Source organism: Toxotes jaculatrix, chromosome 9, assembly GCF_017976425.1.
Source record: "Toxotes jaculatrix isolate fToxJac2 chromosome 9, fToxJac2.pri, whole genome shotgun sequence".
In the NCBI taxonomy this organism is placed as follows: Eukaryota; Metazoa; Chordata; class Actinopteri; family Toxotidae; genus Toxotes; species Toxotes jaculatrix.
The window spans coordinates 15,095,761-15,352,935 of NC_054402.1; the positions used below are offsets into that span (position 1 = coordinate 15,095,761).

At 40.4% G+C, this 257,175-nt stretch overlaps 5 protein-coding genes and 12 non-coding genes across 17 annotated transcripts; 11 read left to right on the top strand and 6 right to left on the bottom strand.

Moving 5' to 3' along the window:
• Nucleotides 1–904: 904 nt before the first annotated feature.
• LOC121187330 (cytoplasmic dynein 2 heavy chain 1) lies at nucleotides 905–112,724 on the bottom strand. The gene is made up of 97 exons (XM_041046522.1): nucleotides 112,634–112,724; nucleotides 111,646–111,835; nucleotides 111,137–111,310; nucleotides 110,677–110,815; nucleotides 109,158–109,276; nucleotides 108,739–108,883; nucleotides 108,125–108,270; nucleotides 107,928–108,014; nucleotides 107,519–107,653; nucleotides 107,183–107,296; nucleotides 106,961–107,072; nucleotides 105,974–106,098; nucleotides 105,531–105,706; nucleotides 105,033–105,228; nucleotides 104,826–104,921; nucleotides 104,278–104,439; nucleotides 103,996–104,094; nucleotides 103,556–103,695; nucleotides 103,014–103,242; nucleotides 102,314–102,441; nucleotides 101,464–101,579; nucleotides 101,027–101,154; nucleotides 100,701–100,850; nucleotides 100,311–100,516; nucleotides 99,652–99,807; nucleotides 99,420–99,534; nucleotides 98,528–98,698; nucleotides 97,553–97,711; nucleotides 96,655–96,723; nucleotides 96,251–96,405; nucleotides 95,662–95,794; nucleotides 95,444–95,561; nucleotides 95,152–95,264; nucleotides 94,822–94,935; nucleotides 94,367–94,517; nucleotides 91,505–91,710; nucleotides 90,756–90,938; nucleotides 90,304–90,486; nucleotides 89,741–89,964; nucleotides 89,397–89,512; nucleotides 86,097–86,296; nucleotides 85,749–85,880; nucleotides 85,450–85,582; nucleotides 84,981–85,188; nucleotides 84,732–84,861; nucleotides 83,863–84,018; nucleotides 83,324–83,583; nucleotides 82,017–82,263; nucleotides 81,725–81,876; nucleotides 81,389–81,533; nucleotides 80,505–80,607; nucleotides 78,405–78,569; nucleotides 77,049–77,173; nucleotides 76,532–76,780; nucleotides 76,063–76,171; nucleotides 75,693–75,806; nucleotides 75,068–75,210; nucleotides 74,534–74,612; nucleotides 73,758–73,921; nucleotides 73,052–73,189; nucleotides 71,510–71,623; nucleotides 71,198–71,358; nucleotides 70,052–70,175; nucleotides 69,762–69,883; nucleotides 69,431–69,517; nucleotides 68,555–68,681; nucleotides 67,163–67,304; nucleotides 66,397–66,506; nucleotides 66,045–66,065; nucleotides 65,131–65,229; nucleotides 64,271–64,394; nucleotides 62,349–62,512; nucleotides 61,941–62,060; nucleotides 60,302–60,436; nucleotides 58,890–59,033; nucleotides 56,418–56,507; nucleotides 52,194–52,259; nucleotides 52,008–52,058; nucleotides 51,876–51,929; nucleotides 51,551–51,682; nucleotides 50,485–50,557; nucleotides 37,313–37,473; nucleotides 36,331–36,456; nucleotides 31,868–31,978; nucleotides 29,092–29,161; nucleotides 28,385–28,470; nucleotides 20,886–20,961; nucleotides 20,342–20,556; nucleotides 19,242–19,346; nucleotides 14,636–14,752; nucleotides 12,293–12,400; nucleotides 11,560–11,661; nucleotides 6,878–6,967; nucleotides 3,948–4,057; nucleotides 3,760–3,841; nucleotides 2,468–2,584; nucleotides 905–1,772 (listed from the first exon to the last, which is right to left on the bottom strand). The coding sequence occupies exons 2-97, from the start codon at nucleotides 111,826–111,828 to the stop codon at nucleotides 1,611–1,613; spliced, it is 12,921 nt and encodes a 4,306-aa protein (XP_040902456.1). The 5' UTR covers nucleotides 111,829–111,835; nucleotides 112,634–112,724; the 3' UTR covers nucleotides 905–1,610.
• trnam-cau lies at nucleotides 39,532–39,604 on the top strand. The gene has a single exon. It is a non-coding gene; the product is annotated as a tRNA-Met (tRNA).
• On the top strand, nucleotides 40,551–40,623 carry trnam-cau. The gene has a single exon. It is a non-coding gene; the product is annotated as a tRNA-Met (tRNA).
• Nucleotides 41,165–41,237, top strand: trnam-cau. The gene has a single exon. It is a non-coding gene; the product is annotated as a tRNA-Met (tRNA).
• trnam-cau lies at nucleotides 41,632–41,704 on the top strand. Its single transcript has one exon. It is a non-coding gene; the product is annotated as a tRNA-Met (tRNA).
• Nucleotides 42,643–42,715, top strand: trnam-cau. The gene has a single exon. It is a non-coding gene; the product is annotated as a tRNA-Met (tRNA).
• On the top strand, nucleotides 43,106–43,178 carry trnam-cau. Its single transcript has one exon. It is a non-coding gene; the product is annotated as a tRNA-Met (tRNA).
• Nucleotides 43,439–43,511, bottom strand: trnam-cau. Its single transcript has one exon. It is a non-coding gene; the product is annotated as a tRNA-Met (tRNA).
• On the top strand, nucleotides 44,721–44,793 carry trnam-cau. The gene has a single exon. It is a non-coding gene; the product is annotated as a tRNA-Met (tRNA).
• On the top strand, nucleotides 45,065–45,137 carry trnam-cau. The gene has a single exon. It is a non-coding gene; the product is annotated as a tRNA-Met (tRNA).
• Nucleotides 45,588–45,660, bottom strand: trnam-cau. The gene has a single exon. It is a non-coding gene; the product is annotated as a tRNA-Met (tRNA).
• Nucleotides 47,198–47,270, top strand: trnam-cau. The gene has a single exon. It is a non-coding gene; the product is annotated as a tRNA-Met (tRNA).
• Nucleotides 48,564–48,636, bottom strand: trnam-cau. Its single transcript has one exon. It is a non-coding gene; the product is annotated as a tRNA-Met (tRNA).
• Nucleotides 112,725–118,507: 5,783 nt separating the features above from the next.
• Nucleotides 118,508–128,956, top strand: LOC121187700 (junctional adhesion molecule A). Its single transcript, XM_041047078.1, has 8 exons — nucleotides 118,508–118,538; nucleotides 121,289–121,317; nucleotides 122,374–122,450; nucleotides 124,588–124,890; nucleotides 125,061–125,345; nucleotides 127,136–127,255; nucleotides 127,386–127,431; nucleotides 127,640–128,956. The coding sequence occupies exons 1-8, from the start codon at nucleotides 118,536–118,538 to the stop codon at nucleotides 127,686–127,688; spliced, it is 912 nt and encodes a 303-aa protein (XP_040903012.1). The 5' UTR covers nucleotides 118,508–118,535; the 3' UTR covers nucleotides 127,689–128,956.
• A 58,449-nt stretch (nucleotides 128,957–187,405) lies between these two features.
• Nucleotides 187,406–197,102, top strand: fzd4 (frizzled class receptor 4). Its single transcript, XM_041046485.1, has 6 exons — nucleotides 187,406–188,067; nucleotides 191,455–191,592; nucleotides 191,812–192,198; nucleotides 192,617–192,762; nucleotides 193,421–193,668; nucleotides 193,814–197,102. Exons 1-6 carry the CDS (start codon nucleotides 187,804–187,806, stop codon nucleotides 194,230–194,232), a joined length of 1,602 nt encoding a protein of 533 aa, XP_040902419.1. The 5' UTR covers nucleotides 187,406–187,803; the 3' UTR covers nucleotides 194,233–197,102.
• A 30,407-nt stretch (nucleotides 197,103–227,509) lies between these two features.
• rab38a (RAB38a, member RAS oncogene family) lies at nucleotides 227,510–234,783 on the bottom strand. The gene is made up of 3 exons (XM_041046706.1): nucleotides 234,481–234,783; nucleotides 230,592–230,872; nucleotides 227,510–227,780 (listed from the first exon to the last, which is right to left on the bottom strand). Exons 1-3 carry the CDS (start codon nucleotides 234,680–234,682, stop codon nucleotides 227,625–227,627), a joined length of 639 nt encoding a protein of 212 aa, XP_040902640.1. The 5' UTR covers nucleotides 234,683–234,783; the 3' UTR covers nucleotides 227,510–227,624.
• Nucleotides 234,784–235,331: 548 nt separating this feature from the next.
• ctsc (cathepsin C) lies at nucleotides 235,332–242,624 on the bottom strand. Its single transcript, XM_041046918.1, has 8 exons — nucleotides 242,278–242,624; nucleotides 241,813–241,958; nucleotides 240,851–241,005; nucleotides 239,636–239,791; nucleotides 238,980–239,098; nucleotides 237,533–237,664; nucleotides 236,931–237,163; nucleotides 235,332–236,705 (listed from the first exon to the last, which is right to left on the bottom strand). The coding sequence occupies exons 1-8, from the start codon at nucleotides 242,435–242,437 to the stop codon at nucleotides 236,439–236,441; spliced, it is 1,368 nt and encodes a 455-aa protein (XP_040902852.1). The 5' UTR covers nucleotides 242,438–242,624; the 3' UTR covers nucleotides 235,332–236,438.
• Nucleotides 242,625–257,175: the final 14,551 nt, after the last annotated feature.

Here is a 257,175-nt window from a genome sequence, read left to right on the forward strand (position 1 = left end):
CTCTCTCTCTCTCTCTCTCTCTCTCTCTCTCTTGCTCTGCCTCCATCCCTCTGTCTCTCTTTCACTCTCTGACCCAGAGGGCCGTGTTTCGCCGAAATCCAATCCTCTCTCTTTTTTAAACCTGCTGTTCCATTTCACTCCCATTTTGTCACACTGCAGTGCGCACACAATACCCGCTCCTCCCTCATTTCAACCCTTTTCTCTGCTGTCTCCACAAATACGCGCACACACACACACACACACACACACAGACAAGCTCGCAAACGTTTACACAACTGCATAAACACAAATGAATAAGAGGCCAATATACAAAAAAGACTTAATTAATCCATCAATCAAATTTGATGCTGTTGGTTGGATTCATACACAAACACACACACACACACACACACGTACACCTTACAAACCTCACAACCTCCCTTGTAGCTGTGGCCATCCATCACAGCTTCACTGACTCCGCTCAACCTCAACTCAGAAATAATCACACAGAGGTTAGGGACTAACGGAGTGCTTGTGAACGTGCGTGTGTGCACTTGTGTGTGTGTTTAGGAGAGTGTGAGAGAACCACCATTTGCTTTCTGAACAGACACTGAGACGTTCCATGCCTGTAAAGCCCGTTTCAGCCGAACTGACTGAGCAGCAGAGCGAGCAGAGTGACCTGTGATCTGTATTGTTTACTGCTGAACATTTGTGACTGTTGATAATGTGGGGTGGAGGGTCAGCTCATCTGTGAAACACACCTTCAAACACCTTCGTCACTAATATTCTCAACTTCTGCATTAATAAATAAAGCTGAACTGAAATTAAAAAAAGAGAGTTTCTCCCCAACCACCATACTGGAGGCATGCACTCGTTAGCGACTACTACCGCTACTAATTAAATCATAGCAATAATGACATTTATTTCATCTTTATTTTTAATAAATAAGGTCCACAACAACAGAATAACTGTAAAACAGGCAACAGAATAACTGTGAAACAAATATTCAAGGCTTTCAGCAAAATACAACGGTGCTTTCTTCACAAGCTCTGTAAACGAACACAAGAATTACTGCTGTACGGTTTTACACTCTTTTATGAAAAGTATAAGATGACTGGAGTAGTGTTTTATTAGATTAACTACAGGAGAGGCTCGGGGGTATTAAAGCATGTTACAAACTGAGATACAAATATTATTATTTCTTTAGCTCATTAAAAATATTACTGTAGCTTCATTTTGCTTGTCTGGTCCATGAAAGAGGAACTTTTCATTCACGTATTCGCGTTGTTGTTGAACTGAAAAGCAGACCACTACAAAGTCAGTTATTCTCTATCTGTTTTTTCCCACTTTGGTCCTTTCCCTTATGCCATATTATGCAAATGATAATGACATAAAGTAACTGCCTAACAGTTTTTAGTCTGCAAGCTACAGTGCTTGATTAGAAAATGATGGTGTTAGTAACAGAGCCTGACATTTTGGAGCATTAATAATTTGTCCTGTATATTTGTTGCCCCTGTCAGATCCACCTTTTTATGACTTCATTATCTTCTCCTAAGCCTCACTGTGTTCACAAAACTGCCCTCACTGTTACTGTCTCTATGAACTTGCTAAGACGAGACAATGACATCTTTTCACTGTTGTTTGAGAAAGAGAGCCGCCCCGGTCTGTATCCACTGGTTAGGGTTTGCTCCACAGGGCAGGCAGATGTGCGTGACCACCTTCACCCTCTCTGAGCTGGTATACACAGGCAGCCAGATGCTGTCTTCCGATGCAGCCGAGTCAGCAGCAGAGTTCTAGGATCAAGTGCAAAATACACAAATGAATAAATGTATTTCCAATTACTGTCTATTTAAATAGCTTACAAGTACTGGAATGATAAAATAATGATGGAGGTGTTTCTCAGCTACCCTACAAAAACTAATCAATGATCAAATCCCCAAAGGTCCCCTTATGTGTGTAAGTGTTTAGCGTTCTACCAGTGCTACACCACTGAAGAACACATCAGTTCAACCAGTTTATCACTGTGAATTTTGTGATTATATCATAAAATGCAAATGCAGTCTCGGGGGCAGTGGCTTTTCTGTCCATGTGTCATGTAAACCTGAATGACAGAAAGAATAGAGTCTTTCTAAGTGAAGTCAAATAGTCCTGAAATGATTGGTCAATTAAATAATTAGTCAAATGACAGAAAATTACTTGGCAACAGTTAATGATAATTCATTAATCATTTGAGTCACTTTTCAAGCAAAAATGCCACATTTGCTGATAATAGCTCCTTAAATATGTGGATTTTCTGCTGTTTTATTTCATTATAAACTGATTATCTTTGGGTTTTAGACAAAACAAGCATTATGAATACGTTACCTTGGGCTCTGGTAAATGGTGATGGGTATTTTTAACATTTTTAACAAAAACGATAATGAAAATAGTAATTAGATGCTACCCTACAAGCAACAATATGTTTGCTGTTTTAAACACAGGTACATACCTGTGGAACCCAGGCCATGTAGCAGGACGGGACAGCTGACACACTGGGGGAGTTGTGCTGATTCTCACAAAGATGAACGCCATCAAAACTGCATCCCTCTAACTGGAGACCTCCAACCTAAGATAAAAAAAACAAAGAGTGAGAAAGATAGGAGAAAAATGAAGAGGGGGCAGAGAAAAAAAAAACAAAAACCTAGCAATCATTACAGTATGAGTCAGAGAGAGAAAATTAGTCAGAAAGAAGAGATCATTAAAAGCAGCAGATTAAAGAGAAAGAGGAGACAAAGATGCCAAATAATGTGGTGAGAAGAAGAGAGAGAGAAATTAAGAGAAGAGGCGAAGAGGAAAGAGAGTATATAAAAGAGGGGGAATATGGAGCATCAGAGGAAGACACACACTCCCGTAACTGGATTAACCAGAATGTTATGCACATGATCCATGTGAGAGACGGAGTGTTTATGTTGGTGAATTCAGTTCAGTGACTCAGGGATTTTCCACAGTAGGCCAGACAATAAAGGGAACTCTGGCATCGAGTCAGACATACACACACATCTACTAAATCACCAGAATCTGTGCGAGAAAAAAGCAAGAGAGTGAGCGAGAGACAAAATCCAGAAAAAGCTGCATTGTGTGTGTGTGTGTGTGCGCGCGCGTGCATGTGAGCTCATTGCTTCACAACAATTATCCCCTTTCTCTTTCACTGTCAGATGTCTGAGTATTTCCCTTCCCTCCCTGCAGCTGCAGCCTCTTTTTAGGCACCCACACCCTTCCCCTCTCTCTCTTTGTATATTTTAACTAAGTGCATGTCAAGTTGTGCCAATTCTTATTGGCATTACAGAAAAGAAACAAATCCCTAAAAGCATTTAAATTGTAGACAATACAATTATATCACCCTTAAATCAAGGCATGAAAGGCAAAGAAATGCACAGAGTGGTATTGTACAGTATGTGTGCTCTCAGCACTGTAATTGTAGGATTTTCTGTCTGTCAAATGCATCAAGAAAGCACAGGAGACCTGAGATTACTGCTGTCAAAAGCAGCAGACTTGCCTCTAATGGATATGCAGCAAACTTACTTTGCTTTCTTTCTCACTCTGTTTTCTTCATTCTTTCAGCCTCTGCCTTCTTATCTGCATCTGTATTATATCATGGCAGCTTTTTACTGCATTATATTCTGATTATCTCTCAGTCAGCCTTGTTTATAGTGCCAGTACTCTGCAGCTGCAGAGGAGCAGTATGCATCTGCTGCCTGGTGCATGACCTGTAGGTTAATGTGTGTTTGGTGTAAATTCTACCTTCACTTGTAGTTTGGCCTGTGTAATTGGGCTCCTCCATGATGAGACAAACACCAAACTATCCATAGAACAACCCATGGACCTAAAACCACAAAAAAAGATGTTATTATCTTAAGCTCTCACTCTCTTTCTGTCTCACAAGTGTGCACAGACACGCACACATAAGGCCACAACGTGTTCGGCATTACCTGGCGGTTTCCTGTCTCAAAGCGTTGAGGAAAGTATCAGGGTGGAAGAGCTCAGATAGATCCAGGGTGTCTGACAGAAGAGCTTGTCTGCCTGCACGCTCCACCCAACTCTGTGTACACAGATGTACAGACAAATGTACACAAACGCACACGTACAGACAGACACACAGATTCATGAAGCAAATAACCAATAAACACTCAAGGATAACACATAATTTGGGAATAAAATAGGTTTCAAACAGGAGTCAGGCAAAAACAATTAGAGGATCAATAAAAGATAATGAGAATACACACAACTGACAATGTTCACGTGGTGAAATCTGACACAAGTAGAGCAGACTCTGAATTCTCAAAGTATTTGTTCTAAATATTCACCCTCTCACCATGAATAGTTTCCTTACAGAAAACACACATAGCTAATGTTTGCACTGTATTTGCCTCTTTAAATTTACACTGAGAACACTGATATGTGAGTGGAATATTCTGAATTGCTTTCTGAGTCTGCGTGTGTTTGTTAAAGAGATTAAAAAAAAAGGGTTACAAACTGCACAAGCAAAACACAAAGTCAATAAAAATGTGTAACCAATAGAGTATTTAATGTTCCCTTGTCTTTTTATCACCACATCGGCAAGATGATAACATTGAAACCCCAATTACCTACTAATGGAATGCAGTATGCACACACACATACACACACACACAGGCGTGAACATACAAATTTACATTTAGGCATGTGTACATACTGTATACATACACATACACAGAGCCAAGTATGTGTATGTGCAACGATAACAACTGCTGTATCCAGATACAAGTACACAAAAATGAAGTGTACCATATTAAGCAGCATCTGCTTTGATCAGGTCGGCTGCGTCCTTCTGTGCCACTGCACAAACTAGTCAGTTTTGTCAAAGTCACAGCTCAGGACTTATCCTGATATATCTCACAATACAATAATAGCTCTGTTGCTGTATGACAACAACACACTTCAGTGCCCTTTTTTTCACTCACAGCTCAAACTTATGATCATAGAAGCTTAAATGGCTGCAGTGGTCAGATTTAAGCCTTGAGAGTTGATCTAAGATTGATGTCTTGATCTATTCTGGGGCCCCTTTTTGCATTTATTGTTGTTGTTGTTTTTTTTTTTAAGCATGTTGGCAGTTTTCTTTTAAGTCACCATAGAAACTAGAGGAGCTGGAGGTCAGCTGAAGAAAATTGCTGACAAATAAAGGCGGAATGAGCAAACATCTGATCCAATCTCTATTATAAATGGGTTCATTTTTAGCACAGCATCAGTCTGGACTAGCTTTAGAGATAAATTGGGATGAGCATATGTCAAAAAAAAAATACGCACAAATGCAAGTCCGTACTCCCACATGCAGAAGCCCATACTAGTAGGCAGATGAACACACACACACACAGAGGCAGACACATGCATGGAGAAAGATTTTTGGCCAGCCTGTGCTGGTATGCGTAGTATTTATGTGCATGTATGCGTGTGAGCTTTTGAGTGTTTTCAAGGTCGTCCTGAGCGTCTGGGTGCACTGCTGTGCTGTTAGCTCTTTATTCTTCGGCAGCTCCGCACAGCAGCAGCTCTGGTCGTCTCCGCCTTTATTAGACTGATTAGCTAACAGGACACAGACACACTGCTAACAGCTCAGTACTGATGGGCAGAAATAGACAGTTAAGGACAGTCCAGCCTCCAGAAAGACACACATGAAGACAGATGGAGCGCAGGTAGACAGAGAGACTAGCAGACAGGGAGAAACACGAGATGACAGGCAGGCAGGGAGACACACACACAAACAGATGCGTAGGCAGGCAGGCAGGCAGGCAGGCAGGCCGACACACAGGCAGCGAGGCTCGCCCACACGAAAAATGAAATGCATCAAATTCACATAGAAATAAATAATTTCTGAATGTGTGTGCGTGTATGTGTGCACCCTAGTCTGCCAGAGCATACTGAGGTAGGCGTGCAGTCAGACACAGTTGAGAGGAGACTGAGAGGAGTTTCAGCCAGAACCTTTATTTCCTGGCACCAACCTAAGGCTGACACTTCCCAGAACCTCTTGCTTTTATATAATAATCCCCTTTTATTTATGAAGCGCTTTTGAAAACAACATTTGAATTTTTCTGGCATAGTTTTAGTCAACACACTGCCTAGATCTCTCGTAAATAATTTTGGTCTGAACCATAACTTTGAATAACTTGGACCAGGGCTCAGCTAAAGGACTTATGTCATGTAGCGATGCACTGTGGCCAGTATAGGATTCCAGTGAATGCTTTAAGATATCTGAGGTGCAAATAATTTGATACTAAAAAAAGAATCCTGTAACATTCATCACTACTGGAGGACACAGCTCACAGCGGGATATAAATGCATGATGGATTTAAATGGATTCCTAAATCATTATAATAATGCTGATTAGAAAATTCTTTTGCTTCATAAGACTTCTTCCCAAGGGTATCTGGGATTTATAACAGCCAGTGAAGTCCTTACCAAATGTCTTTGCTACAAGTGCACAGAAATTTCACCTCTGAATTTTCTTTTTTTTTTTTTTTGCTAGAGACAAAGGTCCCCTGATAGTAGCTGGCCTGTGTGAATTTCAGTCCCTGGAGGAATAATTAAAACTAAACCATGACATGTACCACAGGTCAGATTCAAAACTGTTATAAATATTTAATGATACATAAAGAAGTATGTTTTTTTTAGACTGTGCAAAGTTTACAAAACTCCCCGAAATTAAAATGTGCTGCCACAACTTTTGTGTGTGTGTTTCTCTTACTGCACGTGAACAGTCATATGTGACTCTTTGTATGTAGGTATTCTTTGTGTGCCGGTGGGAAAAAGGGAGAGAGACAGAGAAAGACAGATACACTGATAAAGCAAGAGAGTAGAGTACATCTCCTTATGTCAACACACGTGTTACCTGTATGGCGAGAGCCCGTGTTACCACAGCTCTGAGGTACTGCATTGGCTCCTCTGGTCCCTCCCATTTGTTCTGCCATGTTGAAGGGCACTGAGACAGAAACAGGCGCAGACAGGAAGAAAAGTTATTTGGAGCCAAAATGAAGAAATGCATCACAAAAAACAAGTGTCAGCAGGAAGATAAAGTCAGCCATGTTATTTTTGCTGTTGACATTCTGCAATCAGTTAGCTATGTGCTTCAGTCTGGCTGCTGTGCTGTGTGGTCGAATGAACATGCCTCTGTCTCACTCACTGAATGCAGCTGTCAGCCCAGAGAGGCACAGCATGCAGGACGACTGCAGATTCACTAAGTTGTATTGAAGACATTCTTCAGGGCAAAGAAGCTCATCTCTGCCCAGAAAGTTACTAGATTTGCACCTAGGCTTTTTTTTTAAAATCTTTTTTAATAGAGTTGCCAAATTGGTCATTGAATTATGTCGTGATAGCATCATGGTGAATGCACATAACGTGGCCTCAGTGTCCCCCTCTCTTCCTCTGTTTTCTTTTCCCTCTATCAACTTCTGACATTAGCATTGGCAACACTGGCAAGCAAGCAGTGGAGCACTTAACTCCCTGCATACTGTATAAATACTGTATAAATATTTGACTTATTACATTAAACTGAAATGCCCCATGTTGGTGTGCTCTTGCGCAAGAGCACACCAACACTTATAGTGCAACAAAAAAATTCAGATGAGGAGAATCTCCTACTAACAGTCAATGATGGTTTCCTTTAAAAATAACGAAACTCCTTCCAGAAGCTAACTTAGTAGTTTTAGTTTCTTAACCTTAAGCATACCTGAATGATAGAGGCAGCCATAGAGGTGATTAGAAAACGCTCACGTATGGTGTAGTTTTGAAAATTGCAAATGGTCCCTTTCGTAAAGCAATGACAAATGCATTGTGTGTTTATGCGTGTGTGTGTGTGTGTGTGTGTGTGTGTGTGTGTGTGTGTGTGTAAGGTAAAAGAAAGCTTCCCTCAGGAGACAAGCGTTAACTTTGGAACAGGTTAGACTGTCTGAGATCAAACATCTGCCTTACACGCATGCTCATGCACATATGCACAGTGGGAGATTGAGGATTGAAAATTTTATGTTATTCAAGCTTGAAAGCCATAATGGGACTGAAAGGGACTTTGTATGTCTCTCAGCTGCAAGTCAACCATTCAGTCACTCTCCTGCTGTGTGTGTGTGTGCGTGTGTGTGTGACACTGAAGTGTGGGAGGAGACAAACATGAAGGCTAAAGTCACTGAAATGTCTACGGTGCAAATACTAATGTCAATCAATGATAGATTAGACAGGTTAACGGCGCCAGAAAACAAATATAGTTCCAGAGCTACTGGCACCCACTGAAAGTATACCAGAGCGGAGTTTCAAATTTTTTTTTTTCATTATTTTCAGCTGCATTTAGTGAAAACCGAAAGTCTAAAGACTGAGCAGTTTCAGATCACTCAAAGCACATATTTCTGACAAATTACTAATAATAAAAGAATGAGTGAGCTTTCTTTAATTTGCTTTAAAAAAAAACGATAAATAAAAATGAGCCCTCTCTCCAAAAATGGTCTTTGTGCTTAGTCAATTCATATTCAACCGATGCTTATGATTACACATATTCTCTAAAGAGGCCCGCACATGTGATTTCATATTGCAGTTCACTGCCAGAGCATTTAATTGGTGCAAATAATCTCCAAGGTGACTTGCTGAATTCTTCAAGTAGCAGCTGGGGTTTGCTGGCAAGCAAGTGTCTTGAATAAGATGAGTCCTCTAACCACTTTTTTACTTATGGTTCGATCCCCAGTTTGCCTGAAAGTAACTGTGCTGATAAAAAACAAAATAAAAACAGTCAGTATTCACATGATAATCACTACAACTGGCACCGAAAAAGTGACTGATAGCAGAGATTGTTTAACCTTTAATCAAAAAGCCATCCCTGCATTAGTCGCCATGTCTTGATACTAATGATCTTTCCACTGACTAAAGTCAGTGGTGATATTCATTTCTGTTCTGCAGTGCTGCTTAGCACTCTCTTCTGATGCTTGGGTAGTTTCCAAGTATCTCATTATTTTTTACTGCACAGCTGAGGAGAGGGGCAATGGAGCTGATTCCTCCAGAGCTGTGCCTGCCATACTTTTACAATTTTACAACCCCAAATGGTTCATTTTTCAAATATATAAATCATATCCCCATCTCTTTCTGTTCCCCTTCTCTGGTCTAAACTGGGCTAATCAGTAATGGTTGGTTAAATTAACATCCTATGTTGACATGCTGTTTTTCAGCCGCAGCAACAACCACCTGTTAAATAATTTGGAAATATTATATATAACTATGCCTATTTGTTGAATGGGTTAAATGCATAATGTCTCCTTGAGTAAAGGAAAAAAGATGGATGGATGGATGGATGGATGAAAAGATGTCTGCTATAATGGATATTGGAAAATGATTTTACCCTAAATTGTGCAGTGCTGAGCTCTGACACAAATAAATGTTAGAGAAGAGTGCTCTATTTGTGATCAGTTCTAATGCTAATAAGTGCTGAGTCTCATGGCATGTGCACACAGACACGTTTCTACACAGGTTGATCCAGTCATTAAAAAAAACAATCATCTTAACCACTGAATCAAGATAAATTAATATTAAGAAAAAAAAAATCAAATTAAATTTGGGTTGCTTAATTTCACTTTGTCGCTGCATGTTCTCTTCCGTCTGAGGAAGGAGCAAGTGACTTGTCTTCTTTATGACAGTGATGTAAAACTTTGCCAACTGGGGCCACAAAAGTCATTAGGGTTTGAATTCTGCTGGTAGTAAATTTTGTATGTGTCCAGGAGTTCGAGACTTGGCAAAATGTACAGAAGCATCAACAAAGGTGACTGCTACTGCTGCTGCTGCTGCTTTTTTCAAGGTTCCATGACATTTTCCAGCCAAGGATACTCTACGTGATTTTTATTCAATATACTGTGATTTAGGACCTGTGATTTAGGCCTGTGATTTAGGCCTGTAGAAATACTTCATCTCTGGAAGATGCTCGCTTTCAGCCTGAACTAATATTCTGGATCATAATTAATCACCTTAATTTATAAAACATGCTGGGGTAAAACTCTACAAAGTTGTACTGCCCTACAAAACTAACAAAGTGCATCTGCTTGATTATCAAACGACTCACTGAAATGCTGCGCGTTGATTATGCACAACACAGACAGAGAGAATGTCTTAAAATGGGTCCTAGAAATGATCATCAAGGAAAGACGCTGTGCTCACGACTTTGGGTCATGGGAGAGTGTTTCATCAGTTGAATTCAAAGGAGGAAAGTGGTTATAGTTTTATAAAACACGAAGGAAAGCTCATCTGTCTTCTATACTGGGCAGTTACATAGGTTAGCCATAATGCCCTACAAGGTGTCCTCATTTGTGGGAACTCATAACAGATGGACAGTTAAATAGAAACATGGAAATCATGCATTTTTTAAATCTCTTTCGGCTGACGAGAGTGTCCTAGGTTTACTGTGACTGTGAGCACTGATTTAACAGAGTGCAGAAACAGTTATTTGGAGCTGTTGTATTGTCGGGGTGTTATGATATATATTTATAAAGGAACCTAGTTCTAAAGTTTTTAATAGTATTTTAAATAATGCAGTACAATGGAATATAGTTAAGTGAACTGAATATCATTTTGATTGTTTTATTCGTTATTTGGGACAAATTGTCCATATCATGTTACGTATTGTAATTGGAACAATATTCTTATCAATATTGTGATATTGATTTTAACTATATCACAGCAGTAATTTCACAGCCTTGGAATATTTTAGAGGGGAGCGATGCGAGGAAAGAAAGAGAAAATCCTGAGAGATGAAAACTGAAGAAAGTCGGTCAGGAGAGAGACGTTGAGAGTTGAGACTAAAGACTGGTGATTAAAATAAAAAGAGAGCAAAGGAAAGCAGTGAAGAAGGAATAATGCCCAAGGCTGCTCTCAGGAGATTACAAACATAGAAGGAGCAAAAGGTTGATTGTGTATCTCTCCTCCTCTACCTCATCACATCCCCTTTGTCTCATCTCAGCCTGGGGACACACACAAGGATACATGCTGTATTTGCTAGATGTCTACAAGTCAGCTCTGTATTACCGTACGTGTGCCTGCCCCTGTGGACTCAACTTCATCACAGTGAGGGAAAATTTTACACTTCACCTCTAAAACAATATAGCAAAGAGAAAGATTCACTTCACGCTGTCAGTAAAGGAGAGAGAACCAGTTGTATATTTTATGATTAGATGAATCAAAGATCCAGACAATGTACAAGACTGTCAGTGGGAAAAATGTGTTCAATGGTAAATGACTTACGAGATGCTTCATATGTTTGGCAGAAAGACACAGTAAGGATGTGGGTAAGTGGGTGAAAGTCACTCTCACTATTTCATTTTGATTTATTTTCACAATTAGACTGAAATGAGTCCCAATTATATTTTCCTCTGGCAAAAGCATATACACAGAACAAAAGATACTCTATGTTCACACAAACACAAACCAGCATATTCATGTTAACTTGTTTTTTGGGTTTTGTTTTTTTTTTTGTTTTTTTTTTACATACAAAATCTATGCATCTCAATTTACTTCCCCCTGTACTCCCTTTCTTTCTGTCTCCATTCTTACCTCTTGATTGAGCAGTGCAGTGGCCAGTTTTTGGACTTCAGGAGTTAGCAGTTGGGTCCCTCTGATCACCTTGCTCAGTGCAGCCAAGGATTGATGGATACTCTGTGACAACACTTACAGTTTAGTGCACATGCTGTGCCAAAGTTTTAGAGTATGTGTAGCTGCAGAATCATTTGATTTATATATCTGATTGCAGTGAACTGGTTCATGATGACTAACAGGCCGGCTGACTAGTTGTCTGAATTGCTAGTAGCCAGAGATGTAGTTTGTGATCTTTCTTGTTTTCATTTGATTGCTGCTTGAAAAAAAATCCTGCACTGAAGAAAAATCTTCAGTACACATGCACTGGTAGAGAAGTCACTATTTAAAAACTGTGATACAGCACTGTAAGGCCTTTTTTATGGTAAAAATGCACATTTCAGTGCCCCCTGTGGTTTTACCCAATTCCCAGAATAACAGTCGTAAACACACACTTCTGCTAAAATGTCCAATACATGAGAAGATGAATTACATAATCTAACAGTTTATGATTCACACTCATCTTGTGCATCTTCATGAAACAATGCCCACTTCCCAGAATTCTTAGAATTTGAACATATCCATCTCATTTATTGCAAGGTACAATGTCGTCTATCTGATGAAAGCCCTTGTGCCAAAACACAAATGGTAGAGAGGAAGAAAATTTAGTTTTGAGTTTCAAGGATAGAAATCATTTTTTGGTTATCTGACACACCTGGACCAAGCGGATGGCATTGAATTGCTCCAGAGCGATGAAAGACAGGACTGGTGACCCATGGCCCTCTGTGGGTGGGGCCACCTTCTGATGGATCAGTGTAGAGCCCTGATAGATAAGCAGTAGACAGACAGAGAGAAAAATATATAGATAAAATAGATATATAGATGGATAAGAAGAACCAGAGAGAGAGAGAGAGAGAGAGAGAGAGAGAGAGAGAGAGAGAGAGAGAGAGAGAGAGAGAGAGAGAGAGAGAGATGAAACCGTAATGTTAAAAAACATCATTTTCTAAGACAGACACAGACAGAAAAAAAGAGAGGGACAAAACCTTGAAGAAGAAAGAGATGTGTTTTCTACATACTGTGCAGCAAATATAATTAGCTGATCCTCCTTATAATAACCTTGGGATATAGTGCTTCAAGGCTTGTTGTATAATATTGTACAATTATCCCACCGTTGCTTTATGTCCCTCTTATCACTGGAACACTGTTAGCAATACATCAACCAATCAGTCCATTCAAATTGGCTGCTACACAATAGCGCAGATATAGAATTATTTAGAATGAGATGTAAGGTGCATTTTGTAACTGCTGCTGTGTATCAGCATGCCATCTTCTTTTCTTTTAAATTACTTCTTCCATTACTACAGTATATCTTCCCTGTGGGTTTCCTCAGCTCAAGATCCATTAACTAAATTCTTCCATTCTTGGTTCTTTCACGGTAACAAGATGAAACCAAATAGGAAATTGTTTCTTTCGCTTCTGCACAGCAAACCAGGGGGACAATCTGTTTCCATTAGTTAACATAGAGGTCTACTGTAAGTACACCAAGTGTTTATGAAAACAGAAAAATATTTTGTTGCATTCTGTTGCAGATATCACACTCTGTACCTGCACCTTATTTGGTTTTGCATACATCTACTCAGTTAGAGACGGAGGAGGAAAGAGAGGGAGAGAGAAAGGAGGACTGTGGGATAGAGGAATGGAGACAATGGAGAGTGATGAGAAAAAAAAAGCTGGAAGAGTGTGATTCAGCTTGTCTACAGCTCTGCTATTGTCTCTATTGAAAAAATGTAACTAAACAGCCAAATAAACAGTCTCTGCTGTCTCGTGCGTCTCCCCTCGATCCAGACTACATAAAGATTTATCAAAATAAATACATAGAGATCTACATGCACACAAAGTCACACACACACACACAGAGTTTACTGGCAGAGACAAGCTAGTATATACACAAAAATGCACTTGGTCACACATACTCACACAAAAGCATGAACATACACACTCACACAGAAGCACACTGAATTGAGCACAAAAAGATGCATAAATCATGAACATGCACAAGCACATACACGTATCCACTGATGGTCACGCTGATGGTCAAACAGAGGGTTAGCTGACGACAAAGGGCCAGTTAATTGAAAGCGGTCAGCGGTAGATTGTGATCTACGGGAAGCTACAACGGCAACAATTAACACAGTCAATCATTCTCCTCTCAGGAAGTGCAAAATAACTCTGCCTGCAAGGGACTGAGGGAGGGAAAGAGAGGGGGAAGGAGGCAGAGGCACAAACGAGAGAAAAAGAGGGGGGGGTAACATTTGTGATTTACAGCATGAGAGTGAATAAAAGAGCCAGAGAACGGGAATATGGTGGCTAAATTATTTAATGTAGAGGTAGATGTCCTTTCGATTTGAAAAGGTGCCGATCTCCAGGCAACCGCACACAGCAGTGCTGCCTGACTAGGCAAGCCAGTGACTATCACACACAGTGCTCAATTAGACTCTACTAATTTCCAATTAGCTTTCACGGCTTTTAATTTAGATTAGTTGCTGCTGCATGGGGAATCTAAAAACATGATTTTGCATTCAAATACAAAGCTTGAAAAGAAGTGCAAATAAATAAAAGTGGAATTAAGACTGTTTTTCTAACTAATAAATAGTAAATACTTAGCAAGTACTATGAGTTTGATGACAAAATAGTATATGTAGGCATTTCCCAATTATAGAGTTTGCGGTTTTGACTGGAAAAGTAAATCCCCCATTTCAGGGATATGGAAATTAATGTCTGATCCTGAAGAATCTTAACACAGAATGTGATTCCCAATACAATTTTAGGGCATGACATTAAGATTCAGATACTGAGAGACCTTTAAATTATAATCAAGTTGATCAAAATGAAAACAAATTAAATTAAATTAAATTCACAGGCACAGCTTGTCTGCAGATTGTCTTGCAACACAAAAGGAAGCATGTTTGATTCTTGCTAAAAAAAAAAAAAAAACTTAGCAGTGTGAGCTCTCAGTTCAGAGAAAGGAATAAAGACTAAAAAAAAAAAAAGAACTGACCTGGTTGAGTTTCTTCCATAAGTTGAGGACAGGTGAAAGTCCATTCGACCAGAGTTCTCTGTCAAACTTTGACCCAGTTGCCACTGAGCGACTCAAGAGACGCAGTTGGGAGATGACCTGTGATTCAATCAATTATAAACACAAACAAATAAATCAATTGAGCAAAGACACTGTACAAGACACAGCAGTACCTGTTTTCTGAATTAGTGATCTGTATGTTGCATGCACACCTGCAAAAGGTCACCCCAAAACAAATCTAGAAGCCCAAAGTGCTTGCAACTCCTTTTATATAATCAGACACGTGTACCTTCATGTCATAAACACCTTCACTATGTAGCCAAAAAAAAAGGTGTGTGTAGTATTTACTACATCCCACCTCTCTCCTGTGAAAAATGTGCAACACATATAGAATAAATGCATGGAATAAATATGCACTTTTACTAGTTTCATCCAAAAGCGACATATTATTTAAAAAAAAAAAAAAAATCACTGTTCTTAAAATATTGTAATAAAATGTCACCTACGTCTCTGGTGGCTACACTCTCCAGTGACAGTCAACACTGTTTCAGGTCTGGGAATATTACAAGTGAAAAAAGGGCCAGACCCCAAACACATCTCCTAACAGCTCCTTACACACCTAATCAAACATGCTTAGCTTCAGGCTTAGAGTCCTGGATAGTGCTTTTATCTGGACTCAGTGTGTGTGTGTGTGTGTTTGTGCTGTTGTGTGACTCTGCATATGTGTGTGTGTTGTGAGGAAGGCAAAGTGTCTGATAAATGGCTTTCATTTGGTCCAGGAGAACTCTTTACTAACACCTGCTTTATCTTCTCTGCTCAGGAGGGAAAGTGTGTATGTGCATATGCGTGCGTGTTTGTATGGAAGAGAGAGCGAAAGAGAGAGAGAGAGGGGGGGGGGGGGGGGGGGGGGGGGATAAAAAAAACAGATAGCTAATCTAGAACTTCACCCTGACAGCAGTAAAAATGAGGGCAGCTGAGGATGGAGATTTGAAATATGTTGGGGTTCAAATGTATAGGGATTTAAATATTAAGATTTATGATTTATCCTTATCTCAACCAATGACCAGGCAGCAACTGCATTTACCGTCATAACCGAGCGGAAAGAAAAAGTTACTCCACAGTGTCTATGTGCAAGGAAGTCAGTTTTAATCGCACCGGGTGCAGTCAATTTAGTTAAGGCTTTCACTTTAATTCAGTGTAATCCACGATTGTGGATCATGGTCTCAGTCAAGATGATCTTCAATAAAGACATCTACTGAGCTCTGTGTAAAAAAACACAGGCACAGATGCTATTATATCCAGATATATTACTGATCTGAACATTAGCACAACCAGAGATATATAATTTATTCAAATAAGATGAGAGACAAGCTTCTTGGTAAACAAATTTTGGTATTCTTAATTTTGATAATATCCCAGTGATACATATCCACTCGCTACTCCCTACTTACATTCATCTCACTCATCTGCTCACTGGACATAAAAACACATTATGCACTCATACATCATACACTGAGTCTATAAGCCCAGGGGAATCCTCAGTATACATTTAGGACCATTCTGACCTATGTCAAATCATTTGTTTTAAATGGCATCCACCGAAACCACTGCCTATCCCCTGGGCACTGTTCAGTGTGTGTGTGGTTAAGTGCCCAACCCACAGACAGTGACAGGGGTCTTTAGGGAGAGGAGAGGGTATAAATTAAGGGAAAAAGGACAGAGCACGAGAGAGGGAGAGGGAGAGAGGGAGAGAGAGAGAGAGAGAGAGAGAGAGAGAGCATGAAAGTGACAGTGACAGATGACATCAGGAGGGACATATGAGGGAGATAGGTGGAGAGAGAGACCCAGCAGCACACAGACATGAGTGGCCTTGTGGGAGCTGTGTGAATTAAACTAGGTTGGTGGTTCTAGTGATCAGCCGACCACATTGTGAGTATGAATGGACTTAAATGCATTAACACCCACACGGGGACTGTACACACAAGCTGTAATGGTTCTGTGTGGTTTAAGAGTGCTTGCCGAGAATAATTACACATAGAAAGAAACATAAAAACACAAAAACATCAAAACCATCTCAGTGTGCCCATCTCTCCCTTTCATTTATGTTCTATTTCCATGAGCAGGTGCATGAAGCTCTGTTATGAACTTCAGCGACTTTTACACTTGTTATAAAGTATATATGTTTGTGGCATTCTGTGTGAATTGTACAAAGAAACACAAACAGAATGTTGGTTATAAAAAGTGACCTTTTACTCTACATCCAGTTTCTCTTCCATCTCCCTTTTAATTGTATCTTCTAGCCTTTCCACACAACCATGACAGTGAAAGAAAGCATTTGGTATGTGTGAGACTGTGCTGCATTGAGTTCAGAATCTGCAGTTACCGTCAACTGCACACGCACATAAACACACACACACACACAAATTCATACATGTGGACACATGCTCACAAAAGCCGGGTATTCATGACAACATGAGCATAGATATTGCAGGCAATATGCAACCTCACATGTGTTGTCATTGGAAAAATTGTTCGCACATTCAGTGCAAACAGACAGAAATAACACTAAGAATACAAACACACACACTATAAACTTATTTCTGTATCCTTGGGTTGATCCTCCATCGCTTAACTTCTTTGGCTTGCCTCTAATTCAGGGTCCCCCAGCTTCCTTGTCCAAGGAACCCAGTTTTGTGGTTTGAGGATCATATTTACAGATGAGAAGTTTAGAGATACAAATCTGTTTTTTTTTTCATTGTTCATTAATTTTCTACATGACACACATGCGAATCTGAGGTTGAGAAGCTCTGACCTAACTGTTATACCTGAATGTCTAATCTCAACCTTTTGGTCAGTAATATGCTCTAATCCAATCATCTTTTCAATTTGTGCAGACAGCTGAACAATGCACTGTTAGTTAAAGTTATATCACTGATGCATTTCAGACTTTTTAAAATCTATTTACATTTACAAACGCAATACCAGGCAATGACAATATAACCTTGACAACAATAAAAGCCGACATGATGTTCACTGTGATGGATTACCCATCTAAACCTAGTTTTATGTCTCTGCAAGGTGAATTTTATTTTGAAGTGATATAAATGGAAACGGATGGCTGCCTGGTATAATGCTTTAACCTTAAATTGAAGTCTTGACCCTAAAACAAAGTGCTTTTATGTCTCCAGAATGGAGGTGACTGCCCGCAACATGGCTGGGATTGTGGGATTGGTTGAGGGATAAGTACAAAAATATGTAACACACACATGCTCACACACACACACACACACACACACACACACACACACGGCAAATAGATAAAATAAAAATAACCACAATGTTACCCAGTATAAATGTACGTTTCACCTGCAATCTGGTAACCACCTCTGTAATCTGAACAATAATTAGAAGTTGAACTGCCTCTTTAGACAAAGAGTGAAGTAACAAGGCAAAAGTAAAAGGTGAGAAACTGAGACTTCCCATTTTGGCAGGAGCTACTGGTGTGACCTGACTCCCTGAGTGGAGCTTTGTTCAAACTTTAATAAGTTGGAAAACACCATTATCTGTACTGACCAGCTTCACTCGCTGACATACACTGTCAGTGAGGACATCTTCACTGAAACTGCTGTTTGCTTGTTTTTTATTCTCCAAGTTTGTTGGGCTGCAACTCTGTGTAATAACAATACACTGTAGTGTTAGAGCAAAACCGGTCAAAATATAGACAATAAATGGCAAAGCCAAAGTGTAATAGGTTAAAATGAACAAACAATCTAGGTTGGTTGTTCTGATACCTAATTCTGCTGATCAGCACAGGACATCCCTAAGACACACAATGGACAGACAAACTGGGGGAACAGATGTGAAATATTTCTGCTTGAGTGAAAAGTCTTGCACTCATCCCAATGCTGACTTCACTTCCGAAATGAACCAACAGAGAAGCCGAAAAAGGAAAGACTGGAGAAAAATAACAGAACCACCATGGTTCCAGGTCATTTTTTAAAATCAGTCTTCTGTCTCGTGACAACAAAACGCAACAAACATTATTTGTAGCAAAAAAAAAACACAAATAAGCTGGATGAAGCTTTGCATTCAATGTGAAGTCACCTTAAATGCACACATGACCAAAGCATGTGTGCATTTAAGCACTACTTACAACTGATCATAAGCTCAGCACTGGTGGCAAGGCCCCTGCCTCTGGGCCACCCGTGTGCCACAAGGCTCAACATTTTCATATGATCCAAGGTCCCTTTGTCTGCTTTGAGTACCTTCACAGCAGATCATGTGAGTAGACGGGTAACCTTGCCTATGTGTGTATTGGCATCTATGTGAATACATGCGTATTTGTAAGCATCACTACTGCATGTGTATTGATGAATGTGCTTGTTTGCGTTCCTGTGTGTGGATGAGGTAGAGAATGCCTATGTTTATGTGTGAGTTTGCTTCCGTGTTTGTGTAAGCATATGGGAACAAATGTGTGTGTATGTGTGTGCCTCTGTGTTAGTATTTCTGCATGTGTGAGGCAGAGATGGTGTGTGTGTTTTTGTGTGAACTAGCAGGTGGCTGTGTGTGTGTGAGTGTGTGGCTGCACCTGGGAGCTGATGATTCTCTGGGAGGATCTCTCTATGTTGGCAGGCAGACCAAAGAATGCAGGTCTGTCATCCTCTGGGAGATTCTCTATTACACTGCGGTAGTCCTGGGAAGACACACAGACTCATGCAGGTCACACACACAGAAATGCACCCAAATGCTCAGACAGTAAAATAGATACAAAGAGCGAGAGCAAAGGAGGAGATGTAAGCATGCTGCCTGAATTTGTCATAGCTCTAAGACAACAGACAACCCCAAAACATTTTTACACTTCCAACCAAAACATGCTACAAGACTGATCTGATAACGTACAGCATGCTAGTTTGCTACATGCGACTATGGGTTAAATAATGCTATATAGTCCCGGTTTGATGTATAGTTTAATGCTGTTTCTATAACAATATTCACTTGGCACAAAAAGTACTTTAAAGGCTTAAATCATTAAAACTGAACTCCCACTTACTATCGACTGCTGAATTGTAATTCCAATTCCAAAATACAGATTTCCACTTTGATTTCTTTGGCTTACCAAATGGTCTCCATGGCTCTGCTGTATACTGTTTATTTCTAATAGGGCTTCAAACGAACAAGCATCTATTAAACAGTTTGGGGCATATATGCCCACTTATTTTTTTGTGTATACTGAGTTGCATCCACAGAATGCAAACTACATGCCAAGCAATACAAAAACAAAACAAATTGGGTAAACTTGAGAAACTAATGGCACTTATTTATAGTGGCTGCTTTATAAACCAACTTAAAATGAAGCTAACACAACACAGACTAATGAAATTTCAATACAACCACACCACAAACAGTAAATTTAGTCGCTTCAGCATTAATTCAGTACCATTTCTTTGAATTGTTTTTTGCTTCTTTGCCAATGCACCTGGGGCTATTTGTGTGTGCATACACTACACTGCACCTCAAGCTATGCAGTACAAAAACATTGTAGTGCTTATTTATTTTCTCTGTAGCTAGAATTAATTTCTCAAACATGTTGAAGAGCCCTTCATACGGCACCTATGGCTGCAACTCTTAATTAAAGTTTGTGCTTGCTAACTGTACATGTTGCACCATAGTGTCATGCTCACAACCTACCAATATGGAGCAAGAGTTTGGGAGGTTGATCTGTGATGGAAGGAAGCGTGTTCCTCCTCTGCTCTTTCTTTGACCAGCCGAGAGGAGACGTGCCGAGAAGAACTGCTCAAGGTACGAACGTAAGATGCGGAGGTCAGAGGGGTTGTCGATGCGTCCGCCATAGATGGCACTCTCCAGCAGGCCATGGACAAACTCCCACTGGAAAGTTTTACCACCTTGGAGATACCAATACACAAAGGCACACAGTGAATACTATGAACATGTGTAATCAGTATGCATGGAACGAAACAAGTGTGCTAATGTGCGCATACACGTACTGAGGCAGGGAGACAGTACAGGCATTACATGAACACATATATACACAGTGCATTGAAATGCAAATGTAGATTTGTTCAGGTCATGCTCTATCAGGGGTGGCGTAAATTAAAGAGGTAACTGATCAAAGATCCCACAGAGTCCAGTTCTCATTAGCATGTGCGCTGCAGAGGTGAACAATAGAGCAGAGCTGTCCACTGCATTGTGATTTGTTTACCAGCTCTCCTACCTTCAAAAAGCCTGTCGATGATCTCAAATCCAGCACGGAGGTCCGACAAAGAAAACTCATAGAACTTAGTCCAGCCCTGGATCAAGCAAAGAGAGAAGGTGGAACAAGTACAAAAATTATTATATATTAATTATACTGCTTGTACAAGAGCAATCTCAAGATAGCAAGAACTGATGGGTTAGAGTAATAGGTGGCATTCAAAATCTCACTCCTTTTCTTCATCCTTCACCTCCTTTTCTTCTTAAACTCATAACAAGTAGAGACTGCTATAATTTTCTATCTTAGAGATGGAGAACCTGAGAAGGCAAAGACATCTGTATGCTATTCAACACAGAATGTGTTGTAAGTCGATTCATTTTTCACTCTGATGAAATGTTGTGGCTCTTGTTTTCAGGGTGAATATCCATTATGTGTATCAGGAACAGCTGAAGCAGTAAAAATCACTTCAAAACATTTCCACACATTTACTTGCCTCTCTAATGACCTGCTCAAATTTAAGTTAAACTCACTGATACGTTTCAGAAGCCCAGCACAATCAAGGTTTCCTTCAATACAATTCCAAAATAATGCTGCAATAACTTGCTGAAGGGAAAATCTGTAGTGGCTGTTGAGTGAGGGCTACTGCTTCGCATTACCTTCGGATTACCATTCACTTTCTCTATCCTGAAACTGTGTGGTCAAAAGCAAACCTCCCTTACTTTTGGTGGGTAAATCACAAAATTAAGACCTGAAAAGACATACATGCATGTATGAAGACATGCTTCACTGTGCCTGGTAGCACAGACAGTCAAGACATTAGCACTCAGTCTAGTGTGTTTGTCGCACTTCGCTGCTTTCCAGCAGTTGTCATCTGCCCACTGATGCTGTAGGTGAAGGGTGGGGGGAAAACTGTGTGGGCAAGTTCAGTTATCCTTGGAATGATTAAGTGTACGTTGTTGTATGTTCAGTAATTATGTGCCTGAGTGTGTATTCACAGTGTGTAGGAGAGTGTTTCTACTACATTTGATAAATGTGAGTACATGTGTATGAGTGAGACTGCAGATTGTGCTTGTGTGTGTGCATTTGTTACATGTACACAGCTCTGGCTGCTTATTCAGTGAATGATTCAATGCATGAGGTGTGCTTTCTGCTGCTGCAGTGGCTCTGCTTTGATCACACACACACATACACACACACACTTACGTATATGTTCTCTTTTAATAAGACTGCACACGTGTCTCTCTGTTTTCATCTCCTTTTCTTTTGCATACCTTAATTTCTATCTTTTTCTCTCTCAATGTCTCCTCCTGTCTTTTTAAATGTGTGTTTTTTTTGCACAGGCATGTAAAAAGGATGAAAACCATGAGAGAATAAATGAGAAAAGGACGGAGGATAGTAGGTGAATTGAGAAGGGAGTAAGTGATGGTGGAGTGGACAAAAAGAGCTGTGACTCTTTCAATAATTAGCTGATCATGCTCTTGGATGAGAAACAACATTTCCATCTCAAACGAAAACACTTACCAGAGATTCAGTGATTGAGAGAGAGAAAAGAGAAAGAGAGAGATGGGGCAGGGAGACTGACCAGCTAAAAGAAAATTCAGGGAAAAAAAACAAGCTAGCCGAGTAAACAGACAGAATTTAAGAAAGCAGGAACAGAAAGACAGGCCCCCGAGAGACTTAGAAGACACAGTTGTGCTGTATGTTAGTTATGTAGGTTTTCATTGTCCTCTCAGGCTATCAATACTTTTTTTCCCACACAACTCCACAATGAGGGGAATGGTTAAGGCGGGGTACTGGGACAAAGCCTGAGGGGCTAGGACAGAAAAAAGGAGAAGAAACAAGTGTGCAGACGTGGCAATTTAATTACAAAAACACGTCCTTTGCTACAGTTCTCCCTTGTGTTTTGGTTTACTGGGAGTATTCTGATTGTGTGTTGGTAAGCCAAGACAAAAAAAACCCTTCCTGCTGTAACTGCAGACATATCTTATTACTCAATTAGACAGACCACTCTGAGGCATCACTGCCGTGCACACATAGACGAATGAATCCCAGCACATCATGAGACTCTGCCACACACTGGCATGCTACCAAATTGTAAAAGCAACTGTTTAATTTGACAAGTGGAAACACGACACAGCAAACTGCAGCAAGTATCACGTAATTACAGGTGCAACCACATCTTCTTTTGCCTGTGTTAAAATGTGCCTGCGTCTTCAGATTCGATTAGTTTGGACTCCCACTGCTCAAATCACACGCAAAACAGCACTAATAAACAAAAGCCAGAGATTCAAGAAGCTTTATTTGGAGGACTTGAAATTTAATTGAGCTCCCTCCCATCGATTATCATGTAAGGACACGTGAGTGAATGGCAATATGTGATTATGTGATTTTCACTGAATCTTGTTATGCTAAGTTTTGAAAGAACAGATAACTACTAGGCAGAGAATCAGCCAATGTTCCAATGTGCAGCTATTTTCATGGGTCAACATTTTACAATTTGAAACAATTTTTAAAAAACATTTATTCAGTGATTCGTTATGTGTCAGCGATAAGGTTAATCAAAAATCTTCCAGTTTGATAAATATCCCTATTAAAGGACCAGTGTGCAGGATTTAGTGGCATCTAGTGGTGAGGTTGCAGATTGCAACCAACTAGATACCCCTCCCTCACCCCTAGAAGTCATGGTGGGTTTTTGGTTACTGTGCGTGTGTGTACTGTGTGTGTGCGGGGAACAGAGGCAAAAAAAAGCTGGCAAAACTCTATTCAATTTCTGCTTTATTTGGTAGCATGAAAACATGGAAAAGAAAATGCTCATTGACATTGGTAAGAATGTCCAATTCAGACAGCTACTGATATAACTGCAGGAGTGGATAGGCTTATTGTTCTGTGTGACTGGAGTTGGAGCATCAACATATGACATCTTAATATAATTTTATGCAAAAACCTATTGCCAACCCACTCCTGCACACTGCACCTGTACCCGTCACTGTTTTTTTGGTGGTTACTGCTCCACTTTCCTCCTTCTCCTCCTCCTCTTCCATCTCCTCCTCCTTCTGTCCCTCCTCAAACGTCTCTTCCTGACTGGCCTGTCCCTCTGCATCCACTACACTGGCCTTGTCAGCTATTAACAATTACAGCAGCAATGATAAACTTTATTCACAGTGTTACTCACTTTAATGTATTTTTCTTGGGCTGGTACAAATGGCTTGTTGTATCCATATACTAGTACTTTTGTACTACTGAAACTACACCATAACATGGCCATATATTAATGTACAAACAGAGCGGGAATACAGGATATAGGCTATAGCCTATATATTCAAATATGATCTTTTTAACTTTGAATACAGATTCTGTCCTGAAATATGTTTTCTTTTACAATAAAGAAATTTGTGTATTTCTTTTGGTCAGCCACTATGGATTTTATTTTTAATTGATAAAGCAGATTAATGATTTATGCATGTATGGTGTATCATTGCTGATAGGCTACCTTTAATGTTCTGTGTGTCCTAAACACATCAAGTCTGGGATGATAGGAACATGTAGGCAGTGCTTGTTAACCTGCTATGGCCATGCTGATTTGTTCTGTGGCTTCACTGGCCTGGCTGGCTGACTGAAGCTGCGCTGGCTTTAGTCCCACTGCCACGGAAAAGCTCCGTCAATTTAGCGCATTTCGCTGCATCCTACGGAGCCCCTCTGGTGACATTGGATAAAAAAAAAAATAACGCGATCGTAACGCGTTACGATCTCGTGGCCTCGCATTATTATCTCGTGACCACGCATTTTTTTTTTTTTTATCCAATGTCACCAGAGGGGCTCCGCAGCATCCTGCGCTAGCTGTGTTTTCTTTTTAGCCCTGATTTTTTCAGCTCTATATTTCTGGCTTCTTTCTTAATTTACCCGTTTCGTCTTGCTTGTTTTCTTTTGACAGTTTGATGACTGACTGAGCGGCTGAGCCAATCACATTTCAGTAGAAACAGGGATCAGCTCAAATTAGGAGGGGCCACTCGTATCCCCACCTTAATATGCTAAATATTAGTTTGACCCAGTCCAGCGGTCGGAATAGATCGGCCGTTCGGGAAACCCGCCGAACCTCCCGATGGCCAGCCCGCCCCTGGCGCTAACGCAACAAAGCACGAGTTTGATCATTCGATGGCGTCACAATGACGTTGTACAGGAGCTGATAAAATCAGCACTGCAGTCTGGACACAGCCAGAAGAGCACCACCTACAACACTGGAGACCCACAGAAGACCAAAGAGGAGCAGGACACCACCAGCAGGACGCCGCCCACAACACAACCAAAGAGGAGCAGCGGAACACCGCCAGCAGGACACTGCCCACAACGCGACCAAAGAGGAGCAGCAGGACACCACCAGAAGGACACCGCAGACCCCAGGACCAAAGAGGAGCAGCAGGCGCAATAAAATAAGTATTTGTATTTATATTTTATTTACGATATATCTGACATTTTTGTTTTTGAGACTACTTTTTCCACAGAAAAGGCTCATGGGAAATAGGACACCACCTACAACACCAAAGGCCCCAGGACCAGCGAGCAGCAGGACACCGCCTACAACACCAAAGACCCCAGGACCAAAGAGGACCAGGACACTACCTACAACACCAAAGACCCCAGGATCAGGACACCTTCTACAACACCACCTTCTACAAGACCCCAGAGGTCTTCGGTGACCCCTGGACCCCAGGACACCACACTGCCAGCAGGACATCGCCCACAACACGACCAAAGATAAGCAGCAGGACACCGCCAGCAGGACACCACCCACAACACAACCAAAGCGGAGCAGCGGGACACCGCCCACAACATGACCAAAGAGGAGCAGCGGGACACTGCCAGCAGGACACCGCCCACAACACGACCAAAGAGGAGCAGCAGGGCAAAGGGGTGGGTCCTCCTCTTAGTGTGCAGGAGGCTTGGAGGAACAGGTCTAGTCTTGTGCAGTGAGTGAACCGGTGCCCAGCTTGAGAGAGCTCCTGTGTGTCGCTAACCCCTGGACCCCTGGACCCCAGGACACCACACCGCCAGCAGGACACCGCCCACAACACAACCAAAGAGGAGCAGCAGGACACCGCCGGCAAGACACCGCCCACAACACGACCAAAGAGGAGCAGCAGGACACCGCCGGCAGGACACCGCCCACAACACGACCAAAGAGGAGCAGCAGGCGCAGTAAAATAAGTATTTGTATTTGTATTTTATTTTACGACATATCTGACATTTATGTTTTTGTGACTACTTTTCCACAGAAAAGGCTCATGGGAAATAGGACACCGCCTACAACACCGAAGGCCCCAGGACCAGTGAGCAGCAGGACACTGCCTCCAACACCAAAGACCCCAGGACCAAAGAGGACCAGGACACCTTCTACAACACCGAAGACCCCAAGATCAGGACACCTTCTACAACACCGAAGACCCCTGGTCTTCGGGGTCTTCAACGCCGCAAACCCCTGGACCCCTGGACTCCAGGACCAGCGAGCAGCAGGACACCGCCTACAACACCTGGTCCTCTTTGGTCCAGATGATCCTGGGGTCTTTGGTGTTGTAGGTGGTGTCCCGGTCCTTATAGATGGCGTCCTTGTCCTCCTGCAGTCCTTAGCTGTGGGACTGAATAGGCTCTGGGCCAATTGAATTGTGCCAAATGATTGGCACAGCAGCGAAAGGGGTGGGTCCTCCTCTTAGTGTGAGGAGGCTTGGAGGAACAGGTCTAGTCTTGTGCAGTGAGTGAACCGGTGCCCAGCTTGAGAGAGCTCCTGTGTGTCGCTAAATGTGTGCATTTCTGATTGAAAGATAACATCTTCTGGCTCCATTTATCCATTCACTAATATGTTCAATTCATGTTAACCTGTTTTTAAAGACAAGATTTGTGAGAAAAAAAATAAAAAATAAAAAAAAAATTGACAATACCTCCGTGGACCCCCTGTTGAAGACTCTGTTCTAAGCGAAAACATGATTCTTAGTTTCAGATGATTACACACTAATTAAAACATAATTATGAATATTATATCCCATTTCTGCCAATAGAGCTTTCTAAGTCCTACACAATGGTCGTGTAGCTTACAACAGAAATCAAACAATTTTGTTTTATGAGGTTTTGTGACAAAAATTATACATTTTGTAAATCAGATCTGAGCCTTTACAAAGCATGTGGTCTTTTGGACATCAGGGCCCCAGTAGTCTGATAACTCAGGCTACTACCTTCATTAATTCCCTCCGTGTCTACAACTTGTTATCCATTTTGTGCTGATTCACTGCCTTGGGTTTCAACCGAGAAAATATATAGTCTGGTTTTCTCTATAGGGATGCAAATGATGTCATTATTTACAACCTTGAGATGATTTATCACCAGAGCTGCAGTTCAAATGAAAAAATACTTTGTTTAATTTCTAAACAATAAGAGCTGATTGGACAATGGTAAATCACACCACTCTGATTTATTTAGAGCTGTAGAGAGACCTTTACACTTCAGTTTAAAAAGTAATCACTACCATCACATGCAGTTGCTCGATGAAATCTATTTTCAGTTGACACTTATACATAATATGTCTCCTTCGTAAAAGCCCTTGACAATGTATGACATCACAGGACTTGTATTTCCCATGCTTTCACTGTCTGAAAATTTGGCAACTGAAGGGAAGTCTGTCTCTGCTTCCTGTAATCCTGTTGGACTTGAAATCGCAAACCCTTTGGTCTAGAAGCAGTGTGTCTGGAAAGTATCAGGTAAGGGGACTGCTCTAAAGCATTGCCAGTGTGGGGGCTGCTTTCTCTGTTGTGTTTTGTGCTGTGGACATTGCAAGCGTGTTGGCCAGCAGGCAGGTCTACTACAAAGGCTTGTGTTCATAGTCACACACACACACAGATACATACATAGCCATACATACACATGCACACACACAAAGACATTGCCAGAGGCACTGAACAAAGAGGAAACACGTCGGCAATGCTGGTCAGTAAGGACAAAGAAAACTGAAATCTGTGGTACTTTTTTTTTAACCCTTTCTGTGGACGTCTATGTATAGACCTTTTAGTCAGAATAACTTCCTCCCTGTGATTATGCTTCTGTATCATTTTTGTCATGCATCAGTGGCTAGGACACAAACTACACATATGTATAGCTGTGTATGTATAGATGCATATAATGAGCATGGACTACACTTTCAGCACACATAGGGGTAAACGCATCCAGATTTATATTTTAAAAGTTATTATAACACAATACAATGCTGTCAGTACAAAAATTATGTATCTACATATGACAGCAGCTACTGCTGGTAGCATTCGTGTAAAAGTTTCAAACCAATAGCAGTAAAATCCCAGAAAATAATTGTCTGTTCGTGCTGTTGTCTTCTGCATCTAAGATTGTTGCAAGTTGAACAAGTATGTTTTTCCTCCTCTAAATGGCATTGCAGTGCTACAGTAGTTTGGATTTACTGTCCTGAGATGAAACTGTAGAACTAGGACCCCTCTGGTCCATACTGTTGTGTTTGTGTTTTTTACCTGTGGTATGTAGTTGCGTCTCTCTTGGCAAACAGCATGGAACCAGGCCAGACAGAAGAGAGACTGAGCTCTGGCCAGGACGCCTCCTACACACAAACAATCAACAGCATGTCACAACCCAACTAATTACAATAATCAATCATTATCAGAGTATTTGTGTTTTATAATTATTGGGAGCAGTTAGTTATTTGTCTATTATTCATCAAACTAAAGAAAACAGGGGACTGAAAGGAGAACTGAGCATGCTGTATTCTGCTACATATCGACTTTTTTGGAGGCTGTGTTTTAGCATCATTTGCTGCTGCTGCTCATTTCATTTGAGGGGTGTCTTTGTTCACAGGACACATAGCCCCAAGCTAATAATTATGAACTGATATCACTACCAGTAATTAAACTAACACATACCATTTTATGTTAAAAAATGTGAAAAATCCCCTTAGTATAAATGAAAACAAAGCACAAATTTGTGAAGCTTAGGGTCAGCTCATTAGCTGCATCTACTTGTCAGCAGTCTCAAAAGGCTGACACAGATGATAAATTCAGAGATGAGGTGAGACGTACTGTAAGATATTCGTTCCTTAACAAACACAAAGCAGAGACATGTTCAATAATTTGAGCAAATTTGAAGCAACAAGCTGACTTAAGAGAAGAGAAGAGAAGAGAAGAGAAGAGAAGAGAAGAGAAGAGAAGAGAAGAGAAGAACCAACCTTTACTGATCTGTTCAGGAGTCCATGACTCATATGTTCTCAGCAGATTCTTCTTCAACCCGGGAGGAGCCTGGAGATGGAGAAAGAAAGGGAGGGCAGTCACACAGACAGGAAAGGGACAGGGGAAGGAAGGATAAAAGGGAAGGGGAAGAAAGAATGGGTGTTATTATGATGGTCCAAACCTAGGACTGTCATACAAGCACAGAAACATGGCAGGGCATAGTGAGACATTAAACAAGTCTGAAAGACTGTGCTGAATGGGAAGATGATATGGGACATGGTGGCATTTAAGAAGACAAGAAGATCAGACAGTTTGTAAAACAAAAGAGAGGTGACACTACTTGGACACAGAAGCTATTAAAGAACTTGCTTCCAGTTTGTTGGAGGCTTTTTGAAATGTGGAAGTTAAAAAAAAAAACTCTCTAATCAATCTGTAATCAATCTGATTGAAATACTTGCTTCATAAATGATGACAGCAGATAAACTGGATTGCCATGTGTAGAAAGTGTGTAACAGTTTCATTTCTGGTTGTCGTGTTACTTTGTTAGGGTACCATGTGAGCTTGCATTATTGTGAGAGTGGGAGACTGAACTGTGAGAATTGGGTAGCATATTATCCTGAAATCTCTGAGGCTGTGATTCCCAAATCCACTTTATCAAATATGTGTGCCTGGCAAAACCAGAAAGAAGCTCTGAAAGCATTTCAGGATGTGTGTCATGTTGATTCTTTTCAGTCTGCTTTGTGTTGTTCTGTGCCTTTAGCTTAGGCCAACATCCAGTATGCAGGACCAGCACACATTGGACCAACCAAAAAAACAACAACCCTTTTTCTCATTCCAAAATTCTAATATTCCGGTAAAAAAAATTGGACTGGTCTGACAAACACAGAGACACTGGACAAGCAAGGGCAGAGAAAAGAAATCATATTAAGAGGGCTGAAGCCCTTTTCTGCATGCAAATGACTGCCTGTTGTTTAAGGCATTCGTAGCCCACCACCAGGGCCCCTGTGAGCTACGACAGGCTCCATGAATAAGCTGAAAAAGAATAGTTTGGTCAGGGTTGGACACCCAATAGTGATTACCACAAGGGGGATTAGGACCACAGCCCATGACACAAAGTGCTTTCAGTGCTCTTTTACTGTATAAAAACAGCAATCAGACTGTATATATGAGTATAAAAATGGTGAATTCCTGTTACACTGTACTGCAGTTGGTCCATTCTCTACATGAGTCAGCACATACTGCACCTCTGAGAAGTTCTGTGTAAATTTGATTCCTCTGGCAACAAAATGCCCTGTTAATGATAGAAACAATGAATGTACATTGGGATCAGTTCACACATTATCGGCTTTGCTGAACATTTGGTTCCTCCATCTGGAGGTTCTGATAATACATACAGCCAATAATACACATGTAGTAAATCTGCCAAATTCACTATATGTTATCAGCTTAAGTAGATGAATGTATTTACCTTTTTACATTGCACATGCACAGTGAGTATGAATTTTACTGTTTCACTGGCAGCGGAACATTTTCCCATGTGTATCACTGAAGGTTAATCTTATGCTTTGTCTATTCTCCCTTTGTTGGCACTAACAGTTCCTAAAAATACTAACAATTACCTTTTCTGTCACTGTTTATTCTCACAAAAAGCTACCACATTCTGCTTCTGTGTATTTTCATTGGAATTTAATATTCGTGGAATTTAATATCTGCTCTGTGAAAAGTTTGTGCTGTTGGTTTACACTTTAAGCCTAATGCCCTGCCAGCCGTGCCAAAGAGATACTAAACATATTTACTGTCTGAAGCTACAACACTTAACTGCAAAGGGGAGTCGAGTGTGTGGCATGGTGTTTGGGGTTGAGTGGATGAGCTATAGTAGCTGGGATAGGACTGTTTTGATTGTGGGTGAGTACTTGAGTTTTTGCTAAACCGATGACTTGTACTTTATCCATTTTTGTAAAGTGGGTTGTAGTAGACGGTCACTGTGGAGGCTCTGTCATGCTGTGTGTGTGTGTGTGTGTGTGTGCATGTGTGTGTGTGTGTGTGTGTGTGTATGTGTGTGTGGTGGTTGTGGCATGCAGTGTCACTTGCTGTTAGCTCACATCTATTACAATTAACACTACAACTGCGACACTTTTTATAGCTCACATGGATCAAATGATAAACTGCAGCGTCAGTCTTGCAGTTCAGCTCTTTACAATCCTTATCGAATCACACTGACACAAACAAAACAGTCTATGTATTACTTTGTATGTGTATGCTTATCTTCCGTTTGACATATTAGCGTTGACATTTGCTTGTCCTGTGGTCCAGAAATAATATATTACATTGCCTTGGTTATCGCTGGGGACATGTTCAGGATGTGTTTACATACTTATAGTGTATGTCAGTAAGTTTGCCCATGAAATGTGTGCCTGAGAAAAAAGACAGGCAGAGAGAGGTTGTTTGTGCAGCATGCTTGGCTGCTGAAGTACGGTAGTTAACCCCTTGAGCATGTGTCCCATCAGAAACACACTGAGCACTAAAGCATGCATCACTGACACACAAGCTGCAGGCTTCTGTATTTCCTTACATATGTACAGTAGGCCCATTTGTGGCTGCATTGCGTATTTAGCCACTATACAGAGTGTAAAAGAGACACATTGCTACACTGAGTAGAGATTCACAGAAGTCAGCGCAGCAGCAGCCAATACTGAGAGAAATTAAAGGAAAGTTTCAATAAGTCACAAACACATTATGGATAGATAAGCATTTGTATACGGTATGACTGCATACCTCATAAGTGATCTTGAGGCTGGACTGCAGAAGTATAGAAGGAAATCTGGGGTGAACTTCCGCTGTCAGCCAGAGACGGAAGCCTGCTTTGGGACGCAGCACATTTAGCTCCTGAGAAAGAAAGACAACACACACATTAGGCATATTGTACAGAGCTCAGAGATCGTAGCAGGAATATGAGAGTAATACGAAAACAGTGCAATAGTAGTAGGCTGAAATCTTTATTTCCACACGGCTCCCCCCAAAAACATACACACACAGACACGTAGACAAACACAAATGTACTGTCTTTCAAAACATAAAGCTAGCTGATGAGTTGGAGCAGTTAGAGAAGACTTGATCCTTTGATGGCACATATGGCCCGGCCACTGTCTCACGCAGGTCCATCTAGTATCTAAACTACTTATCTTGTTTAGGGTTGTAAAGGGCTGGAGTCTGTCCCAGTCTATCCACAAAGACAGATCCCAGCCAGCTGGGTTAGATTCAAACACAGGGTCTTCTTGCTGTGAGGTACAACTGCAAACCACAAATTTCACTCAAGTTCATACAGACCAGTTTTTTTTTTCTTCAATTCAAGAGCAGAATAATAATTTTATACTGCACTGAATCCGCTTTTTGCTGCATTTTGTCATGTCGACAGCCTTCTAACAATGCACTGACTTACAAGAAAAGTGTGTGAAAAACATATTTTTATCTTTGTACAGATAGATGGATATATTCAATCAACCTTTACTTACACAGTATGGTTCAAGTAAATACTACATACTATAAGGAGGATAACCATTATAATTTTTCCTTTATCCATGTAATTCTTTCTACATGAAAATCCTTCTCCACAATAACAAACTATTCACTTTCCTTCTATATATTTGTTCTTCTCTCTCTCTCTCTCTCTCTGCTCACTGTCTCCATCACTGTCTCTTCATCTCAGTTTCTAGCTTTCTTTCTCTCACTTGTCTTCTTACATTCCTCCCCCCTATCTTTCCATCTTTCTCAAAGACTTGTGGTTAAAAATAGCATGCTGGCACCTTAGGGTCTTGTGTCGTCTGATTGTGAACTCACACACAAGCACATACACACACACAAACAGACACACACAGACGCTGAAATGTAATCGATGTGTTTCTGCATCATTTGGAACCTAATTCATTCACATGGAAGCAAACATGATCACAGAAAACCAAAGAACACAGGAACTGACATCCTTCGAAGAAAACTCCCCTGTCTCTCATTGTGTGTGTGTTTTTGTGTCTCATGTACTGTCGACCAGAATTCCACTGGAACAAACGACAATATTGCGTGAAGATACAAAGCAGAGACATTTACAAAGAAGGAAAGATAAAGAGGAAAGATTAGTAGATGGAGAAAAAGGAAGAGGTCAGAGAGAAGAAGAAAGAGCACAGATTTATTTTACTGCGAGCACATCAAAAACTGTCTTTGTTAGAATACATCCATATTGTTCAGATGCACAGAATGTGAAAGACATACCGCTCACAGGCAGATAGACAGGTGGAAATTTGCATCTGCAATCTAGGGATGACAATCATAAAATACAATAACTGTCCTGTCACAACGTTTTAAATAATTATATCTCAATAGATGTGATTCGAAGCAATGTGATAAACAGTATTTCATTTACTTATTGTGAAACAAAACTCTACATTCTGTTACTCATATTGAGACTGGCAGAGACAAAGAGATTTAGATTGATAGACAGATTGAAAGACATCCATAAGTAGATGGATGGAGTTGGTGATGTGAAAGATGAGAGACAGGAAACATTACAAGTGGAAGAATATGAGTGGACAGAGATGAGAGGACATCTGCACTGCCAACTTCAATTATGAACACTTTCCGCTCTCCTCTGTCTCTCTTCCCTCCTTTCTCCTCTCTCTAACTGACCAACTGGCTTCAGGAAGGAGGGAACGACTGGGGAGACAGATGGCAAAAAGAAGATGGAAAATTTCGAATCTACATTGAGAGACAGAGTTAGACTGAGTAAATGGACACAGCTACAGAAACAGAGGCAGACACTGAAATAAAGCCCACTCTTGGTAGAATTTCCACCTGCCTGCTGAGGCTCAATTCATCTTTTCCCTACTTCCCTCCTTTCACATCTACTGTCTCTTCATTCTTTCTTTCCTATGATCTCTGCCTCCCTCGTTCCCCTTGTTGCGTCAGTTTTTCATTTCAAGCTCGACTGCTGAGACCTCAACCTCATCGGTTGCTGGGCAAAGAGCGAGGCAAAGAAACAGGGAGAGAGGGTAAGAGGGACAGACAGACAGAAAAAGAATTTTAGTTACACAATTCGAAGGGGGAGAGGAAGAGTGTTAAGGAAAACTTGGGAGAAGATAGCTGCCATGTAGAGGGGGAAACACATGGGGAAAAACAGGAAGAAAATTACAAAATGGAAAAGGAGGAAAGAAGAGCGAGGTGAGGTGAGGAGAGTGGGGTGGAGAAGGACAAACGTAGAAGAGGAGAGCTGTAATAAGCCATGGTTTAAGTCACACTGGGAGCACAGACAACTCTGGACAGGAGGGATCTCTGGCTAACCCCAGGGCAGGCGCATGCATGAACACACACCCACAGAGACACAAAAAAACACATACACGCTCTAACTCATACACACAGGTGAGGCTGCACATATAGACACACACAAACACATGGCCAATCACTGCCAACAGCTGTGCCTCCCAGTGAGATATGACCTGCTACAGTGACACAGCACTAAACAGAACCCCAGGAAACGCACATGGACACAAAATACACAAAGAAAGTGGAAGACATATACTTTATAAACCTACTTAAAGTGGCACAAAAGCCCACACAATTATAAATACATACGAACAAGCACTATGAGATATGCACTTGTTACATGTAAAAGGAAGCATGATACTAATACACATATACACACATATGTCCAGAGATAGACAAACAAACACACAGAGAGTCAGCCAAATAAACAGCACACATGGTCACAAACACAGCCACACAAATAACAGCACAGTGACTAATATGGGCCGACAGGTAGAATGCAAAAATGTGTATGTTCAGGCAAAGGACAGAAGGTAATTTTAGAAATGGAAATTTGAGCAGCCAGCAGTATGTGTTTGAGTGGGCTTATTTTAATATATTTGTGGGGTCCAGAAACCTGGAGCCCACTATACTTGTGGGGACTGACAATCTTCTTAGGCACAAAAATATGGGGGCCAACAAGTTTAAATGGCTGTTTAAGGGTTCAGACTTGGTTTTAGCATTACAGTTAAAATCAGGTTAGGGTTAGGTTGAGGGTTGAGTTCAGGCATTTAGTTGTGATGGTTAAGGGGAGGGTAAGGGGTTATTGTTATGTCATTATGTCAATGACAGGTCCCTACAAATATAATAAAACAAGGATGTGTGTGTGTAACAGTGTAGTACTACACAGTATTATAGATGCATACTGACAAGCAGAGTGAAACTAGAAATTGCAAGCAAACTTTAGAGGTACCCTGTAGAGTTTCAGACCTCTGTAAGTGCTATAGAGTCATTTTTTGAGGGTGTCCCTGCTTTGTTTGTCTCATGGGTAATGCAAAATGCAGTCCTGGCAATGGTCTCACACTATTTCTCTGATCAACAGGTGGGAGTATCGTGCATAGATATGTCGCAATGCCCCAGCAAAGGCCGGGAAGAAGAAGGCAACTAGTTAATAAACGATAATGGATGCAAACCCAGTAGGATTTAAAATACTTTGAAAATACTAGTATTTTAAAGTAATTTTTAAATACTAATAAAAGTACTAATGTTTTATAAGGGCAGCATTCTCGTTTGGGCCTAAGGATATACACCATGTGTTTTGGTGAGTAACACTGAATGTAAAAATAACTTGTGTGTGTTTGCAAGAAAACTCTACAGGCCACCTTTAAGTACAGAACATCCTCCAGGCTCCCCCTTCCACTGACCTTTCCCCTTAATCTCAACTCCACCTACCTTGCACTATGAGTTTCAGATAATGTGAAGAAGTGATATTAGAATTGTTTCACTGGAATAATTTCTCTGACTTATTTTCATGGATTTATTTAACAGGATTTAGTCCATAGGACTTACCCCAAAGGACTGTTTACTGAACCCTGTCCTTGGACCTAGTGTACTTTGGAAGTCTTATATCGGATTCATTATATAAGTTTTGGACTTATTCTAATCCTCTTGCTGGACCAGTGCATCCTTTCTGTCTATCTTGTAATGTGCCTTTTCCCACCCATGGTAACTAATGCACACCTTGTAGTGCATAAATTGATCAAATGTGGCTAGAATATTATACCTGAACCACACTAACCAAAAAACACAAAATACAGAAAAAAACCAAATCTCTCTCTCTCTCTCTCTCTCTCACACACACGCACACACACACCCACACACAGACAACTGTTAAGACCTATCCCTGTGGCTTCACCAGACACACAAAGACTCACGCACAGAGCACCTACTTTTTCCAGGAGGGGCAACCATGCAGTGACGAGGTGAAGGTTTTTCAGGCAAAGCCAGTCTCCATTTCGGGAACATTCTCTGAGTGTAGCTAAGGCCACATCAGCCTGTCCCTGACCCATAGAGATCTAGACAGACAGAGAGAGCAGGGGAGTTGGAGGGGGGCAAGAAACAGAATAGTGGAATTTAAAAAAATCTGATTCTACATGGTAATTTCTCAGATGCTAGGGGCAGATAATCTGATTTAATATTTTAATTCATCTCTCTCCTTGCAAATTGAGATTCCAAATGTGATTTTTCTCCATAGAGCCGACACATTGAGGCCAGTATCTTTTAACTAATCTGATTTATATTTATATGTAACTGATTTGACTTACAGCAATGTTCTATGCAGTGGAATGCAGTGTGTACGTCTTTAGTGTTTGAGACACAGGCTCATTTGTATACATAGCAGGTTTCAGTTACAATGGTAATGGTAAAAAAAACTGCCTGTGAACTGCCTGAATAATCTTGGATAAAACATATATTAGCTATATGGTCAAATAAATTTGAGAGCAAAAAGAATATAGTTGTAGTAGTTGTAAATAGCATCTATAAGACTTTGCACTTTGATAATAAGCTTTTGGAAGGAGGTTTTGTCAAAGCTATTTAAAACTGGAGGATCCAGTTTTAATCCATCCCTTAGAAACACAATTCAAACTGTAATGAAAGAACATGTCACCCAAAGCAATGGCATGCACAGACTTCTTACTGTCTTGAAATTTATTACAGTTGATGATCTCCACTGGGAGAATATTATCAAGAGCTATGCGTCAAATATGTGTTTCAGTACAACATTCAACAACCTGTAGCACTCTCATTTTTCCCCATTTAGTTGCACAGTAGCCTATCCTGTAGATCTGATCTTGGTATTGTGTTGAGAAAAATCCCCTTGAACTTGCAAATCTGCTATGATTGCTCCCACTTTGTCCTGTTATTCACTACCTCATGATAGTTTTCTTTGCCAATGGTTTCTGCAGCGAGTTCCGCGAGCTCCTGGGACGGGTCTGCCCCTGGAGAGATGATGATCAACACCGGCTCCCATTCTAACGTCTCAGTGTAGAGACGGCGCAGGTTCAGAGGAGGGGGGGAGAGCTCTTTCATACCTGCAGAGAAGAGGAGAAGAAGATAGGAAGAGAATGAAGGGTGTGAAAGACAGATCTCTAAAGTGTGTTTCAACATATCATTTAAATTTGAAATGCTCCTCATAGTCAAAGTGACTGGATATACTGCACAGAGAGGGTGCACCAGGAGGGGACAGGTGAAAAGCAAGAAAAAAAGAGCAGGAAACAAGAAGTGGAAGTAAATCCTAGTAAGTAGCAACAAAGGGACAAGATGGAGACATAGGTAATGTATCCAAACCAAGTGGGAAAAGATGACAGGGAGACAGAGGAAGGGCATGAGCAGGGAGGGGTAGAGAGTGCCTAAAGGGGGTGGATGGGGAAGAGAGGTTTGGGGAAAGAAGAAAAGTAGAAGAAGAGGGAGAGCAGAAGAGAGGCAATGATGGAGAGAGGGCATAAGAGGAAGACACAGAGAGACAGAGTGAGAGAGATTAGGAGGATGATGTGCTGTGCATACTGAGTACTAGGTATGCAGCAGTATTCAACACACATAGCAGAAGAATACCTTGTCAGCCCCCTGGTGTTGAAAAGCCAGGCTCTTTGTGTATGTGTGTGTGTGTGTGTCAGAGAGTCTCTGCATGTGTGCGTTTCCTCACTGAGCATTAGGCTCTAATCCTGCTGTAATATATTGAATCGCATATCAGATATGAGTTAATAGTGACACACAAGCAGTGATGCGGGCACACACAGTGTGAGTGGCTGTGTTAGAAATTCCACTGTGACGTTATTCATGCATGTATCAGCAAATATCTCTTTCAGACTCACATGTGCACACGTACACGAGCGCATGCACACACACACACGCACACAAAGTGCTGCCTTTTCTGGTTGAAACGACTGCCCCAGCCTCAACATTCTTTTGGTGCCTGCTGCCAAATGCAATCTGCTGCACTGAAGTACGCACACACACTCAAGGTCTTGGTAGAGAACATCTCAGAGCGACCTTTTGCTGCATCACCATGGCAACACTAAGAAAAACAGTCATCTGACCACATGGCTTGTGATGTCTGACTGCAAAAAAAAAACAGGGGGCATTTACAGAACATGCGCGTGCACAAATACATACACAACTACCTTTGACATGGGCAGGTAATCAGTATTCGTGCTGCAGACCAGCATCCTCTGTCTGTGAATAGCAAAGTTCACCTTGGCTTTTATGACACACAGTCAGGGCAAAGAGGAGCCTAGGAAAAGACAGTGCCACAGTCTCCCTATGGTTCAAACACCGCTTAGGGGTGGGAAAACACTGAGGGGCTAAGAATTAAAGAGCAGACACTTGGTCCCACACAGCACTTGACATTACAGGCATTCGGGCTTTGCTGTTAAAATCTTTTTATCGTATTGATTAAAATCCCTGTAATTGACAGGATGCCTTTGTGTTTAAAATTTGATGGATTGTTTAAACATGAAACTGTGTCCTCTTGTCTGGATGATTAATGATAAGAAAAGCTGAAAGAGAGAGAAAGGGTTATTTTTATGTGTATGTGAAAGAGGGTTTGTATTTTAGAGAAGTAGCAGGCAAGCCAGAGCCAGTGAGCGTACACTGTGCATGTGTGTGTATGTGTGTGTGTGGTTGTGTTCACCCAGGCATGCCTGTGTGCATGAGCAGTGCCCAGGCCTGGACTGGGGGGATTGAGTGAGATTAGCTGTAAGAGGATTACAGACCATGCCTCATTAGCATACTGATTCACTGCCAAAAACACATACACATACACACAAAATCTTCTTCTCTCCTGTTCTTGTTTTTTTTTATCTGTCGCTCTCGCTCTTTCATTCAGACACAAACACACACTCTCACCCACCTCATGCACTTGTACACACACTACACTGTCATCACTGGGTTCACTTTGTGTTAAAGGAGTGTGTGGACTATCTCTATCATGATATAGTGTGTGTTTTATGACTGTCCACACACTCAAGAGTATAGATAAGCACATATGACAAACACAAAGACACCTAGACAAGCACATTGTCACACAGACAAAAGGCTGGAGTGTCAGCTTGTATGGTCACTGTGTCACTTGGTTGACAGACACTCGCGTGGCCTCGTTGGCGCAGTAGGCAGCGCGTCAGTCTCATAATCTGAAGGTCGTGAGTTCGAGCCTCACACGGGGCAGATATTTTAAGAAAATAAATTAAAATAAATAAAAACCAAAAGAGAAAATAACTACACAAGCATCATGGTAGAAATAAAATGTGCACCAAAAAGCCTTAATGGACACTCATAAATGGACTGGAGTTTCATCCTCAATGAGCCAGCATTATTATTAGCACTTTGGAGCAGCTGCATAACAGCTGACACTGAGTTTCAGTCAATAGAGCCTCTGCTATAAGTAGGAACCCAGGCAGTCAGTACAGTGGCTCACCAAAGTGCTCTCTCCTACTCTGTCTATATCTCCTCCCTTTCATCCCTTGTTGCAACCACTTCTTTTCCGCCGGGTCTCATTTGAGTGTCCTATTTAAAACATTTGTGAAACTACGTTGAGGAAAAATACAACACCGAAGTTACAACCAATCATTTTCAAAAAAAAAAAAGTGGGAGAAAACAAGTTAAGCTAGAGTTGCAACTGAAAGATATCTTCTTGTTTTCCAGGCCTTGTTTGCCAGAGGGAGATACGTGGTACATGCTGTTAAAAGTAGAGTGCCAGTAGATTTCCATAAGACTCAGAAACATGAAGCTTTCGCTGATGCCAAAAAACAATCTTCCATTTTTTGCTCGGTATAGTTTCTATTGGATTATTGTACTTCAAGATGCCTGTTTGTACTTTCAAATGTCTGCAGTGTATGTGATTCTATTGCTGACTGCAATAATATGAATGAATTATGAAAACATTCTTGCAAATTTATGTACTATTTGTAGTAAAGGATTTTCTCTTCTTTTCGTTTCCTTTTGTTCCTTTTGTCGTAGTTCGATTCTTAGTCTTGAGTTGCCTTCAATCTGCACTCCCTCCTCTTTTGTCCTGGGTCATAACACATGCATCTGAAGTTGATTACAGCCTTTGTGTGAGCACTGCAGTTTACACGATACGTACATCACGTCAATATTTAGATGAAGTGACACAGCCTCGTTGGCGCAGTAGGCAGCGCGTCAGTCTCATAATCTGAAGGTCGTGAGTTCGAGCCTCACACGGGGCAGTTGTTTTAAAACCAGGTGGGGAAAAAACACAGTGGTGAGACACAATACATACAGCTAAGCACTGCTGAGTCTGCAATGTGTGTGGTTCTGTGCTGCAAGTTAACAAGCTGACTCAATCACGGAAGTGTTCTTGCGATTACGGTTTCTTCATCAGCTGAAAGACTTTTTTTTTTCTTTTCCATTACGAGTTTGTCTCATCTTACTCAGGAAAAATGAGGCAGCCTCTTCAAATACTTGTGCCAGTTATTAGATCATTTGTGTCAAAGGTGATTTCTCTGTCTTCAAAATGATGCTGGAGTGAAGGAGGGTGTCCTGTTTGGTAAATACAATTTCTCCCTTCCCTTCATAAAATCTCTTCCTTGTGTCTCTCTTGCATCCTCGTTGAGAGGAGCTAAGAGGCCCACTTGGCATAGGAATCAAAACAATTTGATTCAAAGCTGTACTGAGAACCTGAGACTAGGGCTATATACTGCCTAACAACTTTCAGTACTAATGTCATGTTTTTTGCACATTTTTGTGTGCAAATAACATCCAAAAACAGCCTCGTTGGCGCAGTAGGCAGCGCGTCAGTCTCATAATCTGAAGGTCGTGAGTTCGAGCCTCACACGGGGCAGCTGTTTTATCAAAAAATAACCGTACAACAATAATTCATAATAGAGACAAACACTGGACAACAGGCTAACAACAGTAAAATACCAACTGTGTAAGAATTAAGAATGAGTCTCTTAAAGAATGAACTTGATTGCTCTTAGAGCTGCACTCTGACACTATGCCGCGCACATATTCATCACGGACTGTCAGTGTTATTATTTCTTTTGTTCTAGTTATATCCTTAGTCTTGTGATTCCTTTCATCTGTGCACCCCCTCTTTTGTCATGACCTTAGTGCTGGGTCATATGTCAAAGCACCTAAAGTAACAGCCTTTGTCTGAGCGTTGTTGTTATTGAGGACAGAGCACATTGTGATTTGTTTCTCTTTTTTTCCAGTTTTTTTTAAGCTTGCAGAGAGCCTCGTTGGCGCAGTAGGCAGCGCGTCAGTCTCATAATCTGAAGGTCGTGAGTTCGAGCCTCACACGGGGCAGCTGTTTTATCAAAATAACCTTACTGACAACAATAATTCATGATAGACTTTTTTTTGACAACGGATTGTCAAATAGATGTTAGTGTACCACCTCACCGTAACCATTCAGAACTGCGTCTACAGTGTATGTGACCTAAAATGTCTCATGTTCCTTCCATATTTAGATGTAAGTAAACATGTAACATATATAGGATCATACCTTCCAGCACTGTGTCCGAGCTGCTATTACAGTCTTGCCCATTGATCAGAAATGTGGTTGCCTACTGCACCAATGAGGCTGTTTCTGTACAATATCTGCACACAAAGCTGTGCACAAAACATGACACCAGTACTGAAAGTGCAATTGCATGAGATGAAGGGAGAAACTGTATTTACCAAAGAGGACATCCTCCCTCACTCCAGCTTCACTTTGAAGTCACAGAAATTACTTTTGACACAAACGATCTCATAACTGGACTAGTACAAGCATTTGAAGAGGCCACCTCATTTTCCAGAGTAAGATAAGATGAACTCGGAAGGGAAAAGAAAACAAAAGGAAAAGTCTTTTGGCTGATAAAGGAATAGTAAACAAAGTTGCACAAATATCTTCATGATTCACTCATTTCATTGAAGTCAGCATGGTAACACGCAGCGTAGAAAAACCATACCCTGGGAAGAGCTGGGAGGAGCTAAAAGACAGGGAAAAGATGCAAGCGAAGGAAGTAAGAAGCCACGTTAGCAAAATCAAATGCAACTGCACTATGACTACTGTGAAAGTACTACACTTCTAACTGGGCACTAGTACTGAAGAAGTAACTGCTGGGCATAGGAATCAAAAAAATTATTTGATTTTAAGTTGTACTGAGAACCTGAGACTAGGGCTGTATACTGTCTAACAACTTTCAGTACTAATGTCATGTTTTTTGCACATTTTTGTGTGCGAATAACATCCAAGAACAGCCTCGTTGGCGCAGTAGGCAGCGCGTCAGTCTCATAATCTGAAGGTCGTGAGTTCGAGCCTCACACGCGGCAGCTGTTTTATCAAAAAATAACCGTACAACAATAATTCATGATAGAGACAAACACTGGACAACAGGCTATCAACAGTAAAATACCAACTGTGTAAGAATTAAGAATGAGTCTCTTAAAGAATGAACTTGATTGCTCTTAGAGCTGCACTCTGACACTATGCCACGCACACATTCATCACGGACTAGAGTGTCAGTGTTGTTATTTCTTTTGTTCTAGTTATATCCTTAGTCTTGTGATTCCTTTCATCTGCACGCCCCCTCTTTTGTCATGACCTTAGTGCTGGGTCATGTGTCAAAGCACCTAAAGTAACAGCCTTTTTCTGAGCATTGTTGTTAGTGAGCACAGAGAGCAAATTGTGATTTTCATCAGTTTTTTCGAGGTTTACATAGAGCCTCGTTGGCGCAGTAGGCAGCGCGTCAGTCTCATAATCTGAAGGTCGTGAGTTCGAGCCTCACACGGGGCAGTTGTTTTATCAAAATAACCTTACTGACAACAATAATTCATGATAGAGACATACAATAGACTACATACTATAAACGTTACTGTGAAGTGTAAGAATTAAGAATGAGTCTCCAAATGAACAGACTGGATGGCTGTTGCCACAAATTCATTTCATTGAAGTCAGCTTGGGCATCACAGAACCACATACGTGAGATGCAGACTCAGCATGTAAGTACGGTGTGTCTCTCCGTTGTGTTTTGTTTCATCTGATTTTAAAACAGCTGCCCCGTGTGAGGCTCGAACTCACGACCTTCAGATTATGAGACTGACGCGCTGCCTACTGCGCCAACGAGGCTTTGTACAGGACTCAAAAAAATGAAAAAAAGAGGAAAAAAAAATCACAATTTGTTCTCTGCACCCAAGAACGACAATGTTCACACAAAGGTTGTAATCAACTTTAGATGCCTTGTGAAATGATCCAGCACTAAAGTTATGACAAAACAGGGGGCACACAGATTTAAGCACTCAAAAGACTAAGGATATAACTCTGACAAAAGAATCCTAATACGGTGCGTTTGGCAGTCAGTCTAGTCAATGGTGAATGTGTGTATGGATGAGTGCTGGACGGCGTAAAACAAAGGTGAGAGATGCTAGACTGAGAGCAGCTCTCATGGCAATCACAGACGCACAACCAATAATAAAACGCTGTTTCCATGTTTCCAGATACAAGTTCAGCCATAGACAGACCACTTTTTCATTGTCTCCATTATTCTGTATTGTTGTGACACCATAACATTTTCAACAAGAAAACTGCAATACTCTGCCAACATGTGTGATTCTAAAATGGTGTTTCTTTCATAAAGTTACAGAAAACATCAAATAATGGCTCAGAATTCTAATGTTTTTCACAGAAGGTCAGACAAAGCAAATGTTTGGGTATTTCAGTCAGATACAAATAAAACCACAAAGGCCTCAGATCCTATAAAGCCATGCAGTGTAGGATACTACTGCAATACACAGAGAAGGCGCACAGTATAAAGGTAACACAAGAATCATGCAGCCATAAACTGTATGCTTGAGTCAAAATGAGCCCTTAATGTCCTGAACTGAAAATACAAGTGCAGCTTAACCCTGTTTAACCTAACAAGAAAACAAATGAAGTCTATTTCTGCTGAACACTGATGGAGTAACAGGCTTCACCTGAGGGCTGAGACCAGCTTCTGCATCACATCCACCAAATCAATTCAACAATGAGAGACAGACACAGAGAGGGAGAGAGGTGTAACATCAGGAACTAAAGAGGGCGGGGCTGGATGTTATTTTACAGGGTTCATTACCGGTGTCTCCTGCATCACAACAACAGTTTAGAATAATGGAGAAACAAACTACATACTGTCAAAAGTAGCATTTATGTGGTTGTGGCTTTAGCGCTTTGTCTCACAAAGCATGTAGAGGATTAAAGACTTGGTGTGAGCATTATGGTTTGTAGTTACACTGTTGTTATCAAGTACAGAGACTGAATAGTTATTCTTTGACCTTTTTCATAGTTGCAAGTGCTTTTGTAGCCTCGTTGGCGCAGTAGGCAGCGCGTCAGTCTCATAATCTGAAGGTCGTGAGTTCGAGCCTCACACGGGGCAGTTGTTTTATTGGAATTAATCGCCTGGTAACAAAAACATAATGGGTGGATACATTTTACATACTATCAAGAATGAAGCACAAGACATTTGGTGAGGAAATGGAGAATTATTGGTATTTTTGGCTACAATAGCTGTGCCATGAAAATCTGATTAAAGACCAGAGAGCATCTGCATACAGAGAGCAAGAGCATTCTGGTGTGTCTGTCGTTAACAAGTACAGAGACTGAATAGTTATTCTTTGATTTTTTCCTTTATTGCAAACACTTTTGCAGCCTCGTTGGCGCAGTAGGCAGCGCGTCAGTCTCATAATCTGAAGGTCGTGAGTTCGAGCCTCACACGGGGCAGTGATATTTTACAGTAAGTATTTTACTTTGTAACATTTAAAGGAGGTAGCAATCATTACAGAGTAAAAACAAAAGTGACACGATGAAGTTATGATTATCTGTGTGAGTAGACAACAAATAAAAAGAGCCAGTGATCTCAGTCTAGCATCTCTCCCTCTCACCTTTGTTTTATGCAATCCAGCACTCTGACACCATGCCTTGCACGCATCCATATGCACGCTCATCATTGGCTAGACTGACTGCTAAATGCACCATATTATTATTTCTTTTGTCAGGTGAGTTTCCAAACAGATTGTTCTTTCAGATTTTCATGGCACAGCTATTGTAGCGAAAAATACCAATAATTCTCCATTTCCTCACCAAATGTCTTGTGCTTCATTCTTGATAGTATGTAAAATGTATCCACCCATTATGTTTTTGTGATCAGGTGATTAATTCCAATAAAACACCTGCCCCGTGTGAGGCTCGAACTCACGACCTTCAGATTATGAGACTGACGCGCTGCCTACTGCGCCAACGAGGCTGCGAAAGCAAGAATAATTATTCAGTCTCTGTACTTGATAACAACAGTGTAACTACATACCAGAATGCTCACACCAAGTCTTTAATCCTCTACATGCTTTGTGAGACAAAGCGCTAAAGCCACAACCACATAAATGCTACTTTTGACAGTATGTAGTTTGTTTCTCCATTATTCTAAACTGTTGTTGTGATGCAGGTGACACCGGTAATGAACCCTGTTAAATAACATCCAGCCCCGCCCTCTTTAGTTACTGATGTTACACCTCTCTCCCTCTCTGTGTCTGTCTCTCATTGTTGAATTGATTTGGTGGATGTGATGCAGAAGCCGGTCTCAGCCCTCAGGTGAAGCCTGTTACTCCATCAGTGTTCAGCAGAAATAGACTTCATTTGTTTTCTTGTTAGGTTAAACAGGGTTAAGCTGCACTTGTATTTTCAGTCCAGGACATTAAGGGCTCATTTTGACTCAAGCATACAGTTTATGGCTGCATGATTCTTGTGTTACCTGTGTATTATATGGTGCACCTTCTCTGTGTATTGCAGTAGTATCCTACACTGCATGGCTTTATAGGATCTGGGGCCTTTGTGATTTTATTTGTATCTGACTGAAATACCCAAACATTTGCTTTGTCTGACCTTCTGTGAAAAACATTAGAATTCTGAGCCATTATTTGATGTTTTCTGTAACTTCAAAATACTTTGTAGAGTGCATCACTTGTATACTTACATCTGGATATGAAAGAAACACCATTCTAGAATCGCACGTTGCAGACTTGAAAATTTTGTGGTGTCACAACAATACAGTATAATGAAGACAAAGACCACATAGTAATAACAGTAAGGGTGTAAGAATGGAAAAGTGGTCTGTCTATGGCTGAACTTGTATCTGGAAACATTACCACTTCACCAACAATCATTCAGCAGTGTTTTATTATTGGTTGTGCATCTATGATTGCCATGAGAGCTGCTCTCAGTCTAGCATCTCTCCCGCTCACCTTTGTTTTATAAGATAAGATAAGATTAGATAAGATACACCATTATTAGTCCCACAATGCGGAAACTGCACCCGTCACAGCAGCAAGAGGAAGATACAGGCACTCAGAATATACAAAAAATCAAAAATATAAAGACTCCAGATTTACCTTTAGAAAAATAATAAATACTATAAACAATACTATACACAATATGACCATGAACACAGTGTGAGCAGCACAAAATGTCCATATATATGTGAGCAGTACAAAATGCAATGCAATCCAGCAATCATCCATACACACATTCACCACTGACTAGACTGACTGCCAAACGCACCGTATTATTATTTCTTTTGTCAGAGTTATATCCTCAGTCTTTTGCTTCCTTAAACATGTGAACCCCTTCTTTTGTCAGAACTTTAGTGCTGGGTCATGTCACAAGGCATCTAAAGTTGATTATAGCCTTTGTGTGAGCATTTTGTCGTGCACAGACATTGTTGATATTGAGCACAGACATCAAACTGTTATTGTTTCACTTTTCTTTCAATATTTCAAAGGCTTCCTATGGCCTCGTTGGCGCAGTAGGCAGCGCGTCAGTCTCATAATCTGAAGGTCGTGAGTTCGAGCCTCACACGGGGCAGCCTTTTTGAGGCAAATCACAAAATACAGTGAAGTGGAGACATATAGATGAATAAGTACACTATAATTCCATTATTTGCTATGTGAAACCTAACCACATAGCCTCATTGGCACAGTAAGCAGCCCACTGCTCTTGTAGTGCTTTTGAAAGTCATGAGTACAAGCCTTATCCAGTTTTACAAAAATGTATCACCTGACAACAAAACATAATGTTGGAAACGCAGTTTACATACTGAACCAAATGTGTTATGTAAAAATTCTTAATCATTTTACAACTGATTTTGAAAACATTATTGTTCTCTTTAGATATTTGTCTGTGATTGTCTTTAGGGTTAGGAGAATGCTCCCAGTCCAGCATCTCTCCTGCTTATCTTTCCAACACTCTGCACCATACCTCTCACTCATCCATGCACACACACCACTGACTAGACTAACTTGCATATACCATTGCATTCTCATTTCTTTTGTGTTATAGTTCATAGCTTTTTGCTTCCTTCAGCCTGCGTCACCCCTCTTTGTCATGGCTTCAGCGCTGGGTAATGCCACAGGGCATTTAAGGTTGATTACAGACTTTGTGTGGGCATTTTGGAGCGCAGATATATTGTTGTCTCTGAGAATAGAGACTCAATTGTTATTCTTTGACTTTTTCCATAATTGCAAACACCTTCATAGCCTTGTTGGCGCAGTAGGGAGCGCCTCATTCTCATTATCTGAAGGTCATGAGTTTGAGCCTCAAACAGGGCAAGTTTTTTTTTATTAAAATAAATCACAGTGGGACAGATAAATGCTACAGAGCAAACTGTCCAGTTAAGTGCAAGTAGTTTGGCATTCAAATTGAAAATTTGACTGTTCATGGCTAAATCTGAAATTAAAAAAGTTTTGATTTGGAATTTATGGTGAATGGTGGAGACATAGACTGTATTGCTGTAACTTGACCACTGGTCTGGTCTCGGATGCAATCACAGATTCACACCAGCTGACTTTACTGTCAAAAACCACTGGAACAGCACAATGTAAATTCTCTTTTGGGTTGGGTTTTCTCATTAAAATAAGCCTTGAGTTATTGTTTATTCTCTAATGAATATTCATATGACAAAGATGCTGACGACCAAAGCACATAGATGTCCCCAAGGTTAACCCAGTAAGGCTTTTTAAAATGCATGTGTGTTTTGGAATACAGTATAACTGACAAAGACAAGTGCATGAGCAAAGAGGAAAGGGAATAAAGAGAGTGCTCCTGTATCCAAAGTACAAAAGCATGTAAGTAAGTTGTTTCATCTGATTTTAAAACAGCTGCCCCGTGTGAGGCTCGAACTCACGACCTTCAGATTATGAGACTGACGCGCTGCCTACTGCGCCAACGAGGCTCTGTACAGGACTCAAAAAAATGAAAAAAAAATCACAATTTGTTCTCTGTACCCAAGAACGACAATGTTCACACAAAGGTTGTAATCAACTTTAGATGCCTTGTGAAATGATCCAGCAGTAAAATTGAAACCTTATGCTGTTATATTATGCTATTACTGTTGTGTTATGTAAGCTATTACTCCTCTGTAACAGTATATTAGGAAGCACACTTAATATTTCCAAATGAGATGATCAGAGAGAGAGGTAAATGCCTAACATCTGGACAACAAAGAATTTACTATGCAAGGAAAGCTTCATAATGATCAGCTGAGATTATGCGTCAATGAGTTGTTTCAGTTTTATTTTGTAAATTTAGTAAATCTAATCAGAGTAGCAACTTTTAAGATTTTTTTTTTCCTTTCTTTAACCTGCATGTTTAATTGTCTGGAAAATTACTTTTGGCATTAGTGATTAACTGGACCGCGAGCTGCTCTGAAACAGCCAAAAACAACACACACGAAAAAAACACACAAAAAAAGGCTGATATTTTGATGGGCAGATGAATGTACATGCTCTTGTTCAAACAAACAAAACAACCCTACACAGCTAACCGAGGCAGAACACAGCGCACACAAACTCCCACAAATCAGATTTATACAAATACATGAACACCTGCATATTAGTTTCACCTGACACCAATTAGCAGCGTCCCAGATAGTGCAGTCAGATCCCAACACACCATTAGAATTATCTGGACTGAATGAATGGGCTCATTAAACACAATAAACCAGCGACTCTCGAGCAGCATCATAACTGTATATGTATGTGTGTGTACTTTTGGAGCTATCTTTGTGAGGACCCATTTGAGAACAGACCTCACAGAGTGAGGACATTTAGGGAAAGTGAGGACATTTTGGTTGGTCCTCACAACTTCAAAGGGCTGTTTACGGGTAAAGACTTGGTTTTAGGGTTCAAATTAGAATTATGTTCAGATAAGAGGGTGAGGGTTTAGCAGTTTGAATGGTTAAGGTTAGGGTAAGGGGCCAGGGAATGCATTATATCAATGAGGGTCCGTACAAAGAAGTACAAGTGTGTGTGTGTCAGTGTGAGAGAGCAGGTTCATGCTTGTTTGTGTGTTTGTGTCAGTGTGGGAGAGAGAGACAAAGAAAGGAAAACAGAGAGAAAGCGTACGCCTGGCTCTGTGCAGACATCCCTGTACCCAATGATCTGTTGTGACCCCAAAGACTAATATGCATGATCCGCACCCAGCAGACTGGAAATTAGTATAATAAGAACAACTACATGTCCATGGTGTCTGAAGTTGTCCATGAGTGTATCTGCTAGGGAGTCTAACTGAGGCTTCACTGTGATGAAAGACACATTAAGAGGACTATCATGGAAAAAAGAAAACACACCATTGGTGAGAAGTGGATAGGTATGAGAGACGTCAAGCATAAAAGCCTTGTCTGAGAATATTTTGCTTGAGAGGTGGGTGAAGGCAGAAAGTGCTTGTGAAAAACAAAGCATCCTTCTTGATTGCAAATGAATGCCAAGGTAAAGTAGTTACATCACAAGGAATGAAAGAGGATCTATTCATTCATGATGTATACAGATAATTATTCAGAGCAATCACACTCAAAGTCACTGAACCTTGTTTGAAACAAACCGAAATAATATTGCTTATATTTTTCAACTGCTAATCATAACTGCCTTACTTTGTACAAAACACAGCTTCAGTTTACCATCCCAGTGTTTCCCCCAAAAGCATGATAGTAGAGTGGTACTGAACATTTCTTTCCCTCTTAGGCAACATTGATAAATGATTAAAAGAAAAAAAAAAACGGAAAGCCCTAATATGAACCACTTACCCAGGGCCTGGGAGGCAAATGCTGCCATGGCACTCTGCAGTCGATCTGGTCTGACCGCCTGAACCAATAATAGCTGGGGATGAAAGAAATGTCCAGTAAAACAGAGGATCAGTCATTCTCATTTCAAACACAAATGTTACATATCCAAACAATCAGCTTAATATATCTGAGAGCACAATGCACAAAGTAAATGAGTAAGTCATTCGGTTTGACAGTCAAGTGTGCATGCTTGACTTTAGTGATAAGTGGCTTCTACCTTGTTCATGCTTGGAAATCAAGCTGAAGTCTTTATTTAACCTCAAACCCACATTTGAAGGGGTGTGCTCAAAGACAGAATCAAACGTTTTATTTTCTACTGTTATCATGCTGCTTTCTCCTTAACAGTGTAAAAAAACCCCCCCAAAACAGTGGATTCAATGGGTTGTCATTACCGCCATCAAAGTAAAAACTACAAAGAATTTGGAGAGTGTATACCTCCGTCAATGTTCTAAATTTGTTGCAAAAATGAGAAAGGAATTAGGAGGTTCTGATATGTATCTACATTTAGATCTATATCCCAAGAAAATTAGTGATTGACAATAATACTGACTTCTGGAGCATACTTAAACCCTATTTTTTGTACAAGGATGTGGTCATGGAAACCGATTTATGGTTGTTTAAACTGAAAATGGTGTAAGAACATCAATAGGCAAAACACCATTAAATTTGGTAGGAAATGCACACTGCATTTAAGATTCATGCAGATTTGTATCGCATGGTGTGTGCGTTTGTGGATTTGAACCAACAAATCCACAAAGAAAAGAATAATGTACTTTATAAATGGCCACATGGCGGCACTAACTACACTACAGCCTAATCAGACTAATTTTCCTGACCCATGCACAATCTTTACAAAAACATTTAATTCAAATCTGCTGACATGGACACAATCAAACAAACTGAGCTGAAAACAGAACTTTGTTGGCAGAGGTAACAAATATGTGTGTAGACTTCTGATATTTTCTGTAAATAATGATTCGTTGTTCAATTTGGCTGATGAAATGACTGGTTTTGATTGAAAGCTGACCTGCTGGAAGGGAGTAATCTTCTTGGCAACGGAGGATGGGATTTCCTGTTCACACTGTGAGCTCTGAAAGAAGGACAGCCAAAGGTCTGAGTCACTCAAACACAGGGATTGGTAGAGGGCTGGGAATGTAGCCTGTGAAAGGAGGATGGCAAAAGTTTTAATGGGTGAATGAAATAAAGTTAGATGAATACATTTAATCTTTACTCCATTCCGGAATACATCACTGGCGTTCTATTTTAAACGCCATAAACTTTAAACTGTGCATCGTGTACTGTATGTTGAATTTGCATGTTTGTGTATGGCGGTGCATATAGTGGGTGTTTACTTTAAAAATGGCCACTGCTCCATGCCTCTCCTGATCAATCCAAGAGGGGAACTCCTGCCAATACAGAAGAAGTGTAAGACAGAAATTGGATCATGTTTTCTCATTTTAAGGACAAAAAAGTTATTCTCTTACCTCTTTCTTAAACATTTCTCCTACGATGGCTCCAGTGAAGACATCCCATTCCTACAGTTAAACAGAGTGTTAAGGGTGAAATTCGCAGGTCTAAAGTAAACATTTCTATATTTATTTTTTTATATTTATTTGTTACTGAAAAGAGCATTAATGCTATCCTAAAAATGTAGATACAGAAATACTCACATTCTCCCCAAAGAGCTCAGGGTACATGCCTTTCACAAAGTGCATAGCAAACATCAACTGGTCAGCCTGAGACAGAGACAAGGACACAGAGAGAGACCTTTGATGGTAAGTGTCACATATGAGAATTTCCTATTTTGACCTGCTAGAATCTCGACTACGAACACAAACATTCACGGTAGAGAAGAAAACATTAGTATCTCATCCAAGGGCCAACACATTCATATTCCCCCTGCATGATAAGCAGCTCAGTCTGCCTAACTAAAGGCTACAGCCTGAAAAAAAACCCCAAGGACTTCAAGAACTACACTGTCTGTTGTATTATCCCTACACACACTCTCTATCTTTATGTCTGCCTCCCTTTCTTTCTCATCTGCTGGTCAAGTTTGAGAGAGATAACAGACAAAAGCCACTAATCAAGATGCTTATCCCAGTCCCATCTATGAAAAGAAACAGAAAGACACTGAGTAAGGAACAGAGAAATGGAAAGAACACAGAGAGAAAATGTAGAAACTCTCACACAGACACACTTACACACACCCTCACACACACCTGATGGATGATGCAGGAAGGTCCTGTTCAATGACTCACTTTTTTCCTCACAAGATTAAATCCTCTAATCCCAGAGCTTCATTTTTTTATCTTGATGAAAAACAAATTTATGCTGAAATTTATTTTAAAGACAAACAGAAAGAATGTGGAGACAGAAGGACAGAAAGACTAAAGTTTTAGTGAAACCACGTTACTGCAGTACATCTAACCTGGTTCTTGATTTCCTGCCACAAGCATGTTTGTTGAAAATGCTTTTGGTTTCTAACATTTTTTGTGACAGCTCAAAATGAGAAACACTCAGTGTAGCTTTGCTTACACACCTGACTTTAACAACTTCTGCTAAAAGCTCTATATCACTGTCTTATTTCTCTGTACAGTTACAGTATGCACTATGACTCTGACACTCTCTGACACAAATTACAATACCACAATACTTCTTCACCAAACTTGTCACGCTGCCTCCGTGCTGGTCATGCATATTTATGTAAATCTCATTTTATGCATTTAACAACTGGCTGGCAAGGACAACCAAATTAGAAGTAGAATGCAATTCAGTAATACTTCTCAATGGTGTGTTTTGTAAAGTGGCAATACGTCAAATGACTGGGTTAATCTAATCACTCTGGCTATTCACAGTAAAACTGCTATCACTGCTACCAGATGCAGGCATTGTTACAGAAAAATAATTTAATCAGACTGGAGGACAACTGAATCTATGCATATCAACATTTTCCAAAGCTTCAAAAACCTTCCAAACGCATCTCTGGCTGTCACCTAATATTACAACCTGTACTTTTACGAACAGCTGCAGAACCAGCTTGAGCTGCGGTGAGGCTAACCTTCAGGTTACATTTGGACCAGAGCTCTGCACTGCCCTGCCCTTTCTCCGACCCTCTCCATGGTTCATCTCTTGAGCCGATGTCTGAATGATTTACACCAAGTTGCCAAGTTCAGCTCTACTGAAGTGACAGTGGATACAGTGGAACCAAGGGAGTCGAGCAATATGATACGACTGATCAAAGAAAGAACAGCACAATATGCTATTTGTGTGTGTGTGTGCGCGTGTGTACATGTCTGTGAGTTTTTGGAGTGTGCGCCTATATGTGTCAGAGAGAAATGAAGCAAACAGAGTGCAATGAGGATGAAAGTATGTTAGTGTGTGTGTGTGTGTGTGTGTGTGTGTGTGTGTGTGTGTGTGTGTGTGTGTGTGAACTGCTGTCATACTGACACTCTGACAGGACAGGAACCTCAGCAGACAGTACAACCTGGAATATGTCACACTTCAGCACATCACTGCAACTCAAACTGCTGCATGCACACAAGAGATTCATCCACATTCACACACACACAGTTTATGTCCTGAACACTTGTACCTGCGACCCAATGCATAAAAGACCTAACATAAGATCTAACATAACATAAGCATTTGTACTGTATCTGGACATCAATACTCCTTAAACACAATTAAACGTACACAAATACACAGTTTTATTGTTGTCCATCTATGAGGGTTTACTACTTGCCTTCTTTAGTTATGGTTTTGTTATTGTTGCATGTTTTCTATGGACTTGGACAATGGACAAAGACAGGAAGTGACACTGCTGCATCTTAAGAACTTATTTTGTCACAGTAAAGTTACAGCTCCAGGTCATTGCAGGGGTAATAATATATGCACCTTTCTCTGTCCTGTAATTTTCAATTTAATAATGGGTTTGTTTTTCCAAACTTTATGCTAATTGGCAACGTTTCAAATATTATATACACTGTGAGACCAATCCAAGGCCAAAGTGATGGGATGACACTTGTTCTCGAAGCATCTGTTTCAGATATGTGCTTGCCTGTTCAGCAAAAACACCTTTTTCATTTAAATATACTGCCCTGTCAATTAAGAAAATACTATTAAGCTTAAGATTGCTATCAATAATATTAATAAGATATTAATATTACATTGACAAATCCAGGCAATGCGGAAAAACACGGACCACATTTAACTTAACAAATAAAAATAGCTTCATGTATTAGTAGAAAATGAAAGCTGTTCAAAATATAAAACATCTCATTATAGGTCAAACATAGTGAGCTTAACAAGTTTACACCTGCCCTCAAGATAAAAACCAAACAAAAAAAAAAAAAAACAACAATTTTTCTTCATGAGAGGTTCAACAATCAATATTTGGTAGAATAACCCTAATTCTTTGTTACAGCTTTGATGCATCGAGCCATGCTCAATCAATACCTTATTAAGCTGAATCAGTTGTGTTTGTGGTGGAATTTAACACAAATACAGAACAGTCTGAGCGCTTACTGCTGCCATAACAAAAATACAGCTATTCCAAAAGTATGAGGTGGTCTGTTCATTTTTCCCCGAAGATGTACATCATAATGTTTTTTCATCTTGATTCCATTTTTCTGATCTAATTATCCTTGTCTTTTTGCTCTCACCACCCTGTCCTCATTTTTTGCCAACCCCCCTCTCTCATTATCCACCTTTATCTTTTCACTGGACGCCATCTTCCACCTCTCTCCTTTTCTGAGTGTTGACAGGAGCACGGATAATGTAGTCCAGTGTTTCCTCTCCGCTAATAACTGTCTATTTGTGTGTATGTGTGTGTGTGCATGTGTGTGTTTGTGTGGAAGTGTCAACTAGATAGCCTACGTGGTCAGCACAGCTACTGTGATTCTGCTTGAAACAATGAGACACACACACACACAGACACACACACACACACAGGCAGAGAAATTACATTTGCCATTTACTACCTGATCAATGCAATGATTGCTGTGGTGGTCAATACTGGACACTTCATTAGTGTGTTAATGGCAGAGGTTTGATTGTATAAGTGTGTAAATGTATGTGTTTATCTGATTGTGATCAATAAGAATAATACTATGCAAGGTGAGAACAACCAACCACGTTACTAGTTAAAACACCTAACTGACAGTTTTAGCCTTTAACCTTGTGTTATGATTGGATGGAAGATCAGATTTAGCAAATTTTAATGTAAGGATTGGGAGAGTAAAGCAGGTATATACATTTGAAGAAAACAACATGCCACAATGATTTTTTTTTCTTTTTTTAATAAGTCTTAATAATTGTTGCAGGCACCTGTTGTACTTTCAGTTGTTGTTCAGTCCATATTTCAGGTTTAGAAAGCTAGACCGATGGCTGATGAGCCTCAAAAATGAACACATAAATAAAGGACTATTTGCGTTTGTAAGTTTAATTCAGTCAACTCCTAGTCTGCAGAATCAATTTTTTTCACCAGTTAGTGTCAGACAAGTCCGTTGAGGAATGATCTACTTATTCATAACAACATCAGGTAGTTTGGCAAAAGGATTTCTTCTCCTTGGCTCATGATAAATGATGTGTTTATGGCCGATTTTTGTTTTTGAATTAACAACCATCATTTGAATCAACTTAACAAGGAGCTATTGGGCAGAAATAAAATGTCTGGGGATCTAAATAAATTTAAAAAATGTGTTTTTCAAAACAAGCTGACCCTGTTTTGCAATGCAAACCCATCTAATGCCTCGAGCTAAACGCCTCATTTGGTGTCACTACCCAGTTATCTCACTACACACCATCCTATACAAATCACCAGAGTTATAGCAGGAATTTTTAGAGATGCTCAAAACCACATTTGTTCTAGTTCTGTTTGTAAGTGTGTGTATTACCTTGAAAAGCGACCGGCAGACATACTCATACACCATATTCTTCAAGCTTGCCTCCAAAGCAGAAATCCTGGCTTCAGTATTCTCTGCTTCCTAAAAGGCACACACATATACACACACAGTTAGTGATCTGAGAGATAAAAAGGGGCAAGGGCCATTAAACTGGGTGAGATGATGTTAGTTTGAGGGATCTCCTGTCACAAAAGAGATTCCAAGGGTTTATTTCCCAGCCTTCATTAATATGAAACAGTCCTTGTGTATTTAATGTGCTTTGTTTGAGCTAAATTCGAGCTGGTTGTGTGAGCGGAGATGGAATTAAAAAGTTAGCAGTGAGCGTCCTCTCCTCCTGTCACATCAGGGTAACCTGACTGACTCAGGGTTGTTCAACAGACACAAATAAATACAGTTAACTTGTATGTATTTTCTTCATTTTCATTATTTTTCTCTCTGACTCACAAATCACCACAGAGAGACCTGACATAATTGAAGCACCAGAGAGTTGGTGGAGGTCAGAGTTTCTCTTCTGATATTTTATAGTAGAACAACAGTAAAACTGTCAGAAAATGTATATACAGAAAGGAATAGAGATATCCCTTCAATACACAAAGGGGAGAAGAGAAGAGGAAGAAAATCCAGAGAAAAAGCTAAACAGAAGAATCAGACAGAAAATCCAAGAGAAATGGGGGAAAATGGTGAGAAAAAGAGAAATTCCACATGGATTTCTCACTTTCTGCCCTATATATGTCCAGTTTAGTACATCTGTCCTTCTGGTTCTCCTGTCTGAATCTGTCTGAGGTTTTCTGCAAGCATCTACTTCATGTAAACAATTAGCTTTAGTGAGTGCAAGTTACTGCTTTGTGAATACAGTACCTGACCATAGATGTTGTGTGTGTCTGCTAATGTGTTTGTACGTATGTGAGTAGGGAAATAAGAGTACTGTTCAGTGTGTTATGTCAGACATGAGAGATTAAGCTTCTCTTCCAGATCTTGGAAACCATCTGTAGCTCATGGCTAATTAAACTTGCTCATTCAATACAACAACCAACCAAAAGATGCAAAAGGACACAGAGTCCATGAATCAATGCAGGACTCTAACCATACTCTCTGAAAGTGTCCACAAACCTACTTACACACACACAGACAGACAGACATACACACACACAAACACAAACACAGACACACACACAAACATGTAACAGTGGTGACCAGCTGCTGCCTGGTGACATTCTTGGATGACAGCACTGGCTCTAACAACCCACACAGGATTTGGGGAATTAGTGCTCAATCTCTAAACCCAGTGTCTGTGTGTGTGTGCCTGTGTGTGTGTGTGTATACTCTGGTTATCAGACAGTGTTTAGGGCTCAGATGGAGAACGGCAGCAATGTGATAGACAGACAGATAGACAGTCTATGATGCTCTGCAGCTGCATAGGTTAGACTGCGATAAACTCACTGAGGAAAACAAAAAAGCGCTGATATAAATCAAGCTGACTTCAAATGAAACAAAATCATCTAAAATAATTGAAATTAAGCAAATGACACTAAGCTCAGTTTATGAACTTTCAACTTTTTCCGACCCAAAGCTTTTTAAAGGACTAGGTCGACATTTTGGGGAATTTGTTACATTACAGGAGGTTGTGCGTTGGACTATTTCTCACCTCTGAGAATTTGCTAGTAAAGACTCAAGATGTTACTGTGCCCGGCACATAACCCCCTGTAAAATGGTGAACTGTTGTTTTTACACTTTGATATTAGCATGAATTAAACAAACAGATTTAATATGTTAACTAATGAGCTTTACAGATGCTGTTACTTCTTATGTTTTTTACAACCGGACAGAGCCAAATTAGCTGTGCCAAGCTAACCAGCTACTGGCTGTAGCCTTATATTTAACAGACAGAAAGTGGATAGGCATTTTCCCAAAATGTCAAACTATTCCTTTGAGCCGCACTTAAATAATTTTATCCATGTACATACCATGGGCCATTTCCACATGAAGCATGAGACCAGATTTAACTGCCTCAGTATTTAACAGCTGAGATCGTACAACTTCTGATTACAATAAAACGGTGAAATTGTATTTCATCACATCTAGTAATTCAGGTGTAGTTTACATTAAAAGCACATATCTAATGAGGAGCAGTGCTGTTTTAGACAGTTTCCCATAAAATGCAGAGGAGCAAAATGAGACGCTTTACTATGTGTGGGTGTATGACGTCAATTTGTAATACCCTTTATGCCATGTTGGCAAACTGTGATGTGTGTATAGGAAAATCTACCTTTAAGTGTGTGTGTTAGTATTTCCGTTTATCTATTTAATGATTTATTTTTTGGTCTAGTAGCAAGAGGGTGTTGTATTGATTGTTGTTTCAGTTCAAGGACACATTATTTTGATCAATTTTGTGAGATATACATAAAATACTGCTGCGCTGGATGAAATTGGAAGTACTGTAATAGTTGTGTAGCATCCAGCCACCTTCTTGGCCTGAAGAGCCCTTTGGAAGAGGCGCAGAAAGGAAGCAAGGCTGAAGCGGTACATGTTGTTGATCTTCGACAGGTCTGTGATGACAAAATACATCTTGCTGGCACTCTCTGCAAGGGGCAGGTAGGCATCCCGCTCCTAAAATAAAAAAACAAAGAGAACGTGAAAAAGACAGGAGATGGAGAAAAGGGGAGAGAAATAAACCAACAGAAACAGCAGAAAAAGGAACGAAGGATGTTTCAGAGAGTTACAGAAAACACGTACAGATGTACGGATGGCAGGGAAAGGAATTTTATATGGGGATAGATAAGCAGAAAAGTAGAATAGAAAATATTTATTTATTCATTTCAAGATGGAAGGAGAGAGAAAGAGAAATGAGGATAGACAGCAAGAGGTGTGATAAGACAGGAAATGTGAGGAAAAAAAACAGGGAGGTGCATATGAGAAAGGCAGGCACAGGGGAGAGGAAATAAATAAATAAAAACAACAGAGAGAAAAGTACAAAAACAGTTCTGGTGTAACACTGCACCCTAAAGGACGACTATGTAATGCATCCACAGTAGCTCCTTGCTTGTACATATTTGCAAGCCGATGTTTGTAGAGGTGTGTGCAGTGAGTGTGGCTGTGAGTTTGTGTATCAGCAGACCACTCAAATGTTTGTGCTGAAATACTAGATAATACTGCATCATTGTAGATAACTGCCTAAATTTTCAGTTTCAGTAAAAGTATTGGCCTGAATATAAGATGATGCTTTGTTCTGGAAATTACAAAAGTGGAGTTATTCGCAGAGATGGCATAAAAGTCATTATACACACATTCTGTCTCAGTCTGTATCTCTGACTGTCGTTATCTGTGTCTTTCACTGTCACGTGCCTCCTTCTACCATATGTCCTCTGTCTATGTTTCTCTGTCTCTGTTACAACACTCAGTCTCTATGCTCCCTCTGTGTCTCTCTGTCTTATCTGTGAAGTAGCAGAGTATAAGCAGTCAACGTGATGTGAAGGGAAATACCTAACTAAAACAGCTTCCGAACTTCCAAATCTGCTGACGACGCTTATTACACAGTAATCTACTGGTTAATACGGATTCTCTTTGAAATGGTAAAATTGAATTAGAAATACCACTGGGACACAGCTGGGACAGGATTTTCAGGAATCATTACAGAAAGTTACAGCATCTTGATTTGTACCTCTAAGCCTGCAAGCCATTAAAAGGAGAGCTCACCAGACAAACAAAACGGCAGGTCATCTCTTTGGCTGGTCAATAATAGAAATGAAACCACTTAAAAAAGGCTGCAGTGACTTAGGTAGGTTTTTCGTGGTATTTTTTCAGATTTTGGCGTGTGTGTGTGTGTGTGTGTGTGTGTGTGTGTGTGTGTGTGTCTGCATATGCCTGAAGCACAGTACCTGGTCCAGAGATGCCTGCAGCCTGTGTGATTCCAGAAGTGACTCCTGGATCAGGGCACTGCTTGCCTTGGTCTGGTTCAGACTGTCTATCAGCTCCCTGTTCTCCAGAATATTACCCTGAGCTGTAGCCAGGGTCTGACACAGGGAAAGGACAGACAGGTACAAACAAAAGATATGGCAAGGATTAGACAGGGACAGAAAGGAAGTCAATGATAAGTAGAGGGGTGGGGGGTAGGATTCAATAGAAGTATGTTGTTATGTATTGGTCACTTGGCTGAACTCTGGGATCTGATAAAAGTTGCAGGGGCAAGAAGTCATTTCTTTTTTAAGAGCTGATGTGGGGGATTTATTTTGTTTTATTTTCTTTTTATTTTCTTTTTTCTTTTTTCTCATCATTTTTTTATTTAAGCTTGCATTGAGTGCCATGAGTGCCCTCCTTCATCCTGTAGAATCAATTCTCTGAAACGTACTGATAAAATTTATTCAAATAAATTCAAATAAAATAGATGAGAAAGCAGCGGAGCATGGAAATGTCAAGTCGAATATGCTCCTACAATTCTAGAATAATTACATGTCTAGTACCACTGAAGCACTGACATCCTGCTCTTGGCACTATCTATGTGTGTGTGTCCATATTTCCCTTAGACCATGTGCACAAAAAAATGATCATTAGGTTGAGCGTTTATGTGTCACAGTGTCCATCAGTCCTGTGTGTTGTGTGTGTGTTTGATTGTAAAATGTGTATGCATTAAGCTTTGTACGTTTTTGCAAGTACAGAGAGTCCAATTAAAATATCTGGACAGTAACAACCTGTTTGATATTTTGGCTCCATATTCTTATTACCGTGGATGTAAAAACGCCTACCTACAAATTTCTCTTTAGAAGTCTGAAATGCACGAATGTGAAAAGAAACGCAAGGCAAGAAAGTTTGGATATGTATCAACATAAGCTAAAATTAAAGCTGGAAGCTACTTAGAGCCATGACGATGTACGACCACAGGCACAACTTAGGTACACACTAAGGTTTGATCCACCATAAGGTTATAAAACTGTTTCTGATTCTATTTAATGTATGGATATCCACAAATTCACTCTAAACTGCAAGTACAGTTTTTAAAGTCAGCTAAGCCCACAGATTAAGGTGGCCGGGTGGTGCCAAAAGAGAAGAAAGCTCTCCTCCACCACTGGGGTGGGTTCAATGCCCGGCAATGGTGCTGGGTACATTTGACAGTGTTCACAGGAGGGAAGTCAGTGACAGATCACATTCTTGTTACAACACTAAGGACTCCTCCTGATGGTCTGTACACATTGTCTCATTCTGTCTACTACACCCTCCTCAGGCCAACAGTGGGAGTTAGCAGCAACAACAACAAGGTCTGCAGTGCAGGGAAAACTGAGCATCTCAAACTGGGAGAAAAGGGAACCTCTGCATTGATTTCCTCAACATTTTCTAATGATAACATATTGATTTAAGGTACATTTTTATCACTGGCGTACATAATGGGTACAAACGGTTATATATTTTATACTTGTATATGGTCATGCCCCAGCAACAGGCTTTTGTGCTCCAAAATGTAGACTTCTCCTGTACTTTGCTCTCACAAAGTACAAAGTGTATGCTGTACATCTGTATGTGTACCTCTAACAGTGATTCCTCCAGCTGAGCCAGCTGTATTTTCTTGTCTTCCTCTTGTTGTAGAAGTCTTGTTTTCTCAGTCTCCAATTCTGGCTTCTCCTGTTGGATGGTCAAGGCTAGCAGCTAACACACAGACACAAACACAAACACAAACACAAACACAAACACACTAAATGCACACAGTGTGACTACAACATGCAGTATATAGTTTATATATCCTCTGTATTATTCCACTGTGAGAGCACCTGCTACACATGGATTATGGCCATGAAGCATTCAAAAAGCACTAAATTGAGTCAAGCTGCCAGATGAATAACAATCTGCAGAATATTTAAAGCTTTATTCACTATTTACTGCCGAGCATATAGTGAATTGTATGTTGGTGTGTGTGAGTGTGCTTATGTGGGTTACCTGTCCTCGCAAGCCTGCCCTGGTGGTAGTGAAGTTGACCTCTGTAACCACGGAAACAGCATCAGGGGGGATGAAGGGGGTGGGATTCCGTGTTGCCAGGAAGAGACGGAAGTCCTCGTTGTAATCAATAACCTTGTCTCCTATCTGAACGACATATCTAGGACCTGTGTGTGTGTGTGTGTAAATATGTTTTGAAGTTGGACAGAAAGAAAGGGAATCTCTGTTAACAACATACACTGTGTCATAAAGCCTTGTAACTTTGTCTTCAACGACGACTTTAAATCCTATCTGCACCCTTTTACATTTCGCTGTCCTCTGCTCTCTGTCTTCTAGATGTCTGCAATGCAGTACTGCCATGCCTTTGTCTCGCCTCTTTTTTCAGTCCTGTTCAACACCACTTTTAAGTGGATAACTTGCCCTTTCTCACACTTTCTCTGCCCCCACTCTCTCCAATTCAGCTTCAAATAAACAACCGCCTCTCCCTGGATGATTCAGAGCCTTATGAAACACCATCATTTTCACAGGTATGTCTCCAACCTCTGTTTACACATACGTGATTGGTATGCAATTATTTAAACCAAGAGACTAAAATGTCGCAGGCTATTTCAGAAGCTTCAAAAACAGAATGTACATAAGATATATTTTGTGATCATCTTTTCCTTCTCATTAGAGAATTCCAAGTAGCATTGGCCATAAACTGAGTTGAACAAATCACTACAAAGCACAGGTGTATGCATATTTTACTTACTTTATTATTTTATACTGTAAATATTGATTTTCAGTAATTACAAAGCATTTCAGCTGTCACATGTATCAGATCAGATACATGTGTGAAGAGCCACATTTTTTAAAATAATGGAATTAGTTATCCCCTGTGTCAAGCAAAGTTGTGTTGTTTGTCACCCAGGGCATGTCTGGTGGGTCTGTGTACTGTATGTACTGTATGTGTGTATGTCATTAGTGGGAATTTGCAGGTGTAGAATAATGGATTTCCATGCATAAATGTAAACCCAGAGTCAATTTTTCTCTATATATTGTACTTGCTTTCTAAACATTCAGTCATTCAACAACAAGAAGAACAAAAGCCTAATAATTAAGAGAAACTCAATAAGTGAGGTCCTAATGAGAAACTGCCACCCTTTCTCTGAAGGGTCTATTTTTGTGCTTGTGCAAATAATGGAAATTGACACAAGAAAAACAATTATTTTTTGTACCAAAGAGTGGTATTAAATGACAGAAATGATAGTGTGAGAAGCTAAAAAACTTTTTTAATTGTCTTTATTTATCCACCCTCTTCTTTGTTCACACTTTTCTTCCCTGAGTCATCTGTAATTCTCGCCCACAGTACACTCATTACTTCTTCAAATCCCCTCCTCATGACTAACTTGGTTCAATGTACAATGTACATTTTCAGCCGTCATTTTTTTATAACTTCTGTGAAATCAACCTTGCCCAGATATGATTAGTCACAGTCATTTACTGTATTTTGCTGGAAAATAACCGGGGCTTCCTCATAACAGTCTGTGTTTATTTCAGACTTTCAAACTCGGACATTTTAACTTAATGTGTATTTGTTTTGCAAAAGTTATGATGGGTCGCATGCTACTAAAAAGAATCCTCTAAGTCACAACATCAGACTAGCTGAATGACTGGTTGAATGACACAATAAAGCTTCTGACAGTAGGAAGACTGCCCCATGCACCAGTTGGGAACGGTTAATTAAACTCAAAATGGGATTTCACTACAGTTTGGAAAAGTAGCTGGCGGATAGAGGGGAGTAGTCAGCTTTTTATTTAGAAACTGGCAACTTTTTAGTTAGCAATTAGGCTCAAAAGAATTGTGAAGCATAGAATAATCCGCTATTTTTCCCACCCACACTTTGCATGAAAATGATGTTTGTGCATGTGAATGAGTGTTCATACCCTGTGCTATGAGGTCCCTCCTCAGCAGTGGGTAGAGCACAGGTTCAACTCCATCCATCTCTTGGATAATGAGGGTTTTTCCAAATCTGACTGCCAGCTCCAGGGATGTCATGAAATTACTATCCTATAGAGACAAAGCACACAGACACAGATACAGAATTGTAAGAATACCTTGAATCCTAGTACTGGCTGGCAGCACAGCCTAACATATCATATTAATAGCAATACTATCCCCAGGGACGATTTGCAAATAATTCATCAGTTATTGATTACATAAATAAAATGCCTTTTTTAAGATGCCTTTACTGACTTGCTCATGTTTCTCTCTCAAAATGGCTGGTTTTCCTTTCAGTTAACTTAGGTAGACACTAAGGGTCATCTAGTACAGTCTGCCATGTGTTAATTCCAGCTTACTTATTCCAGTAAGTAATGAGTAATACAATCGAACACTGATTAATGCAATCAAATAATTAGTTAAAGTCAACAACTGGACAGGCTGAGGATAAAGGAGGCTTATTCATACACTCTGTCAAACTGTGGTGGCAACTAAATGATAAGGGAATACTAATGGACTATAAATAGACTTGGATTGATCAGACAAGAAGAAAAAGATCAATCAGAGAAATCTCATGAAACACTTCAAAGAAATGTTCAGCATTAATTACTTTAGAAGGCTCCTGCAGACATTAAAGTTTCCTCATCGGTTTATTGATTTGAACAAAACATATCACCAGTGTGTGTGTGTGTGTGTGTGTGCGAAAATTAGTTTGCAAATTCAGTGGAAGAGTTAGTGACGTATTTTGTGTGTTCTTATAGGTACCTGTGTGTGTGTATGTGTGTGTATGATTGAGTGTGTTTACCTGCTGGTTGATAACCTCTAGCCTGTGCTGTTTGAGATGCGTGGATAGCCACTCTGTAGCTCGGGATGACGGGTCGATCAGGAATGGACAGGCAACACTCTGAGCACAGAACAATGATAAAGAATTGTGTTTCAGGTTAAGTTGATTTGGGGATAGTTTTACTTAGGAAGAGGCTCAGCTACTGAGGAAAAGGAGTATTGTGTGTGTGTGTGTGTGTGTGTGTGTAGTTCACTCCTGTCTCACTGCTGTCATGCTTATCGACCAGCGTCAGTTCTATGCCAGGCAAAGGAATGAAGTCCACAACCCTCCTTTCATCTTGTGCTCGTCTATTTCATGCTCTCATGCTCAAGGATTCTCTTTCTTAACCTACCTCAAACCTGTTTATTTGTCTGTTCCCCCACAGCCTTTTCTTACCCTGCATACTGACAGAAGTAACCCCAGGGTCTTATTTTGTTTTTTTTTGTGAGTGTGTATGATGGATATCTACACACATATCTCACAGATCTCTTCAATAGTATATGTAAAGTCAATATATATATTTATTACTAATACTGAAGTGGCTTTTCAACATGTTGCAATTTCCTTAATCATCTTAGTGGATGTGAACAAAAATTGGATGAGATAATTTGTCAGTTGTCCAAACAGTGAGTGAGACAGTGACTTAAAGACATCTAAAAAGCAACAAAACTAGCTAAAGTCAAAATGTCTGTGTGTGTGTGTGTGTGGTATGTGAGTATGTGAATGCAATCCTTGCTCCAATTTTCATTGCATTTTATTAAGCATGGTTTGACTATACATCACAATAAACACACAATTTGTAAGGGAGACACACGCACACAGACGGGAGAAGAAACCGAGAGGCTACAGCGAACTAGGTGTGAGCTATTAGGATGAATGATGGAACAACTTCTTACCCGTAACTTGAGAGCATTGATCTGAAGGCAGCAACAGTAAAAACAACACACAATCACAATACAGACAAATGGAGGACAGATGAATGAGCATCACTCTTGATATGACTATTAATATAGAGGCTGGTTGTTACAAGTAAATGCTGGAGTTATACTGCACTTTGATGAAAAAGTGCATACACTGCATAAAACAAAGTCATATTGTAAGCTAAAAACTTCAGCCTCACAAAAAGTACCAGAAATGGGTGGAGAGAGAGAGAGACAGAAATTAGTGATTAAATTGCTTTAATAGCACAGAACATTCTATCAAGGGAACATTAACATGGATTGACTGAAAGGCAAATGAATGTCTAACCTGCAGTATGACCAGTGCATTCTCCATGGAGAGGTCATCAGATGGCAGCCCTTGACTCTTCCATATCAACTGCTCACTCTCCGAGCACAGGAATGACCTCAAGTCAAACTCTGATACAAACGCACACAATACAAATCTGATTGTTTGTTGCTGTTACATGTGTTCACTGAGTGTTGGTAATTTTAATCAAACCTCAGATATTCCATTTACTGGAAACTGCAAAAGCCGCTTGATAACAAGTCTCAATTCAACCATCTTGACAACCAACTTGCAGAGAAGCTGTTCGATGGACACAGGGATTTATAAATGTTTGCCGATGACTCAGCTGTTTGGGATTTACATGCTCATCTTAAGCATCATCTTGCGGAGGATGAAATATTAATATCTGAACAGAAGAGCTGATAAATGAAGGCAATCAAGAAAGTGCTTATGAGTACTCAGACTGTTCACGATTGAAAATAAAGTCGCTTTTTTGACTGAGAGATTGAAGACAAAACATCAACATGACTGGGACATCAGGTAGTTACTTTGGAGTGAACTGTAGACATTCACAAGTTGAATGGTGATTCAATTTTAAAACTCTCCACTTTCAAAAATAATTAATCAGCACTCATATTTAGAAGGCCCAGAACCATGCAAGTGTTGTGTATGTAGCAATGCAGTGCACTGTGCTGTGGTTGTGGGCAGAAGTGTGTTTGTGTAGGCTGTTTGGTGTGGGAGATGGCATATGCTGGTGTTAGTGTGTTTGTCTAAGTGGCATATTTACTCTGCAGTCCAGATTGAGCCATCCATGTCTCCAGACAGTGTCTTCTACGGTCTTCAGAAGCTGCAGACAGATAGGTGATGAAGGCTGCAGCAAGCATGGCCCTAATAGGGAGCGTATCCAACTCATTCTTTATCTCAGACATCTGATTCAAAGGGAGACACGCAGAGAAAAGAAACAGACAAGACAGAGGAGGGGGATGGGGGTAGACAGGCAGACAGGTGATTAGGGTGAGAAAAGTATGAAAAGAGAAAAATAAGAGAAGGGAAGGTAACAATGAGGGTTGGGAGGAATCAGAGAGAAGAATGCAAAGAGAGGCAGCGATGAGAAAAGGGAAAGATGGAGATAAAAAGAACTAGGTAAGTAACTTGATCCATATGGGCATAGCGTGTGACTCTTAATTCCCGCTACCCAAACAGATGAACCATACATCCAAACCGCCGGCCTGAATAATGCAAAAAAAAAAAAAAAATTCAACACTGATGCTGACAAGAGCACAAGATAAAAGTGACCTACAAATGCAGGAACATGCTCACACATTGGAACATTATGAGCTGATGCAACATTGCTGCAGTGATTTCTCGGTTGATCAGGGTTCTTTTGGGGTAGTTTAGCTCTGCGCCAGGGGATTACAATGGATGCCATGGTTGGTATATAACTACGCATCAGGCTTCTTTGTCAAGCTTCATGACTCAATGCCCGCACCTATGAAGATGTGTGTTTTCAGGACCATGTAATCTCCGGTCCACTGTATTAATATTGTCCGACATCCTGCCACCTTTGAAACGTCAACTCAAAACTTGTGCCTTATTTCTGCACTTACACTGTAGGTGTGTATCGTTCTCTCTATGTGGTTCTCTCTTCCTTTGAAACACTTAAACAGCTTAAAGGCATTAACATATAGTGAACTACAGCTACAGCATACTGCACAGAAGCAATGAAGTGTGTACGTGTACGTACATGTGTGTATGTGTGTGTATATGGAGATACGTGAGTAGAGAGTCAACTGGCTCTTTGGTGCTAGCCCTGAGGGAAGCAGTGAGTGTGAGGGTGTGTGTGTGTGTGTGTGTTTGTGTGTGTGTTTGTGTGTGTGTGTGTGTGTGTGTGTGTGTGTGTGTGTGTGTGTGTGTGTGTGTGAGAGTATGTGTGTCAGGAAGAGATTGAGTGTTTTAATTAAGGTGCAGACAGATGCTGTGGAGAGGCGTAAAAACAGCCAGAAGGGACCCAAGACAGCAGGATTCATCCCCCTGTCACACTCACACACACTCACATGCTCACATAGATACACACACACACCTCCTGTTGCTCTTACATGGTAAATGAACCCCTTTCTGGGTAAATGTGAATAACCTCCCACACCGATGCACACATCAACATACTCATGCATCAAGCTACCTGTGTGTTCCACCGTGTGTGTTCTCCATCCAGTTGTGATATGAGCTGCTCGGCAGCAGTGATCGTGTCCTGAGCTTTTGTCACCTCAGCCTCCAACTTAGCTGCCTCTGCAGTATGACACTGGAACCTGAGGAAAGAACGACAAGGAGGAAAACTGATCAGTAAGATAAATGTGTTTTATGCGGGGTTGGTGAAGATTTAAGTGATATTCTGATATTTAGTTTACCAAAGATAGATTAAATAGGTCATAAATATAACATAAGCTCCATGAGGAATAATAGGTGCAGAGGTTCTGTTGAAGTAGAACCTGTACATGTGGCAGAGATTATGACAAAGTAGAGGAGAGACTGGTGCAAACAAGATATGTTTCAGTTCAGGTCATGCAGATAAATGATTGTGTATACAGGGAAAGGATTGAAAGATAAATGACAGAACAGATGGTTGAAGAGAGCAAAGGTGGAGGATGTTGGGAGAAAGAGAAACACAGAGTGTGTAAGTGCTCGGTCAGACGTGCAGTGTGAAGTTCACCTTTGTTGAACTTTGGCCTGATAAACAATACTGGCAACTAACTGGCAACTGTCCAGCCACTTCAAAAAGAGCGAGAGAGACCTGCCCTTCAGGCGGTATTGATTATTTATGTCCCTTTTCACATAACTGCATGGTGAAAGAATACAAGCAGCAAAGAAGGAAGGAGATCAGGCAGAAACACAGGGTAACGTCAGAGTGATCCATTAAAAGAGTGTAGAATTATCTTTTATTACAAACACATTAGAAGGGTCATGTATAACAAGGTAACAACCTTTCACAGGTGAAATACAATAGAAATGGAAGAAGCAAAGGCTGGAAGAACATATGAAAAGCTGGAGGGTGGCATACTTCTCTTTCAACTCGCTGACTTTGGCTCCAACAGAGTTGAGCTGGTCCTCCAGTTTATTCTTCCTGCTCTCCGTTTTTCTCAGGTTTCTGGACACACATAAAAAGAAACACTCGTTTCGTCGTCTCATCAGAAAGAGTGAAGCGTGGAATTTTTACAAAACTCACTCAATAAAAATGAGCAACAAGGTCACTGCCTGACGGTGGCAACCTGTTTGCACATGTCACTTAAGACGTGTAGTTGTGTTGAAGAAATCAGTCAGTCAGTTGTGTGTGGTTGTGAATAAATTAATCAAAATTTCTAGGTGTTCTCTGGTGTGGTGCAGGTTCCTACTCTAGCAGTCCGGCCTGCTCTCTCTCCAATGGCTCTATCCTCTCAAGGACGTGGGAGTACTGGACGTTGGCTTTGACCCAGGCAGCCAGAGGAGCTGCTGCTGCACTCGCACGCTTAGCATTCTGACCACAGCAACAACAGCATCACAAGTTAGACACAGGTCAGTTATAACAAAATAACAATCAGACAAAAAAAAACCCAAAAAAAACAAAGCAAAACATCAACAAGAGGTTAATAACGTCAACCAACCATACATCTAATTTTTCATTCTGCTACCATGGCTAGCTGACCTTGGGGTCAAAGGACGCCTTGTTCCTGTTGAGCAACTCTTCCACACTCTGGCGAATCTCTGGGGTGATGTTCCTGGCTTCAAATGTAGCTATGTCCTCCCTCACACCACGCTTAGCCAGAAAGCTACAGAAAAGCAGGGTAAAGAAAAAATAAAGCAAGAGAGAGAGGAGTGGACATGAAGACAAATAGAGACACACAGAAAAGATGCTTTGTGTGACTTTGATGTTAAATATCATGGCAATAAAGCAAATTGAAGAAGTGATCATCAAAGAGATAAAATAAAGTGACCTCTTTGGGCAGTTAGGCAGTTAATGTTATCTCCAGCCTAAAACTCTGAAACCTTTGCAGGAGTTTTTCATCTCTAATAAGCACAAATAGTTGCAACTCATCTTTGTAACTCATATTTAGAAAAATTTTTCTCCATAGAAACAAAAAGCAGTTGCACAGACAGACACACAGCATGCATACATGAGTACATAAGTTACACACAAAAAAAGGCAATTTGACATATTTATCATTTGAACCAGACTTTTATATCACCACTTGTTTTTTTCACACATGAGCCATGTGAATATGTAGTGGGGAAAATTTTCAGAGTTGGAATGAGATGACAGAATATTGTGTCTTCAAAACAGCTCAAACTTGAGCAGAAATTGATGATTTGGGTGTTTTTCCAATTTAAAAATCTTTTACAAATGGTGCTAAAATTCTTACACTTCTACATTTTAACCCAGAAGTGCCCAAACTGTTCCACAAAGGGCCGTGTGGCTGCAGGTTATAGTTCCAACCAATGAAGAGCACACAGTTTGACCAATCAACTGTCTGAAGACTGAGATCAGTTGATTAAATGAGTCAAGTCTGGTGTGCTGCTGCTTGGTTGGAACAAAAACCTGCAGCCACACGGCCCTTTGTGGAACAGTTTGGACACCTCTTTTTTTAACCCAAATATAAAGATTTCTCCTTATCCCCATCCTTTCCTCTCCTTCCTCCCTTAACACCTCATCACCTTCTCAAACCTCTTTTTGGTAACCCAAAAGGTGTTAAAGATCATCATCAGTTTAATCACTCCCAGCAGGGTAACTTTCTCTTCCTCTGTTTATCCAACCTTTCTTTTACACAGTCTTCCCATCTCTTTTCCCTCTCACCTCTTCATGCTGACCCAAGAGGTGTCGAAGATGCCCATGAGTCTCAGCACCCCCTCCAGGATGTCTCTGATGACATCGGGGGGCATGCGGAGAGAGCGGATCTCGGACAAAGCTTCAGGCTTGATGTTTCCCACCGCACGCTTTGCTTCATCTACCAAAGGCTGGAGGGCAGCAATGGTAAGGAGAGGGAGAGGCACAAAGGTAAGTGGGGGATAAGTACAGCTGGGACTGTAAGTATAGAAAAGGAACAGGGCAGGTGTATGTGTGTGTATTTCTAGTCACTGACAGATAACATTATATCAGTCAACTTGCCTGTACTTCCTTCAGCTCATCATCAATTTTGGCTTTTCTCTCTTCAATCTTAGACACTTCTTGAGCCATCTTCCCTTTTATCTTCTCCATCTCTGTCTTCTGGTCACTGGCACTCTAGATAAACAAAAAGATCATGCAATGTTTGATTGACTGTGTTGGATTAAAAATATAACCTCCACATTTTTCAAATTCTGAAACAGAAAAATGTTACAGTTTATTCTCTTCGACTTGCTAATCCCCAGGAAAACCTGTCCCCTGACCTAGATATATTAGAACTTAAACCGATCCAAATAACCTGTTAAAATGCAATAAGCTTCTTCATCAGTGCTTCAAGTCTGAGACAGTTTGGGCGTACATATCTTGTCCCCCTCTGTGTAAAGATTAAAGATTTGGTTTAGAAATAGTCAAAGTAAGACACAGTCGTTGAGGATGAAAGAGAGTGGGGATGAATGTTTTGCAGCATCATTTTCCCACACTCCCCTCTCTCTCTCTCTCTCTCTCTCTCTCTCTCTCTCTCTCTCTCTCTCTCTCTCTCTCTCCTAGGATTCATCCACCTTATCACATCACATCCTCATCCAAAGTTAATCTCTTCACTGACTGCCTCTCCTTCCCTCCATCTTTCTTATAGTTAAGCCTTGACCCCTTCCTATATACCACACACTTTCCTTATTTCCTCTCCAATTTCATTTTCCTTGACTCCTCTCTTTCTCCCAACCCTTATGTTTCCATCTTCCCCAAGCCTCTATCACTCGTCCTCCTCCTTTTTACCCTCCCTGCTGTCTTCATCTCTACAGGAGACATAGCTGCTACAGCCCAAAGGGATGAGCCTAGTCGTTAATTATCACTCTTCAAACTGTCCCTACTGACTCCACTCCACTTTTTCCCTCTCTTGTTTCTTGTTCCTCTTGTTTCTTTTCTCTCCCTCTTTCCTTCTTCCATCTCACTCAAAAAGCAGATTACCCACAGAGAGAAAGACAGAAGGATATCAAAACTAATGAACAGAGTTCAGCTTCCTTTTTTCGCTCCATACATCTATCCATCCATCCATCCTCCAGACAGAGTCAGCAGGAGGAAATGAAAACTTGGGTATCAGGAGATAGAAAACACTGGATGAGAAGTCGGAGAACAAACAAATGCGCATACACACACACAAACTAAATAGCATGTTCACAGTAGGGGGGACATAGCCATGGGAAATCCAGAAAAAGCTGTTTGTATAATACAATGCAGATGACTCGAGAAGAGATGGGAAGAGAGGAACAGATAAGTTGAAGAAGAGAGCCGAAGAGAAGAGAAGAGAAGAGAAGAGAAGAGAAGAGAAGAGAAAAGAAGAGAAGAGAAGAGAAGAGAAGAGAAGAGAAGAGAAGAGAAGAGAAGAGAAGAGAGCTGGCAGGGAGGAGGGCCATGGTGAGAGTTGAGAGGAGGATAGATGTAACTTAGAGGAGACATCAAACCCTGCAGGACAACTGTCCTGCCGGCTACTGAGTGTCAAACTTATGCAAGCTGACAAACACACAGTGACAAACATACATCCACACACACCTGCATGGAGGTGGTAATTTCCTGCAAGGCAGAATCTGCCTCCTGTTGTTTAGTCTTCAGCAACGCACTCTGCTCTGCAGCCCGCCTCTTCAACTCATCGACCAGTGCCTTAGCTTCATTCAGCTTAGACACACCTGCCTGCAGATGGAAGTCAGTGATAACGAATATGAAACAAGACACCAACAAGAGCAAAAACAAGAAACCTAAGGTTCTGCACCAAGTTCAATTGTGTTGTCACCTCACTCACAGACACACTGCACTTGGAACTGGTAATATTCTAAATATTGTATAGAAATCACAATTTATCATGGCTCAACATTTTGGTAACATGTTTGTCTGCTCCTGTTTCACATCTACTTGGCGGATATCAGTTCATTTTTGTGATAGTTCTGCCTTTGCAGTACTTTTATGTGTTTTGTCTCACTTCTGTCTGAAGCTTCTACTGTGCACATAATGCAGGTGTTATGGTAATATAAGGAGTTCTGTCTGCTTGTTACAGAGTACTAACAACACTTGATTATACTCACCTCAGCCATATCTGTGTAACACCATCAGTTACAAATTCTTGTACTTCATATTTTGAGATACACAAAAAACATCATTTAAAAAACCCTCTCACTTTTTAAAACTGTGAATCTTTATCCAGTAGTAGTAGTAGTAGTGCTTCTTTGTGAATATGTACCATGAAGTAGAGCTGATATCTTACCTGTAGATGCTGTTGTCTTGTTGTGAGCTGGCTTTTCTTCCGGCTATATAATGCAGTGTAAACATGAAGAAAGGCCATGTACTGGCTTGGTGTAGCACCGTGTTCTCGACAAGACTCATGGACCATCAGGAACAATCGACACAGGTCTCCCTGTCCAGACTCTGCTGGGAGACGAAGAAGCTTGTGAGCACAGACTGGTTTGAAGTTACCAAGTCATTCTCATTACATTAAACACAGACACGCCAGAAATATAAAGCTTGAAATATGCTTAATAAGCTCCTGAATGGTGCAGGAAAATGTGTTATCTGATACCTTTCAAAATTCTGAATGAATTTTGAAAGGTATAAAGGCTATGGTTGAGATACCCATCAACTACTGCTTGCCACTGAAAACTCCTTACTGATTCAAATTCACTGTGTCAAAAAATCTATTTCCAGCCTTTTGAAGTCGTTCATATTGTAAAGGTGGGAGTTTCTAGGGTACACAAATCTGTATTTGGTGGATAATTGAGGATTACTGGATAATTCCTTAATACAGAATGAAATTCTATCATAACTGGGAGGCAATGTGACATTAAATTAAATGTCTGACTACATCCACTGAAGAGCAGCGTAATTAGTCCTGTAGCAACAGGAAAGTGATGGGGATGAACCAAAAAATAATAATAATATATTATCATGCATACTATAATCATACAATTCAAAAGAGTAATTAGAAGAAAATGGGTCTTTGTATGAATGAAAATCAAGTTTGGCTTCGTGTTCATGTGCTCTCACCTGAGCTTTTTGTGGTAGCTTGTTTTCTCTCTCTCTCCTGCCCACCTCCTTCTGTCTTTGCCAGCAGCAGCTCAGGAATCTGATAAGGTACAGGTTTACACACACCTTATGTGAAATTTAGATAGAAAGCATTGATGCGTGTCTTAAAAAAAACGTTCTTCTTGCACCAGCTTTTTAAATTTAATGTGTCAGGTTTTCGATCTTAAAATATGAGATACCATGGGTAAGCAAATTTACTTTTTAAGCTTCTGAGTGATATGGTCAAAATTGGATCTGGAGCCACTGGATACTGACGAAACACACAAGCATGTACAGGGCTACAGCAGGGTAACTGTTCGCTTTCCAGAAATCTTATCAAAGACTGGGTTTCACAAGTTTGTCTTTTCAATGTTTCCGGACATCTGTGAAGCTCCATGCAAGACTTTTAGCTGAATTTTCAGATCTTCAGCAGGCACGTGGACTTTAACAGCAATTGCAGATTTAATATGCATTTTTGGTCTTATCTTGTCCCTCTACTTGTTGTCCTCCTCTAACCTTCTTCATGCTGCTCTCAGTCCATCCTTCCATCCACTGGACAGAACACTTGCGGTAGAAAGCTGGGTTGCTCTCACAGTTGATGGTGAAGTTAGAGCTGGAACAGTCCATGATCAGAACAATGTGAAGGTTCTGCTGGATTCCTAAGTGGTATGTGAAAGAGAAAGGTTTGAAAACAAAAACCGTGGAGGAGTTCATCACAAAATGTAGTGAGACAGAAAATGAAAAGGAAACAGATGGCGAGGGACAGTGAGAAGACATGCAATAGTTGTCGTGTCACTGCTATTGTCCGTGCTAGCTTGTACTTCCCTGACAGAGTTGGATAGTGAAGGGGAACAGGGAGCTCTTTAGTGGGTTTACTTTGACAATAATAGAGCTATTGATTTGATTCTCTTTCAGCAACTTCAAATCCCATTTCTGTGGCACACACACCACTTCACATCAGTGGGGCAGAAGAATGGAATCAGATACAATCGCAGAAGAGAATACTGTAGTTAGAACAATCACTGGATAGGAATGACACATGTAGTAGAGCTTTAGAAAGAGTAGAAGACCAGAAAACCACATATACATAGATAAATAATAGAGAAACACAATGTACTGTCGATAAATATACAGTACTGACTGTAGGAAAAGTAATTGTAGAGTGGTCCAGTGAATCCATCCTGGGAAGCAGAATCTTTGAGGGAAGAGAGGAGAGGCTCCAGTTCCTCTGGGGAGTACAGACCAGGAACTTCACCTGGAACATAACACACACAAACATGCACAAAGAAATAAGCATTTCTCACAAGGAACTAAATAATCAGCATAAAAGGGTCAGTGTGTATTAAACTGCAAACTATGATTGGTGTTCAGCATAGTTTTTGCTAAAATGATCCATATTGTAGTTATGGCCACTCTACTGCATGGCCCATATTCAAATACAAATTGTCTGAACAGAGCCTGCTACCTAATCCAAATTCTAATCTTATATAATAAACACACAAAATACACACCTGACGAGAGCAGACTGTTGATCATCTCTAAGAAGGCTGGGTGAACAAACTGATAGTCCTCTAACAGCAGAACCACCTGTTGGCCCTCCAGACCTGCCAGCTGCATCACCTACATTTGCACACATACAGTGTTCATCACACCAACATCACATATATGATAATATATGTCTAATAAATGTATAAATATATATGTGAGATATACATATCAACATGACACACCATGCCAAACTTCCTTTAGAAACTACTGGTGCATTTAGTCTTTAAATGCTAAGTACAGGTGTCACTGAACAATCAATCTGGCAATTTAAATCTGAAACAAAACACTTGACAAAGTGTTAATGGGAAGATAGTTAAATTACTTGCCAGTCCAATGCTATTATCTCTAAGAGCATTCTACAAAAAGCGGTTAGCTTGGCACAACGTGAACCAATTGAGCTGATAAAATCTTATAAAGGAAAACCACTATTACCGTTTTGAGATCATTATTGAAATGCTTAAGGGCATAACCACGGGAGATCTTGGGTGTGAACATTGTGTATCCGTGCATGTGTGACACCAGGCACGTGGCTGTGTGCCGACCCACTCCGCTCCGGCCCGCCAGCAGCAGAGAGCCACCGGGTCGGCTCAGGACCCGATCCACTCTGGACACAAAGTCGCACACTTCCCTGAACAGGAGAAGATCCAGTTCCCTGTTATCACGACTGTACAGCACTACTCCCTACAGGGGAGACGGGGAGAAACATGCACACATGAGGAGGCGCACCATAGACACTCCAGCAAATATAATAAATGAAAATAAAAAACCAAATACACAGAATCATAATCACAAGAATGAGATACAAAGATAGCAGGATAAAATCAGCACAACATGGAAATAAAAAAAAATTATTCAATATTTTACTTAAGTACAGTACTCATACTTCCTTATATATGTATGTGTACAAACTTAGGCCTACAAGCCTGACTACACACAACGGACTGCGTACCTTCTGTATAACTTGTTTTAGGTCAGCAGACTCCAGACGTCCCAGTTGTTTACCATGAGGAGGTAGAGGCTGGCCTGGAGCCATTACAGTCCCTTCAGAGGCGCCCCATGTCACATAGAAACCATCTGCACACGGGAAATATCATCGACTGTTAGTAACACCTGCATTATGTGCACGTTTGGCCACAGCCACAGAGGTATTTCTCACTAACGTTACAAAGCATCTGCCTTTAGTTGATGCTTTCTCACATATCAGACATGAATGCAGCTTGAATGTGTTTTTATTAAACAGGCTTGACAATGCCAGTAGGTTGGTGGAGAAAGGTGTGCAGATGACAGGGATGTTCACAAAAAGCTATCACACTTGCAAAGTGGTGTCTTTGAAGCTGCCAGCACTGTTAGCCTTCGTTTAGCAGTTGTGAAGCTGAGACAGAAGCTAATTTCATACCACAATGAAAACAGGAACTGTCGGGCCATATGGATCTGTGGTTTCTCTGGCACGGGAAAAGGCAAAGCTAATGATCAGAAAAATACAGTCAGACATGGAGGTGGGTCAGTTTGTGGTGTGGGGATGTTTTTCTGATACAGGAACTGGCCAATCTTGACCATGTGACTGGCATCACAGATTCAGAGAAATGCCAAGCCAAATTCTGAGGAAGAGCGTTAAGCCTTCTGCGGTGAACTTGAACCTCTCTAGCAAGACAATGATCTCAAGCACATTGGCAAGTCAACCAAGGCTTGGTTCAGGAATTAGTCCTGGAATGTTCTCGAGTGACGGTTATGAGAGGACCTCCTGTACAGTGTTAACACCACTACACATCATTCTGGTATGACTCTTGATTCTTGACTTGTTGACTTGTGTTTACCTCACAGTAGGAGTTGGCAGACAAGTATAGCATTGGAGTCTTGTCAGCTTCAACTAGGATTTGAAACCAGTTGCCAACATCTCTCCCCTGCTATTAGCACAGTTCTATTCAAATGTTATTACCAGTGGGTGGCACTGTACTCTTAATTAGTGAATAAAGATATTGTTAAGCACATGGGTTTTCTTTAAAATTCAAGCTGTTTAGAGGAGTCTGGAAAAACGAAACAATGTATTAATGTCATGCTGGTTTATATTAAGATATTATTGGCTGAGAAACTGCCATAAATATAGAGCACTCAAAGAACAGAGCCAAAACATATAATCAAATTTTGCTTTCATTCAGGCATGAGTTAAAAACTGAAAATGTTGACTTGAACTGCATCAAGCACTCAATCTGTAATTTGTCTAGTGTTTGGACTGTTGAATCCATATGAGCCTGCAAATGGGATTTGAAGGAAGGTGCGTGTCAGTGAGAGTAGACCTATCTCATACCGGTCATGTTGTCTAGAGCGTCAGAGCCCCAGTCTCCCCGTATAATGGACGAGAGGACGTTATCAAAGGTGTGAAGGTCTTTGGAGGAAACTAGTCGGTCTCTGAACAGCCTCCTGGCCTCGTGTGCTACCACCTCCAACACGCTGTCTGTCACATTAGATTGAGCTAAAAATGCAAAAATGAGGAACACACAGATATTTGGATAAATATTCGAGAAGTTATCACAAGACATGAAGATGCTAACACTCAGGCATGAGATCAGCTCTGTTGATTTTGTATGAAATTTGTTTTTAAAGAACCTTGACATACTATTCAGGATAAAGACTAACTTTAAAAACTGAGGTGGATGCATATCAAATTTCAATGACTCATCTGCAAAGGGAATTTTTCTGTTTCTAACTTACAGCATAACACATACAATGAGCTTTTTGTAGTTTAAAAAAGGACAGACACAAGCACAGTACTTTCACTATGACTCAGGCCTCAACATTAGTCAGAGGGCTGTTTCTGGTGGGATCAGGCGTGACAAAAGCACCTCCCAGGGTGAGACTAAATTTGCTAAATTCCCCCAAGAATCAACAAAGTGCTGCTAGCTAAAAAGAGAGCGCTAGAGGGACAAGCAAGAATCATGGTCTCATAGGCCGCTGGCTTCTGTCACATTAGGTTGAAAGAGCTGAAGAAGAGAATAAAAAAGAGGAACAGCTGACACTGTGTGGTTTTCCTGGCATATTAAATTTTTAAAACCACTGAGGAAAAGAAAACACTTTAAAGTGCCAAGTTGTCATGCTAAACATTTTCTGTGCCTATGGCTTTAAAATGATTTCCCTCCCCAAAATCCTCCTGAGTGGTGATTCTACCATGAGAGTAAATAATAACAAAAGGCAACAAAGCCTGACAGTTCTGGATTGATATCTGAGAGTTTAAAAAGTCTGTAGCCTTATAATAAAAGTCTGTTAAGAATATTTGTATAAAAAAAAAATAAAAAACATGACACAGATGAGAAAGCTTTATATTTGGTTAACCAAAAACTGTGACCAAGAGTTGAGAAATCATACAAACCATGCAAGTTCATACTCATCAGTCACACATATGTGTAATAAGTTTAAAATGGCTGATATCCGTTGTAGCAGTCAGCTGTAAGACAAAGTCCACTGTGCATGACCACCTTCTCATTTACATGGGGAAACATACACAATTAGACTTGGTCTTGGGCCCTAAATCAAAGTTAGTGTTACCATTAAATCTCCATTAAATGAAAAATAAAAACAGATTAAATTTCAAACATCAGAGTTATGGAAGTTATGAAGTGTTGTGAGTCTACTCATTGCAATCATACACACACTCAAACTGACCACATAAACATACATCAACGCAGTGACAGAATCAAAATGAAGAGAAGTAAACAGCAAAGGGAGAAAGGAGGGAAGAAAAAGTAAAAGTAAGTTAAAAAATGATGAGCATAGGAAAAAAGAAGTTTGTCCGCTGATGTGTTTAATTAAAATAAATGATTGGACTCACTATCACAGCAGGAACACATTGCAGAGGAAGAGAAAGAGTGACAGAGAGAGAGATGAAAGGACAGCAAAGGGAGAGGATGATAAAAGTTGGGGAGACGGACTAGTGACAGAGAGGAAGCAAGGAAAGAGAAGAGAGACGGAATGAAGAAAAGGTCAGAGTTGGAGTCAGTAGCTCTGAGCTAAAAGAATACTGACAAGAAACTAAGCCATCTGCTGCTGTCTTTTTGATTCTGGTATCAAAACTGACAGAGTTATTAATGCTTCATGCTCCTCAGCAGCAGCAAGATTACTGTGCGTGTGATCTGTATTAAGAATTTGTAGAAAACCAGCGGGTAATTAAATACAACTTTCTGTTTTTGTTTGCATACACCAGTTCATTTGAGAATGTCGGTCAGACCCTTCACGGGCCATGGGGCACATTATAAAAGCTAAAGAATACATGATACTTTATGAGTCTGGTTCCCAGTGAGGCCCAAAAGTTTTTACTTGTTCCCTAACTTAGAGAAGGTTAGGATTTCCCTGGTAATCTTATTAGTCTAATAGATATTAATATGTTTGAATTCTTGAATGTGCGTTTGGTTACCTGCGGTGAGGTCGTATCGCAGCAGGCTGAGGACCCATTCTGTGAGAATACAGGGGGTAAACAGGTAGTGACTGTGGTCATCTACTGTAAACTTGGCTTTTACCTGAGAAGAGAGAAGCACATGGAGATGATAACATATGGGATCAAAATTTCTCAGCGATCATTGATAAGCTGAACTCTGGCTGTTATCGGCCGAATCAGCACCAAAGGCATCAAATGTAACACAGATAATTTAACTGTAAAAGCACTCAATTGCTCAGTTTTTCAAAACATCACATGCGTATGTTTTTATAATTCAGTGATATATTTTCATTTTGTTGAAAAGCTCAAATATTACAACAGCACAGAAGGGTATCCATTTTTTACTTGAAAATGTCACATGATTAATTATTTGACATTTGTGACATTAATTGTCACAGTAAGGTGCTGGGCAAACATCCATGAATTTAAATAAAGGAGGCAGATGTGTTACTGGAATTGATTTTTTTCTGACATCCTTAGCATCTAAGCAAAAATGTACCCGTATTAAAATTGTTCTGTTTTTAAACTTGTAGTTACCTAAAAAGCTGATTTGCTTTTCAAAGCAGTGCAAATAACTCATCCAAACCCAGTAATTCTAAGGGTTTTTAAAGCATGCAAGGACTCAGGCAGTACTGTTTAGCTGAAAATGGATGTAATGATGTTTTCCTGATCACATTCACCAGTCAGTGTGTGTGTGTGTGCTTTCCCTTTGTTGGGAAACAACCAGGGATTCAATGTGGAATCACTCACATTCAAAGTCGTCAGTCTCCAGCGACTTGTTTATGCTTTCAATATCTCAGGCAAGAATATGTTGCTACAAATGTAGATGTGAACATGAATGAAAGCTCTGTTCAATGCAATACCTGTTCATAGAGCTGCACAAGAGAGCCAGCCAGCTGGTGTGTTTTCCCTGTGCTGGCCCAGGCTGCCTGGCTGCCCAGGCTATGTTGGAGAACTGGCTGCAGGTATGCTGAGTAGATAGTCTGCAGCTGCTCCCTGTCTGGATAGCTAAAGGCAGAGGCAAAGAAGCAGAGAAACGGACAAATGTAGGTGGGTGAAAAGGCAGGGTATCATTGTCGGGGTTAGAGAGAGAGCAACAGCAAAATGGAGAAACAGAGAGATGAGAGGTGATGTTGGAAAAGAGGATGAAGGCATGTCATTTAATGAAAAACTGCTTTCTAGTTTTGCACCATACTTACTCTATGGTGCAGATGCGTACTATAGAGGAGAAGCGGGAGGTGAGTGAATGGCTCCCGACAGCACCCCCTGTTGACATGGAGGCCACCACCTGGATGTTCTCAAGACTAACCCACTCCAGATTTTCGTCATAGAACCCCTTATATGTCAACACCTGGAGGAGAGACATAAAGTGAGGAAAAGAAGTACTAAAGTAATTTAAAGTAATTTAAAGTTGAAATGGGCAACTGAAATTGAAAATCCTATCATCCATCCGTCTGTCTGTCTGTCTTTTGGTCGATGTATCCGCTCTACCTGTTGCAGGAAGGCAGTGAGGTTGCTGGTCCCCCATTTGTCTGGTTTGGGTAGATTGATGTCTTTTAGGTAAAGAACCAGGTTCTCACAGTCCTTGGGTCTGAACACTCGTCCAGTGTTAGAGCTGAGCAACAGGCAGGTCTGACTGAGCTTCTGTAGGACATGGCGAGATGAGGTCTGCGCGCTGCAGTGAACCACAGCGACTTGGGTGGAGCGCAGCCGAGAGAAGGCGTAGCGTAGGAGCATGCTAGGCAGAAAACAATCCACAGAAAAAGGTCAAGAAACACACACACCTTTATATATTTATGTGTGAAGAGAGACGTGATCTCACACTGTGTTAAAGCTTGAGCTAAATGCCTAAATGCTTCAACCTTTTCCCAGCTCAGTTTCATGTATGTTTAGGATGTTGTCACAGCAGTAAGGGAAGAGGGGAATTGTTTGTTAGTGCTGTATTTAACAAGAGGGACTTTTGGGATCTAGAGAACAGTGTTTGTCAGAACAGACCCAAAGGCAAAGTGAGACATTTTATAAGGGCGCAAAATAGAGATAGAATAATTGATTCCAGTAAATGCGTGTGTAAATTAATTAGATGTTCTTATCCGCAGACTAAGCTGAAAAACCCAGTGCTGGTGACCTTTCAGGCAAAGTGAGGGAGGACAAGGGGATGAGAATAGAAAAGAGTGAGAGAGACTCAACTGGAGTGTAAAAGGCAAACTGAGCGACCCTTGTTCTTCAAATCTCTGGGGTAGGAAGCAATTACTTTTGAGGCAACAACTCTGTGTGTACACATTCAAGAGCCAAAGCACATGCACGCGCAGATCTGTTCCTTATTCTGACTTGTCAGTGCCTTTATACAAAAGGTCAAGTCTTGAATAAAAGAGGCTTTGATATCAGTGTTGATTGTGTGCTTTGTGTGCTTTTCAGCCTCCGCATTTGATTGCCTCTGCCTAACAATCCATAATGCACACTCTTACACCGTGGCCTCACTAAATCTTTTTCTACAAGAAGGCCAATTGGAGGTTTGCATGGGAGAGTGCCTGCTTAAACTGTATCTACAGAATGCCATTGCAAAACATTATAAAACGATGACAATAATCTTGCTTAAAGAGTTAATATAAATTATCCCAGTGATGGAGTTAGTGTTAGTAGCTGTGGTAGTTGTTGTGGCTTTGCATGTGATTTTGTGAATTCGTGTATGTACAGTTCACAGTGCATCTCCAAATGTGTAACTTTGCATGTGTGCGTATATGACTATGTTTATGATTATGCAAATTTGTGTGCTTTTATTTCTGCATATGTATAATTACCCTTTTCCACAGCCCTCTGGCCCGACCACCATGAAGGGCTGCCTGTGCTGAGTAGTGAGCCAAGGGGAGAAACAGCGTAGACCTCTCTGCATGTCTGGAGTCTCTATAACAGGTAGTGTGTGTGTATGAGAGAGCTGTTCCAGAGTGAGGCCCTCGGGACGCTGGAATTTGTAGGCTGCTAGCTGGCCACTGTCAGAGTCATAGTAGATATCTAGTGGTTTTCTGGCATCTGGTGGGCTTTCCCTGGCCCAGCTCAGTAACTACAGAAGTACAAAGAAAGAGAGCAAGCATCAGGATCAGGACCGGCACCTTTCTGAGTAACAGCATCACTGAAGTTCCCCACCAGGTGCATATCCTGCATTAGTACTTGAATGATGACTCATCTTTCTATGTTTTTTTTATCAGTTCCAGCTAAGAAGACTTAATGTAAGAAACAAGCCTTTAAGGTTGAGACATGAATAAAATTTAAATCCTAAAACTAAACTGTCCTTACTGTCGCCCCCTGCCCGTGCAAAAAAAGAAAACACAAGGGTCCTTACCTCCTTGGAAAACTCCTGTCGCGTTTTGATGTTGAGGTTTCCTCCCAAACCTCTAAGAAGACCAACAATGAACTGACCTCTCTCTGTCACAGCACTGAGGTGTGACAGACCATTGAACACTGTACCCACCAGACTAGTCTCCACCACAAAGTCATTCTGATGAAAGTAAAGAAGAGCAGAAGAGTTTATACAACTTTGAAATAAAAATCTTACAAATATTTTGGAATAAATGGAGTGAAAACAAGGGTGTGAGTGATACTCAACTAAACAGAATATGAAAACTGTTTAGTTTCAGCTTGGTCTGAAGTTATTTTGGAGAGTTTATCTCTCTTGTGTGATGTTGGCAATTAAATATATTAAAATATAAAGTTGCCCAGAGTATATGGAGGTCATGTATTCAGTCAGTCCTATATTTTAGTCACCAGTATGGCCAGTGTGCGTCGACATACACAGAAAATGTTGCTACATGTTGTTCAGTGCATACAAAATCATCAGTGCTGTTTCAGCATTCAGGCCAAAACCTTTAGTTATCTCTGCCTATGAGATAATGTTTTCACCCATGTCTGTTTGCTGGTTTGTTAATTTGTCAGCAGTATTACGCAAAAAGTACTGAAGCGATTTGCACTGAAACTGGTGGAGCACTGGAGCATGGGCCAGGGAAGAACCCATTCAAATTCTGGGGCAGATCCCGATCCTTTACTATGAATTAGAATTTCTTTTCTCTGAACTCTGGTGTAGGTTGCATGGCACTGGCCTTGGCAGAGGTCTGTTCTCTCTAATTGCCCTTCTTGTTCAAAGTGTGTTTAAATTCGGCACCAGTTTGAGTGTTTTTGAGCCAGTGTGAAGAAGTAGGATAGAACAAACGCTACCTGTTTGAGGACCCAGTCCAGGGCTCGTTGAAAGTAGTCTCCCAGCCAGTTTTCTAGGTTGCTGCGACACTCCTCTGGCTGACCCCTCAACCATGACTTCACCAAGGCACCCACATCTATGTCCTCATCACTATCGATGCAAGTTGGAAAAAGGGTAGGTCAGAAAAAAAATCAGTGAGACAAGCCAGTTAAGAAAGATGGAATTTAGTACAAATAAACAATTAAAACTGTCTGCATAGGTTGACTGACCTGAGAAAGATCATGCCCATGCGAGAAATGGTAGCTGGTGAGGCACAGCTAAGGTCGTGAGTCTCAAACAAAAAGTTAACATTGGGTCCGAACTGGATGCGCTCTCCACTGGGCATGGTTAAGAGCCGATTATCATCAAGCACAGAGTTCAGACTCTCGATCCACTCTGGGTCAATGTCACCATCACACACAATCCATGAGCTCACCTCTAGAAAACACAAAAATACATCTACTGTACATACAGTCCATTCACCTCAATACATCCAATGCAGAGCAAAACAAATGTAAACTACTTCAGGATAACTGTATTCAGTCCGTGTAGAGTGTACTAGGTGCAGTGCAAGAACTTTTTCCAGTTAAAGCTGCCAATACCGTGCACTAAACAATATGCAAGCTCTCAAAAGTCTGACTGAGCAAGACGGAGTGTTAGAACCTATTTGCACCTATTTTAGTGGTGTCTCTTCCTTACCCTGTGGTTCTCTGACCACATTCCTGGCACTGTGTGTGAGGACGCCATCAGCCCATTCTCTGGTGTCCATGTCTATATGTCCAAGCAGCTGCTGTCTAGGCATGGCCTTGGGATTCATTGTGTACTGCTTCACCTGCAAGAATACAAGCAAGATGGCACTCAACATTGGAAAAGTTTTTTTTTTCTCTTGAATAAATGCTCTTCATGCTCTTTATATCTAAATAATACAGAATTTTGAACACATGTAGAGTGTGAATTGCTGAAGGAGAATCCAGGTAGGCAGTTGGTCTATTACTCACCAGTTTCCCTGTCTTGCTGAGAGCAGCCCTAAGCATCCTCCAGAGTGTAGACTTTCCCGCTCCACTTGGCCCTACAATGACTACACCCATACGCTGCCTCAGCTGTTCATTTAACTCCAGTGCCTTCTTCAGCTATGTAGAGATAGAAACACAGTCAGCAATTAATCCGTGATTTTTCCACCATCATTCAAAAAAAAACAAAAACTATCCAATAATTGTCTCAGTTAATGTTAAATATTTTTTATGGAGTAATCTCAAACACTGTCCAAACATCACTTCACATCATGTACTGTATTGTGATAATAACATGTATATTCAGCTAATAAACAAATATCCTCCTGCACACACCTGGCTGGGAATAAGCTCAAGTCGTGCCTCCTTGTAGACTTGTTCTAGCGCATGCATGAGTATCTGGTCCTCCACGTCGGTGAAATTAACTCCAGAGAAGACGTCTCTGACCAGAGCGTCAAACCGGGAGCTATCGGCAAACGTCAGCTTGGACATGGTGTTCAGTCTCAATGCCTGCACCACCAGACTACTCTCCTGAACTGAATGCAGATGAAAAAGACTGATTTAATATAAAACTGTTACAGCTGAAAAAATACATAAAACTTAACTTGTCCATTTTCTTTGCCCTGTTATAAAAGTGCTAATTACCAAAACCCGTCATGATTTAAGACTGTCGATACTTTTCCAAATCTCTTTTCCAAAGACGTTGGCTTTTCCTGCAGGAAGAAATGTTGTTTTTTTCTCAGAAGAGACAAACACGTGGCTCGACTACACACAGAGACAAACACCAGAAAACCTTGGGGACTCATTGACAGACAGGAAGCGCATGTGGTGTGTGTGTTGATGTGTCTGCGTGTGTGTTGGACAGATAAAGGGCGGGTGGTGGAACAGAAGGATTTGAAAGAGAGAGGGATGGATTCAAGAAGAGGCAGAGAGGAAAATGAAGAGAGAGCGATAGAGGAGGGTGTATTGAAAAGCAGAGACATGAGGGGAAGATGGGTGGGGGTGGGGGGACAGGGAGCGAGAGCAAGTGGGACGAGAGCAGCATCGACTGCCAGGTATCAGAGAGAGAACTAACAAGAGGTCAGAAGGAGGGGGAAGGTGGTGGGGAAAGAGGTACTGAAGAGGTAAACAAAAGAACTCAGGCAAAGCATTTGGGAACAAGAGAATGGAGAAGGACAAAAGTACAGACAAGTGTAAAGCTCAAGGGAAGAAAAGTTTTTGAGGGGAGTATTTGGGCTGGATGTCAATTGATGTGTCTGTATTAGAGGATTTAAAGGGCAAGGACAAAAGCAGGTGTGTAGAGAAAGTGCTGGTCAATAGAGCCTTTTGATGTTCAAGTACACTCATGCATAGTGTTGATCAAGCTGCATTTAAGAGATATTCATGCACAGAGACACAGATAAACAAAACATTTTGCAGTGTGACCCTGCTGGGTGCAGGATAAGCATCTCCGAACCAGATCAATTTTCACTATCACCTTATCCTCTGATCTGTTGCATCAGCTCTACAACTTTCTATCTTTCGGGTCAGAAGCTTACTGTCAGTGCAGCGGTTTCACCTATTCCCAGAGGACATATTTTTTAGACACTTCGACCGTATGACAGTTCATTATCAGATTTTTGACTTTATGTAAAAATAAATAAATAAATCAAATTTGGATTATTTAAACCACACATTCAAAACATAGTGCACCACAAGGACATTATAAGCCATGTAAATATACTACATCCTGACTGCACTGACATTTTAAATAATGGATATGTGAACATAGATTATTTGCAAAAAGAAAAATCATATGTAGACATCAAATGCTGATGTTATAGAAACAATTAAATTTTGATTTATACATTTTTTTTAAAATTTCATTCTGATCTGTTGAGTAGGCTGTCACAAGCCAGAAGAAACAGGCGTCACATAACTTCATTGCTACAATCAATTAAATCATTTGGTTTCCAAACCACTGAGCAGAATGTTCAGTGATTTGTTTATCTCATCAGGTGGCTGATGTTCACATCAACAATTAGTTTAGAAGTTATCACTAAAAATACCACTTCAGAACCACTGAGCTTTCTGGACATGTTTTGGAACTAATTCAATGTAACTGATTTAGTGGCTCATGTCCTACAATCAGCTCTCAGCATATAAATCAGGTACATGTAATTTGAGTGGTCCTGCTTCAAACATCTGAACTGGGCTTGTTTATGAATGTTTGCCATGAACTGTGGCACGTGTTGCTGTTTTCAAAACCTCTGAAACAGTAAAATAACACAAAATGACAATATCATGTTACAAATGTTTTCTTAGCCTGTCCACGCTTAGGCTGTCTCAGAGACATTTTTTGATTTGATCCATTGCTGCATGTAAAACGGCCATTTAGTCCTTTTTGCTTATTTGTGCTACCTGATGGACTTCTACTTTATTACTATACAATTTTTTCCACCTATGAAGCATGAATAAATTCTCATATTGAGTAGTGCGTAAAAAGTGACAAGGTAATTTTCAGTAGCTTTCCATTATCAAATGTCAAGACAGACACTAGGAGATTCCTGACCCACGAAGTGTGTTAAGTAAAACTGCAAACAATTGTTAAATCCCTATTTACAGCAAATTCCCCCTAATGTCCAACAACAATGACCATGGAAATATTCTTTCTAACACACCTTATAAACAAAATTGATATGAGGACATTGTGTAGAATGGTTGCTTAAATACGTATTGTCTGCATATCCTGAAATAATTGTGTCTCTATGTTGTCTAAAAGATTAACTCCCTCAGAACACATCAGCTTTTAGATCTCATCTCAACTATATTATTAGCACAGTCTCTAAAAAGAGCAGCCTGTGCCCTGCTTAAATTTAACTAGATAAATCATCTGTAGCAGGGTCATTCAAATTTGTCATGAAGGGCTAAGAGAACACATAACGGTAACCCATCAATTTTGACAGCTATAAAAAAAAAAAGAGATAAAAAATTCGATGCAGCAGAATTTTTAATTCCATGCACTCTTCTTCTTCCTTGTCAGAACCTGACACCTACATTACCAACAATTCAACTCAACTGCAGACAGTTCAGTTAGAGATTTGGGAGTATTGTGCTTGTAGCAGTTAATACAGTTTCAAGCCAAGTCTCTCTAGCCTCAAGCAGAAATGAGGACTGGGCTATAGAATGTTTATTCTTTATTTATATTAAGTTTTAATTTCAAACCATAGTCCATACCAACTGACTTCACTGATTAGCACTACGTCAGACCAAAAGAAGTCATCAGTTAAATCACCTGGCACTGTGTTTGGCTAGAAGCCTGCCTGTTTTTAGGCCCCTGATGGAATGAGATCGTACACCTCATCGTGTATTTTTAATTCAGTTAATCCTTATGCTTTGCATTAGTCACATTTGTCAAACATCCACCCCTTTGCTAGATTTCTGTGTCACATTTTTTGTGTCATGTAGTTTTGTTTCCCCAACACAAAAAATATTCAGGTACTGTGTACTACTGGCAGCCATGAATGTGACTCGAGGTCACGGCCCATGATGCACCCACTTTCTGCTAAGTTTCCAGTCACGCTCCACTATTGGAAAAGTAAAGCCTTACAGAGATATTGTATCTTAAAATAAAAAAATAACCAGAGGGGGTCTTACTCTTGTCCTTGTCGTGACTCTTCCTCTGTTGCTGAAGGAGACTGCCACAGGCCTTCAGCACTGTCTTCAGAGCACGCAAACCCCAGTCATAGTGCTGCTGGGGAGTCAACAGCTCCCTGGACATACAAATAAAGGCACATTTTCACACATACTCTCACACATTCTCAATTAACTTTAGCACTGGTAGTAGCACTAAGGGGCGGGAGGTAGAGGATAACTTATCCACAAAATCAATAGAGTGCATTAGACAGTAGTGGCACTTTAGACCCACACAGACAAGAAGACCAGATAGGTGATACACATATAATTAGTATTCGGGTGGAAAGTATTTCCACAGTTTCTACCTGGCCAGGTTGAAAATTGCAACCAATTTGCGTCCCAGTATTTCTCCATTTTTGAAGCCCTCAGAGTAGAGGATGACCTCAGCAATGAGCTCGTTGTCTGGCCTGCTCATGGCCACAGGCCTGAACAGCTGTTTCAGGTTGTCTGGAAGCTTCTGCCGGCCTCCGTAGCCTTTTCCTGCAGGGTTCAGTGTGATGAACACCCCAGAGTTTGGGTCTAATTCCACCTAGAGTATGAAGAGAGGAAGGAAAGGTTATGTTATTTTCATTGATTAAAAAGTGTCTTATCATAGCATGAATATATTTTGATTGACGACTAATGACGCAGCCAACTCTTCCACAATAGATAAATTATTACTCAATAACTATCTTTATTATGTATTAACAGACTGATTAAACAGAAAGGCAAGGACTACAGGTTAATGTTAAAACTTGCACTGTGTATGTTCATGTATGTATGTATACCAGCATGAATTAAACAGAAAAATATAATAATTGAAAAGGTTTCTGACATCAGTACTTGGAAACATTAACATGTTTATCAGCCTCTCTTTGTATTTTCTGACCTCCTTCCCCAGCAGTTCACATGTGTGCTTGTGATGTTTGAGAGAGTCTTGGATGGCCTGAATCTGCATGGAAACTGCAGACAGTACTGCTTCCTCCAAACGGTTAAACTCATCAAAGCAGCCCCACGCTCCACACTTCACTAAGCCCACAAAGATTCGCCCCATTGACTTCACATCGATTCCCTGAAAAACAGACAAACCAGAAAAAAGATCTTGCGTGCTCTCACCGACAGTTGTTCTCAATTACCAGTCTTGTTGTGCATGTGTGTGCTTGAGTGTGTGCTCATATGTTGAATGATGAGAAATTAAAACGTCATTAAGCACCTGCATAGCATACATCCATATGTGCGTACAATGGATATGTTCATTCAAATGTGTATATCTGGACCTGCATATTTTCAGAATATGCAGAAATTAAATCCTTCACATGCTCTCTAAGAGCCTCTTTTCACCTCATCACAGTTGAACACCAGCACTTGGCGTCCAAACAGCCCCCCCAGGGCTTTGACCGACTCAGTTTTGCCTGTGCCAGCGGGTCCGTAGGGGTTCCCCCCAAGCCCCATCTTCATGGCCTGGGTCAGAGTAAGGTAGCACTTATCAGTCAGTGGAGTGTGCACCAGCTTAGCTGCATTCCCCTGGGATGGAGAAGAAAGTGAGTGATAACAAGAGAAAGAATGTGACAGAAACACAGTAAGATGACCAGACAGAAGTAAAGATATGAGGAGTGAGAGAAGGGTGGAAGGGCATAGGAGGATAGAGGCCAGCATAGAATAAAGGCAAACAGAGAGATGATGGATAAAAAGAGTGAGAAATGAAAAACACAAAGGACAAGAAAGAGAAAATGAAGGAGAGTGAGACTGATTCTAGCATGTGTTTTTAAAAGGAACTGCAGTGGGGGAAACACAGCATGACATCTTCAGGGTTCCTCATCTCTGCATAAACACTGCCCCCAATAGGTATAAAATAAAAAAGTTCATGTAAACCTGGATTTTGTAGTTAAACGGTTTCCTTCTCAGTTGTGGTTGAGGATTAAAATAAAGCATTTACAAACGTGTGGATGCCTGATACTACATTTAAAGAGACTATAGTATGTATATTAATTATTAGGTGCAGTCCTAGCAACATCAGGGCATGTTTGAAAGTATTTGTCAAGTCAGCTACAAAAAAGAAGAGTACATACAGTAACTACATGCCAACACACCTGGTATTCATAAGTGTAGCTGAATTGTGCATCCACCATACGTATGAGGCAGCATTTGTCTGGTCCCATGTAGAAGCGAAGCTGCTTCTTCCAGGCCCAGGCATCAGGACTGGTAACTTCTGCCTGCTTAAGCTCCTTCACCACACTGATGTTGTGGATGATATCCAGGATTAAGGCCTTCAGCTTCAACTGCAGGACACTGGACTCTGTGCAGGAAGTCATGCATGAATATCAGGGTGGCAGGACTGGTAAAATGACACACATAAAAAAACTTGATCATAAAGGAGGATGTCATTTACAGTATTCATCAAGGCCAAACCTATTTGGCACTTGTATATAAAAAAAATATAGATATATATGTACACCAGTAAACACAAACGTCTGTATTATATTTTATGGTTTAGCGGTAAAACGGCAGGTTTTTTAAATCCAATGCAAGCTCTCTGTAACATAAATTCCTCTTTGTCCCTTTTCTTTATCAGTTACAATAAATGTAAAATTCTTAACAATCTTTACACTAAAATCTAACACAGTAATTACTATTTTGTTTAGTGTTCTTTGTTTTGTGATATTTTCCCCAGGTCATTAAATAATAAGACAGATAACCCTGGCAGGCACTCTTTTAGCTGCTAGATGGTAGATGTTAATTGTAAGCACACAGAAATTGCTTCTATGTTACCATAAAACAGAAGCTCTTGTGTAAGGAAAGCTGTTTGAAGTAAAAATGCAGAATTGTATTGATCAATGAGCAGAATAAATGGGACCACTCACTGTGTAAACACACCCAAAATCTCAGGTGAAATGTTTAAACAACAATTTAGAAAGGGAAACTCTGTCAGACATAAATGCAGCTCCATTGATACCCTGGAAAGTCAAAATCATAAACAAATACTGGCTTAACTGTCAATGACTGTACAAAAACAAAAGGCACTTGAAGTAATTTATAAAAGGTGTCATTGTTATAAACTTGTTTGGCATCCCCAATTATTTAGTAGTTTGAGAAGAGGGTAGTGTCACAGCTGAGCAAATAACAAAAAAGATAGAGAATAGAGAAGAACAATATAATTGTAGTAAGAATAATACATAACTATACACATATGCATAACTATGTATGTTTATTTATAGATACAAATATAAAAATTACTAATCTAATAGTCCATACGTAATAAACAGAATTTCTTTTTACTGCTAAACGTCAGCAACAACCCCAAAAATCCTGTATGGCTATAGAGAGGAAGTACTTTATATACAGACATTTTAGGCTTAGATGTCTGAATCACAAATCTTCTTTGTGGATTACTTTTCTACATCCATCTCTGAAGCTGGGATTTGATATTGTAAACTATTATGGGTTCAAATGCCATCTGCTAGGTACTGTGGATGCTTTGGGTGCCTTGTATTTAGGAATGCATCACTGATGCCACAGTCTTGCCCCAGAGGCGTACAAAACACCTTGCCAAATGTACACCATCCTGTCTTATCTCTCTGCCAAAAGGGGAGATAGCTCCCACTCCCCGCCTGGGTTTATGGCCCATTTATGTAGACTGGGTAATTAGATTATCCTTCTTGTCATTACTTTAGCTGCTTTAATCAGTACCACCACTCCACAGCCTCTTCAGCCTACCTGGTTGTTTTAAGGGAGCTGGTAATTTGATGAGATGTTATCATGGAAATGAGTTCTATTTCAAGAGTGGATGGTAAAGTTTTGCATGGAAGACAGTCACAAAATGAACCATATCATCTGGAAATATATAATAGTCCTTATCATAGTGTCATGCTGAAATATCTGGTATTCTGTTCTCCAAATCTGACCGGCCTGCTAAAATACTTTGTGCAAGTGAATGCATCTGCTTTCACAGATGCATTTTTATATGACAGAGAAATTTGGAATTTGGCAGCAATGTCCCGTGAAATGATGCCACTACCAGGGTTATGGAGGAGCTTTTCATCTCATGCATGAATAAGAAACCTTGATTTAAATTTAAAAAGTCCTTTTTACAAATTCAAGTTCTGTTAAAAAAAAAAAAAAACTGCTGTCATGCTTCACATAGCTATATATTCAGCCCCAGGTCATTAAATTAGCCTGGCAGCTACTTTGTCTGCAGCTTTAAAGGGTACTGCCCCTCTGCAGGCTCCTGTGTCTGACTGGCTATCAAGAGATTCACACAAGAGCAGTCATTTGGTGTTAATCTCTCAGTCCTAAGTAACAACCCAAGATTATGATCAGAGTGCAATCATTAACAGCACAAGAGGGAGTCTGATAGTGGAACAAAGCACCAGTGTCAAGTAGCAACTGTTTGTAAGGACAGCCGCAGATATGTTAATTTTGTCAAATGTGATCAGAAACATGAAAAAGCAGGACACGGTTGAGGAATCTGCTTCAGATATAAATGAGGTTAAGCGTGTGCTGGAGATACATCTGAACATTTAATGACCTTTTGACAAAAACCATCGTACAAACAGTGATACTCTGTCTCTCAGCTTCCTCTTTCTATCTGGGTATTAGTCTCACAGACTAATACTAATTTGGTTATTAACACCACAAGATGATACAGTATATGGCTGAGCAAACTTAGGGAATGAAGTGTTTAAAAAAACAGCCACTTAATATTTATTTCAGTAACATATCTCCAGGTGAATTGTGTCTCTAAACTGCTGCTGTTGGTTTAAAATTGCACTTTCACGTCAGTATTTTGTTCAAGCTCAAATGAAGACACAGTGGCAAAGCTTCTTTATCTAGTAGGATCGCTCAACATTACGAAAAGAAAGTAATTTCAAAGTTCTGGGAGAAGTTACATTAGTCTGAAAGGAAACACATATATTCACCAATACACATCAACAAACACACACACACAGGCCTACCTGTGTTAGCAGGATCATCAGAGCTGGTATCTACTGTAGTGTAGTGTTCTAATTTGGCATTGAGCTCCAGCTCCAGCTGCTGCAGATTCTGGTCTTTTAAGGCTCTTTCTACATCTTCAGTGAACTGGATTTGCTCCGCCAGACACAGAATCTACATCAAAAATAAGAAAGTTCAGACACTTCAGAGTAATTAAGAAGAAACAGGAAAATATCACATCCCAGGACACACCGTCTTACAGCTGCAGAATTACTGGCATATGGTCTTGGATCTCAGCTTGAACAAAACATTATAATAAAGAACTATAAACACCTGCAGTTTACAACAAATAAATGTAGCATTGTTTCTACTGCTGAAGAAACATTTAGCTACCTCAAAAGCCTTTGGGAATATACAGAAAGAACAGATATTGTATCTTCATATACAAAAACTATATATAATAAGTATGTGTATGTACCTGTGATGGGTAGCGAGAGGGGTCCACCTCCCCTTTCTTCCCTGCTGACACACATTCACACAGCAGGTGCTTCAGAGTCTCCTTCATTTCCACAGACAGTTCACTTAACCACACCTAGAAAGAAGAAAAACAGTTCATGCACTGCCACAAACACATGTACAGATAAAAGCACTGTACAAAACTCTCAATACTAATACATTATGCTTTTCTTTAAATGTACTGACAAAATGACACACAATCACGCAAAGCTTCAAGTGTCCAACAAAACATACGTGTGACAGAGGACACACAATATACATTTTTACATAAAACTCTGCCCAACAGCTTTACCTCCACGAGGCTGGAGATGCGTATGAGGTTTCTGAGTGGCACTGTTTCTCCCTCCAAAGAACACATGGCAACAATGTGCTGGCACTGCTCATCAAACACAACACTGTGGATGCCTACACAAATAGTACATAAGCAGATTACCTTCCCTGCCCAAGAGAGTATGCTACAAGAGATCCACATAAGAGAGAAGTGGGGGGACAGAACAGAGGATAAGAAAACAGAAGAGAACAGAGACAAACAGAATAGATCTAAGCATAACAAAACAGAACAGAACAACACATAGGTTTCTGACCTGCAAAGAGTTTCTTGAGGTGCGACTGGATGACTGTTGGGTTGGTTGCCTGTCCAAGAATCTCTAACAGATCATCGTCTCCTATGAAATAGAACCGTGGGAAGGCCGAACGCTTCTCCTGCAATAACCACACACAAAAATGTTAAAAAAGGAAGCTCTGATGCAACACATGTTATGCATATGTAAGCGTCTGTGCACACAAAAATACATGTGTGTACCTCCAGGAACTCATTGAGTGACTTTTGACAGCGCTGCAGCTGATCCAGTATGGTGACCAGGGAGTTTCGGATGCCGGCCCTTGAGCTCAGAGAAACAACTCTGTTGTCTCTATGAATGTCTGACATTATAGACCTGTTATACATATCAAGAAAGTGTTTTGTTACTCATCAAACACATTCGGGCAATAATCTAATGTATTTTTCCATTTCTTCCAAAAAAAAAAAGAGACACAATCTCACTGTTATACTGAATATCAGCTAAAATAAACCTGGAACATGAACAGAAATGGTGGGGAGGCATGGTATTGGTGGCCAATATATTACAATAAGTAAGAAAATGTAAATGCAAAGAGAGAGAGAGAATCTGACAGTGCCAACTTTAAGATTATATTTGAGGGTGTCTCTATTCACATCTGATGGATAGTGCTTTATTTCAGACTGGGCATTTCTGGAAGGGCAATGCTCTTTCTGCCTCTTGGTCAATTTAGCAGATCTATGTTTGGGCTGTAAAACTTCAGCTGACAACTAATTTACAATATAGAGCAAAGGCTCACTATATGTGATACAGTCTCACACACACGTTAAGTACCTGAAGTCTTCATCAACCCGTTTGAAGCGGGCCTCCTCCCGGGGCAATGCCCCTCGTCCAAAAATAGGCTCCAGATAAACCCAGCGTCTCTGGATGGCATTCAGACTCAACAGGTACTCATCTAAGTCTGATAGACGAACCTCCCACAGGCTGACCTGAATATACACGCAATAAATATAGTAATAATGGTTAGTGTCGCTTCATTAAGGATTTGTAAATGTTGATATATGGGTGAACCACAAATAACAGAAAACATGCACCAATATAAGAAACAGCCATTTATTTTATTTAAGTTAACACATGCTGTAACTCTGATAAACAGAAAGTCTGGGGAAATTTACTTTTCCCGAAAATAAAAATGAAGCACACAAAGTGTATTCATAGATTCAAGCCTTTGACCTGACCTTGTCTTGAAAGCTGCGATAGTAGGGAGAGTCTTTCAGAGACTGCAGCAGACAACGGTTATCTCCCACCTGGTGATAAAGCCAATGTTTGTTAATCCTTTAGATTTCATTTAATGTGCCAGTAGATATGTCTGCATTTTCCTGAAGACATTTTCAAGACAAAATTAAAGTGCAACCATTTTTGCAAAGACTTCCTCAAGGAATTTTGCAGGGGGACTGTCATGCCGTCATGAGAGTAAAGGGGGTTTTATTTTCTGGGGTGGGTGGGTGGGTGGGGGGGGGGATTCCTGTAAGATCATAAAGATATTGAGCCCTCACATTTTATAGGCTGTGTTAAACCACTTCATAAAATCTTTAGTGCATCAAAGTGAACAGTTAAATTAGCCTGTCTCTGCCTTCACTCAACTTAACAGCAGTATCTCTTTAGTTAACCAAGGCTGAAACAGCTCTTCAGCTTCCTAATCCCATGCAGAGCTGGAACAAATATCATTGATATTATAAGTATATAATGTAGGCCAATTGCATCTCAGAGCCAGCCTGGATTCGGTAATTAAGATAAAATCCAGTTTATTTGAAACAATAAAATCCTAACGGAGAAAAGATGAATTAAATAGAACCAGTGTAAAGGGAGATCAGGCTGAAAAGGGATGAGATGATTTATTTCAGACTTATTACAAAGGGTGGTGTTCAGGAAGACATTCATGTGACTTGGTACTACAGATGACAGGGATATTATAAAGATAGTGTTTGGTGTAAAAAGCTAAAAGTTAGTGTTTGGCACTTGTTCAAAACACAAGACAGATGCTGAAGAATCCAGAGACAAACCCTGAATCACTTTGACTACACAAAAACAGAATCTGTGTTTTGTGTTCATGTTTATGACTACATATTGGTCTACCTGGTTGACTATATCCTTCCAGTCCTTGATGAGAGTGAGAGTACAGCCACTGCTGTCTTTGTACTCTGTGAAGTTAAAGGTAGCTGCAGCTCCCCACAAATCCAGCTCCCTCAGTGCTTCTCTGATCGTCACCTCGGCCTGGGCACGGCTGTTCAGGTCCTAAAAGCAAGCCCACACACACACAGTAAGATATTCTGCATTCACTCACCACTTTATATAGATTTTATAAAACAAGTACAAGTCATCCTAAAATACTTGTATGACTCCTCTGGGGAGGCAAGAACTTCTCGCTCTGCACCCCCTGTGTGCCCTGTTCAGCCAAATTTTAAAACTATAAACAGTTGAAATGTTCAAGGTGGCTTATAATGCGGAATAAAATGTTAGGGACTGAAAAACAATTTTTTTTTGCGTCGAACAATAAAAAATAAGGGTTGGCTGACGACTAAACCTCAAAACACACACAGGAAACCGTCTATCTCTCCCAAATTAATTGACAGGTTGTATGTACATGTATGTAAGTACAAGTACAAGATGTTCAGTGTTTTCTGATGCTTTTAAAGACTTGTTTAAATGATTGATATATGTGGGACCAGCAGAAAATAGTTTTCTACTTTCAACTATGATCAGTCCAGAAACACTTTGATAATTATATATTTTATCTACACGTCAAACTCTTTAATTCTATACTGCATGCAAATATGTCCGTAAATCTATATGGACAAATGTTTCAAATTGGGCAAGTAATGTTCTTATACAAGCTTTCTTATGTCAATATTCTCTGTTTCCAGTTTCTAACTTGCTACTGCCCCCTGGTGTCCCCTATCAGCTACTGCGTTAATGATGGGCTAAAAACAGAACAGTTCATATTTTTTTTATCATCATCCCATACTTTAAATTTTTTAACCATATAGAGAGTTGTGTGCTTCCACCCAGTATTTTTCTACAGTATATGCACCTGTATGAGTGTGTACAAACCTTGAGCTCCAAAGCCTTTTCTATTATGGTATTTGCCACACTGAGGAGGTCATTAAAGGTGAGTCTCTCTAACGTTGTCCCTCTTGGGAGACCCAGCAAACGGAACATGTCCAACCAATGGTCCTGGGACAGGTGCTCCCCACGTACATACTTCAGCACCGGGACCATGTTCTAGGCGTGCAGATGGAAAAGAGTGAAAAAAAAAACGCAAACAGTTAAAAAAAAAAAAAAAAAAAGACCCAAAGATCTGGAGCAAGATCCCCTATCAAATCATAATGAGTGGTTGTGACATTCTTTCCTTACTTCAAACACTGACCACTATCATGCACCACCTATACTTTTTACAACACTGATGCTGCTATTAAACTGGCAACTTGCTGTAACAACTTCAGTGAGGTTTTGCAATTTCTACCAGGTTTGTGAGGTTTTGAATAGTGATGTTTTACCACTCTGCAAAAAGGCTGCTGTTCTACTGCAAAATAAACAAATTGGTCTCATCATTTTCCCAAATAAAATGAACACAGATTTCTTAGTCTCACAAGGAGTTCTTAGCCTACTCCTTCTTAAACAAGGTTTTCAAAGTTAACATTTATTTGCATCAGTTAGTCTTCAACATGCTGCTTCACTTCTTTAATTAAAACTTTTAAAACAAATAATATTCTTTCTAATTCCAACTATTGGCAGATAAAAGATATGTGTGTGACATGTGACCCTCACAAGCGACTTCAGTCGAGCTGAAAATGACATTTTGCTTCAGGTCCAAATTAAATTGTATTTCGGTCCCGATCCAGATCAGAGTGCACCTCGTGAGTATATGAAGTCAATATAATAACACTGAAGACAAACGACAAACTGAAGACAATGACATTCCTTCAACTGGACTTCTGTCTACCTTGTATTTGTCCACTTCAGCCTGTAGTTTAACAGACATGGCAGTAGGCTGCTCCAGCTTCCTAAGTCTGTCTTGCCACGTAAAAAGAAACTCCTCAAACACATACGTCTTACTCCTATAAAACATCAGAAACATAACACACAACTGAACAAATAGTAATGACCAGAAATGAAAAACATCTCCAAGTAAATACTATCTATCAATTGCAAACCGAGGTAGAGGGTCACTCTACCTGAATGTGATCCAGTCCTCCTGGGCCTTCTCTGTGAAGCCTTGCTGCCACTCTTCATACAGACCCCACATCTGGCTGTACTCCTCCATGTCTCTTTTTGTTTCTTCTGCCAGAGAGAAATCTGGAGCTTCCAAGTCAAAATAGGCACAGTCCTCACTGAGGAGAGAAGAGTAAAATGCACACTTGTTATTTCTTTGATTGTGTCCAGACCCGACGCAAAAAGTAGTAAAGAGGCCATGAATAATACAGTATCTCTTGTCATTTCAGGTTTACGTGTGTAGATCGAAATGCATCAGTAATAAAACTGAGTAGCTTTACAAAGAATATCTCTAGGTAACACAAAACAGAAACCAAAAGGACATTAATAAATAAAAAACACGGTTTCCTATTGACTGCCAAACTTTTGTGGTGTATCTGAACAAGTTTACTGGTCAAGCTTGTGGCTATAATCCAAATGTTTTATTACCTAAATGGCTGTAAGAGTATTACATCAGAAATAGCAAAGTTACCAAAAATCCCATCAACTGAAGAAGGATTTATAACGACATTTTATCTAAGCACATGTTCTTAAAAGATGAAGTCAACATCCTTATCAGCTGTCCTGACTTTCTAAGTGAATTAAAAAAAGCTGTAAATTCAGCATATTAAAAAGAACTTACAGCAGTTTATTGCGCACAAGCTCTAGCTCCTGAAATTCTTGCTGCTTGTCCTTGATGGTTTGGAGACACGCAAGAAGGGCAGCATGATCACCAGTCTCAAGCATCTCGTCTTTAGGCTTCAGCTGGTCCCAACGGGCCTTAAACCGCTGCAAATCCGCCCGGTAGGTGTCGATATGGCCAGCTGCATTGCTTCGCATTACCTCCACCTAAGGGAGGAACAGTGAGAGACAGAAAGAAAAGGTGATTGCAGTAAATGGGCAAAGACAGAGATAGAAAAGAAGAGCTGAACCACTTTAGATAAATGAATAGTAGCAGAAAGCTTCTGTTACAGAAACTTGGTGATGTGAAATTTTTAAACCATGAACCAAAATGTTGCTGAGTTTATGTCACCTGTTCTTTTATCATGAGCTGGTGACTCTCCATGATAAGCTCCAGCTTGTCCCACTTGGCTCTGAGAGAGGACAGAGAGTCCAGGCCTGCCCCAGCCACTGCCCGCAACAAGCGGTTCTTCTCCTCAGCAAACTGGAACTGTGGTAAGATCTATAGACATACAATACATGCAATGTTGTTGGTTAGCTAGTTTCGAATTTCATGTCATGTCACCATGCTCACCAGTAATTAAGAACTGAGAGACTTAGTTTCAACTGCAACTGTCAAGCATTACTACTATCATTCAAGAAAGTTCCTAATCAGAGTTTAGGTTTTGTGTGTCTTACTTCAGGTTTGCGGGATAGTATCTGCTTATATTTCCCACGTGCCGCACCAATCTCCTCCATGTTCTCTGGTCGAGAGGACAAGGCCTCCATTGACTCTGACACAAAACTGTCTATGGCCTGCGTGTGGCCTGAAAGCAAGGCAGAAAGTGGCAAGCACATAGGAACGGAAAGAGAAAAGGAAAGAGAAAAGGAAAGGGAAAGTAAGAGTGAAGGGAAATATCATTGGGCCAACAAATGGAAAACAAAATTGAATTAGACAAGAATAGAGAAAATGGGGAAAGACTTGGTGTAAAATATTCAAATTACTTTCAGTCAAAAAAGTTAATGTTGTTAAGGAGTGAAAAAGTAGAAGTTCAGTCAGAGTAGATGTATTACTCCACAATTAGTAATAAAAATAAAACTTAAAGTAAAAAGACATTTGAGGTATCTGTCTTTACCTTGTATAGACTTCTTAAGCGATAAGAGCAATATGTCAAACAGCCTCTGGATCAGGTCATCGATGACGGCTTTTACTGGCTCACAGTTGACTGTGATACAGTCTACTTTCTCCTGACTGACAGAGGAAGAGGGAGAGGATCGGTGCCTGTTGCTCAGTTGTTAGAGTAATTTGTAGCAATTTGCTTTTTTAATTTAGGACCTCTCACATTAAGAACAGAGTTAAAGAGGTGAATTTAATCCTGCTCGAAAATATCAGCTACAAATGGCTAAAAAAGAACTCCATTAAACCTTATTTAATCTCACAAAAAATGACATGAGTCTTTTCTTAAAAATTGAACAAAGAATTTTCAGAATCACAGACTAAGAAGGTGAGTATTATCACTTAGCTTCAGTTACCAAAAACAAATCGGGATGTGGAAAGGACAGTAAACATGTGGAAATGTTTAATGGGCTCCGAAAACCAGTTACCAGTTTTATGTCTAATCCTCAACATTATGAATTATGATAACAACATTTAAAAAAAAAAAAAAAAACTTCTGTTGCTGTTGGATTGTCACCTGGTTGAACAGACCCAGCTTGTGCTGATAGTAAAATGTAACAAGGCTTCATTATTCAATCACTCAAGTGATCTGCCTTTAGCTCATGAAGTAGCTGATAGTGATTGCCCTGGTTAAATCTTAGATGTCCTGGTGTTATGGACTTTCCCCACTGTTTTGAAATGAATATGTATTTACAAAAGTAACAGTGTTTAACATTGCTTTTGAATGAGTATTTTGCATGTGTTGGCTTTTCAGTTGAGTAAGTGTAACTTTATTACACGTTCTCAAGTATATGATGTGTGATGTGCACCTGGGGAGACGTTCTGACTCTTTCCCCCGGGCTTTTAGGGCCTTGAAGTTTCTCTCCCAGTCCTGTACAGAGTTCAAATGCTTCTCCACCAACTTCTCTAAATCCACCTGTCCCAGAACCACCCACTCCTACAAAACACACATACATACAAAAATCACAGTGAAAAAGGAGAAGTCTGCTGCTGGCTTAGGGCTTTCCCCTATGACTTAGACATGCATGGCTGCAGACAAAGGTCACACGATACACATAATAAACTGGGCTCACTGTACTATCAGCATGGTATGAAAGGGAGATTGCTGATAATAACAACAAGAGAGCTTCAGTATGTAAATACAGAAGCATGACTCTTCCAAGCTGCACTCTTTCAAAGAAAACCTTGCATCTAATTTCAATGCTTCACTGAGCAAAAGGTGGGAAAAGGTTAATCAGTCAATGTTCAATGAATGAACATGTATCAGTGTTGCAGTACACCATCACAGTAGAGCTATGAGGGTTATAAAAACAAATATTTCACCACGTAGAACTGTTAGAAATGATCAAATCCTAACTTCTGAGGCCAGGCTCACATCAACGGTTTCATTTCGTATGGTGATAATTATCCCACAAAGAAAAGCCATATTAATACTTTTCATTATACACAGAGGTAAATAGTAATCACTGCCATAATAATTATTAAAATACAAATCATAAGTTCAGGCACCTTGAATTTGTGCTGTATGGCCTGCAGGCGGCTAAAGAGGTCCTCGGCCTTACTGAAGATGGTGAGGAACCCAGATGCATTTCTATCGATCATGATGTTGAAGATCATCTCCTCCCCCTGGGCACTGACCCCTTTGAACTGATTTGGGATTGAGATGAACCGCTTCATTTCCCTGAAATAGCGTGCTCGTACCTCCTCAAATGGAGGACGGAACTGCAAACGGCCCTGCCTACTCACAAGGAGGAGAGGAGAAACAAAAAAAAAAGGTACATTTTATTCTTTAATCCACACTAGTCACTGAGGTCTTTGTAGGGGACCGAAAGATAGGCGGGCAAAAAGAGAAATGGTGACATGGGCAAGTGTGAAAATTAAGAGGTGGGGAAAGAAAGTCAGAAGTCAGTGTTAGCGGTTCAAGATGAGGGGAAAATAATGTATATGTGTGAGAGGAAGAGAAAAAGAAGATAGCCCACGCAGAATTATAAGGAAGAGAGAGAGAGATTAAACAAGAGAGTGGTTGGACAACTGGAAGTGTGTGTACTGACTTGAAAGTGAGGTCTATGTGTATTTCAGGCAGGTTTTTATTCAGGGCTTCCAGTCCGGTCTGGTATTGGTGTTCCAGAGCCTTGTACAGCTGATGGTTCCAGTGCTGACGCCATGCCTGCATGTCATCAGACCTGAAGCCCTATACACACACATACATGTATTAGATTTAAAAGGAAGAGAATCCATATTTGTTGTACAGGTTGAGTATTTCCAATGAAAAGCTTAGTAATGGGAACTAAAATAAATTTGTATCATGCTTATTTACAATGATAACCGCAGTAACCACAGAGCTCCTTTAGTGACTTTTGTTGTTTTCTTAAAATGTTTATGCTGTAGTCATAAATATAGAAATTACTTATTCAGTAAAAAATATGTATAGAAATTTTACATTAAGACCAGCAGGAAAAAAACATACAGATACTTCTGACTTAATCCTTACCTGAGCCTCCAAAGTGGCAAAGCCTGTACGGAGGTCCTGAAGGCCATCCTTCCACCGCTGCTGATGTCTCAGCAGGTCGACATTCATCAGTGTCACCACCTGAGAAATGCACCGAGATGTTTGCGGACAAATACGTAGAAAAGCAAGACTTTAGTTACTAATCTCACATTATGCTTCTGAAGAAATCTGCTCACGAAAAATGATTCAAATTAGAGCTAACCGCCACTGTATTCAGTCATATAGCAAAATAAATTAGGTCAAAATATAATGGCAAGCAACCACCTTGTCAATGAAGTCAGTGTGCCATTTGCGTAGCTTCCTGTTCTCAGTGGAGAGTTTCTCAGCAGCAGACTGCAGCTTTGTAATGTAAACTTCCAACTCTTTGGGGTTGTCCCAAGTGATCTGCAGTTTACCACCAAATTCCTTTGACTGAGAACGAGGATTCTAACAATGATAAAAAAAAAAGTAAGGTTATTTCCAGCGCAAGATACAAAATAAGCAGCAGGCAAAATTTATAGGTAAGTCTCATGTGTTGTTGTGTTAAAGAAACTGCAGGAACTATGGTTCCCATAAATTTCTCTGAACTGTAAAAATGTAGAAGTACAGAAAAGGATCATACTTTTTTCTGTGGTATGATTTATGCTCACAAAAGAATAAGGCACTGTTGAGTCATCAGCATCTGATTCTTTTTTTTTTTCTGTAACATTACACTTTCATAAACAAAGACAATAATAACAGTAGTAATACTAATAGTTCTAACAGCATTTTTACAACATTTAATATACAAGGCATAGAAAATAAAAACAAAGGTTTCCAGCTGTGATTTGTACCTTGATGACCTGTTCAAAGGCCAGTGCAAGACTAAGCATCATAGGTCTCTGAGAGGGGATCATCTGCTGGTCAATGGTGTTGTAGAAATGGGCCACCTACGGCGCAGTAACACTTTGTGTCAATATTAGCTTGAGACAAGATAAATAAATACATTAGGAAAGAACACGCGTTTGTGTTATTTATTCTGTCTTGACCTACACTCTGACCTGTTTTAGCACAATGGCCTGTCTGTAGAACTTGTCGGCAGTATTAGCAGCTTGTTGTATCTTGGCTGGGATGGGAAAGCCGAGGGCAGAGAGCTGCCTGACCTCCCTGAGCAGACTGACCAGTCTGTCTGAGTACTGGATCTTCAGCCTGCCATCCACATGGTCCAGGTCCATCACACGGTTACTGGCCTGGAGGCTATACACGGCGAGACAGTCACATTGGAGAGAGAGACTGAATCATCCACTCAAAACAGCATCCATTGCAACGGAAGTGCCCTTATTCATAAAGCTAAATGAAAAGGAAGAAGTAGTATATATATTCAAAAATGAATGAGTTTATCAGTGAGATGTAGGTATGCTGTTTCAATCAACAGACAGTATAAATAAATGCATACAGTATAAATACAATTAAGGCAGTTAAGATGAAATTCAGTTTTGCCCTGAACTTTCCTTGTATATGTGTTGTTAGTAAAGGACACAATGTGCAGTGTTTCCAACCTGATCCCTGACTTTGGGTCAGTCAATCCAGACAGTATATCTCTTGACCAGTCCTCAAACTGTTCCTGTTCATACGCCCTCAGAATTTCCAGCAGGTCATCAGAGAAATGCAGAAACCCTTTGAACCCAGACAGGTCTGAAAGCAGAGCCTCAGCTATGCGGACAGAGTCTTCCATCTAATGTAAGAAAGCAAACAAGGAAATACGAAAGAAAAATGAATCACCACACACTATTCTTTGCATTGTCATGTGGATTATTTGTATTTCTGACATCAGCGAAAATCTGCAGTCTAATTATCTGATGACAAACATTATTAAAACCTTATTCTCTTGAATGGAAAATCAGTGATAAACCAAAAGGTCCATGCTATTTGGTGGTCAGCCACATGCACAATATGCGCCCATGAGAGCATATTCAGACACACGTACACACTACTCAGTCACCTTGTGTATGAGCTGTCGGACCCAGACAATTTTGTTGACAACTTCTGGGAGATTCCTGCCAATAAGTGGCCCAGACTTGTCTCCGGGGCCTCCATGGCAACGATTCTCAAAGTCAGTCTTCAGGCCTAAGAGAATTAATATAGCAGGGTTGAAGATGAGGAACAACAATGTGTCAACAGTGCCTTTCCCTAAACAAATCTATTAACTGCAGAAAATAAAATTCAAATTTTTTCTATTTATTATTCATTTTTACATTTATTATTCAGTTTATTCCAGGTCACTTACTATGAGTGAGCAGGTAGTGGTTCAGATAAGGAATTTATTTCAGTTTTATGGACACAGCCGTTCCACAACAACACATACACCCTACCACTAGGAAATCTGAAACAACCAAAGAGAGTGTGTATCTTGAAATGTAAGTCTATTATCTGGGCCAGGGAGTATCGAGGTCTGACATTGTGGGGATCCCCCTCAGACAGAGTGAAGACAGCTGTGTCTAAAGATAACTAAAAATATCTGTATCACGCCTGAGTGTTCAGATTTGAGTGAACACAGTCAGGACTTCACAGAGTCATGACTCTGTGAAGTCCTGACTGTGTGAAGGAATGACTCTGTGATTTTTGACTCAAATTGCAGGCATTTGGAAAATAAGGGTTTTAAAGTACCTTAACTGCCGTGCTGATAAGTGGGCAATATCAGCAGGCCAAATTATAATAACTAACTGCCTGTTGCTTTCAGAACACTGGCACACAGTGCACTTGTTTATCACATTTTTACCTCCATGCCTTCCCCCCAACTCTACCCCCTTACAATCTGGTCTGGTCAATAATCATAATTTAAGTACACGAACAAAGAGAATGAACTAAGTTCGTTCAGATTTTACATCTTTAACATGTTTTGCTCCTTTGTGTAAACACAGTAACTCACTGTCACAGTACCTCTGACAAAAGAAACCAAACATATGTGCTTTGAGACAGAACTGTGTACCCTTGTTGTAATCCAGTAGTCTGGCCAGTAGAGTCTCTCTCTCAGACTGCAGCTCTTTGCTGATGGTGGGACGTCTGATCAACTCCCTGTGCTTTTGAAACACCTGCAACAGCTACAACAGCAGGAAACATGTATGCCCAGTCACATACGGTAAGTTAACACATCAACGCACACCCACACAAAATATTTAATAACCTGAGCTGAAGTAGCGTGTTTCACTACCTGTTGTGGGTTATCCTGCACATCAGCAATGTAGTTCTTTAGTCTGCCAGCTACCTCCTGCTCTGACGGAGCCATTAGGCGCTCAAACTGAGCCACGGCAGCTCTCCAAAGAGGCTACAAAAAATAAAACAACAATCGTACTCTGAGTCTATAAAAGATGTTGATGCCGTGATTTAAACAGGTTAAAGGAAGATGTTTCATCAAGTCACACAATGCAGAACCTACACTCATACTATATCCTGCCTCCATGAAGGCTTTGCAATTAACAAAGCAGAAACAGCAATGTATAAGTCACACATGCGCGCACATATGCACATGAAGTTCCCCATTACTAACCTCAGTGTAGGGATTGTAGTGCAGAGGGTTGAGTCCAGAGAAAGGTTCAAAAACAAGTTCTGAAGTCAGAGCTTGCTGCTTCCCTCCTGGTAGCAAACGCAGCAGTTTCTCATGAACCATACGCAGGGTCACCACCTGGTAGACAAAAACAGAGAGCGTGTACTCACGTTATCTATGTCCACTATTTTATTTACATGTTTGGTTATCAAGTTCACAGGAGTCAAAATAACCTGATACTGACTTTTTCCACTGTGGTTGTAGCACAAACTCTGATACTGTTTAATAAGGGAATTGACAAACACAGCTGGACACTGAATTTAATTGTAGAACGGACAAAACAAAGGTTAGCAAAGATAGAGTCCCAAACCATGGCCTCCTTCCTACATACTTGCCCAGAACCATATCTTACCTCGTCCAATCTCTTTGCAAGACAATGAAGAGTTTGCGGGCAGTGCTTGTTTCCCTTCCAGGCATGGGGTGCATGTCTCTTCCACACCTGAGAAAATTAAATAGGTTTTCAACATTCTCCAAAATCAAAGTAACAATTTTTTACAAAATCTTGATGGGTTTTCATTGGGTTTCAACAAGTTTTCATTTACTCCATACCTGTCCTGTCAGATGATCACAGGCTATCACCCATTGCTCACAGATGGCGACACCCATTCTCAGGTTCTCTCTCACCACAGCAAATGGCTCCTCAAAAAGTTTAAGACCACTCAGCTTCCTCTGCACATATCTTCCCAGAGCTCCACCTTGTACATGTATATGCAAAAACAGACACATAAAGAAAAGAAGACAAAACTGCCACTCACCGAAGCACCCACACACATGTTAACATACAAACATATATACAAAAATTACACATGCACACACAGCTACTCTAAGATTACCAAACCAATTGCCATTTGTCTGGAATGCAGAGTTAACGTTTTTAATAAAGCACTGCAATCTCAAGCATTTCAACATTTAATTATCAACAAGGCCATGTTGCTTGTATACCAGCCTATATTTAGTATTACTGTGTGCTGAGTAGGTGGTTTCAGTTCTCAATAGATGTAATTTCATCAACAACCAGAGCGGCAAAATGTCTGCAACTTGGTGTACAACGTCACATGCAACTTTGGCAAGTCTTGACGTACACTGCGTCACAAAACCAGCATGAACCATTTTCTCTTTTCCATTTCCTTGTTTTGGTTTGTGTTAGTGTGAGAAAGTCCCACCAATAACATCCATGAGTCGGACCATGCGTGTTTCTGGATAAGGCTCAAAATCGGTCTGTCGCCAAATATCATCCAGAGTCTCTCTGCTCTGTTCCACCAGATCCATGACATCAGACATGGGCAAGCCATCAAGACCACCATACTCCTGGTGAAAACACAGAGATGCAAAGTTTGGTGTGTTGGTTAGATTTAGTTTTTGGTTTTCTCCCTCTTGCTTTGAAATTATAAAACACTGTCACAACTGTATGCGAAATAATGTTAGTTTAGATTGTTTTTGTTTATGTTTTTTTTTAACAGATTATAGTTCAAATTCCAATAATTGTAATGCAATCAGCAACCACCACTTAAACATATAAAAACATTTTAATTTTATTTTTTTCGTGTAGACAGTTTTGATACATAAATATTTGCCAGCATACCTTTTGTATGGGTTTAAATTGCTCAGTGAAATATGTCGCCCTTTCTCTCACACTGTTCTTCTCTGCAGACTCAGAGAGATCTGCCCAGTACTGGAATTCATCACTAGGAGTCAGGATGCCTGCACAGAGGAGAAAAAAATATAAGTATATTATTTTTTTATAAATTATAATCTATTGTATTTAGCTATTTTTTTAACCTGATAACCTCCTTATACAAATTAAGTGTAGCAATACACACATTTACTCTTCCTGATAGGCAACAGTGAGAGATGCATATAAATTTTCTTTGTATGCATATATTTGTCTAATACAGTATAGCATACAGTCATAAGCCAAAGAGTTGTAAGTAAATTAATAAATTCAAGTGCAGCTGTCCATCACAGTTTAACTGATGGAGTATGTCTCCCCCCTCCAGAAGTAAGAATTGAGTTTCCCACAAATAATGCTTATATCAAAATAATATACATGTATGGTAAACACTTTCCTTTCACACATACTAGCAAGACATTTTACCAATTGGCATGCATAATGCTACCTCCCTCCTAAATCTACAGGGTTAGGGTTAACCTTTGAAGTGGATCAAAAAATGAAGTCACAATGGACTAACGCTGCCTGTGCATGCTTGATATTAGGTTTTGGATATTCTGTTGAGGGATGGCTTGCCATTCCTCCTTTTCCATCCTTTTCGTAATTCCACACCGGTTCCTCGAGGGACCTGCTGTGCTTGCAATCTTGACTGTAGCTGCTCCCAAATGTGTTCAGTGGGGTTCAAGTCGGGTGACCGGGCTGTGTTCTGGAAAGAGGCACCCTCACAGCTGGTCTTCTGGCTCTCAAGCCAACTTCATGAAGTCGTCTCCTCACAGTTTGAGTGGCCACTCACACCCCTGTTGCCTCCTGAAGGTCATTTCGCAGGCTGACTGCAGGCTTGAAATGATTTCTGCAGGCGAACAAGGTCAAGTATTGGTCTTGCTTCCGTGTTGTGACCCGCTGTCTGCCTCCACCATGCCCTCAATTCACACTAACAGGCCTTCTGAACCTGTTCCAGGCTCTGGAAATGACGTCCCCACTGTGTCTGCAGCGTCACGCTGAGTCATGCCTCCTTGCAGCATCCCAATGGTCCTGTTGAGGTCAGCATCCTGCAATCTCACTAAATGTGGCATTTTCAGTGCTTTCTGACCTCAAGTGAAGCTTTCAGAGCATTAAATGATGACCAGTTCCCAATTAAGGTCACCTGTGACAGGTCAATTAGTAACTAATGACAAAGAACCATGTCTGGAGACCATCAAAAGCCACGAAGGATGAAATTTCATTAATGAAAATATTGACTAATAACAGACTTACATGTTATGCATGAATTGCGAAAAAAAAAAACATTTTGGTTTTAGGACAACTTTGATGAAAAGTTTTGACCCACTTCAAATGCTGACTCCTGTATTTGAAAAACCATCTGTTGTCACACTGACCATTCTGCAGGCCCTGACCTATGTATTTCTTTCTGTAAAAATATATTTATGTATACCCAGGACATCTTCCTCCATGCGGCCCTTTTTGGCAGAAGGTTGAGCTCCAGACTGGCGGACCACTGAGCCCAGGCCAAGCTCCAGCTCACTCAGCAGGCCTGCCAACTTCGGATCAAATGCTGAACGCCACCGCTCATCCTTGGGAGGAGAAAAATAGAGACTTGTTTTCTGCTCCTGCATGCAAGATCATTTGGGCACCCAAAACTCCCTATCAAAAGCTTCAGAAGAAAGCACTTTTTATATTTTATATTTTAAATATATTTAAAATTATTTTATAATACATTTTGCAATTCTGTTGTAATATTTATTTACAGTAATTTGTTTTCAAATTTCTCAGTCTTCACTTTAGTCAAAGAGTGTGTTTTTATAGTTAACAGTTTAAAAAATTAGTTACTATCAGAGCCTACATTTTTAAGAGTACCTATGGATTTTTTTTTCAGTACACAAGTACAGGCTCACCTTTAGCAGTACAGGAGCAAAGACCTGTCTGACAGCCTGGTAGAGGGTGTTGATGGGAGACTCCAGCATGGACGACACCAGGAGGCTCCCATGAAGGTTATCTTCGGTGATCACTGTGGGATGCAGCTTGAAGAACACCAACACCTTCTCTTTGCTGTTCCCCGAAGCTTCAATCTGTCAAAGGAGGATGAGATGATCAAACAAAAAATAAAAAGGCATTGTTTCATTTTCAAGTCAACAGTTAATTGTACAGCACTTTGATGAACATTAGGCTTTCAAATATCGTGCATAAATGAAAAAGGACAAAATTTACAAATTGCCCTTCATGGAATTTCTATTTAGAATCACAGGCTTTAGGTACATTATAAAATTTCACCCGATAGAAGAATTACTCCCAGCAGAGTATTTCCTAAAGTAATATCTCATTTTTTCAGTTTGTGCCCTTTGAGCCTAAAGGCAAATCTTTTCCTTGTTTAGCATTGTAATGATGCTTTCAGCTTTTGTGTTACCTTATTTGAGAAGTGGAGATCATTGTCATGTCTGCTGATTGACAGGACAAATTCATTTCCATCATCCAAGAAGTTATTGAGCTCTGGGCTGTCAGCCAGGCATGATGAAGGCTTTATTCCATAGAAGTTTCCAGTTGTCGTCAGGATAAATGTCTTGCGGGCATCATCTGAACCATGAGGCATCTTTCCACTGGAAGCAATGTACTGACAGTGAGAAAGCTGTACACAAAAGTATTTATATATATATATATATATATATATATATATATATACACACACACACACACACACACATCTGTGTGTGTGTGTGTGTGTGTATTTATCCAGATTCTTAAGACTTTTAACTTTCTATTTTCAAACCTTATTCGTTTTAGTAATTATTATGGCATCTTATGACTTGGTTAGCAACTCCTGCATGGGGACTAGTAACAGTTTGAGCCTGATAACCCATTAAAGGGCACAAACTGGGAACATATCAGGCTCTAACTTTAGCCAAACCTCGCGTTGTTCAGCTCTTTAACCTAATACGTAATGGAAATTTGTATGCGGCCGACCCAGAAAGAAGGAAGTAGAGCAGCTCTTAGATTGTCTTTCGTCAAACCCATTCACGTTCCTGGTTTTAGGTAACCTTTAGTCTTTGAAGTGATTCATGCCACCAGTGCTTATACTGGTGATATCGTTGCTAAACTATTAGCGACTATCTTAAAAGCGCATGCGCTAATACCGTAAGCTTATCAAGCCAGCAGTCATTAAACTAGTCTTCTTTGTTTAAGCAGAATCTTCTATTTGTATGGAAACGACTCAAAATGTTAACAAACTTATGGTGTAGCATTATAGCTAACCGAAACAATGGCTTTAAGAGCGAGCAAATAACATCCGCTAGCAAGCTAACGCTAGCTCACTGCCTCTGTGAAATAAAGTTAAGCATTTTAGGTAGCAGGCTTCACTTCAGCGTTCCACCAAGTTAATGGCAACCTCGGTTTCATACCGTTGGCCAGCAGATACTCCACTCTTAGACTTCTGGTAATTTAACCCATGGAGTGAAGCTGTAGCAATCTGTTGGTCATGTCTGTGTGTGCTCTTCAAGATTATGCTTGCGTGGTTACCAGGTAGCAACTGCGATCCCTTGTACCACGTGACAGTGGCAGGACCGACAATCCTACGCAATTTGCTTACGCCATTTTCTTACAATAGGTGCACACAAACTCTGAGAGAGCAGAACATCTGTTTCCCCTTCCGACACCTGTTTCCTGGTTCTTAACACCTGTGGTCTTGCGGCTTGTGTCATGTCACGAATTTTCAATTCAAAAATGACAGTCAAAACGTTTTTGTTTTGTTTTTTGTTTTAATATAATTTATTGGTTGCTTTTTCAGAAACAAAACTCCACTGTGGCATGTCAAAATGTATTTCCTGAAACAGGCCTAAAAGTATGCCCATTTCCAGCACAGAGCTGAATGTCTGTGATCATGGCTGGATTAACCTACAAGGAGGCTCTAAGGCAAAAATGGATTTAAGTGTTCCCAGTAACCTTCTGTTCCCCTTTGTGTATGTATTGTGTAAAGAATTTCTAGGCTTGATTAACCCAGCCCCAGGTTTGCTGAGTGGTACTTTAACACAATTTAATTTAAGAAAAAATGCACCATATAAGAAATACATAGGGCACCTGTTCAAGACAGGGCTTCAAAGTCAGATAAAAGGCCCTAAGGACCTACCTTAAGGCTTGTATCATGTCAGCTGATAGTTAGTTTTGTTGTTGTTAATGAATATGCCTATAAGCTTACAATTGAAAAATTACCACAAACCAATTGCAATCAATGGGCTCTTAGTGTCCCTGGGGTAAGGGGCCCTTGGTTTTTGCCTAGTTGGTGATCCAACTGATGGCTAATAGATGTATGTGTATAGCTGTTTGGCATTAATCCCTGGGTTAAACTGCAGAGAAGGGAGTTAAGTCTTTGTTACAATTCCCAGTCTTGGGTCAGAAACTTCAGGAAATGATTTTTGGTAAGATTAATCTAGGCCTATATAAACACAGCTGCTTATGAAAACATTAATCCCGAAATCATTTTAAAAAATCATACTTCATGGTCCTAAAGCATGCACAGAATTGATTCAGTATTCAAATACAAAGTCACGCATGCAAAACCATTCTGAAACAGGGATTCTCTTTATATGCCACTACAGTTTTATTTCTGTCACTGACCTTGTACAGCAGAGAAAGGGAACTCTGTGGTCACACACTCAACTTCACATTCACAAAAAAATCAAAGCTCCGGGAAATGAGGGATCAGTGTGATGATCAGCAGGAGTTCTATGTGGACTTTGCATGATCTCCCTGTGGTTGTGTGGGTTCCCTCCAGGTACTCCCATTTCCTCCCACAGTCCAGAAACAGTAGCGTAATTGGCAACTTCAAATATGTCATATGTCTCTATGTGTTGTTGTTGTTGTTGTTTTAGTAACAACCTGCAGCCATTCGCTCCAAGATTTAACTTTTCCGATAATTTGTCAGTGAAAAAACTGAGTTTTTAGTTACGGCACCTTGTAATGTTATATTTGTGTTAAACTCGGGGATCATTCACAGAATACTGTACAGACCTAACATTATGAGTTCCATAAAAAATCTATGCATTGGTTAGATATAAGACATCTACTCTACTTAGATGGAGATTTATTTGCTTGTAAATTTGAAATGGATTGACATTTCTTTAACAAACTAAGATCAGCAAAGTCCATTGATGATCTTGCTCAAGTTTTGTAATGATTGGTCCAGTGGTTGCTGACGAGATGTCAAAAGAAGCTTTTTAGGAAAATGGAGAAAAAGTTGAAGAAAAGAAGAAAAATGTGACATTTTTAGCCCATGAAGCAAAGATTCTAGTCAACTGAAAGACACACACAAACAGGAAATTTTGATTCTATTATAAACAGAACAAAAACAGCTGTGTTCCCACTTGGACCGCTTCTTAGAGCGAGAACAGGATGTACCTGATCTATTTGAGTGCCACATCAAAGGCTCTCAATACTTGAATGCAAATATTTTTTATTTCGACGGTAAATGGCAATTTTATACACTTAAAATAAAATCTAAAACACAATAAAGTGTGCAAAAAGTGGAGGGGTCTGAATACTGTGGAGGAAATGATTTTATCTAAACAGCGTCTAAGCTAGTGCTCACTATTGCCCCTTGCAATAATCAGTTGATTACAAGCCCATTTGGGAGCAACACACACTCCAGTTTAATAACTCAGCAACATAATCTAGATGCAAGAGTACGAACAGCTTTAAATAGTGCTTTAATGAGACAGGCAGGTAGCTGATAGATGGCAACTGCAGACTTGTATTTGGTTCAGTTTAGGGGGGCACTTTTCAAAAAGGAAGTTAATGAAGAAAGCTGAAATCTCCCACAATGATGAGAACTGATTTGTTTATGAACTCTTTTAGAAGTTGTGGTTAGGATTTCAGAGTCTCTCCTCCCACATGCTGCCCACTGGCCAGCAAATTTGTGTTCAACGCCTAAGAAGGGCTGTGAGTAGGAGGGCCTGTGGGTGTTCAAATTGATATCAGGTTGTACAGAAAATATTCATGATGTCATGTCATCTTTTTATACAAAATATGCAAGCTAGTGATTCATATGTCATTGTTGTGTAAAGTTTGCCTGGATGTCAAAATTGTATCTATGTCTAAAACTAGTCAACTGGTTATATTATCACATATCCCCCACATGAACCACACCTTCCAGACTAAACAATGTTTCATCAGGAGGTTGGGAGGATCAGCACATAAGCGTGGGAAAGAGATGTGTACCCGCAAAAGACATTGTTCAGTTTGAAATGTGTGTGTGAGAGAGTGAGTGAGTGAGTGAGTGAGTGAGTGAGTTGGGGTGGTGTGTATGGGGATGTTTTCTGTATGATGGATGAATATAGTCTGGATACCCATTCATTTCCAATGGCGGTCACTTTTGACCGGGAACACCACAGTTGTAACAAGGTTGATTAAAACACTCAAAATTCAGTGAAAGAGGTGATCATCACTTTTATATGTTCAAGTGCATAGTGTGGAGGATATCATAAGGCCTTGAGGCAATCAGATGTAAAACACAATATTTATGAGTGTTTTAAGTTGTAAATCAGTCAGATTTGACCCGAACACGACAGGAAGGTTAACATCAGTAAACATTCATGTCACCTCTGTGTATACAATACATAGCTTCATGTCTATATCTTTTTGATAAGGTACAAAGCCCCTAAGGTGACAGAATGATAAATGCCCCTTTGACAAGGATTCTGTCCTAAAGTCATATAAATTCTAAGGGATTATGTAACATTCATTTTATATAAATAGCATTACTGGTAACATTAGCAATCGAATGATTCAAAGGCACAGCAGATGTACAGTACAACAGTATAACAGAAAGTGCTGCAAAAGGCTAAATGGAAATATAAGGGATGAGTCAAGGGCAAGTGAGGAGGAGGCTCACTTTCTGGGCAGTTTTCTAAAAATTTACTGGGAATATACATGGAAAATCTGTGTTTATGGCCCTCTCCCTAATTTCTTATCAATTTTCACTCAAACCAGCAACGTTTTATTTATGCTCTTCTTATCTTCACGTACTGCCATAGTCCAAAGGTATATCAGCCAGGTGCAAAAGAGATTTGTGTGTAAGTCATTGATTGTCCCTATGAGAGATTGTTGGTCAATCAAAGGGCATTCCCCTGTTTTCCACCCAGCTCGAATTGACCCCTTAATAACTGGGGCTATAAAACATATGGCTTTGTGTTCTAACCACCTTTCCCTGACTTCAGTGAAAAGTGTCATGAGGTCAATGACAATTGGAAAGAGGAACTTACAAGGAGCTATGAAAAGCCTACTAATGTGAAGAGAATCTCACTGAGCTAACACTGAGTGATACTTAACATGCATTGTAAGTCAGACGCTCTTTATCATGTAAATCTTTATTCCTCAAATGTCAAAGGAACTATTAAATTACATCTTAAAATCAAAGTTAATACATTAGAAGTTCTGCCCAGTTCTTACATCCAGGTCACTTCAGTTAACAAATTATAAACGTTTTGAATGTTTATTCAGGACAAGTACGAGGGACAACAAAATGACAGAAGAAAAGAAGTGAAAAGATCTCTACAAAGTGTAACTGAAGACTAAAACATGAATTTGAATGTGAATGTGAAACACCTTCTTTTAAAGAAAACCCCACATCACCCGTAATAAAATGTCAAGGACAAACCACTTTGGCCCACAAAGCCACAGTTCACAGTAATCAGCATTAGATACACATCCACACACACACAAACTCAAAACACGCTGATTGAAAAACCATCATTTTGAAGATGCAGTTTGGGGTAACATGTAGCCAGTGAATGACAGCAGTGCCCACGTGACATTTTGTTAAAATATGATGATATGCATGCAGTAGGGGCATAAAAACAGGGACAGCGTTCTGTCCCTTGAAGGATCTGATATTGCTTCTTCGCGTTAATCTACCATTAATTTACTGCCCTCTTGTGGTTATTGTCACTGGAAGCTAGGTTTCTTGCATCTATCATTTCGGTCATGTTTGAGGGTCTGGCAGCATCTGTTGAACGTTTGCATGCGCATCAGGGATAATCCTGGGATCTCTGAGGGATGATTACCTATATGTATGCTTGTCGAGCTTCCCTTGATTCAGCTAGTGTAACTGGTTCTTCGTCTCTGCTTGCCTGTCTGTAAAAGTCACATCATGCCACTGGAATACGGACATTTAAGTGCCCTCCTTAGACCATAGATCATAGGACACAGGGCTGGGTATTGGTTCTGACTGGTGAACAAACTGCACGTAGTGCAATCTCACATTTTCTCACAATATTAAACTACACATCTTGTTGCTGCATTCCACCATTCAAAGCTGCTCTTAGTAGATCAAGAGGTTACATTTCAGACCCTGAAACAGACCAGATGACATGTTTACTATTGCCTTGTTTCACTATATTGATGCAAGAAGCTTACTTAACCAGTCCCGGAAAGAGTTTTCTCAGCAAGGAAATTAACTGGTTCCACTTCCCCCTTACCCCCATATGATCATTTTTAATAGTTGCTTTGCTGTCATAGTTTTTATGGCAGTTTGTCTGCAAGTATAACATTCACATTCTTCAAACTACCTGTTATATCTAATGTTTCTGTTTTTGTTTTAACCACTAAAGACAATTTTATTTGTAGCTTAAGGAACAAGTAGAGAGTATGCCCTTGCTCGTAGCTTGTTTTACGGCAAATTAAGACATGTCTAGAGGAAGATTATGTGGCAGCAGCTGATCATGCCATTAAACTATTGTTACCTTTGAGTTTCATTCCTTCTCACAGCGAAACTTCTTTGTGAGTTACGCAGTTATATTTACTGTGACTGTGAAAATGTCATTCCAAAAAAAAAAAAAAAAACAGTAGTAGAATATTACAGATGCAACTCTGTTTTCTTTCCATGATAAATGATTGTGATCTCTTCCAAAGAATTTGTTACATGGTCATGTGATCCTGAGGGCTAACAGGGAAGTTTGATGTGTGACGTCACCCAGAGTGAATGCAGACATCTACACCCATGCCCCCCCCCACCCACACACACACACACACACACACACACACACACACACAATAAATCAGTGGCACAGTGTTACATCTGTATTTTGCTGCATCAAAGGCAGATCAAGTTTTGTACAATTAAAACAGGACTGTGTTACTGTAAGTGTTCAGGTTTCTTTCATACACTGAAGACTGTCGGGAGATTAAAAAAAAAAAGGAATTTCAAAAGTCGAATGACTCATTTATAGCTCCACCCCTTCAAGCTTACAGACAGTAAGGAAGTTGATCGGCTCTCATTTTACCTCAGGACAAAGAGAGAATAGCAGCATAATGGTAAGAGCTTTTTTCATCTCTTTCTTTTCTCGTCTTATTTAAAATCAATTCACTTTATTGTTGTGATAAAGGCTATTACTTGGATAATAAGGTTATACTGATGTCAGAAAGGAATTCTCTCATGCATTGACATAGTTTCCTATATGAAAGAAATACTGTCACTGAGCAGCAGCCCGTGAATGCCGTGTGTGTGTGTGCGTGCGTGTGTGTGTGTCTGCGCTTGTGTTGTCAAAACCAAAATCTTCCAGCGAAGAGCCTGGTTCCCAGTTCCCTAGATCTGATTTGGTTGATAGTTTACTAGTTTACAGCTTTCAGAAGAACAAGTAGTAAACACAATGATTAAGTAAGTCTTAGCCACATAAGAGTCGTAAGTCTTAGATAAGATAAACTATTTTATCATGGTAATAATATGTGCAAATATGTGCTTTTGGACGAGAATGAAGCTTTAAAAAGTTAATCAGCATTATGTATATGACAGTAATTGTTATGTACAGTATATATATTTGCTGATTTCATACATTATTTGCATAGCTAAAGGAGATTGTGGCCAAGTGGCTGGAGTTGGGTATACCTATATTCCAAAAATGGGAATTGATTATGAGTTATCAAGTATATGTGTTGTTGTAATCTAACCCTGTAAGTCATTTGTGGGATCCGAAATAGTTGTAATATGAGAAAGGAAATAGAAAGCCGTGAGAATCTTCAGCTGTGTAGCAATAGCAACTAAACAAATACACGTGTCCTGCCACAAGTCTCTCACTTGGGTCCACCCTACAAAGCTCTTTGCAATCCAAAATGTTTAACCTACATGAAGTATCACATTGCTACCAAATTAAAAAGGCGTGATACTCATGCGACATGAGTTCAAATAAATGTGTGGGACTAACCTGACAACTAACTCGACAGCCAACAATGAGCATGCACATCTTGCCTTAAAAAAACACAGTAGGCCAGTCTGTGCAATCTTATTACATCATGTGGGAATCCCCATTCCAGTAAGTCCTCATTGTTTTACTTGTACTATAGGTGTTGGTAGGATGATAAAGTTAGTAAACATCTACAACCGAAAAAACACAGATTGAACACACATAATATAACACACAGCCAGTCTTAACAGACACAGTCTTCTCTGTTTTTCTATTGTTGTCTAAAAGTTTATTTGCCTGTATGAATTGTATATTGTATTTTCTGAAAATGAAATTAAATTTGGGCCAAAAACACCTTTCAGTGGAAGTGCAGTACAACACACTGAAACCACCAAATGCAGCTGCAAAAAATGCATTGTCACAGATTTGAATCAACAGCTCTGACACAGTCTCAACAAAACTAAAGCTGCTGGTGTAACAGGCAATCACAGAAATTAGGGGAAATTTAACCTCTGTCAAAATTACTACATCAAAGTTAATTACTATTGAAGACGCCTGTAGCTTATATTAATCACACATTGGATCAAGTGATCCATAGGAATTTAAATAACTTTCACAATCCTTACTTGTGGTATCACTTTTCTGAAACTAAAGGCTTCATGTCCATGACTTATGGTAATTATGGCCTTGGGAATTCCCTCTGATGTGGTTTCTCCTCAGGACACATGGTGCAAGGCCTCTCATTATGATGCATGGTAAATGTAGGGGTGTTTCCCCTGAAAGTCCACTTTTGTATTGAGGTTGTTTTTTGTAGCAAACTCTGCATTCTATGAATAAAACTGTGTTATATATTTTGATTGGCAGACAGTTTTCACTCTTTCTTTCCTTTTAATATATCTTGTTATACCATAGCCTACAATGAAAACAATTCAGACATTATTTTCCACCTGGGAATTTCCTGAGACTTGAAGTCACTATCAGCTGGCTTATAGCAGAGAAGTCATGAAAGCAGCTCATTTCCTCATGAACAATTTTAGATACAGCAATCCATTTAAAAATAGCTTACAAAACCTGTAATGAAGTCAGTGTTTCTCCTTGAGAGAAATTGGGATTTTATAGAATAACACAGTACTTGACATATATACAGAATATAGTAACAGAAACTAACTGATACTAACTGATACTTTCAGCTTTTGGTACAAAACAACAGAAAGCTGGTAGGTACTGCCTGAAGATTCCCCCAGTAGATTCAGGAATACACCATTCTGCATATTAACAGAAACAAGCTTTCTCTGACACTGTGCCCTGGGACTTTCCTTAAGCTTGTTATTTGCTGAAGTCACTTTTAGGGTGTGTTCTTTCAGGATGAGAGAATTCAATTTCCCACTCAACACTGACTGTGAAAAGCCAGCCAGCCATTTCAGACATGATTGTTCTTTGTTTGAGTATAGATTTGAGAGTCCACACCCACTATCATTTGCAATAATAATTTTCAGTATTGACAAATAGTAAACAAATGTACACAAATTAGTGGTGATTTGAGAAGTGCATGTGACGATTTGTGGTGAGTGAGCGGGGGAGTGAAATTCTTTTGCAGTAAAACAAAGGCTGCAGCTAGCTCCACTTCTGTGCCTTAACAGTCAATAATGTGGCTAAGATTGAGATACAGTCATTCACCTGCTAATGTTGAGTGACTCACTGGCTCAATCTGATACACAAACAACGAAAAATTTCCCCATTTTCGATCGTTGCAAGAATGCTTTGTGAACCAGTCCAGACTCATGCCTGATTAATGTGGTTGTTCACTTAAAAGATACCAAATACAATGAAAACATACTCAATCCTATCACAGTGATTAATTTGTGATGTTTGTCTTTTCAACAGACGTCCAGTAGCAACCTGCAGTATTTTCGGTGAGTACCCCTCCAGCTTTCTATCCTGCTGGTATAAATACTTTTGAAATTTCAGCAGTAGAATTGACAGTGACAGGACTCAAATGTTAGATATTTGGAAATTGTCTGCATCCTGCACGAATCATGTTTTTAGCATTAAAAGAAGTCTAAACAACACAACCCCTTATCAGTGCTTTTGATGGGTATTTTTATTTGGGTGATGTAAGAATAGCCAGTGATGTGGTCATGGAAATAATGGTGTTAAAGTAAAGATTCAAACCGCCCCCTCTCCATACTAACAGTATATTTACTGTAAGTCACCCACCAAAGATTGCCAGGAAATGACTAAAAATATCCTTTCAGTACCTATTAGTCTCACCTAACTGACTGAACCACCTGAAACATCTGGGTTTGTATAAGTCTGTGACCCTGAATCATTCAGTGGAGCGATGGCTGCCTCTGTCAAGGGCCATCATCAAAGTGTATGACAGCAACATGCACCACGTATCTAAAAGGGAAAAAATACTGAAAACTTTTTTTCAGACCTTAACAGAGTTAGATTTGGTTCCTGGGATAATACTTGTAAAAAGTATTTCTATCCATTACCATCCTGACTCTCAAATTGAAGTTACAAGTCAGCTCTAGGAGGAACGTTTGTTGTGAAGCACCACATGGGTTCACAGAGGAACGTACTCACATATCCATGCTGGTGAACTGTGTGTAGGGGCTTGACTTTGATCACATTCTTGAGGACGCTCTGGTGTTTTCACTGGAGAGGAGGTAGAGAGGTGGCACAGTGAGCTTTAGTAAGAATAATGATTGGTAACATTCAGTGGCAAGTGTGGGTGGATTTGATGATGGGTCAATACAAGCATATGTGGCCTCAGAGGCAGGAAACTGAACTGAACTGTTAGACACAGAGTCAAATTTGTGTATTTTACAGTATTCTTTGTGTCTTGAGCATGCAGTTTTTGTGACCATCAAATGTTTGTATACAGTATGTACTTCTGTGTGTTACTGTAATGCTCCAGCGTTACCTGCATAACCATGTCACAACAAATGGTTATTTTTACACAGTTTTCCAAGGACTCCAAGGCTTTCCATCTGGCTGCTGGCTCTGGTTTGGATTGTGACATCTGGCTTATCTGTCACAGGTAAGAACTGTCACGTTAGTAAATCAGTATGACTTCATCTTGGTTTTATAGTGAAACTAGTTGTTTATATAACTCAATTACACAAATAAGGAAAACTGATTTCACAGTGTTGTACTTGGTCGCACATGACTAAATCAACACTAAACGTATTATGAGACAAACCGGTTACCTTAGTGTAATGACTGGAAACTGGAGACAAGCCAACTATTTCAGTCTTTCCGGTCTTTGTGCTAAGCCAAATTAGAGCTTCATATTTACTGTATACACATGAAAGTGGTATCAGTCTTCTCATTCATCTTTCAGCAAGAAGGTATTTCCCAAACTATTCTTTAACCATTCCTCGGTTAAGGCCCATAAACTTACTATTGCAGTCCCACTGCCCTCATTGACACCTTTTCTGTTTTTAGTAAAAACAGCAAACGGCTACTGAGGTACCTGCCCATCGAAACCACCAAACTTCAGACAGTTAGTGACTCACTGATGAAAAAAGCTGAACATCTATCAAGCTAAGGACATAGACAAAACCTCTAGCTTGTTGTAACATCATTTTCAAAATTGACCTTTAGATCATTTAAATCATGAAAGGGACACCACTAGTAATGTATTTTACACAAAGGAAAAGGGCAGCTCGAATAAAGGGGAACTGAGACTAGTCTACTGCGTCATTAAGTGGAGCTCGCAAAAAGCCTAAAGAAAAACCCTTGACCTTCACACCCACCCACAGTTTAAAGTTAAAACTGTTCTCTCAACGAATACTCATCAAAAGCGCTTTATTAGGAACACCATACTAATACTGGGAAGTTCTACTGGATTAATATCTGCTGACTGAAGCACATTGAACTCATTGTCATGTTCATGAAACCAGTTTGAGACAACTTTTGCTTTGTGACATGGTCCATTATCATGCTGTGAGTAGCCATTAGAAGATGGCAAATTGTGGCCTTAAAGTGATGAACATGGCCTGCAGATATTCAGCAGACACTCAGATTCCCTGTGACACTCAAATGATGACTGACTGGTTTTAAAGGGCCCAAACTGTGCCCAGAAAACATTCCCCTCTCCATGACACCATCATCACCACCAGGACCACCTGGACTGTTGACACAAGGCAGGTTGTGTCCATGGATTCATGCTGTTGACGCCAAATTCTGACCCTACCATCTGCAGCACAAATCCAGATTAATCAGACCAGGCTTTCCAGCCTTCAACTGTCCAGTTTTAGTGAGCCTGTTCCCTCAGCAGCCTCAGATCTCTGTACTTGACTGATGGGAGTCAAACCCGACATGGTCCTCTGTTGTTGGAGCCCAAATGCCTCAAGTATGGATGTGTTGTTCATTCTGAGACAGTTTTCTACTCACCACAGTTGTAAAGAGTGGTTATCTGAGTCACTGTAGCCTTTCTGTCAGCTCCAACCAGTCTGACCATTCTCCTATGACCTCTCTCATCAAAAAGGTGTTTCTGTCCACAGAACTGCCCTCACTGGATGTTTTTAGTTTTTGGCACCAATCTGACTAAAAACTGTTACGTGTGAAAACCCCAGGAGATCAGCAGTTTCAGAAATACTCAAACCAGTCCGTCTGTTACCAACAGTCATGCCAAGATCAAAGTCACTGAGTTCATATTTTGTCTGCATTCTAACTGTGACCTGTACCTGCATGATTTTATGCATTGCACTGCTGGATGATTGCATGAATAAGCAGGTGTACGGGTGTTCCTAATTAAGAGCTTGGTGAGTTTCTATTGCTATAACAATTCAACTGCAACATAAGTTAATATTATTGAAGTAATACTAACTGATACTGCAAACAACTTTTGCCCCCTTCTTAATTTTCTTTTCTTTTTTTAAACGCTGATCTGTTTCATTCAGATTGCATTTAGGCAACTACACATTCTGTACTTAATGAAAATGCCACTAATGAAAGCTAATAATATTTATACCTGGAAATACAGTTCCTGTGAAACACAATTTGCATGCGATTAAAGTGAATACATTTCTGATTTTCAATTGCCTACAGTTGTTGCAGATTGTGCACCAGCTCTTGTATTTATTTCTCTGTCAAGACAATTTCATGTCTGTTTCATGAACAGTTTCCCCGTATGCTCTAACCGTTTACTCCTGCTTATTTTTCTTCTCCAGAACGTAATCCTCCCATTCACCTCAGAGGGGAGGTCGGCGGAAATGTGACCTTTCACTGCCCCGTGGCCAATAACGAAAAAATAACATTGTTCTACTTTCAAAACCACACAACATTCATTAACGGTTATCATATTTCAAAAACTATAACACGGTCGAAATGGGAGAACACAAGATTGGATCGCAGCGAGACAAGTGTGCACATGTACGGGCTGAATGTGTCACATAGTGGGGAGTATCAATGCATTATTCAGTACAGTGGCAAAACGAATATTGAGGAAACATCCATATACCTCAGTGTCACAGGTATGTTGTAGTGAGTGTGTTATATTTAACATTTTAAAAAGTTTGATCATCTAAGTTTTAAGTTAGGTTAAGAGTCTCCATTTCTAATGCAACACAATGATGGAATAATACTGCATACAACATTTTAACAGAGGGCTGGCAGTGATCACTTTTTCCTCTCTTTCTTCTAGCCAACTACAGTAAACCCACAATCACAAAGTCCCATGACAGAGGCAGTTGCTATGTGACATGTACCTCACATGGCGGGTACCCAAGCACCAAGGTGACATGGAACGTATCTGTGCCGGGAAATGTTAGCAGTCAGGTGTGGAAAATTGTGAACAGCAGTAACGTACCCAGTCCAAGCACCATGTTGTTCAACAGCTCTAGCACAGCATACTTCAACTGCTCCAATGGAGAACTGACGCATCTCAGCTGCTCTGTGGGCGACGTTACTTCAGACATGTTCTCAGTTTGTGAGTATCGACAGGACAAGTCCTGATGGTTTCTTTACCAAAATCTGTTTTATGCATTCCACCTATGGGCAAGTTTTGTGAAGCGTGAGCAGCAATGGAACCCCTTGGAACATTCTGTGAACATTTCGTGTCCTTTTTGCATCTTGTCATTGTTTTACTTGGAATTTTATACACAAATTTATTATGTGATTTCAAAGCCTATAGTCTATAAGTTTTAAAATCAGTAAAGCCAAATGCTCTGTGAGGCTGTAATTAGGCACAGCAGTGCTATGAGCAGAAATGCTAACACTAGCGTGGCAATACGCTAACAGTAAAAATGCAAAAATGCTGATATGCCAATATTTAGTAGGTCTAGAGTAGGGGTCAGCAACCTTAAATACTCAAAGAGCCATTTGGACCGTCTCCCACAAGAAAACACTGGGAGCCACAAAACCCTTCTGACATCTAAAATGAGGATAACACTGCATATATATATATATATATTTTTTTTTTTTTTTACCTGTATGCTATGTATAAAAAACTATAGTGTGTTACATTTATGAAATCAATGAACTGCTACAGAGATCATGAAATTTTATTTCTGTATGTAACAAAAACATTTTGAACTCCGAACAAAAGACGCTTCCTCCTCGTATTTATGAAATAAAAATCCAAACTTAAATTATCCACCTGCAGCGAACCAAAAATGCCGTGTGCTTCTGTGCTCCCTCATCACTTTATCGCGTGTACTGGAGCATGCAGTCAGCTGTCAACCTGAAAATGTTGCAGCCGGGTGTCGCACATCGGTGGTTGTGACGCATATTTTGAGCGACAAAAAATTAAAAACATTAATAATTAAAAATCCAGTATTTCTCAACAGTATGTCATGTGGCCCACCTCATATGTTTAGAAAAGGACAGCAGATATTTGAGAAACAATCTAATATTGTTGTTTTTTTTTTTCAATATTTATGTTTTGTGGTGGCTTTAACAAACACAATTTCCCAGATGTTCGTAGGCTAAATGTCCATGAAGAAGTCAAGAGGTCATGGTTACTTGATTTATGTCTGTAAAATCAGCAGGAGAGACAGGAGCAAATGCTGTAAAAATCTTTTAGACAACTGAGATGACAGCCAGAAAGCTCAAATAATGACTTTAGAAAAATATAGATAAAACCAAGTTACGATGGCATAAGTAGTTCTGTGCTTGTAGTTTTTTCATGGGAGCTGTAGTTTTTTCTGCTTTAGTTATAGTAACTGCTGTAGTGGCTACCAATTTGTCTCAGAATCAGGAACATGCAGTTTTTCCAGAAAAACAGTAAAGTGTTGAATGAGAAACTGCAATGAGTTACAAAATCTACTGGAACAAAGCCTAGCCTGGACAAAACCCAAAGTACAGCTGAGGCGTTATGTGGTTACAACCCACATAATCACTAGCATGGCTAAAAACGCTGCAGTGGATTAGCTTGTTCACAACAAAATGCTGGATCACATATGATATATTTAATAGCATAAGCAATTAAGGCTTTGTCCAGAACCAAAAAAAGAGTCAAATATAAGAATTCTTCTTTTTTAAATTTAAATGTATTTTTTAACCATCAAAAACAAAGTAAGTATATGCACATATAGAACACCCTGTTTTGGGAAATCATTTAAGCTCTTAAATGAAACTATATTTTTCTGACCTGTTGATAAATATTTATATCTTCAGTAAGAGCAAATGGGTTTACGGCTAAGCACCACAAACAGGTTAGAAAGGTAATAAAATATTGAGAGAAGAACTAACACAGATTCTCACGTTCTCATCATGAAGGTTCCTCCTCTAAACCTGATGGTCCTGGTTGGGTGATAGTAGTAGCAGCCAGCTCTGCGGTGGCAGTTTTCATTCTGGTGGCATTGCTGCTGTTTTTAAAACACAGGAAAAAACAGAAAGGTAAGAACAGTTTGTCATAAAGTAGCTGTTCTACACACATTTCTGTCTGTAAGAATACAAAGATGTCAGTATGAATGACTTGGTACAACAATGTGCTAACCCTCACACCACTCTCTATGTTGGTTTCCAGGAGTGGCACCAGGAGAACCAAGAGCGGAGAGGAACGTAAATGGGGAGTAAGTGGATGTTTACTTGACAAAATTGCCACCATTGAAAAAGTCATAATATTTTGATGACATAGATAAATGTAAGCTGATAAAGAGCTCCATGAGCCACAACTGCAATGAGGAAATCATGTTCAAGATACCTCAAATAATTTTCTGTCATCATTGGCCTTATCTCTCCCTTTCTCCATTTTTCTTTTATATTTTTCATTTTCTCCAGAGAGCTAATCATCCTCTATGAAAACAAAGGAGGGACAGAGGCATCGTGAGCACTGAACTGGTGAAGAAGTGTATCCGATTTTTATTCGGGTCAAAAACATTATTTGTTCTAAAATGTAGAATTAAAACTGTATGTAACTCAAGTGTACATCTACATTTGTGATTGACTGGTCACACAGAAACTGGGAATGGCCAGTGTCTACATAAGTCAGGGGACCACACGCTATCAACATTTCAATGACACTGGAGACTTTCAGTGTTTGAGGAAGTATTCATCATTAGTATCCTTGAGCTGGAAAAGGACAGTGCGTCATTCAAAAGAGAATAGCGTACTTCCTTAAAAAAAAAGGGCTTTTCTAATGGTTTGTGGTGAGATTGTTGTTGCATACTGGAAAATAGCCTCTGAAGGAAACACCTCCCAGCAATGTGAGCAGTAAAATCAAAATCAGGAAAGACTGATGGAATGAATATTTAATTGTTGCACTGACATCTATGGGCAGAAGTGGGAACTGTTACACCTGCTGTGTCACTTTTGGAACGTGATACAGTATATTGTTGTTGTTGCACTTTAAAATTTCCCATTTTCCTTGATATCAGCCCATTATAATATTCTGTTGTCTTTTTTTTTTTTTAATGTAATTCCCATTATAGAATAAGGAATGTTAGTCTTGTAAAGCTACTACCCATTTATTTTTTGTTTTTAGTGTTATTTCCCTAATTCGAATCCAGTGTTTTACTCTTTAATTAGTTTTGTTTATCAGAAATAATCTATAGCAAAACCTGGGGGGAAAAAGTGTGAATGCAAAGAAGATGGCTGTCAGAATGACATGAATTTGTCCTCTGCACTTTCATTCAACTTCAGTTTTCTGTAGTCTGCGATAGATTGCAGTGTTCCAGATCCCCTTGCAAGGTGCAATATTTAATACAAAAAGGGAAAGAGGTTTTTCTATTATAATGAAATTACCGTTACCCTAGCTAGTAATATTTAGGTATTCTTTGCAACTCCCCAATGTTTTTCTCAGGTGATTGTTCTCATGTAAAAATTCTAAATGCTCTTTTAGTAAATATTTATTTCATTTTATGTTTTTCTTCTTAAATATCACAGTATATATCATTTGCCCTGTTTACACTGCTTTGGGTTGGGAGACTTCTCTTATTCCTCCTTCCACTGAATTACTGAACAGTCTGAAAGGGCTGCTTTCATTTCCTCTATCTGTACAAAACACTTGTCTGATGGCTGTTTTTTTTTTTTTTTTTTTGGACATTACATTTTTTTCTATTGAATTTTGAATCAATTAAAACTGTAAATTAATTTTTATTGTGTTGTGCGAAGTGTTATACTCTCTTTTTGCTTACTTCACTACATGGTCAGTATATCTCCTGAATGTGACCTGCTGCTGTAGATTATACAATTTATACTGTTTGAGAGACATGACTGAGATTTTCAGTCATAGAAAAAAATAAAAATTGAGCTTTGCTGTACATTTTTTTCAGTTGTAATGTAGTCTGATTGCCACTAGATGTAGTACTAGCACCACAGAATGAAGATGCATGCCCTGCTGTCGTGGCTGATTGGCATAGTAGTTGGTGTTGTGTTCTGTATACTTTAACATCTGAACATTATTTTGAAGTACCACATCCAAGAGACTGATCGCATTTGTCATGAGCTAGCCTGCAAAAGCAACTTCATTTCCGCCTGCCCGGGGAATCAAACAATGTTTAGGCATTCAGCACATGATGTATAAATCAGAGCAATGTGAAAGCAATCCTTTTAAACAGGGATACACAATGTCCCTCTGACCTCAATATGTGGTCACCTGCCAGGAAAAGGCTGAGTAGTCCTGGTTTATTGAAGGAAAAGAGAAGAGAGCTAAGAGCAAGAGAGCGGAAAGGTTTGTGGAGAAGAAGTGAGGTGACATGAAAGGAGGAAGGAGAAGAGATGTGAGAACGTTTGCTCACACAAATCTATTGAGTCTACAGGATGTAGTGTCTAACAGAGGATATTGTTAACGTTATAGATACACATCACAGCTGTCTTTCTGTCGCCACCTCTTCTTCCTTCTCTTTCTCCTTCTTCACACATTTTATTCTTCCAAAACACACCCTCCATCTGTCTTTCTCACTTGCTTTCCCTCTGTCTCATGAGTCACTCTGACAGGCTGTCAGTCCACCTCTGTGCCCTGTGTTTACACTGGGCAGCAGAGCAGCACCAGGCTGGTTGCACTTCAGGAATGTAGCCCCAAGGTCCCTACCATCCACCTCCCCTGACCCCCCCACCCCCCTCCATCCTTCTCATCTTTTTCTTTCCCTCCTTCATTCTTCTATTCCCTCATTGCACTGACGCACCCTTTCCCCTCACTTTCCTTCTGTTGCTTCTTCTGTCATTCCCCTTCCGCTCCTCTCCTCCATCTAATTATCTTCTCCTTTGCCCCCATCATCCCTACCCAGCCCTCCCTTCCTCTCCTTCTGCCACCTTCCTCTCCTCCTTTCCCTTACCCACCCTTTTTTCCTTTCTCTCCCTCAAATCTCCACTCCCCTTTTCCCTCGCCTTTTTCTATTCCCTTTTTAAAATTCAGAGTGCATTGTCCAAGATCACTCACGCACCCCCACCCCTCCCCCTGTCAGCATCCCCTCACCTCCCACCACCCCCTCCTCCCATCTCTCTGTCCTCCCTCCCCTCATTCCTCTGCTGTCTAACCCAAACAAACCACGGAGGACTTTCCTCTGTGGTGGCTGTAAGAGAAACACACCACATGTCAGACTTGGTTTAAACATAAACATTAGACAATTTGAAGTACTGGAAAAGGATATGAGGTGCTTACGTTCAACATGAGATAGTGCTACTATTAGGAAATCTTAATGCTAAAACTTATCAGAGAATATACAGAAATCAGAGCAGAGAAGAGTATATTTTGGTGTATACTGGCATAAGTATATTTTAGGGAATGTGGTAAAAAAAAAACCCAAAACAATAAAAAACCCTTTTTTTAATTGGTTTGTTCAGTGAACCTGTTAAAAAGGTACAAAGCAACATTTTAAAGAATGGAAACACGTGTATTTGAGACATTGAACTCTGACCTTCAGGTTACTATTTGTTTTCAAACTGAGTTAAGGATGTAAGAATTAAGATCTTTACAAAAACATCAGGAGTCAAGGCAAAGAAAGTAGATGTACTAATCATGAACAGTCTAAGCAGACTGTTCTCTTTCCCAGTGATGCAGCAGAGTGTGTAATCTCCTGCTTCATGGAGAACCCTTTCAGTCAGAACACAGTCCTGTGGTATTTCTCAGCAAGCGGTGTGTGACCTCTACCACACTGTTCTGTGTGGAGCCCATACCAGGAGATTTATAATCAGATTATACTAGTTATGAAAGTCAACTAGATTAGTTTTAGTGTGGGGAGCCAGAGCACAAGGCATCGATTCACAGCGAGAGAGGGGAGCTGATCAGCATGAGGGAGATTGGGCTGTTAACGTTCTCCAAATAACAGCAGGCATTTCACTGTCTCTGAATCAGTTAAGTGTGTCTCTGTGTGCATGCTTTTGTGTGTGTGTGTGTGTAGTGTGTTCAGCGTAACAATGCGATCAGTAATACATCAGGTGGGCCTCTTAAACTTGACTAAAACTTTGCTGGAATCTCACTGCATCTTGTCCATTTTTAAAAAAAAATTATTTTATTTAATTTTCTCCTATTGCAATCAATCCTAAACACAAACAACAACAAACACAGGGTTGACCTCTTGAACTGATCAGAAATGAGAATATAGGCATGTATTCCCGCTATATTCTCAAACATTACTGATGTAAACAAGCCATTAGCAGCAACAGAAAACATAACTTAAATTTAGTTAGTTTAGTGTTTGTCCCTGCATTACAAGACAGTACATTTGTCAGTTAAGATCTCGTACTTTGAATTTTGGTGGTGCGTGGACCCTTTGTTTAGATTTTAGTAGATGTCTTTTGTAGACACCGTTTTTCAGAGAAACATGAAAAGTGAAGCTCATGGAGCAGAGACAACGAGGGACCAAACCAGGTCAGGAGGGTCAGCTCTGTTTCTACCGTTGAGTGATCATGTTGTTGCTGTCACTGCAGAAACCCTCTCCCAGAGACCCCCAGAGACAGGAGAGACGACCTGGAAGCATTTATCACCTCTGTCCTTTCTGACCCTTGACCTGTGGCCTGAGATTGGGAAAAGAGCGCTAACACACTGGGGGGGGGGCAAAAAGATGGGAAAGGGAATGACCCATGCAACAATATATAAATAGCTATTTGTTATACACAATTCATAAAACAGAACCTTTTGTTACATTGCTTATGAGAGGAATTTCCATATTTCTGCAAGAAGTCTCCCTTTTTGTTCTCAAGAAAATTATAGTGGCAGGTTTATGAAACTGCTGGAATCCAGTGTGGGCTGTGTGAGTGTGCACCAACGACAGTAGTATTTCTCTTGGTTAGAAGATGAAAACATTTCCAGTGTATATGTTTGATTGAGCCAAAAGTCATCAGCAGAGACTTGAAAGAGCTTGAAACAAAATAAGAGAGAGATGTTCGTTGGCTTGGGGCCCAATAGAACTATTAACACCTCTCTGTAATGGTGATACACCAAAGGAGTTCTTGGCCAAGGCCTTTTCAACTAGGCTGTGACCCAATACTTAAAGTTGTGTGTGTGTGTGTGTGTGTGTGTGTGTGTGTGTGTGTGTGTGTGCGTGTGTGTGTGTAGATGAGCGAAATCTGAGCAGACATTGACTACAGTCACATCTCCTTTGAATATTTTTAGAACTGCTTAAGATGTGACCTTTACTTCTGCACACGCACAAAGAGAACACAACTGTATACATACAGTTTTTATTCTATGCAATGCACCTGTCTCCTTATCTATCTATGCCGTGTGTACTTCTGTTCGGGAAACTGCACAGTGGACTTTGTTCTACTGCCTGAAACACTCAGACAGGTGATCATACTGAAGCCGAGTATCCCGTGGGAGGATCGTATGAGGGGAGCCAACGAGAGCAACAAAGACCAGTATGAGGGATTGGTGGGTAAGATGCCCAGTTGGCTACAGACTGTTGGCAGCCTCATGTTTCGGCAGAGGCTGAACATCAAAGACTATCAAAGTGTTTGTGATGTGTGTTGTGGAAGACTGAAAGTGACATCATACTATAACACGATGTTTGCTGTAATTGCCACCTTTCACTTCTTCCTATTTTCTGCTTCACAGTAGTTTTCCACTGTGTGATAACCAGGGATGGATATTTACATTTTACAGTCTGCTACTGTGAAGATTCCACTGCTGTGACCTTATTTGGCTACTGTGTCATTTTCTGCTGCACTGCAGAAGACAACTGCATGGCCATAAATTGCAGAGTCTTGGCTTGTTTGCTTTTCTCTTCATGCGCATGAATAAAGAAGCCAGTGTACATTAAAGAGACAGTACAGCTTATTGGAGATTACTTCAGTGAACAGTAATGGGCCATAAAGTTGCTAATAACTGGCTGAGTTTGGTGTTTGTTTTTTTCCCCTCCATTATATCAGAGTCTGATTCTGATTTCTTTTTTTAAAATCAGTGCCCCAATCTGAATGTTAACAATTGTGCAGTTTAATCTTCGAGCAAAACTCACTCATAAATCTCATGTATCAGAAATTTAATTTATCCAGTAAATACCAAGAATATGTCAGTTATGCGACTGATATAGGTGTTGTATATGTGTCAGTGTGTGTTTGTGGCTGCATGGAAACCATCACCTCTGGCGATGCCTCTTGCAACAGCTGCGTGACATTCATCCAGTTATTTACAGCTCTGTATCTTCTGCATATCAACTGTTGCAAGGAGAAAGAAGTTTAGCGAGGGGAACATTAAAAAATGTTTTCATGTGTTTCTGTGTGTGCTGTTGTGTGAGGAGCTGAAAATGAAAGGGGTGCAATGAGCAATTGAAACTGAGAAAAGATGTGAAGAAAAATGGCTGACATGCTGTGCAGGCTGGGGACACTTGACACCAACAGGTCCCTACAGCAACCTCCACTTAAATTTATCTCTACAACCCAGACGTGATGAGGGATTTGAGGAGGGACAGGGTGTTCAGAACCTAATCTGCCTGAAATTCAGAGACACATAAAAGGAGTCTATGCAGAGAAAACCCCATATTATTAGAGCAACGACCACTATGTATGTCAGCCTATACTGTATGTGTAGATCTCTAATAAATAAAGGTGTGCGTGTATGTGTGTGTGTGTGTATTTGCATGTTTGTAATAAGAGACACCTGAGACAGTTAGAAGGTCATTCCTGGAGTCTGGTCACATAGCTTTGATCATTTTCTTGTCGCCTCAGAAATAGACCAGAGAGGACGGGACAGGCACAAACCCTCCCTCCCTACGTGTGTGTGTGTGTATGTGTGTGTCCAAGGGAGAGACCAAGGGAGAGTGCTAGCCCAACAGACTGACAGGAAATCTGCACTTGTTTGCAGTGCATAAGCCTGTGTTTGCATGACTGCACTAATGCATTTGCACACGTACCTTTGTTTGCCACTGCTTGCATTTGCTGTCTGAATGTGTTCAAGCACATGCATGCAAATGCGTGAGGGGATAGTGTGTGTGTGTGATGTGTGTGTGCACTCATGTGAAAATTCAGAGGTGTGATTGAGGTTTAAATCCTTAAGTTGTCAAAACAATAAATTCTAGCTTGAGTCTCAGACCAGATTCTCAGAGCTGCCCTCCTGCGGATAACATTATCACACACTGTTTGCAATGCAAATTTGCAAGCACACACCCACACACATACAGTCGCTACAAAACACAGTCTTATAGATTATATACTTATAGGTGCACGCTGCAAAATAATACATACTATAATGTATATATGTTTAGGGAGAGAGTTACTGAGACAGAGATGAATGTGCCATGTGTGCCCCAGATGCAAACATTGTGCAACATCATCACTACCTTAGAGTGCATGACATGGCATTTTTGACATGAGTAAACTTTGTGGAAGAAAATGCCACGCTCTGTGTTTCAATTATGACTTTGGCTAAACATATAAGGCCAAGATTCATTCAGCACATAAAACACAAGATCACAAGACAACTGAAGTGAATGGAAAGAGAGTGCATGGAGTATGTTACCACGGAGGTGAGTACAACAAGCTGAGTCTGAAATGGCCACAAGAATAAATGCTTTTAATTTTGTTAACATAATCTTTCCTGTAGCACCACCCTAATGCCACAGTTCACTCCACGGTGTGTCCATTTTTCATCCTGGCAACAATTTTGTCTTTTGGTTTGTTATAACATTACAGTCTTTCTAGCTGCTAGCATTTCTATAGCTAGCCATATATTGAAATTACCACACCCACCCTGTCATCATATTAGTCTTTAAAGTAAAACCTAAATACCTTGTAGCTTCTCTGAGCCCTTGCTTCTCTTGGAGTCAGCCGCCCTCATTGCAGTTGTCACGGGAACATTCAAACTTGATGTATAAAAAGTAAACTTCAAACAAAAGGACGTATCATATGAAGAAATGCTTGACACAGCTCTCCTGACCTCCGAGTAGACCATGTTTTCGCTGGCATACACAAGCAGAGGTTGTTGAAAAGATTCAAAATGTGTTTGAAGTTGAATCAAGGAATTTTTTTTTTTTCTGCTGGCTGTTCCCGCTTAAAATGATGCTGTTGGGCAGGTTCCTAATCTGTGCAAAGCAACAGCAGTAAATTCTGTAAAGCAAGTCACCAGGTGTTACACCAGATATGTGGTCCAGGGCAATGGGAAAGAGAAGAACAAGCTCTCATTAGATTGATGCTCCCTCTGTGGATCGCTCTGCACAGGGTTTCATCCAAACATGGACTCTGTCAGAGCTAACCTCTGCTTGATGAGGATTTTGGTCTGCTTTGGAGTCGTTACACAGAAAAGTCAATGTCTGTTTGAATAAATGCCAAGAAAAAAAGGAGTATCTTTGTTTGAAACCTTTCACAGAGACCATGTTTGGTTGCATTTCAAATCTCTGAGAGGCCCTCAGGCACCATCAATCCATTATTAAGGTATTGCAGCATCTAATCTTTCTCAGAGCGGAACAGAACAGAGCATCAGGGGGGATGCAGCGCATGCTTGGCCGGCTCTCCCAGTAGTTCCACTGAGACAAATCTCTGGAAGCAGAATAGACATTGTACATGACAAAGTACGTCACCATGGGACACAGTCGGGCTCACCTTCCTGTTTCACAACCAAGAAAATAGCTGAGAAAGACGTACGCTCACAAAGAAAAATGCACCCAAACATGTAGACATTCGGTCTGTGGCTGGAGGGAAAAAAAACAAAAAAACCCCAACACTGAACACACATGCTCACAAGGGACTGGGTGTAAATCAAAAGCATGTTATATGCAAACAGACCAGGGGAAATCAGAAGCCCTAAGGATGGGGAGGACGATTATGATCGAAACAGAGAATTTATAACAAGAGAGTGGGGAATATCGACAACTTGTATCTCCTCTAAATCAGAAATCTTTGTTGTCCCTGTGAGACATTTCCACTCACATCTGTGAAAAGGCACAATTCTCTCAAAAAAAGGTAAAAACTTAATTATTTAACAACATTCATAGATCTCAGTAACTGCATTTAGATGCGATATATTGCACTTTTCCTATTGGTAACATCACTACAGTCTGACATTAGCTGTTGGCTTTTGTGGATTCATACTGTGAGCCTGAAGAAACAAATGAGTGAAAAGAAATGTAACAAGAAGCAATGTAACATGACGACAAATAATTTGCAGTACAATTTGCCACTAATCTTGGCCTTCAACACTGTGTCAAAGGTTATTGATTAAAGTCAACAGCCCTGTTCATATTGGGTTCATATTGGGTGTGCCGTAAACCTAACCAGACTGATATCACTTCTTGCACAATGATTCTGGACAGAAAGTAGACATTATTCTCTTAATTATCCGAAAAAGTAAACATTTATAAGTCCATTGATGGTTTGTGGATGTTGTGGCATCTCCCACAAGAAGAAGTTCTATACATAGTGTGCATGAATGTTATATATATGTGTATATGTACACGCACAATTTTTCATTTCTTCATTTTACTGTGTTGTTTTATTGTATTTTTCCTCCTTGCCCCAACTTTTCCTCCCTTTATTTTCATTCTTCTCGTGTGTGAGAGGAGGTTGGGGAAATGAAAAATATGAACTGCATACCTTTCCAGTAAATCAGATGTTGAGTGATTATGAGGCTAACATCTCAGTTGGCCTGGGTTGATTCAGGTTGGCAAAAAAAAAAAAAAAGGTTTTGTATTTGTATACATAACAGTAACATCAAACAGTAAACAGTTACAACAACTTTAAAACCTGTATTTTATTATTGTTTTACATAAGTGATCTCAAGTAGCCTGCCTTTACTGTATGTTATTATATTGTTGTCTTTTGTTTGTGGATTTCTTTGTTTCCTGCTCCCTGTATGCACATAGACACACACACACACACCAACTGGGAGCACCTCTCCCAATTTGTTGTCAGATATTGATCCTGTGTTGTCAGAAGGAATAACAACAGCAATCTCTTGACGTTTGGATATTGATATACATCAGATATACCGTACATTGAAAGGGCCACATTGATTGGAAGCCTTGAGAGGGAGACGAGAACTAAACAAAGAGAAATAAACAAGGGCGTGACTTTGTTTTTAATAACTATCCACATACAGCTTCTAGCAAAACGGTTTGTGTGTTCAATATACTGAAACTTTATTCCCAAACACATGCATAATTGACCAGAAAGACATCCTTGAAAACCTCACTGTGCAAAATACTAGCTGTTTGCCATGGCGTTTTTGTTGTAATAGGTTGTCTTAGTGTTCTGGCTAGCATTTCTAGATGAGTGCTTTGTTCAAAAATGTCCTTTGTAAGACAATGTAATATTTAAATGGTGCAATTTCTCATAACTACATGTTGTTACTGTGGGCAGGGGAGCTGTGTCTGGCAAACAGAAGGGCCAAAAGAGCCAAAATGTGAACTAAGTAGCAGTGTTAAAGCAGATAAGAACACTATATAAAGTAAATAGAAATGTGCACAGAAGAGACAGTTAAGTATGTGGAAGAGACAGAATTTGTCTATTAAACACAGACATTCATTTCCTGCTGATGTGGAGATCATGTGTTGTGTAGCTCGACTATTTTACGCTCAAAGCCAATCTTACCCAGAAGCTTTACAAATCCACAAAATGACCAGCAAGCTATTGGGCCAGGAAAAATCTGTTCAAAATACTGCAACAGCCAAGACACATTTTTAACATGCTCAAAAATATTACAGAAGGCTTCCAAATTATATTCATAAGAACAAAGCAGCTGTCCAGAATTTTGATAGAAACCAAAGGCTGTCTTGGTGTTTTGCAAATACCTTGTGTCTCCATTTATGCCACTGTAACACTGGAGTAAAATGAGAATGTTGCATGACCCCCGGGGTTGAGCCAAACCACGGAAAATGCATCGTCAAATATCAAGAATACATTGACATCAATCAGAAATCAGAAAACAAACCTGTTTTTCCCAGACCCTGAAAAGTCAGTGTGAGGTTTCTGCGGGTTACCATTGCGTTTCCAAACGTCATTTCGCAAAAACCAAAAGGAGCAGGAAAGCAAACCTGATGAAAACCTGATCTCAGAATCAGAATCGTAATCGGTCTTTCTTGTTGTGTTTGGCAGTGCTTCTTAATAGGGAATAAAATGACTTGGAAATATACCCGACTTGTCAGTCCCCCCCCTCCCTTCTATCCAAACTGCCCCCCGCCTCCTGCGATTACCCCCTCCTTCTTGGCTCACCCGCCCAGGCAACCCCTTTGCCCTCTTGTATCCGGCCATTTAGCGTGACAATCCATTATTTTGACAGCTCCTAGAGAAAGAAAGAGGGACAGAGAAAAAGAGACAGAAAGACGGGGGCTACTTTGACTTTCAGACATGGGCGCGCATGTTTGTTTATATCTCCCTCATTCTTCTTCTTTGCCTTTGTCTTCCTTCTTCCTCTCTTTATCTCTTACTCATCTACCCCTCTTTTACAATTTCCTCCACTTTTTTCCACCATACTTTTCCCTCCTTCTGTTTAGAGTTCCTCCCTCTGCACTTATTTTCCTCCACCATCGCTGCTCCAACCCCCTCTTACTCTCCATGCCTTTTTCCTTCCCTCCCCCTTCTTCTCCTCCCCTCCCTCCCTCCCTCCGCACCCACTTTACCCCCCTTTATTCTTAACCCTGCAACCACTCGACACCCCTCCGACTTGTGCGCCATCTCTTTTTTGGTTCTGTATTGCTTCGTTGCTGGCAGCCTTTAGGAAACCTGATAAGGAGCCAGGGTTTAAAATGTCTCAAGTCGACCCCCACCAAACAGCTTCCACTTATATCAACCGCACACCCACCCCACCCAAACGCTCACGTACACATTTCCTCCAACCAGACCCTCAGCACCCTGATACCCTGAGCAGCATCCACCCCCACCTCCTGGCAACTTCTACAGCATCTCTGCCACAGCTTCATCAGGAGTTTTCCACTGCTCTCAAACTCAAAACAACCTGCTCTCTCTCTTTATTTAACATAACATCTACATCCAGGCATTTAGATAACATTGCAGATTAAATTACAGTTAGTGCTTTTACCTGCTGTGTAACAATGTGATTATAAGTTAACCAAGATAGAAGTGGTAATAAAACATGTAAAATGGTTTCCACGTTACAGGTGGCTTGGCCTAAAGGGTCAGCTCATGCAAATTATGTTTTCTCACATACCTCTGTGGAGGACGCTGTCAGAAATTTTTATAGGGACTATTTCTTTTGTAGAAGATAGTTCCAGTGAAAGTGAGTCAAAGCAGGGTCTGTTGATTATCAACAGGGACACCTGGAAAGATACTTTGCTCTTGAACTATTTTAATGTAATTTTTCCGTGCTGGGAACATTAAACATGAATTTATAAAGCATAAAAAATATACATGACTAGTCCCTTCAGTTTCCAACTATAATTTCCAATTAGACAAATTGTACAATTGTCTCTGTAAGTGCTGGCAACTAAATTACAGTGTGCTTTAAACAATTTATGAAATGTTTATAGTGCCTATGAATGCTGGATGGGAGGGCTGTAGTAAAATGTTACCAGAAAGTATTTGTGATTGAGTGCGTGAGCAGAATAGAATCTAGCATCTTGATTATTTAAATTATTAGTAATGCGTGTACAAATCAGGGCTTCAGCACTTCTACAATAGTTTTGTGATTTTTGGAGAATCATGTGGGTGAAGCACGGGCAATAGAAGAAGAGGAAAAAAAGAGTTACGAGCCCGCTCGCTTCCTTTAAACTGTTCTCATTCCTCATACAAAACACACATCCCCCAAAACTTTTACACTATTTGCCCATGGACTCTGTAAAATGTGTGTCAGGGACTTAGAAGTGTGGCCAAGGCAAACACCTGGCGCAGTGCAGTGATCTGCTACATTTAACCTTCTACCACAGAAATATGCACGCAGGGAGTTCATACACAGACATAAACTCACACTACAGTGCAGTCTCAGTTTCAGACCGCATGTGTGCACGTTAACCCACAGAGCAGATGCAGAAACATTCACACACGCACACATGTACAGGCACATACAGGCACTAAAACAGAGGGAGAAACAAGTGAAATGTTTCCCCCCTCCTTCTCTCGTTCTGTCTCTCTCCCTGGTGGTGTGTCATGTTTCGGGGGGATAATAGGTGTCACGGTGAGACCCCTTTGGTCTCAGCGCTCTGGGGGACTCTAATGACACACACACCCAAATGCACACACATACACACCCAAATGCACACACACACACACACACACACACCATATTCAACCATGTGAGCACAAGTAGCTCATTCTCTGGACCATGGGAACCACAGATGATTCTCTGGTCCTCTCATCTTTCTCTACCTCTATCAATTTCTTTCTTTTTCTACTTCACTTTCTCTTTCCTCCTCTCTGCTTTTATCCCATGCACACATTCATCTGCCTCATTTTTGAACCACCGTTCCTTTAGGTGATCAAACAAGTAGCTCACTATTGAAGTCTCTCAATCTGTTTCTTTTTTTTTTTGTCTCCTTTTGTTTCAAAACCTTTGGTTTCTTTCAACATTGAGTCCAGATGTTGAATTTAATATAGGCCTTATTGAGTCACCACACAGCAACAGTAGCAATAAATCTGAATAACCCAAGATCCAATTTCTGATTCATAATGTGATCTATATATATTTGGAAAATCACCCAGGGCACTGTCACCATATCTGCAAAACCAGACACCTCCCTTTTGTTGCATCTCAACTTGTGATGTCATGGCATTAGAATCACTTCTGTCTTATTTTCATAGTTATGGACATTGGTTTCTAACAGTTCTGAGAATTTTCTACTCACCAAGTTAATTGCTTAGATCTGGGGATGCAACCACATCACTGAGACAGAAGTCAGATGAGGCAACAGACACCATTCTAAACTAGAGAAAATGAAAGCAAAAAGTACGATTATTACTCAAAACTGTTGTATAGACCCATATCAGCTTCGATGTCAACATCCTGGACAAACTTTAAGCAATAATTCAACATCTTAACAAAAAATGCTTTTTACTTTTATTTATTTATTTTTTGCTAAGACTAAGATGATGAGATCAATACCACTCTTGGGCCAGTTCACCGACTATAAGAAACGCAGGCAAGAGCTGATTAGCTTAGCTTAGCATAAAGACCAGGAGCCCAGGCAACAGGGTTTTATGGTTTTGTGAACTGGACTATTTCTTAGCCAGGTACAGTGAGTGGTTATGCTAAACAGTCCAACTTTTTGATTATACATCATGGAAACATACATACTGTATATGAAAGGGTTTCCATTCAACAACATCAGAGTTAGACTTTTATTGCTTTTTTTCTTTCTTCAGCAGCTACCATGACAGACACATGATAAACTACCATGACCTACACCTGTATTAACTTTCAGGTATTATGTTACTCATCCTCTTTCTCTTCCTTTCTGACATGACGTGCGGAACGACAACTGCTCACAGCCAAAAGGCAGAGAGAACGAGAGGGAGGAGGGGGTAGGGGGTGAATAGAGGAGAGGAGGGGGACTATTCCTGCAGGTAAAGTATGGGAGGCTCCTGTCTTCTCCTCCTGCACCTCCTTTCCTCCCTCAGGCTGGACGGGCTAAACGTGTGTGTTTGTGCATATTAGTGAAGTGCAACTGTGAGTGGGAACAGTATGAACATTTGGCTTTATGGCATTGTGTTTATCCTTAATGCTGTTAGTAATTGCTGACATTTTGCTGCATGTGAGTGAAATGTAAGCCATTAAAAGCCTCTCATCTTTCACACCTCCGAGACACTTTGGCCAGGTGAGCCTCCGGCCTCAGCCAATCACAGGGTGTGATGACAACTGCCTCCGCTAATCCATCCCATCACACTCCAACTGTCGCCAGTTGAAGTCATCTTTGTGACGCCAGACAAGAGAGCTTCTTTTTCATTTCCTTGAAAACACTTTCTTACTGAAGGATTTTTCGACAGGACTAATTTGGTCTGTGTCAATTTGTGCATTTCAGAAAATCCTGAATCCCTGGTAGTGCTGGCTATGTTCTTGGGAGAGAGCTGTACAAAAGCTGTCATGTTAGAACTAATACTTATTAAAATAAATAAATAAAGTTTGTATTTTTCTATTGAATTCATAAATTTAAAAAAAAAGAAAAAAATAAGCCTGAAATTTCTCTTTACATTTTTCTTTCACACGTATGCTGTTTCTTTTTCAGAAAGAGGCAGAATACCATCTAGAGACAAGAAAGAAGAACGCAAAGTAACATAGAGAAAAAAAAAAACTAAACTTGAGACTAGGAGGAAAAAGAGAGAACACATAGATAGGACAAAGAGCAGAAGTACAAGGAAGCAAACAACAAAAGAAAACCAGAAAAAGAGAGAGGAACATGTAAGTAATATTGTGCCTGTAAAACTTCTAGCTTTATCCTAATAGAGAATAGAAACTGTGGTCAGACTGAATTCCTATCAGCTGCCTTGAATGTCAGGGGTGACCGGAGAGAAAAGTTCTGAAACTTCCAGAGAAACTTCCAAAATGCCGCCTGCGTCATAATCCATTTCTCTGCATTTGATCTTCACACAAATCTTTTCACTGAATAATAGTTCAATATAATGCTTTCGCCTCAAATATTTGTTTTGAAGACTAATATTATTTGTCTGCATCTGTCTGCATGCTTAACACGTTCTACAGGCTCTTTTATTTGGTTAAAATATGGCACAGATTCTGTGTTGTGGTTCCACATTCAGATAAAAGCTGGTTATTTATGTAATAATCAACCAACTTTTAACAATCACCTTTCAAGCCTAGAGGGAGTATTTGATACTAAAAATGTCTTTCAAACATGTAATTAGTGGAGAGCTGATTGGTTTAATGAGTCCTTCCATCCTTCCATGTTCTTGGTAACCTGTTATTTTTCAGTCACTAGACATTTTGCTTTCTGGTGTGTTAACCATTAAAACTAAGGATACACACAAACACAACCATATACATACACTGACAATATTTATGACACAGTTCAATACGTCTCACGGCTTTGTCTGTGTGATTTGTATGTGCGTTTGTGTGTGTTCATCCTAGCAACGGCTGTTTCGTGTGCTAAACAAACCAAGTTGTTATTTTATAAGCCTTTGAAACTAACCACTGGTGTGTGACTGGACATGTTCACACTTCTCCCCTTAAATGCTCTCACTCCACGGTCACATCATCATGACTTAACTCTGGAAACCCATCCAAAAGTTACATAGAGATGGAGGACGCTAAATATTTGACACGGCAAAGTGCTATGGTGTTTTAAGGTCAAGCCTTTTAAGTCCAGGTTTGAATTCAAAACACCACAGTGTATTTAATATACAGCAAAAGCCGAGTTATGACCCTGTTTAGACGTAACACGTCTTCGTATTTTGAATGTCAAGCTGCTTATGCCGTTCACACATGATCCATAATCAAGGCAGCAATTGAACTGACAGGCATTAAAGTAGAAACAGAAACTCTCCATTGTACAATTGACAGACTCAGAGGGTCAGAAAATAAATCAAAACTCAGCCTAGACAGTTTTATCTGCACAGCTTTATTCTTTCAGTTTCTCCTTTAGATTGTCCCTCACAACAACAGCAATGACCTTCATGTTTCTCTACCTAACAAGCCTCTTTTTATCAGTGTTTTCATACACTCCTTCACTGCTTCTCACATAAACCTTGAGGTTAACAGGCAGACAATCCATGGTGTCATGTCTACAAAGCAGGACAGCCGTACATTGCCAACACCTGGTGGAAGCAAGCGTCAGCGTCGAACATTTGACAGACATGAGTTATGTGAACAGACGTCCTGTTTAAAGTGGAAAAGATATAATTTACAACTCGACACGTATAGCGCTTGAACACTGTGTAAGAGGGATGTTGTTGCTCCTTCATCAACATTGATTTTATTTTTAACTCGTCTCCATGGAGGCCAAGGTCATTTTTTTTTTTACCTTTGTTGCCTTGAATGGTTCCTAATAGCCCAGAGATTAGAGGACAAAACTCTTTTAAGTGCTTTCTAACATCAGCAGGCAAACTCAACACCGCTCCCAATACAACCGTGACATTAGTCACGACAACCATGACTTCACTTCTTTTTTTGGCTCACACAGACGTGTATGCGTGCACACACCTATTTCAAACAGAAGAGTACAACTAGCATAATTTTGAGACATGAACACTCATAAAAACCTGTGCTTGCCCTTCTTACTGTATCTCAGCAACTGCCTCATCACACCATGGCCATTAATTGGATGGAAATTATCACTGTGTGTGTATATGTGTGTTCCCTGTGTGTGTGTTAATACTGATAACCTTTGTTAACTGACTCATTGGCCTGGTTTGAGAAAGCAAGAGAAAAGTGCAGTGATGAATTGACTGAAAACATATTGGACATATTATAAATAGAGCAACAGTGAGATGGAGGTAAAACAAAATGAGCTCAGGGTGACAGTTAAAGTAATCCTGTAAGTAATCCTGGAGTTTAGTCTCTTTAACATCATCCCACACAGCAGAGATGCACCGGTTCATCCTTTCTCTTCTTCTCTGCCTCTTTTATCTTTCATTTTAGTTTAGTTGTGTCCCCATCAACCATCACAGCCTTCTCATCCATCTGAACCTCTCTTTGTGTCTTTCTTTGTCTCCCCCTCCTCCTTTAGCTTCTTATCCAAAAGTAAGTATTTTGTCTTCACCACAGGAGGTACAGTGAAGAACAATAAATTGTAAGGCCTGTGTCCTCCTCTCCCTGTCAGCCCTTCAATCATCCTCTCTGATAGCCTCACCCCAAACAGGACCAGGACCTGTTGACCTGCCCCGCTGACCCCTCTGCTGACCACCTCCCCCCACTGTAAGGGTGAGGGTTGGGGATTAGTCGCCATGGAAACAGTAGCCACTCCACTCTTGTCCTATGGCTTTTGTTTTTTTTTTTAGATCCTGAGAGCAGCAGTGAGTATTTGTCTTAGTAGTTTGAGAGACAAAACTTTGAGTTATTGGGGTAAGGAATGTTTGCATAAGTGTGTGTGTGTGTGTGTGTGTGTGTGTGTGTGTGTGTGTGTGTGTGTGTGTGTGTGTGTGTGTGTGTGTGTGTGTGTGTGTGTGTGTGTGTGGAGGCTATAGGGAGTATGGAGTGGTGACCTATGACCCAAGGATTCCTGTAGTCTCACCAGCAGCCTAATCATTCCCAGCAGAAATAATTGGAGCACTAATACACCCAACATGCGTGCACACACATACACACACACACATACACTTCAAGTGAGCCTGTTCAGCTCGACAATTTAACGTTTTTCATTAAGACATATACTCCCACGTTCATGCACTAAATTCCTGCCTACACACAAGCACACCCACACATTCACACACACACACACACACACACACACACACACACACACACACACACACACACACACACACACACACACACACACACACACAGAGTATAAATAAGACAGGGACAGATTGACCCTGTACACTTGGGAGATGTTATCGTTTGGTGGGGAGGGTAGCAGGAACTTTCATATTTTCCGACATATTTTTGTGACAAACTGGAATGGACTTCTGTTGATGTTTTGGTCTGGGTTGAAACAAATATTTTTTTTTTCTAAACTTAGCCAAAAATATGTATCAAAAAAAGGAAAGAAAAGTGTGTTTGAAAATGTGGGTCACCTGGGGGAAAAAAAAAGTTTTCCATTTGTGAGCATGTGTGCACTGGAAGGGGTCACAACCATGGTGTCACTAAACCAAAGTTGGCACAATTCAGTTCTAAGGATCTAAATATGAGTCAGAACACCCAACCACGACCATGACCACACACACACACACACACAGGCCTATACACTCTTACAAATAAAACTGACTGCCCACAAATCAACCAAACATCTTATTTTCAACGTCTAATAAGGAGTATGGGGAGGGATGACTTTGAACAAACAAAGGGCTTTGAGCTTGGATTAAGAATCTCATGTGTTTGCACTTCCAAAACTTACACAGAACACACAACAACTGAATGCTCTACGGTAGTTGACACCATCATAGGACATATGTATCAAGCAACTATAAATCTTCTTTGACATAGTTATGTCACGCACAAACACATGCATATGGGAACTCTCTCTCACTTTGTCCATTTTGTGACAAGGGAAGGGAAAAAGGAAGGAGAAGAACAAAAAGAAAAAAAAAAACAAAGCTGGAGGTCAAAAGGCCATAGCTGGCCACTGGCAGGAGTCAAAGGTTACAGCCAGACAGCATCCTGTCAACAAATAGCTGAGGGAGCCCTGTTATCTGCCCATCAAACAGACAGTGTGGGATACTCCTTCTGCTATATAGTATATTTTACATGAGCCTATATCCTCTGTGCAAATCTCTGTCCTTGAAACACAAAAAGTATTGTGCTTTAACTTAAAAATGCTGCTACAAAAAGAGCTGATTCTGTCATGTCAAAAGCTACAACTAACCTTAGCTAAAACTCAGACCAAAGTATAAATGAACCAATACTCATCTTACATTGTTCTGCAAATCTGTTCAACACAGGTCTGACACAACTTAGAAAGGATATGAGAGGATAAACACGCGTTACTATGGCAACTATAGGATTAGTAACCTAATAGAGTAATTATTAGAGTCTCTGTTAGAGCTACTGCAAATTTAACTGTTCAGGCCAAATTAGGAAAAGAAATATTCTAAAGATGCACCAGGCTATGTAAACAGCATCACAGCAAGTTTTACCCATATATAGAGTTATAGCAGGTTTGGTATCATCTGGGTCTTGTGTGAATGACAGTGTCATGTTATTTGGCTTGAATAGCCAGATGAGGGTTGAACACGTGTTCATTATCCCATGTTGTGCATGGGATTTTTGAAACTTGATCTAACCCTTTAAAAAACAGACAAAATCCGGAGAAAAAGGTCTTTATATCCTACACACGGGTTATTGTGTTGTTTTAAATGCTTGGTTTATGTCTGTAACTTGATCTGCCTCCTTTTCAACTCACCAACGAAAAACAACAAACAGATTCCCCTGAAATGAATTGTGGACAACAGGTGAGGTAGAAAGAGGAAGTGTCAGATTAGGTAGAAAACTTAAGGGAGGGAAGTAATGCACCACTGACAAGAGCTGTCAAAGAAAGAGAGAACAGAGATGGGAGAGGAGAGTAAAAAGTCAGAGAGGAGAGATAAAGAGATGATGATGATGATGGACAAAAGACACTGAGACAGCAAAAACCTTTTCGTCTCCCTGGGCAAGTATTTACTTCTCACACTGTGCCTTTTTGTAATGTGGGCAAGCATGGACCCACTCAGGGATGCAGTCACCCATTCATGAAAGCACACAGATTCAAAGGAGAGTTAGAAAAGTGAGAGATCCAAGTCTTCTAGGTCACCCGTGTAGTTGCAATTTTTGAGGCTTTTAAGACAGATCAGATTCCAGAGCTCTTCTGCCAAACTGGACGTTAAAGTGAAAGACAGAGAGAGGGAGGGGAGAATAGGAAGAGTAAGAGAGGGAGATGGGGTGACATAGATGCACTGAAAAGCCAGGGACACAGACCGTGAAAAGGATATCACAGAAGCCCTCTTTACAACCAATAAATTCCTATATTAACTTTTCCAAAACTTTTGTCTATTCATACTTGGTCTATCATCTATCTAAAATGTGGTCACACATGGCCCAGACATTTCATAAAAACTGTCACTCTAACAAAAAATGTTTAGATAAAGCATGGAACACAATCCCCTGTGTCATTGTCACTGTGTCCAAGTGCTACTCGCTTAATGTCAAAGGATATTAAGAAAGCCTTATGTAACATATTGTGTGCTTGACCTGGGAATTTAGGGCTTTTTTAATGGAGTTTCATATAAAAAGTTGTGGTGGATTTCATCAGGAATTCCAAAGAAAAAAATGCAGCACTAGCTCATCAGAGGATGAGCCCAGTTACCCTTCAAACACAACATGACTTTGAAATTCAGTGAGAATGGATGAGAGGTGAGAAAGGTGGACGGCTTAAGGAGAGAAGACAGGGAAAGATGTACCACAAGAGGGCTCTGTGTCCGCCACAGATAAGACACACACACACACATACACACACACACACACACACAGAGACTACAGTCTCTCCACAATGGCGGAGCTTTTCTCATCAAACACATGTAATACTGGCTGAACAAGAGGCCCGACTAATAAACTCAGAGGTAGGTGTCCCTGTGTGTACGGTCTGATCCAAGGATGCTAATAGAGTGCCAGGAATTACTAGATTAACATGACAAAGACCTCCTCTGATCCTCAAAGAAAGACCAGATAGGAAAGTAGTAATCCTCAAACAACTCCCATTAAACCAGGCTGTGTTTCTAAAGTGATGTTACAGTTGTGTTCATGTATCTGCAACATTTCGGGTTTTTGACTGTCATATTCCAGAGTTCACGAGGTACAAAAGTAAATGAAAATGTCCCCCCATTTTCAATCTCTGTCTTTATTATATCTTTCAACAGAGACAGTGCACATTGGTCAACATTACTGCAAAGTGTTGGAAGTGTTGTGGCTCAAGAAAGTGACATAAATTGAAAATATGAGCCTTGACTGCATAAACACATATAGAAAATGTTCCTCAAGGAAATGAAGGTTCACTTTTGACATGTGGCCAGTACACTCAGTGCACCCTCAGAGTACAGTATGCAATGCAACACACACTTATATTAAGTTGGCTGGTTTTAGTTCATCTTTGTAACAAAGTCTACATTTTTTGTGCGACACTGGATCTCAGCATTTTGGAATATCAGGCAGAATGGTCCGCCTTGTATAAAGTGATGACAAGCTGAAAAATCAAATGAGGGGCAGAAAGGAGACAGAAAGAAAGAAAGAGAGAGAGAGAGATAAGGAGAGACAGAGAGAGAGCCAGAGAGCAAAAGCAAGAGATGACAGAAAGCAAGGCAGAGGTCTGTTTTTATTGGACTGTTTCTGGAAGCAACAAATGTTCCCTTAACTTTACAAGGGAAACTTCTCCCACAAAGATTTTTACAGACTATAGCACAGAATAAGGAGAAGAGAGGAGAGGAAAGGAGAGGAGAAGACAGGAGAGGAGAGGAGAAGAGAGGTGAGCTCTGATCCCTGCATGAGTCGAACTGTAGAGTCAAACTAATGGGGATTTCCATTCAAATAAGTCCTGTCCTTTGGCTATTTAGCCAGTACAGCTTTCGGTGGCAGACAAAGAATGTTTCATAGTTATGTCATGGAAATCAGCAGTAGTCCAGTGGATGACTCTCCGAGCACTGATTTGTCACCATGACAATGGACTAATTTGGCTAAACACTTCATTGTATAAATCTTTCCATGTTGTGTATCACTGGGTGGCCTGCTGATTACGGAGGCCATCTTGTAATTGGATGGTCCAGGCCGAGTCAATTAGCAGTACCAGCTGGAGGGTCGGTGAAGGAGAACAAGCAAAAAGATATTTCCCCCCAGAAGTATTCAGAATAGCTTCACATGGAAGATTACTAATGCATTAAACACATAAGTGCAAGGAGTTTCCCATGACACATCAGTTTTGTGGTCCACCACCTGGACTCTTCTTTTCTTTATCTCCACTATTACAAAAAATAAATAAAACAGCTTTTCCCATCTCCTCAAAGGTCAGGGGACAAGTGTGTTTCTCTACCATCTTTCCCCCGTCGCTTTTCAGCTCGTTCCTCATTCCTCCAATGGCGACTTCCCCAGGGGACAGGTGTGTCGCCCCCCCCCAATCCCTCTCTGTCCACCCCTCCCTGGCGCCAAGAGACAGGTGTGGGGTGTACTGGCCTTGCAGCGACCTCCTTACCTGAGGGGTAGTCAGGGGTCTCCTCCTCCTCCTCCCTCATTCTTTTCTTCCTGCACCTATGGGCCTGCCTTCCACCTGCTCCAACCCCACCTGCTTCTGAGGAGGGTGTTTGGGTCATCTAGAGAGCAAACAGGGGAGTTAGTTGGGGCAAAATTGATCGGGATAAAAGACCAAGAACGAGAAATCTAGAGCAGGGGAGGGGGGCAGGTCCAATGCAATGGAGCCACACATCTCCCAGGGTGAATGTACTGAGTACTGAGTGTGTGTGAATAACAGAGCAAAGAGTCAGAGAGTGAGACAGACATGTGATATGCCACAGCCCACCAGTTTTCTTTGTTCTTCCCCTCCAGCAACTGACAGACAGGACAATAGCACCGGGCACTGCTCCTTCTCTCTCTCTCTCTCTCTCTCTCTCTCTCTCTCTCTCTCTCTCTATCGCTCCTCCCCTCCTTTTCTTTGCATTCTCTCCATCCCTCACTCTCCAGCTTCATTCATCTCCATGTCGCACCCTTGCACACGGTGGAAGTTTTAACTAAAGCCAACAAAACCTCATAATCATGTGTTTTGGTAATTCTGTGCTTGGATGACTCTTACCCTAAGTTTCCACTCTTATCTCAGTGCCTTGAGCAAACACAGGCCTAAACAGGGAACCGTGAAAGAAAAATACAGCATGTGGAGCATTGTGACTGCAGAGTAAAAATACTTTTGGAAAAAGGGTGAAAAAACAAGAAATACTTGAACTCTATAACACTCTCATAAATGACACTTGCTCCACATGTGTGCTTGTGTGTGTGAAAGTCCATCACCTTCCCTTTCATTCCCTGGACTCTTCCCACTCTCTTCCCACCCAAATATCCTCCGATGCCAGCTGGACATTCTTAAGGCTGCCGCAGACTTCAAATGAAGTGCTGTTTGAGGTATCAGAAAGCTCCTTTCTGGCACTCAGAATGGAGGGAGCGCATTGGAAAACTTGTTTGAAACTTTCTAAAACAAACCAAATGTCTAACACCCACTACTAGCCAGGTGTGCTTAATTCATGAAAATATGGCACAATGGGCTAATTCTACTTTGTTAATTCCTCACACAGCTATTTCCACCAAGCCCCATAGCTGGGAGAAATGTTCCTGCTTGGGTTCTTTAACCTCCTTAAGTTAGATATTTAACACAATATTGGACAGAATTTAGTGATAGATCGATGAATTATTTTCATATAATGCATGCAAACATGCCCTCAACAGGGAGCAGATCAGTCTGATCCCTGTTGTTGTGCTTTTAACTCCTCACGCAACTGCTCAAAACCGAGTTTTCTTTTCTTTTTCTTTTTTTTTTTTTTTTTTTTGTTTGTTTGTTTTTTTTGGGCCATTTTAAATGTTGCATGTGAAAACTAAATTACAGCTCCAGCAAAGCCAAACCAATCAGAAAACACTGAGGATTCTCTGTGTTACATGAAGATGTGGCAAATCCCATCAAATTAATCATAAAAAAGTAGATGCACAACTTCTCCAAACATTAAAAAATCTTTTCTTTTTTATCCTGTCATCCCCCTCTACAAGGCACATCACCTTGCTCCTCTTCTAACTTACAAGTAGATTGTAAACATATAGAAGCCTTTATTCTATCTCTGTATTTTTCTTTGTGTATTCTCTCCCTCTTTGCTTTTTTCTTGCTCTCTCTTTCTGAACTCTTCACCCCATAGTTGCACTTCTGACTCTGTCTCTGCTTTGCTTCCCCACACAGAACATACAAAGACTCATTCACACACTCATACACCTGCCCTGTATTCAAACACACACCCTCACATATTGGTGTGCAGAAGAAATCTGCTCCTCTGTTGCCTTAATAAAGGTCAGACGGACCTTTTGGCATGTTACAGTCATTTAAATACTTTATCTAGCAGAATAGATGTTATCAAAACACTACATGTGTTGTAAAACCAGACAGACAGTAAAGCAGGCTGGGAAGAAGTGCTTTAACTACCGAGCAGGGAATATTGTGTGGGGAGTGGAAGGCAAGGTATGGAAGGGCCCCTTTCCACACTAACACTCCTGAGACCTATCCATTGTCCAGCCAACATCCTCTTTGTGTGTGTCTGTGTGTGTGTGTGTAACAGGATGTCCCTGACATCTCTGAAAAGCAATTTTACCTCGCTCCACACCCCGCACACCCATTCCTGTGCATTGTTTCCTACAGAGAGGCAAGAAGGAGAGTTTATGTTTGTGTGTGTGCGTAAGAGAGAGAAAGAAACAAAGCAAGGGAGGTTGTAGCAAATACGTGTGCGTAAAAAGGAGACAGATCAAGAGTGCACATGGGAGATACTGTTGTGCAGCAGAATGTGAGAGAGCTTTTCTAAGACAGAGTCAGACGGGCAGACAGAAGGGGGGAGCTGGGCACAGATGACAAAGGGACTGAAAGGAGGAGAGGAGAGATGGAGGGATAATGGATGATAATGTGAGAAACAGGAGAGGAGCCAGTGAAAGAGATTATCTGATCTGAGTGCTTTCCATACTGCAAAGACACAGTGGACACACACACACAGAGACACACACACACAGGAGAAGAGAAAGAAACACTCAGACAGCTAGAAAGACTCTCTGCCCTTTTCTTTCCCTTTGTCCTCCAACACTTTGCCTGACTTTACTTTGTTGCCACTGAGTAGGTGAGAAGCCAGTTTCTTGTCAACACGTTGTCAAGAAAACCAGTACATATACATTAACTCCAATTCTGTGGCATGAGCTTACATTCCTCAAATTTGGGACTGACAGTGTTTTGGAGCCTGTCTTGGGATGTGAAATCTGTCCATATGTTGTTGTGGACAAGGAAACCATCACGGCAGCTATGAAACACAGTGTGAACACAATGACAGGGATGAACTACAAAAAAATGAAACAATCTTATCTTTAGTGGCCATTTTGTAAAATGTTTTATATTTTTTTGATAGATAATCCTCCACATTTACACACAAATTACACACAAGTGAAACGGCAGGTGGCACTTTTTCATGAACCCCGGAGAACCTAGGAGACCCTTAACAAGCTCTATAGACTTTGCCAGCCATCGTGACATTTGCATCCACAAAGCAGGAACCCTGTAGCATAGAACTAGGGTAACAATATGTAAGGGCATATTGTTGGCATACTGTCCTTCTGCAAGGACAGAGACAGAGCCCTCTAACAGCCTTCATAACTGCAGCAACATAGGGTATTACCCTACATATCCCAGACTGTGATGCCAACAAAATATAAAAATGAATGTGTAACAGTCACACAGAAGTGGGATACCACTTCAGATACCCTTCAAACTGAGGATGGGAAGGCTAAAGGCAGCACATCCTGGTTTGACTTTATATAGCATATCAGACACCACTGCACAACACCCCTCTACCTCAGAGACAAATAAACACTTTGACTCCACTGCCATTCAAAGACAAAAAATCTGCTAAATAGCGAAGTGGGTGTTTGGCCAGGTACCCTTCTGATCCCACTGCAGAGCAATGAGTAACTAAACGCACCTACTGGCATCTCTCAAGCTCACTAATTAACATGTTGTATTTTGTTTGTTTAGCCCATAAAAAAAATGAAGAATAAAAACAAGAATTTGCCTTTTAAAGGAAGATTATGTGCATGACTATTTCTCGACTTGGACCAAACAGGCTACCGGATTCCCAGAAGTCACGAGAAAGAGAGAGAACAGAAAACACAGACTGAAGGAAAAGAATCACACACACTGTACAACTGACAACCTTTTAATGCAGCTGAAGCTGGGGAGGCAGTGATATCAAGTAGCTCTATCTGCTGCTCTGTCTGGTTCTGTGAGATGCTGGGTACTCGCCCAGCTATTTGTCTGCCTGACTATGTTTTTATCTGACTGTACATGCATACTTCAGTTCAGTGTACAAATGATTTTAACTGTACATGTTTGACACTAGAGGGTGAATGAAGTGCATCTTTTCTGCATGAGACAAAGTTGAGAGACGGCCTTCTCACAAATGGCAGTAACTAACCAAGGAAAGGTCACTAAAGAGTCTTGAACAAGCAACAACATGAATGAGTCATGATCAGATTCACAATTACTGATTGTTTAAGAACAGCAAGAGTCCTGTATTTCCTTGTTTACAATAATTCTGTGGGGCTGAGTTGACCAGGGAACCTTTTGGGAAGCATGCCTTAGAGGCAGAGGGGGCAGAGGTTGGCTAAAATAGGGACATACCATCATAATTTGACCATGAGAACTTTTCCATGTGTGCTACAGTGAGAGCTTGCCTGTTTGTGTTGCTGGGCCAAATTTCTGTGCGTGTATATGAGTGCAGACAAATGCGTGTGGGCTGTGTGTTTGTGTGTGCGTGTCCGTGTGTCCATCTGTGCTTAATCCATAGATAATGAGGGATGCGTATGATATTTCTTGGGCTTTAGCCTTGATGACAGAAGCGCTTTTCCATTAAACCACCCTGCCTCTTTGACTCTCTACTTTCCTCCTACTTTCTTTCTCCCTCTCCCTTCACCACTTATCTTTTTCCCTCTCCCTCCATCCCTCTCTGCTGTCTTTCTCTGTCATTTCCTCGACCTTGGCCCTTCCATACTACTTCTCCTCACACCGTACCCATCTAATTTCACTCTCCTCCTCTCCCTACCCCCTTGTGCTCTTGCTGTATGTTTTCAGGTCTTGTATGTGCTGACAGCCCCAATGAGGTGGTCCACTGGCAGACATCTGAAAAATGTACCTGTGCAATTACTACCACTCCTATGTAGACACAGACACACACAGTGCAATGGAGAAAAAAAAAATCAAATTCCTGTGTTGGAGGAACATGTATTTAGAGTTTCAACACTTCACACTTAGGCTGCACTGAAAGTCAAACCGGGCACAGGCAGTGCAGGCTAAAGAATACCTGTCTGAAATGATGTGCCACCTAGAAACAAAGACATACACCTGAACTTATCAAAACAATACACACGTGTGCTTCCACAAGCAGGGTGATGATGATTGACTGTTGTGGTGTGATGCAGGAAGACAGACACAAACAAATCTGACTGTATATGATTTGCATTTTTAGTTATTATGTGTGCATGACTGGTAGCACACCTGAAAAATGCATGCAGCCCACTTATAAGCAGGCAATCCTCAAAAAACATGAGATAAAATAAAATAAAATTAAGACTACAAATGAAGTGCTGGTTGTTTGCTGATGCATGAGTTCTCTTTGTTGTTGAAACATTAATCACCTGTGCGTGCAACTGTGTGTGTCTGTGTTTCTGTGTGTCATGACGTTATGTCCAGCCTTTAAGCAATTGTCCCTTAGGAAGGTTTGTAGTGTCAACTGTCACAAAACAAAGGAAAACACAGCATCCCAACGGAAATGTATCTGTGTGTGTGTGCACATGTTGTGTTGGGGTGTGAGAGTGTATGTGAGTGAAACAGAGACAGAGGATATCATATACAGCCTTTCAGGAAGAGCCATTGTCTGTCAGGAAGGTTTATATTGTCAAATGTGCCAAAATAACAGAATAGGGGACACCCCAGCGGAAGCGTGTGAGTGAGCGTGTGTGTACATATGTGTGTACATGTCTTTCTATGGTTGTGTGGACACATTTTTGTTCGAAATAGGTTAAGGTTAGTGAAGGGACCAGGGAATGCATTACGTCCATGAGTGTCCTCACGACTATAGTATAGTATAGTATAGTATAGTATAGTATAGTATAGTATAGTATAGTATAGTATAGTATAGTATAGTATAGTATAGTATAGTATAGTGTCTGTCTGTCTGTCTGTGGGCAGCTTATTATGACAGTAAACTCATATGCTGATGGAATAACATCCAACAAACACTTGTGGCACTAGATGTAACCTTGAAAACGCAAATATGTATGTAAATAAAGTTTGCAAATCCAGCATATCATATCTGACAGTGGACACGTGTGTATATGTAGATATGTAGATATTAGCATTGGATCAATGTCATTTAGTTCTTCTATAAAAGTGCACAAAGGCCTGGTTACAATTAGTCATTCTAATGGAATCACTTCAAAGCAATGTAAATTCCAGTTCCAAAGTTGGTCCAGAGTTCCAAAGTTGTGACTGTAAAGTCTTGTTAGCAACTGAGCTAACGAGCTAGATCACAGAGCTTTTATCCCCCTTCAATGACTCTTTACCTAATGAAATGATGTGAAGACATAAGAACAAAATGCCAGGATGGAGTAACTGACCCAGTGCAGAGAAAATATATGAAGAAGTTTGGAGGGTCACTGTTATGAACTATTGCTAGTATGTTCATAACATACTAGCCTACATCACCCAGGTTCTAGAACCACATAGTTTGTGTAGATGCACAGATTAATTTTGCTGTGCCACTTTCTGGTGTGACCAAGCCTCAACAATCCAAAAACTTAACCAAAATATAATTGTCAGTACTTTTTACTTGTACTGTCTGATAAATCCATTTTATTATTTTAACTCTAACATAATGTTACAACTAGAGGCCACTAAATAATTTGCTGCAGGGCTTTTAGATTAAAACACTCGCCCTATGGAGCGACCGAAAACACTTTTAGAGCTTTGAGGTATGCAAAACCCCTCCATCCATAACAATGGGACCAGAGGAGCAGCAAGCCGTTTTAATTGCCTGAAGCACTCCGTCTATGCTCTTACCCCTACTGCCATATCCACCATTTCAATCAGCACTCTCATTCACTCTTTTCACTCTTCCTCTCGCTCACTCTGTGCCTCTCTCTTTCTCTAACTTCCCCCTCTTCTTTCTGTCCTTCTCCTTCTCTCTTAACTAGATCTCTAATTCTTTGGCTTTTAGGCCTTTATTCCATTCAACCTCTCCTGTGAAACCAGCTAACTAATTCATCTCCAGACAAATTGCCAATCAGTTGTGGACAAAGAGAAAAGGAGAAAAGAGACTGGTCCTCAATAGAGCCGATCGCTGTTTTACTAAACGCTCCTTCAGAGGAGGAGGGGAGGAGGATGAGAGGGGGAGGGAAAGGGAAAGGGGAGACTGAGTTTAAATGTGTGCGTTTGTCTATGTGTCCGTGGGGTGTGTATAATTTTGGTTAGTGGGGGTATTTGTGAGTGTCAGTAGGGGTGTGTGTGTGTGTGCGTGTGTGTGTGTGTGCGTTCATTAAGACGGTGTGTGTCCTCATCACCCCCTCCTGCTAGGGTTCACCACTTTCTGTATGCGGAGGTTAACGACCTTGCCGTCCAATCACATTCTCCTGTCAGGCCCCCGTCGCCAACAGCAACAGGTGGTCTGGCCAATTGGTACCCTGCAGAGCGGAAAAGTAGAGGGAGAAAGAGATGGGAAGATGAAGGATGGAGAAAGAGTGAATGGAACAGACTGGATCATGAGAGCGCAGTCTCCCCAAAATAATTCACTCTTCAATCACTTTTATCCACAGGCTCGTCGTCTGGGTTCTTAAACTCTGACTGTAGAGCCAGATGACATTTTTTGCTAGGTCCATTAAGTAAATGCTGCTCTCACCACTACTGTGGACCAACAGTAGCAGACACACACACCCCACCTCTGTGGCCATACTTTAAAAAAAAAAAACCCACCTTATGTGAAAACCTGACTGACACCAGTTGTTATAAAGCTACGCCTATCTATGTAACAGCGTTGTTTTGCAGCCTAAATCATGTGTCCCTTATTGCCTGACTTTGGCCAAAATCATGATGAATGACAGGCCAGATTTGGAACGGAGTCCCCACTGTGTATACTGATCTGGTGTGAAATGCCAAGACTGCACCCAAAGCTAGACGATTCTCATACCCAGATTGTTTCAATTCCACATCCCCAAACCCTTCCCATATCTGGCAGGCGTATATGAGCCAAAGCTGGCTCACATTTCACCCTCCGGTGCCAGAATACAGTCGAGTGCACCACCACTCCGAAGAACTCCGCCATAATCGGCCTGACTCAGCTAGCTACCTGTGGAGCAACTTTAGCCCAATTATAATCATGTCGAGCTGTCATATGACTCAGTGACTCCATGTCCCGTCAGAGCATTCTTAAATTATTTGTGCTATAAATAATTAAGTTACACATTTATTAGAGAGGGTATTTATTATTATTTATAGTTACGAGTGCAGGGTATTGGTGTAATTTAGGATTTTATGTCTGTGCACCTGTCTTTGTTATATAATATACTGCAAATTTCCACATGAATGAAAGAGGCTGAAGAGTGGAGTGAACTATGTAGATGTAGTATGCTGGCTGCTTCTGAAATGCCATGCAAAAAAGAAACCCAGTTTTCTTTATCAGGCTGACACACCTACATTTCTGCTGAAGAAATATGTTTTGTCTATACAACACGTCAGACTGAAACTGAGTTTTGCTTAAATCATTTGTAACAGCAGAACTCTGATTACTGACAAGCTGCATGTAAATGAGGGTTTCACATCAGCTGGATTGTTGCACAGAAACCGATTTCCTGCCTTAACTTGAATGTTCCTATAACCTGGTTCACTGTGTTTATGTAAACACAGTGAACGTCATGGACGCAGACAGGAAGAACATGAGAGAAAGAGGGGGAGGGACCAGAAAAGAAAGGATGAAGCAGGGACAAGTTTAATAGTTCTAGTCTGTTGGTTAATGATCACCGTGATCTCTCTCTTTCTTGTCCTCCCACCCTCAAACTCTCTCTCTCTCTTTAGCCACTAATTAAGCAGCTAACAGACTCATGAAAAGAAGAAGAGAAGACAAAGGAGGAAGGAGAAAGGCAGCATTAGTCTGGGCTGAGTGCCCCTGTCTCGTTAGATAGAGAGAGAGACTGAGACTCAGCTCCAGCATCTGTTTGATCATTAACTCACATAGCCAGACGCAGCTATAAAACCCGTCACCCCTCCTCCCTTTTTTGTGTACTCATTCACAGTTATTGAGCTCTGTCTTACCTATCAGTCCCTGCCTTCTATTTGTTTTAGCCTGTGAACTTGTCTTGTCTCGTCTTTCCTCTTCAGCGGTGACCATACGGCGTACAACTCATATCAGCTTCTGGTTTCTGTTCACACACACATAAAAAAGCACAAAGGCACACATACATCACCCCCCTCCACCCTCTGTACAGGCACAAGATGGCTATGGGAGAAAGCAGGGTAAAGTATCACTGCTATGAGTTTACCATTGTGTTTAAGGGGAGGAGATGAGGGCTTTTGCATGGCTGAACATCACACACACACAACACATACTTTTTTTCTCACAAACCAGATGACACAAACCAGATTGTGGTGGGGTGGAAGGGGGGGGGCGGTAAGTGAAAATCAGATTAGGCAGATGAGGCAGAAAATGGAGTGATTCAAAAGGACAGCAATAATAGCAAGTGGTAAAGGTGAGGAAAGACAGTGGTGGGAAGCGGAGAGAAAGGGGTAAAATAAGGCCAAGGGAAGAGAGAAATTCAGATGCTGAGATTTTAACCAGTTTTTTCCAGATATTGAGTTCTGTATATAAGCCAAAACACAGGGATGTAAGGAAGGAAAGGGGGAGGAAAAGAAAAAGATACAGAGAGAGGGAGACCGAGATATAGAGGAAGGAAAGAGGGATATGGGCTTGTTTCCCAAATGTGATTAAGTGTAGGAAACTAGGCAGACTGAATGTAGACCCCGGAGCCCCTGCTCTCGCCATTAACCCCCAACTAACTCTGTATGTGTGTATGTAGGTTTGTCTACATGGGACAGAGCGCTTTCATAGGAGTGATTCATTGCTCTTTACCTCAGGCTCTTCATTGTATCTGCAATACATATCCCATTGTTACAACCCTATTCAAACTACTGTATTGGATCAGCGCTCACATATGTTTTTCCTATCACTCTCAAATAGTTGATTCTACAAGTTGCAGACGAGGAAATGCAGCTTGATCATTAATTAAATTTTTTGCATTGTTAGCTATTAGCAAGTAGACTTATTTACCAAAGCAAACATTGTTCATGTTAGCACGCAGCTACGTTTCTCTACAGAATTTCTGTGCAAATTCTGCAGTGCAGATGTGCAGAACCATTTAAAAGGCAGTGATGGTGACCCATCATTCACTAAATGGTCAGTCCCCAGTCAGGTCCTGTTCAGACCTGGCATTAATATGCATCTCCACATGCGTCTGCAGGGATTACTTGTGATCAGATCTCACTGTCCTGATCTATATGCAGATAAATACATCCGTTTGCAAAGACAAAATGTGTTGTTATTTTTAACCAGCGACAGAATGCACTTCCTGTGCCTAGTCCACCGGAAAGTAAAAGAGGAAGAAGAAATCAGAACAGCACAGACTGTGTCTATGCCTTGGTGTATTACAGGGAAACCAAGTAGCCCAAGATGTTTGACACGTCAGATGAGTAGGCGGTCTTTAGTGTGGCCCAGGACACATTTACATTCATGCTCCTAAGAGAATGTGGCCATATGCGGCCCAGACCATCTCCAAATGTGGTCTGAGTGATCAGATCTCAAAGTTAATGCCTCTTGGTCTGAACAGGGCCTTAGATACAGAAGAGAAATTTACCATGCGTATTCAATTTCATAATGATTGCAGAACCTTTAATAAAAGTAAACACCAAACACTGACTGACATAAAGACCCACTGGACGCAAACAGGAGGTAGGACATTTTCTTAGATACCACAAAACATGCTTCTGATACTGATTTTAATTTTAGAGTGGATTATATGTTAATGCTGGGTCAGGTGAGGATGGATGGGAAAAAATTAAACACAATGAAATAAATAAAAAGAGTGCAGCAAAGAACAGGATCATTCATACACTGGCCGAAACCCTTAACTGCACCAGCAGCAGCAATTAGCCAGTTCTAACTTTTTTCTCTGCTCGTATTTCTCTTTCACAAACCTCTTTGCATTCTCTAATCTGTATTTTTCTGACTCTCGTTCTCACAGTCTGTCTCTGTCTATAGCAGGTTCAGCCTGTTAGTTGTGTAAGCTTCACTGAACAACAACAACCATGACATTACAGTCAGCAGGTTTTACTTAATTCAGTGAGTATTAGTTCACTTCTTTTTTTTTTTTTTTAATCACAGCTGCTGCTCCTGCTCCGGTCCAGCTAACAGTTGCTCTATTTCTAATTTTCTTTGATTGATTGATTGATTTTTTTTTTATGTGTCTCAGTTTAAAGGTAATAAAAAAACATTCTCCAGTTTCAAGTTAGTTAGTTGAACTTGGCCTTCTTGTCACTACTATTTCTGTCATTTTCTATTTGCACAACCAAGTTCAAAACTATGAATGTCTTCCAGTACAAACTGTATGAAAATATGGGCACAAATCCTCATATTTAACAATACTGGATCTCCCCCACTTCTACGACAGCTGGATTCATACCCTGACTTTGAGTGGTGCTATCTGGAATGCTGGACAGCACATTGTAAGAAGTAGTTAAGGTTGAGTACACCACAGCCCTTATTCTTCATTTTCACGGTTCTCCCTCTTTTTCCTCCTAACAATTGGAACATAAAACCTTAAATGGACATTTAGTCATTTATCTTTTTTGTCTTTCTGTTTTAGCAGCTGTGGCCAAGATGTACTTGAAAAAACACCCTGCCAGACAGACATGCAGTCCACCCAAGCTTATGTCTATCACTATTATTCACAAAATGTCCAAACAAACATCCTTCACACTGAGCAGGTCAGAACCAGGATCAACAGTGAATGTGACAAGAGCAACAGTGAATGAGTGAGTGAGTGAGTGTGTGTGAGTGTTTGAGCTGGTGCTAGGTTTAATGGTATGAAAGCTCATATATGGTATGTGCATGACTACCCCAACAAATCTGCCAGAATATCTACATTTTATGGGAAAACCATAAAACGTTACCATAGCACCAGTGTTTAACAAGTGTCACTCAGATTCCAGGCTTTATAAACATGAAATAAAAGTTCTTAAGACTGTCGTCTCTCTCTCTGTCTCTCTCTCACTCTCATACTTTCAGAAATTCTTCTACTTTACTTTCTGTCTGCATAAGTACAAATCATGTGATGTTTATTAGCAGATTTATGAAGGAAAAGAGTGACAACAGTGAATGAGAATGAGACTAGAGGGGGTTTTCCTGAGACTTTGTCCAATCAGGACGCAGGAAGCCAAACCCTTCCGTTCAAATACGCTTACACACACACACACACGCACGCACGCACGCACGCACGCACGCACGCACGCACGCACGCACGCACGCACGCACGCACGCACACACACACACACACACACACACACATTCAAGCACACACCCAGCAGGGAAATAAGCAGAGCTGAGCTGGTGTGATTCTCCTAATCTTTCTTGCGCCACATCCTCAGTGCCTGGTTCTGCATGACACCATGGACCCAAACTCACAAACATCTACATAATGTGCAAAAATCAACATAATGTTTGGCACATTCCGACACATTCATCCATGCATTTTTGGAGCCTAGCTTCTTTAATGTGTCTGCTATGAGAAACCACAGAACACCACAAGTAACACACAGTAAAAATGGTGATTATTTAGCTTTTTTGCGGTGTGTGTATTAGTCAGGCATGCTCTCATAAAAACGTGTGTGCTTGCATGTGCTTTGGTGCCACAGCATGCATGTGTGTGCATGCTTGTGAGTGTGTGTGTGTGTTTAGGCGTGCATGTGCGTGTTGGGGGAAATGGGCTAATTTGTCTGTGTATCCTGACCATGTTCATACGCGCTGCTGCCGCTGCTTTAATGAGGAACACATTTGGCCTGATATTACTTCCACATGCTGTGGAGATTTGAGGGGGGGCGTTTAGAATACAAGCCGTGCTTATTCAACACACACTTACACTGGACTTTTTCCACCTTTATTAATTCTACTAAGTCTTTTTAAATTTTGAAATTTATGGAGGTAATAGGGAAGCTACAGTAGCATAATGAAAAGAAAACATTGGTATACAATCCTTAGGCTAGAGCCTGTAGAGTCCTCAGTGAAAACTGACTTATAATGAATGTGTTTTTGATAATGCAGACATAGTAGGCAATGTTAAAAATGTCATGTATATTGTGGAGCACATTTCATATTCAAAAAATACCATGTACTCACTGCACATATTAAATGCAATGTTCAGATCAGCTTTCTCGACATAGAAGATGAGGAACCTGGCACACAGTTGCTTAAACGATTGCTGTTTGCTGAAGTCCATTATGTACTAAATGTGTCCTGAAATGCAATTCTCAGACAGACATTTCTCTGGCTTCCATGTAGATTCTGCCTATGGCCCTAAGTCTACCTTAACTATACACGGCTTAAAGCATTTGACTGGTGGAGCTTGGGGTAGAATAAAACCGAGGAGAAAGTTCTGCCTTTGCAAGCTCAGATCAGGACACAAAAGCCAATTTTGGTTTGGTAGATCACTGTTACACTTTACCAGGCAATGTTTTTTTAACATTCAGTGCAAGTTGAATGTTAAAAAAAAAATTACATCCTCCAAATGCTATATAATTAACTACAGGGAAAAATGTGGTTATGGAAAATAAACTTTGGTTAAATATGGTTAGGGTTAGGCAACTAAAACACTTGCTTAGGATTAGAGTAGCCTGGTGTGATTTGAATGACACAGAGCACAAAATTAAATTCAGGGAACTCAGGAGAGTAGTGTTAAATTCATTTGGATTAATTTTAGCTTTAACAGGGGTTTTCCATACAAGCAAATCTACGAACTCAAACTCAAAGTCTCACTTTGAAATTTATGCACTTCAAACATCACATATCTTGGTTACTAGTATACTTGGCCATCAATCAGCCTTAGAGAATAACTAGAATCCTAGACTAACTTAAAATGCCTGAAAACTGTACCTGTCTTAAACATGTTTGGTACATTAATTACAAAGGAAATGGTGCAGTATATCTCAATATACTCACTACACTCTGTCTTTTATTACTAAATGTCCTCAAGCATTAACAATAAACTATATCTCTGTAAATTAGACTTGAAATGCTTTAAGGAAGTATTTGCTTCATGGCTCTCTCAAGAGCACACCTGTACAGAATCTGTAAACACAGAACCTAATAAATCATCATCATCTGCAAAACATAACACTTTGTACATTTGGAAAACGGCAAACGCTCCAAAAGAAAATCAGAGTCGCTCAAATGGAAGCTCTTCACTTCCTGCTTTCTTCTTCCGGAGCACCTTTCAACACGTGGATACCCGAAAGGGAATAGTCTTATCTACTGGCTTTATTTTGTATTTTCCACTAAGCTGCATTAGGTTAGGACTGTGGTCTCCTCATGAAAGTTGGAGGCACTGTGTGTTCATTCACCACCCTGACCTCCTTATGTTCTGCTTCACTTCAGAGAGGTTTTGCTAATTCCTGCACTGGCACTGAACATTTGACACAGGATGTAATTGGTTAATATGAATGTTACTGACATGACATGACTCTGAAACAGCGAGGTTTAAAATTAGAAAAAAGAGATGAATAAATAACTTTGAGAACACCAGCAGCATAAAATAATCGTAAACACTGGTGTAGCATTTTCAAGATGGAAAACAGGACAAAGAACAAATGCACACAAGGAACTAGGTTGTTTTGGAGAAATCAAGCTTAGGCAACATTTGGAGAACATGTTTTCCATCCACCACAAACCTCCCCAGCTTGCGTCAAGCTAATTTGTGCGTATTGGATCGCTTGTCTAGTGACAATCACTCATTCATAATCAAGTAAATTTTAAAACATCTTGAATCCAAAGAAATTCAAATAGATTAAATAAAGCACAAACAACATGATCGGGTTCTTGAGTTTGGTGCTAAACTGAGTATTTGGATGTTCCTCGCAGGGTGATGTAGTTTGACAAATGATAAAGAGCCTTTAGTCTGACACACATAACGGATGGATCTGCTGTACTGAATCATTCATTGTTAAAAAGGAATGACAGAGTGAGGCATGGAGGAAGGAAAAGAGGGAGAGGATGAGAGGGAAGAATAGATAAAAAGAGGTAGGGGAAGGAGAGAGAGAAGACATCAGAAGAGAGGAAGGAAAACAGAGAAAGTGAGAGGGATAGAACGACTCAGGGCTTTCTTTTGTTATCTGAGGGACTGCAGAGAATCGAACCCAGGCACATATGAAATAGTGCAGACCTGCACTGCGAGCCAGTTCACTTCCCCTGGAGGAGATATCAAAATTGGGGGGGTGGGAAGGAAAGGAGAGCCAAGGGTAATGTGGGAGAAAAGTTATGTGGGTTAACTCCTGAACTCCTAGAGAGGAGACAGAAAATAGAATAAGAGAAGAATCAAATGGAAGAACTTGAGGGCATGTGGGGGAGGGGAGGAAGACGAGAGGGGTTGGAGGATATCGTGCAGTGAGGGGATGGAGAGATGTAGGGGGAGGGAGGGAAAGGAAAGGAGAGGAGAAAATGAAGAGACGGAGGAGGAGGGGGTCATTAAAGAGCTCTAATGACCTGCTGATTGATGAGGGGCCCAAACTCTGACCCCAAATTACTACAGAGCCTGAGAACCGGTCCTGTGCTCTGCAAGTGTGTGTGTAGGTGGGCATCTGTGTAGAGGTGAAATAGACACACACATATTTTAAATGCTTTACTCTGTTTTAATCCACCAATAGCATGAAGTATATATTCTTCAGTGCTTGTGGGTGGAGAAAACACTTCCTGTGCCCCATAGCCAGGCAACCTGTTACAGCTGAGGTGGAGCAAAATTTTACCAGCTGTCTACTAGTTCTTTTTTTGTTTGTTTGTTTTGTAAGTCTGCAATTCATTAGCAACTGACAGTGAGTATGTGAACATGCCCAGGGCTCCCAAATATCAGTATCACTAACACAATCACTATTTATATATTCACACAGATATTTGTAACCTTTCAGTTTTTCTCAAGAAGCGTCATCGATCTACAGGTCAACAAAGCTAAGCCTACAACCATACACATTGCATAACCATTGCACATTATTTGTACAGATTGTCCTTCTCTTAGTACTTTCTTTCTTTATTTTTATTTAGTATATTTTGCTGTGTGTGTTATGGGTCAGTCCAAGTTTTCTGTTTGCACCAACAACACCATGCCAAATTCCTTGTATGTGTAGCATACCTGGCAATAAAGTGTTTCTGATTCTGATTCTGATACTAGCAGCTCTGTGAGGCTGTACTTAGCCACAGCAAAGCTTTGAGCTTAATGCTAACACCAGCACGCCAACATGCTGCAGGTGTTTAGCAGGTACAATGTACAAGCACTATCTTAAAGTTTTTGCATGCTAACATTTGATTATCAACACTAACACACATTCCTTTCAGCTGAGGCAGAGGCTAAATGTTGCTAGTCTTACAAGTATCAAGTCATAAATCAAAGTAATGGACACATTTAAAGCTTGACCTGATTTTGCTACCGAATGCTGAAGATTAAGGGATCATTAAAGTTATTACAGTTCATCCTGAGGGAACAGTAATATTTATACCAAATTTCATGACAACTCCAACAGTGGTCATGACATTTCACCCCCAGATGAGGAGGTCATGGTGGTGCTAGAGGAAGAGTCACAGGGTCTCCAAAGTATTAAGACTTAATCCTCTTGGGAGCATGAATGTCTGTCCAATATTTTAGGGTAATTCATCTGAAACCTCAGCCTTAATCTGCAAAAACATCGGTTCCTAGTTGCTGTTTGTAGACGCCATTAATGAAAGCCTGTTAAAAGGCTGATTGTGGCATGTGCATGTATACCAAAGCACATTCAACTGTACACAGATCCTCACACCTGTGCATACCCTGACCAATCAGAATGCAGTATTTTCTCATAAGTAATAACTGCACACTGTTCCCTCTCTCTGTCTCCTCAACGCACACTGACACAGACACACTCACGCACACACATGCACACATTAAGATACAGAAGCAGCCAAACATTTGTAGCTAAATGGAGACCAGATGAAGCAGCCATGAGATACTACTGGAACACATGTTCGCACGTGAACACACACACGCACAAACACACACACACAGACAATTGTTAAACTTAAACCCATGCTTCATTTAGAGCTGCAGCCACATCTCTATTTCTCTTTTCATTTTGTGTAATCCCCGTCTTTCTCTCATACACACACAAACAGTCACACAGCGGGAGCAGCAGCCCTGCTCCTTCATTACAGAGCTGTAAACTTCAGAAATCTGTTTGGGCCTGGTTAACATGCAATAAAACTCTGTTTTTCCATTCACCCCTTCTCTCTCTCTCCTCCCCCTCTCCCCTCCTTTTTGTTTTGCTCTTTTATGAGTAAACAAACAATGTTGCTTTTGTTGACAAACACAATTGCTATCACTCATTAATAAATGCCACACACATTCAGATAAATGGATTTCTTTTTTTTTTTTTTTTTGAGTTGTATTTTTAAAAATTGTGGTGATTTATTAGTGTTCAATTTGAATTAAAAATTCCAAAAAGAATTATTAACACAAGAATCTGGTTGATCACCACTCTGCATCTCTCTGTATTTAGAATTCTTTTGATTTCTGTATTACTTTGAGAGACATATTGGCATATTTAACAGCTCATTTGCATTTTCCCCTCATTTTTCTCATTATTGTCCAATTATCAAAAGCACATTGTGAGATGCCACATTGTAAAAGGACCCTGCTTTCTATAAACTGTGGATAAGAACAGCAGCAGAAAACACAAGTTTTAATGCAGATGGAAACAAAATCCAGGTGGAAATTCATTCAAACAAATGTATTTATTATTTTTCTGTCAAAATCCAAAAAGAATAAAATTTGAAGATAAAACAAGATGAAAGAAACAGCGCATGAAAAGAGAAAGAGAAGGCGCCGGGAAAGAGAGGCTGTGTGAGTGTGTATATGTTTGTGTGTGTGTGTGTGTGCATATGTGTGTAATTGATAGGAGAATTTGGCCCAGAGCACAGTATGACCTCACTGCCTGATTTTTCAGCGTTCACAGTTTTACACGAGCTTAGGATCAGGTTAACACAGGAAAGCTAGCAGGCACACACACACTCACACACACGCACAATCACACATACGATCTTCACCATCATTCCATCACATCTTTCATCTGCTTAACAAAGCTATTTTCTGAAGCTCAGACAAAACCGCAGACTAATTTGGCAGCACAATTCTGTGGCTGTTGACACATAAACACACACACTTCCATCCCAGAAAAACATACAGTACATGTACATGCATTCTTGCTCCAGAAACACATGGGGCTAAGTGCACCCAGATAACATCTTAAAACAACGATTACTTGTGGTGTGTGGTGTGGGATAAGTGCTGAGAAGCTACGACTGTTACCTAAAACAAAGCCCCGGCACTGAAACAACACACGGGACGAGGAAGAGGTGAGAGAGGAGAAAAAGTGGAGTCTGACACAAGAGGGGGAGGAAGAGGAGGGAGAAGAGGAAGGATAAAAACAAGGAGTGCATTAGGTTACAAGCTCCTTTACTCTGCAAGCTCCTCCTTTGTTGCACAGAAATAGATGGTCTCCTGGTCTTCAAGGGCTCCTGTGAGAAAGCTTGTTCTGCGGGAATTAAAGTTTATCCTATCAAGAAATATCTGGAACGTTGCACTGATTAATGCAAGACTGTTTGCATTTTCATCGTCTGCTGTATCGCACTTGCATGTCATGGCAAAACAAAATGTATTAATTATTTTAAATAATAAGATATTAAATAATCATAAAAGACATCCAAAAGACGCACACAAAGCAGAACAAACTATATCTGGAAAAGATTCTTTTTCTTTCACACTTCGTAATGCAGATAGGATCTTATATAGGTAGAACTAAATTTGGACAAAGAAAACAACTCTGATACATCAATCTGTTAAAGAAGAAAGAAAGAAAGACAGAAAGAAAGAAAGAAAGAAAGAAGCATGTGCCAGTGAACAGTCAGTGCTTGGACCCCTAAAATGAACATTTTGTTTTGAGTTCATTTTTTCTAAAGGCACAGATGCAAACAGAAAAAGGAAGAACAGTGACAACACACATAAAACAAGAATTACAACCTGGAATCTGCAAGAGAAACAGAGACAAGGGAATTAAAGAGTCTTGAATAAATGAGAGTGAAAAACGAGAGATGGGGAGACGGAGGAATGCAGCCAAAGACCTGCAGGGTTTGAGAGGCCCTGCAAAACTCTCTTTGGCTCAGAAGGTGAGAACAAGAAACCCACATGAACCTGACACAACTAAATACGCGCACATACACAGCGTGTATGAGCAGATGGTCGGATGGCGGTGGGGCTGGCAGTCATGTTTATTCTCTGTTCACTTTGATTTTTTTCCCCCCTTTAGACACTGTTGGATGTAATTGCTCTCTTGGTAGTGTGCCGATAGCGTTAGGCGATGGAGTTTGTGTGTGTATGTGTGGTGCATGTCAGAGCTCACATGTGTTTGTGTTTGTGTGAAATGTGTATGGGTGTGTGTGTGTGTATACACCTTATAAGGCTCAAACAAGATGAGTGTAAAGACATCGAAGAAAACATGAGTTTATCAGCGAGCAGTGAGTGACAGAGAGACTAAGATAAAGAGGGACAGAGAACAAAGTCTCAGAGGGTCATTATAAAACAAATAACCCATCTAGAGAAGGAGAGAGAGCCAGCTGGACAGCTTCCCAGCCTGTAGATTTATGGCAGTGTACTGAGGTTAGTCTGAGAGGAGAAAGTCAGTACAACTCAGGGGGAGCAACAAATACATGATCCATTACTACTACATTTTAGTAGTTTTTAGCTAGTACATTGTTTTAAAAAACCCTCCCATCCATCATAGGTGCATATGTAACAAGGGAGCTTTAGATTGTCGGTAATGGAGAGAAAGTACCATGATTTTAGAGCAGAAACAGGAGATGGCAAATGCAAATAATCGAGGGGTAGCTTCTTCTACAACACAGTTACACAAACAGTTTAGAGTGTCTAAAAATAAAATGTTTTTTAAAAAGTACTTCTCTGGTAGCTACATATAAATATTTAAGTTTTGCCTACAATATGTTGCTTCTCCCGCATCCACTTGTTAGATAGATTTACCAACATGGCTACTGTTGGCACCACCGTGTCCTGGGTGTTGTGTGATTGAAAAATTCAAAGGGGAAATTACCTCAACATTCACCTTCTGAGTCTCCTGACTTTGGGACATTACAGGTGTTATATTTTGTATGTTGTTTTTTAAAGCCTCACTCATGCACAGAGAAATGCCCTATATGCAGGAAAAAAAAAAAACAGACCGGCCAAAACATTCACACAGCAAAGCAGAAAAATTCATAAAGATGCATACAGGTGCAAGGTCCTCCCCTTCAGTTGATGCAGTAGCTTTAATTGAGATATTTCTTTGTTTCTGTTTTTCTTCTTGCTTCTGGCCTCTATTAAATACTCATGTGATTCTGGTTCTCAGTGCTAATAGGCTGAGGATTAGCCTTGGTCAGCAGATTTCATCCAGTCCTTACCAACAAATCACTACTTCATACTATTTGACACATCTCAGTATTGAACATCAACTTTTAAAGGGAAATCAGAAAATGTGAAGTGTGCAGAGAAAACGTACAGTATCTGCATTAGCTGGACATGGACACTGAAAAAAACTGAGAGGTAGATGAACTGAAAGAGAAAAACAGAAATGGAAAGAGACAAGAGACAGAAAGCCAGAGACAGAGAGAGAGAGAGAGAGAGAGAGAGAGAGAGAGAGAAGAGAAGAGAGAGAAAGAGAGTTGTTTCCATTTTTCTGGCCCTGGCACAGCTGGTAGTACAGTACATTTTCTCTCTGTGGGTAAAGAGAAGGTAGGAGGCCTCCTTCTCTCTCCACTAATCACACTTAATGATTCAAATGGGCCTAAGACATACCTTTGAAATCAAATCCACTTACAACCACACAAAAACACACACATGCACGCACACACTAAGAGCCATACAAAGACGCAGAAATCATGGCACACACTAACTCCCAGACACACACACACACACACACAAATCTGTCTGGGAGCACAGCAAGGGATTGTTGTGGAGAGAAGAGAGGAGAGGAGAGGAGAGGAGAGGAGAGGAGAGAAGGATGTAACTGAAGAAGTGTGAGTTTGCCTTGTGTTTGTTTCCAATCCATCAGCAGGCTCCTAACTAGCCCTGCAGTGGCACAACTAATTGCTCCTAATGACCTCATAGGTGCATGCACACGCACACGCACACACACACACACACACTCATAAATGCACATGGACACATGTAAGGGAAAAAGTTTTAGAAAACGCTACACATTTACAAGTGGCACATGTAAAGGGAAAAAGATGTTGAGCCAACTGGTGACCATAAACACTGGTCTGTCAAACTGTGTGTGTGTGTGTGTGTGTGTCTGTCTGTGTGTGTGTGTAGACTAAGTGAAACCCTATAGCAACATCAGGGTCCTATAGCGGCATTTCCTGAAACCTCTACGCAGCAAAAGATATCCTCTTTCACCCTCATTCCCAAACACACACACACATATATTGAGAGACAGAGACTGTAGGCTGTATGCTCAACCCTCGCAGGCATCAAAGTATTTTGTCATGGGATAAAATAAAGCTTTGCTTTCCATATTTCAAAGAATTACTGTGTAGGTACAGAGAATGTGTTCCTGTGCTTTGAGAGGTTTTCCATAAGCAGACAAAGGCAGTGTTTGTTTCTTAAAATCTTTGTCAATACAGATAAAAAAAAAAGCAACATGGCACAGTTGTACCAAAGAAAACCCCTGGACTCTCCAGAAGCCGTGTCTCACCTGGGCTCGATTGAGACTGTAAAGTTATTTGGAGTTGGACTATCTCGACATACAAACATGGCAACGCACACAAGCACATGAGGCCTGAATCTGTGTCCACTCAAGAGGGAATGTGCCCTCATAAACACACATATATTCATGTACAATCATTCATTTGCACACACATTTTACATGCTATTACACATCAGTCAGAGAGCCATGAGATTTTTCCCATAAACCGCAACATTATGAAGTCCCCTGTAAGTTAGCTGTTAACTAATCAGTAAAACAAAGGACAAAATACTCTCACACAAAATTAAGAGCATGTGCTTGTTTATATTCCTAGAAAGAAAGAAAGAAAGAATTTAATTCTCCTAAACTCCCCCTCCACCCACCCAAACACACACTTGTACATGCGTGCACTTTCTGGTTTGCATTGAGAACAACACTCTTCCTCCTGGGTGGCTGTACAACGGAGTGGGCATGTGCAGAGAACTAACAACACAACACTGGCATCTACGACTTTCTCTCTCTCTCTCCCGCTAATCACTTCATTATGGATTTTTATGGTCACCAATACTAGCTGGTACACAGAGCCATGTTTCTTCAAAACAGACCTTCAGGTAAATATAAACAACTTTAGAAGGTAATATAATGGTTGGGTGGTGCTATTTTCATTCCTGATCCAACTGGCATGCTGAGACTCATTTTACTATTTTGGATAAGTTCATGCTTTAGACTACAAAACAACAAACCATGACTGTGTTATAGAGTTCATTTTCAATGTTCTCATCTTTTAAAACTATTTTAAAAATTGTAAGGCATCACAAGGATTTCTGCTTGATGCTAACCAGACTCATCAACATTTTGGCCAAAAAAAGTTTTTTTTCATGTTACAGACAGCAACAGCTTCCCTCTGAAGGAGTCTGTGCTGCTGTGATTGGAGTATTTGAATTCTCCATATCTCCTCCATTTTATGCAAACATTGATCATCAAAAACAAGACTGTGCTCCCCTATAAAATGATCCTATAGATCATCCGTGCAAGCAGCTTATTATGAGCCACAGTTATGTTCTATTGTTACCTCTTGAGCTGGAAGTAATCATTACTGGACCAAAGGAAATCAGGTGACGTATAAAAAGAAACGACCTCTGCATGGGGATGAGGTCGGGGTGGATGACGGGTCAACAAAACACACAACTTTGACACAGGAAACTGCTGTTTGTTTCCCATTTGAAACCAATAGTCATAATTGTTTCTTTTGAACACAACCTTAACCACGTGTTTATTACTGTAACCATGACGACGTCTTCTAACCTTAGTAGCACTTTGTACTTATTTTAATCCAAACCACAATCTTTCCCTAAGCCTAACCAAGTAGTTTCTGTGCCTAAACCTAACCAAACTGTGGCCGTTCCATAAGGTTAACATAGATGTAATTTATCTTGTAACCATGCCAACAAATGTTCGGTAAGCCTGCCACCATGGGGGCACTATTTCATAAGATGCTCCTGTGGGTCACCTCAGTAGGCACGGACAAACAACCTATATGGTTGCCTCAGGTTGGAGGAAAAACACAAGTCATCGATGAACAACAGAATAACCATCTCAAAGCACTGTCCAACTCTAGGAGACTGTCCTCCCAAAGAAAACAACTGACAGTCAACACCACTCTTTTAACCATGATTCCTGACCTTCACCAAATGGTCATTATTTTATTCATGATGACAAATGTCCTCTAACTTTGACAAAGTAGTCATTTTCCTCCAAACCACATCGCTTCCTGAACCATAACCAAAAAGTTATTTTAACCCACACACTGATCTGTCCCAAACCATAAAAAGGTCATTTTTGTGCCTAAGCCTATCCAAACATTAACCATAGCTGTGTAAAATCAGAACATGGTTTTATTTTTGCAACAGTGATTTGCAACAGATTTCAAAGACGCTGACAAATTATGTTGTGCTGCCGAGACAGGCATGAGATCAGACTTTTTTGTTTAATTTGGAGGACTGGTGAACTCTAGCTGCGTCCAGTGAAATGACTGATTTCAATACTTACAGTCCCAGTGCTGCACATCTTTTAAAGCATCTTAAGGGGGTCAACCTTCAGTCAGTGCTGGAGTACTTTCTCACTTGTCCTCATTCTCCAGCTCTGTTTCAGGCCTATATACCTTTACCTTCAGAATACTGGAGGTCTAACTCATCCTACAAAACACCTTTGTGCTGCAGTGTAGCTTTTGAAAACCACTGCTTTCACAACATATTTATTAGGATACTATATCTCTGAAAGATATATAGCATTTATTCCTAAGTGATAGCACTAAAAACAAGCAGTAAAGGTAATAGAAACTGGCATCTAAGGCTGTATGCTGCCATAATAGCCTGGACCTGTGCATGTAGCAGAAAAAACACAAAAACAAATAGGAGTTACGCAGCAGTAGCAACCTTGATTCATGGGACTAAACTGGTATATAAATCAAGAAATGGCGTATCAGATACATTCTCACAATTAACAATGCCTTGTTCCATTTAATCAGCTTGTTCTTTGGGTGTGGAGTTCCTCTGGAAGCTTAGCGTATGGCTGGGCTATGTTATGGGAACCAGGCTAATGGAGCACACACATGTACGCTCTTATGTACGCACACATACGTGTCCTTGTGTTGAGTTGAGAATCGCAGGCCTTATGCCAAATTGCAGTCAGACAAAATGGCTACAGCCTTGCTAAATACACTGTGGTCTGTGGTAGCGGTAACACTCAGTAAGACAAACAAACACACTGACCCACAACTACCACACGCAAACTGTGTGGTGTGTGTGTGTGTGTGCATATTAATACATAAACAAGTCTTTGCATCTCTGTATGTTTCCACACACCTTAGTATTTATACAGTATTAACGCAATAAGCATGTGTCAAAGATTATGTGTGTGTGCAGAAGTGTGAGTGTGTTCAGTCACAACTATGGGAGCCAAAATGATACTCCACTGCCAGGATGGAAAGAAAACAGAAAGAGGAGAGGGAAAATAATGGCTGTTCACAGTTTAAAAAAACAAACTATTCCAATAAATTTGCCCCCAATCCCCATCTGCCGCCCCTTTTTTCTTGTTCCGAGCTGCTTTTATGGGTGAAATTAGTCCTCCCCAACCCCCTGACAGCGCAATAAAACACTCTGCCAGGTACATACACTTATACTAGGCCTTGGAGAGAGAGAGTAGAGCGGAGAAAAAAAAGAAGAAAAAAAACAAAGATGGAGGGGGAATGTGGGCCATAAGGAGAATGATGGAAAAAGGGGGGAAGCAAGAAAGAGAAAGGGGGAATAATATAAGAGTGAAGAAAAGAGATAAATAAGCAAAGAGGTGTGGGTGGCAATAGAAATATGAGAGCTGGAGAATGTAAAATGCACACAGACAAGCACACAAGGAACAAAAGAAGAGTAAAATTGGGGGGGTGGGGGGGGGGTATGGAAAGAGAAGAAATAAGGGGCAGACAAGGATGCGAAGAGGAAAGCTAAAGAAAGAGGCAGTAAGTTGTGAGGAGAGAAACAGCACAGGAATGACTTTTACATCTGTGGCCAAAAATCCCTCTGGACCTTTGCACATACAGCAACACACTCACGCATGCACCCACACACAAATTCATCCTCGACTTTACTTTACATCCTGAAGAGCATATACTTGAAAGCACTTTTTCCCCTTGGAAGGAAAAGGAGGGATGTGGAAACATATAAATTCATGGGAGGCTGTTGACAGCAGCCAGGAAAACAAGATGATGACTTGCCACGAGTGACCTCATTGGGGTCAGGGGTCGCGCACCCTGAGAAAAATAGCAAGAGAAAGAAAAGAGAAAAAAGAAGAGGGAGGGGCGAAGGGAAAAGAAAAGAAACAGTCATTTTTTACTTTAGAGACACGTGATTAAAAATTTTAATATAGAGTTTTATTCCGGCTGTAAAGATTTTTTTTTAACTTAATGAATGTGTTTTCACATATTTCATTATTTTCTACTGGCTTAAGGTGTTAATAGATTGGAATGTAATGGATGTGAGTTACTGAAAATATTTTGTTTATCTTGTAAAAGTAAAATGTCATCTTGTGGGAATATTAGTTGTCATCAAGTTGGAACCAGGTTTATTTATTGAGGGAATAAGCTGACGCACATCTCACAAGGATGACATTTTAATTGTCATCATAACAACTTGTCTCCTCAAGCTAACATCGTGTTTTCACCACCTTTTAAGACGCCAGAGATTCTGCAATTTTGAAAACAGTTATGCGACTACCAAAAATGGAAAAACTATGTTAAAGATGGTGGGTTTGAAGATGAAATGCCAAAGTCTTCTCAGTCTACCACGTTCATTGACTGAGGCAGGATCTTATAAATCCAGCATGAATTACTGGACTCTGTTTGCTCACATGGATCTCTTCATTTTCTCTTGAGACACAAGCTGTAAATTAGCTTTTGTAAATTTTCTCTGTCCGCCCAAAACTCCTTTGCACCTGTGTTATGTTCCTGTAAAACGTTAAGATGTTCGCAATGAAATGCAGGAAACGCTGAAAGGATTCAACAGCACTATAAACCATGTGTGTGAAAAATACCTCCTAACACATTCCACGGAGCCTCCTCACTGTGCTATGAACAGCTATGTGTAGAAGAAGAGGAAAATGTCAGAATGCCATGTTACAGATTTTATTTTTTACTTTGGCCTGTAAAGCACAAAATAAGAGATGGAATAATATGTGTCTGTAAAATCCGTCAGCACCAGAAGCAAGAATTGCACATAAAAACTTTGACTTTCCTGAGGCAGAAAATGAGTTATTTACAGTTACAACTATACAAAATACTGTCACAAAACTTCCTCCTGTCCTTCATCGATTGTTTAACCTCACAATGGGTTTGAAGGGATAGCGTGCAAATGCTACCCTACAGTGTCACACCCCTGAAATGTCACATCATCATCCCGCAGCCAACAGCACAGCGAATACACAGCACTCTATCTCTGCTGCAGTCAAACAGACAGGGACAAGTGTAATTGTGGCCTGCGGTTTGGCTGAGCATTCAAACGGAAAAGCAGCTTGTCCACATCTCTGTCTGTGTGTCAGCAAGGTCCATTTGTCTTCCAGTCTGTGCATGCGCATGTGCTTGTGTGCGTGTGTGTGTGTGCTTGTGTGCGTGTGTGTGTGTGTGTGGAGAATGAATCAGTGTGCATGTCGATTATGTCTGTCAGCTCCTGTCTGTGGTACAGCTAGAAGTCTTGAGACAAAGATGGGACACATGGACACATAAAACACGCACACATACACACACACAAGTCAAACCACAATTGGGCTGAGAGGACCTGGTATGGTGAGAATGCTACGGCGGGCGCCCACTGCTGCAGCAAACATGAATAAGCCATTTGTATAAAGCATTTTCCCAGCACACACTCACGCACACACATACACCATATGCTGGATGACGTATGATTGTAAACCCACAGCGGGTATCAAAACTAAACACCCACATAAGCCTACACTGTACACAACAACAGACACACACGTATCTCTGAAAAGCTTTTGCTAGAATTTACTCAGTATTTTAACAAACTTCATCATCTTAACACCTAAGACAAGTCAAATGTGGTGAAAACTGATTTATGTATCCTCTAAACGTGAAATAAATGTAAATAATGCTCTAAGGTTAAGTATTCAAAGATGAAGTAAGAAGTATTGGTATTATTTCAGATGTGTGTGTCTCTGTGTGTTTGTGTGTGCCTGCATGTGCATTCTTTTGAGGTTATTCTTGTCCAGACTCACTGAATGAGCGGCAAGAAAACAGGAATCTGACTGTTGAATGAAAAGTGTTTGTGTGTGTGTGAGAGAGCGGCAAACTGAGGGAGGGGACTGTGTCCAGCAGACAAACCACATATCAAACAGTGAGCGTGTGTTGTGAGAGTGTGTGTGGGTGTGCGTGTGTGTGTGCGCGCATGTGTTTGGTTTGATTTTTGTCATGCATATCAAGGCAAACACCCACTCCCTACGCTCCCTGTGTACACTTAATTTTATCAGTTTTGTGAAAACAATACACACACACAAACTAACACACACACACAAACTGGCATATTCAGTGAATGTGACATTTACAAGGATTATCTAGTGATCAACAGTCACCCTGATGGAAAACATGATTTTAAAACCCACATCAAATATTTGGACTATTCGCTCTTGTGGTTTTATGTTTCTACTCTAGAGTATTTCTCTCTCACACAGACATATACTGTGTGTTTTCAGTGATTAAGCCACAGGACACCATGCAGGCGGCCTGTCCAGTTCTCAGAAACACTCGGCAGCTACTGGGCTCTGCAGGCTAGTCCAGGCTGACATTGACCTGAGGGGCTGAATGTGAAGACCTGGTTAATATTTAATATTTTGTATAACTTCTCTCATATTTTTCATAATCACATGGCTTTTGGTTCATAATATCATGAAATTCTAGTTTGTAGATGATAAAAACATCATGTTGTGGTTGCTTCAGGTGTTTCTGCCTGTAGTGAACAACAAATCAGTGAACAGGAAAAAACACTTTCAAGTCTGTTGCAGAGACCATTATCTCAGGAGACACTTCAACACATGTGAATGAGGTGCATGATTTACAGAGAATAGTTTCAGTGCAGAGTCAGAGAACACTACAGGAGAGCTCAGCTTATGCATATGAAGAAAAATGTATTACATTAGCTATTTGAAGACCCATTCAGCTATGACATTGTTCTCCTTACTCCTCTGAGTTTTTGCTCCAAGTACTTTGTCTTGATAGAGAGCGACAAATCTCAAAAATAATTCCATTAAACCATTAACTCCCCAGTGGCAGATCAAGTAATCCCATATATGTAAAGTTGAATTAGAAAAAAAAAAACACCTTTGTATGGTGTTGAAAACTTGTGGTGAGAGGTAAGATCATTGTTACTTTAAGATTTTTTCTTTAGCTTTCTGCACCACAGGATTTGCCACTTGTGGCATGAACTTGCTCTGTGTTGCTATAATCGGTTTAGCCTCCAACAAGCTGGGATTCAGCACCTGTGAAAGGCAGTTTTCTTAAGACTTTCACTTTATATCTGAATATTAACCACTGTAAAATCTTGATGAAACATTAGCTACAGATGGGCCACATTTTTGCCCTCAGTGTTGTAAGAGACGAACTGTGAGTACATTACCATAGTGATATGATTGTGTGTGTGCATGCGTGCGTGCGTGTGTGTGTGTGTGTGTGTGTGTGTGTGTGTGTGTGTGTGTGAGTGTGTGTGTGTGTGTGTGTGTCTTGGTGTGTATTCCCACGGCAGGGCCAGTGTTTACTCTTCCTCTGGAGACATGAGTTCTATTTCAGGGAGTGGAGCAACAAGACAGGGAAGAGACAGGTGCCAAGGAAGTCAGCACAGGGGTCTATGAATAACAAACTGAAGGAGAAACGGATGATGGCGCGTTTGCGTTTGCACACTAACAGAGCACAAACTAGGAAAACAAAAATTCACTTTTTACTTTTTGAAGGTTACCATTACTCTTTCACTCAAATCACATAAATAAAGTTTGGCTGAATCTCTTCTTTGCTCTTTTTTTGTGTCTCTTGTGAGTGCGCAGGCCCATTTCTTTCCAACTCTACACCTCTGAAGTAGTCGCTCCATCTTTCCTCTCCACATATTTCTCACTATGTTGGAAAAACAGAGCGCACCACCTCCCTTCTCCGTGTACAGTAAATCATTCTCTCCTTTGCTCTCTTTCTCTCTCCCTCTATGCACAGCTGCATGTTGGATGTCGGCCCTTCACCTTTTCAACACAGCAGTTGACAGAACATTTCCACTTCATTGTCAGAAAGCGTGCGCACATATACACCTTCTTATCACATATTTCTCCCACCTCCTGAAAAAACATCAGAGGATTCAAATCCCTATCATTTCCTCTTTGACAGAACCTTTTTGCCAGAGCTAAAAAAAAAACTTTAATATTCGACGCGAACAACACATACACAAACACACACCTAATAGTGCGCATACACAATGTGCATGCATGTGCGCAAACAGGCAAATGCTGGGGAGCTCTATGTTCTCATCTGATGGTGTTCTGCAGAGTCCATGGATAAATTGTGTTCCAAGGACACACACGCAAACACACACACACACTCATGCTCAAGTGGTTCCCAGAAGTTGTCTGTCAAGAGGTAATCCCACCAATCAGTTATACACACTTTCAGGAAACAGTTCAGTACCTCGGCCTTGTGCAATGTACAACGAAAACACGGATCATGGAAACACACTCAGTTAAATATGAAAATTGTAAGAGCCACTCAGTCTTGCCAAAAAAAGTCTGCCCCCATACTGTGAAAATGATCACATTATTTCCAGGCACTGGTCACATTTTAGCAATAGCACATCTACATTTTCATCTCTGCTACTCTAAAAACAGGTTGTAGGTGCAGATTGGGTGTCTGCAACTGTTATTTCAATTCATTTAAACAAAGGTATGTAGGTATTCCACTAATCCCTCTCAGGCAATAGTGAAGGCTCCACTGCCATTGAATAATTCACTGCAGTAAAATATCTGCCCTGCAGTTGTGCATAAAAGGCATGCATTCATATATGAAATACTGTACAGATATATAGTGAATGCATGCATACCCACCCATGAGCACGGAGATAAATCAGTCTGCGAGCACGGCTACAGAGATCCATATTATGTGGTTACTTAGTTACAGCACATTAATAAAACTCGTCCCAGTCACCAGTCAGGGGGGAAGAGAAACAGCTGTGTCTGCAGAAGGTCAGGAGAAGGAGGAGAACTACTCCCTAATGCTTTGTGTGGATGAATGTGAGTCTATGTGTGAACATTTTGCTGTAATTAAGCTTTTACATGATACATTTCCCTTCTGATTAAGTGTGAATAATAGCTACAAAAGAGCACAGTCACAACACACAGAAACACATTTAGCACCTCCAACAGCTACCTAATTAGTCTGCCCAGCCTACTTAGTTGACCTCTGTACTGATGTGCTCTGCTCAGACATGGTTTTTCATCTCTCAAACCTTGCTGTCGTGACATTTCTGTAATCACAGGAAGCTGCCTTCAGCTGGCGGTGCAGATGTTCAATGGATGGGAGATCATTTTATTTTCCTATTTTTCTTTTGCGAGCCAAATTCTCACCCACGCAGCCCTATACAGCAATGGGGGACGGTCTTTTTGAGGCAAGCATATCCGTCCACATCCCAACTGGACCGCTACCACCTGCTCATCAGATTTCTGGGAAAAGCTCATCAGCTGCCCTAGGCTGTGAGAAGGGAGGCTGCTGTTACAGACGAGCAGGGTTACAGGGGTTAACTCACCAACAAGAGGCCGATTTACAGCCATGGACAGGAGCCATCTATCAGCAGTCTGTTGCCTGTCACCAAATAGGCCAGACAGAGCTGCCTTGGGCCAAAGTCACCAGTCAAAAAAGCGCCTTATAGAATTAAAAATGAATAGACGAGAGGAGACGCTGCATGGTGCATGGTAGTATCCTGCCAGTGACGGTCATTTCATTGCGCTGGAGTTATTAAAGATATTTTTATGTGGGATATTATCCATGCAGGCAAACCACGGTGGGAGGGTTTTTCCATTAGCCTGTGGTAAAAATATAAATAAATAAATGAATAAAATACAAAAACCTGAATTTCAAGACTTCGATATATTCCTTAAAAGGGCCTACATCTGAAACCATTCACTGATATTCTTTTACTGTGTGTCAGTGGGGTACAACCACAAGCAAATGGGCAAATAAAACAAGACACATGACTTTTACTATATGGTTATCCAGAATTTAGTCAATGTGATGAACTACTATCCACTGTTAGTGGTTGGGAAGAAGAGAGAGAGAAAGACAAACAGACTAAAGTACACAAACACAATCACAGCCATGCGCAGACTTAACAGGAAGGCTTTGCTTAGTATTTCTCAGTGTTCCTAGAAAGATGATAAGGCCTCAATGTGATGTTTCACAAACCTAACCTAATTTGATGGTAATGAAATAACCGTGATAACGACAGTATTCAAACTACATAAAGGAGACACAGACTTGGTTGACACATCACTTCATTACAATGAACATGGCCCCTGTACTTTCTTCTGAAAAGACACTGTGAGTACAGTTTTAAGTCTCTGAAGAGTAGCTCTGTGTCACTGCTCATGTTTGGGGATGTGGTTATGTTTTTACATTGCTTTGGTAGTTTGACAGGTTGAGAGCCATAACCCACACTTACTGTGCTCAATGTAATTAAGGGACTTATAATTAGGGCTAATTTAATTAAAGGGATTAAGGGTATGGTTTGCAGGCTTTATTGATAAACAAAATAATATAATAATGATATAATAGTATAGTACTTTTATTAATAAAACTAAGACTTATTTAAACTTTAACCCTATGACTGTTGTTTGAGCTTATTTCTGCTGAATAAGCATGAATAAGAGGTTCAATGATGACACAGTGTGCAGACAAAGTATACAAGTATGTGTGGTCACAAGTGTGTGGTCACAAGTGTTAGAAAAAAGCAGAAATAAGATAATCTTAATAGCAGAAGTTCACGAAATACTGAATGAGGATAAAAATGGAATGGAAAGGTGAAGCAGAGGCCAGTACAGAACAGGACGTCAGTGCTTGTGAAGAAATGGATTTCCTATAACACGAAAAATTAATTCTCAAGCAGAGCCAGTGATCCCCTGAACAACGGTTTCAAAGCTTCTTACATCCTAAGCCTTCCCATTCAAGTGAATGGAAAGTTAGTTTGTTGGAAATAAAAGAGGAGCATATGACTGACTGATTAAAAAAAAAAAAACGGGGGGAGGATGGGAGTGGCAGCGAGAGAGAGGTAAGAGATGGAGTCAGAGACCTGAATTGTGGAGGTACGAGAAAGTGATGGAGGAGAGTTAAAGAAAGAGTGTCTGGTTGTGTGTGCTCGTGGATGGTACTCTATAGCAGGGTAATGTGAGCCTGCTGTTCCAGAGGGGATAGATCACCTGCAGAACCCCCCCCCCCCCCCCCCCCCCCCACACACACACACACACACACACACACACACACACGTTCTTCTATTAAACTGTCCCAACCCACATAATGACATAAGTGCTCACTCCCACACATGGTCACCTACCCAAGCACCTGCATTCACACACATAGACACTTGAAAATACCAAATTCATGGAAGTAAAGCCACACACCTTCAGACTCAGTCTCCTGCACGCAGAACATTTGCAGTTATGCACACTCACACCATTCCAAGGAGTTGGCAGGCCTATTAATACCGCACTTCAAGGACTAAAGGATTGGGCACTGAGCCATAAGATGCTATCTGGTGACTGATACACACTTGTGTCTCTCTTTCTGTCCTCGGGGTACTGCCTTTCACTCTGCCTGCCAAGCTGAAAGGTTAGAATGGTTACATTCCCACAGCAAGAACAAGTTGGCCTTAACAAGACTGTGGCCAAACTAACATGTTTACTTATTCATTCAAGAGGAGAAGAGGCAGTGTACTCCAGATGTGAGAGAACCGCATACCTCAAATAAGGAGTTCAACTTTGTCAGTCCCTTAAAAACCTTGTACTTTGACACTGAATTTATTTAGTGCTGTTTGTAAAGGTTTAATAAAGACATCTTCAGCTTAAACGTAAGCTGGATAATGGTTTTCATGTAGAAAAAAATTCACTTCCCTTGCAATTTTTCAGACTTTTTGTCATCAGTTTTTTCTTTTACATTTTATGAAATGAATAAATCAAAGAAAATGAATATATAAAATTAAACAGACATAGTATTCCCAAAAAAGAGGAAGTTGGTAACAAAATCTTAATGAATTCTGAACATCTGGTATTAAATCATTGAGGACAGATACAGGTGCCCTGCCCACACTAGTACTGTGAATGGTTTTAGCTCTGCTGAGCCTTACAGCTGTCTGCTCAAGTAAGGCTACATTATTAATAATCATAAATCAATTCCTCCACATTAGTGCATCAGTTTTAAGGCAGGAACGCCAACAGAGACTGTATGTTATTGAGCAAAGACGAGAGCAGATGTAATTCAGCAGATGTGGATATGACTCTGTGATTAATTTAATTCCAACAAGGTTTTATTCTGATAACACTTAAATCCCAAAACTATTTAACTTGCCTCATCTCCCCAAGTCCTGCCTTTCTAACTGAGGACTAAAGTTGAATTAAACAAGAAAAGTGGTGTTCACTTATTATATTTGCTCAGCCAGTCTGTCTTGTGTGGTACCTAAAATTCTACACATGTATTTTTTTTTTCTTTTTTGTGGAAGTAACAAAGGTGGCAGTGATGTAAAGTAGGGATTAGGGAAGTTAAGACTCTGGGGAGGTTTGATCCCAGGCCAGCCAGGGCACATGTCCTTCCAAAGGCAGGGCTCTAAAGCATTAAACCATCAAAATGTTAGCAAGGGTGGGTAATTTGGGAAGGAAAACCACACCATTGAGTCCTTTCTGTTGGCATCAACACGCAAAAAGAATCACATGAATGTTGTGTTGAGGGAAACTGTGTGGCATAGATAATTAGAAAGCCCTGACTATTTTTGCCTGGCCTACAGCAGTGGAAATCAGCACAACTGGACAGCAAAACAAACTTTCACACAGAGTTCATGCTCTATGGGAAGTTTTAAATTGTAGTTTAATACTCTGATCTAATCTTCTGTTGCCAAAATTGTTTTCAGTGTGAAAATTCAGAAATGAAAATAAAATTAGGTGTCAGCACTTTATTTTCCAACAAAGATAAACTCATAAAAATATGTAGAACCAAGAACTGAATGTTTTTAGATACTGTACACAGGAAGATGTTATCACTGTAGTTGGCCCGACTGTTACCATGAGTGATATGCTCGGCTGAAATTCCTAAACGCTCCTCTACCTCCTTGAGAAACCTTGAAACCACTTCCCGCCATCCACGTGATGTCTCTAATACATTTTGATTCGATATTTACTGCGCCCATGGCTCACCTCTACACACTGTTTTCCATACAGTCACCATCAATTAACTACTCAGCGTAAATGTTTATATTACACTTGCACTAACCCACATACTGGCAGCCTGATATCCTCCTGCAGCTGATTGCCGGTTTGGTCAGAAAACGGTTTGTGCATAGAAGTAGGCTGGTCAGAAAATACACTCCTTGTGGATTCATGAAAACCAGCACCAAAGTACTACTCATGCACGGGATCAGCTTCATTCATATCTTCTCTCACCTAAACATCTGTGACCTTAAATGCAGCAATAAACAGATTTAAAACATGCTATTTCCATCTTCTTTGTTCACCAGCCAAATGTTCATTCAGGCAAGTAGAGTTTAACGGGAAGCCTGTTTGGTTATCAACGGTGGTTTTATGGCTTAAAGAGTAACTGCGGTCATTATCCACTCAGTGTGATGGTCATTAGTTTGTCAGTTCCAACACGTTGTCTGCTCACCCCTGCTATTCACACTCTACTGTGAAAGTAAACAGAGGGGACAGAGTGTGCTGGGTGGCTTGGGCTGATAATGTGCTACTGCAACTCCTTACCTCACCCTCCCTTTCTCTCTACTTTCAAGACTCTTCTTCTCTTTATCTACTGTTAAAATCAATTACTTACTTGCTTAACTCTTGGCTTAAAAAAATAGGACCATAGGTATTTTTTTCCTTTGCTTTCTGCTCAAATGTACATAAGTCTTTGAATTACGCCTCAGCTTGGTTCTGTGATTTCTCCATTTGTTCCCATCCATTCCCCTCTTTCTTTTTGCATGCACACACACACACACACACACATGCCCGCACGCACGCACGCACGCACGCACGCACGCACACACACACAGACACCACACCCCTGATAACCATCAGCTCCAGGGCACACGCTATTGTTTCAGCCCAGTGCTAATTACTTCAGGTCTTAACCCCAGGTTCAGCCAAAGAGCAGCAGAGGGGGATGGTGTGTATGTGAATGTGTGTGTGAGGAGAGAGAAGCGTGCGTGTGTGGGTGTGTGTGTGTGTTGGGGGTAGGGTTGGCTGGGTGGAGAGGTCATTGCTTGCTGCCAATCAATTGTCACACTGGATTTGCCTAAACATCGCACTATAATCCGGGAAGGAAAACATGGCAGCACAGTGAGATCAGCCAAACAGATGCCTGTTATTTTTCATGAGTTAAGAAGCTCTGTGCCTCTCTTCTCAACAGCAACTCCCATAAAATCTGATAGAAACATGCCAGGCTTAAGCTACGTGAATAATTCCCAGCCATGTTTCCCATTTTGAGGTTGTAATTTCAGTCAAATTAATTATAAAGTTAAAATGGAAAGTATGTCATTTCTGAATGGGAATGTTCTTGCTGCCTCCACTACCTTTTTCAACATATTTTGGGGTCCAGTCGCACTTACTCACTGTGTGTGCGTGTGAGAGAGAGAAAGTATATGTGTGTGTGTGTTTCTGGGTCATGTGGAATGTCAATACTAGGTCTGTTATCTCAGCCAAATTCAGCTGTGTCAAAGGGTCAACACAAAACTTAAATAAATACTGCTTGGATGGACATCATTTAATTTCAGAGTTCTCACTTGAAGGATACGTAAAGATTGATTTTAAAATCTTCTTACTACATATAGTCAAAAGTCTGAGAAAAAGAAATGGGAAAGTGGTCTCAGACGTTAGAACCTCATTGTATGTCTGCTGGTCTGAGGTCTCATTTCATCCGAATCTTGTTTCGTTAAAACCCTGGGTACAATAACATCAGGACGCTGGTTCAGGTATTTGTAATATTTGAAAAGGTCTGTGGAGCTCTTACGTTGAGCTTCATTTCACCTGGCAGACACTTGAACAGTCTGAGAATTGTACAAATCAGTTGGAAGAAAACACAAATCAAGTTTTCCTTGAGTTGCCCTCCTCCTCCCAAATATTTGCAACAAATCCAAGAACTTTCTCACCCAAGTCCACTTTTGCAACGAAGAAAAGCCAAAACAACACTCTTCACTGCAAGTTTCATGCTGTAAAGGAGAAACCTTCTCCCAGGGTGCCACGAGCAAACAAAACCTGTCCAGTATGTGCATTCATTGCAATGCAAAACAGATTTCCAATGCTTCAGCATCACTTAAGGCCCTACTTTCAATTACAATGTCATGAGCACTTAGAGCTGACGGGCCTTTAGAGAATGGGAGTGGAACCTGTGGTGAAGTTCCAGACAGCCTTAAAGGATCATTAGGTACTTTAAATGTGAAATAAACACGTGCACACACTTATACACACACACACACACACACACACACACACACACACACACACACACACACACACACAGAAACACACTGAAAAAAATCCACTTTTCAGATGCTTATTTTCTAAAAACACAGCCAATAAAAATATATGTAAGCCACATCAGCCCGTATAAATACAGGTTCTGGATATTGTCAGAATTAGTTGGGGAATGCTCGATGATTTGCTTTGCAGGAGGAGAAGAGAGGAGAGGAGAGGTGAGGGAGCACAATGATGAAAGAAAAGAAAAAGATGCGAGAGCAAAGGAGACAGGAGACCAGGGGGAAAAAAAGCTGAAGGAAGGGAGAAGGGGATAGGGGGAGAGTGGAGGACATGAGGCTCGCTCCTCTATTTTTCTCTTGGATCCCGCCCTCCTGGTCAGGGGTTGGCCAGGGAAACCCAACTCCCGCGCATGGATTGGTCAGCTTTCCTCTTGTCGGGCAAAATAGTCTCTTCTCACAGACACAATAAAGTTTAGTGCTGGACGCTTGCAGGCAGTAGGCGCAAAACCAGACCGCTGTAATCTCGTAGCTGCGCTGCTCTTCCACACACGGAGTTATTAACGGGAAACAACGCAAGAAGGATGCGGGATTGATCCAGAGAGAACCCTTTATTTTTTTTTTTTACCGCAGACCTGCACATTATTTTGACTGAAAGCGCGCTTTTGATTACGCACGGACCTCGCAATGAGTCGCTGCTCCTTTTTGGATATTTTAACCTATTGAATTGGCTCGGGGTGGGATACTGAAGCCTCCAAAACGCACGGACTACACGCGCTGCCCTCCCGTTGGACTATAAACACGCGCTGCGGTTTCCAGGGCGACCTAACCTAACTTCTGTGTTTGAGGAAATATTTACTGTTCCAACATCGTTTGCAGAGGGCAGCCGCTCAGTGTCGCGGTCACCATGCCCGGGATGACGGTGTCGCTCACCGGGGCAGCCTTACTACTCTTGTCCGGGCTGGTCGGTCCGCTCTGCGTGGTGCGGGCGTTCGGCGATGAGGTGGAGGAGATGACCTGCGACCCGATCCGGATCAGCATGTGCCAAGGTCTCGGATACAACGTCACCAAAATGCCCAATCTGGTCGGCAACGTGCTGCAGTCGGACGCCGAGCTGCAGCTTACCACGTTCACACCGCTCATACAGTACGGCTGCTCCAGTCAACTCAAGGTACTGGACTGATGTGATAGACAAGTTAGTGCACACATACTGATATTACAATAGAACAGAGAAGAATAGAATAGACAGTATGTTATTAAAAGCACACTAATATCTTAACACACGTGGACAAATTTAGGATGGAGTGATCCTGGTCTCAAAAAGGCATGGCCCAGTCTAGATAGTCTGCTATATTTGTGTGTGTGTGTGTGTGTGTGTGTGTGTGTGTGTGTGTGTGTGTGTGTGTGTGTGTGTTGTGTGTGTGTGTGTTCTGAGCAGAGTGTGGTCTCAGAGCACATGACAGTGAGCTACTAGCAATAGCTGACTATTCAGTGAACAGTTCAGACTGATGGTGCCACTGATAATGAGCAGCATTACATAGGTTGATTGATTCCCGTAGATTTAGAGTAAGTGGATGGGGTCCCTGACTTCCTTCCTTCCTTCCTTCCTTCCTGTTGTGCCAGGCTGTCATGCTAATTTCAATGAAAATGCCCCCTCTGTCTGTTGACATTCTGAGTTCATGCCCCACACAGCAACAGCTGAGTCTTCGGGGGCTATATACTGTACTGTCTTCTAGTTAACAATGGTGCCCTCAGTGTCCTAAGACAAATGCTGCTTGTTTGCCTCATGCACCATGTAAGAAAAAAAAATAGATTGGTCTCATTACTTGTCTCTGAGATTTTACTTTAGACTATAATTGGAATGGGGGAGATCTCTCTTTTTTTGGACATGCCAGTGGTAATGTGTGGCCTTTACTTTTCCTCTCACAATTTTTTAATTAACAGATGCCCCTTTCTCACACACATAAAACCACTTAGATATCTGTATACACAGACGTCCAAACAAACACTTTCCTAGAAGATCTTCTGTGTCATTATTTAAAGGAAGTATTTGCAAGTCCACTGTCCTGCTTAGAGTGATATGTGATTCCTTTTTTTTTTTCACAATACTGTGAATTATTGATGTGTACAGGTGCTTGGGAACGGCTAATAATTAGTATGACATGCTAAATTGATACAGTGCTTAAGGGACATTTGTGAGACAGCCAGACAGAAGAAGGAGCAACTGCAGCATAAAACCAATCTGTCCTCCTCCAGCTGAAAATTGTCTCGTAAGATTAGCTGACCCCCAACACCCCCCACCTCTCTCTTTCTCACGCACACACACACACACAGACACACTAAAGAGGGAGGAAAGGGGAAAGGGAAACCGTATCCCCTAACATTTGCTCTAATGGGAGGCTTCCTGACTAGTAACCGGAGCAGCTTTTAGCAGTGAAGTGACAGCACTCAGGTTACCAACGGTCGGGGAAAACACCCAGAATGTGTTACAGTTACTGTCACAGGCAGAGTAGGTGTAACTCCCTGTAAGAATTATCAGAAATTGTACTTTAGGTAATTAAGTACCTTTTGATTTTATAAACTTCTGTGAATTTATGAACACACTCACTCACAGGGCAGCTTTCTCAGTTTGTAAACTTCGTGCATTTCATTTAATCAACTCACAAATTTCCGTTACACAACTATAATAAACGCGGCTCAGTTTAGGAACAAAGATTCTCTATTTGTGGCGAGAAACTTAATACTGACTCCAGATCAGCCCAGTCTGCATAATTTTCAGAGATAACACTGTACTACAGGCCCCAGTACCGATGAGAGAGCAGTGTAACAAACTGAGTTTCAAGGAAGTTCTCTTTGACTCAGATAACTGAATTTTACATTGTGTGGCACAGTAAGGACTTGTTGTTTCATGTTTTAGACTCACAATCAAAAGACAAGTCTGTGTTTTGTTTGTCAGTTGGTTGGTTGCATTTGGCTACTCAAGAAATATTATTGTCCTTTGGGCGTTTAACAAAACAGCAGCTCACTGATTCTATATCTGTAATTCTTACACAATTTGTTTATCATGGTTCTAAATTGAATAGGCCAAATTTAACATGGTGCACAGACACACAATTTTTGTATTTTGACTTTGCAAATAAATTGTCACAGAGAGTAAGAGTTGTATGATATTTCTGTGTGTATTTATTTCCCAACCTTGACACCCTTCTTGGATTCATGTTTCATTTGAGCTCCGTTCAAGGGCTGATTTCAAGATGGGATTTCTTTATTACTGGATCTAAGCCCAAAACATTTTGTTCTTATTATGGCCCAATAAATATTTAGGCATTTTTGAAATGAAAAATTGCAGCAAACACTTCACTCTAACACGCCTTTGTATTTAAAGTCAGCAATCACCACATCCAAGCTCCTGGAACGTATGTTTGTTTCATTTACCTGAACGTAGCCGAGTGAAATGTAATTTCTTCTTCTGTGTATTTTCATATCGTGATCCTGGCACAATTTTACACTCTGGCTTCAAACAGATTTCACTGTAAAGGCATGAAATTACTTAAAATTGCAACCTTTTGTAACCACAGCGTACCTCTTCCCACACATCTCAACCACCTCAAATGGTCAAATGTGACTTCAGACCGTTCACTATCTTTATAACCCTGACTTAGATATCTATTTCAAAACCATTGCCATGGGACAGAGAAAACTGAGCCTTGGATTAGGGGGGATTATACAGCATTACATGGCACATGCCCTCAGTGTTGCTAAGCCCACAGATTGTTTTTAAAGACGCAGAGTTGTGTGTGCGTAACCTTGGAGCAGGTTAGTGTTGGCTGTTGCATCTTGACTCAAGTTGTGGAGTTTCTATTAGAAGTGAAAATAGAGACCCGCAACTGGAAGAGGTGATGCAACATATTGAAAGTAAAAGGCAGAGAAAAGCAGCAGGATAGTGAGTGGTATATGCAAGTAGATGGAGGATCCACATGTGGGAGTCCAGGGTGTAGCCGTCTACCAGCTGTAACCCTGTTGTAATACATAGAAAGATGGGCCCGTGGGGTACTCATTGCACTGTTTACACCTCTCTAACAAGCACTGCACCACAGACATGATTTACCTTGCGCTTCACAGTTTGATTTAACTTGACTGGAACAAAGTCCACAAAGCAGTGTATTGAAATATGACATAACATTGGATAACAGTTACTCTCCTCCTGCGCTTTCAGGGTCTAAATTGAAATTGGTTTTGGCACACTGTCATTTTTCACTCTTTTCACATCATTTCTCAGTTTCTCACTTTTCTCTCAATAAAAACCAGAGAATAGCTCTTATTTTAATACAAACACACACACACACACACAACACATTAGTCGAACTGTAACTGAACACATTTGCAGTATCACCGGTCACAGCTTGTTTTATGACTTTTGCTCCATCTTTCAAAACTTGCCCTGTAGTTACTCTTCACAGCACATGCTATGAAATGTCAAAACCGAGCACGCACTTTGCAGAGTTCTGTAAAATGTACAAAATACTCAACTTAATCTTATGTCTCCATTTTTCTCCAGTTCTTCCTGTGCTCAGTCTATGTGCCAATGTGCACAGACAAGGTGCCCATCCCGATTGGACCATGTGGTAGCATGTGCTTGTCTGTCAAGAGAAAATGCCTCCCAGTGCTCCATGAGTTTGGCTTCATATGGCCTGAGGTGAGTCAGATCATCACAAGACAACCCTGTACAACAACGTATAAACAGATATAACTTCGGGTGCGGTTGAGTGATTTGGAAAATGGGATATAAGAAACTGTAATGTATAAAGACAAAATACTTTCTTTTAGGACATTTTTCACACAAAATTGATAGATTAGTGCAACATTCTGCTAAAAGCATGTATCACAGCCTTAATACGAAGCCTATTTTCTCTAGGTGCTCAACTGCAGCCTCTTCCCACCTCAAAACGATCACAACCACATGTGTATGGAGGGTCCAGGTGACGAGGACCCACCCTACCAGCCAGTCCGCCATCCTCCCCACCAGGAGGAGTGTCAGGCCCTGGGATCTGCACCCGACCAGTATACCTGGCTGAAACAGACTGAAAGCTGTACTCTCCAGTGCGGCTATGACAGCGGGCTCTACCGACGAGGGGCCAAAGTCTTCACAGACGCATGGATGGCGGTTTGGGCCGTGCTGTGCTTCCTGTCGACCACTCTGACCGTCTTGACTTTTCTGTTGGATTCGCAGCGTTTCTCCTACCCTGAGCGGCCCATCATCTTTCTATCCATGTGCTGTAATCTGTACAGTGTTGCATACCTGGTAAGTAGGAGATTCAGAATTATACTGTATTGTATGGACTTATATTGTATATTTGAGTTTTATAAGATATTATTCTATTTTTAGGGTAACTTTTAAACAACTGGACAGGTGCAAAACTTGAAAGTTTGCCTGCTAGATTAACTAACTGTGTTGCATACACAGTTTTTCTCTCTGTTGAACAATGAGTTTTGTCCCCGTCTAGAAAAAAAAAATTACAGATACTGGGCAAAATATTAAATCAGCAATTAGTTAACAATAAGATAATTGGTATCTTTGTTTTTATTCATCAGTAAATACAGAAAACAACTAGTCTAGTTGTAATCAGAAAGAAAGATGCTGCGTATTTTTGTGTTTTTCTGTGATTAATAAACACTTTCCCACACCTATTTTCCCTTTTTGTTCTTGTTTCTTTTTCTAGGTACGGTTGACTCTGGGCAGGGAACGTGTCTCCTGTGACCTTGATGCCACAGCCGTACCAATTCTAGTACAGGAAGGGTTAAAGAGCACCGGCTGTGCCATAGTCTTTCTCCTCCTCTATTTCTTTGGCATGGCCTCCTCACTCTGGTTAGTACAAACAAACACAGACGCACAAACACACACTTTTTATCGTATCAATCCTTCATCTCTTTTTCCCAGATTGACCATTGTCATCTGCTGTTGTGAATGGATTTTGGCGGAACAATTGGAACACGAGACTTGCATCCTGTTTTCCTTAACGTCTTAACTGTCCTGTCTCATAACCTCCGTGCTAGATGGATTAATTTCCACATACAAAGACAGTCTTTGTAAAAATGCCACTTTTTTAAAGTGCTCTCTGCAAAGTTACAGTGGAAACACTCTGCTGTAACAGCGCTTTTTCTTCCTTTTCACTTTGCCCCCGTTTTCCTGTTTGTCTTCACACCGAAAAGCTCAAGGACTTCACTCTCTCCTAAAATATGACCACAGCCCTCTATTATGTAACTCATGGCTATCTGGTGTCATGATGAGCTTATTACAACAGAGGACTGCACACATCTGCCAGATTAGCTATGAAAAAGCTATATAAAGAGCAAAGTTTTGAGATGCTCTTGCAGTCAACTTTAGCCCAAGGTTCACCTCAGCATCAGTGAAATGTTTATTTGCTACCAGCATGAGAAAGATAAATCTGTTAATTGTACACATGAGCACTGATTGCCCCTTCCCTCACTGTTCTTGCTCTCTCTCCGCTTGTCTTCTCTTCCAGGTGGGTGATCCTGACGCTCACCTGGTTCTTGGCTGCTGGACTGAAGTGGGGCCATGAGGCTATTGAGATGCACAGCTCCTACTTCCACATAGCAGCCTGGGCCATCCCTGCGGTTAAAACCATCGTCATCCTCATAATGAGGCTCGTGGATGCAGATGACCTGACTGGGCTCTGTTATGTTGGCAACCAGCAGCAGGAGGCGCTCACAGGCTTTGTGGTGGCTCCGCTGGCTTCATACCTTCTTATAGGTAATTACAGCCGCGTCATACAATCAATTTATATTTACGGTCCCACCTATATCTCTCTGTTCTTTTATTGGTCTATATGATTGTCTGTATGTTTTCTCTATCTGATGGTCCTTATATGGCTGTTGTTTTTCTTTTTGCACCTCAGGAACCCTGTTTATCTGTGCTGGCCTAGTGGCTCTTTTCAAGATCCGTTCCAATCTGCAGAAGGACGGCGCCAAAACAGACAAGCTGGAGCGTTTAATGGTGAAGATCGGAGTGTTCTCTGTTCTCTACACAGTCCCAGCATCCACTGTCATTGGCTGTTACCTCTACCAGTTGTCTCACTGGGGGGAGTTTAGGGCCAGCACCAGGGATTCATATGTGGCATCAGAGATGCTTCGAATCTTCATGTCATTGCTGGTAGGAATCACATCAGGAATGTGGATCTGGTCAGCAAAAACCCTTCACACCTGGCAACGCTGCTCGGCCCGCCTGCTCAGGGATAGCAGAGCGAGCCGAGCGGGCAAGAGGGCGCCAGGGGAGGGCTGGATCAAACCAGGGAAAGGCAATGAGACGGTGGTGTGAGGAGAAAGAACGAGAGAAAGGACAGGAATGGACTTGTACCTGCTTCTCTCTCCCTTACAGAAACTCACTCTGCCTAATGAAGGATGGAGCGGTCAGAGAATGAAAAGATGAGGGGGAGATGAATAATGTGGCACAGGAATGCAGCGGGAGATTCTCAAGGAAGCCACTGGATGTGATGGCACCAGAAAAGATTGCTGAGAGCCCATAAGCATGCCTCATCTCCTCTAACTGACTCGAAGTCTCTAACAGGAATTAAGGAGGAGGAGGACTGAGTCATACATGAGTAGCAACACTAGCCTCTCTACCTCTGTTAGACTTTCTTTGCCCAGAGAGATAGAGAAAGCAAAAAAAAAAAAAGATGGAGAAAGAGAGACGGAAAAGGCAGAACAGAAGCATCAATATGCAGACCAGACACACCAATAAGCTGTGTAGCACCACGTCTACCTCTCTGTCTCTCTTTTCTCCAGAACCTCCGGCAGAAGAGACTGAACCTGCTGGATACAACTAAACCCTTATGCCATTGTGTGATTTTAGGGTCTTTTGAAGGTTTAAATTTTACACTGGAGGGTCCTGGTGCATATATTATACAGATGTAGGCTGATGTTTCCCAAAAGTATCACCTTGACACCACGAGAGCCCCCTTCAACATGCGACAATTAAAGGACAAATGAAATACCAGACCAAAAGTAACTTAAATCAGAGACATACTTATATCTCCAGCAAGTTTACATTTGAAGATTATTCTACATTTTTGTAAATTATACCTTTTTGTATAATATAAAATAATAGGTATTATAGATCAGAAGTTTTTGGGAAACCAGCTCTAAGCTGTAATGATGCACTATAATTAAATACAATATGTGAAGTGTCTGCACTTGTCACAAGTGCATAACCAGGGACGGCCTTGGTGGGAGTATATTGATATGCACAGAGCCATTAACAGGGAGAGTTTGGTCAGTTTTCATTACGCACTACACAGAAAAAAAATCACAGGGTTTATTGTTCAAACATGTTAAAAAAAATCACTTAACAGTTTTTTCTAATCTGTCTTGTTCATTTAGGTAAAGTCTGTGGTAGATATGAAGTCATACCGCAATGAATCCTGGGAGTTCCCCAACTGTGCCTTTTATTGACCTATAAATGGGGAAGTGGTAAGGCGTCTGGGAAATGTAGGCCTGTGTGTTTTACCTCAGCAGTCTAGCTCAGCTAACTTCCAGTGATGTGTGCAGTCTTCTTGGAAACGCTGCGCTGTATATGATTTTGCGTTACCATGAAATCCAGGAAATTAAATTATTCCCTCTGCTCTCTTTTTCCAAAAATCAGACCCGAGGCTGGTTAAAGAATTAGAGGCTATTAGACAATCACTTGCCAAAAGACACATTACGCTGTAACAAAAGAGCTGTCACAGACGAGCGCGTGTGCAGGTATACACACATAGCAATCAGTTCCCACGAATCTCATCCACCGGCTCATCTTTGGCCAACTTATGATCGCTATCAGAGGGAAAAGAAACACCAATAATAAGAGAGCGAATCTGTCAAATTTCAGCGGCCTGCTTTTCTTCTCGGTCTGTGTCCATGTATTTTTATTTTTTCCCCAAATACTTTCAGTTCAATAAGGCCATCACAGAAGCACAGTGAAATTGGCACTATTAATATGCGTGTCTGTTCTGCATGTCCGTCTGTCTGATGCTCTTGTCAGCCAACTACCTGCCTGTTTCTCTTTAACCTTGTCTGCTGCATCATGGCTCATTTCCCAGACAATCAAGTCATCCCTGGAAAAGATTATTGTACACTACATTTCAGAATTTCATGGATGATAGGGATGAGATTTTGATACACTGTCGCGAGCGGTGCATTTTGTTGATAACAAGCCTTTTTCCGCCATTGCAGTTCTTTTCAATAAGTGCAAGTTTTAATTTACAATAATTTGACTCCTCATGTCTTATTCTTGCATTCACCAAATTCTGCAACTGCTCCTGTTTACCCTATATTTGCCTGACAATCTATCTAGCAAAGCGCTTGTATTTCAAAGTTTTTCGAAGTTTTGAATGTATAATACATGGTGTGTCACATTACACCTTGTACATCTGAGTAAACAAAATTGGGTTCTGGGTAATTGTAATGTAGAAGGGCTTGAGTAATTTGGAGCTTTGCCCTCCTCTGTCTCATCTGAAACCAGTTAGTGCCTCACACTGCCTGTCATGGGTATTTTTTAGCAAAAATATTTAGAATGGCAACAAAAATTATTTTTCCCAAAACATGTTAAATGTAACTTCACCCTTATTGCATTCAAAGATACTTTTGGTGGTTCTGGTGAGACCTAGAACCCTGAAAAACCAGTGTTTCTCAAACCAGCATACCATGGCACACTTATTAAATTTCCAAAGTCAAACAAACATTACATTGAGTTAAAGTGAATTAAATTAACCTCTGACCACCTCCCCTCTGAGCTAATGCAGTTTCCCCTCTTAAACTGTCTTAATGTTTTGGCAGACCCCTCTCGTATGATCACACTGAGTTTCAGGTGACATTTCCAAACAACAGTTGTGCCTCGAAACACGGTGAGCGTGTGCCACAGCCTAATGAAGATGGAGAACCACTGGTAATACAGATTTGTAAATGCTTTTTGAGAAGCCCACATATGAATCAGTGTTGGGGTCAGTTCACCGACACTGATCGTAGCCTTTAAGGTCTAGACTGTTCGTTTGTGTAGGAAACTTAATGTCTTGATGATGTCATCAGTGTATTATAAAGAAATTGCTAATTTATCCTTGTAAAAAAAAAAAACAGTGACAAAAAATTTAAAAAACTTGTTTGTTATTTAAAAACACTTTTGTATCAGAAGAAGATGAATAAAAACTTTTTGGTTTCCAGTATGTTGAAGTTAATGTGTGCCTTTCTGTGGTTGTGTGGACAAATTTTTGGTTTGACACCACTGAGGACATTTTGGTCGGCCCTCACAACTTTAAAGGGCTGTTTGAGGATTGAGAATTGGTTTTAGGGTTCAGAAGTAGGGTTAGGGTAAGGGTTGGCATTGAGTTGTGAGGGTTTAGGTTAGGTTAAGTGAGTGAGTGAATGAAAGATTTCTGTCATGAGTCCAAGCAGTACCCTGCGTGTAAAACGTCGTTTAACATTGTCTAAGATGTGTTTACTTAATGGGTTGAGCAATGCTGCCACCTCTTGTCTGATGAGACAAATTATGTTTTCATTCTGTATCAGGGACTTTTGCAACCTCATTACCCTGCTAATTCTCTCAACATATCTGTGCAGCAGTGACTCAAGTTTTGATGGTGTTTTGCATTTCTTTTTAACAGCTACTCTGGTTGAGGATAAGAAACGCTCCATAACCACTAAATTTGTTTTGAATCCACAGTGGAAGCACGGTGATTATACTGTGTAAACATTACTGTACCATCCATCACATCTCATCAGCTATGAACTTACAACCTCCTCAATACACACACAGATACGCACACGCACACAAAGAAAGTATACACATCTCCTCTCACTTCATAATTTGTTGTAATTTGGTTTTACAATTACACTTTAAAGCACTTTGGGTTGTAATTTACCGGCGCAGGAGTAAAACTGCATCTGGAGAAACTGATTAATTCTGGGCATGCTTGTGTGTGTGTGTGTGTGTGTGTGTGTGTGTGTGTGTGCACCAGCAAAAAAAAAGAGAGAGTAAGAGAGTCCAAATATCTAAGGCTGGAGCTCAGATAGCCTTCCTGTAATTTACTGTGAGTGAATTGAGTGTTTGTTTAAGAACTCAGTCAAAAGCCTGAGGTAAAGGGAAAGTGACAGCATCTACTGCTCTATTGTTTCCAGATGTGGCTCCACTAACACACACACACACACACACACACACACACACACATAGAACTGCAAGTACACACACACACAAATGCACATGCAATACATACACTTGCATGCATGTTCACAGACATGCACACAGAAAAAAGCAGGAGTTAAAGCAGAAAAAAGTAGAGTTCAGTACTTTCAAATTCATACCCTAAATGGAGGTTTCTGCGTATGAGTGTATGTGTAAGTACACAACATGCTTTAGTTCTGCTTTTCAGCGTCTCAGTTCACATTTTTCACTGAATGCCACAGGTCATTTGTCTCCAGGCTTTTCCCTCCAAGCAGTGGTTTCACTGTTCCTGCGGTAATTTTGAGATATAGCAACTTGTCACACACGCAAATCTTTAACAGCTAACGGCTCTACCTAAATTCAGATTTTCCAACCTTAAAAATAACAGAAAATTACACCTCTAACTTTATTTCTTACTCACAAATGACAGCTTTACAGTATAACCTCTGGATATCCACTCTTGTGGTGACATTTGGACACAACCAGTTCGTACTATGAAACGCACACACATGCCCACAGTCAGTAACACACACACTTTGTTCCACTCTGTTAGTGAACAGCATGTTAGCCTTTTTTTTTTTTTTTTACAAAGCTGAAATGTGAAAGGGCGCTATTAAAATTCCTTGGACTAATATTACTGGAAATGTATTTTCAGAGTTGGGTTCCCTTGTGTGTAATTATGTATATACTGTTTGTGTGTGTTTGCATGCATGGTGGTGTGAAGAGATTGGAATAAAGAGTAACTAAGACAGTGAGGGAGGGAGGCTGAAATAAGAAGTCAGAGACATAGAAAATTAAGAAAAAGAAGTGAAAGAAAAATAGAGAAGGAAGAGTAAAGTGAAATGACTGAATGAGAGGAAGAGAGAAAAGGAAATCTGTCATCAAACAGCAGAATACTGCAGCTGTTCCCTCTCAGCAATGTTGAAATCATTTTCCCATTCTGCTCAGCGTCTATGCAGTATGAATAGTTTTGAGTAATGGCCACCACTGGGGATTCTGGGTGACGTAGTTGTCTTGGCCCGAGAGCCAATTCGGTGCAAGAAGGATTTGAAAATCCTGGTTCTTGGGCCAAACAAGCTAACGAGTTGAGACTGAGATCCAAAAGCCCAGCCAAGTGAGAGGCTGGAGAATTCTTCACCAACAGAAAGCTCTTAGTACATGGCAGAGGGTGTGAAAGATTGAATTTATTTTTTGGCAGGCAAAGGTACTTTATGTTTAAGGTCAAGTCACATGTTCGAAAATGCATACTATTATAATATCAAAGAAAAACCTGTAAAAACCTTGGTGTCTACAACTTAGCACATCATTTTAAGTATCATGTTTTGATGTGGTTGAACAATATTGGAACTGCACTCAACAGAACATCAAGGAAATGCTGATATTCAATATGAAAGACTTTAATTTAGATACCTTGCTGGCTTTACAGAGACAAGTCTTTTATGTATGTGGGAAACAACAATGTTCATGTCTGGTGTTTAAGATGAGACTTAACACCATAAATTCTGCACTTTACACTGGGGACAATTTGATGTTGATGTGTAAGCTATGCTATGCCAACATATAACACTACACCTAGTCCTTCTGTCACCACTAGATGTCACTCTTGGTCCAGACCACTCAATTTAGTCAACTCCTCATTTGTGGCTGTTTCTTCAGTGTTTCAATCCTGCTTCTATACTGAAACTGTGGTGATGAGTGACTTAAAGTTACTCATCCGTTCATCCTAGTTTTAAGTTCACTTGGGTGAATCACAAATAAAACCAGTGACATTTATTAAGCACAGACATTTACTAGTTATCAGGAAAGCTGTGGTACTAAAACCTTTTACTTTATTGTATTGTATTTATTTTTTACTATTGTACTTTTTACTCCACTACATATGACAGACTCATTACTTGGCAAATTAAAGACTCCTCACCACATAAGTGCTTTCAATCACTCTGGCTGATTAGACCTCTTGTCAGGTGTAAGCTGGATGGAGCGATGACGGAAATGACATGATGTTGCCAAACTCCATGTACTGATAGCGTTAATGGTGGAAGTTGTTCTGCTTCGATAGGTACAACAAAACCAACGGGGGAGGGGGTGTCAATCAAACATAGTCTGTACATGCCCACACAGTCTTGAGAACAGCTCCTTTCAGGTAACATAGAAACCACTGCAGTGATCTCGTTCATGCAGGTGAATTCTGTCTCCCTGATCAGATGCAACCAAGGGGGTAGCAAGTGCTACACCTAAAAAAACAGCAGTGTTCTCATTTTTTATTAAGATTTGGATTAATAACCACATACCACAGGTGAATGTAATTTCTCACATCTGAAAATAAATGTATGCTCGTCTATCTCAGAACGCACACGAAGAGCCCTCAGGGGAGCTATTTATTGTGTATGGAGGTTGTAGTGTTGTGAAGGAAATGTGTTACAGTGAATAAATGTGGTACCATGTGGGAGAAAGGCTGAGTGATTCCGTGTTTTTTCAGTGGGACATTTGTCAACTTTAGAAATGTCAACTGGTCAATACACACACACACACGGAGGAGACGGTGTAGAGACAGCAAGCTGCAGTATATATGAAAGGAAAATAGACTAAAGGAAAAAAAAGTGTTGGGAAGGTGGGGGTGGTTGGGGGCTGGAAAAGGCAAGAAAATGGTGAGAAAGAGGGAAAATTAGAAAGAAAATGAGTGGTGGTGTGGTTATGGAGAAAAGTCAGAAAAGAAGATGGAGGAAAGAGGCTAACAAGCGGAACATAATAAATGATCCCATTGTTTTCCTCAATCAGAAAGCCAGTTTGGCGAGCAGAATGACTGGAAATGACTCATACAAACATAATCTATCTCCAAGAGCCTGTCTGGGTTTTTTTCCTATTAGTTTTTTTTTTTCCCTGTGTGTCTGTGCTCACAGAGTATAGAGCTAGAAACCATAGAAAGACCTGGCTCTTGCAGGTCAGTTTCTTGGTGTCATGTTCTCTCTATGTTCTTCTGGTTTATGGTGCGAACAGAAACAATTCAGTTGGCCTCACTGCTGCCACTGACTGTCTGAGCGCTTACAGGCAAATTGGTACCTGCTATAATTCTAACTAGGGTCTCTGTTTGACCACATGATGGCAGTGATGTAAAGTTTTTTTTAGTTTTAAGCTTTTAATGTTTACATAATGGTAATTAATGTCAAATGTTAAGCTAATGGTGGCTCAAGGAAAAATCAAGGCAAGTTAAAACTCTGACCTGCTGGTGGAGCAAGAGGAAAAGTCTGGAGAACAGGCAGGAGGTCTCATCCTCTGGGGACCATGAATGTAAATGAATTAATGAAATGTCATCTCTAGAACTATACCGCTAGTTTGGCTAATAACACACATTCATTTGCTTGAAATCTGTATCTGTTACATATTCTATAACTTAGATGACTGAGTTTACATAGATGTAGAAGTAGAGCAACAAGCTTTAAAGACCAACTTTTAATGAAGACAGTTAGTGTCTCATAGCATTCTACATTTTGCAAAACAGTATATGCTAATGAATTTGCAAGTTTGTGTGTTTTTATTGTGTTCCTGTATGCCTTTATTCTTGTGTGTATGTCTGTATGTGGTGATGTGCTGGCATGTTTTTTTTGCTATCTCATGTTTGACAGTGTTTGCGTGTGTGTGCTTTGTTTACTCACAGGTCAGTGACTTCATACTGCCGGTACTGCCACTTTTAAACTTCACTGGATGCCTGAATAGTAATGAGACAATTAGCTAAAGCCTATGATCCAGGACTCACTGTGTCGTGCTTATTAGAAGTAGTCAAACACACCACAGCTGTACCCCTGTCACGCCAATATGGAAATGAAGTGTCATGCGCACACTTTACAAACGAAAATACACACAGTAACAAACCAAAGGTCATCAGATAAGAAACAGAAATTCTGGCACAATACAGGGAAAGAGACAGACAGCAGAGGAGGAAGAGAGGCCTGGAGGGAAATGATAGGATCTATTTCTCTTTAATGTTTTATCAGCCACATGACTAATAAAGCTCATGGCCAGTTTCCAAGAATGTGTGCTCTTTGAAAAAAGGACAGGTCCCAGAATTAATACTTTACAAAATCCATTACAGATGATAACCCTCTCAAAATGATTACTAGGAATTTGCTCAAGTGATAAAATGTGACTTATTTGCTTGTGTAAATGACCGTAACTCGCTTCTAAATCTCTAAATATGAGAAACAGACAAATCTATTCCAAGTAATAGATTCACATTTTGGTTCACAGTAAATATATCAACCTTTCAGTCCAGATTAATGGATCTACAGTAAAAGAACGAGATCACAAGTAAATGGGACCAGAACAATATAATGTATTTTCCTGTAGTAATACAGAAAATTGTTTACATTCAGTTAGTTTAGAGAAAAACAACAAAATTAGTCACTTATGTACCCAACAATTTATTAAACAAGGATTTTATATGTATTAATAACAATTTGGATTGAAAAATAAAATCTTCTAAGAGTCCATCCCTAAATCTGACTCTGTGAGAAGCCGAACACACGAATGCCAACTGAAATATAGGTTTTGGATTGGGAACATTCGAAAGATTTATTTTTAACACGTGGCACATATCCAACAGGCCATTTTTGATAAGTATGTCACAAAAACTGCCCAAGGAAATGAAGCAGGAGTATTATTGGCAGTTTCCATTTGAAACAGCTACAAAACTGGGTAAAATGAAAAAAAAAAAAAAAAAAATGTTGGTTTTCATTGAACTTCTGTGAAGGATCTGTCATTATGTGTAGGAGTTTTTTTTTTGTTTTTAGATTGCTTTGACAATGCACTGCCAGAAGGAATTTCGGGGGGAAAAATATTTATATATTTTTGGTCATTTAGTTCTAAAAAAGTAAATAAAAGTAAATCACAGCATACTGAGGGATGTCAATGAAGTTTTAAATTTAAATAAATATATGCTTTACAAGCGAAAGATGCAAGGTTTCAATTAAATCACCATATTTCAGTCTGAATTTTCTGATGCAAATCCTGACGTGGTTGGGATGGGTGCTCTTTTATTATGCAAATAAAGCTTCCAAAGAGCCAAAAACATGACACAAAAACAAATGGTTGTGGTACGTACATGACAGTGACGCTGGTTATTCATTCACTGGGCACAGTAATGCAGGTAACAGGAGAATTTCAGAGCCATACCCTGTTTATGCAGTCAGAGAAAGAATACCTGAACAGCAACAGCAGAATAGCAACTTCATTTACGGAAATGCAGGGATTTTATGTCACATTTTTCGTGACTGACATAATTACAGTAGGTCTGTGTTTTGTAATTATGTCTCTGCATTAGACAGAGACAACATTACTGTTATTTACACAATTTAATGATGCCAACAAACTATTACATCTTACAAATTCACCCAAAGCCACAGCTATGAAATTAAATGTTCTCAATGTGGTGTCGTAGTTGTGTAGTTGCTTTAGACTTCATATAACAGCCAATTAACAAGTCATTTTGACAGATTTCGTGAAAATCTGCTGCAGAGTTCCTCAAAATGCCACAATGGAACCGTGTCACAAAGACTCCCTCGGTGGTACATTTTCGCTCTGTTTATCAAAAAACAAAAATACTTACTTCTTTTGTCAACATTTTTGAGGCAGCACAGTAAGAAAAGCAAAGGTGTAAATAGGTGTAAAATAAAATGAATGTAAATAATACAATTCATTCCATTAAGCTGGTCCAGTCATTGTTAATTTACACCTGCCAAAGTCAAAACGTCTGCAGTGAAAAAGGCCCACTAAAGCGATGTGAGTGAACAATTCTGCTCTCCTGTTTAAATCAACTGAAATGCTCATGTTGAAATTAACTACTGTCATCCCATTTACTGTAAAACAAATTAATTAAGCATCTGCATTCAGATTAAGATATTTTAAGACGTTTTAATGACACACGGGGTCATTAAAAATTTCTGCTGTGTGACTGAAGAATAATGTTGTCTAACCATATCCCTACAAGCTAAATGGCGCGTGGCCAACGACTGACATCAGCTGCAAGTAAATGTGGTTACAAAACATGAGATATATTTCAACTGTGATCCGTTTCAACAAGTCAGACAGTCATAAAAGCTATCTGCTATCTCAGTGGTGTAATTGAAAATGCAGGGGGTGGCATCTCCCTGTCTACACATGAAATAATTCTTATGTATATGATTTTAAGTTAAAGATCTGCATATGGTTAGAAACACACAGGGTATTGCAGAGTGGAGAGGGAGAGGAAATGCCTGAGAGAGCGCAGGGAGTGGAGGAAAAGAGCTGGAGATTGATTAGGCCCATCATTTTCCATTAGTGAGGTCCAGATCACATATCTCATCCCTAATTAGCTACAAACCTTACTACACACACACACACACACACAATAACACACACACGCACACATGTATACATGTATACATGTTAATATATAATATATACATTTCCACTGACTTACTGAGGTAATTTTACAAATTTTGGTTTGAATGTAATACCAAGAAGTAAACAAATCTAAAATTATGACACTGGCACTACAGCTGCTGTACCTATAATAATAATAATAATAATGTAAAAAAAAAAGCAGCTAATACATGATTACAGCCAATCCTCAAACTCTGCACATATATGCAGCCTACAGGCAGCTCGTCCTCCTCCTCTGTTAGGTTGTAGCTTTGTATGACGCTGCTTGTGATTATGTTTGATCAAATTTGTGGTATTAGAGTTTTAGCATAATGCCTTATTGCAAAAATCCCCACTGGCAATATCTGTATTAGCAGTCTAGAAAAAACACTAAAAACAATCTACATTTTCAGCCCGAAACCAGCTGCGTCACTGTGGCCAAGTGATGGCTAATCTCTTCTTTTACTGTCAGCGCTGATAATGCAGTGGTGTGGTCACAGCTCCACAGTAAATGGATTTGTTCTGAACAAAGCACAAAGGAAGGAGACTGTAATGTTTAGTTTTAGTTGCAGACCTACAGCTGTGAAAGGTGAGGGGGTCTGGTGCTTTGTGAACAAACCGGACCCTAATTATGCACACAGATGTACCTTTTGGTACATCTGTGTGCAGCACTATAATGTGTACGTGTGCTTGGATAAAGTAGATAAAACATTCAACATTTTAATTGAACAATCAATCATTTTCTCCTTTTCAGACTCTAATGGGGACCACCAAATACTACACCACTGTAAACATGGATGCATATCTACTGTTTTTATGTCAACTATAAATTAAACAGTTTTGTTTTAGGTTTGGGAAATTTTCCAAAAAGCCAATCTGCTGCCAAATTACAGTCAGAACTTCTCCCATTAAGGAGCGGGGTGTGAGGGAGGAAAAGTCACATGCACGGTGACAGATGCTGCTGCAAATAAGAAACTTGGGCTTGCACTGCACACGCATTGGACTTAGTCATTAAAAATGCTCCTGAACAGAGTCACAAGGAACAAAGGAATTTAATATGGTATTTATTGCATTATTATGGCTATTATTATTATTATTATTATTATTATTATTATTATTATTATTATTATTATAATCAGTAGGGCTTGTTGCATTAATCTGCTCCACTCAGCTATAATAATAATTTGTGTTTGTTAGTATACTACATATTACTTTACAGTTGGTTTGACTGAAATATTTCCCCCAGGGAATAAATATCCTATCCCATCCCCTGTTGACATTTGCTGTCCAATACACTCCTTAACTAGAAGCTTGTGCAGTTGTAAGAAAAAGTGGGACAAGCCTACACCAAGAAAGTCACTTCATCATCCCTGGTATGACTACAAACGCTATCCCCATGTGATTGCAGAATACAACAATCCAGGTGAGTGCTTCACTGCGCTGTCATCCTTCAACGATGCTACCATGGAGCTGTCAGAGGAGGAGGGTTTCTGGCTCCAAGGCTCCAAAACCACTATTAAAAATGATCGAATATTCTGTCCTAGAAAAAAATTCTTACTGTGACCAGTCACTGCAGTCCACCTAGAAGAAAACCTGAGGCTATTCAGTCTGAAACCTGTGTGATGTCAGTGACAACAACACTGCAGCAAAGATTTAAGACCATGAGAGTTTTTTTTTCAGCTAACAGAGCTGCTGAGGTAATAAAATGTTTGACTTCAGTGTACTGACGTAATAAAAAAAAAAAAAAAACGTCAAATACCTTGCGTAAATCACCATCATGAACAAAAAAAACATCTCCATCACAAGCTGCTGGATCTGCTAACTCCTCAAGTGATACTGTATCTTTATTGTTGAAATAATTATGTCAACATTATCATGGCAAACATACAGATCAGCAGGTCTGCAGCATTCACAGCCTGTCAATTTTTTTTTAGAAAAAAAAAAAAAAAAAAAAACTATGGTGCCATCTGGTCAGATATGTGGAGCGTAGCAGGAAGAGAGTGTGTGACAGCAGATGCAACGGCGCAAAAAAGGACAGTGAAGAAACCCACATAAATATAACATCACATACACCACACCACACCACCACATACACCAAATGTAAATTCCTGGCTTTGGTGGGAGGATCTCTGACATTAAGATGGTTAGAAATTGGAGAGAATATTTGCAGAATTTTATTTTAAAGCATCAAATTAATATATAACTGACTGACTAAAGCAATGAAGCAATTTTTGAGTATCACAACAGTTGCAGACGACTTTGTTTTCAATCAACTTTTAACTGATCAGTCACTGCAGCTCTTCTTTAGGGGGTTTCAGACTCCTGACCTCAGTCTTTCCAAAATCCTAGCAACTGCCCTGATGATTGATTGTCTGTGGCTTTGGCAACTAATGCAGTTAAAGCAATTAACTTGGGCAGAAAATGACTGGGAGATAGAGAATTCATTTTCAGAAGATGTGTTTAATGACTAACACATTATGAAACCAGTGGTGTATTACATCTGCAGGTCTCTTGCTGTGCTCTTCCACTTCTTTTCATTCCCCTCTCAGTCAGGTAGCATTGCCCTGGCCCAGTTCATGATGTGATGTGATAATACTGAAATAAAAGTGCCCTTGAAGCCAACAGCTCTCTGGCTAAGAGACTATATGGTCTAATAAAAGCTGACACAGCGACATCTGTGGCTACTTATTTGTTATTGCTTAAAGAAAAGTACAGAATACTCAGTCAAAGCATACATTAACATTAAACCAATGAACATACTGCATGAATATTGAATTACACAATAGAACAGCTGGCTGTGTGTTGTCTGCAGGCTCTGATTTAATGAAGCACTCTAAGCAAAGTTTCTGTTTTTTTTTTCTTCTCATTTTTATTTATTAGATTTTAATTCAGTTCTATTAAATGCAGTTATTAAAAACTAAGTCAGAAAATATTTCAGCAACTCTCAGGTGGACTTTGAGAAATACACAGAGGTAAATTCAGTCAGGATCAGGACATTAAAACTCTCATTACTCTGAGGGCTTGGTCCTGGCAGGCAGCCCACCTGCTGTCGGAATGGGCTCACCACCAGAAGGTGATCAGTGGGCAGGGGTGCACATTTTTTCCAATGATCTATATCTCTGTCCCGAACATATGGCTTCAGGTCCCGCTCAACAACTCCAGAGTTAATCACTAGCCCAAAGAGTTCTGGCACTAATTGCACTTATAAACCACCACGTGTCTGAACAATAGATGTGTTCTGGACAGTCCAGGAGTAGTACACTGACTCTGGCTACTGTATGTTGGGGACTTAATATCCCACGCCACCTCTGGCTTTCTTTCCCCCGCCAGAGAAATTATAATGTATACCACATTCTCTGAGCCAGTTTATATCGTCACGTTCAGCATCACGTTCTGCTGCATCTAAGGCTGCTCTACTCATGCTCTTCGCCTGCAGACATTTTCCCCACCCTTCCCCTCGCAAGTGTTGAGCAAATATTATCTTTTCTCCCTGTGCTAGGATAGTCCTGGATGAGACTAGGGAATGTAGGGAGTTTTTGCAGGATCCCACAGAGCAAGCAGGTAGTGTGAACATCAGTTCATCACTGGTTTGTTCTCCACACATTTCAGATTTTCAATGACAGAAACGACACTGCTGAGTCTGAGAGAAATTACTGCAACAGAAGAAGCTAAAGCACATGAACACGCACACATACGGCCGAATGAAAAACCACTCACATAAGCACACTCGAGCATTTGAAGGGGCACTCTCAAGAAATACACACTGAGGTGGGTGATCAGTCTTATTTTACAGCAGCGACTGTGGAGCGGTCTGCAAAAATCAATGGGAAATTTAAATGTCAGACACAGCTTTAATGTCAGTATAACAAAATGTCAAGAAAATCTACATTCACTCTCGCTCCCCAGGTCGGTCCCCAGAGATGCACACATGGATACACACACAGACACACACTGATAGCTATTTACAACCACACCAGAGCTTTTTTTTTTTCCCAATCCTTTTCACGACTCATCTCTCTCTCTGCTCTTTTACATTTCTCTTCAGTTCTCTTGTTACCTTCTTTATAAGTAGCCACATATTCATTAAATTTAAATTACGCAGAGCTCCCAGATGTTAATCTTCATCTTTTAGGTGACCTATTGACCTTTCCTGTAGTATTATCATGAGGCCAAAATATCTTGTAGATTGAACTTACAAAACTATTAAACTCTAACGGACAGATTTTAGGGAAATTCAATGAGCAAAGCGTTAACACCATCAAATTCAGTGAGTTTTGTTCTTGCTTGCAAAACATCCAGTTGCTAAGTTTGGACACACAAATGATATTTTATGATCTCACAGGCATACCGACATGAAATTTGAGTACATTGAGTACATGATCAAACTAAGTCAGTACGACTCTGATGATGTGCTTATCAAATCATCAAACAACATCTGGAGGGACTGAGTCTGACAATGTTTGTAACTTTCCAAAGTTACAATTCATTTGAAGCTGACAAATTAGGAAGGATCTGAACTTCTCTCTCGCTTTCTTTCATTCCTCACACAGCTACCTGCGTCTCCCTGTTTGAGGCTCTGTCGTGATTTGAACTTAAACCAGTTTCAGGCCACATCTTTCTGATACACTTTAGATCTTGGTCGTTTTAACCATATCTCTTAACTGGATAAAGGGTTTTAGCCATCGAACACAGATTTTAAGTTGTTTTAAGGACTTGTTTTCTGCAGCAACATTCATGGAGGTATAATGGGATTACATTTACTTTGTTTTAAGGTAAAAGTAGTTTGTGAATTCTTGAACTGGATCCAACTATAACAGCTGTGTGTGGGCTGCAAACGTCAGTACTCACGGTTAAGGGAGGATAACCAAAGCATCAGTTGATCGACAGCTTTGTCTCCATAGCTGCTGCCCAGGCAAAGCATATTTCCTTTGTCGTCCTCAAGCCTTGCTGCCCAGGTGGCCCGATCGCCCTCCACCCTGGTGTCAGCTGTTCTCGGTCTCTCCAAAGTGAGCGGCCATTCCTCCGGACGAGATCTGGCTGCAGGAGGATCGGGCACCACCACCAGCACCTCTGCACCTGACCTGGACGTTAAAATACTGAAGCCGGTGGTCAGCACGGGAACTAGGCACAAGTCCTAGATGAACGAGGCCCTGGTCCATCCCGGTGATGCTTCTGCAGTCCACCCAGTGGGCCCCACTCCAGCTACGACTTTTCCAGTCACTGCATCCTCCCTCACCTGTGGCCTGTGGATCGGGCGGCTCGCTATTCCACAACCGGGTTTCAGCGTCGTATGATGCTGCAGGAGGCCGCCACCAGACGTTCAGGTGGTCTTCCTTGATCTTCCTCGCTCCTCATCGTAGACGGAGCGCCCGTTGTCCAGCCACATCCCCGTCCTCTCATCCTACTCCGCCATATTAATCACTGCTATCACGCGCTGTTTCCCTGTCGCCATAGTCCCCATCATCTTGGACAAACTTCTGACTTCTGACAGCCTCAGTCCCGACTTTCAACACATAGACTTCATTGACAATTTTTACTTGTATTGGGATCGTGCTTTTTCGAAACACTGAGTATGTGATCCAATCCTATTAACAAGCATGACCGTCTGCAATCACCATCACCTGTGCACCTTCTCAGGTCACTCGCTCTTCATTAGACATAGGTTCGTATTCTATGAAGCCATCTAAAGATATTCCCCCCCTCTAGCTCCCCCTACCTGTGTGGTAGGCTCCATTACCCTTGTGCTATCCCTGTCACTACATACATCAACTCATTCCTGCTGTGAGAATTAATTACAGCAGACCAAACATATATTTTCCACTGACAGAAAAGTAAATGTAAATAACTTAATCTATGTCCCCTTAAGCACTCTCCCTTCTGCTCTCCTGAGTACCTGTTCAAGATCACCCTTTAAAAATTAAGATCTTTGAAGAACAAATCCTTTTTGTGCAATGATTTTATTACCTTTAATAATATAGATGTGTTTTGTATGACTGAGATCAGAGGAACACAGTGCCCTGAATGAGGCAAACCCTCCAGCCTTTATCTATGCCCCAAATCAGGGGGTTGCAGTCATCTATAGATGAGCATCAGGCTGATGCTTGCTGAAATGAAATATTGGACCCGCAAATCATCCCAAATCATGGCAAACATGGGTGATCTAGCAAATTATGTCAGTTAACACTGTAGAAACTAGTTCAAGGGCAACATAATGGATACTACAGGTTGCTAGGTCTGCTTTTGTTCACTCTTTTCCTTGCCTTTTTCCTCTTGTTGTCTCTGCCTTTCTCTCACTCTTCCTTCAACAGTTTTTAAGAGAATCAGCCCCCATTTCCTTCTTAAATATTTCACCTTTTCCCATCTCTTCCTATTCCACTCTCCTCTCCTTTACCATCACCTCCCATTTCCCACAACCTCTTGTTCCACATTTGTAATCCCCACGTGTACTCATCCTCTCCTTCCACCTCAGCCTCATTCCTGGCCATCCTCTCCAGAGCTATCCTCCTCTTACTTTCCTGTTGAGCTCTGCTTAAGGCCATAATCTGTCTTCCAGTGTTCACCGGTGATTGGGTCCAGAGGGAAATGGCAGCAGGAGACAGGTGGAGCGACAGGGCAAAGGGGCAGCTGTGACTGAAGGATAGAGTTTGTGTGTGTGTGTGTGTGTGTGTGTGTGTGTGTGTGTGTGTGTGTGTGTGTGTGTGTGTGTGTGTGTGTGTGTGTGTGTGTGTGTGTGTGAGAACAAGGTGAGAGACAGAAGTAGTGGAAGGGCATCTGAACATAGGAGAGATCTCTGGTCCTCATTAAAGACAAGTGAAACTTTCTCTTCTTGTTGTATGTTTTTACACACACACACGCACACATTCACGCAGGGTAAGACACACATGCTCTCTCACCTTCTAGTGACTGTGCACAGACAGCATGCATTATGTATGAATGTGGATGCAGGAAGGGAATAGACAGGTTAGGTGTGTGTCTGTGACTGTGTGCTGGGCAGTGCAGCGCAACCAATTGGTTGTAGACTCCCAGTCTAAATCCCCCTTTAGACAGGTACATGGCTTAGAATGAATCCTGAGATATATGAGAGATGTGTGTGCTCAAGCACATCTGTGTTTCACTCTCCATCTCCATCTGCACATCGTAAATCTGTGTCTGGCTAATAAATCTGTGTCTGTGTGTGTTTGTGTGTGTGTGTGTCCTGTATATTTGTGGTGAAATTTATAAAAACAACCTTTACAGTAGGAGATCTCATTTAAGTCTTGCAGGGTGCGGTGGAAATATTGTGAGCTGGTGGAAGAAGGTTTGGGAGAGCCAGATGTCTTAAGCAGAAGCATTTATTGAAGCTTGATCGACCAAAGAGAAAGATGAGCAGCATAAACTAACAAGTTAACAAGTGTAATGCCACCCAGTTGTGAAGGATTCCATCCTGTTAAACCCTATTTAACAACACCCTCCATCATACTTACTACATGTCCAAATAAAGTTTTTCTTTGTGGATCTACATCACATCCATACATGTGTGAAGACTTTATTGGGTGCATAAAAACAAAGAATCACATTTACCAAAGTCACATTATGTGTTGCTATGAAATACTTACATCCTTCTTAGAAAAGACATATGTAAATCATGGCCCAGAGGGGTGCTATGGCCATTCACCGGAGGCTCTGTCTCTGTCCTACCTCTAAGGGTCTGTGCTCGACCTTGGTTGCTATGGAAACTGCCACTGGGGATTGGGCCCGCTGGACACTATCAGCAATGCTAGGAATAAACAATGAACCATAGCTTACAGTAAGAGATGTGTGTGTGTGTGTGTGACCTGTGGAGAAACATAGCCTAATGCTCCATAGAGACCTAAAGACCTATTAATAAAGGAAAAATACCTAATACACAAGGCTCTATTCTAAGCACATTAAACAAACTTGTTTACCTCCCCAAACTCTGAAACTCTTATGTCCAATCCAAAGCTGAATTCCTTTTGGACACTGCTGCCTATATGGATGCAATTACAGCAATAAATAAAAAAATGCTACGGAGACCGCCATGGGTACAACGTGCATTGCCGCATAAATCAAATCACTAGGATTTACATACACTCAGCTGCAGAATGGAGTATCAATGGAGACAACTCATAAATGTATTAATCTAAACATCACAGCTTCTGCAGCACACAACTGACATTAAAGAGCCTGTACAGTTTTGGTATATTGTGCAGCGCACAAACACACAAAGTTTGGTTGTTCACATTCTCTTTGGTTGTAACCGTTGGTGTTGTTGTCCTCCACAATTTGCCTTTTCAAGAAGGATCCCCAAGGCTTTCTACGGGACCCTGAAACTGGACATTGATGTGTTAGATCAATGAAGCAGGCACTGCCATCAAACTGTATTGCAACTTGCAGAACATATTGATTTGATGTCATCTATGTTTAGTTAGCAAACCACAAGAATGACAGCAACAATCAAAACAAAAAGGGGTCTGGCAATCTAAAATAAATCACTGCTCACTGCTTTTAAAAGTGACTGGTTTTGCTACTGATACTTGCAGATCTAGAGGAGTCACCACATTTCAATCCAAACCTGAACTTTGTAATGCTATTTCATGACAGCAAATCGATCTCTCCACGGTGTTCATCTTACTGTGTGTTTAAGTGGGAGTTTGTAAAGGACAGTAGCAGAAGGAGACAGTGTGCCCATGAAGCCGTGCAGCAGGAGAGTCTGCCAGCCTCTGGCACTCCATCAAAGACAACAAGATGGGGACAGAAAGAGAAAAAGAGATGAAAGCGAGATGGGGGGATGGAGAGGAGAGAGGGCTTGTGTTACAAGGCATATGGCCTGTGTGAGGAGACAGATGTTTCTGTGTGGAGGGGAGAGGTGAGCACACACACGTCCTGTTGCGTCTGCTATGGCAGTGCCCCCACGGGATGAACAGACAGATGTGTGGAGGGGCTGCACTGGCATGCTGGGGCTCTCAAAGCTCATCCAACTCTTTTCTAATGAGATTCTCTCTTCTCCTTTCCATCTACCACCAACATCATTTCCTCTTCATCTCCTCATCATGCCTCACTTTGACGATACATCCACAGTTGCTCATACCCTCATCTCTCACTCCCCTTTTCACTGACCATTACTTCTGCATGTGCAATGGAAAAATACAATGAAATGTTCCTTCAAGTGGGTAAACATAATTTAGTATTCTGAATGTATTCTGAATGATCCTACTCTTCACCCCTCCATCATCATGTAAATTTGTATATAGCCAGTTTTTACTGTTTTTGTATTTTGTGCTCTGTTTTTTTTTGTAACTTAACTTTTTTTTCTTTAGATTGTGAATACACTATTATTTTTGCACATTGTTTCTTGTACTTGAATTGCATGCACACTTCTTGTTTTTCTGAACTTTATCCTTTTCTCCTGTTTTGCTTGTGAGCTGCCTAACAAGTGAATTTCCCTGCTGTGGGATCAATAAAGTGTTATCTTATCTTTAAAATTCTTTCACAATAAAATACAATACTCAATTTAATGGGACAATACTACACATTGTCCCATTAACTGGAGAGGGGGCTTGCATTGTTCCTCTATGTTTCGCCTTCTCACAGATTTGACAACTGTCTCTTCTTATGACCTTCTATTTTCAGTCTTTTCTCTTCCTCTTTTCTGCAGAATGTGGACAGATGAGTATGGTGTCAGGTCTCAGGTGGTCTCATGTTTGTCCTGTTTTTTCCTCATTCCCTCTCCCAGGGATAGAGATTGTTACTAATGTCGCTATAAATCATACTGCATGTGTGTGTGTGTGTGTGTGTGTGTGTGTGTGTGTGTGTGTGTGTGTGTGTGTGTGTGTGTGTGTGTGAGTGAGTGAGTGAGTGAGTGAGTGAGTGAGTGAGTGAGTGAGAGAGAGAGAGAGAGAGAGAGAGAGAGAGAGAGAGAGAGAGAGAGAGTGAGTGAGTGAGTGAGTGAGTGAGTGAGTGAGTGAGTGTGAGAGAGAGAGAGAGAGAGAGAGAGAGAGAGAGAGAGAGAGAGAGTGAGTGAGTGAGTGAGTGAGAGAGAGAGCTAGAGAGAGAGTGAGTGAGTGAGTGAGTGAGAGAGAGAGAGAGGGAGACTTGGGGGGTGTAACTGGGTACTGCATTACCAACACATGACAGTTTCGTTCAGAATTTATTTCATTAAATTGAAATAAGTGAGACTGTGGTGACAGATTTATGAAAACATTTTATTGAGCAAGTTCTAGCAGGTTATGCTTTTCAAAATTCCTCAAAACAGTGTACAAGTGGAAACTATCTATTTAGTGCACATGTTAAAAGGCTAGCAGATAATGAACCTGACAATGCCAACCGATGTCCTGGGACATTCTGTTTGCACATTTTCACTTCTGCAACAATAAACAGATATAATTAAAGATTCAAACTAACCTCTTTGTGTCAGATGAGTTTCTGTGATGTATTTCTCTGTGACAACTTCTGTTTATCATCAGCACCCTGGAAGGAAAGCACAGCTGAGCATTATTGGCTCTATTTTGTTGTTATATCATTGTTGCACTATAATTAGTGCGCATGTTGAGCTGTCACCTTTAGTTAATCACACAGTAAAATTCAGAGACTTGTCTTCTGTCCGATAACTTTCACTGGAGTGTGATCTGAAATGTCAGCTGACTGGATGTAAATGAAAACATGGTGCCAGACTGTTTTACAGACTGGACACTGAAAAGAGATTAGATGTTTCGACTGATGCAGGCCACATTCCTTGACCTTGCATGTGATAATAATCTGCTCTCAGTGCTGCTGGTGTTACTGTGACCAGGCGCAGTGGGTCAGGGTTACACACTGGTTTTGGTCTTGGACAGAAAAACACAGCACAGACATTCAGAATCAAACAACCACAGATGGTGGAGACTTGGTTAGTTGGCATGAGTGGATATTTTTAATGTCATGTCAATCTGATATTAAAGCAGAATTAAATGACTTTTCTGGCAGAACGAGCTGTAAATGCACTACATTCTCAAATGTTTTTACTGTGAACATGTTGCCTGTTTGTACATTTAGCAGACACAGAGCAGCATTAGCATTCTTTTGGAGTCAAGTTAGCCTGATATATACAACTTTCACTCTCCTTTTAGCTCTGTCTCAGTCACCACCAATTTCGAAGGGAAATATCTCTTTACACCAGAGGTGTCCAAACTGTTCCACCTGTGGCTGCAGGTTTTTGTTCCAACAAAGCAGCAACACACCAGACCTGACTCATTTAATCAACTGATCTCAGTCTTCAGACAATTGATTGGTCAAACTCCGTGCTCTTGATTGGTTGGAACAAAAACCTGCAGCCACACGGCCCTTTGTGGAACAGTTTGGACTCCTCTGCTCTAGACTCTTAGATAGACTAGAGTAAATTTATCAGGGCTTTTTCAAATCTGTTTCGTATTGCTGTTGGAAATCACATTGATGAGAGCACAGAGACTGAGCCGAGCAGTAAATTTGCTGGATGAAAAAACCACTACACACCACATCGCTACACGTAAGGCCCTTGAGGCAAATTTGCAATTTGAGATATTGGGCTATATAAATAACCTGGACTTCTCCCTGTTGGAGCTGATATCAGTATAAAAAAAAAAAGTGATAAGCAGCTTTGAATCTGATTTAAAAAATTAAATTGACATGACAATGGTACCCTGTTACAACAATATTCAACTTTTAATTTGCATTTGCTGTCACAAGTTTTTGTTTATTACCCTCTAGTGCACACATGCCAATCAGAAAGATGGTGGATTTACTACTGTTTCGGATCCTTTGTTGCTTTTTACAAGCTTGCCAATGTCTTCATCTTTGCTGATCATTTATTTAGCTTTGAAACAACCTCTTGTGCTGGTGGAGTACTAGAAATACCTGAGGGTCACAAGCCTGACAGAGCTAAGTGGCTTCAGTGTTTTGATGCTAAAGCGGTAAAGCTGTGAATTAATGGGCCATGTGTGTGTACCACATAACACGGAGAGAAGGGGGCATGATGAATTACAGCTCCCTATGTAGGGATATCCCACCATCGCATCTATACAAGTCACTGGACCGAAAATCCAAACACATACACACTTAAATATACACCCTGGCAGCCTCACTGTAATTTATTACCTCTATTTATATCAGTTACAGCTGTGGAGGAGAGGAGGAGTGAAAAAGAGTAGGAGGAGGAGGACTGGGGATTGGAGAATGCAGGGAAATGGGGCAAGAGGTAGACAGATAGGGATATAGAGGACGACGGGGTGAGAGAGGGAGATATAAAAGAGAGGAGGGGGAGAGAGAGAACTGAGCAGGTGTTTTGGTACAAATAGAAAATAGAATATAAGAACAGGAGAAATAGACTTCAGAAGACTAAGAGACAGAAAGAAGTGAGAGGTCTGTTGGATTCTGGGACGGCTGAGATCTTGCGGAACAAGACGACATCCTCTGTTGCCATGACAACTGCCTCCACGTGAGACATCACTCGGTCCCATGCTCGCTCGCCCACACAGAGAGGAGGCACACACACACAGACACACGCATATACATGCACTGGCTCACAGACACAACTCTTGAACATGCCCTCAAACTCCCATGCTGCCTGGCAACTTACCTCTCATCCGCCCACCTCCTTCCTCTCCATCCTCCCACTATCTAACCGCCCATCCATCTATCCATCCATCCATCCATGCAGCCAACTCCCAACACATCAACATCCGCACTTCCTTGTACTCTGACTGCCACCCTTATGGTATGTCCAGAGAATCCTTTCCTTCTGTTAGGGATTTCTTTTCCGTTATCAGAGATGTGAGCACAGTCTTGAGTTTAAGTACAGCCTGCTAATGTTTCTTCTTATTGTCATAAGCATTTCTGTCTCATAACATTTTGACATACAGATGTACAAAAGTTTTAGCATTACCTTTTTATCTTCACTTTAACTTGTTGACATTGTTTTCTATGGACATCCCTGTGTTTGTGTAACTAGATGATCAAAGAGTGCGATGAGAGATGGGGGTGAGATTGTTGGTATGCAGTGTGTGTGCAATGCTACACATGTGCTGCTAGATAGCGCTGTAAGGCTCCACAGAGAGGAACGCAGCTGTTGCACTGAATCCACAGACGCTCGCAGCTGCTCCTGACTACAAATTCATGCACACTTTTTGCATGTGCGTGAAAAATACACACACCCAAAGCACAAACTGACATACAGCAGAATCTATCAGGCTTTTACACTCAGCAGCAAGGTCACATTAGCATGGATGTTTTGTACACATGCTGTTCTGTGCACATCCACTAGAGGAGAGACAGTTGGCACAGAGGGGAAGGGCATTGCTGACCAATATTCCACATAGCCTTTTCCCTGCCAAGGCAAAAAGCCAGCAAACATTCTGCCGCCACACACAAACACACACATGCAGTGGCCTTGGCCAAAAGATCCATCCCAGGGACAAACACACAGCTGCAGCAATTGACATCCTGAGCAGAGAGACACTTGTTGTTAAGTGGGAACCATAAAATCCATACTGTCATAAATCATATTGACATTTCCTACCTCCTTTTGTGACAGTAGCTGGGCACATTGTATGATAATGTGACACAAAACTAGCCCTATTGTTTATGCAGAGGACAATGTGGCATTATCCAGCTAGGATATACAATCAGTACATAAAAAGAACAGTGATTAACAGAAGTCCTGCAAAAGCACAGTCCCATTTTTATCACTCTGCACCAAACTGTGTCACAATCACTGTCCAAGGTGCTGATATGGGGCTGCCAGGCATGGAGACCTGTCCACATTGTCATTGTTACACTGACAGCAGTCTGGGTAGTAAATTCTGTTTATCCAAACGGACACACAACCTGCGTAACAAAAGACTAATATCACTCAGAGAAGATATGATATATCCCCATGAATATATTCATTTTTCTACATGAATATTCCCTCTTAAAATACCCCCAGTATGTGTGCTGTATTTCATTTTAGAATAACACCAAGCAGGGTCAGACTATTTTCTAGTAAGATACATCATTTTCATCTCAGAACTCCTCTAGATACACTTTTATATGTGAAACAAATGACCCTGAAGGCTAAAACAGTTATTTTCTTTTCCTCACTCACTTCTTGTTTTCTCCATGATGGAAGGCTGGACCTCTCCCGGTGCACGCTCTGTGAAAGGCACCGAAACATCGTAAAAAGGTCAACTGTCTACAAGGGTAACACTGACTTATACACATACCTGTGGGTGGCACAGAGTCTCCAGTCTACCAGACTAACCAGAGAGTGTCTGACTTTTTCTTGCTGTAAGTTGACTGTTAATCGCTGAGCCATTGTGTCACCTTCTACACAGGCAGTCTGTTCAAATAGAAAGCAGGCTCTGTCAGTCACTGATGATCTATGTGGCAGTATGGATAAGAGACAAAATTTGTGACGTAGGAGATTTTGCCAAGTTTTCAAGCCAGACAGTGATCCAACTGCATACTAAGCTGTCTGTGATGAGGTGGCAGAGCTACTATTTGTTGTTTCAAGCCACATAATCAAAGGCTGCTGACGCTGTAAGAGTGCAATTTCTCTTTGTGTACATTTCAGCATAGCTCTCTGTCTGTGTGGACCCGAAACCATGTAACTCCCGTTCTGTTCTTCTAATGTGGATTTATGTCTGCCAGTTTACTGAAAAATGAAAATCCTGAACATTTTTAAGTTTGTAGAAAATAAACTCTGACATGACCTGAAAGGAAACTATACATCAACAATCCACTGAAATCTTTCAGTGTATTTTTCAATGATGGCATTCATTTCCTTTTTCTTTCATAAAGTGTACTGTAAAACACAAGGAGGCAGTTATTGTAGGTTTGTAATGGTATTAAGATCCGCGAGCTGTATTTTCTCTCAATAGTTCAAAAATGTGTTTTTCCACTGACTTTAGGATGTTTCTTTTCTCTGACAGTAGTGTTAATCTGGTGAGACTAACTGCTTGTCTTTTCTTTTTATTAGCAATATACAGATCGGAAGCTCACAAAGTTGCAAAAGCAAGGAATCACAAAATTACAACTGAATCCTGATGCAACAAAGTCAAAGTTAAATAAGGAGGACAAAAAATCGGATGCTTCACAGCCATAACCTCAAGCATTTCACTGAATACCTTGGACAAGAAATTAGTCTCTTGATCCATTTGGATAAATTTTGGCAAACCCAAAGTAGTGCAGAACTTCACTAACTCTCCGACAACTGCTTTACCTTGAAAGGAGTGCAGGGGTATTGCTTCAGGGTAATGAGTGGTAGAGAAATAGCGTTGATGACCAGATTTTGAGAACATCATCCTCCAGGCTAAAAAATAACATCAGCAGCCAAGAGGCCTCCTTCAGGCCCAACAGCTGGGAAACATTTAGCTAAGGAAGGATCAGCCCACTGATACATACCTGCTCCTCCCTACCTTGCCTCAGTTGAGTTTCAGAAGAAACACTGAGTTACACAATGTCAAAAACAACTTTAGATTAAGCATTTTTCAGCATGGTCAACAGATTCAGCTTTTCATGACTGAGTGTGATTCACAACACAAGCAGGATACACAACAGGGCCCAGCAAAGTTGACTCATTCTGGTCATTTGGTTCAGAAACCATAGGGTTGTCTGTCACAGCAGTTGGAGGGACCGTTTTACCAAGGTCATTGCCTAAAATGAGACTAGCCCCCTCTGGTGGCATGTTAGGGTGTGTTCTCACTGGTGCAAGTCCTGTGACCAAACCGCGCATCAAACGCACAGTATGCAGTGGTGTCCTAAGATAGGACATTTCATATCACCACCAAGAAAAATCTCATTGGACAAAGGCAAAACTCCTTGCAGAAATATCGACTTTCATTCCACAAAATGTGAATGGGTATGGCAGGTTCAGACTCCAACATGGCTACAAAGCCATCTCTGGTGCTTATGAGTGGTTCAAAGCCTGTGGATTCAGAATCCTCTGAGCAGTATGGCTCCTGCCTCAGGGTCAACAGCAGGGAGCTGGCACAGCACAGAACCAATCAGAACCACAGGTTTTGCTTTCTGCTTTTTACTGAAAGTAGGGCAGTCCACTGCAAAATGACCAGGCTTCTTACAATAGAAACAATTACTTTCCAAGTTTCCAAATCTAGAACTAGAGGCTTTGTTACTTGAAGTGGAGGGAGTAGAACTGCCACTAGATGGTTTTGAAAAGTGAACACAGAGGAATGGCATTATTTTTAGCATCCAGATGGAACTTTACGGGCCCAACATACTCATCAGTCAACACAGCAGCTTGTTATGCAGTTCATGTTCTCAGCTTATTCAAATGAGTGGAAACTAACTCTGGAACACCATTTTTTTACTTTTTTAACAGAAGAACCAGCTGCCAGAGCTGCTCTTTAGTTTCCACTTTCAGGGGTGAGCACCAACAATCAAAATCCCATAGGTTTGCTTCTCATTCTTAAAGTAGTCTATAGTACTTATAAGTTTCTGTCAATAGCTCACTGGCCACTGCAAAGTGTTTGCCACATGTAGCCACAAGTGTGAAAACATCAACACCTTTCTCACTGAAGGAAGGGACCAGATTGACGTTTTTACCATCAAATTTAGAACTGCTAGAAGTGACAGATTTATCAGTAGCTGCACTTCCTGCTTGAGCTTTAACCTCTCTCTCCTTCAGTTCCCTCTCTTGCACAAGCCTTAGCTTTTCACTTTCTATCTCATGCTGCTTTAATTGCTTCCTTTCCTTTGCCTCAATCTCTTGTTCTAGTTTTCTCATCTGCAGCTTTAAATTACAGTTCTCTCAATCCTATAGCTCTCCCCTTACTTCCTGCTCCTGCAACGACTCACCTGGTCTACTTGCTCTCCTCCCCCAGAGTTTGCATCAGCTCATTCATTCTGTATCTCTCTTTTTTCACATAATATATCCTGTTCAACCAAAGCATTTATGATTTTTGCACACTTGCCCTGAACACCAACACCATACTGGTCTGCTACAGAGCAAAGATCTTGCTGAACACCAGGGTCTTTAACAAACCTATCCAAATTAAACATGCTTGATGACAACACAAAACTAATGTTTCCATATATGAACAACAAAGTTGCACAGACAAACCAAGCCTACCATACAATGCAGTGTAGTGTGCTAATAGCAAGAAATGCCACCAAACCACAAACTGTTACAAAAAAAAACAAACGTGAGGCTTCAAAGTTACAATGGATGGCAAAAGGCTGCACATGTAGGCTTCAGAGCAAAATACGACTAACAATACAAACTAGTATCCAAAAAGGTTCCACACGAATCAAAGTACATTCAGTACAAAATAACTCCACAGTGTGCTGGCTGCAAAAGAGTCACAAAGCTCACATAAGCAAAGGTGAAGATAAACTGCAATGGCTACTAAAGTACAAGCCTCGTTCTAAGATCCAAGGGTGGAACAAGGGAAACATGGCTCAGATTTGAATGCATGACACCAAAGCCCACATGCTTTTTAACTACACATACACACTCAAAGCAGGCTTTACAGAGGTCATCATGTGCTACCACATGCTACTCTTAAGACAGGAGTTTGACATGGCTGAACTGTATAGAACTTATCCAGGTCTCTGCCCAACTGAAAAGGTTTGCTCCCTTACTTTGCCTGTTTATCATCAGCGGTGTACCTGAGAATGCCTGGGGCTAGTCCCGGACTAACACACAAAAATAAAAAAATCAAAACCTACCTCATAAGGCAACACATAAATGACCTCACTATTCTCAAGCTAAAGGACTAAGTTCAGGTCTCAGACAAACTCCCCATTATTATGTTACAGCTGGCTCTAAACATCAAACATAACAATAGGCAGAACATCAGAGTAGAAGTTACCTGTATGGATGTTCATTGTAACTGATGAATAAATGAAAGAAAGGCAGCACAGGTGCTTGTCAATCAGCTAATCAGGCTGGAGTTGGAAACAGGAAACACCAAAACAAAACAGGAAGTAACAGCTACACTTTCACAGGAGAAACAGTCCTGTTCTTTGGCTCATTTGGTGCTTGGTACAGGTGCAATTTTGGATCAGACAGAGAATGTGGCTTATAAAAAAACAAGCCTCTGCCTTTTAATTCAGTCTGGCAGTACATTACACTCTTTACAGCTTTTACCTCTTGGACTTGACATCATCCAACCAGTCCATCAGAGATACACAATAAATGATAGTTTCCTGTGGTAACTCCAACTGATTGTGCGCATAGTCCAATGTTTTATGTGACATGCCCCATAAAACATTGGGTGGTGAGTGCAGCAATTTGTCTCAGGATACTGAGGCTGAACAATGACGGAGTTAAACAACAGGTACACCTGTTTCATATTTCCACATCCTCCTCAAATGCTTGATTCATTTCACAGTTTCAGTCTAATTTTAACACCATAGATGAATCAAATACTGGGCCTAATTGCTACACGAGTGAACGGCCTTATGGAAAAACAAATACTCCTTTTATACAGCAAGCTTGTAATTGCCATCAAATCTAGAAGTACTAATGCTGATACAGGCAGCAAAAATGTACAAACAATATGAAGCCCACACAAATGTGTCAAATAGTATCTGCGGCAAGAGTAAACAAATCCTCAAGTGTAATCAATAGTGTGTGTGTGTGCGTGTAGGCTTGTAGGTGTGTGTGTGTGTGTAGGTGTGTAGGTGTGTCTGTGTGTGACCTGGGTCTGGTTTTGAAACGGATTCTCTCTCTGGCCAAGCTGGTTGTGAATGATGAGTCATTCAGAGTAGGCCTTTGATATTCCACATAGCACTCCATTTAAAACTCACTGAGACTTCTGCTGCTGCGAGGTCACACGCACACACTGACACACATATCACAAGATTAGTATACACACACACACAGAGGCACGCACAGACAAACCCTCACACTTATCGATCAAAGCTGGAGTTGCAGCCACTATTTTCATTCATCCAGAGCCTCCCCTGGTTCCTGCTATCGATTCTCTTTTACTGTGTGCGTTTAATTCACAGCCAGAGTGCGCCTGCCACAGCCTCCACTTCCAACACCTCTCTCAATGTTTATCGACCATATAGTAGCACTACATTTGAGCTCAGTGCCTGTATTTTCCCTGTGGCGGTTTTATTGCTGCTTTCATCACATTTTATTATTCATACCTGTGTATCGTGGCTGCAAAATGAATATCCTTTATCACATATGGGCAGTTTTTCACTTGAGAATGTGCAGCTGAATTTCCAGGAGATTTTTTTTGGGGGGCCTCCAGTGGACAAAGTGAATGTGTTTCTTCTTGCAAAATTTATTAGAAGAAGCCCTTGCAAACTCCAGATGAAGGCTATTGCAAACACAATAACACAATAACCGTGATGACACTGTCAGGTAAGCTGTGTGCACATACATACCCCTTTCACTTGAATGGGAAAGTGGTCTCAGACTTTTGGACCCCCACTGTATATTAGAATGTAGATGTCTTTCTGTGTATGTGTATGAGAGAGAGAAAGACAGAGAAAGAAAGACTTAAAGTCATCCTGAAATCACGTGCAACTTATTTCCTCCTTATCCTGTATGACCAAGAAGTCTTGTGATTAGAGTCCCTTGTTATGGTTCCTCTCTCTCTCTCTCTCTCTCTCTCTCTCTCTCTCTCTCTCTCTCTCTCTCTCTCTCTCTCCCTGCCTTTTTCCTTCCCTCCATGTTACATGGGAAAGGAAATCAAGGAGAACTACAAGGACAGGGTCCGTAAGAAAAGAGAAACAAAACTATCACTCTCTCAGCAGCTTGTTGCCTTAGAGACCAGCAGAGAGCGAGAGATAAATCTGTGAAATCTTCTGATCATCTGTGTGAGTGTGCATGTGTGTGTGTGAGTGAGGAGGGTGCCTGTGTGGGTGTACAGAGAAAGCCAGTTGGCTTCTGACACACAGCAGAGGAAAATTCCCACATAACTGTGTGCATAACCTCTCCCCCCACTCCCTCTGCCCTGTGTTTTCTCTCAGAAATTGTTGCATCGATGTCGAAAATCAGATCCAATTATTACACTTTAGAGAAGGACACCGTCTTTCTCCAGCGTGTGCCCTAACCTCTAAACCAATATCCGTCAGAGACTCTGCTAAACAATAGATTGTGTCTTTGTCTCTCAGGAATGAAAGGAAACCTCAGTGTTAACCGAAGCACAAAATGTTATCTTTAGAAGGTGATAATTACACTGAGTGCCTGTCTGAGGCAGGAGAAAGAAGAGGGCTGGTGGTGGCAAAACGCTGAAAAAGGTTGTACCAACTTTCGTGCAAAAGTAAACATAGTGAAATCTTAAATTGAGCAACACTGTTGTTCAACACTGTTGCTCAATTTAAGCCAATCAAATATGGCAACCGGATTGCAGAGGCTTAAGCATGCAAATCTACCTTAATTGGCCCTGGTATAAGGCTCTGTGATTGTTTTTGTTTTGTCACAGTGATTGTTTTTGTTTTGGATCTGGTCCTTTATGTTGACTGTTGTTCAATCTGAAATCCGGGCTTACCTTTTCTGATCCAAACTGAAAGTTACTTTAGTCTCAGAAGAAGTTCTCATCGTTATCAAGAATGTGGTGGCTTTCAATGCCTTTCAAGGTGAGTATTTTCAGATACAATGCAGGCCTGTAACAGTGCTCTATGGCGGTATGTAGGTATGCACGTAAAGCAAAGTCTTCTGTGAATGCTGCTTGGGTGCAGTCACATGGCAGGTCACTGGCAGGTTACTGAGGGAAAAAAAAATCAACAAACAAGAACTGTTGTACAGGAATTTGATCTTTTTCTTTGCAAAATCGGATTTTTCAGCATATTAGCCAGAAGTGACCAGCAACACACACAGTGAGAAAAACAGCAGAAAAATAAATAAGAGGAATGTTTGTCCAGGAGATGGAAATATTTCTAAAAGAGAGACGCAGTAGTATGACAATTTGAATTTGTCGTGCTTAGACTAAATCCATGTATTAAAAAAAAAAGAATCACTTCCTAAAAATAATTCACTATTTCTTCATCATGTAGATGCAGCAGAAATGGTGTGGCACTGAGAACAAATCAGATTCCCTGCATGTTAATTAACCACATTGCGAAAGGACGTCAGGGCCAATATTTATCACAACCAATAGAAATTACATTTAAAAGTACAGATTTAAGTACCGGTGTAAGAGTAAGGAGAGGAGGAGGTGTAAATATAACTTTTAAGAGAACTCTCAGGTGATCAAATGATTGATCAATTAACATGAACAACAATGAAATATACTTGTATATTTGTATATACAAGTATATTAGGTATAAATCTAGAAATAAGGATGAAATAATAGGAAACTAGCAGTGACACTTTCTGCTGTTGGTAGATGAGATACATCAACAAAATCATGTAATAAGGAGAATTTAGTACCACAGCGACAAGTGCAGAATAGCTTTTATTTTTTACATTTGTGAGTAGGCATAAAACACAAGACAAAACAGGATTTTGATTCAGCTTTTAACTCATACCAAGATCTTTTCCTAAACCTAACCAAACTATGAATGTTCCACAACCTTAACTATGTCTCATCTAGGCTGAAGGACTTGATGATCTGGTCACAACCCAGTAACTGACCAGAGATTTAAAAACCCTAGAACTGATTTTTGCTGCACCAGAGTGACACTGACACTAAAATGCTGAAATATAAAGAACTGGGCGGCACTCACACAGGTTTTTTTTACTTATGTTGCCCGATATTAGTAGGTAAAGGTGACATCATCTGATCTCAAGCATAGGTCCACCCACCTTCAACACTACAAGAGGTGTAATCAGCCAGAACAACTGATAACACCTGGGTGTGCAGAGCTTTTTGATAAGAATCACATGCAGGCATACTGTAGGTCAGTAAAGCTATGGTTTATTTTATTCATATGAACATGTTGAAAAGTGGACACATCTTTGATTCTATAATCTGTCTCATTATAGGCTACTGCATATAATATGTACATATATATATATATGTCTGCATTTATGCAATAATTACAAATATTACAAATATTGAACAGTGGAATAGAAATTCAATATATAACCATCTAATTAAAATGGAAAAAAAATAGACATTGCTTTACCACAGCTTTCTTTAATACACTCACAATATTTGTCACAAGAGTTTGAATACGTTGCCATGGAGATGAGTTGAATTCTACCTCAGTGATGAAAGTCATCATACATGTACCTTTAAGTGCACTTATAAATTAAATATATATAGCGAATATATCTATTGAAGACATTAAATAAAATGGGTTGTATTAGAAAAGGCACTTTAATTACATCAGTATAACCTGCTGTACATTTTGTTATTGGAGCCACCAGTTGTACATAAAGAAGGACAGCAAAGGACTGGCCCCTAAGGACAGTGCCATAAAAATGACCATGCAAAATAAAACGAAACCACTTCTAAAGAAACAATATAATGTAATTGTAGTGTTACAATTGAATAGCTTGGGACATTTTGAGGGAAAACAAGATAGAGACATACATTTGGGGTTTTTTTTTGTTTTTTGCTTATTAGCTCAGAATGACGTGAAAAGCAAAAAATGTCAGGGACGGGCGAGGAGAAAGAAGCAAGCATGTATAAACTCAGAAGGAAAAAAAGAGTGGGCAAGAGACCGAAAGAAAAGAAGGGAGATGAAGGGACAAAGAAAGGAAGAGAAGGAGACGGATGGAGGAAGAGAGGAAACTACCATGGATTGTAAACAGAGATTACCTTCGTGGACTTTTCGTACAGACATGCTGCGATTTGCTGCAATCTTTCTGTGCATGTGTTCATTACCTGTGTATCCATGGCAACTGAAGTGGCAGTGTCATGGCCTGAAGTCTCCCAGAGGGTGACCTTGCCTTTTACAAGCACACACAGCTGCACCCATCTCCCTTTCTCTGTTTCAGTCCATCCATTTCTTGAGCCAGCTGCCTCTCTGTGATTCACCCCCCTCCCCACCTCGTCCCACCCCGCCACCCTAACACCCCACCTCCACTACAAACACACACACACACACACCCATCCATAAAGCTACCAGAGAGGAAAAGATTTGGCACCCATACCTTCTTCCTCAAAAACAGCCAAAGAAGTTCTCCCTCTGTCTCTTGCTCACAGACAAACTCGGCTTTCTGAGTAATGAGATACAAAAGGACATCCAACTGTCAGGAGCTGTTACTGGGATCTGAAACAGGAGGAGCATGTCCCGCCTTTGTCCTTCTCTAATTGTGGGGTGATGGTGTCGGGTACTTCTGATTGGAGCATGTCTTTCTCACTGGCAATGATGTGTTTCACCAAGCAGTTGGCTGCTTCATCGATGTTGATGTTTTCCTGAAGGCGGGAAAACGTAAAAGAACAAACAGAAGTAGAGGTGGCAGTATGAAAAGGTGGGGAGGAAAAGAAAGGAGAAGGCAACAGAAAGAGGGATAAATCGATTAATGCAAACATTTTTATGAACGATATAAAATGTATGCAGCAAGAAAAACCTGTGGGAGTAGGAGACTGAATGAAATGGATCATTACTAGACTGAGTGAATAGATGAAGCACCAGTCAGGGCCAATGATGTGAACATGAACTGAAAAAGGAGTTTTGCAAAAATGTCTTCATAGTAGCTTTCAGTGGTCTCTGCAGCTGAGGCAGTGACAAATGGCCTTCCTCCTTTAAACACATAAAATACTACAAAACAAAAACAATGTGCTGTGACTAAATAAAGAGCTTGAAACAAATGCCCCATTTCAACAATGGAGCTGAAGCATAAGTAAATAATAAACAACAGCCAAAAATTATTTCTCGTCAGTATGCCTCCGTGTGCACTGTCAAACTCACTCATGTAAATCTTACATGCTCTGAAATGCCTCCTAACTTTAGACTCGTTGATTTCTCTCTTGTGGCAGCAAAAAAGAAAAAAACTTATCAAATTAAAATGCTAATAGCTCAATCAGTGCAGACAGTGACATACAACATGAATATGGAAATTCAAACCCAAATTATTCCTAATGATTCAATTCTCAACGCTCGATTCTTTCCAATGATCTACATCTGCATCTTACAAATAATTTCAGAGGGAATGAAGAAATGGAAAGTGTGCATTTTTTTGTGGCAGTGTGCTAGAGTTGATGTTAACAGGAGAGAATAAAAGTGGTGTCAACGACCTTTAGGTAAAATAATGTTTTAAATAAATAGTATAAACAACGGAATTACTTTTGCCTTAAGTGCTGCTCGTTCTTTTCTTCTCTCTTCACATTAGGTACAGCTATACTGAGTATTTTTGCACCATTTCACTGTGAATGCAATTTTTCCATGTTGTCATTTTTTATTATTCCATTACCAAAGGTTATTTTGAGCAAATTTTGCCTTAATTGAATACAGATGGGAAGCAGAGCGTATAGAGGGAAGACAGAGCGAAGACATGCAACAAAGGCCTGGAACAAGTGACGCTGTGGTAATATGGTACATGTCTAACATAATTTTGCCACCAAGATGGATGCCCATTTCTGAAATTATTACAGCCAACATTATAGAGTAACATGATTATCCTGAGAAAACTGCTTTACCTGATTTACAAACCTTCTCTACCCATCAAAGTAATGTTCGAATACAAAATGTCCATTCTCGACAGGACCCAGAGATTAGACAGCATCCATTTGAAGGATTTAGAGCCACTTGGACCAGAGCTGAAAGCTGAGTAAACTAGACAAATGGCCCTGGGTGTTGAAATGAGGTTCACATAAGGAGAGAGCAAGCAACAATTATTGATGAGAAAGAAGCACACACGCTCGCACGCTCGCACGCACACACACACACACACACATACACACACATACACACACAAGCCGTGGTCTATCATCCTTTACTGTTAGATCTTGGAAAAAAAATGAGATTCTGCTAAACCAAAGTAAAACAACAACAACAAAAAGCTCCTTCTCTACACTCTGCCAGCTTCACTTCTTTCCTGTGCATGCTTGTGCATACAAACAATAATCAGCATTGTTTCAGATAACACTTTGAAATAATTTCAGATAAAGAAAAACACATTTTCATATACAGCACCATAATTGAGTGTAATTATTTTCACATTTGAGTGCAGTTTGTGTCCTGCGTGTAGATGCCTTAAAAGTTTGTATGCATATATGTTTGTGTGTGCCTATGTGCATGTCCTTGTTTCCTTTCTTTTCTTGCCATCCAGCTGTGAGATTCCTGCTCCACATTAGCTGCTATAATCAGGGCTTGTGCTGGTGTGTCAGTGTGTTAGTGTGTAGGTGGGTGAATCCTCAGCTCAGCTCACGGCCAGAAGTCACTCACCACATTTCTGTCTGCGTCATTGAGTCCTGAATTATACTGATTCCTTTAGTAGATAAAGGCTTTTTGAAAGTTTTACTTTACTTTTTAAAGTTTGTCTTTTTTTCGTGATTTTTTTTTTTTCAAATAATTGCTTGCTATGGTTGCATCTGTGTCACATACCTATCAAAGGCTAATTTGTGTAATCACAAAGTTTGCATCCCCCTGTTTCCAATCTCTATACAAAGCTAAGCCAACTCCAGCTCTAGATTTAACGGACAGACATGAAAGTAGTATCAGTCTTCTAATCGAATTCTTGACAAGAAAACAATAATGTCATAATAAACAAAATTCCAGCAGAAAAATGTCAAACTACTCTGTTAAGATCTGAGCCAATAAATAGAAAACAGTGAACTGATGCATTCTCTCAAAATTCCTGGACATCCTGTCTGCGTTCTAGAGCACCTGATGCCAGTGCAGCTGACCTGGAATAACATGGGAGGAAGTCTGCTGTGAGACTGCTCTGTGAAAAAGCAGCGGAGCTCAATGATTGAAGCTTTATTCATATGCAAATAGTGAGTAGACTAAGAGTCTGTCAGCACTTCTAAAGGATTTCTTCACATCTTTAATGTGCCTATGTGGTGGCATCTCCACAGGGTAATCATGTGTTGGGTCTGATATGGTCGAGCTGGTAGGGAGTCAGCTGCTTCTCAAGGACGTCTGAACAGGAAAGACACGCCTGATGACACAGGGGCTTGAACGTCAGAGCTCCTTTTGAAGGCTGGTCTTTGTATTCACAGCATCTGCCTGTTTGCCATGTTACTGCTTTGTATTCATGTGTGTGTGCATCCCATCTTTCTCACCTTAGCAGACGTCTCGTACCATCCCACAAAGCCGTTCTCCTGGCAGAACTGCTCCATCTTTATTCCGTTATTAGTCAGTACGTCCCGTCCCTGGTCACATTTATTAGCCAAAAGCACGGTGGCTACATGTTTCCCATTGGCAAGTGTCAGTTTGGAATCCAAGTCCTCCTTCCATTTGGTGACGGCCTCAAAGGAGGCGGGCCTTGTGACGTCAAACACAATGAAGGCGCCCATGGCCTCGCGGTAGTACACACGAGTCATGTTGCCAAACCTCTCTTGACCTGCAAGACACACCCAGACAAACATACACATGCAGACACAAAAATGATATTCACTGTGTAGGTTTACGAACTTTTTATAATAACCTGCATGATGCCACACAGAAAGATGGAGCTGATGCAGTGTGAGTTTAGCAGCAAACGGACATAGGCTCTTGAATACAAGTCATCTGATTTACTCATTTTATCACACTCCTGTCTCATATGTGTCATCATGCACACATCCCCTACACACCACACCTCCTCCATACCTCCACACACTCATTTACATGCTTGTTTTTACCATTAAAAGAGCTGCACAAAGAGAGAAAGACACAGATAGAGGCAGGATGGGATGAGGAGAGAGGTGCCTTTAGTGTGTATGTGTGTGCTCCCGTCTGTGAACTTGCTTGTAAAAATTCCTGAGGGTAAAATTAATTCGATAAGCCCTGTTGGAATGCTGTATCCACACTGATTTTCCCATCCATAAACTTCTGCTAGACTCCAACAGAAGTTTATGGTCACCCTTGCAGAAGATTTTCACACTGTGGACTAACCAGAAACCTAAACTGAACTAGTGAAAGGACAGGAGCTAATATTCATTTACACGTTACTTTGCTGAGGCCCATGGGAACATTTTCATCTGCTTTCTTGAACAGGTGGATCGGAGCACAGGGTCAGCTGCAGAACACATGGGAGGATGTGTGTCTTGTTCAAGGACATACAGTACCAGAAGGACAGGAGCTTGTATTATATTATAGTACAGTATTACCATATACTAAGTGTTTCCAGCTTTCTGCATAAGCTAACTAAAACATACCAGTGTTTATTTGACAACGCTATTACATAGGATGTTTAAAGGCAGAGGTTTAAAGTATTCATGTATGACATTATTTCTACGAGACTAAATAAACAATAATTTAAGTTAAAGTTCAGAAAAAGATTTAAGAAAATGTTATTAATTATGAGTTTAACTGGTAAAAACTCAGCTAATCTGCTTCATCAGACTGTGTGGGTGTAGTTTTATCTAATATGACTGACAGTGGTCTGGCTACCTACCCCACAACTCTTATCTGATTTTGATTCAAATGTTGCTGAATCCTGATTGGTGCACGGAAACATGTGACCACCTCTTTGAAACTGAGCCTTTCCAACTTCAAACCAGAGAGAAGACAGACAAAAACACAACTCCATTAAGCTCTTATGTGAAATAATCAAACCTGTTTAACTTTGGCAGAAAAATTGAGATGAAGCAGAGTCAGTTCCCAAAACATCTGGAGCTCTTCTTGGCATAGTGTCTAAACATCAAATGGTCACAAACTACAGACTTCCACAGCTCAACATGTACAGTATATCTATGGGATTTCAAAAATACTGAGCAGTCTTTAATAGCAATACAGCCTCAAACCCACCTCGCTCACGTCATCATCCAGCCCTGTCACCGTGCCAGTACAGGCCACAGAAAAATGGCAGATAAAAATAGAGTGGTTGAAGTCGTTATTTGTCCTGGGAAATGCACAGGAACACTAAATGATTTATTACATCTGTGGCATGAGAAAACTTCAGTACATCCCCAAACAAACCTAGAGGAGTCCTAGGTGAAGTAAAATCCGAAAACCAAAAGATACTTTTTGATGTATCTGGCTGTAAATGGAGGTGCCTTGTAGATGCCAGATGTGAAAAGGATATTTAATCTGCATATTTGTTTCTCTGACATAACTTTCACATGTCCTTTCTAAGATCCAGACAAAATGGAGAACCCATATGATACTGTAATGGACAGAGCTCATCCCAAATCACGCAGAACTCCTATTTAGTTTTTTCCTACCTCAAGGTTTCTATAACTTCAGGGCCGACGTAGGGAGCACATACAGTACAAGACCTACAGCAGTTTTCTCTGAGGGAGACACTCATGCTTAGTTCACAATAAAAGCTTTCTGTATACAAGAGCTTGGGCCTCAAATCTCCCTCACATGAGTTTGAGACACATGACTGCTTGCGCTTACTGGAGAGGGCGCACAGGAGGGGAGAGAGCAGCAGGTCAGAGGATTCTTCTAAACCTCAGTCGACACTCATGTGAGATGAGACTGCTGTAGCCTTTAGGTTTGTTATCTCACCCAACAGCATCACATCCAAAAGCCTGTGTTATTTCTGATTTCTGTGCTTACTGAAGGCAATCAAGGCATTAAACACTCACAAGAATGGAGATGATAACTTCTCATTCTCACACATTTCTATTTTCTCGTCGAACAGAACCTTCCACTCCTCAGATCTGAGGAACAGTGCAAAACTGATGTTAGAAACAGCACAGGGTATCGTATAGATTAAGAAGGCCTCTCATTTCTTCTCTGCAGTCTGCTGCTATACATTTGATGTGATACTGTCCTTTGAGGCCCAAATGACAAGCTTAAACAGTGGAATACTTAAAAAAAAAAAAAAAAAATCATAATGTGGCAGACTGTTGCCATGGTTACTTTCTGTTATATCATGTGGTGTCATGATGCTCTTTCATAAGATCATGTGACACTCAACATGGAAAGCAAGGCTTATTTTATGTTTAAATGATGACATGAATTTAATCTTCGCTGCAGCAGATGCCATTAGTGTACAGGGCTACAGATTTAAGCAGCTTTAAATACATCTTGTTTATGAAAGCTGTGTAAGGGTTTGTATGGGTTTAACTCAATATCAGCAAAATGCATGCAATAACATTCATAACTCAGTTTGTGAGTTCGGCTCCTCAGAGAAAACCCTTTTCTTTCTGCTTCTCTGTGTTTGTGTGTGTTTTCCTTGGGAATGTGGATGAAAAGAAGCATGTAATAGTAGAAATGTGTAGCCAAACAATGTTAAGTGACTGCCAACAGGTCAGCTGGTACGTATGAGGCACATTAACCCTGGATAACCCTAACTATCATCCTTCTACGAAAATGGTTGAATAACAACAGTGATAAAAATGGTAAAATACTAATTTTCTGGATCACTGTCTTTATATCTCTGACCTCAAACACTCTGTACACAATACTTGAGAGTAAGGAATCCAAATGTCAGGTTTTTATTCTCAGGCCTCACACTTTCTGATTTGAAATATTTTTTGCCTTTCCTGAAAGAAAGAAAGTCTGTAGTTTTCATTTAAGCAACTGACCTATGATAAACATTTCATATTTCACTGTGTGACTGAAGCAGATTCATTCAACCATCTAGCATTTAAAAAAAGAACAAAATAAATGTAAACACAATTGCCACCACCATCATAATTTGACGAACTTAATGAATTTCCAAATGTGGCCTTAAGATACGTTTACTTAAAATGTTGTTTTCAACACACTGTCTTTCCTTAAATTCTTTAATTTAATTTTCTACCAAAGTAGTGTCCATTTTCTGCTTCATCGGAAAAACAATGGATTTATTTATTCTTTTAAAGATACTAACTGTTCTCCTAGACTGTGGTTCACTTAACAAAAAAAACCAAAAAAAAAAAAAAACAACAACAAAAAAAACGAGTAAAGTTTGGTTCTGAGGAAAGTAAGTCACACAAACCGCTTTGTGTGGGGAGTTCACAGTTCGTTTTTTCATTGTTTACCGCATTATCTGCTTTTTTTTTATGTGAACCGTGCGTAAAAGTTGAACTGTACCTGCAATGTCCCACAGCTGTAGGCGTACCGTCTCCTGGTCCCAGTTGAGGACTTTGAGAGCGAAGTCGACCCCGATGGTGGCTCGGTAGTTGGGGCTGAAGTTGTGGTGCACATACCGCTTGATGATGCTCGTCTTGCCGACCCCGAGGTCCCCTATCACAAGAATCTTATAGAGATGCTCCTTGTGGTGGTTGTTCTGCATGGCGACCGAGGAGGGCGAGAGCTGAGCATGAATCCACCGTAGAGGAGAGGACCGGGGGATGAAAGGGGAGAAGCACAGGACAGCGCAGAGGGAACTAGAGAGTTGGTAATGAGAAGGGGAGGTAAGGTACGCCCTGGCCCACAGAGGGAAGTGGTGCACAGACGTCTGGACCTTGTGACTCACGCAGGGGAGCAGCCTGGGACTGTATTCAAAACTTCCAAGTCTGGCACTAAAAAAAAAAAAAAAAAAAAAAATCTCAAGTTAAAAAATATTATCAGCAGAACGTTCTTGTCATCAAGCAACATTTTAATTCGCTGAAAAATAATGGGGTAAACAGCACAGTATTTAGCATAAGCAGCATTAAATGGAAATACTTAAGTACCTCAGAAGTGTACTCAATTACAGAAATTGAATAAATGTACTTACCTTTCCCCGCTGCTGGTCTGAGCTGCACTGCATTACCTTGATCAATTTAAATAAGGAAATTAAACTACAGAACTAACCTTAATAAAAAAGGAGCTATTTCTGATAGATTAACTATTTTTCTGGACACCACTCACCACCTTGATTTATATCGTGTCTCCATCTTGTACCAATTTTTAACCTCTTGTCGTGCAATCTGATTTTCTCACACACAAACAATACCAAATATTACTGAAATGCTTTTATTCCATCAGATTTAAAAGTGCAAATCTCACAATACAATGTAAAACAACATGCTTACAGTGAAGCATATGGGTAAATGGGAGGCAGAATAAAAGGCACAAAAATCAGTTACGTCCCTTTATTGAAAGAAATCCTTTCAATGTCCTTTCAATTTACAATTTACTCCACAGAGAAACACGGCAGTCACGGTTTCGATTTGATGCAAGGACAGAAGATATTACGATTCTCCACTGCACTTCCCTGAGACAAAGAAAAAGTCCTGCCCCTGACACACAAACACTGATTCCTCAGTTGCAAATTCCCTTTAAAATCTTAAGATTAGAATTTAGTGCTCATCATGATTTGTCACAGCATGTACCAGTCCATTATGCTTCCAAGTTTGTGTTGGCAGTTACAGCCTGAATTAACCATTCACAGGCAGCTATTCATGAATTGTTAAAATGAGAAACAAAAAAAAAAAAATGTGTAAATACTTTTTAAAAATATCCCTAAAGTTTGTGACCTTATTTATGGTTTTAAGCGAAACATGATTACATTTGCCTCGTTTTAGTGCATCTTCCGTGAGCTTACACAGAGAAATTCTGAACTTGGTCTTGTTTTTCATTACTATGTTACTGGCTGACGAAAAGGGACGTCTACATTTCAGGTTTCCATCTGTTGATCAGTTAAGATAGAACCACCATTAAAATCATTTGGATCCACTACTGTAAAACATTTAAGCATTTGACAGGCAGAAGATTAATCAGAATAAAATGTCTCCTAAATCTTTCACATTCAAACTATTTGACCGAGGAGACCTGCTACTTTTGGATGGTTGGTTGGTTTTTGGATTTCACTTTCATACATTTCATAGTCATATGGAATATTGGCATTAAAGCTGAAATCCGTAACTTTTCATCTTAATGTTGTGCAGTTTTTACGCGCTGCAGTACTTGACTTCTGCTTGTTGGATAAGGGAGGAAGAAGACGTTAGAGATTTTGGCTTCAAATTGTAAAAACAGCTAAGCTAAAAAGGGATTAAAATCTAAGTTCCACTATTGAGACCTACATCATCAGCACACCCATTTATCCCATTCTGAGTTTACACCTTCTAGAGTTTGGGGATAGGGTTTGCTGCGACTGCGATGCTCTCAATAGCGCACTCATCACTTCCCCTGCGGATTCGGAAGAAGCCGTCCTCGCCCCAGCTGGTGCCCCAGCTGTTCTTGACAATCCAGTACTTCTGTCCGGTCATGTGGCACCGTCCATACCCCACCAACAGCACGGCGTGGTTGGTCAGCTCGAAGGGATTGAAGGTGTCTGCGAGGCCTGTGTGGTGGTAGATGCCCTCTTGGTAGTGCATGAAATCAGGGTAGACCTGTGAAAGGAATGGGAGGATTTAACTTTAATTTAAATTCCGGCTTTAACTATGAAGAAAAAAGGTCAGAAAACATTTAATATCCGCAATACAGGAGGAGCAGCCTAGTGATAGTGAAACTTTCAGAGGGGTCTTTTATGAGGGGAATCTACTTTGCTTCTCAGATTTGGCCATAAGATGGTTGTAGGTGAACTGCAGTTATGAAACAGTGAGCAGCTGTTTTACCTCAAAGGCCACTGCCATGGGTCCATTCTTGACCAGCTCCAACATCATGGCCATCTCACTGCAGCCACCATAAAAGCCACCAACGTAGTTGTATTCTGCTGCGTAGGTGCGGCCGCAGTTTTTAGCAATGCCACAGGGAGTGTTCCTCGCAACATATGGAAAGCACGACTCATCCACAACGCCGAAATCCTGCACATACTTCCCAATCAGGTACGGGAACCCACCATCACAACCTTGGAAAGAAGAGATAAGATTGTCTTGACTTTCTTACAGGGTGAAATCTCTTATGGGGTCCAAGATGGAAAACATTTAAATTAGGCTTTTGCCAAGACTCTTCAGAATAATTAGTGAAAATGTTCTAATCAGGGCAGTTATGAAACCACTCGACTTTCAGTTAGGACAGACTTTCCAAAAAAAAACAAAAAAAAAAAAACACATAAGCACTACTTGGTCTGATTAGGGAGGAAGGCAGCCCAGAATTTCCTACATGCAGCAGAACATCATTTAAATTTTCTAACCACCGCCCAATATTGGGCAAATTTATTTTAAAAACTTGATATGCTCAGGAAACCAGATGGATTTTACATTTAATATTATTTTACCTTGAGAATATTCAGAGCAGGAGACCACTTGCTGCGGGCTGAGGGTGGGTGTCTCACTGTTGTTGGTGAGGATTCGAATGCGAGCTTCCAGCATTCCCATGGAAGCAAAGGAGTAGCAGCTACCACATGATGCTGAAACAGAACAGGTATTAACACTAGAGTTAAATCACAGTGCTGTGCAACACAACAGCACTGGAATAAATCCTAATTTTGTAACGCTTCTTTGGCTTTTGTGGACTGTCTAAGTCAACTCCAGTCATTTCTGAGGCTGCTAGAGAGCATTAAATTAATGAATTCTCATGTAGAATACATTACACGCGGTCAGTAGTGAAGATTCTGTAATATTCCTGCCTCAGTACACTTACCCACATTAGCTGTAATGAATAATAATGAAGGAAGGCACAGAGACAGATACACTGATTAAAGTCACTGGTTACTCTCTATAGTGTGAGACTATGGAGAGGTTCTTAATAGGAATGCTCTGCAGAAACAAATCAGGTCAGAGAACAGAGGCTGCGGGGATTTGCAGGGTGGTTTAATTGTAATAATGATTCAAGTCAGGGTGACACCAAGAACAGTTTTTATTTGGGTCCCAGACCTTAAGTCTCGTAAGGCTAATAAGGTGTAACAACCATTCATTAAAATGAAAAATCTATGCTAGTAGGACAATTTTGCCGGCCCAACGTTTTATAACACAATGTAATCAGTTTCCGAGATGATTCTGGAGAAAACTGATTTGTTATGTTTGACCCCTGAGACACAAGAGGATTTTTTTTTTTTTTTTTTTTTTTAAAATCAAGCTTTAATGTGCTGCAGTGCCAGTTACACCTGCACCTTCCCTTAAATCAGCGACGGAATAACCAATTTATCCTAAATCCAACCAGTTTTTGTGAACGGAAATGGAAACTACAAAATCCACCTGACTCACAACATTGTAGCAAAATAAGCTCCACAGCACTGTACAGTGGCTTAGAGGGCTTCTATTGAAACACTTCAGCCCTCTCCAGATCCTTAAACCCAGCTCTACAGAGGCCCTCTCAGACACTCAAACTACTCAGCACGCATAATCTCTCCACTCACACACTAGGCTGTGCAGAAACACAGGAGGAGAGCAGAAAGCAGACCTAGGCCTGCCAAGAGGGAAGCAAAGTCGCTGGCGAGCTGCTGTTCAGTCTCTACCCTTACTGACGGCTGCTGAAGTGTAAAGTTATCGTTTTGTCTGCCTCTGATCCTGAAAGTCTTCTGACTCAAAGTGATTGTATCTTTGTGTTTATATTTCTAATATCATGTGTGCACGTTTAAAACACAGTAATCAGTCTCTGTCCATTTAGAGCTGATTTTTGGGAGGTTATGATTAACTGCTTTTGCATGTCAGCACTAGACAGTAAAAAAAAAAAAAAAAAAAAAAAAGGTTGACAATTTCTGCAGAACAACAATTTATTGTCACCTTGGTTTCGCACAGGGCTGACAAAGTTAACGCCATCAATGTTTCTCCAATCCCAGTGCTCGGGTAGAGCTGCCACCATCTTGGCTACATCAGCTCTCACAGGTGAAGGGCGAACACGCCTGAAGTAAAAGGAAACATTTTGCGTTGATTTAGTTTTACAGAAAACGTAATAACTTTGCAAATGCAATGCATGTAGATCCACCTTAGGTGAGGTAAATCTGTTTTGGACAGAAGATTTTCACTCATGTGCTCAGTTCAAGCAGATATTTTGGCTTGACTTCCATTGTTACCAAAATGTGTGTTTTATTTGGCATGGAGCAAGTAGTGGTGCAAAGGACAGCCAACTGAATTTCTCACATACACTCCATTAAAATACTATGAGGGGGAATATTAGACTTTTTTAATAAATAAACAAAAATAAAACCCTGAAAGGTGGTTTCATACACCTCCCAACCTAATGAACAGACAGAGCCCGACAGGATTCATGGAGAAAATTTTGAAATAATTGCAATTTTGAGTGCACTAGGTATTAATTTAGGAGCACAAGTTATTCCTTTATGTACAATGATATTGCTTTTCCTCCATGACACCTGTGGGACTCCGGAGAGGCTCTGTAGCATTCTTAAAAAAAATGAGAAATGCAAGTAAATACTCACATGGGAATACGGGAGGCAGGCCCTCCTGCTCTGTAGTGCAGCTCCTGTACAGTGTACATCTCATGCTGTGGGTAAGGCACAGCCTTCCAGGAACTCTGAACTGAGTTGATGGCATCAATGAAGTCCAGGTTGTGTTTGTACGGCTTCTGATTCAGCCTGCAGGGTGAATAACGTCATACAAGAGGTTATTAAAAAAAATACACTGCAAGCACTTGCTGGGTTCAATAATAGTATATTGGAAATGTTAGTTGGTTAATGTGTATGGCTCAGACAAAATGCAACTGACAGTTTAATAAAATTATACAGGACCACCACAATAAAAACCTTATAAAGCTTCAATCAACAAAATCAATAAAAGCAGTTTTTATTGATGGAACTCTGTGTTACGTTTTGTGGTCTTGTTTTACTGTGCTGCTGTTGGGTTTGGCTGCATTTTACTACCAAGTACAAACTTTTCAGTGAAAAATTGTGAGCTTCTTGTATGTGAGGAACACACAGAATGAAACGGTTTGAAGTGTGACACAAAACATACTGTAAACATTAAGACACCTTTGCATACTGTAAAAAAATCAGAGCTGAAATAATGTGGATTCCACTCATTATGCAAAAACATTTTGAATCAGTGCTTAAGAGAAAATGGGAAAGATGAACACAAATAGAGAAATTCTAACTGAAAATAAAAGCCTATTGCACTTTTGTGCTGTAGAAATATACTAAAATCATAGCTAAAACTGCATTTGTAAATAATAAATAATAATTAATAATAAACAACATAGCTAATACGAATGACTAAATCACTTAGCCAATTTATTTTATCACTCTGGTCCCAAGAGAAACAATATTTTGTCCAAATAAACTTGAATTTGCTTGTTTATCAGCTACTGAGCTTCTTAAATTTGATTTCTCAAATGTGAATACAGATTCCAGGTCCATTTCCAAGGCTTACTGAGGCAGAGTAAGACCAACTCAGCTCACATCATAGGAGGAAGGAACGATGGAGCAAAATGTGTAGATTAAAGCAGAGATAACTGCTAAAACTGCACAGTGCCCTGACAGCAGGGATCATCAACTCGGCTTGCACTGTGATTCTGAGTACAAACAGAATTTCCCATGTGCCTGAGTCCACTGATGTCTTGCTCATTAGTTTGTGTTTTTCAGCCTGTGTTTCTCTACTTTGTATTTCGGTTATGTACCAAGCTATCATACTTTACATACCTGCTGCTGAGAAGTGGTTTGTAATCTGTACGGGGTGGTACTGGTTCCACTCTCTTCCCTACAAAACAGGCCCAGTTGTTTCCCAAGACATCATGGACCCACCCTGGCAGGGTCTGGTCACAGTAGCTGGTCACCTTAGGGCCCTCCTCAGAGTACTGAAGGTGTGGGGAGATGTAGAGATTAGGGTTTGTTGTCAGTTGTGTAATGTTACACATATACTCAAGTTTTAAAAAAGCAATGGAATAAACTTTAGATTACTCCATATAAAAAGATAAAAGCTATTCTCAGCACAACATTCAGACAATCTTTGAGGTGTAAGTTTAAGAAGGAATTACAAGTCTAAAACAACAAAACTGCTGTGCTATTTATATTGCTCCATTAAGCTAAATCAAGTCCAAAGAACAAGGAAGTTGAAGTAGACATGGCCAAATCACAATATGGGTTTGAAGACAGACAGATTATGACATTTCCCTCAACTCAGCATCATGTGATTGAGAAGTAAGTAACACATGACTGAAAGATTAACCACATTTAAAACAAATTTCAGCCCGGTCTAAATCAACAGAAGATATGCATATGCATTACAGCTACAGTTATATCAGATGAAGGGAGAGGAAATGGTGATAGCGAAACTTAACCTTTAATGTCAGGGAATAGAAGTTTAAAAATATAACTTGAACAACTGCTCACCCACAGTGCAACTTCCTTTAAATGTTTTTTCCAATAAGCTGTCAATATTTAGAGTGTGACGAGTTGAACTTTGACTAAATTTGTGATTAGTCAGGTTATGACTCAAGGAAGATGAACACTGCATGATCGCACTAATACAACCTAGATAATAATTTCAAGAAGTATGCAGCAGGCGTTTTCAGTGGACCCGGGAGGTTTTTACATGATTACCATAACAAAATACTGAAATTATCTCTCAAATAGATAAATTATGCGTACTCATTTTTTTTTACCTTGAAGAATGCGAACCATTTGTACCCATTGATAACCACTTCAAAGCCCTGGTTGTAGATGATGGTGAAGAAGCCGGTGTTCCCCAGCTCATCTGTGGCCACAGACAGTTTCTCCAGGGTCACAGTCACAGAGCTCTCACCTGTAGCTGAGGAAGAAAACCACACAGGTCACAGTTAAAACATACACACACAGTGACAGAAAAGCACTGGGACACGCTACATAACACATGCAATATATCAGCAGCAAGCGCATGTTAGATAAACTTAAAGCAAAAAAAATAAATGTGTGTAAGAAGGGTTTTAATTCAAAGCAGACATCACAACGAGGAAGTGAACAGTGAGTCACCTGCTACAGCTGCAGTCTGAGCTGAAAACCTACAAACTACAGGCCCTAACACGCCAGAAGTTCCCCCATCCTGCTAAACCGCTTCACCGTTACTAATCAATCCCGTGGGGAGTAAATACCTTCAGCGGAGCAGTTGATGCTCTTGTCGTGTCCTCCTTTGGACAACTGGAACACCCATGTCCCCAGTAGCTCCTCATAGGTGCAGTTGGCTGGTGTGTCACCCCAGGACCCTTCAACCCAAAGCAGGAACACACACACTAGCACGCCGCTCAGCCTCATCTTCACACACACACACACACGTACAAACACAATCCTTAAAAACTACGCAGCCAGGTCTGCGTCTTCTGAGCAGAGTCTTGAATTGTGATACCGTTTGTTTATCTGGGCCACCCGCTCCAATTGGACTCTTCAGATGACCCCTCTCCTCTGCCCGCTATTTATGCAAACTGAAACTTTTACCAAAGAGCCACACTTCAACTTTACCAGTCAAGATGAGTCGCTGAAAACTAAAGGTACAACGCACTATAAGCTAGCGGGTTTGCTAACTAGCTAACGTTTTTGGCAGTTAAAGAAGACCTCAGCAGGCATACTTTTCAAAATTATTAATAACTAAAGGGAATTTTTACAACACCATCTTTAATAACGTATCTACTCGCCCCCGGCATGCTATGCGTAGCTTTTCAGCTCGCGAAACTATTCTGTACACCGAGCTTTACCGAGCGAATACGGATATACACGACAGTGTACCTTTTGATCTCGACTGTCCTTTGTCTCTTCCTCGCTTTTTAGTTTCGTTTACCTTGTCATATGACTGACCAGCTGGGGGCCGGGGGCATGCGCAGTAGACGTACAAAAAATGACGCGGGGGAGGTGGGGTTTCTCGCGTGGGTGGCACACGAGAAATTAGGGGGAAAAAAATTAGTTGTTGCTTGTTTAACCTGGTTCCAGGTAATACTCTCTTTTTACTCTTGGTAAAAAAAAAAAAAAAAAATTAGTGGCACTTGACATTTATATTGCAGCAAATATGGTAACACTGATGATATATATTTTTTTAGTATTTCTAAAAAAAAAAAAAAAGAAAGAAAAGAAACAAACAAATTATATACAAATATTGTAGTAATATTTAGCCAACTTATTTATTGTGAACACTGATATAGGCCTACATACTTTGCTGTATCTAAGCATAAGTGTACATTCTGTGTTATTACAACCTAAGTTTTATTTTTGTAGTTTTGGTCATATATTGTAGGCATTGCATGATAACTGAATTCAGTTTAGGTGTGCCAGTGCCAAGGCCCACAGACACAGTTTACCTTTCTTGGTATAGCAAGTGAAACGCCATGTCCAAAATCTCACAGTGTTACAAGCCATGGAGTATTCATGGTATGTTACACTGCTTTCTGCTAACAATCCCACAATGTAATGCATCACGTTTTATAGATGTAAAAATGACAGTTGTGTGACACTACACCTGTCAATGATGAGACAAAGTGATGATGATTAATAAGTGTCCAAAATATCAATTCACTGCTTACTTTGGAGTAAACAGCTAGGAATCTGTTATACGGGGGGAAATGGGCTATTAGTGCATGAGCAAACCAGGTGGTGATTTCACAGCCAAAATGTCTCTCATGAAAATGTGAGATTATAGTTTCATTGCTGAGATTTGAGACTGGAGAAAGCCTGCTCAGCACCATTTTACAAAGGATACCATTGATGAAAAACAAAACCATTTAACATTTACAAGCAGTTTTTAAATAAATACACATTTTCACCATGGCATATTAACCATTCACTTTATAATCAACCACTGAATTTTGTAACTGCACATGCATTCAGCTTTGGTAGGGTTTGCACAATCTAATAGTTGTTTTCAGGAAAAACAAACAAACAAAAAACCCAATCTGAATTAGTAATTTGGTCATGTACCAAAGTTGAAATATCAGCAGGGTCTGTGATGTCCTGTGTGATGAGCCAGAAAGACCAAACAACATCACATCAGGAGCAGCGAATTGCCCTACACACTGAGAGCTCACATATCACCCAGAGGTGATCTGAGGGTTTGAATGTACTGACGCCCAACATGTGACCTTTTCCATGAGTTTGTGCACACATGACAATAAGATTTTTTTCCCTTTGAGTCTACAGTTTTGTTTCTTGTTTGACACACTGTAATCTTGTTTATATAGTTGTCTAATAATCCCTGTGGGGGAATTTTATTTTCACTTCTCTCCTAAGGGAGGTCAGGACGCCAACTTGCCTGTGTGTGTGTGTGGTGTGTGTGTGTGTGTGTGTTGTGTGTGTGTTTGTGTGTGCTGGTGTCATTGTATCCTGATAGGTCTGTTGTTAAAGGGGTTAAAGAGCTTATTTTAGCCAGCGGGCACTTAAGAGAAGTGCTGGAGGCTTTGATCACCATAGTAACCATGACATAGACTGACTCATCTCCTTGACAGACCATAATAAGCACTCATCTGAAGAAGGGACTGAAGATGTATTAGTCATGCAGTCTCATTAGTGCCATTACAGTGTGCTTGTGTGGAAGTGAGTGTATGTGTGCATTGGTGTGGGCACATGTGTATGTTACTGCGTTTATGTGACAGTGTGCATGTCTATAAGCGCGTGTGTGTATGCCTTTGCAGTAACGCAAACTAGAGGAGCAGGGAGCAGAGAGACAGAGACAGAGGGATGATGTTATGAATGTTAACAGCCTGAACCCACTGAGCTCCCTCCACGAGTGACTCATTGAAACTCGTGTTTCAATCTTGATATTGTTCTCGCTTCCAGTGGCAGGAAATTAAAACTGAAGTAACTTTCAGTTCTGTAATATTGGTATCCACAGATTTGTACCCTGCTTGCTTGGTTTCCTCACACCCTGTCATGCCTTTTTGGTGTCTCTCCTCTCCTCTCTCAGTCTGTCATCCCCTTGCTGTTGCTTTCCATACTTACCAACATGTTTAGATTCTGGCGCATGTTTCCCCAACAGACACACAAGCTCGAGATCTGCCTTATATAAACGCAAACGGACGTTATGCAACAGAGAACCTGTCTGCGGACTTGTATACGTTCCAGTTCATTTTTTTCTGCAAAACATCCAACACAGTTTCCCAATGCCTAATGTGACATCTTTCAATGTCTCATTTTTTCCCCCAAAACAGGCTAAAACACAAATATATTAAATTTGCAATGATATAATAAAGAGAATAGAAACAAACGGTCACATTTAAGAAGCTGGAACCAGATAATATTTGGTATTTCTGCTTTAAAAATGTATTATTCCACACGTCCTTTCAGCTGTAGCCTAGATATAGGAACTTGTGTGTCTTTGAGTATGCATGCGTTTACAGGTGTACAGTACAGTATGTGCATGAGCATAAGCATGCCTCCATCTGTTTCCCTTCTTTGCATTCCCTGCACAGTTCCTCATACCCTAACACATAACAAACATCCTTCCTTGAAGCCTGCAGCAGCTGTTTGAGCCTGATCATCCCTGTATTTTGAACAGGTTAGCATTGCATTTATGCGAATTTAAACAGCGTTTGAATTGCTGAAATTAATAGTAAAGTGTAATAACAGAAGTAATTTGGGAAAGTGTATGCTCCGTTCCTCATTTCGGACTGGTTGAGTCATGTTCGAAGCTGTTAAATACCTGATGAACATCTGCGACTAAATTGCCTTTCATTTATATATTAACACTCTGTATGAAAGCCATTAGGCTCCTAATGTTGCTCGTGTCACCTAGAAATCACTTTAGCTGCTCAAGGGCAAATATGGATGAAACAGCCGAATTGATATGACTAAGTTAGTGTTGATTAAAATATTTATTGGTGTGTTAATCATGTTTTAGTTCCATTTGATGGGGTGATTTTAAACAGCTAAGAGGGTTTGACTGTTCACATCGTGTCTAACGACGTCTCTCAGTAGTGCTAACGTCACAGCCTTTTTCTGCTTTTTCTCTGCTTTGTTACCAACATTGATCAGCCGGGGGAAAAAAAGGATGCGAGAGCAGCATTTCATTAAGTTTGAGGTGTGGGTGGAGCTACTCTATCACAGAGTGGGGTTGGCCACTCCAGCCTTGTGGTATTAATGTTACATCCTTCACATTTAAATTAAGTCCTCTGAAGTGGCTTCACGGTCAGTTACCTCAGCCATACGTACACACCTACTCACAAAAAGAACACAGCACTGAGGAATGAAATGTTTTCACCCTCCTCATACATATGCTCATGCCTACACATGCATACTATGTATATAGTACAGTATAGTATGTACAGGCAACAAACATATATGTTCATGCACAGGCATGCACAGCCTGACACTCACTGTTAACCACATGCTGCCATGACACCCCATGCCCACACAGACTTTATATATAGGACCCATCTGACTACATTGGATCCACAGCATGTCATTTACACCGGAACAAACAACTCTCAGCACTGATTACAGTAAATGTGTGTTATTGGACACTGAGGGGGGGATTACTTGTATTTCCTGGTTTTATTCTATCCTTTTTTTAAATGCCATGCAAAAGTCATCCTCTCAGTACAAGCACATTTATTGATTTGCAATTATTGGGAGTCAAAGATACGGTCGTGGTTTTCTTATAGCAGTTCACAAATGTGTGTAAAAAGCTTAAAAAGCTGAGAATATGGCGACATGGAGGAGAAAATTAGAGGCAAGTTTAGAGGGCTATGATGGACACTACAACATAATATCTAACAATTAAGGCATCAGAGGTCAAACTTGGGGTTTCTGGGTGTTTTTGTTCCTTTTGATATCAGGAACAATCAGTTTTTTTTCACTGGAAATATGCTAGCAGAACCATTTATAAATGATAATGTGATGATATTTGTGGATGTCTAAGGGTGTTCAACATTTTGGAAAATGCACTTATTCATATTCTTTCCCAGTGTTAGGTGAGAAGACTGATACCACTCTTGTGCCTGTGAACATGAATATACCACCAGCAGCCAGTTAGCTCAGCTTATCTTAGCATAAAGACTGGAATCAGAGGGAAATAACTAACTGAAGGTAACAAAATCTCCCTTCCAGTACATCTAAAGCTCAATTGTCTCATCTAACTCTCAGCAAGAAAGCAAAGTGTATTTCCCAAAATGACAAACTATTCTTTTATGTAGAGTTTCTTTTTACTTCACACAGTCCAGAGCTGGGTAGAGGATGAACAAAAACTGAGTAGCAGCTCAGACCCTGCAGTCCCCAGAACAAAAAAAGAAACTAATACGAAATTAAGAATAATTATTTTAATTATGAATTATTTGACCTTGGTCTGTTTTTTCTGGCAGTGACACAAGCTACTAATGATATTCATTGTCCCACAACAATTGACCATTAAAACTGGTTATTCAAACCTGAGGTGCAGAGAAGTGACTATTGTTGCCTTTGAGCATTAAATCAATACACATTCCTCAGAGGCACAAACACACGTAACATCCCACAGGAGGTCAGTGAAGTAGGCCTAGATATTGATGTAGACATGATATTTGAATAACCTTGAATAGACATGATACTTGCCTCCACTGTTATGACAAACCAGTTTTCTACATTTTTATTTTTTCTCCCTTTTTCTGTTTTCCTGCCGGTTTGCTTATTGCCTATTCAACCTTCCCATTTATTTGAACAGTGGGCCATGGCCAGCAATTTGGTAATTTCTGTTCTGAGGGGTGAAGAGGAAAAAAATGGTGAAGCCGAGCAACAGAGAGAAATAAAAGAGGGTGAATTGGTGAGACCGAGAGGAGATAGGGAGAGAGAATGAAAGATGGCAGGGTAATTTCATTGTCTTGGCCTGTATGCCTTCCGTTAAATGAATGAAATGTTTTTGGGGGCTGATTCATTGGCTGATGTCACTCTGTCATACTGGCTGCCATGTCACTGTGACACTGAAGGAGATGGAGAGGGAAGCAAATATCACAAAGCTGTCAAGGTGCTGTCTAGCAGCTTCCTCTTACTGGGTTCAACAACATGTAGGCCAGAGACTCACAGACTGCCAAGTTCTTTTTGGGCTCTGAAACCGGGAGTTTATCCAACTACTGGATGTAATAAAAAAAAAATGGAGACCAGATTGTAGACTCCAGTACTGAACCCTCATTTCCACAAATCATTTTCAAGGTTTTGTACAATGATTGCCAATGATCATGATTAAGATTGTGATTTTTGAAATATATGTGATTACATGTAGCAGTGCCATGTACACTTTCTGAAGCAGCAGCTAGAATGCACTGACCCAGCTTCTTCTCTCTTGATACTTAAATCTGCTGATACAGAGAAACAATTACCAGTGCTCCACTTCACTGCAAGGAACTAAGTGGAGAGTTTTCATGTCTCCACTAAGAAAACACCAGGCCAGGAACTGCAGTACCAAAAACTGAGTCTGCGGTCCAGACTAAAGCTTTAAAAGCTTTGTTTTGGCTTCTACTAAGTACTGAATTCAGCATCTGAAAACTTTTCTGAGAGATTTCATTTTTGATTTTCAATAAATTTGCAGAAAAAAAATTCTAAGAACATGTTTCTTCAGTCATTAACCATTATTAAATGTAGATTGATGGGCAAAAAATGGCAGTTATCCATTTAAAATGAATACACAGTAACCACAGTAGTGTACAGTGCTTTGTTCCTACATGAGTTTTATATACATTTCTTAGACAAAAAACACAAAAATGTTCTGTTCTACAGGGATCCATAATGTTAACACCCGTTTCAGATCAAAGTAGATTTGGTTTGAGTTTTTCACTGTTTGGGACCTGAGTTTTAACTTGGTCTGACATTTATTTACTTGGTTTTAACAATGTAATAACTATAATAATTACAATAATAACTATAGAATTACAAAGAGAATTTTGTAACCCCGTAGGAGGCAATGACAGCAGCTTTTAGACATCACAGCTTTAAATTGTATCTTTATCAACTGCATTGAATATCATTGCAGAACAAATACACCTAAATGAGGGGAAAAAAATCCTATTTATGTTTACTTCATCTGCACCATCAGCCATGTTGAATGTCCAGTGTTAATGCTGCAGTGACCAATTTTAATCAATTAAAATTTGACAACACTGTTTGGTCCTTATATTTATATAAAGAGTGTATACATTAACTGGCCAGATATTTTTAACCCATGATCAAAGGTCTGCTGTGCAGGGTCAAAGATGGGTTGACTGCATGTTCTGTATATTGCACCTCAGTACACAAAGTTTGTATTAGAATAGCTGTGACTTATTCGTTATTACAATGATTAACCAGAAAGACAGAAAAGACAAGGTCAATCATAGTTTTTTAATAATGATTTCAATAATGATTCAAAGGTACTTTGTAGTACACTTACACAATGATTTATCAATGGCGAAACAAATAAAAAGCAAAACCCCTTCTTTTTCTTTTTTTGTTTTTTTCCCCCACACCATATCCCATCTCCTGTCTGACCCCACAGCTCTGCTGTGTGGTGGTCACACTGACTGGAGGCTCCCAGAAACATCCCAGTAAGAAAAAACATGTCATCATAAAGAGCTGTAAGTTAGAATTAATGAATACCCTGTGATGCTTTTTTTTTTCTTTTTCATTTTTAGTAGGCTACTCTAGCTCTTTCTTGGTGCTCAGAGGGTGGGTGTCTGACTGCAGTGAGTCAAAGTATGGTGACTTTTAGAAATCCACCTGTTAATGCCAAAGTGCTGTGGTAGCACAGTGTTTCTGCTGAGAGGAGACATGCTCAACGAAAGATTTAACTCATGTGTTCCCTTACCCAATACACTTACAAAAATCACAGTTACTTTTTTGGTATGTGGTTGTGAGGCAACCTAGAGCTGCCTTATGCTCACCGTTTTTTTCCTTTTGCACAGGCTTCTGGAGGCTCGTGGTTCTTTGCAGATTCCATTAATGCATCTGCACTTCCTGCCTGGCATCTCATCTTTGTTCCTCAGTTCCTGCCACTTATAACACAAAGGAGAAAAGCAAGGATGAGATGCAGTGAGAGCAATCATGGCAACGTGATATTCCCAAAAAGGAGGCAGAAGAAAACAAGATAAGAAACAGTAAGCACAGTTGTTTTGTCTTTTTGCATTTGCTATTTTCCAGCTGATGCTTTTGGTCAAAGATGGCATGATCCAACTGTGTCAAATATAGGCAGATTGTCTAATATACCAACTTTGATCACCTCTAATATAAACATATTCATGAACAGGTGTGCCCATAACTGTGCCAGATTTGATGATTTTTGGGAATTTCATAAAAGATAAATAATGTGTTTTTTTTATTGCTACTAAACAACAGAAGAAGTGAACCCTTGCTCTAGGCTCTACTAAAAAGCTTGTTGCTCCTAATTTCTTGAGTCCTCAGTAATAAAAAAACAACTGTAGTCATATTAAAGGTACAGGGAGCATCCTGTTAACACTGCCCACTCTCCTTTCAGTTTGCAGTTCCCAGCGGCCACAGATCAGCCCGGAGAGAAGTGCTTTCATGGGCATCACCCTGAGCCAATTTGTAGTGAGGAGATAAAGATTCATTAATTGGGAGATGAGAAGAACTCTCTTTGGCCAAAACTGCTCTCGTTCTTGCTGCCAGGTCTGTTGGGAGCCTCCAAAAAGCCTGTGAACGAGGTCCCAGTGTCAGTGACAAACAATTTGGATCCCAGCACAATCTGAAAGCAATTCATTTATGTCAAACCTTTTAGTTTCTAATCACTGCGACTAGTCTAAAGCTTATTTGTGGGCAGAAACATTAACTGAACATAAAGTCTGCCTAAAGTAGACATCTACAACCCTCCCCCACCTCACCTGTCATCAACCCCCACTAAAAAGCCACTTAGAAACATACTGTATTTTCCAAACAGCTACAGCCATATATTCTCACATTTCACACTTTACAAAGCAGAGTGAAAATATTAAGTAGATAATCAAATATCCAAATATAAAACCATCTTCCATTGTCACACCAATATATAGCATCAAATTACATTCTACAGTTTTGAACGTCAGGAGAAAAACAAAACAAAACAACAAAGCTTTAAAACAGTCATGTTCATTAAAGTAATTTGCTAACTATCAAATGTACCCGAGAGTGGATAAACAGCACAAAACTTCCTTCTGAAAATGATGAATTTAAGCCATCTTTTTCACATTTGCAAGATGTTGGCACAGTTAAACAGCTTAGAAAAAATATATATTTATAATTTGGATTTTTTTCACAACAATAGCTCGTGTAGATATAGCTTCAGTTTGATCAAATTTTTGTAGTGTTTATCCACCCCAGCTAAAAAAAAAAAAAAACACAGTAGCACCTGAAATAAAAAAGATGAGAGAAAGTTGGCACTGAGTGGAGAAGCTTATGGTAACAACGCCATGATAAATCACAACTGGAGTCTGGGGATACACTGCAATTCAAGTTTTTAAATAAATAACTAATATACATTTATCATAAATTTTCATTTTAGTAATAGTTATTTTCTGCCTGGAGTGAATAAATACTTCTAAATCAATACAGAAAAAATATATTACACTCTGCACACTGAGTGTGGGGATTTCAGCTCATTCCACTTCCCTTTAATTATGTTTATGGTAACCCATCATCATTTTGCTTTTTATCAAAATGAAGCCCAAAGTAGCCGCTTCAATGAGCTGGCCTGAAGTTTTGATAAGTCTGGGTTGTTAAGAGATTGGAACACAACACAGGGCCTTAATTTATATGCAGATGAGCTGCCTTTGTCGAGAATAAGTGAAATTTGTTTCTCCGCTCTGATCATCCACCTCAGTGTCACAGAAAAACACAAAACATGTTCATTTGCTTACAAGCTTGTAAAATGTCACTAAAACTGAATTCAGTAATTAAACATGATGATTTTGATTATCTCAAGTGAGCAGTAAGAATGTAAACATCACTTCTATAGGCAACATTCATCTCCTTATTGATATTGCACTAACACTCTACTGTCAAACACTCTACTGAAAACAGAATCTCATCAGAATTTAAAGCAGGGGTAATAATTATGTTTGTGTTTGTGTCCACAGCAGTAATCCACACAGGATGATCTACGTATGAGGAATATTAAAAAAAGCACACAGCATAAAATCAAAGAAATCACCCATACTGAGGTTTCTTTGATACCCATCATGCCTTGCAAGGATACCTCTGTGCCATCTGGTGTAATCTCACAGTTCATTTTGGTTTAATCCTCTTGCCAATAGCAAGACAGGATGAGATTGTTTATCTAAATATACTTCACAAATACATAATACTGTAAATTCTGTACTTGCCTGCTCTGTATGTAAAACATTAACGCCCTGCAGACACACGCAGACCTGCTTAATGAGTTATTCCACTTTCTCATAAATCCTGAAGCCAAATAAATAAGAACACAAACTCCTCTCTCACGTCTAATCAATATAATATAGAACCTAACTCCTTATTACACAGCTTCCATCTCCTCTGCCCTGTATAACCTACACTGACTACCTAAAATCAGTCATTTTACACTACTGGCAGAGGAAACAACCGCATATTAAAACACACATGCTCTTTACTCAGTTATAAAAAGCAACATTCAAATCAGCAGCTTCGGACAAACTTACAAAAATACTGATGATTTTTAAGACATCTAGTCATCACCCACTGCTCCTCGGGTTTCATTCAACCAGCTGCAGCAAAAGTGGATTCATTCAAGCCGCCAACCCTCAGGAATTTAACATTAAGGACACTGATATGTATCTTGAAATGTTCTGTACAGTGCAATTTAGAGTCTAAATGCCATGAGTTTATCCTGAAAATGTGAGCTGTCAGGTACTTTTACAAAACAAAGTTTTGAGTCAGTCAGAACATTAGGTGTATTTTTTGTTTTGGAAATACTTCGTTCAAGCCTACAGATGTTATGCCATTCTCAACACTAATGATAGTGTCCCAATGATCAATATCAGTTCATACTGATACTTCTTTTCAATACATTTTACACATTTTTCCTATTGTTTGGATTTTATCAATACTGTTCATCAGTTTCTTCTCATTAGTGTGCGAGAAAAAGACAAAACAAAGAACAGAATTAACATAAATAACATAAATGTGAAAGGATTCACTGCTTGGCAGGTGGAGGGAAGAGGGGCTGGTTGATCTCAGCCTCAAAGTACACAACATCTTTTGATGTGTAGTTAACAATTTAGATTCTTATCCACCTAAACATCGTTATTTATTTATGTTAAAAGGTAAGAGACAAAAGTGTTCATCGTGACACGTTACTTTTTAATAATTATGTAAGAGACTGACAATCACTGTGGGCTGACAAAACAAACTTCTTCCTTTCTGCCCTGACAAGGTATACAACCATATGTCTATGTTGGTGTTTACACAGTAAACCTAAGTGTAGTGCTGTGTTCTGTATCAAATCAAACAAATAATCAGGCAGGGCTGTGGGAGAGGCTGCTCTGTCTCACTGGAGACCTCTTGAGTGTCAGCCTGATAATAACCTAAAGGTGTATGTGATCTCTCTCTGGTGATCCCTGTTTTTGATTTGCCTCCCTCCCTTCAGCTTAAGTGCACCACTGTTACAGATGGTGGAAAGCTGCTAGTGTCTTCCTCAAGAACAATTCAGCAGAGTAGCTAGCACTTATGATGAATGAGGTACTTCTTTTTCAATTCTGTCTCCCTTACCACCACACCCCCCCCAAAATTGAGCCTAACAACCCCACTGTTTTATCTGGCAAGATAAATGAGGGACAAGAGGGACTGATTAAAGCCTTATCTATTCATATTTTCATTTAAAAGGTATAAAATAAATGACCTTGAGTCTGTTTTCCTCCTATCAGCAGATAAGCATGCATGGATTAAAAGTATTTTTGGGTGCAGGGATTAACAATCCAATTCTTTAGAGTGCATTTATGAAAATAAGTGAGCCAACAGCATTTTGGGTAGACATCACGAGGAGATCATCTTCCTGGCGAGCATAAGATTTTACTCATCATCATCATGTTTTGGCTAGAATATGAAGGGAAATATCATTTTAATGGAGATCAACCCAGATTAATATGCGCGGTAGCTTTAGCTTTTTTTTTGAGATCCTTGAGGTAGGGCTTAAATGAGGAGCAATGGTATTAGTGCAGATGTCTCACAGTTTGTCAGCTTGTTTGTCCTGTCTCCATAATGATTACTATGCATTTGACATGGAAAATGTTTGAAAGTTCCAGGTTCAACTGGTGTGAAAAAAAAATCCCCTGACAACTAAAGAGATTGGATTCAAATGCAAGAACTCCTATTTCCTCAAAATGCTACAATAGATGACAGATTAATTTTCATCTCCCTGTGGTTCAGTGAGTTTACGTTGAGCTTACGAGTCAATGTCTGCATTATTTGTTAATGCCGGATATACATGATGCCTTGATTCTCTGCTAATTTAACATTTCCCTCTGTTTCATAAAATCATCATGCTGCACTTTTAACAACCTCTAACCTTTTTTAATGACTATTTGTTGTTGGTCATGTGTGTTTTCAATGTAAGATAACGTCACAGAGCTGAGCCCTTAAAGAGAATAACACAGCAGTAGATGTATGCGCTGATCCTGTCTTTTTCTGCAGAGGCAGCACACAACTGTCGAGCCTCACCCAGGGGGTTAACAACACGCAGCTGAAGTGCTGAAGCAAGCTCCCAGCATGTTATAAACAATGTCACTGACAGCAGGATATAACACAGTTCTTCTCCAGTAACATCTCAACAATAGCACTGGTTAGGTCAGCACCCAGATTAGTACAATTAGATGAGCAGATGTGAAGGTATTGATGCACAGACAGCGCTTTCAGACAGGGACCAATTATGTGCACAATTGTGACCAACAGTTCTTGTTTCATGCTGTTTTTCCACTTGTAATTTTTTATCCTATGACAATCAGAAGTCTCTGTACAGTTATCTAAGATGTTGATTGTGCGTATCAACTTAATTTTCCCCCGATTTTAACCCATTTGAGTAGTTAGCTCTCTTGCTTTGAATGGCAGAGACATACTGTAGCTTGTTTGAGGACATAAGGACAAGTTTGCTGCACACATCTTAAAAAGTAAAGAATTAATGGTAAACACAAATCATCTCCTTTCCTATGACCCTATGCCTTCGGTAGACTGGACTCTTAGATTAAAAACTGAACCATTAATAAAATCAGGAAAAAGTAGAACTACAGTGAGAAGATAACATTGCAAAAATAGGGAATTGCACCTTTGTGGTAACTAGAAATGACTAAATATCTCCCTTTCATTAAATATAGATTTAGAAAAAATGCAAAGAAAAATGTCATCTTATCCACCCACCTCCTTTTTTTTCCAGAGGGATGAAAAAGAAACAAGAATCGAAAACATTGTTTATGATTTAAGAATGTGCACCTTGTATACATATGGATAATATTGCTTTTACACTGTAAAATGTGGAATATTTAGAAAGAAAATATCCAAAACAATAGAAACAATTTTACATTTACATTTTTTTCTTTTTTTTTTTTTTTATGAAACCACATATTTACCCACAAGCTAGTAAGCTAGACCCTCCCAAACCCCTTTGGCACAATAATCATATTCATATTCATTATTATTATATTGTTGAATTACAAGACATTTGAATAGGAATGGTCACTCACACATTCAGAGTAGTAACACAGTTTCTGTAGTCGTAACATATATTGGTACTGTATGTTATAACATAGTTCAAAAACATTTTTTTTCTTTTTTTTTCACCTTTGTTGATATGTAAATAAATGTACTTTCATCTGAAACAAAACAGAACTGTCTTTGCATGCCCTTATTATTTACAGAATCACTTTGTCTGAGTTTGTTCTTGCTGGCTACTGTGGAGCAGAAATACTACACTCAAAAAAAAAAAAAAATCAGACCATGGATGGCATCTGCATCAGTCAGCCGTCACAGCAGACAAATGCATAAGCTGCAGAAAAAATGGAGATCATACACAGGCAACATTTTGAAGCACAGATTGTTGTTGTGATACCAACAGTCTAATTATCTTTGATTTAGCTTGATATACCAATCCATGTTTTATCTGCAGAAACCATTCCTCAAATAAAATGTCTAAAAATGTCTGTGTTGTGTATCACACCCTTGTAACTTCAGATGTCTTGTTTTTCCTTTACTTTGCTGAGTGTTTTCCACTGTGGAGGGAGCTGACACAATGCCAAGGCCCCATTTCTCAAAAGCATCTTAGTGAATGCATTCATCGGCACATTTTATATCCCAGTACTACTCTCGAATTCTGTTTAAGTGTTGCCACATGTAAGTACAATATTTCCATTTAAAGGCATACTTTTTCACCCAAATCTTAAATCATTAGATATTTTAGGTTTTTCAGTCTCCTGCAAGTTCAGTTCTGTTTACTCATCTAAACATTCATTTATGACTGGAATATCAGGTGTATGACCTGAATTTGAACTTTATGCGAGTATCAGACAGTAAATCTCACCATATAAACCGACAAATCCTACAAAGAGCATTTACATACTACTAACTGGCTTTGCCAAATACCTATGAGAGAAAATGTAATTCCCATCTAGATTACATTCACTTCCAACCTTTTTCCCAATCCAGGAAGTATGACATTTTGGATTAGTGTCATGAGACCAGACCAGTAGACTGACATTTTGGCAATTCTGATTCGGATTTGCTTTCTTGCCGAGAGTGAGATGAAGATTGATGCCACTCTGTCCATTCAATATGAAGCCACAGGCAGAAGCCGGTAAGCTTAGCATAAACACTGGAAACAGGTGAAAACAGCTAGCCTGGCTCTGTCTAAAAGTTGGATTGTAAGGCTCAGTAATTAACAGACCAGACCAGAAACTTCAGATAGTCACCTGACAGATATGCAAGTGGTATCCACCTTCTCGTCTAGCTCTCGGCAAGTAAGCTTGTAGCAAGCAAGTTCCTGAAAATTGCAGAATTATTCCTTTAAGTCAGTAGAATGTGAAGAATTTTTGGGGTAATTTTCATGTGTGCCTCTTTCTGTTTGGTTAAACTGGATGTCAGTCATTGTCCTCTACCAG

Bases quoted from the DNA above. Each gene is read 5' to 3' on its own strand.
- LOC121187330 (XM_041046522.1), bottom strand. From the start codon at position 111,828: ATGCCTCATGGTTCAGATGATGCCCGCAAGACATTTATCCTGACGACA. The intron at 110,816-111,136 runs GTGAGCCTGTAC...TCTCCTCCCAAG, and splicing joins TTGCTCCTGTACTGCTAAAG to GATGAGCGGTGGCGTTCAGC. The intron at 96,406-96,654 runs GTCAGGTCAAAG...GTGTATATTCAG, and splicing joins ATCGCAGCTTTCAAGACAAG to GTCAGCCTGTGGGAGGTTCG.
- LOC121187700 (XM_041047078.1), top strand. The intron at 122,451-124,587 runs GTAAGAACTGTC...TTTCTTCTCCAG, and splicing joins ATCTGGCTTATCTGTCACAG to AACGTAATCCTCCCATTCAC. The intron at 127,432-127,639 runs GTAAGTGGATGT...CATTTTCTCCAG, and splicing joins GAGAGGAACGTAAATGGGGA to AGAGCTAATCATCCTCTATG.
- fzd4 (XM_041046485.1), top strand. From the start codon at position 187,804: ATGCCCGGGATGACGGTGTCGCTCACCGGGGCAGCCTTACTACTCTTG. The intron at 192,199-192,616 runs GTAAGTAGGAGA...TTCTTTTTCTAG, and splicing joins TGTACAGTGTTGCATACCTG to GTACGGTTGACTCTGGGCAG. The intron at 193,669-193,813 runs GTAATTACAGCC...TTTGCACCTCAG, and splicing joins GGCTTCATACCTTCTTATAG to GAACCCTGTTTATCTGTGCT.
- rab38a (XM_041046706.1), bottom strand. From the start codon at position 234,682: ATGCAGAACAACCACCACAAGGAGCATCTCTATAAGATTCTTGTGATA. The intron at 230,873-234,480 runs GTACAGTTCAAC...TGTGTCTTGCAG, and splicing joins ACAGCTGTGGGACATTGCAG to GTCAAGAGAGGTTTGGCAAC. The intron at 227,781-230,591 runs GTGAGAAAGATG...TCCCGCCTTCAG, and splicing joins GGTACGAGACGTCTGCTAAG to GAAAACATCAACATCGATGA.
- ctsc (XM_041046918.1), bottom strand. From the start codon at position 242,437: ATGAGGCTGAGCGGCGTGCTAGTGTGTGTGTTCCTGCTTTGGGTTGAA. The intron at 237,164-237,532 runs GTAAAATAATAT...CTTCTTTCCAAG, and splicing joins CTGCTCTGAATATTCTCAAG to GTTGTGATGGTGGGTTCCCG. The intron at 236,706-236,930 runs GTAAAACAGCTG...TTCCTTTCACAG, and splicing joins CCATGGCAGTGGCCTTTGAG to GTCTACCCTGATTTCATGCA.